This window comes from Lissotriton helveticus, chromosome 5_1 (assembly GCF_964261635.1).
Source record: "Lissotriton helveticus chromosome 5_1, aLisHel1.1, whole genome shotgun sequence".
NCBI lineage: Eukaryota > Metazoa > Chordata > Amphibia > Caudata > Salamandridae > Lissotriton > Lissotriton helveticus.
In genome coordinates, this window is record NC_136065.1 from 573,183,611 (window position 1) to 573,471,968 (window position 288,358).

The following is a 288,358-nucleotide window of genomic DNA, read 5'->3' on the forward strand; positions in this document are numbered from 1 at the left end:
TAGGCGGGAATTGAACCCTGGTCCCAGGCTAGACCTCTGCATCAGGGTCTGCCGCTCTAACCATTGAGCCACACTTCTCCACTCAATATTCAGTGCATTATGTTTTGGGTATAAGAATCTAAATTGTTATGTGAAACATTTAAGAAACTCAAATGACCCTTTAAAAATATGTGTTAATCAGCTGTTAGGCACACAATATCTGCTCTCTGCCATAAAGTGATTTTACAGACAATTAAAATCCTAGAAACACTGTTGAAACTTGCGGGTTGTGTCTCATTCAAAGGCCCGTGACTCTTGCCCACTGAAGACAGCTGCAGTCCTGTGACTTTTGCATTTTGGTATCTCTTGCTGTACCAGTGTTCACACCCAATTCCCTGCCCATTTTGAAGGTGACCCAGATTATTCTAGTAAAAAGGCCATTCCCCATGGTGCTCATTCAAACACTTTTCTACAGGCAACAGCCGCTTTTTTACAAACGTAAGCTTAAAAAAAACACAAATTAGTACCCTCCAAAGCTGCCTTTTATCGAGCTTTACTCACTTGTTTAAACATACCACTCTCCTCTTCAAGTAAAGTCATTGTTACCCAGCAAAGCTTTACTGTTGTGTCAGCATGACAGCTTTGAACTGTAATCACTATATCAAGCCCAAAGAGAAAGGTGCTATGCAATGAAGTGGAAGCAGGTAGAAGGTAAATTGTTGGAGCAATGCAAGCAGCCAACATCCATTAAGAGATGTGAAAACATCCCCAGGACATAGGCTGCAGCTCCAGCAACTTTTTGTGTTTTTGTTTGTATGGGAGGAGGAAGGAGATTAATGGGGACAGGGCAGGAGGCAGACATGCCTCCAACAGCTATGAGCATAAAGCCTGGGTCCACCTCTCAGCGAGTATTTACCCATGCGGGCAGTGAGGCTGAGTGAGAGGTGTTTGGGTCAGTTAGAATGACTTATTTTTACATGGCAATCGTAGCAGGAGTCTGTAAACCTAGTAGCACTTAAATAATAATAGATGTGACTGTTGCTGTCACGATCTGTCTCCACAGGATCAGGGCGATGCTCAAGGGGGTCCACCTCCTGACTGCCCGAAACTCTGACAACCAAGTACACAGAGCCTCTAGGAAATCAGGCGAGGGAAAGGTAAGGGAAGGGGCTGGAACAGAAGGGACCACTGAAACGAGAAAAAAGAAAGACACAACGTTATAGCACAAATCACTGGCTACTCTCATATAATTCTCGCTAGTGGAACACCTACCCCAGTTACTCCACTGGATGCAACCCCCTCTCTTGAAAGGAAAGATAGATACGTCTCTATCCTTATACCTAATAATCAGAAACACACAAACAGTATTATTCCTGGTTGATGCATATGGAATCCAGTAAATCACCACAAACGCACCATACATACCATTCCCTCTTCCTTTTCACAACCAAAATGAATCCCTTCTCCAGTAACCGAGTATTGAAGGAAAAAGTATAAAACAAGAGAGTTCCGCTGTCAGTAAGTAACCCAAGGGTGACTGACAACTCAGAAAGTTCCAATGTTCCAAAACAAACAAAGTCAGAATGCCCGTAACCAGTACAAGCAAATGTTCCAAGCAATAGTTCCAGATACTGGTTATAAGCAGATCAGCAAACATACTGTAAACAGTGTTACTTATCTCTCTCACTGGGAGACTTGGAAAGGGAAAAGAAGCCGCCCGCTTCCGAGAAGATGAGTCAACGTCTCAGCCGAGAACGTTTGCAGGCATGGGCCGCCGCATCCGCAGACGGATAATCCAAAGCAGGTTTCCTTCTTGAAGAAAGGCAGCCGCCCTTCTTCTGTGTGAAGACACTGAGCGTCTCAGCCGAGAACGCTCACTGGCAATGTCCGCCGCAGCCGCAGACGGACAATAACTCCGGAGTAAAGCAGAACCCGAGAGAGAGCAGCCGCCCTCTCCGAGCACACACCTCCAGCGCCTCAGCCGAGGACGCTCACAGGCGATGTCCGCCGCAGCCGCTGACGGAAAGGAACTCCGGAAATGTTCAGAAAACCGAGAGAGAGCAGCCGCCCTCTCCGAGCATGAACGTACAGCGCCTCAGCCGAGGACGCCAAACAGGGAGAATCCAAGGAAAACAACGAAACAACAAGGCAATCAGGAACTGATCCGAAGGGAATCACGTAAACTAACGTCTGCTTCCCAGACGCCTATATACTGATGACTCCTCCTACTCCACAGCCTCCTGGGAGTTGTAGTCCGTAGGCGCAGCCTGGCAAAGCGTGACGGTATGCCCACCTCCCAAGCGCCTCCTAGCACCAGGCTTGCCCGAACACCGGGCATGGAAACAGCGCACAGCACGCGGGGCATGGACACCCGAGCTCCGTTCCCATGAATCGTCCTCCGCCGTGTAGCCCTTCCACGATACCAAGTACCAGAGCTTCCCCCGCCGATAGCGGGAATCGAGGATCTTACGTACTTCGTACTCCAACTGCCCATCCCGCCGCACCGGAGGCACCACCTTACGACGCGCAGACTTCGCTGGTTTCAGAAGGCTACAGTGGAACACCGGGTGTATACGTAAAGAGGCTGGAAGCTTCAACCTGTATGCCACGGGATTGACCTGGCGCACCACTTCATAAGGACCGATGAACCGCGGATGGAAGATGCTGTGGAAACGGAAACGAATGTTCTTGGTGGACAGCCAGACTCTGTCGCCTACTTGATACAGTGGTCCCACTCGCCGATGTTTATCCTCCCATCTCTTATAGGTAGACTTGGCCTTCTCCAGTTGAGCATGGACCTTTCGATGCATCAGCAGAAGAGCCTTCACCTGACCCAATACCGTAGGATGATTCGCCACCTCACTAGGAATAGTCAATGGCAGGGTGTCAGCATGGTAACCAGTATTGGCCTGAAATGGCGAAACTCCCGTCGAACTGTGCCAAGTGTTGTTGTACGACAGTTCTGCCAACCATAACAACGACACCCACGAGTCAGCAGCTTCCTCCGCATAGCAGCGAAGGTACTTCTTCAGAGTCTGATTTAGTCTCTCCGTCTGACCATCAGACTGTGGATGAAAACTTGTTGACAACGCATCCTTGATATGCAACGCCTTGCACCACATGTGCCAAAACCGGGCCACAAACTGCGGACCCCTATCCGACACTATGATCTTCGGAATGCCGTGTAACCTCACGACCTGCGTCAAGATGAGTTGCGCTGTTTGAGCCGCCGTAGGCAGATTCCTACATGGAATAAAGTGTCCCATCTTCGTGAAACTGTCTATCACCACCAATATCGCGTTGCTGCCCTTGTCCATAGGTAACCCAACAACAAAATCCATGCTTATGACCTGCCAAGGGCGTGAAGGCGTAGGAAGAGGCATTAGCAACCCCTTGCTCTTGGCTTGTTCATTCTTCGCCCGGGCACACGTTTCACAACGGTCCACCCATTTCCTCACATCCTTATTCATGCCTTCCCACCAGAACTGTCGTTGCATGGCGTTGATAGTCTTTTGCTGCCCTGGATGACCAGCCATCATTGCACTGTGACACCAGTTGAACGCCAACAACCTCAAGGCAAGGGTGGGGAGAAACAACCGGTTCTGATATAGCGGAATGCCATGTTGCAAGGATCGGTGCGAATCCACCTTAGCCCACTCCTCCCATTGCAACGGAGACCGATTCTTGGACACTTCCTCCAAAAACGTATCAACAGTACTGGCACACACGACCTTCTCAGGAGGCAGTATGGATCTAGGTTCAGCCAACAACGGGGTAGCCATGTCTGTCTGTCTAGACAGAGAATCAGCCTTTCTATTCTCTGCACCAGGACGAAAAGTGATTGTAAACTCATATTCCGAGAAGAATAACATCCAGCGCATTTGCCTCTGGGACAAATGCCGGGCGGTTTTCAAGAACTGCAGGTTCCTGTGATCTGAATACACTGTCACCGGATGTTGACCCCCCCACAAGTAATGCCTCCATTCTTGAAAGGCTTTTTTCACGGCCAAAAGTTCCTTTTCGGCGATAGTGTAGTTGACTTCGGAGGCAGTGAGTTTTTTGGACAAGAAAGCCACGGGATGGAGCTGTCCTGTTTGCTTGTCCCTTTGTGACAACACTGCCCCTATTGCAATGTCCGATGCATCCGCTTCCACAACAAACGGCACATCCATCTGAGGATGTCGGAGGATGGGTGCAGAACAGAAAGCCTCCTTCAACTGGTTGAATGCTTCCATAGCCTCTGTTGTCCAACAAAAAGACGCCCCCTTCCTCAATAACCGGGTTACTGGAGAGATCATCTGAGAGAAGTGAGCAATGAACCTCCGATAGTAATTGGAGAAGCCAAGGAAGCACTGCACGTCTCTCACATTCTTTGGAGTCGGCCACTCACTTACAGCTGTCACCTTTCGCTCTGCCATTCGAAACCCGCTAGGCGTTAATATAACCCCCAAAAACTCCACTTCAGTGACACTGAACTCGCACTTGCTGAGCTTACAGTACAATCTGTTGTCCTGGAGTCTTTTGAGAATCAACAACACCTGACTGACATGCTGGGCAACCGTTTTGGAATAGATCAATATATCGTCGATGTATATTACAACGAATTGATCAATATACTCCTTCATGATGTCGTTTAGGAAATATTGGAATGCCGCCGGGGCGTTGCACAACCCGAACGGCATCACCAAATACTCGAATAACCCAAAACGAGTGTTAAAAGCCGTTTTCCACTCATCCCCAGCCCGAATCCTCACCAGATGATAGGCCCCCCGGAGATCTAACCTAGTGTAAATGGTTGCCTCTCTCACCTGATCCAACAGGACGGGGATGAGCGGAAGTGGGTATCTGTTTCTCACTGTGACTTTGTTCAGCTGTCTGTAATCTATGCAGGTCCGCAATTCTCCATTCGCTTTGGAAATAAAAAACAAAGGAGAAGCTGCTGGCGACCGTGATGGACGTATGAAACCAATAGAACAAAAATGATCCAAATAGGTCTTCAAATGAGTGGTCTCGGACTCAGACAAGGCATACACTCTACACGAGGGCACCACTGCCCCCTCTATCAGGTCGATCCGACAGTCGTATTCACGATGAGGCGGAAAGACCTCTGCCATCACTTCACTGAACACGTCCTCATACCCTGCATATTCTCCCGGCAAGACCACCTCCTTTTCCGCCGCAGTAGCGACTTGATAGGCCTGGGCCAAGGATACCGTATGTGAGATGTGCGTTTTCATGCAATGAGCAGTACAATAATCTGAAGTAAACAACATAGTTTTTGTCTTCCAATCCATTGTTGGATTATGATGCCATAACCACGGCATCCCCAAAATCACCTCATATTGAGGAGCCTCGATAATGTTCAACACAATGTCCTCCACATGTTTCAGCGGATAACCCGGCACCGTCAACTCCAAAGCCTCAGTATGTTCCACTACCGGCCCTGATTTGAGAGGAGTGCCGTCCACGGCCAGAACAGTTTCAGGCTGAAGAGTTGGCACCTTCCTCAATCCCAACCTATCCACCAACCCACTGTCTATAAAATTGCCGGTTGCCCCTGAATCAATCATGCACAAAGCCTGGCTTTGCTGAGGCCCTTTACCCAAGAACATGGAAATTACTACATGCGATTCTGTGTTGTTACATACCGCTACCTCTAAGGATGGGATTTTCCACTCTTGTTGAGCGATGCCAGTCTTTTCCCTTGTCTTGGGGTCCACCTGTACCTCAGGAGATAAGGCCGGAGACAGAACCACCACCTGTTTCCCTGCATAGAAAGAAGGCCTTTTCTTTGGTTTGACGGTGCAATCCTTAACATAGTGTCCCTTCTTTCCGCAGTACATGCAGAGACCCTGCGCTCGTCGCACCTCCCGTTCTGCTTTAGACAGAGGAGGACGCATGGCCCCTATATCCATTGGTTCTGCCACACTGTCTTTGGGTTTGTCTTGACCCACTTGTGCCATCCCTCCTCCTGCTCTATCATGTCTCTTCCGTTCCCCACCTCTTTCAGACATGCGATGATCTAAGCGCAACGTAAGGTTAATGAGATCCGTGCATGTCGTAGGTTGGGGATCTATTTGAGCAAGGACGTCCTTTATGTCCTCGTTCAATCCCTGATAATAGAGCGCCATCCTTTTATCCTCTGGCCAGGCTGTTTCTACAACGAGCCTATTAAAAGTGGTCATATACGTTACTAGGTCGCTCTTTCCCTGCCTCAATCTCAGCAATTCACGGTCAGCGCTTAAAGTGGTTGCACGTCTGTCAAACACTCTCTCGAATTCCTTTCGAAAATCATCCCAATCTGCCAACAATGGGTCATCGTTTTTTACTAAAGGAACCGCCCAATTGGCGGCATCCCCCGTAAGATACGAGATAGCGAATGCCACTCTCGACAGATTAGTAGGAAAGGAGGCCGGTCTACAAGAGAAATGCAGGGTGATTTGTGTCAGGAAGGTCTGGATTTTCAAGGGATCGCCTGAATACCTCTCAGGACTGGCCAAGGGTATAGGAGGAGGAACCGACACCTGTATTTGAGGTACTCCTGCTGAGGCATCGAAAGGGTTTCTGCCTTGCCTATCCAACCTGTCTTTTAATGCAGCTGTTTCTGCTTTAGACGTGGCCAATTCCTGTTGGACCAAAACCAGGGCCTGCAATACATCATCTAAAGTGGCCATCCCTTCAGCAACCCCTGACCGGGTGGAGTCCACTATGTGGGTACGTGATTCTGTCACGATCTGTCTCCACAGGATCAGGGCGATGCTCAAGGGGGTCCACCTCCTGACTGCCCGAAACTCTGACAACCAAGTACACAGAGCCTCTAGGAAATCAGGCGAGGGAAAGGTAAGGGAAGGGGCTGGAACGGAAGGGACCACTGAAACGAGAAAAAAGAAAGACACAACGTTATAGCACAAATCACTGGCTACTCTCATATAATTCTCGCTAGTGGAACACCTACCCCAGTTACTCCACTGGATGCAACCCCCTCTCTTGAAAGGAAAGATAGATACGTCTCTATCCTTATACCTAATAATCAGAAACACACAAACAGTATTATTGCTGGTTGATGCATATGGAATCCAGTAAATCACCACAAACGCACCATACATACCATTCCCTCTTCCTTTTCACAACCAAAATTAATCCCTTCTCCAGTAACCGAGTATTGAAGGAAAAAGTATAAAACAAGAGAGTTCCGCTGTCAGTAAGTAACCCAAGGGTGACTGACAACTCAGAAAGTTCCAATGTTCCAAAACAAACAAAGTCAGAATGCCCGTAACCAGTACAAGCAAATGTTCCAAGCAATAGTTCCAGATACTGGTTATAAGCAGATCAGCAAACGTACTGTAAACAGTGTTACTTATCTCTCTCACTGGGAGACTTGGAAAGGGAAAAGAAGCCGCCCGCTTCCGAGAAGATGAGTCAACGTCTCAGCCGAGAACGTTTGCAGGCATGGGCCGCCGCATCCGCAGACGGATAATCCAAAGCAGGTTTCCTTCTTGAAGAAAGGCAGCCGCCCTTCTTCTGTGTGAAGACACTGAGCGTCTCAGCCGAGAACGCTCACTGGCAATGTCTGCCGCAGCCGCAGACGGACAATAACTCCGGAGTAAAGCAGAACCCGAGAGAGAGCAGCCGCCCTCTCCGAGCACACACCTCCAGCGCCTCAGCCGAGGACGCTCACAGGCGATGTCCGCCGCAGCCGCTGACGGAAAGGAACTCCGGAAATGTTCAGAAAACCGAGAGAGAGCAGCCGCCCTCTCCGAGCATGAACGTACAGCGCCTCAGCCGAGGACGCCAAACAGGGAGAATCCAAGGAAAACAACGAAACAACAAGGCAATCAGGAACTGATCCGAAGGGAATCACGTACAACTAACGTCTGCGTCCCAGACGCCTATATACTGATGACTCCTCCTACTCCACAGCCTCCTGGGAGTTGTAGTCCGTAGGCGCAGCCTGGCAAACCGTGACAGTTGCACCTTCTGTGCTCTATATTTTATCCTTTGAACAGACACTGTGTGTGATGGCTGATCAAATGCAAGTAAAGGAGGGAGTAATGCTTTGACTTTTGCCAGACAGCTGCACAAGTGGGACCTAATCAATACCATTAATTCACTAATCTTTTCTTAGAGGAAAGGGAAGACATTTGCTCACAATAAGTGCACGTAGCATGGGCTCCAATTTCGAAACCAGTTACAACTGAGTGCGAGTTTGCATGACTATTTAAATAAATGTGGAAAAATACTAGCTGCAGTGTCTTTCTTTGCTTGTGATAAAAATAAATGTGGATAAATACAGATGGAAATGTCAAAAAATAAATACCATAAAACCGGGAGCTCTAATTATTTTATTGTTTAGGTTATCATCCTGTCAGCCTTTGCTGCTCTCTCTGACTCATAATGCACTATACTTACCTTGACTCTCTAATATTGTCATTTTCTTTTTGCAGTCCACAGGCTTTCTGTTTTGCAAGACACATCCATTGGGCTTCTGATATGTGGTCAGCCCTGCACCCATGATGGACAATGCCAGAAGAATGCAGATGCACAACCCACTTGTAGACAGTATCATCTTCTTTTATTATAAATATTTTTTTAACTCCTTGGGTCCTCTCTATTTTTTATTTTTCCAGCCCAGGTAACGGTTCGCTAACGTAGGAGTCTGGAGCTGCTAAAGAGAAAGACTATTTATGTTTGTTAACTGAACTGGCATATATTTCTTCCATGAAAGATGCGATAGACTTCATGAATGTTGTGTTTGTCTATCTCTCACCTTTCCCTAAAAACCCCTACCCATCCATTCATGAAATCCCTACCCTTCTTCCTGGATCTGTTGTGCTCTTAATTTCTACTATCAACAGATCTCCTACTTGGCGGGGCAGATGTGGCTAAAGGTACGCCAGCTGCTATAGGAGAAGGTTACTAAAATTGCAAATTTGCCCACACCACTCCTCTTACTCAGGCAAGAAAGGGACACTGTAGTGCAGAGAATACATTACAACAATGGTTGGCCAAGGATAGGTATTGTGCTCTTTAACCCTACAATCTATGCACCATGGATTCTACTGAAGTAACTTTCACCTCAGATCTTGAGACTTGAGGACTATGCATTATGCTTACTTTAGTAGATAACACAACCCTATGTGTATTAGTTGTTTATCACAATGGTCTCTGTCTTTGATTCTCCACTCAATCTGTAGTTTCTTTTAGTCTATTTGTCTGTGATGCAGAATGAGAATCATTTGACTGATTCACCAGCTCATCAATCAGAATAAGAACAACCTTGTTTTTCCTGTAATGTCTTTCCTGATAATGGTGGGCCACCAACATCATTAACGCCCTTTGGGAAAAATCCTGCATTAAAGTAATGCGTTATTTGGGGGATGTAGCCAACACAATGTTTTCTTCTCAGGTGAGAAAAGAACTTCTAAGAGCAGGAAGAATGGATTGTTTTTGGGGTCTGTGCTGGAGGACATCATTAGTGGTCAAACATTATAGATGGTAAGGCGAGGGCAGTAAATAAAACTGATGGCAGAGTGGGTGCTACTCAGACTGATGAAGCAATAAAAGGGGTGAGGTTTGGGCGGGATCAAACTCAGTTTTCCAACACTGATTGCAGGGGTGGACTGGAAGTTGTAAGGTAATATAACCTACCTAACCTGCCAAGGGAGCGCAGATAGAGAGTCGAAAGAGAGGAGGATGGGGATGGATACCATTGGACAATTGCTTTGTGGTGGGCCAAGAATGGGTCTCAGCCTATGCTGTTACTATGTTGGTGGAGCTTCCTGTTTAATAAATGTGGATGCTACACTAACCAGTAATTCCTAGAAATAAATACAAAAATAAATAAAAAGACCATATTAAAGTAAAAACAAACTTTTATTAACGTACACATTTAAACTCCCACTCCCAACTCCCACAACAGGCCTATCCCCTCACCCTAATTCCCCCAAACCCACTAAATTAACCCACAACATAGCTACCCTGTCCCCAACTGTTCTTTCCACCCTCATCTTACACATCCACCCCCTCAATAAATAAAATGCCTCTCCATTGCATGCAGCCTCCTTAAAATGTCCTGCTGCGTGCATTGACTACCCCACTGTTTCTCCTTGACCTCTTCTAGGCTCTGCAGCACTTGCTGCAGGGCATCTGTGGATGGTGAGGGTGTTGCTGCTGTGGAGGACCTCAACTACATTTGGTGGTGGTGATGGCATGGCCATGATGGCTCTGCCTGGCAACCAGAGGAAGCCAAAGTGTGGCATGGGCTCTTCATTCTTCTTCTGCCCTGTAATCGCCAGCAATCTATACTCTTCTCCCTAAAACTGATGACTTTCCAGCCAGATGCTAGAATTCAGTCCCCAATACAGCCTTGTCCATCCTTGGAAATTCCCAAGCAGCCAGTGTAACAGGCTCACAAATAAAAATAACAAACATACAAAAAGTCCTGCCATCCACATACTCCTGACAAAAATCATTGCATTATGGCCCTGATTAGATCCCCCCTGTAATTGACCAGGGTCAAAATGCTCCAGCATTTCTGTCAAGGAAAATGGATGCTGAAATTACCTAGATGCTGGATGATTGTGGCCTCTCAACCTTACCAAGAATTATAGACGTAGGCCCCAAGAATTTTATTAGGTCCAAATTCTTAACACTTGTCATTTGGAGCAGGAAATAGAGACTTTCTGATGAGAATACCTATACTATGTCCCTCTTTGGCCGTCTCAAAATTTGAACTTGTGCATTTAATATTCCATAGAAATTTGAATTCATTTCATGAAGGATAAAACATAATGATTATTGCATTGTACAAAATTATTTGCAATATTTGCTGTATTTAATATTGCCCGACAATACTTTACTCACTTCATAATCATTGGCACTTTCTTCTTTTATGAATCAAGAATATATATATGAATCCTTCTCACATTTTCTTTTTGTTTGTGCATAATGTACATAATGAAGTATATGGTATGCACTGACCCACAACCAGCTGCATATTCAAAAAGGCATGAAAATGAAAAATTTGGATTAATCCACGGGGAGACACTTACCTCACAAACTTAATCTGTTATTAAAAAAGTCCTGAACCGCAAACAAAACATGTGTCAATAAAGAGCTGTATGCGGCGATGCTCTTTATCGAGTATGATGCTGGCTCATGGGTCAGCTACCCGTAAAAATACTCCAAAGGTTTGGACACACATGTAGAAACCGGATTCCAACACACAAGGTCCTAATTTATTTTTGTGTTGTCAGTAACGCATTTCAGCCAGTATGTGAACAAGGGTGATACCGGCTGAAACACGTTATTGGTGATATCAAAATAAATTGAGCTATTTCGGAGACCTGCTGTGTGTTGGCGTCTGGTTTCTACATGTTCGAGCGGACCTTTGGAGTATATATATATATTCAGTGAAAAAAACAAAGGTTACAGGGACATTATAATTAGGAATTAGCATTTAAAAAACCTTAGAAATTCATTGGAAAAATTCAAAGATTACAGGGACGTTACAGTTAGGAAATATGATTTTTAAAAACCTTAGATATTCACTGAAAAACCTAAAGTTACAGGGATGCTATAGATAGGCTGACATTTCACTCGTACAAAATAAGAGAAATTCAGCAGTCTTACTTAGCTGAGCTAACTATAACTGGCAAACCCCACAATGCACTGCTTAGGACCTCACATATCACATCACTCATGACATGGTCAGTGACATCACTGATGACATCCCTGATGACATCTCAAATGGAGCCCCTTATGCTTTGGTATTTATTTGAGCCCCAGGCAGGTGACGGTACCCAGGGCAGGTGGGGTCTGCAAGACCCACCCAACATAATTGGAAATTGCCCTGGGGATGTGGTGGTCTCTGGGGGTGCGGGAGGGCAAGTAATGAAAAGTGCCCGGGGAATTGGTGATCGCCGGGGCTTTAGTTAGCCCTAGGAGGGGGGCCCGATTATCCCCCTCCTATATATTACATGCCGCCTTGACCTATCCCATCCAGAGTTTTTTTTAAAGCAAGCGACTGCCTTTGTAAAAAGAAATCTTGCTGCAAATGTGTGAATTTTTTGAAAAACTGCTTTAATGCTGTGGCGGGGTCCCAGGGGACCCCAAACCCATAGCTTGGGGGTCAGGGTACTCCTACTCTGCCCCTTTTCTTTATTTTCAAGTATTTTTGGGGGGACTGGGTGAGTCCCAAGATGGCTGCCAACTCTTCCTGGTTGAAGTGTTGGCAGCCAATTAGACCAGTGCATTTCCCTGCACAAGCTCGTCTTTGTTTGCAAAGACTTCACGGCCACAGATATATCTATCATTTTCAACTTACATTTCTCAACCACTACTGAACGGATTTACACCAAATAAACAAAAGGCACTTCCTTTAACCAACATCTACCTTCCAGCCAAATTTTGTGTAAGTCCTTTCAGCAATTTGGTCTGCAGCTGTGGCTAGAGGTTTATAAGGGAATTAACATAACAAATGTACCCTTATTTCACAGCCTACATTTTCTGTCCCCACTGCACAAATCAACTCCAAACTTTCCATGATACACAGAACCTACCTTGACACTTTTTGGGGAAAATTTCCTGGAGATTTGTCAAACGTCGGCAAAGTTATAGCCAAGTCAAAAAATGCTTTTCCTATGGAAACTTGGTTCTAACTATAACTACCTACTGGCATACACCCCTGCAATGCACTGCTTATGCCCTCACAGATTACATCATTGATGACATGGTCAGTGACATCACTGGTGACATCGCTGATGACATCTCAAATGACATCACTGATGACATCCCTGATGAGATCATTCAATGATTTTGAGTGTTTTCTAAAAGTTTCTGTGTATTGAACATTTATTCTAAGATACCACAAAAGTAAAAATTTGTATACTTTGTGTACCACTAACAAATAATTCCTTTTTTAACACACAGTCGCTGTGTGACTGTGTGTATCTGGTTGTGAGTGGGCGTCTGAGTGACTGTACATGTGTGTGAGTGGGTATGTGAGTGTCTGTATGGGTGTATAAGTGGATATCTGAGTAGATGTGTGGGTGACTTAGTGGCTGTATTGGTGAGAGAGTGGGTGTGTCAGTAACTGTATGGGTGAGTGAGTGGGTGTCTGAATGGCTGTATGAGTGAGTGCCTGGGTGTGTAGGTGGCTGTATGGGTGAGTAAGTGGATGTTTGAGTGAGTGTTTGGCTAGGTGAGCTGGTGTGTGAGTGGCTATATGGAAGAGTGAGTGTCTTTGGGATTGGCTGTATGGGTGAGTGAGTGGCTGTGTGAGTGGTTATATGGATGCGTGAATGGCTATGCAAGTGGTTGTGTGGGTGTCTGAGTGGGTTACTGAGTGGTCGTATGGGTGAGTGAGTGGCTCTGTTGAGAGGCTGTATGAATGAGTGAGTGTGTGAGTGGCTCTATAGGTTAATAACTGGGTATGTCAGTAGCTGTGTGGATGAGTGTGTGACTGTGAGAGAGGCTGTGTAGATGAGTGCCAGGTTTTATGATCAGGCTCTATGAATGAGTGGCTCTATGGATAAGTGAGTGGTTGTGTGAGTACTTGTATAAGTCTGTGACTAGGCATGTGAGTGTTTATGTGGGTGTGTAAGTGGACATATGAGAGGCTGTAAGGGGGTGTAAGTCAGTTTATGAGTGGTTCTGTGGATGATGTCATCAGTGAAGTCATTTGAGATATCATCAGTAATGTCACTGCCCATGTCATGAGGGATGTCATATGTGAGGTCATAAGCAGTGCATTGAGGGGGCACTATCACTGCTGAATTTCACTGGTTTTGTACGAGTGAAACCTGAGCCTAACTATAACACCCCAGTAACTTTTGTTTTATTCAGTATATTCCTAAGGTAATTTTATACTATTTCCCAATTATAATGTCGCTTAGGATTTTTTCAGTCAATTTCTAAGGTTTCTGTTTTCTATAACCTGTCTATAACATCCCTGAAACCTTTGTTTTCTTCAGTGAATTTATATGTTTTTAAAAAATTCTATTTCCTAACTATACCATTCCTGTAACCTTTGTTTTGTTAAGCAAATTCATGAGGTTTTTAAAATTTTATTTCCTAACTGTAACCACTAACCTTTGACACTCAGTGTGTGAGTGAGTGTCTCAGTGGGTGTATGAGTGTCTGAGTAGGTTTGTAAGTGGGTGTAAGAGTGTGTGAGTGGGGCTGTAAGTGGGTGTGTGAGTGGGTCAGTGAGTGGCTGTTTGAGTTTCTGCTAGGTTGGGCAGCAAACTACGCTCTGCTGGAGAATTTGTAGAGTTTTGCCACTTTGCACTCCACTTGGAACGCAGAGTTCAGCAAAAACTCTGCCGACCGCCAGCGGATCGCGGATTGTCTGGAACGCTCATCCCTAGATTTCATCCCCAAATCAGTACTGCACCAGGAGGTCCCTTTGAAGTGTGGTTGAGAAAGAGGGGGAGCCGCCAACGAGGTCTGAGCAATCCTGCTGGGGGGACTTACTTGTGGCAACAAACGGGGTTCTTGGCCCTTATGACCCTCAGCAGCCAAGGGGACTTCTTTCCCAAACCAGTAGTGTGTCAGGAGGCCCCTCTGGTGAGTGGTTGAGAAAGAGGGCAGGGTCTCTGACAAGGTCTGAGCAATCCTGCTGGGGGGAACATACTTGTGGCAACAAAAGGGGTTCTTGGACCTCAACGACCCTCAGCAGCCAAGGAGATTTTATCCCCCAACCAGTATTGCACCAGAAGGCCCTTTTGCAGAGTATTTTAGAAAGGGGGCAGGGCCTCTGTGGATGTCAGAGCAATCCTGCAGTGGAGGAATGACTTGTGGCAACCATAATGGTTCTTGGCCCCGAGTGACCCTCAGCAACCAAGGGGACTTCATCCCAGAAGCAGTAGTGCACCAGGAGGCCCCTTTGCAGGGTGTGTTGAGAAAGGAGGTGGGGTCTCTGACAAGGTCTGAGCATTCCTGCAGTGGAGGACTTACTTCTGGCAACAATAGCGGTTCTTGGCCCCCCAATAACCCTGAGCATCCAAGGGGACTTCATCCCACAACAAGTACTGTGCCAAGAGAACCCTTTGCATAGTGGTTGGGAAAGGGGGCAGGGCCTCCAGTGTGGTCTGTGCAATCCTGCAGTTGAGGACTTACTTGTGACCACAATAGGGGTTCTTGGCCCCAACAAACCTCAGCAGCCAAGTGGACATGAACCCCCAACCAGTAGTGTGCCAGTAGGCCCCTTTCCAGAGTTGTTGAGAAAGGAGGCAGGGCCTCCAGCGAGGTCTGACCAATCACGCTGTGGAGGACTTACATCTGGCAACAATAGGGGTTCTTGGCCTCCAACGACCCTCGGCAGCCAAGGGGACATCATCCCCAACCAATATTGCACCATGAGTACCCTTTGCAGAGTGGTTGAGAAAGGTTGTGGTGCCCCAATGAGGTCTCGGCAATACCACTGTGGGGGACTTACTTCTGGCAGCAATAGCGGTTCTTGGCCCCCAACAACCCTCAGCAGCCAATGGCACTGTGTCCCCAACCAGAAATACCTCAGAAGGCCCCTTTGCAGAGTGGTTGAGAAAGGAGCGGGCCTCTGACGAGGTCTGAGCAATTCTGCTGTGGGGGACATAATCATGGCAGCAATAGGGGTTCTTGGCCCCCAACGACTCTCACCAGCCAAGGAGACTTTATCCCCTAACCAGTAGGGTGCCAGGAGGCCCCTTTGCAGAGAGGTTGAGAAGGGGCGGAGCCTTCAACTAAGTCTCAGCAGTCCTGCTGTGGGGAACTTACTTGTGGCAAGAATTGTGGTTCTTGGCCCCCAACCACCCTCAGCAGACAAGGGGACTTCATTCCCCAATCAGTAGTGCACCAGGATGCCCCTTTACAGAGTGGTTATGAAAGGGGTTGGACCTTAAGAGAGTGGGTGCGAAAGGGGGTGGGCCTCCAACGAGGTTTGAGCAATCCCACTTTGGAGGACTTACTTGTGGCAACAATAGGGGTTCTTGGCCCCAACGATCCTCATCAGCCAAGGAGACTTTATCCCCCAACCAGTAGTGTGCCAGGAGGCCCCTTTGCAGAGTGGTTGAGAAGGGGGTGAAACCTTCAACTAGGTCTCTGCAATCCTGCTGTGCAGAACTTACTTGTGGCAAGAATTGGGGTTCTTGGCCCCCAACAACCCTCAGCAGCCAAGTGGACATAATCCCCAACCAGTACTGTGCCAGGAGGCCCCTTTCCACAGTGGTTGAGAAAGGAGGCAGGGCCTCCTGCGAGCTCTGAGCAAACTTGCTGTGGAGGACTTACTTCTGGCAACAATAGGGGTTCCTGGCCTCCAACGACCCTCGGCAGCCAAGTGGACATAATCCCCAACCAGTACTGTGCCAGGAGGCCCCTTTCCACAGTGGTTAAGAAAGGAGGCAGGGCCTTCTGCGAGCTCTGAGCAAACTCGCTGTGGCGGACTTACTTCTGGCAACAATAGGGGTTCTTGGCCTCCAACGACCCTCTGCAGCCAAGGGGACATCATCCCCCAACCAATATTGCACCAGGAGGACCCTTTGCAGAGTGGTTGAGAAAGAGGGTAGTCCCCCAATGAGGTTTCAGCAATACCACTGTGGGGGACTTACTTGTGGCAACAATAGAGGTTCTGGGCCCCCAAAAACCCTCAGCAGCCAATGGGACTGTATCCCCACAACCAGAAGTACGTCAGGAGGCCCCTTTGCAGAGTGGTTGAGAAAGGAGCGGGCCTCTAACGAGGTCTGAGCAATCCTGCTGTGGGGGACATACTTATGGCAACAGTAAGAGTTTGTGGCCCCCAACGACACCCAGTAGCCAAGGGGACTTCACCCCAATCAGTAGTGCACCAGGAGGCCCCTTGCAGAGTGGTTGAGAAAGGGGTTGGGCCTTCAGAGAGTGATTGTGAAAGGGGGTGGGCCTCCAATGAGATCTGAGCAATCCCATTTTGGAGGACTTACCTGTGGCAACAATAAAGGTTCTTGGCCCCCAACGACCCTCACCAGCCAAGGAGACTTTATTCCCCAACCAGAGTGGTTGAGAAGGGGGCAGAACCTTCAATGAGGTCTCAGCAATCCTGCGGTGGGGAACAAGACAAGGGGACTTCATCCCCCAACCAGTAGTGCGCCAGGAGGCCGCTTTCAACAGTTGTTGAGAAAGGGGGTGGGTCTCCGATGAGGTCTGAGCAATCTCGCTAAGGGGGACTTACTTGTGGCAACAATAGGGGTTCTTTGCCCCCAATGAATCTAAGCAGCCAAGGAGACTTCATCCCCCAACTGGTAGTGCTCCAGGAGGCCCCTTTGCAGAGTGGTTGAGAAAGGGTTCACTCCCCCTGTGGGAAATCTACATGTCTTGTTATATTTAGCCCTTGGAAGGTGGTGGTCCCTGTGACTTCGTGGGGTCTGCATGCACCCTCATTAATCTTTCTTTAGCCTCGGGTTGGTAGTGGTCCCTGGGGCCCAATGACCCGCCAGGGAGGGGCCTGTGCATCCTTCCTTTTAAGAAACAAGTGCCCCAGGACCTGGCCCACCCAAGGACTGTATTCAAAAATCACTGCAGTTTTTTTAAAGTGATTTTTGGCCCTCTCGGGATCCTCTCTGTGGCACCATGACCAGAGCTAAGGGGTCAGGGTATTCCTACTCTGCCACCTTTTTAAAAAAAACATTTTTTGTGGGACTCCGCTGAAGCCGAGTCCCAAGATGGCTGCCAGCACTTCCTGGTTGAAGTGTTGGAAGCCTATCACATCTCATCACAAGATCAGCAAGGTTCACAAAGTCTTCACTGCCCTATATATTCAAATTTGGATTTTCATAAATATCTAAAAAAAAATCCAAATGGATTTATACAAATTAACCAAAAGATTACTTTTTGGACCAAAAGATTATTTTGGCCAGGCCCCGCACCCACCCCTCCAGGTGGGCAACCCCTTCACCCACCCACCACATGAAAAGCCAACCGCTGTACAACTAACCCATGAGAGCACTGATCACAATGCAAATGGATGTTGTTTTAAATTATGCAAGTCTACTGGCTTTCCTAAGGTGTCACCATATCAATGTATAAATAGCAGGCACATTAGCATTTGTCAAGAGGTGACCACTTTAATATATAAAGCAAGTCTATTGGCTTTTTCAAGGGGAGATAAACAGGGTAAGCTTACTGGTTTTGTCAGGGGGATACCACTCAATATGCATGGTATGCCTATGAGCTGTGTCAAGGGGTCACCACATAATGGTGTGATTCCAAGCTTTTTGGCTTTATCAACGACGCATTACATCATTACACAAAACAAGCCTATTGACTTTGTCAAAGGGTGACCACATTAATATTCAAGGTAAGCACGTTTACTTCGTGAAGGGATAACCACATCATAATATGAAAACGAACCTATTGGCATTGTCAAGGGGTCATCCCATCATTAAACAATACAAGCCTATTGACTTTGTCAAAGATTGACCACATCATTATACAAAACAATCCTATTGGTTTTGTCAAAAGGTGACCACATCAACATACAAAGCATGCCTTTTGGCTTTGTCAATGATCTATCACATCATCATGTGAAAACAAGCCTATTAGATTGGTCAATGGATCATCACTATACAAAACAAGCCTGTTGGCTTTGTTGACGGTGACTACATAAATGTACAAGGCAAGTCTACTGGCCTTGTTGAGCCTTTCTTTTACACTTCTGAGGCCACATAATGCAGCCATAAGAGGAACCACAAAGAGTCCCTGCATTCCTCTGTTCACAAGTAAAAGCTTCAGCTTGAGAACAGCTTAAAAACATCATTAAGTTTTCCTGGGTTCATATTCTATAAGAACATGGGTTTACTTTTAATAAATGTTTTCTGGGGGGCTTCTGCACTACCTGCCACCCCTCACTACACTGTTGTAACATGTTGGTGGTGCAACTTGTCAGATTGGGGCACCACAAAGCAGGAAAAAATATGCAAATTACCGCAAAAAGGGCATTATGGGGCGCTACTGTACGGTAGCAGTGGATAAGAAATTAGCGGCTCTGGCTGCTCATTTATTATTCAATCTAATAATTCTTGTGTGCCAGATCCCACCCTGAACACCCACTTTTTCTTTCACTGTTAGGGGCCACAAGGGAGACCCAAGGATCGCAGTCCCCTGGCCACCTGACTGCAGCCCCTGTGTTATGGGACTGCATGGGAGCCAGCACCATTCACTGTGTGCTCCTGCTGGGCTGGAGCAGTCTTATTTCCAGGCTCTCACCAGCAGAAGCACAGCACTGATTTCGCCTTGTGGGCAGAGAAGTAGCTACTAACTCTGTCTCCAGAATGGCAATGCATCCATGCCCCAAGAAATACGTTTTCTAGGGCCAAAAGAAGGCTCGGAAAGGGGTCCCACACAGATGCTCCCCACTCAATAATTTAAAAATAATTAAATGTGATGGCCAATGGGCCCTGGCCCACCCCAGGGGTTCTAAAATACAAAATGTGGGGCCCTACACTTTAAAAAAAATATGTGGGCAAGTGTCGGTGGACCACATGACAAACGTAAACATTTTTTTTGGACTGGTGTGTGTGGGTCACAAGGGGAGTAAGGGTATGCCTACCCAGCCCCCTTATCTCCTTTTTCCAAAACCTTTTCAGGACAGGAGATCAAGTCTCTGAGTCCTCTAGTGGGCAGTGTAGCATTTCTTTCCATGTTGCAGCCAACCAATCGGAGATTTTGCTCAGAAAAAGCCCCCTCAGTCAGTCAAAAGGGCCATATATCTATGAATTTCGAACATTGATTTCTCCAAAAATACTGAATGGAATACCACGAAATCACATAAAGCATGCTTTCTAGGCAAAAGGGCTTGCTTTTTACCAAATTTGGTGTAAATTGTTACAGGGTCTAAATTTCCCTAAGGATAATGCATGGGCAAATTGTATTTTGGGACTGCCCCTTTTTCTCAGCCCTGCTTGACAGAACACCCCAAAACAGTTAAAGCTATTTTCCTTGAGACACCAAAAACAACTGGGCTAATAAATGTATTATTATTGTCTGCTCTTGGCCTATCCTTGCTCTACATAGTCAGGAGAAGAAGTCTGCTAATTAATTAGTATGTATATTGTTAGCTATAGGTTATTTGGTGATAGTAAACTTGCAGCGGAATGACAAATGGGCTGAGGCAGTAAAGAAACGTCATGACATGCAGGATGTTTTGGCCAAGTGCTTGTGCAGTTCACACTGTGAATGAAGTTTAGTTTGCACTGCTGGGCCATGTCTTGGGAGTTTGATTTTAATTTAAAGTCAGCACAAGGGCCTCTAGGCACTGTTTTTTACCATGCATGTGGAGAGGCCTTTGCCTACTAAAAGCAGTGCAGGGACTGTCTTCTTGGGGGAAAGTTATGACAATTCCACAAGGCACTTTATCTTTGTGTTTTGTGCAGTGTGCACTGTTCTGGTGCATGTAGTAAATGGATTAGCAGGCAAATCCAGAGTAGTAGAATAAGTCCTTTATTAAGATATGGTGCAGGACAAGAACGGACTGTTCTCTGCAGCAATAACCAGTAAACTGCCACAGAACAGAACACAGAGGCATAAGATCACAAAGATCACTGTAATGAAAACATTACTAACATTAAGCATTCTACCAACATGTTCTAGAAAGACTAGAGCGATAACAATGTACTACACATCTTCTTCCTTTCTTTTAAAAGAAAACAGAAAACATGAAAAAAAAATTAAATAGATAAAGAAATACAAACTAACAAACAAAATCCTGTAAATGAGCAGGTGCTCTATGAAACCTTGGAGGACGTACATTTGACAAACCACTCTCAGATATATTCTGAGCTTGAGGAGTGTGATTTTGAGAAAGCGGAGCATCTCCACCACCTGAATGATTGACTTCACTTTGAGGCAAACACTGCACCTGAGAATGAGTAGCCAATAAGTAACCACTGGTAGTAGAAGAAGGAGAATCAGCATTAACTTTGGAATCATTGCTAGTTTGAGAAGAAGAATGAACATTCTCAATGGATACAGCCCTACTTCTTTTGTAAAGAGCGACTCTTCTAAAGTTCCAACACTCCCCATTGTTGAGAATAACGCAGTGGTCAAGAACTTTCATCACTTTGAAAGGCCCTTCGAACTTAGATAGCCCTCTTTGTACCCTACCGCTTATAACTTTAACCAAGTCTCCAACAATGAAAGAAGATGAACTGCTCGCAGTGGGAGAAGAAGGGAAGGAAATGACAGATGAAGGATCACCATGCTTAGTTTGCAATGTGACCACTTGTTTCATCCAGGCTGGTACCGATTTCAAGCTAGGGTTCCGTCCCCTCATCATCTCAGAAGGAGATTTCTGCCCATGAGCTAACGGAGTTGTGCGATAGGCCCACAACATTTCATTGACCATTTTCCTGACAATACCCCCACTAGAAGATGCCATTTGGATGATGCCCTTAACAACCTTGTTGGCTCTTTCAGATACCACACTCCCCTGAGGGTTGTACAAGGAAGTGCGATGATGTGATATGCCACACCCCTTCAAGAATGTTTGCATGTCCTTTGATATGAGTTGTGTGCCGTTGTCAGTGATAATGACAGATGGTAAGCCTTCATCTTTAAAGAGATTACCCAAAAATCTAATTGTGCTCTCAGTGGTGATGTCATTAGTAAATTGTACAACCAACCATTTTGAATATACATCCACCACCACTATCGCAAACCTGTCTCTCTCATTTAATTCACCCATAGGACCAATGAAATCAAGAGAAATTGTATGCCACGGCAATCCTGGACTTTGTATATGTGCTTCCACAGATTTCAGCCCCACTTTCAAACGCTTTTCACCTTCCCTGCACATGACACAGTTCTCCACCCACTCCACTACCTAAGCATCAATGCCAGGCCACCAAAAGTGGCTCTTAATGCGACGCTGTGTGAGAGTCTGACCGATGTGACCCTCATGAGCTAAGGCCAACAATTTGTTTCTAAGACCAAATGGAGGTATAAACTTCTCATCTTTCAACAAAATATTATCATTGATGATGGAAAGATCATCCAAAACCTTAATAAAAGGCCTGACTGAGACAGGAACAGAAATTTCACCCCTAGAACTAAGTTTGATGAGCTTAGCAACCTCTTGGAGCGTATGATCATTAGTCATCTCCCTTTCCCAGTCACTTGCCAAGAAGGCACCCTCTCCAACAAAAACAGCATCCTCAACAGAAGCAACAGCAATATCATCCAAACCCACATTGAGCTCAGAAGCGTGAAGTGTGCGCCAGTCCAAAGACAACCTGGAAAGACAGTCGGCTTGCACATTCTTCCAACTCTGAATATACTCCACTGAATACTGAAATTCATGAAGTCTTGCAGCTAATTTCATAAGTCTAGCAGAACCCTTACTAGCCCCACCCGATAAATTTCATACCCCAGAGATATGTTCTAAAGTACTCCAGTGCCCATGAAGCCGCTAACTCCTCCCTTTCAATGACTGAATAGTTTTTCTCAGAAGTCCTTGAGGCAAAGGCCACAGTAAATTCAGAACCACCCTTGATTTGTGAGAGCATGGCGCCCAGACCAGTCGCACTAGCGTCAACTGTAACAATAGATTTGTTATGTACATCAAAGGGTGATAATACATTGGAATTACAAATTTATTTTTTAATGTTGACAAAGCACTCGTTCTGTTGAACATCCCAAACAAAACTTACACCACGCTTAAGCAACGACCTCAAACATATTGTTTTATCAGAAAAACCCTTCACAAACTTCGAGTAATACTCGATAAGTCCCATAAAGGAAAGTAACTGCTCTTTGTCTTTTGGTTGGGGTGCAGAATGAATAGCTCAACACAAATCCCTTTTTGGTTTAATGCCCAATGGAGTGATGCTATAACCTAAATAGTCAACCTGATCAACCGAAAACAAACACTTATCTCTGCGAAGTGTAAGACCAGCAGAAGACAATTTGTCCAACACAGTTTTGAGAGTGGAATTGTGCTGTTCCACAGACTGACCATAGATCAAAATGTCGTCTTGAAAGTAAACAACATTCCCTACACCCTCAAATATACTGGAACCCCTTCTCTGAAACACACTAGCTGTGGAATTGAGTCCAAATGGGAGGCGAGTAAACTGAAAGGTGCCCCAGGGGGTGATAAAAGCAGTCAAGCTTTTAGAATCTTTATGTAAGTCAATCTGGTGGTAAGCACGGCGGAGATCCAGTTTAGAAAAAACTTTACCCCCTTTAAGTGTAGTTACTAGTTCCGTGATATTAGGCAAGGGAAAAGTGTCTGCCACCATACATTGATTCAAAGACCTGAGATCTACACAAAAGCGGAGTTTGCCGTCCGATTTCTTCGTGACGACAATCGGAGAAATCCAAGGAGATGCCTCCACAGGCTCTATCACTCCAGATGACAACATATCATCAATAAGTTGTTTAACTTCGTCTCTGACAACAATAGGAATTCGCCTGACCTTATGTTGAACAGGAATAGATTTTTTTCTTAAATAATTCTGTGTGAGTACCCTGTAAGGCGACCTAGACTCTCTCCAAAAATATCTGTTGCACCAGATAAAATCGTATGTAACTCTCCATCTTCAATTATCATCACCTGTGGGTCGGCACGGGGATTAACTATGATACTGAGATCATACTGGTGAACCCACCCCAAAATGGCTGGACCAGACACAGATACATAAACCTTTCCTTGAATCTCCCTGTTAGAGAACCTAATATGTGCCTCAAAGTAACCCAGAATGTCTAAGGGCTCTCCTTGATAACCCCCAGGAGAAATATCTTTTGGAAGAAGTGGCCCTGTGCCCCATACCTCTACAAACAAATCGTTAGGAATGATTGTGTAGCATGAACCAGTGTCCACCATAAGGTGAACAACTCTGTCATTAAAAGTGAAAGGTGCTTTGGGACTATTTTTCCTTTTAAGTTCCTCATCAATACTACAATTATCCGAGCCCACCACGAAAATCGTATTATTTTCGTCAGACACATTGGTGGAGTCTCCTAAACATGCAACAAAAGAGCGCCTTTTGCCTCTACACACTCTTGCATAGTGGCCCAAGCGTCCACACTTAAGACACTCTTGCTTTGCAGCGAAGCAGAACTTAGAGTCAGATGCATGACCAGCACTGCCACACCTATAGCACAATTTGGTATTATGAGCTCTAATAGGATTTTGAATTTTCACAGATGGAATTTTTTTTAAGAACTTCTTGTTCTTGACCGCAGCAACATCACTTTGATCCTCATCACCCTGGAGCCCATCCAATGAGTCATGCAGAGCTACTTCGTTTACATCACTAGTGACTGCCCTCTTCTCGAGTTCCTTCATGCAGCCTTCAGACTGCTCGACTATTTTCGCTAAATCAATGGCTGTTTGCAGATTTGGATTTTTGGCTGCCCACAAGCTTTCTTGAATTGTTTTATTGTTGCACTGAACAATAAGTTGGTCTCTGATCAGATCATCAGTCATATTCCCAAATTTACATTTGACTGACAACTCACGGAGTCTTGAAACAAAGTCATCAATAGACTCACCAACTTTTTGACTTTTGGTGTAAAATTTGTACCTATTCATGACTAGGTTTTCTTCTTTTGAGTACCTAATCTCCAGGCATGAAACCGCTTCTTTGTATTTGTCTAAGGGAGCTTGTGACCCAGCTTGTAGGACCTGAGGTAAAAACTTGAAAACTCGCTGCCACTCTTTCCCTAATGAGCTTAATAAAAGTGCTTTTTTTCGCTTGGCGGAGAACTCTTGCGCATCAAGTGCATCTAAGTAATTATCAAACATGGGAAACCAGTCCTCCCAGGATATACTAGGTTGTGGGTTAGGGAGGAAGCTAGGTGGAGGTACAACTGAACAGTTCTGAGGAGTACTTTGTACCGACATGTTAATAAATATTACACTGCAATGTGAAAATAAAACAAGTGGATGATTGTAAATATTCAAAGAATGAGTCAACTTTAGGATGAATATGGATGACAAGAGGATACACGACTGGTGTGTGTATCACCGAGTGAAATACTTGAAGAAAAGTGGTACTTCAGTTTAATACGCGAAAGACGCGCGTATCGTCGAGGACCCAAATACCTTACCACATGTTGCTGTCAGACACACAAGCAGCGTGTATATCGCTGAAACAGGCTTCGTGTAAATGCGCCGCGTTTGCCGGAGCTCCTTGACTGGAGTAGTCTTGACTGGAGTAGATTGCCGTAGAAACAGAAAAAAGCACACAAAAAGTGTGTATCGCCGAGACATGGCCCGTGTAAATGCGCCGTGTTACCGGAGTTTGGAGTTTGCTGTGGAAACCGATCGGCGTGGTTAAATTGCAGGAGGCTGATTGGGTGAGACGGGCTGCTGTGGTGATCAAAATGGCTTCTTTCGTGACGTGAGGACGCAGCTGAGCAGGGATTTTTCAGAACCACGTACACAAACGCCTTACCTCAGCAAAGAGCGAAGGAGTCGCGTTACATAAGATGATTGGAGGCTTGGCAGAGCGTCATCAGGGTCTACACCAACTCCCTTGGACATTCTAGGACGTCATCAGAAGTGTGGAGGAGTGATGAGAGGAAGGAAAGGGTGAAGCCCAAAGATACAGTTGAACGTGACCCAGATACGTCGCGACTTTACAAACAAAGCAGGTAAGAATGCACACCACAGTCAACTTGCGATTGATGTTCAGAGCGTAACCATTTAAATTAGCATGTCCATCACAGAGAATTATATGCCCATTGAATTAAATTCCTTCACACAGGTTAGGAGTGTGAAAATCCGCCCATCCACCCGAAATTTCTTCACACGGGCTCAGAGTGTGAAAGGGAAGCTCAAAGTCAATAAAATCTCTCACCTCTCCATCGATACTCACAACGAGTTTGCCAGTGAGAGTGATGATAATCAGATGACAGCCTCAGTTTTGTCAGTTCTTGTCGATATCAGTAGAAGAAGTTAAGCATGCGCTGAGTTCAAGACATCGTCGCCAAAAAGTTGTAGTAAATGGATTAGCAGGCAAATCCAGAGTAGTAGAATAAGTCCTTTGTTAAGATATGGTGCAGGACAAGAACGGACTGTTCTCTGCAGCAATAACCAGTAAACTGCCACAGAACAGAACACAAAGGCATAAGATCACAAAGAACACTGTAATGAAAAATTCCTAACATTAAGCATTCTACTAACATGTTCTAGAAAGACTAGAACGATAGCAATGTACTACAGTGCACTTTCCATTTTGGGGGAAAGAATGATTGCAACTCAATATGTTTCTCTTAAATGAGGTCATAGGTTTTTCTACTGGTGATGTTGCTAAGTGTCAAGGTAAAATCTATTTTGGCACCATAAGTTCCAAGCTGTATTGTGTATTTATCTCCCCACAGATTAAGTATGATTTTTGCGGCAGTAGCTGATGAGTGTCCCCGGTGCCAAGAGCCGAATGTTGACCTACTACACATGTTATGGTCCTGCCCTAGAATTTTAAATTACTGGTACGCACTACACAACATATTAACAACCATAGCGCCTGGGAGAACACTTAACACCTTGGAATCCTGTTTGCTGGGACTAAGCCTTACTAGGAAAACTGGGCACCCTACAACCTGCTTTCTTAATCTAATGCGGATAATAGTGAAAAGAACGATAACAATATTCTAGAAGGCAAGGAAAGCACCAGCGGTTCAGGATTGGTATATTGATGCAATCTGTTGGGGTACTGCGGAGGGTATAGAACTTCAGAGGGAAAAAAGGCATAGACTGAGGAAAAAAACAACTTCATTGGACTGGAATGTGTTAATGGAAGAACTTAAAGCGACCGATATTCATGTAATCTGACGAGTATACTGATGAATTGTAAATATGGATATGTTGATAGTACAGCGGCCAGTTCATTCAGGACGCAATGTTCTAATTGTTAAGGTAAAATCTATATCTTGTGTTAAGACCTTGCGAATTGAAGTGTAGTCAGTGGTGTTAGCGGCGAATGTGTGACTTAACAATATGGCCAAAGGGTGGCAGGGGGAATGAGTTATCATAGTTGTTATGTTGTTTTATTTTTTCTGATTTATTAGGTAGGAGAAAATGAGGGTATGTTCACATGTCACGGTATAGAGATTATTTGATATAGGAAGGATGTCTGACAAGACAAACTATACAGAACTATTTGTCATTTGGACCACATATGTAAATGTACACTCATGAAGGCTGTTATGTTTCTGGCCTATAACACGTTCACAGCCGCTACACTAATGGCTCTGTGACACCCTCAATGTAAAGATGCATAATGTAGAACAGTACATGTTGTTATGAAGACATGCATACATTGTCATGGATGTGACCCACCCTAATAAAATATGTTTAAAAAAACAGAAAAAGTTTCAAGCTGTATTTTGACATGTAGACTTTGTATTATGTTACGTTAATACATTTTTAAAGTGCTTGTTTACCCTGGGGTGTCTCTGTGCTAGCTAAGCAGAAAACATAAGAGAGACTTTGCTAATTATTGAAAAGCCAGGTTTTCAGGCGATTTCTGAATGCCAGCAGAGAAAGCGAATACCTGATGTTCGTGGGTAAACTGTACCAGTGTTTAGTTGCTCCAGAGATAAAGTTGCTTCCTCCCAATTTTGCTTTCTAAAAACTACAGACATTAACTGTTTTTGTTCCCTTTGATCAGAGATTTCAGCTAGGTTCATACCATGAGAAATCCTGTTTTAGACATTCAGGGCCACTGTCATGCAAGGCCTTATATGCAATGTATAGAGTGTTCAATTTGATATGGTAACTAACTGTAAGCCAATGGAGTTCCTTGACTGCTTGATAGACTGAATGATGTTTGGGAAGGCCTAGGAGTAATCTGGCAGCACCGTTTTCTAAGATTTGCAATTGTTTCAGTTCTTGTTTTGTAAATTGATATACAATCCATTACAGTAATCTATCTTAGATAGTACTAACAATGAGATTACTGTTTTCTTTGTGTGAGTGGGAATGTACAGGACAAACTTTTTAATTATCCTCTGGTTGTTGAAAGAGGAGGAGGAGGTGTCAGCGTTGACTTTTTTACTGAGGTTCAATTTGTCATTGATTATCACCCGTAAGATTTTGGCTTTTGTCGTTGGCGGCGGGAGAGTTCCTATTTCTGAGGGCCAGCTGATGGGAGTCTAAAATTGCTGGCTTTTTCCAAAGAGGATGAGCTCAGATCTATCCAAGTTTAATTTCAGACAGTGATTGCCCATCCAGATGCCAATTTCTCTCATGCAATAGTGTAGCTAAGACCGTTTGTACTTGACATTGTTGAAGGCTGACAAATCAATTTGTGTGTTGTCTGCGTAGGAAGTGAGAGAGAAACCAAATGATCAAATTAGAGAGGCCAGTTCTGTGACAGTTAGATTAAAAAGTGTTGGGCTAAATGAGGACCCCTGTGGGACCCCACAAGGGAGGGAGACGGTGGTAGAAGGGAATTTGTCCGAAATGACTGAATGTTCCTTTCCCTTCAAAAAAGATTTCAGAAATTCCAATGCTTTGTTTTTTATGCCCAATGTCTCCAGAAGTGCCACCAAGATGGTATGGTCCACCCTATTGATGGCCGGCGATAGGTGTAGAAGGACCAGGGCTGCCGTACCTCTCTAGTCTAAGATGGTATTAAGCTCATCAGTGGCCTTTATCGGGGCGGTCTCTGTACTATTTTCAGGTCCAAACCCAAACTTGACTGGATCTAGCAGATACTACTCTTGAATGAACTGAGCCTGTTTCATACACTAACAAATATTTTCTGATTTAATGTATACAATAAAAAAAACTGTGTAGGTTTACAAAAACAATGCATGGACTCATTCTGGGCCTCCTCTTTGGGCGCTGAAGAAGCTCATGATATGGCCCCTGATTCTTTTGTACTATGGAATGTGGCTCCTACAGGCATGCTTTTCAAACCATCACATCATAAACAAAATAGGATCAGTGTTTGGGGAAGTGTTTTATGAGAGGACATGATTCTGGAGACATTAGTAAGCACAGTGCTAGTCTTTGCAACAATCCTGATATTTGAGGTTTCATAAAGAAAAGCTTTGTCCACTCTCAATTAATGAGGTTGGCATCCTGAAGGTGCACCTTTGTCCTGATCTGAGTCACTGTCCAGCATTCAGACTATGTGGATGGTCACAACGTTAGATTGCTTACCTTTGTGGATAGTAGTGGGAGCATTAATCATGGAGAAGTACTTAGAGGTAGTGGTTGCATTTATAATGTTTGACATCAGAGGATGCCAAAAAGCATTAAAAGTGAGGGGAAATCCAGAGTTTCCTCTGATAAGTAAATATGCCAGTTAAAATAGGTTTTAACTGAAAATCAGAAACCCTACAATTATTGTATTCATGGGTTATGGAGCATACAAGTGTTGGTTGCAGTCAAATGCAAAATTAGGGCTTGAGCTAGATTTAGGTTTGGCTATCGACAGGTTGGGCAATATCATATGTACTAGGCTTATTTGCATGGTTGATTGAAGGTAGAAGATGGAATAATGTAATGGAAGCCATAAGTAGAAGATACTTAAGCAGAAACAGTGGGAGGAACGAGGTACGTGCTGAGATGGGATTGTGGGCTGACTGGGACAGAGGAGAGGTGGTAGGTATCAGTGGGCACTGGCCACCACACTTTTCCTTCTTCCGATTACTTTCAATGGAAGAGAGGCTGAGACAAAAAGATAAGAAGGTAGATAAATTAAAAAGGATTGGTATCTTGGCTTGGAAGCAAAATTAAAGTAAGGAAAGGGAATAGAAAGGGGATACGTAAAGAGAGGCAAGGGAAAGGCTTCTGCCATAGAAACAAAAAAGGGGTCTAAGAAAGCTACAGAGAAGAGGAAGTACATTGTGGAAACAGAAGGAATATTTAAAAAAACACAGTGAGGTTTGATAGGTTTACGGACATTGAGGTAGATAAAGGAAACTTGGAAAAAATGGAAATTACACAAGGCTGTTATGTATACTGGGGAGTATTGTTAAAAAAAGGATAATAAATATGACTTACCAGTACCAGCAGCAATGGCTAGAGTGGAGCTGTGTCAATAGTGCCATCCTCAGGGGCCTGGCAATGGGTGCGGCGGTGGGCTTCTTAGCCCACTTGATTCTCTTTGTTTGTCCTGAAATGAGGAAGATGAAGAAGTCACTGAATAATAGTACTCTCTACAAAATAACATTTTAGAGGGATACAAATCTACTGCCTGACTACCCAATCCTAATCCTCCCTTCAACCTCAACCCTAAAAATAGTTTCCAACCACACACAATGTTTCCTACAAATGTTATAGCTCCTCCACTTGCTTAATACATATTTGCTATTTTGTCACTCTGAAAGCTAAGGGCAGCAGCAGTATCCCTTTGTGTACTGCACCTCACAGAGATCAAGACTGCATTAGAGACAGAAGAGTCATGGATGAACATCAACACCCTTGATCTCAAACTATCTTCCTGACATCCTTTATATACATCAGACTATGGACACCTGGCTCAATGTGGAACAGAACCTAGGCAGAATGATTTACTTGATGTATACTCCACTCCCATCGCAATCCTCCAGTCCTACATACACCGTGCCAGGCTGACATGCACCACTACTCTCTGGACCACAAGCACTCACCACTTACAAAGTGTCTACATAAAGTCTAAAGTATTACAAGCCCACTCATTTGAAAAAAGACAGGGGGCACAGGCACTCTGGTTTGAAAAGTGCAAATATTTATGTGAATGGCACCTTAGTGTAACAATTCTGAAATGAGCCCTGTTCACTGTGAATGGGGTGTCAGTCACTTAAATATTTATACTTTTTAGACAAGGGTGCATGTGTCTCCTCCGTCTTGTTGCAAAGGAGTGGTCAATTAAATACGTACACATATATATCTATCTATATATATATATATATATAAACAAATGTATGTCTGTCTGTCTGCTTGTCCTTTATGCATTACTACACCATTCATCCGATAGCCATGACACTTTGGGAAGTTGTTGAGTACACTCCCTCGAAGGTTTCTGGCATAATTTGTATTATAATATCGGCCCCCCAGGGCCCTCATAATCTTTCGAATACTGATGTACGCACAAGACGGAAAAACAAAAAGAATCGTGTATCCACAAGCACTCGAATAAATAAACAGAATTAAACCAGCATTCATCCGATCGTGAGGAAACTTTGGGAAGTTGTTGAGTACACTCCTGCCAAGGTTTCTGGCATACATTTTTTTTAAATATTGGCCCCCCAAGGCCCTCTTAATCTTTCGAATACTGATGTACGCACCAGACGGAAAAACAACAAATCGCGTATCCACAACCACTCGGATAAATAAATAGAATTAAAACACCATTCATCTGATCGCCATGAAACTTTGGGAAGTTGTTGAGTACACTCCCGCAAAGGTTTCTGGCATAATTTATTTTTAAATATCGGCCCCCCAGGGCCCTCATACCCTTTCGAATACTGATGTACGCATCAGAAGGAAAAACAAAAAATTGTGTATCCACAAGCACTCGAATAAATAAATAGAATTAAAACGACACTTTGAAATGTTTTCCATATTAAAATGAGTAAGTTTCAATAAAAATGACACAATGTAAATTGAATGTTATCATAACGAGTTTAATTGAATTTCCTTTCTTCGTAGATCGCAGCAACGCGCGACGGGTAAGCTAGTAATATATAAATACTCTCCGCGTATTAAGATTTGCGCTTCAAAACACGGACACGGACCCAGATTCCAGTCTTCTTATTTCGTTATTGCTTGTGCCGCAATAACCTTTCGGCTCTGACGAGCCTTGATCACATGACACATATAGGTCGGTACTGAACAAATTTAAAGTGGCAAGTGCGTGCTTAAAGACATTCATTTTACGTGCTTTGATCATAGACATAAAAGTTAAGCAATTTCATTTTCTCTGCGCTCATATTTGTAGGGAATAGTTAAAATAGTGCTTTAATTAACATTGCCTTTTCAATAAATGCATTTTAACATCCTAGTACAATACTACTAAATGTATAAGGACCGTTACGAAAAAACCACAGTTTCTGTTGCTTAACCGGCTGAGCCCGGTCATTAGACATCATAGGCTGTGTAATATTATCGTAATACATTTTGGACCAGTGGGTACTGTTTTCTTCCCTTCTATGCACACGTTTGTTCATTAATGTCAGTGAGAATAAGTTCAAGTGTGACTATATACATATATAAATTATAGTGAAGTGAATTAAAATATGAAGGACTCCTTAAAGTTTGAGTATCATTTACAGAGTCAGAGTAAATGTAGTTTATGTATTCTACTTTTCAAGTTGGTCAACTCATCCACTTTCATTGTTTCTGTGCAGGATTCGATTGATTTAACAGAATAGTGAGATATTACAGGATAATCCCTTATAGTCAATGGTTATGTTATTCCTCACTAAAATAGGAACAGACTCTCAAAAGTGTTCAAACAAGCTGGATAAATATACATTTCAATTAATTTTAGATAAAATTGATACAAACCTATAAATAAATATAATAAAACGTATACATATAAATAAATTGCATAAAACATTGCTATGCATTAACTTATGTACATGATTATATCATCTTAATAATGTATAAATAAGCTGTGAGCTAAAAAAAATTACATAAATAGATTTAATAAATATACGTATAAACAATCATATTAAATTTTAATAAAATTGTTACGTAGTCCATGTTACGACATTCATATCTAGATGCCTAAAATAGTCTCATTTCTTTTGAAACTACTGCTGCTGGTGCTGGAACTATTTCAGCAAGTCCATTGTATTTAAGCTTAATGCATCATTGACTCTCACATAGTTAAAATAAGTACAGTAACTCAGCACAATTAAAATAAGGTTGATATGATCAAATCAGTTAGCCTAGGCATGTGTGTAAATCTTCAGTTACGTTAAGACCTCCTGGTGTTTTGGAGTCTAATTGCAGTATGTATCTGGTTTCTAGCCTTTGTAACATCATCTCTCTGTTGCCACCTTGCCTACTTGCTAGGACACTGTCAACGACAAAGTATTTAAGCTCTGTATTGTGGGAATTGTGTCTCTCTCTAAAGTGGCGTGTATCATTACGGAGGAGAACATGGCGGCTAGCAGGCGTGGCTAGTCGCGAGGCTCAGGAGCTCCGGGCACACAGTATTGAGCGAGTGGCGAGAGTAGAGGCGGCGTAGAGAAGCTGAATCGCCCGTTCTTTTTCTTTGACTCATGTTTGAGCAGTAACGGTAGCCACGAAATGCCGCGAATGCGAGCGTGAACACCGTGAATGTCAGCAGCTTTTCACCGGCACCGGCATTCCACTACTTGCAGCTCGCAATTACGGATAAATATGGATCGTTTAACAGGACGCTGAGGCTCCTGCAAGCAAGCACACGCCGGCATTGACATCAGGACGCCGGAGCCCAGAATCAGCTAGATCGCTGACAACTCGAGAGCTGCAGAGGCTCTGACAGGCTGTGGCAGTCATTACAGAAAACCACAGAAAATCACCATATACTAAGCTTCTCCTGCATATAGCGGTATAGCAGAATCAGCCTGTCATTCTCCCTGCTGGATGCTTGGCGTTTGTGGTAGCCCGGAGAGGAGCTGTTAAAACATAGATTTCAAACATTCATCTTAAAAAAAAGGTAGGAACCTCTCATGCTTGTAAAACAGGGCTTAACACGGTGGGTCTATGCGGCACTTGAGTTGAAGAAGGGGAGGAAAGCAGGGTATAGACATCGTAATTTTGATAGCATTGAACACTCTAAGTCAAAACTGCTAATCCCACAATGCAATGGGCTATGAAAAATCTTCACTAAAACAGCTTTCCTAGCTTCCCCTGTGCCCTTAAATGCTGATTTATATATGTCAGAAAATCAGTCTGCAGATTCCCAGGGCCTGGGGTATTCCCTAAGGAGTAGAGGAGGGAAACAACATACATTAAATCTGCCAACAGAATCCCTGTCGCTATCAAAAACTAAGGTAAAATCCTTAAAGAGGACTGGTAAAAAGAACTTAAAAGCACAAAAGACAGCCGAAAAGGCGAAGCCACCTCCGTCTTTGAAGGCATATTTTAAACCTGTCCCTACAGTTCTGGAACTAAAACTGTCTGATGAGGTCTCAGTAGAGGCGTCTATAAAAGGTCTCCCTACCTCTAACAGATATCAACCCTTAGAAGGTTTAGAGATGGAACTAGCACCGGAACAAGCTATAGGGACAGCCACAGGCCCAGCAGAACTCCCCAAACTACTCCAAACCTATTGTGTTGATAAGGAGCCTGAATTTGGACCTGATCCTTATTTAGAGGGAGGTGTACCAGTTCAAGTAGTTCAGACAACGAACACTAGCACTGAGGATGTTATATTCAAGGTCCCACCGAACGCAGAAAATATGGATCAGTCAGTTATATCAATGCTAAAAGCGCTGAGTTTTGAGGTAAAAAGTGGCTTTGAAGCCACACTAACCAATCAGCAGGAGTTAAAAGAGAAATTTGACGCATTAGCCACCAGAACTTCTGAATTGGAGTCGTCAGTTGTAGATTTAAAAAAGCTGGCTAACCAACATAATAAGAAGCTTGAGGATCTCAAACAAAGGGAGCTAGGGCTCCAGGAAAAGATGGAGTCCCTAGAAAATGCGCAAAGACGCAATATTCTGCGCCTCCTGAAGATTCCAGAAGGGGCAGAGGCGGGCAACATTAAGGAGTTTGTTGCTAGATTGATCAAGCAAACTATCGAGCTGGAGGTCTCAGAAGCAGAAATAGTAAAAGATATCCAGAGAGTCCACAGGGATCCATTCAGGTTGAAACCGAATAAAAGTAGACCTAGAAAGATCCTTGTGTATTTTCAGACTTACACTTTAAAAGAGGAGATCCTTAACAGAGCGTTAAGAACTGTAGTGTAGTTCCTATTATCCCAATAGGCTCTGCGCATTGGAATAATACCTTCAATAGTATAGACCTAGGGCCGAGGTTAACTAGGTCTTCTACTGACGATATTAGACTTAAAGTTTTGGGTTTGCCAGCTAGCTCAGAGTTCACTAGAAACTTTCTCGAATAGGCAAAGAGGAGTTTAACCTCCCTGGATAGACAAGAAGGGATTTAGTTTCTGACAACCACAGAACATGACAACTTTGCTCTCCCCTAATCAAGAGTGTATCTCTAGAGTCGTGTGAAAACAAAAGACAACTTATTTTACTCAGTCAGTTCAGTGCATTCTTAGTTTCACCAGATTGTAGAGAAAAGGAAGAGACGGGCGTGTTCAATAAAATATGTTATTTATTGATCAGTCTCTTTTCTCGTACAAGAGAAATGAATCGATATTATTGCAATACTTATGGTTAAGTAAAGTGCATACAGTAAAAGCAGAATTATAAAATAATACTGTAAAAGCATTGATATGGTTTCTAAGCCATAAGATATTTAAAATGGATAAAATAGATACATACATATATACACTTGACTAATCGTCCTCAACTGGTGCTTCTAACCACGCCTACCCCGGTGTACCTGACCTAAGCCTAATACGTGGGCGGGAGTAGATAAGTAGCAGTTTAAGTTAAGTTTGTTCTGCCAAGTGACTGACTCAAGAATTCTCTGCAAGGGGTTATTCAGTTCTGTACCTGAGATCTAGAATGGTTGAGGGCTGGTATCTCTCGTCTTTGGTCTTGATATTCCAGCTGCCTGCAAGGGCTGCTTGGAAGCGCCGGAGCTGGATTTCTCGGCAGGAGAAAGGCAGCGTCTCGTTCTCAGCGCGTCAGGAAGGCGGGGCAGCGTCTGTGGGCTTCGCTCTCTGCTGGGCTCCTCAGCACGTCTCGCTGCTCCGATCTCGTCACCACCGCATGTGTTTGCTTAAGGCAATGTCGGTAATATTTATACCTGAAAGGTGCCGAGATTGACGTAAGGATGGACATATATACGTCAATAAGGATGTCATACGAACTGGTCGTTAGCACATTCTTTTACTGAAGTTCTCGGTAGAATCAAAACAATGGCTGTCGGGATTTTCCCAGGTTGTCATAGGTTTGATTTGTTTTGAGAACTCCGTATGCCTTATCAGGGGCTGGAGGAATAGTGCTTGCCTAATTAGATGGCATGCGTTATGACCTAATCAGATAACACGTTTCTGTGCCGTGGTGTGGCTTAATCAGATAACGGTTTTTGCACCGTGGGATGGCTGCTAGTTAATTATTAACCAAACCAGGGTCAGGAATAGGGGGATCGATACAGAACCTATAGGAATACATCACACCCACTCCACGCAGACTATGTCCATATTTACAAATCTAGGCATAGTAAATATACAGTAGTGTATGTGTATACCGTACCACCCCAAAATACATTCATATGCATTTTGAAATTATGTAATATACGAGAAAAAAATAATCATATGTACTATATGTACTCAAGCAGTAGAATAATGATAAATTAATGACGCATATCCATACATTATTATTAATCAAATATGAGAATTACACATGAAATGGCTCTTAATACAGAAGAAAACGCGCGAGACCATTTCATCACAGGATAAAATATTTATGAACATGCCAGAGGGCAGCTAATGTCTCTAAAGTTCCTAAAATAGAAATTTAGTTCTCTAAGAATAGTTTCAACCTTAAGCAGAAGATAAGTGTCCCGAAAAATTGCAAAAACATTTTGGGGCCGCTGAAACAATTGTGTTCCGCTGTCCATAAACTGGAGAAAATTTGTTCATGATACTTTATTATCAAAGTTGAAGGCCAAATTCAGGGTGTTGGGAACGCCGTGTGCTAGCTTGCTCAAAAGTCATTATTTCTGCTCTGGTGAGAACATCATATCATTTAGACTGTCGAAAAAGCTGTCAACAGCTTCCTGTGAAAGTTCCACTAACTCGGAAAAGGATGCCACCATGCATTCATGAGCATGATTGCCTTCATTGATGTTTTGATTAGCATTGCTGACAGAAGGTCGTACCTGATCGATGCTGCTTTCATCTTGAACTTCACTACCCCTCAATCGTAGTGGTGAAGTCTCCACGAATGCCGTCATCAGGATTGGTAGCCACTGGGGACAGCACAATGCATGAGCCGTTACCGGACCCAACAAGGTTTCTGCGTCCATTGGCATATCCGATTGTAGTGTCAGACAGGTGTCCAACACGCATTCTTCTCCGCACAGCATGCACCTTAATACAGGTAAAACACATCGTTGCCACATTGGTCGAAATGAAAGAAACCAAGTCATGTTTAGGTCTCTAAGCCGGGATAGTCCCAGTATTTTAGATATATGGTCCCAGTATCCAATGGCTAGGATTGTTTCTTCCCTTGTCGCAGGTGTTTTGTCTGTGACACGGTTTGCCATAACGAAATAACAGGATCAAAAATAGGATTCCTGCCACTAGTCCCAAAAGGAGAGGAAGTCCGCCAAAGATAGAATGGACGAAGTCTGGAAAAATACCCAGAATGGCTTTGAATGGTGTTAAAGCCCCCGAAAACAGTGTCTTAAATACATTTGAGACTCCACTGGTATCAGAAATATTTAAGATTTCGTTCAGGATTTCTGCAAAATGTATGGGGGAATTAGTTGATAACAATGAATGAATCTCTGCCGTTGTCCTTGCAACTTGGAGATCATACGTCTCTTTTGATGACGTGAGCCTGGTCGGCGTCTGAAGGAGCACTGTCTTCATTCTGCTTAAAGTATCAATTCGAATAGAAGTAATTTTCAATTTGGGCCATAACCTTGTCTCCCTGTCTGGCGTGGTGCTGGGGAAAAATACCCGTTCACAGCACATGACCTTCGCAGTCGTAGTTATGAGATAAGGTATTCCGGGCAGCAAACTACAACATCTGCGCTCTACTATTAGAATGTAACTCCCGTTCGATAGTCTCCTAAAGAATGGTTCTATTTGCGTTGCAGGTGTGCCTAGCTGGTGACATGAAAGGTTATTTGAAGACCCTTCACAGGCTCCATGTAAACTAATACCATTACACAGAAGTGTACCGCTTAGTGACATCGCACAATTATTGCCACTAAGAAACACTTTCTGGCCTTTATTACTGACACATGCATGTGAATAGGGCAAGTTCCATGTTGACTTAATGTACCCTTTTCCCAATTTTTCGTACATGCCAGCCTGTATATATTTTTGGCAGTATTGAAACCTGAAAGTAGATATTGGAATATTAATTATCCCATGTATTATCCATTCAATGACAGGTCATTCTGACATTGTCAATGGTAATCTCTCGAGTTCCTCAATGCTCAGGATTGTGTAATCAGCACCCTTCTGTGCCATACTGATTTGTTTATCAGTAAGGTTAAAGATATTGAATAGTGACGTTGTGTTGATTAAACGCCAAGGCACATAGCCTGAACGCAGACTTTGTAACGTCCAGCCAAGCTGTATAATAGAACGCAATTGGGACTGACCGTGTTGTAACAACAGTAAGTCTTGCGATATTATGTCGATTGCTGAAGACACAATGCTGTCCAATGAAAAAATTCTGGAGGACAGAGTCATTAACCCATTGTCCACTACAGAAAGTGATTTTTCCAAATTAATACGGTCAATTTCCCGTATTCTCTCTGCTGTCTCAATTTGAGTTAATTTCCAGGCTTCGTTATAAGCTGCATATATAGAGGCTGCTATGAAGCGTTTTTGACGCTGTTTGCGCGGTCCCATAATGAAATCACGCAAGTCAGCACCATCAGTAAGTAAAGTTAGGTGTTGCTTAATTTCTGCCAGTGTGGATGTTTGTAGCCATTGAAGGCAGAGCTTGCCCACACTGTACGTGGTAATTATCCCTGGGTGTTGTCTTTGGGAATATCTAGGGTCTGGCCTGGTCAATGTGAACCCCTGTATTTTGTTCAGGAATCTGTCTTGACAGTTATTAGTATCTGTGGGCCAGATCAACCATTGTTTCCAATCAGGATGTGTTCTGTTTTGGCTTAATACATGGTTTACGTCTATCTCCTCATCTATAGAGCTATTACTGTTCATTGTTGGCTTTGGAATAGACGGTTTGTTTAAATCTTTGATTTTGGCTAGCCCAAGACAGGTAGTTTGTTGAATAGTGTCATTCAAAAATATAATTTGTTCTGGGATCATGCAGGCTCTAAACAATGATTCCATACCTTGTACTTGCCATTCTTTTGTACCCCAAACACTTTTTACTTCAACATTTTTGTCCCAGTAATCAAAACCAAATGTATTCATTTGTTCAAAAAATGAGTCTGAATATATCAATTTAGTATTTGTAAGCATGGTCTTCGTACCTGTCCTGTTTGACAATTTGAAATAAAATGTTTCTGCATTACTTGTGTTGAACCCTGAAAAATATGAATATTTGTCATAAAATGTTCTTGAGCTACCTTTTGGAGGGGTTGCACAGTGTTCCCATTGATTATAATTTAAAACATTTCTAGGTTGTGCAGATTTATGCAGATAATGGTTACCAAAGTGATTATAGCAGAACATCTTATCATAATTAGACGAACCTTGCAAATAATCATGTTTTGTAAATTTAGCAGACATCACTAGGTCAGACATCATATCATTAATACTTTCAAAGTCCCAATCATCAGCAAATGAGCTTGGTTTTACAAAGTCACTCAATGAGATCTTAATTTGATGTGGATACTTCAGGATTTCAACCGGACCATAGATTTCATAATCAGTATTGTCCCATGCTACCCCACCGGGTATAGGATTGGCTGTGAAGTTGACTGAAGAAAGTTCTCTTTTCTCGACGTGTGAAGATGTGTGTGGTTTGAGGACCAAGTTGATTTTCTGGCTTGCTGTGTCCATTTTAGCATATTTTCCCTCAATGAAATGTCCCAAACATAGTACCATGATGAGCCAAAGTATGAGGATAAATGCACCTAAGGCCACCCAAAATTCAATCCATGGAGAAATTAGATAGGTTTCTTTCAGATGTTGAAAAAGTTCCTTAGCTTTATCTTTAAAAGTTTTTTTTGATGTCTGTTTCTTTGATTCACTCAGACCTTCAGATGAATCATTGAAGTTGATGAAGTAGCCGGATGCTGTTCTGTCTATTGTTCCAATTGCTTCTGGATTATTTTTTGTTCTAGAAGTTTCCTTTGTTTCATCAGCATAGTCATATGTTACTTCATTGTAGGTTGGTGTGTCTCGACTAAATGTTTTTATTTGGGTTTTTAGAGGTTTAAGTTCAATTGCTTTGTTGCATAGTCTTTCTTGATGTTCTGTAGGCATTTCGAATGTGATTAGCCTCTTAGTTTGTACCTCTGTATTTGTAGCAAACGTTGGGGTTCTACTACTTATCGGGAGTCCACTTGGTCTACTGTTTGTTATCGGCCACATGATTGTGGTTTTACCAGGTCGATGGATACAACGATGTTCTCCTTTTTACCAGCGAGAGGCGGTAGTACTACTGATCTTGTCCCGTTGATAGACAAGACAGGAACTGCTTTTCTGTAAGAAGGCCCAAATTCCTTCTTTACCGCGATCTTTTCTCTGACTAGATCCCCGACTTTTGGAATCCAGACAGGTCTTGCTGGGACAGGTGGTTTTTCTTCAGTGGTTGTTGGCTGTTGTTTCAGTTTTATGTTGCTCAGGTCTTTTCTTGTTTCATTTAAGTCCTGTAAAATAGCCAAACGATCTTTGATGTCGAAGCTTTTTTCTTTAACCACTGAAGTCTGACTGTCAAGATCTAAGATCATCATTCTAGTCCCAAACAATAATTCGTACGGACTGAATCCCCTCAGAGAATTTCTTGGCAGGTTGTTTAGACTACGTTGGACACTTATTAGATGTTTGACCCACCCAGCTCCTGAACCTAATACCTTCGCTGTTATAGATTGCTCTATGCCTTTGGTTTTTTCTTTACACCATCCCGTATCCCTCAGGTAGGAAGTGAGAAGAGTCCCGCTATGCTATGCTCATTTGGCCATGTTTTTCCACACGCTTTAGGGCAAGAGGAAAAACATTAGCCAAACGTAGCATGCTTCTAGCGTATATGCCATTATAGACTCGCAAATCTTTTTATAACAGTCCAGACGTCAGCCGAGTGCTGGGGTCTACATTACAAGTGTAAACTAGTCTTTATATGTTAATTGGACACATTATTTTTTATTGTTGATCCATTCTGGAGTGAAACGCCATGGTAATATACCGTTTCTCTCGCCACTGCGATCTCTATTGCAGTCTGGGCAGTTCTTTACAAAGATGTGATGATGCAGGCTCATGCCTGGCCACCAGTACACTGATTGTAATTCTTCCAGGGAATCTTTTAGTTTGAGGTGTCTGAGACCTCACCCATATGTGCGTCTGCTATTAACAAGCCTCTCCTGTCCGTGTTTGGAATTACTCTATCCCCCACTCCAGGGATTCGAGCAAAAGGGACGGAGTTTGCATCGATTATGTATGTATAATTGAGTGGATAGTTGATCGGTAGCGCTGAGCCGTCGCCTTTTGATGACGTTTTCACCGCCAGCACTGTTTCACCGTCAATGTATTTTACTGCACGCTTTTTACTAACTACGGAAGCCGATTCAGTTGCTATCGTTGTGGCTTTCTCAGCCAATGAATTGCCTGCAACGTGAACGCCATCACGCTGATGACTCAGTGAGTGTATCACGTGAGTCTTTGGTAGTTCTTTCTGCAAAAGAACTATTTGTTTCCAAAGCACTTTTTGCTTTATTGTTGCACCTGTGTCATCTTTGTAACCGTTTTGAATCCATTTCTGCAAATCGTTGTTATATGATTTGACGCAGTAATATGAATCGGACACTATAAGTGTCGGGAATTCGCGATCTGCATTATCTAGCGCCATTTTCAATGCTATTATTTCAGTTTGTTCTTCTGAATTAGTTTCTACTGAGTGTGTTTTTATTAGCAGAGGTCTCAGTTTCCCTCCGTGCCACACTTCTTTTGTAATTTCACATGTGGGGTTGTACGCTTGTTCTCCCCACCCTGGTGGTTGAGCATGGCCGTCTGTATAGATTATACAGGCGTACTGTCGTAAGGGCAGAATGCCGATTGGCAGAGGGTATGGTATTTTATATTCTAGATATTTTAATTCCTTTAATTCTGGATCAAAGTAGTATCTTACTTTGTCCGTTGTAATAGAATTCACCCATTGTATCCATTCTCGATTCAACGCTGTTGTTGGTAAATTACATGGGGTTGTTAATGCCTCAAAGGCTGATTCTGCTGTTCTGACTGTGATACGTCTACCGTCAGCTTTGTCTGTTTCTCTTGCTATAGCCGTTTGAACTGCATGAACAATCTTTTCTTTAATACTGAACTTCTTTTCAGCTTCTGTGTACAAGTGTGATTTGTATGCAATTGGTACCTTTTCTCCCTCATTAGAGGTCAGGTATGTGAATCCGCATCTTCCTGGGATGACTCGAATCACAAGATTGCGTGTGTTATCACGTGTTTCTAATTTTGTATTAATTAACATGTCTGTTTGTAAGGATCTCAGAATTTCTGTATGTTTTTGAGTCCAATTGATTCTTTTAAAATCTGGTTTTATTAGATCATAAAGGGGTTTGACCCTTTCTGCGTAATTTGCAATGTATGTTCTTCCGAAGTTTAGGAAGCCTAGAATTGATTGTAGGTTTTTTAGTGTTCTAGGTGCTTGGAGTACAGCACATTTCTCTAGGAAATTGTCAGCCAGGCTTTTGCCTTCACTTCATATCCTAAAAACAGGACTGTTAGATGGGCAATTCTAGAGTTTTAAAAGTTGAATTTGTAACCCTCTGCTGCAAACCCAAGTATTATTGTGTTCACTCTTTTCAAGTGAGTATCCAAGTCATCATCTGTTAGGTAAATGTCGTCGACATAAGATAATGCCTCGTCATTATAGGTTTGTAGTAACTCTGTTACTCTCGCTGACAATAATCCTGGGCTGTTCTTGAACCCCTGGGGTAACCGACAGAAGTTTTTTTGAGCGCCATTTATTGAGAACGCGGTCAAATATCTGCTCTCTGGTGCTATATTCTGACAAAAGAATCCATTAGAGATGTCTAATGTTGTTTTGTATTTTTTGCGCACTATGTTATTCATTAGTGCAGCACTATGCGAGTTTTGCACTGCAAAAGTTTTGCAACATGAGTTAAGGTGTCTGTAGTCCAAAACAAGACGATATGAATTGTCTGGTTTGGAGACAGGAAACAAAGGATTGTTCATTTGTGAGGTGCAAGTTTCAATCACCCCCTGGTATTCAAGTTGATCTAGGATCTCTTTTACCTGTTTTTTAGCTTCTTGCTTAATTGGATACTGCCTCTGTGCAGTAGGTTGTGATTTTAACTGGATTTTGTGAGGAGGAGAGTCCTCATCCCATCCTACATGATTTTTATATAAAGCAGGAGCTTGAGCCACTGCCCACTTTCTAGCAAGTGTATATTTTTTATGAATTGGAATATGATTTGAGAAGGCAGGCATAATTATTTCTTCGCCATGAGGGCACTCCCTGACAAACTCGGGTGGCCAGTCTTTCTCAGCTAGAAGGATGTCATAGCCCTTGGAAAGATTATCCCAAAATAAACCCCTTATTTTTCTAGTCTTATCCCCCTCTATACGTAATGTTATTTCATATATTTTGTGAGGTTTGCTAACTCTGGTGTCTGCAGTTTCCACTTGAATATATTCATTCGTGTCCACTGTCTCCAGATGATTCATAAGGACTTTGCGAGCTATGCTCACTTCTGCTGCGCTGTCTAGCATTGTCTGAGCCCATTCTCCGTTTTTGCAGCTGTGTCCTCAGTATTCTCGCCATCTTTGATTACTTTAATACTGGCTACCTTCTTTTTTGGAAATTGTAATTTTTTATTTGGATGAGCAGGTTCCTTGTCCTTGGACTTGACGTGCTCTTCCCTGTGTTCTGATCGTCCTCTTCTTTCCGATTTCTGCGAGGAAGTCTGAAAAGATTGAGAGGGACGTGTATCATTATCTTGATATCTATCAGGTTTCTTTATATTATCCCTATTTCTAAGGTTGTATTTTTTCCCAGAGGGCTCACTTTGGGGAGACCTGCGTCCTTGGTTCGGAGATCTTTATCTCCGCCGAGGAGACCTTCCTCTGGACTGGAATCTTTTTTCTTTAGGATTGGATTGCTTATTTCCATCCCAGCTCTTTTTTTGAGTGTTTAAATTATTTTTAATAAATATTTTTTCAGGACTTTCAACTAGTTGGGGTTTCACTGGTATTCCACCCAAACTATCTCTACCTAGTTCCTCATAGGATTTTTCTATAATTCTGGCAATTTCAGCTGGTTGGTCTGCTATATTTGTCTCTTTTAACCTCTGGCGGATCGCCACATTCGCTGCTTCTCCCTTTATGTTGGCTAGTAATATTGCCAAGACCTGCTTGAAGTCTTTCAGTAATTTCATACCGAGAGTTAAAGCAGGTTCTGGACCGTATTCATCTTGAATCTGTTTTAGCACATCCGGTCTTACTGACATGGATGGTACACCATGTGTTTTTGTGTAAATGGAAGCAAAGACTGTTCCCCAAGTGTCACAGTCCTCCACATGTGGTGCGATTCCCATTGGAAGACAGATAGTCAGAATCCTGTGTTTCTCAAGAGGAGTGGTGTCCGGAAATACCGCCTCTATTTGAGTGATTTTTTGTGCTAACCAGAATGGAATTTGTTCCCGTTTAGCTGGTACTTTACCTAGGCAGGACTGTATGTTCTGTGGTGTAATTTTATTTGTGTTCCCCTGATGAGGGGTCAGCTGTGGAATTTTAATTGCTGGTTGGATTGTTGAAGTCCGCATTACATATTGGACTAATTGTCTATGTATTTTGATTAGTTGTTTTAGCTGTATTAAAAGTTCTGGTGCAGACATTTCTTCAATGTCTGGATGTGGTGTGTATCCGGCTAGGACCGGCCACGTTGCTCCTGGTCTACCTAGTGGACCGAGCCTGGTGATGTGATTATTATGTTTTAGGGCGCCATTAAACAAGAGCAGGTGCTCTTGGAATTTGAGTGGTACTTCCACCTCCTCGAAAGGAGTGTACTCATTTGGAGGTTCCTCTATTTTGTAATAGTGGAAGTCCTTTGTTACAGCGTTTGCTGCTGGAAAGTTTATCCATGAATAGAATACCTCTGTCTGCCGATATTCGTGTGCCTCAATTACGAATATGACTGTGCCACATCTCGGTGTCAGTCCATTTTCTATAAGTTTTAAAGTTATAGATTTTCTTATGTTGACCGGGATGAGTATTATATCCGGGTCATTTTCCTGCAGAGTAGTATCAGCTGCTATGAGTTCAGCTGTTATTGTAGCTGTCTCTCTTTCTTCTTCACTGTCTACCATTTTACCGACAGGAAGGTTATTCCGTTTGTTTGCAGATCAGGTTTCTATGGAAACAAAGATTAGATGCACAATATTTTGGAACAGTGTATCCTTCAACGTTGACTAAACCAAGAACCATACATAGGAGTCTCCTTCTGCGAGGTTTGGCGGATATGACCTTTCACCCACTCCAGACGTCTTTGGAGTATTATGGGAAAAAAGGGGTTCTGTGTGAAAAAGCACGACTGAATTACTCTAATGTCTTGCGTTAGTTTTATCGCCTATCCAAACGTTGGGCGCCATGTAGTGTAGTTCCTATTATCCCAATAGGCTCTGCGCATTGGAATAATACCTTCAATAGTATAGACCTAGGGCCGAGGTTAACTAGGTCTTCTACTGACGATATTAGACTTAAAGTTTTGGGTTTGCCAGCTAGCTCAGAGTTCACTAGAAACTTTCTCGAATAGGCAAAGAGGAGTTTAACCTCCCTGGATAGACAAGAAGGGATTTAGTTTCTGACAACCACAGAACATGACAACTTTGCTCTCCCCTAATCAAGAGTGTATCTCTAGAGTCGTGTGAAAACAAAAGACAACTTATTTTACTCAGTCAGTTCAGTGCATTCTTAGTTTCACCAGATTGTAGAGAAAAGGAAGAGACGGGCGTGTTCAATAAAATATGTTATTTATTGATCAGTCTCTTTTCTCGTACAAGAGAAATGAATCGATATTATTGCAATACTTATGGTTAAGTAAAGTGCATACAGTAAAAGCAGAATTATAAAATAATACTGTAAAAGCATTGATATGGTTTCTAAGCCATAAGATATTTAAAATGGATAAAATAGATACATACATATATACACTTGACTAATCGTCCTCAACTGGTGCTTCTAACCACGCCTACCCCGGTGTACCTGACCTAAGCCTAATACGTGGGCGGGAGTAGATAAGTAGCAGTTTAAGTTAAGTTTGTTCTGCCAAGTGACTGACTCAAGAATTCTCTGCAAGGGGTTATTCAGTTCTGTACCTGAGATCTAGAATGGTTGAGGGCTGGTATCTCTCGTCTTTGGTCTTGATATTCCAGCTGCCTGCAAGGGCTGCTTGGAAGCGCCGGAGCTGGATTTCTCGGCAGGAGAAAGGCAGCGTCTCGTTCTCAGCGCGTCAGGAAGGCGGGGCAGCGTCTGTGGGCTTCGCTCTCTGCTGGGCTCCTCAGCACGTCTCGCTGCTCCGATCTCGTCACCACCGCATGTGTTTGCTTAAGGCAATGTCGGTAATATTTATACCTGAAAGGTGCCGAGATTGACGTAAGGATGGACATATATACGTCAATAAGGATGTCATACGAACTGGTCGTTAGCACATTCTTTTACTGAAGTTCTCGGTAGAATCAAAACAATGGCTGTCGGGATTTTCCCAGGTTGTCATAGGTTTGATTTGTTTTGAGAACTCCGTATGCCTTATCAGGGGCTGGAGGAATAGTGCTTGCCTAATTAGATGGCATGCGTTATGACCTAATCAGATAACACGTTTCTGTGCCGTGGTGTGGCTTAATCAGATAACGGTTTTTGCACCGTGGGATGGCTGCTAGTTAATTATTAACCAAACCAGGGTCAGGAATAGGGGGATCGATACAGAACCTATAGGAATACATCACACCCACTCCACGCAGACTATGTCCATATTTACAAATCTAGGCATAGTAAATATACAGTAGTGTATGTGTATACCGTACCACCCCAAAATACATTCATATGCATTTTGAAATTATGTAATATACGAGAAAAAAATAATCATATGTACTATATGTACTCAAGCAGTAGAATAATGATAAATTAATGACGCATATCCATACATTATTATTAATCAAATATGAGAATTACACATGAAATGGCTCTTAATACAGAAGAAAACGCGCGAGACCATTTCATCACAGGATAAAATATTTATGAACATGCCAGAGGGCAGCTAATGTCTCTAAAGTTCCTAAAATAGAAATTTAGTTCTCTAAGAATAGTTTCAACCTTAAGCAGAAGATAAGTGTCCCGAAAAATTGCAAAAACATTTTGGGGCCGCTGAAACAATTGTGTTCCGCTGTCCATAAACTGGAGAAAATTTGTTCATGATACTTTATTATCAAAGTTGAAGGCCAAATTCAGGGTGTTGGGAACGCCGTGTGCTAGCTTGCTCAAAAGTCATTATTTCTGCTCTGGTGAGAACATCATATCATTTAGACTGTCGAAAAAGCTGTCAACAGCTTCCTGTGAAAGTTCCACTAACTCGGAAAAGGATGCCACCATGCATTCATGAGCATGATTGCCTTCATTGATGTTTTGATTAGCATTGCTGACAGAAGGTCGTACCTGATCGATGCTGCTTTCATCTTGAACTTCACTACCCCTCAATCGTAGTGGTGAAGTCTCCACGAATGCCGTCATCAGGATTGGTAGCCACTGGGGACAGCACAATGCATGAGCCGTTACCGGACCCAACAAGGTTTCTGCGTCCATTGGCATATCCGATTGTAGTGTCAGACAGGTGTCCAACACGCATTCTTCTCCGCACAGCATGCACCTTAATACAGGTAAAACACATCGTTGCCACATTGGTCGAAATGAAAGAAACCAAGTCATGTTTAGGTCTCTAAGCCGGGATAGTCCCAGTATTTTAGATATATGGTCCCAGTATCCAATGGCTAGGATTGTTTCTTCCCTTGTCGCAGGTGTTTTGTCTGTGACACGGTTTGCCATAACGAAATAACAGGATCAAAAATAGGATTCCTGCCACTAGTCCCAAATGGAGAGGAAGTCCGCCAAAGATAGAATGGACGAAGTCTGGAAAAATACCCAGAATGGCTTTGAATGGTGTTAAAGCCCCCGCAAACAGTGTCTTAAATACATTTGAGACTCCACTGGTATCAGAAATATTTAAGATTTCGTTCAGGATTTCTGCAAAATGTATGGGGGAATTAGTTGATAACAATGAATGAATCTCTGCCGTTGTCCTTGCAACTTGGAGATCATACGTCTCTTTTGATGACGTGAGCCTGGTCGGCGTCTGAAGGAGCACTGTCTTCATTCTGCTTAAAGTATCAATTCGAATAGAAGTAATTTTCAATTTGGGCCATAACCTTGTCTCCCTGTCTGGCGTGGTGCTGGGGAAAAATACCCGTTCACAGCACATGACCTTCGCAGTCGTAGTTATGAGATAAGGTATTCCGGGCAGCAAACTACAACATCTGCGCTCTACTATTAGAATGTAACTCCCGTTCGATAGTCTCCTAAAGAATGGTTCTATTTGCGTTGCAGGTGTGCCTAGCTGGTGACATGAAAGGTTATTTGAAGACCCTTCACAGGCTCCATGTAAACTAATACCATTACACAGAAGTGTACCGCTTAGTGACATCGCACAATTATTGCCACTAAGAAACACTTTCTGGCCTTTATTACTGACACATGCATGTGAATAGGGCAAGTTCCATGTTGACTTAATGTACCCTTTTCCCAATTTTTCGTACATGCCAGCCTGTATATATTTTTGGCAGTATTGAAACCTGAAAGTAGATATTGGAATATTAATTATCCCATGTATTATCCATTCAATGACAGGTCATTCTGACATTGTCAATGGTAATCTCTCGAGTTCCTCAATGCTCAGGATTGTGTAATCAGCACCCTTCTGTGCCATACTGATTTGTTTATCAGTAAGGTTAAAGATATTGAATAGTGACGTTGTGTTGATTAAACGCCAAGGCACATAGCCTGAACGCAGACTTTGTAACGTCCAGCCAAGCTGTATAATAGAACGCAATTGGGACTGACCGTGTTGTAACAACAGTAAGTCTTGCGATATTATGTCGATTGCTGAAGACACAATGCTGTCCAATGAAAAAATTCTGGAGGACAGAGTCATTAACCCATTGTCCACTACAGAAAGTGATTTTTCCAAATTAATACGGTCAATTTCCCGTATTCTCTCTGCTGTCTCAATTTGAGTTAATTTCCAGGCTTCGTTATAAGCTGCATATATAGAGGCTGCTATGAAGCGTTTTTGACGCTGTTTGCGCGGTCCCATAATGAAATCACGCAAGTCAGCACCATCAGTAAGTAAAGTTAGGTGTTGCTTAATTTCTGCCAGTGTGGATGTTTGTAGCCATTGAAGGCAGAGCTTGCCCACACTGTACGTGGTAATTATCCCTGGGTGTTGTCTTTGGGAATATCTAGGGTCTGGCCTGGTCAATGTGAACCCCTGTATTTTGTTCAGGAATCTGTCTTGACAGTTATTAGTATCTGTGGGCCAGATCAACCATTGTTTCCAATCAGGATGTGTTCTGTTTTGGCTTAATACATGGTTTACGTCTATCTCCTCATCTATAGAGCTATTACTGTTCATTGTTGGCTTTGGAATAGACGGTTTGTTTAAATCTTTGATTTTGGCTAGCCCAAGACAGGTAGTTTGTTGAATAGTGTCATTCAAAAATATAATTTGTTCTGGGATCATGCAGGCTCTAAACAATGATTCCATACCTTGTACTTGCCATTCTTTTGTACCCCAAACACTTTTTACTTCAACATTTTTGTCCCAGTAATCAAAACCAAATGTATTCATTTGTTCAAAAAATGAGTCTGAATATATCAATTTAGTATTTGTAAGCATGGTCTTCGTACCTGTCCTGTTTGACAATTTGAAATAAAATGTTTCTGCATTACTTGTGTTGAACCCTGAAAAATATGAATATTTGTCATAAAATGTTCTTGAGCTACCTTTTGGAGGGGTTGCACAGTGTTCCCATTGATTATAATTTAAAACATTTCTAGGTTGTGCAGATTTATGCAGATAATGGTTACCAAAGTGATTATAGCAGAACATCTTATCATAATTAGACGAACCTTGCAAATAATCATGTTTTGTAAATTTAGCAGACATCACTAGGTCAGACATCATATCATTAATACTTTCAAAGTCCCAATCATCAGCAAATGAGCTTGGTTTTACAAAGTCACTCAATGAGATCTTAATTTGATGTGGATACTTCAGGATTTCAACCGGACCATAGATTTCATAATCAGTATTGTCCCATGCTACCCCACCGGGTATAGGATTGGCTGTGAAGTTGACTGAAGAAAGTTCTCTTTTCTCGACGTGTGAAGATGTGTGTGGTTTGAGGACCAAGTTGATTTTCTGGCTTGCTGTGTCCATTTTAGCATATTTTCCCTCAATGAAATGTCCCAAACATAGTACCATGATGAGCCAAAGTATGAGGATAAATGCACCTAAGGCCACCCAAAATTCAATCCATGGAGAAATTAGATAGGTTTCTTTCAGATGTTGAAAAAGTTCCTTAGCTTTATCTTTAAAAGTTTTTTTTGATGTCTGTTTCTTTGATTCACTCAGACCTTCAGATGAATCATTGAAGTTGATGAAGTAGCCGGATGCTGTTCTGTCTATTGTTCCAATTGCTTCTGGATTATTTTTTGTTCTAGAAGTTTCCTTTGTTTCATCAGCATAGTCATATGTTACTTCATTGTAGGTTGGTGTGTCTCGACTAAATGTTTTTATTTGGGTTTTTAGAGGTTTAAGTTCAATTGCTTTGTTGCATAGTCTTTCTTGATGTTCTGTAGGCATTTCGAATGTGATTAGCCTCTTAGTTTGTACCTCTGTATTTGTAGCAAACGTTGGGGTTCTACTACTTATCGGGAGTCCACTTGGTCTACTGTTTGTTATCGGCCACATGATTGTGGTTTTACCAGGTCGATGGATACAACGATGTTCTCCTTTTTACCAGCGAGAGGCGGTAGTACTACTGATCTTGTCCCGTTGATAGACAAGACAGGAACTGCTTTTCTGTAAGAAGGCCCAAATTCCTTCTTTACCGCGATCTTTTCTCTGACTAGATCCCCGACTTTTGGAATCCAGACAGGTCTTGCTGGGACAGGTGGTTTTTCTTCAGTGGTTGTTGGCTGTTGTTTCAGTTTTATGTTGCTCAGGTCTTTTCTTGTTTCATTTAAGTCCTGTAAAATAGCCAAACGATCTTTGATGTCGAAGCTTTTTTCTTTAACCACTGAAGTCTGACTGTCAAGATCTAAGATCATCATTCTAGTCCCAAACAATAATTCGTACGGACTGAATCCCCTCAGAGAATTTCTTGGCAGGTTGTTTAGACTACGTTGGACACTTATTAGATGTTTGACCCACCCAGCTCCTGAACCTAATACCTTCGCTGTTATAGATTGCTCTATGCCTTTGGTTTTTTCTTTACACCATCCCGTATCCCTCAGGTAGGAAGTGAGAAGAGTCCCGCTATGCTATGCTCATTTGGCCATGTTTTTCCACACGCTTTAGGGCAAGAGGAAAAACATTAGCCAAACGTAGCATGCTTCTAGCGTATATGCCATTATAGACTCGCAAATCTTTTTATAACAGTCCAGACGTCAGCCGAGTGCTGGGGTCTACATTACAAGTGTAAACTAGTCTTTATATGTTAATTGGACACATTATTTTTTATTGTTGATCCATTCTGGAGTGAAACGCCATGGTAATATACCGTTTCTCTCGCCACTGCGATCTCTATTGCAGTCTGGGCAGTTCTTTACAAAGATGTGATGATGCAGGCTCATGCCTGGCCACCAGTACACTGATTGTAATTCTTCCAGGGAATCTTTTAGTTTGAGGTGTCTGAGACCTCACCCATATGTGCGTCTGCTATTAACAAGCCTCTCCTGTCCGTGTTTGGAATTACTCTATCCCCCACTCCAGGGATTCGAGCAAAAGGGACGGAGTTTGCATCGATTATGTATGTATAATTGAGTGGATAGTTGATCGGTAGCGCTGAGCCGTCGCCTTTTGATGACGTTTTCACCGCCAGCACTGTTTCACCGTCAATGTATTTTACTGCACGCTTTTTACTAACTACGGAAGCCGATTCAGTTGCTATCGTTGTGGCTTTCTCAGCCAATGAATTGCCTGCAACGTGAACGCCATCACGCTGATGACTCAGTGAGTGTATCACATGAGTCTTTGGTAGTTCTTTCTGCAAAAGAACTATTTGTTTCCAAAGCACTTTTTGCTTTATTGTTGCACCTGTGTCATCTTTGTAACCGTTTTGAATCCATTTCTGCAAATCGTTGTTATATGATTTGACGCAGTAATATGAATCGGACACTATAAGTGTCGGGAATTCGCGATCTGCATTATCTAGCGCCATTTTCAATGCTATTATTTCAGTTTGTTCTTCTGAATTAGTTTCTACTGAGTGTGTTTTTATTAGCAGAGGTCTCAGTTTCCCTCCGTGCCACACTTCTTTTGTAATTTCACATGTGGGGTTGTACGCTTGTTCTCCCCACCCTGGTGGTTGAGCATGGCCGTCTGTATAGATTATACAGGCGTACTGTCGTAAGGGCAGAATGCCGATTGGCAGAGGGTATGGTATTTTATATTCTAGATATTTTAATTCCTTTAATTCTGGATCAAAGTAGTATCTTACTTTGTCCGTTGTAATAGAATTCACCCATTGTATCCATTCTCGATTCAACGCTGTTGTTGGTAAATTACATGGGGTTGTTAATGCCTCAAAGGCTGATTCTGCTGTTCTGACTGTGATACGTCTACCGTCAGCTTTGTCTGTTTCTCTTGCTATAGCCGTTTGAACTGCATGAACAATCTTTTCTTTAATACTGAACTTCTTTTCAGCTTCTGTGTACAAGTGTGATTTGTATGCAATTGGTACCTTTTCTCCCTCATTAGAGGTCAGGTATGTGAATCCGCATCTTCCTGGGATGACTCGAATCACAAGATTGCGTGTGTTATCACGTGTTTCTAATTTTGTATTAATTAACATGTCTGTTTGTAAGGATCTCAGAATTTCTGTATGTTTTTGAGTCCAATTGATTCTTTTAAAATCTGGTTTTATTAGATCATAAAGGGGTTTGACCCTTTCTGCGTAATTTGCAATGTATGTTCTTCCGAAGTTTAGGAAGCCTAGAATTGATTGTAGGTTTTTTAGTGTTCTAGGTGCTTGGAGTACAGCACATTTCTCTAGGAAATTGTCAGCCAGGCTTTTGCCTTCACTTCATATCCTAAAAACAGGACTGTTAGATGGGCAATTCTAGAGTTTTTAAAGTTGAATTTGTAACCCTCTGCTGCAAACCCAAGTATTATTGTGTTCACTCTTTTCAAGTGAGTATCCAAGTCATCATCTGTTAGGTAAATGTCGTCGACATAAGATAATGCCTCGTCATTATAGGTTTGTAGTAACTCTGTTACTCTCGCTGACAATAATCCTGGGCTGTTCTTGAACCCCTGGGGTAACCGACAGAAGTTTTTTTGAGCGCCATTTATTGAGAACGCGGTCAAATATCTGCTCTCTGGTGCTATATTCTGACAAAAGAATCCATTAGAGATGTCTAATGTTGTTTTGTATTTTTTGCGCACTATGTTATTCATTAGTGCAGCACTATGCGAGTTTTGCACTGCAAAAGTTTTGCAACATGAGTTAAGGTGTCTGTAGTCCAAAACAAGACGATATGAATTGTCTGGTTTGGAGACAGGAAACAAAGGATTGTTCATTTGTGAGGTGCAAGTTTCAATCACCCCCTGGTATTCAAGTTGATCTAGGATCTCTTTTACCTGTTTTTTAGCTTCTTGCTTAATTGGATACTGCCTCTGTGCAGTAGGTTGTGATTTTAACTGGATTTTGTGAGGAGGAGAGTCCTCATCCCATCCTACATGATTTTTATATAAAGCAGGAGCTTGAGCCACTGCCCACTTTCTAGCAAGTGTATATTTTTTATGAATTGGAATATGATTTGAGAAGGCAGGCATAATTATTTCTTCGCCATGAGGGCACTCCCTGACAAACTCGGGTGGCCAGTCTTTCTCAGCTAGAAGGATGTCATAGCCCTTGGAAAGATTATCCCAAAATAAACCCCTTATTTTTCTAGTCTTATCCCCCTCTATACGTAATGTTATTTCATATATTTTGTGAGGTTTGCTAACTCTGGTGTCTGCAGTTTCCACTTGAATATATTCATTCGTGTCCACTGTCTCCAGATGATTCATAAGGACTTTGCGAGCTATGCTCACTTCTGCTGCGCTGTCTAGCATTGTCTGAGCCCATTCTCCGTTTTTGCAGCTGTGTCCTCAGTATTCTCGCCATCTTTGATTACTTTAATACTGGCTACCTTCTTTTTTGGAAATTGTAATTTTTTATTTGGATGAGCAGGTTCCTTGTCCTTGGACTTGACGTGCTCTTCCCTGTGTTCTGATCGTCCTCTTCTTTCCGATTTCTGCGAGGAAGTCTGAAAAGATTGAGAGGGACGTGTATCATTATCTTGATATCTATCAGGTTTCTTTATATTATCCCTATTTCTAAGGTTGTATTTTTTCCCAGAGGGCTCACTTTGGGGAGACCTGCGTCCTTGGTTCGGAGATCTTTATCTCCGCCGAGGAGACCTTCCTCTGGACTGGAATCTTTTTTCTTTAGGATTGGATTGCTTATTTCCATCCCAGCTCTTTTTTTGAGTGTTTAAATTATTTTTAATAAATATTTTTTCAGGACTTTCAACTAGTTGGGGTTTCACTGGTATTCCACCCAAACTATCTCTACCTAGTTCCTCATAGGATTTTTCTATAATTCTGGCAATTTCAGCTGGTTGGTCTGCTATATTTGTCTCTTTTAACCTCTGGCGGATCGCCACATTCGCTGCTTCTCCCTTTATGTTGGCTAGTAATATTGCCGAGACCTGCTTGAAGTCTTTCAGTAATTTCATACCGAGAGTTAAAGCGGGTTCTGGACCGTATTCATCTTGAATCTGTTTTAGCACATCCGGTCTTACTGACATGGATGGTACACCATGTGTTTTTGTGTAAATGGAAGCAAAGACTGTTCCCCAAGTGTCACAGTCCTCCACATGTGGTGCGATTCCCATTGGAAGACAGATAGTCAGAATCCTGTGTTTCTCAAGAGGAGTGGTGTCCGGAAATACCGCCTCTATTTGAGTGATTTTTTTGTGCTAACCAGAATGGAATTTGTTCCCGTTTAGCTGGTACTTTACCTAGGCAGGACTGTATGTTCTGTGGTGTAATTTTATTTGTGTTCCCCTGATGAGGGGTCAGCTGTGGAATTTTAATTGCTGGTTGGATTGTTGAAGTCCGCATTACATATTGGACTAATTGTCTATGTATTTTGATTAGTTGTTTTAGCTGTATTAAAAGTTCTGGTGCAGACATTTCTTCAATGTCTGGATGTGGTGTGTATCCGGCTAGGACCGGCCACGTTGCTCCTGGTCTACCTAGTGGACCGAGCCTGGTGATGTGATTATTATGTTTTAGGGCGCCATTAAACAAGAGCAGGTGCTCTTGGAATTTGAGTGGTACTTCCACCTCCTCGAAAGGAGTGTACTCATTTGGAGGTTCCTCTATTTTGTAATAGTGGAAGTCCTTTGTTACAGCGTTTGCTGCTGGAAAGTTTATCCATGAATAGAATACCTCTGTCTGCCGATATTCGTGTGCCTCAATTACGAATATGACTGTGCCACATCTCGGTGTCAGTCCATTTTCTATAAGTTTTAAAGTTATAGATTTTCTTATGTTGACCGGGATGAGTATTATATCCGGGTCATTTTCCTGCAGAGTAGTATCAGCTGCTATGAGTTCAGCTGTTATTGTAGCTGTCTCTCTTTCTTCTTCACTGTCTACCATTTTACCGACAGGAAGGTTATTCCGTTTGTTTGCAGATCAGGTTTCTATGGAAACAAAGATTAGATGCACAATATTTTGGAACAGTGTATCCTTCAACGTTGACTAAACCAAGAACCATACATAGGAGTCTCCTTCTGCGAGGTTTGGCGGATATGACCTTTCACCCACTCCAGACGTCTTTGGAGTATTATGGGAAAAAAGGGGTTCTGTGTGAAAAAGCACGACTGAGTTACTCTAATGTCTTGCGTTAGTTTTATCGCCTATCCAAACGTTGGGCGCCATGTAGTGTAGTTCCTATTATCCCAATAGGCTCTGCGCATTGGAATAATACCTTCAATAGTATAGACCTAGGGCCGAGGTTAACTAGGTCTTCTACTGACGATATTAGACTTAAAGTTTTGGGTTTGCCAGCTAGCTCAGAGTTCACTAGAAACTTTCTCGAATAGGCAAAGAGGAGTTTAACCTCCCTGGATAGACAAGAAGGCATTTAGTTTCTGACAACCATAGAACATGACAACTTTGCTCTCCCCTAATCAAGAGTGTATCTCTAGAGTCGTGTGAAAACAAAAGACAACTTATTTTACTCAGTCAGTTCAGTGCATTCTTAGTTTCACCAGATTGTAGAGAAAAGGAAGAGACGGGCGTGTTCAATAAAATATGTTATTTATTGATCAGTCTCTTTTCTCGTACAAGAGAAATGAATCGATATTATTGCAATACTTATGGTTAAGTAAAGTGCATACAGTAAAAGCAGAATTATAAAATAATACTGTAAAAGCATTGATATGGTTTCTAAGCCATAAGATATTTAAAATGGATAAAATAGATACATACATATATACACTTGACTAATCGTCCTCAACTGGTGCTTCTAACCACGCCTACCCCGGTGTACCTGACCTAAGCCTAATACGTGGGCGGGAGTAGATAAGTAGCAGTTTAAGTTAAGTTTGTTCTGCCAAGTGACTGACTCAAGAATTCTCTGCAAGGGGTTATTCAGTTCTGTACCTGAGATCTAGAATGGTTGAGGGCTGGTATCTCTCGTCTTTGGTCTTGATATTCCAGCTGCCTGCAAGGGCTGCTTGGAAGCGCCGGAGCTGGATTTCTCGGCAGGAGAAAGGCAGCGTCTCGTTCTCAGCGCGTCAGGAAGGCGGGGCAGCGTCTGTGGGCAACGCTCTCTGCTGGGCTCCTCAGCACGTCTCGCTGCTCCGATCTCGTCACCACCGCATGTGTTTGCTTAAGGCAATGTCGGTAATATTTATACCTGAAAGGTGCCGAGATTGACGTAAGGATGGACATATATACGTCAATAAGGATGTCATACGAACTGGTCGTTAGCACATTCTTTTACTGAAGTTCTCGGTAGAATCAAAACAATGGCTGTCGGGATTTTCCCAGGTTGTCATAGGTTTGATTTGTTTTGAGAACTCTGTATGCCTTATCAGGGGCTGGAGGAATAGTGCTTGCCTAATTAGATGGCATGCTTTATGACCTAATCAGATAACACGTTTCTGTGCCGTGGTGTGGCTTAATCAGATAACGGTTTTTGCACCGTGGGATGGCTGCTAGTTAATTATTAACCAAACCAGGGTCAGGAATAGGGGGATCGATACAGAACCTATAGGAATACATCACAGAACTAGTGAACTTTCGTCGGAAGGTTTTTCCTACCAGATCAGGTCTGATGTCTCCTCCATTACAGCGTCTAGGCAGTGGGAGCTTGGCAAACTGTTAGAACCCTTTAAAGAACTAGGCACTACTGCCCAGCTTAAATTTCCTGCATCACTGAAACAGATGACCATCAGAGAGAATAAGCTAATAATTATTAAAATTTACTTAAAGATTCTAGATGGGGTATCCTCTACCACAATCATGATATTTTCAATTTTTTTTTAATTTTTATATATAGTTAGCTGAATTTCTTTTCTGCCGCTCACATCTTAATCATACGATACGCCCGGACGGAAGAGTCTTGATGGCCAAGTTAGGCCAAGAAAAGGATGGGGGTTCTCCATGGGAGCACAGGGGGTTCAGGGGAGTGAGGGGGGGGAGATAGTGACACTGGGTGGGGAGCATGGGAAAAAAAAATGTCCAAATCGCCAGATTCTAATTTCTTTTGGTTATACCTTTGTCAGGACAGATAGCGCAAGGTAGGGTAACAACTACATTATTTATCAAGATTCTATCATGGAATGTGAATGGGTTACGAGTTAAAAATAGAAGAGAGAGAATCCTTCAATATTTAAAGGATGCACCAGAAAATATATTTATCTTACAAGAGACCCACTCTACCGAAAAAGAACTAAGAGACATCTTTGAGAAAAAAAAATGGATCCAACAGATCATAACCTCTTCACAACAGTCCCCTACTAAAGGGGTTGCTATATTGATTAAATCCAATTCAGGGATAAATTTGCTACAGTCTAGATCTGATAAAAGGGGAAGATGGGCTATAGCAAAGATAAAACAACACTCATATAAATTTACTATTGTAGGATATTATGGTCCAAATACAGACGACCCCCTACCCTTAAAAGAACTTCTAGTTGAACTTTTAGATTTTGAAGATCCAATCATCTTTGCAGGGGACTTTAATCTAGTAATTGATCCAATACTGGATAAAACGTCTGCGGTCAGGTTCTCCCATAATCCCAAAACCAGGGCAATATTATCTAATGCAATAGTTCAGTTTGGTTGGAAAGATATCTGGAGACAAAAAAATGGTATAAAAAGAGAATTCACATTCCATAATAAGAAACTCCGTCACAAATCAAGACTAGATTTTTTTCTAATTGCAGAACATTTAGTCCAACAAGTGGAGGAGATAAAACAGCCCATATCTCCGATCATTCAGGGGTTACTTTAACCTTAAAGCTGTCAGGTCCCCAGTTGGTCAAGAGATGGACTATAGATAGAAGCATCCTTTTAGATGAACAAGTAACAAATAAATTGATTGAAGAATCAAATGAGTTTTTTACGTTTTATCTAGATACAGCCACACTCTCAATAGTCTGGGACACGTACAAAGCCTTTTTGAGAGGGCGATTACTATCATATCAGATTGCAAATCATAAAACATACAGGGCACAAATTACACAGATTGAAGAAAGAATAAGGGCCTTAGAACAAGCTGTCCTACTCCCTAACTCCCCAGACGAGGAGAACAATAATAAAAAAGATCTTCTAACCTGTAAACTAGAACTAGAGCAGGTATTAGATGGAAGGCTGAGGAAGCGCTGGCAGCCTAGTGCACTAGCACATTTCGAATATGGAGAGGCGATCGGAAAACTCCTAGCCTGGAAAACTAAAAAAGACAATGAAAAGAACTCCATAAAGGAAGTGCAGTTCACAGACACGGATGTGATTTCTGAGATCAGGCTAGACATTGAACACGCCTTTTTTCATCACTTTGATGAAGTTTATAGAGAAGATCTACGCCCTCAACAACAACTAACATATTCATGGCTTGACCAATACCAGGTTCAAGTTTTAGATGACCAGTCCTCCTATAATCTTAATAGAGAGATCAGCTCCACGGAAATAGCTGCGGCGATAGACTCCGCCAAGAATAGCAAGGCTCCTGGCCCTGACGGATTACCATCAGAAATTTACAAAGTATTAGCTACAGTAATTATACCCATTTTGAAAAAGCTATTTTCAGGTATATTTGAGGAAGGGGATAATATCCCTGCATCTTGGAACGAGGCCATAGTGGTTCTCATTTTAAAACCAATGAAGAGAGCATACCACTGTGACTCATATAGGCCTATCTCTCTTCTTAATACCGACTACAAGCTTATGGCAAATATACTTGCAAAAAGATTAAACGCATCGGCACCCAAACTTCTACATTTAGACCAGAAGGGCTTTATAAGGGGCCGTTCCATACAAGAGCTCACACAATCATTGGTGGGAGCGATAGATGTTGCTTCCCAATACAAAATTCCACTAGCGGTTATTACCCTGGATGCCGCAAAGGCTTTTGACCGTGTCAATTGGGAATTCCTTACTAAGGTATTAGCAAAGGTTAACTTGGGGAAAAACTTTTGCGGCACAATAGCAACATTTTACCAAGCTCCGACGGCCAGATTATTGATAAATGGTAGCCTATCTTCTCCTATAAAAATTCAGAGGGGGACAAGACAAGGGTGTCCGCTTTCACCTTTACTATTTGACCTATACATGGAATCATTCGCAGAAAAGATCAGACAAGACCAAGATATTCTACCTTTTAAATATAAGAACTGGGTGAAGAAAGTTGCCCTGTATGCGGACGATTTGATGTTATATACTACTGACCCCATTAAATCAATTCCATTAATTTATAAAGCGGCAGAGCAATTTGGTCAAGTCTCTGGATACCTGATTAATCAAGCTAAATCAGAGTGTATGTGTTGGAATATTACTCAGATTAATCACATTCCAATTTTGAAAAATCAAATTAGATACTTGGGAATCCAAATTACACAGGACATAAATCAATTTGCAGAAAAAAATCTTGAAAAGATCGATAAAGAAATGGCGATTTCTTTAAAAAACTGGTCACTCCTGCCTCTGACTTTAATTGGTAGGATAAATATAGTAAAGATGATGTTGTTACCCAAAATCATATATATATTTCAGAACATTCCACTTGCTTTCAAAGAAGCTAAACTGACTAAAATACAAGCTAAATGGAACTCGTTTATCTGGGCCTCAAAAGGTATAAGAATTTCTTGGAAAAAATTACGAAGGAAAAGAGGCAAAGGTGGGCTGTGCGCACCTGATCTGAGAGTGTATGCCTGGACCCTAATATTGAAAGCTGGATTTAGCTTATTTGATACTTTAGGGACTACAGAAACATACATTATGTTTCAAAATATGCTTTCTGAGACTCAGGGAGGGTCTCATGCATTTATTTTTAAGTTTGGAGATATGCGATTCTTTAAAAAAGTGCGTCTAAAAGTTCTTAGAGATTTGGCATATGTATGGGCTAGAGTAAGGAAACAGCTTAACATTCAATATTATGCCAACTTAGCACCAATTTGGGACTCTCCGGGTGCCCCAGAATGGACTAAAGATCTATTATCTTTAGCTCTCCAGAACGCAAATATCAGATTATGGGGTCAGCTAATACCTGAAGGTAATCTTTTGAGCTGGGAAGACATTTCTGCTCTCACAGATAAAAATCTATCCAAATTCAAGTATTTACAAATCAAAAGCTGGGACCAGGCTGTCACAGAGGGCAAAGGTTCAAAATCTATTCTGGATGAACTACTAATGAAGAAAACAACTTTGCTCAAAACATCGACCCTATATTGGACAATACTGGAAGGAGAGGATGGAGAGTTCAGCCTTACAGAACATCTATGGAGAGACCAAGTTCCGGATGCTGACTTGCAGACCTTATGGCAAGTATCTTTTGACTTGCTACACCTTACGGTCTCTCCTGCCAATTTAAAGCGGAACCACTTGTTTTCTCTCCATAGGGTATATTGGTCTCCGGCCAGGATTGCTAAAATTTCAAAGGGGCCTATTCCCTGCCGCCCAAAGTGCCATCTGGAAAAAGCAGATGATCTCCATATGTTCATGACTTGCCCCGAATTATCGCAATTTTGGTTTGAAGTACAAGAAGGTATGAAAGCCCTCTTCGGGTATGAAATACAGGTTAGTGCACAACAAGTATTTTTGGAATTCCCTCCAATTATGAGGAAGTATCTCAAGATAGTAATAAGTTATTCTTATATTTAATTATTTTAGCACGTAGAGAAATTTGTAAATTGTGGTTAGTATTAAGGCACCAATATATTTAGATTGGGTCAGGGCAATCAGGCACACTCTTAGTTTAGATAAAGTGGTATGGAAGAGAAGGAAGCATTTTTGGATCCCTTGTATTAATTGGCTTGACGAACTATAAATCAACTGTGTCCAATGATTATGCCTTTTTGCGGAACGAAACACCCTAAGATCAGTCTAAGGGTCTGGTAAAGTGTAAGACTGAGCTGACTATAGACATGGTGGTACCGTAAGATTCATATTGGGTGTCTGCAAAAAGAGCTTCCTCAAAGATCCTTAGTATAATCAATACCGTAAAATATCTTTGATGGCGTATGAGGACAAAAAAAAAAAGAAAAAAGTGGCGTGCAACTGGATAAGTATTATCTTGGTTGCTGATGGCTCGTAAGTGCTGAAGAATGTGTTTATGCACTTGAAGTTTAGTGCTGCCTAAGTATTGGAGCCCACAAGGGCATTCCAAGACATAGACAGCAAATTCCGTCTTACATGTCAGGAGTTTCTGTATTGGAAAGGCCTTACTTCTAAATGGTGTTACATATGTGCTCCTATTGACTCCATGTACGCATGCCTTGCATGTTTGGCATTTGTAAAATCCCTTATTTGTTTGGAGCCATCTGGTCTTCTCTTTCACATCTTGACTAATATTCACTAGGGTGTCCCTCATGGATGGTGATTTACTGTACGTGATAGAGACCCTCTGCGGCAACAGGGGTCCTATCACCGTATCATTTAATACAAGTGGCCAACTCTTTTGGATACCAAAATCACAGGGATACCTGCCAAGGGATTTCCGATAAGGCCCAGATAAGGGGTCCTTTCACTAAGTCTTACACACCGGAGCAAAAAAGGAGGTGCACCAATTAATCACATCAAAGAATACAAATAATTAATATAATTTTATTGTAGGAAAAACATTTTCTTCAATTCATAAGCAAACATGATAAATATCAGACCACTAAATAATTTAAAAGAAGGAACATAAGTCAATAAATATAGTCCCACACACCGCATTCATAACACACAATCATACCATCAAACATCCCACAGTTCAACATAATTCATACGACAAGCTTACAGAATATCCAAAAGGGTACATAGCAGCCACAAGATGCTTTTGATGACAAGATGGAAGCAAATCATCCGGGGATGGAGATGGAATCAGTCCAGTTGCCCCCAGGCAAACAACGCCAACGTGCGTTTCGGTGAGCTGCCCCAGCCGGGGCTACACCTTCATCAGGGCGGAGATGTACAAAGAAGTGTCTGACAATATGTCTGTAAGCATAGGAAAAAGAAGCATGTTTCAAAATAATAGCTACTGCAGACAATTTGCTGATTTTCATCAAATAACATCAAAAGTGCTCCGTGAAAAGCTGCGGGAGAAACAATATTTTTAAAGATAGACATCAAATATCCATATATATGGTCAAACATGGAATAGACTGACTTATCGCCAACGAGTGCCAAGACACAAAATTTACACATATTAGACATAGTCAAAGCCTCATGCATAAAGGGGAATAAAGGACCTATTACAAAAGGATCCAATCATCCAAAAAGAAACAGTATAGATATACGTGCTCTGTGAATACCAATGTGAGAAAAGGAAAATCATAAAGTATGAATAAAGGAGAGAAGCTGGCAGATGAATAAATAACACATCCGTGCCCATCCAACAAGTGACGAAGAACAATTGCAAAGAAAAAAGGACTAAGAAAAAGGAGTAAGAAAAATGACTAAGAAAAAGGACTACATATGCATCCATACTGAATTAGAGAAAAGCGCACAACACTGAGGGTATATTTTCCCCTTAAGGAGCCCGATCGGTATAGTGGCCCCGCGATGAATGCTTCACAGTAGTGCTCTAAATGAAATAAAGAAGAGCATATATAGACACAACTCTATGTGACGCCAAACAGGCAAAATGCATATATGGTACAGAGTTCGAACAACCCATGCCCTAAGGTAAGGGACAGGGGGAACCTACCAGAGATGGCCCTCAGAATTCTTTTATGGGGAGGTGAACAGGTCCTTTCTCGCAAACACGGAAAAGCAGCAAAGAGTCTATCAGCGGCGTCGTCAGGACGGACAACCATAAGATCACATTCTCGAGGCCCCCATCAACAGGATACGAATTTTAGGGATCTAAAAACAATATTATATATACAAATATGTGTTAGGTAAGAGCATGCCTCCGTGGTCAAAAACGGCCCCGCGATGGAGATAAACCGGCACAAGAAAGCAAAAGGCTGTCCCTAACAAGATACCCAAAAACACGTCCTGGAAGAGCATGGAAGGAACTGCACTTATGAAGACCAGTCAGGGGAGCCAAGCGGAGAAGAACAAAACCTTAAAATCGGTAAAAGTTAGTATCCACAGTCTGGGGATATATGACAGAAAAACCAGGATGCTGGCTAAAGGAGGACGGGTGCGGGGTGGAAAAGACCTCTACCTGCCTTGCTTATAATTCTAAAGGTTTAACATTTGAATTGGTCCACAAAAAACTTTTTCAAAAATTGTATTGCACTGTAAGGCTTGAGTAGTGCACATTGTTGTATGTGACAGGATCTGTACACATTCACTCGCAGATATTTCAGGCTGACAGGAGCAGGTCAGGAGACAAGGTAACACATACTTTAAAAACTTGATGGATCATTGATTATTGTAATTTACTCAGAAATAAAGTAGGTGTGCAAGTTATACCCATACTTAAAATAAACCATTTGCCAGGCATAAACCTTCCTTTTTAATATGTGTTAGTGACCACTAGGGTAGGCCCCACACAGCTCGAAGGGCAGGGTCCATTGTATTTAAAAAGTTGGACATGCATTTTTAAGTTTTGCATGTATATATCCCTAAGATTTTGAAGCACTGTGAAAATGGTCTCATGTTGGGTGACATTTTAGTAGAGCACAAGCTGAACATTTCCTGCAAAGGTAAGTTTTATCAAATTTTCAAAAGTGCCAGCAGGACTCTGGTAGAAGCAGCTGCAACACCATGTGACTCTCAGCACCTTCTCGAAACAAATCCATCGGAGCCTAGAAATTTCTCCCTCTTCAGGCTCCTCTTCCCTTAGTGCACTGTCATGGTGCTAGCCGCCTGCTGGACCACCCCTACTCAACAGTGATGACTGGGACTTCGCACCCCCCACATTTTTATTTATTTCTTTAATTTATTTTATTTATTGAGTTTTATATAGCGCTGGCTACACCCATAGGTAGCAGAGCGCTTTACATGAGGATCAGTGAATTACAGGTTACAAGTTACATAGCAGAATCAAATATAGGATACAAAAGAAGTGTTAAGGTAAATTCGTCAGAGGAGGGGGAGGAAGGAGACAAAACAGGGAGATGGGGAGAACCTGTGTCCAATGTTCGGCTGGGTAGGTGATGGCCAACGGGAAGAACCAGGGCCGATCTCCTATATACCTGTCTTGCAGCTCCACCGGGCATCAGCCATAATGCTGATACTCCGCTGTCAAAAGGAGGGGGAGGAAGGAGACAAAACAGGGAGAAATAGAAAAAACTTTGCCCAATGTCTGGCTGGGATGGTGACGGTCAAGGGGATGAACCAGGGCCAATCTCCTCTATAGCTGTCTGGCAGCTCCACTGGGCATCGGCCAAAATGCTTAGACTCCGCTGTCTGAGGGGGGGTGGAAGGAGACAAGGCAGGGAGATGGGGAGAGGCTGAACCGGATGTCCGGTTGGGAGTTGGAAAGATGAGAAACTGCTGTCTCAACAAAATCCAGATGGGCATGGGGATATTATTGGAGAAGACAGCGGGCCAAACTGGGGAAGGGGGCGGGCACCATCTACGTGTCAGTCACATGAAGTTATAAAAAGGAGCGCAGTCTCAAATATGTAACAAGTGAATGTGGCTGAAATTGTTAATTACATCCAGGTCGAATGTTTTTGTAGGCTGATATTTCTGGAAGGTCCAGATTGTGGCACTCTATATTAAAGAGCCTGTGTTTTTGCAAAAAGTGTTCTGGCAGTCATGTGTTTTGAGAAGCAACCCTGTAATTATATCTTGAATAGATACAACCCTTTTTTTGGGGGGGCATTTGCAGGACTTGGCATTAAAGTTAATTTCACCTTGTTTGATTAACTGCTTGATTACTAAAACTATTATGTCTGCAGTAATGGTATTACAGTTAGTGAGCGAGAAACAGCCAAAGGTCTGGTTTTACCTAAAATACCTCACTCTGAGCAACAGCCCCCCTTCACCTCATCATCTACCAAGTGGCAGTGTTACAGGGAAAACCTAGTCAAATTTCTATGGGAGCCTTGTCTCCTTTGTCCTCCTTTTACTGTGTGGACCTCCTCCCTCCTGCATCCAGATAAACCTCCACTGTCTGGGGAAAACAATATCATCTCCATATTTTCCCCCGCAACCTTTTACTCTCAACTTGTGCACAGGAACAGGCGCGAGGTGCATATAATGGAACCCACAGCCTTTATCACTTTGCTTAACTTTACCATACAATGTATATACCAATAGCCACATACACAAAGACAAGACACACAATATACACATGGATGGGATTAGGTGACAAAATAGGGAATAATTTTGACTGAGCATTGGTGAGACACTCTCAGCCACTGCCAAATATCTAATTTTAGTGATTTAGGGAAAAAGCCTTTACTTTGCCCATGATGAGAAAGATCTTTAAGTGATATCTTTTCTTTTTCTCTGTGCCAACTCCCCTTGTACAGTGCACAGACTCTGTATCAAGGTAAGGTTGGGATACTCCAGACCCTGTTTAAAAGTGCAGTCCCAAGCATGGCACACAACAGGCAAGGGATATTAATGTTTAAATGATCTATACACTTGAAATCACATGTTTAAGCTTCCTTCTCCGGATATGGAGTACTAAATATAATGTTTCTTTCTACAACTTACATTCTCTAATTGCTTGCTATCTCAGGAAGCATTCTCCCACTGCACTTCTGCATGAAAAATAGACTGTGGTGTACTTTCTTCCTTCAGAATGACCCTATTTTTCCTTCAATTCTCTGCATCACTTCTATTTCTGAGTATGGCCTCCTCTCATTCTCATACATGCCTTCCTCCGTCCTTCTGATTATAATTCTGCAATTGACTGATACATCATTTCATAGCTTATAACTTCTCCTCTTTAAAACCATATGCCTGTAATCTAACACTACCTAACCTCCACAAGCCTATCAAGCTCACCATCCAATCTCCTGAAGCCACATAGCCCCCATTAATGATCACAGCTAACTGGTATTAATATATAACAAAGTAACTGGAGTAAATGCCTGCAACTTTTTCTTACGAGCACATGTCTAATTGCAATAACCAACAATAACCACTAACCTTGGGTGATGGAGTAGCGTGCTACTTACTGTAAATCGCCTCAAGACCTTTTCAGGGGTAGTAAGCACTATTTAAATATAATTACAAGACAATACAATGTACTGGTAGATTATTGTTTATTGTTCAATTACTTACAATCATAACAATTTAAAAACAAACAAAAAATATGTTTCATCTTAAATGCGACAAAAAATTAAAAATTGTTTAAAAATATACCGTAGTGTGAAATATGTATATACATATAAGTAATTATTATTATTGTTATTTTTAAAGCAAAAAGCAGCTAAAGTGTGTTTAAAGACATAATGACCTTGTTGATGAGTGTAAAACCCACCCCCAACTTCCAGTAAAACATGCAAAGGCTCCCCCAGTAAGAGTCTTGGAGTTTAATAGGGGACAGGGGTCCCAGACCGGTTATGAGTTTGAAGATTGTTGCGATGGTTCCTGCAAACCTACGAAGTTACGTTTTTTTGCAGTTTGGAAAACAAATTTTGCAAACTTAACATTGAGCATTGTGTTGTTGGGGTTCATTGCTGATATAATGGCTTGCCAGCATGATCGGACACCGTGTACTGGTAGTGAAAACTCCAAAATTCATTTTTCACTACTGCGAGGCTTACCACTCCCATAGGATTACATTGGGTTACCCTGTTACATTTAATAGGTGCTAACTTTTGATTGGGAACAGGTCGGAAGGTCATGGTTGATACCTGAGGAATTCTATTTTTAAATCCTCTTTAAAAGCAAAGTACATGTTAAGGCACAATTTTCAAAATGCCACTTTTAGAAAGTTGTCATTTTCCCATACCAACTGTTGCCTGCAGCCTGTTCCTGTGTCACATGACTAGGTGTAGTTGGCAGTTGGCCTTTATGTATTCCTCCTATAAAGTATCACAAAGGAGGGTGTGGGTATTGGCAGGATGGGCCATCTCTGGCTTCATAGGGAGTGGCTCTGTCATCTACCACAATTGCATCTCAAAGGGGTTGAGTCAGTTTACACAGAAAGGATTTCACAGTAGCCTGTTGTGAACCCAGACAGACTGGGACCAGGGCAGGGAGTCAGGAAACTCCAGTCAACTCTATAACGGGAAACTTCAAAAATTTCTCATTCTTCAAAGAAAGCACCAGGTATAAATAAGGGACCCTCAGACCCAAACACTTCAGATCAGTGCTGGACATGTGGACTCTATCAGGAAGAAGGACTGCCCAGCTGATCTGTTTGTGGACCAAGGACTACTTTGCTGCCCAAGGGCTTCTGTTACTGACCAGGACTTTTCAGCTGCTGTAATCTGCCCTGATGAACCCAGCCTGCCTGTGTGGATCCAGGAAACCAAGGAATGTCCATAGGTCAGTTGGGGTTCTTCAATGTCAATGCATCTCCATACAGCTCAACACAGCCTGCCATCCACTTCGACCCAGAGAGATGCAGCTCGTCCTTGATACTGACACATCTCAGCACAAGTCCATACAAACCTCAGCTACTTCTTCAGTGCTAATGCAACCTGACACCACCACCGGCCCAGCGCAACGCATTTTGTCCCCTGCATTGAGGCATCACTGCACAAGTCTCCGCAAGCCCCAACAACATCCTCGACAACTAGGCAGGACATCGCATTGCACATCTTCATCAATGGTCATCTTCTCTGCTGCTGTTTGATGCATCTCAGTGAAGAACATCAAATCACATGTCCTCTTCGATGGCTCCCTGATACTGGCCCTTGCAATTCGATGCAAGGACTCTGCATCTAGATGTCTGGGCCACAAGGTACCTTTCAGCAGCTTGAACTCAGTCCTGTATCTGGCCCTTACTCCATCATGATCGGCATGAGCTTGTAATTTGGACACAGTCTACTGTGATCAGATAACTGCAGTTGGCACTTTTTGCTTCATAGAACTTGATTTTCACAAAACCTTTAAAATTGCAAATCTCCGATTGTGCTAATTGGATTTTTGTCTTTTGTAGTCAAATAATTTATTACAACTTACTCTATTTTTCTAAATTGGTGTGGGATTTTCCTTTACATGCCTCTAGGTTTAGCCAGACTACTGTTGTGCCAAGCCATCAGAGGTTGAGCACAGGTTCATTCGGGGTTTACTTGTGTTTCACCCTGAGAAGAATTGTGGTTGCTGCTTGAGCAGGGTTTCACACCCCTTCAACCAGCACCCCAATTTCCTACAACCTTTAAATATAATTCACTGAAAGAAGCAAAGGTTGCAGGGACGATACAGTTAGGTAAAATGTCAGTTAAAACATAGTTTTAAATGTACAAAAACCACTGAAATTCACCACTTATAGTTATGTCAAGTACCTACAGCTCATGACCTAAAGTACCTGTAACGTGTGCCCCTGCCATACACAGTGTCGTCATCAATGATTTAATTTCAGATGCTGCAGTGATGTTATTAATGATTTCATAGAACATGTCATTAGTGACGTACTATCGGAGGTAATTAGCAGAGCATAGCGAGGTAGACAGTTATAGTTACTTTAGGGCATACGTTACAGATGGATGCAGGGCCTTGCTGTAGTCAGGCAGAGTTACTGACTTTGTCAAAATGTTTCAACACAAAAATATAGAAAGTGGCCTATTGGCTTTATCAAAGGGGGAGCATATCAACATATATAGCTGATCTATTATCTTTGTCCAAATATCACCAACAAATAAAATGTATATATCACTAAGTCTCACAATGCAGACTTTTTAAAAAGTGATTGTTACAAAAAGAATTTTAATAACGCTTTCGTAAAAACATCAAAATGTCTCTGAGTCTTTCTTTCAACATTTTTCAGCCCACAAATGCAATCATAAAACCAAACACAAGAGGGCCTTTCTCTTCACATGAAGATCATAGAGCTCCAGCTAGAAGTGCTTTAGAAAAAATCGTGCTAATAGGGTTTATTAGTAGGCTAAGATGGATAATGCTTCTGACTCAGATTCAGAGGGCAATAATGCTACATTTCCTACCTTTAATAAGGAGGATTTTCGATCCATGATCCAAAAAGAAATTAAGTCCTGTTTAAGGGAGACCTTTGCTCATCTTCCCCCCTTTAAAAGACCTCTTCTTTCCCAAGAAGAAGTGTCTGATACGTCTGTCGGACAAAGAGTGGGAGCAAAACGTACAAAGAAAAATAACAATATTTCTTCTGAAATTCAGGTGAGCACGGGAGGTCCTAGCACCTCTGGTATTGTGGGTGGTCCTAGCACCACAAGATCCTTGGGAGGTCCTTACACCTCAAATAATAGAGATGTCTTCTATGACTCACTTCCTTCGGGTGCCCCTTGCGGCCCAAATACCTTGGATGCCCTTAGCGGCTCACTATCCCAAAGTGCTCAATACTACCGAGATGTCTCCGATGATGACGATGATATGGATCCAGACGAATACGTCCTGGACCTGGATAATGGGGATGTTGGAATTTTTGATGAAGAGGACGAACCCCCCTCTACATCTAAGGATTCTATACTAAACCCCTTGGGAGAAGAGATGTTCTCCCCCTTAAATCTAAAGCATCCCGTTCCACTCTATGGTCTCCACAGGAACACGTATCTAAATTTATTAAAAAATGGATCCGTTTCCCTCTCGAAAGAGGGACAAGAAATATCCTAAGAGCTGAATGCTCTAGACCCTCAATTGACGAAAAGGCATGTTACGCCCCTAATATGGATCCTGAGTTAATTAAATACCTCTTTAGACTTGGGCGCGACCCCAGAAAGGGTCTTGAGAAAGCCTTTAAAGGATGCCAAGATCGCATGCTAGATGTACTTGGCCCACTAAGCAGGATTCTTGACTCCGCCGAGGAGTGTTACCTCAAAGGCACCCAACTTGATACAGACCTTATAAGGGGTTGGAGTCAAAGAGCCCTCATTCTCCTTGGTAATGCCAATTCCAGCATTAACGCTGAGAGACGTAGACTGATCCTCTTTAAACTAGACCCTAAACTTACAGACATGGCCGACAAGGAGCCATCCTCAAACCCAAAAGGCCTGCTCTTTGGCGAAGAGCTTATAAGATCTCTAGGGAAATATGTCTCGACCTTTACTGCACTCGACAAGGCACAAAAGAATATTAAAAGAGTGTTCAGTAATAATGTTTTCGGGAGGGCCGGAAGAAGGGGCCTTTCTTCCGGCCGATTCAACCAGAGGCCCTATCAGAGATCACGTCCTTATGGAAGAGGTGGACAACAAAATAATTATAACAACGGCTTCTACCGTGGAAGGGGAAACAGAGCCAGAGGCGCAAGATCACGAGCTTCCTTCGCGTCAAACCCTCCAAGTAAGTCCCACGCTTTCACCTTTCCCCTCTATCCCTCCGAAGGTGGGAGGGAGACTCAGCCTTTTTTCAAAAAAATGGGAAGAAATGACTCAAGACCCTTGGGTCCTTTCCACAGTAACAGGCTTTATGATAGACTTCACTCAAACTCCTATTCAAACCTCTCTACCAAGAGACATTCCTATCTCATTAGAAAAAGAGAAAATAGTCGAGGAAGAGATTCACTCTATGCTCGAGAAAGGAGCAATAATAGAAGTTCCCTTAGATTCTTTGACCTTCGTAAGCTCTCTGTTCCTTGTAGAGAAAAAAGGAAAAGGTTGGAGACCAGTTATAAATTTGAAGGGTCTCAACAAATTTCTGGTTTACAGGCACTTCAAAATGGAAGGAATACATCTCCTAAGAGATCTTCTTCAAAAAGAAGACTGGTTAGTAAAACTAGACTTGAAGGATGCCTACTTCACTATCCCGATGGCGGAAATACATCAACCTTACCTACAATTTCTCTGGAAAAATCATCTTTATCAGTTCAGGGCCCTCCCCTTCGGACTTTCCTCCGCCCCTTGGTGCTTTACCAAGGTAATGGGAGCAGTAGCCTCTTTCCTAAGAGAGCGAGGAATTCGGCTTATCATTTACCTCGACGACATTTTGCTATTGTCTCAAGATCTGCCTCAAATTCTTATAGACCTGGAAACGACTATGAATCTGTTAGAAAGTCTAGGCTTCATTGTCAACAAAGAGAAGTCTATTCTAACCCCCTCCAAATCTCTAGAGTTTTTGGGTTTCACTCTAAACACTTCCAAGTGTCTTCTCCTTCTACCTCCTTCCAAAATCTCGAAGATCAAGAAAGAGATTCGTCATGTACTAATAAACTAATAAACCCCTGCCAGCTCCCTGGCCAGCACCATACTGGTGGGGGCCTTTCGTTGCCGCCCGTGCAGGAGTAGCTGTCATGGTGGCCAGTCTGACCACTTTGTGCCACAAGAAGCATCATGGTAATAGCCACAAGCACTACTGCGTTGCACGCAAGCACCAGGCAAAGCTACGCACCCCCCTCTCACATGGTTGCACTAAGAAAAGTAGCCATGTGGAGACATGCTGTGGAACAAACGAGGGAGGTCAATGAGGCACCTAAAGACTGACCAGTCAATGTAAATGAGGACATAAAGACTCTTAATGAACTTACCCAGCACACATGGTTTAATGGAACTTAGTGCACAGTTTGGTTGTAAAGTGTGTGCAGATTAAATAATTTCAGGAAATACTGGAAACCTGAGGTTGCATGAGATATTCTAATCTCTGTGGCCATCTTGATTGAAGAAGGGTCAAAAGCCATGCCCGATTGCCACACCCTCGCTAGGTATCAGGACTTCAGCGAGAGAAGACACTTCTGAACCCTCTAGAACTTACCTAAATTTCAAGTTCAGTATCTATACCAGGGCCGGGCTGGAAACGCAAAACGTCGGATTGGCCCCGGGGGTGGGGTGTAGCTGATGGGAAACACTGCTACTGCTCTTTTGTTACATGGGGCCGATTTCACAGCACTACTTCAAAACTGGCCCCCAGTAACAAAAACGGTCCCTTACTGTCCAAAACCGGCCCTACCCTTCCAGCCCACCAGAAAAATGCCCGGTACCCGCTATGACCAGTCCAGCCCTAATCCAAATGATCCATAAGCACATAACGCTCAAAATTCTGGAGGAGGGAACTCCCTGTCAAAATTGGAGGCTGCAACTGCTGAATCTGCAAAGGAAAAGGAAAGAAGACAAGATATAAGTACCTCAATAACCCTTTATGAACTCAGCAAGGGCGCATTAGAATAACTAACGAGAATAGAGAGATGCAAAGACTTTCTCTAGGAGTCAGATTTACATGAGAGCCTGAAACAAGAAAAAAACTCAATGTTAAAGAGTAATGTTGTGAAATAACAATTGTTTACAAACTCTAACTTAGAAACAGAGGCTAAAGACTAATGATATTCCTCATTGACAAACTGGTTTCTTGACCATTATCTGGGCACCCTTATTTTTCTGTATTAATAAAGCTTTGAACTTCTGCTGACATAGCAGAGGTGTTGTATTTGAATAATTTCACATGTATGACACATGACCGTGAGAATTGGGGCAATGTTTACAGTATTCTCTGTGCTTACATATTTAACAGAGAGAAGCCAAAATAAAAGAAGACAATACCCAAGAGAGACCAGACCCAGACAGGCTCTAGAACACATACACACAAAGTTCAAAGCAGTCTTATTTATCTCTCTCACCCCTTTCCCGCTTTCCCTTCGGTGTACTGCTAGGTTCATCAGTTTCCTTTCTGGCCAAGGAGTGCATTATTGGGCATTGGAGGATCAGCCTCGCACATCACTCCTGCTAGACCACTGAATGCAAGTTAGTCAAGCATAGCTATCATAGTCAATACTTACCTGTTCTTGATGGAAGAATTTTTTACTAATCCTGCCGGGTGGGAACAAACTTCTGTTCCATATCCAGGAAAGTGCAGGCAGGGTATGCCCACACTCTCCCAGGCAGGGAACTATAGTGTCCCAGAGGTGGGCTCCCCTGAACACTGCTGAGTATCGGGTCTCGGGAAATGGGGTCCCGGGGTCCAAACTAGGCTCAGGGAAGGGCTTCACCCATGCTCCTGCCCTATATTTCTGTTGAGTGCACGCGAGCTCTGTTCATCTTGAGTTTCCTCATGAGCATGAGTGTGACATGGCGTGTTGCGCTCATGGTCACTTTACAATGATCTTTTGATGGTTCTGTTCTCGTGGGGAGAATGTTTGGATTAGAAATTTTGGGGATGGATATAGATATGTAAACCAACTGTGGGATGTCATTCTGTAACTGGCACTTGAAGAGTGCACTTCTAATGCAATAAAGATGGATCTCCAACTACGCATCAAGAGTCTCTTATTCCTTATTGTACGTTGAGGGATTTCTTCACATGGATATATTTCCTACAATTTCATATGGCCCCATATCCCGGGTCCTGAAGAGGTTCAGGCAAGGGGGCCGGGCACATCCTCCTCTTAGAAAATAAGTCAACTCTGGTGGGTGGCTTCCCTGGGGAATATGTTACTGTATTCCGCAAGTCAGAATCACTCTGTGCCTTCACAGTGCCGCCATTAGAACCAATGCATTTAGTACACATTCTTTCAGCATGCAAGTCTTTATAAAATTTTGCCTTAGGGGGGCGCTGGATTTTGGAATAGGTTAATTTACTATTCCAACTCCACTATGCGCACCTGTAGGGAAGGTGATGAATATTAAATCCATCACCATTCCACCAATGTGACCCCCCTAATGCAACTCGTTATAACGACTTGCCTGCTGAACAAATGCGTACTAAAGATGCGTTCGTTCTTTTGCCGGCACTGTAAAGGCACAGTGGGATTCTGGCTTCGGTCTGAAAGATGTTTCCCTTCCCTGGCTTTTGAAGAAGCACTGGGAGAGGGGGCCGTGCAACCAGTTCCCTTATTAAAAAAATCAGCCCTAGGTAATGGGCTGTCCAGGGCCAGAAGTGGTTAAGGAAGTGGGGGCATGTGCCCCCTCCTAATTTTGAAATATCAGCCCTGGGGATGGGTTCCATGGGGTATGAAGAGTCTCTGTGAGAGTGACCGCACTCCCACAACCCTTATTATTTAATTCAGCCCTAGGGGATGGGGTCCCTGTTGCCTGTTGAAGACTCGAGAAGGGGGGAAGCAGCCCCACCATGGTGCGTGTACTTTTTTGTTTTTTAAAATGATGCAGTGGATTTGCAAATCCACCACGAATTCACTGGAAAATTAAAAATAAATATGCATTTGGCCCCAGGCATGGAGGGCCAGGGTATCCTAATCCTGCCCCCTCATATCAATTTTATGCCTTTTTTTTCCTGGACAAGGGACTGTGTCAAGTGTCCTAAGATGGCGTCCACCCCATCCTTGTTGATGTGGTGGCAGCAGATTTGATCTCATCTTGTGATCTGTCTGCTCCACTAATACTCTTTGACATGAAATTACATACATTTTGAACTTTAATTTCTCAAATGCTATTAAATGGATTTAGCTTTCTGCCAAATTTTGCGTCATTCCGTTCAGCAGTTTTTGTGATAGTACTGTTCAATTTTACTACAACAAAATGAATGGGAATAATGTGTTTTGGAAGAACCCCTTTTTTCTCAGTCCCCACTTAACAGATCACCCCAAAACATTAAGGAAAGGAGGTAAGGTGGATGAGACTTTTGTTTTGGAAAGTTTAGTGAAGATTCGTCATTTGGCAGCAAAGTTATACGTAAACCAAAAATGCTGTTCCTATGGAAACACAGCGATAACTATGCAAATCCTGCCAGCATGGTATCAACAAAACATCATACATAGTCCCCTTTGGTAACAAAGAGCGAAAACTCTCAAAGGCCCTCACATGTAAGACAGATCATGGAGTATATGAGCTAGAGTGTCCTTGTGTCTTACGATTTGGGGGGTGTTTAAACTCCAAGCACACAAAAGGAGAATCTAGCACATTCGAGCAATCAACAATCAAGATCACTCCTATCCAGTGGCACATCATTACAAAGACAGTCACAATTCCAATTCAAAAGACTTACAATACTACCTAATTGATGCCGTGTCACCTAATAGGAGAGTGGGCAATACAGAAAAGGCCCTTCGTCAGGTAGAAACCCTCTATATACTTGATCTGGGCTCCAAACAACCCGGGGGGTCTTAACATTACAGAAGATCTCTGTATCTGTCTTTAATAATTAAAATAGTGACATTGATGTTCTGCAAATGAGCAAAGTTGTAGCAAGCCATGATGCGCAGAATCCATTATGGATAAGTGGGCTTGTACCATCAAATCATGGGGACATTAATTGAACAACAAGGTTATGTCAATTTCTGCAAAACAGCTGCCATCCCAAACTATACATTTAAAATGTATTTGGTAAGATTTTAGAAGCTTACGTTTTACTTATGGTGATGTAGCACATGCACTTTTATCTATATTGCACTTGCACTTTATCAGTCGAGATGTCCATTGTAGAAATTACCGAGTATAAAAGGCCAATGTGAGCATATTGCCTACAAAAGGCTTGACACAACAGACCTGACTGAGTACAAATATTGAATGCCATTTCAAATAATTGTCAACAAAGTATGCAACTGCAAACAACAGGTTTCTAAGTGAAAACATGGCAACCTTTTAGAAACATAAACAAACGTGGTCTGTTTTTAGAGATATTAGTAAAATGTAAACAATCATGTATTTATACTATGATTTTACCTTGACTGCTATAAATGAATTCTTTTTAAGTATTTATATATTAATTTCAAATGCAGCCACTTAATATTATGTGAAAAATTCAAGATTGGCATTTCAAAAACAACAATTAGTATGTTGTCGACATCTATGATTGTATTTATTAGCACTTATCACTTTAAGAAAATGGGCTAAAATGATTTAATTGAAATTGCGCCGCTTGTTATGTGATCAAGGCCCGAAAGGGCTGAAACGTGTAATGGCTGACTGCGAATAAACACTCTGTGCACCTATTTTGTGGTCCGTGCTCTGGTTTCTGTTATATAATTTTATAGATCGTCAGCTACCCAACACGGTCTCCCGGTGCTGAGCAGGACAACAAACAAACCACAGACAGCCAATGATAGCAAAGGATAAGGATTTTAAAAAGGACTATAAAAGGTAAGTTTTTAAATTCTTGTGAAAGGCTAGCAATGAGTGACACATCCTAAGTTCCATCGGAAGAGAGTTCCACAGCTTTGGGCCCAGGTAAGAAAATGAGTGGCTTCTGATACAAGTAAAGCAGAATATGGATACAGAAAAATGCTAGCTGATCTCAGCTGCTGAGTGGGCATGGTTTGACCAGACTTGTATGTAGGGAGGTCCCAAACCATGGGGCCTATTAGGATGGCGGATGGAAACGGGTTCCGTCCGCCATGGTTGCGGCAAAATCACTCCCGACCGACCGGACCACATAAAAGACCGTCCGCGGCGGACGGAGCACACCAAAGACCGCCGTAAGCGGACGGTACCAAAGAAACACCCTCCGCCGCGGACGAACATGACCGCGGGAACAGGCCCAACCGCCGCTATACCTGCGGAGGGTCCGGCCGCGCGATTAGGATAATGCCGCCATTCCAACGGAACTCACCACTGTCCTCGACCGCCGCGGAAACAATGCATCACCAAATGGACCATGACTGCGGAAGGACCACACATACACCATCCCTGCCATCAAACCGATTACAAAATAGCAGATGGAAGTAAATAGAAAACACACTAAACAGGACACCCAACCACCTGAAACACCCACCCCCAGCAACTACACGCCCCAGTGACACCCCCCCAAGCAACGAAAAATGCACCAAAATCACCACACCCACAGAACACCTGATTGCCAACAACCATTGGGACACCACCACCACACAGAGTACAAAATGAATCCCTCCCACTACCACAGTCCTTTGCATCACAGCATAGCTGCAAGCAAGAGCCACAATACCACTAACAGCAGACACACACAAGCACACATACAACCTGCACACAAACACACCCACCACACAAACCCCCACAACACCATTCCTACACACCACACACCTGCACACCCCACCCCACCACACCAACACCTTGCACATCACACACCATGGCACCAAAGAAAAATCCCAAGTTCACAGACGGTGAGTTGAAGGTCATGGTGGATGAAATCATCCGTGTCAAACCACATCTTTTCGGTACCCTAGTCCAGCAGACCACCTGGGCAACCAAAAACAACATGTGGGACAGGATAGTGACCAGAGTCAATGCATCAGGGACCGTGCCACGCACCAAACACGAGATCCAGAGGCAGTGGCACGGCCTCAAGGCAAGGGTGAAAAGCATCAGGGCGAAGAACCACCTGCGGGCACACCACACTGGCGGCGGCAGTCCCTCGGAGCCCATACCATTTGCAGAATGGGAGGAGAAGGTGCTGGGCATACTGCACCCTGAGAGCCTGGAAGGAATCGAGGAGGAACTAGAGGCTGGTAAGTACAAACCAATGACCACTATCACACTGCCATGGTCTGCCTTGCACAACTGCCAACACACATCTCCCTGGTTGCAATCCATGCATGTGTGCCACATAGTCACCCAAATGTAAAGTCCTGGGCTCAAATGCACCCACCATGACCAAAGACAAATGTTGCCTCCTACTTTCCCAGCCTTGCATGTTGTCAAAGCAGCCAGCATCACAACTCCCAAGAGGCCCCCATGTCTACAGGGAGGGTGGTGGTGGGTGGGGTGTTTGAGAGACCAGCACTAAAACTCCCAACAGGCCCCCATGTCTACAGGGAGGGTGGTGGGGGGTGGGGGGGGTGAGAGAGGTGTGTGGGGTGTGTGAGAGAGGTGGGTGGGGTGTGTGGGTGGGGTGTGTGAGAGACCAGCACTACAACTCCCAACAGGCCCCCATGTCTACAGGGAGGGTGGTGGGGGGTGGGGGGTGAGAGAGGTGGGTGGGGTGTGTGAGAGAGGTGGGTGGGGTGCGTGAGAGACCAGCACTGCAACTCCCAATAGGCCCCCATGTCAAAAGGGAGGGTGATGGGGGTGCGGGGTGTTAGAGACCAGCACTACAACTCCCAACAGGCCCCCATGTCTACAGGGAGGGTGGTGGTGGGTGGGGTGTGTGAGAGACCAGCACTACAACTCCCAACAGGCCCCCATGTCTACAGGGAGGGTGGTGGGGGTGGGATGTGTCAGAGTGGTGGGTGGGGTGTGTGAGAGACCAGCACTACAACTCCCAATAGGCCCCCATGTCAAAAGGGAGGGTGGTGGGGGTGGGGTGTATGAGAGACCAGCACTACAACTCCCAACAGGCCCCCATGTCTACAGGGAGGGGGGTGGGGTGTGTGAGAGAGGTGGGTGGGGTGTGTGAGAGAGGTGGGTGGGGTGTGTGAGAGACCAGCACTACAACTCCCAACAGGCCCCCATGTCTACAGGGAGGGTGGTGGGGGGTGGGGGGGTGAGAGAGGTGGGTGGGGTGTGTGAGAGACCAGCACTACAACTCCCAACATGCCCCCATGTCTACAGGGAGGGTCATGGTGGGTGGGGTGTGTGAGAGACCAGCACTACAACTCCCAACAGACCCGCATGTCTACAGGGAGGGTGGTGTGAGAGAGGTGGGTGGGGTGTGTGAGAGACCAGCACTACAACTCCCAACAGTCCCCCATGTCAAAAGGGAGGGTGGTGGGGGGTGGGGGGTGTGGGAGTGGTGGGTGGGGTGTGTGAGAGAGGTGGGTGGGGTGTGTGAGAGACCAGCACTACAACTCCCAACAGGCCCCCATGTTAAAAGGGAGGGTGGTGGTGGTGGGGGGTGTTAGAGACCAGCACTACAACTCCCAACAGGCCCCCATGTCTACAGGGAGGGTGGTGGTGGGTGGGGTGTGTGAGAGACCAGCACTACAACTCCCAACAGGCCCCCATGTCTACAGGGAGGGTGGTGGGGGTTGGGGGTGTGAGAGACCAGCACTACAACTCCCAACAGGCCCCCATGTCTACAGGGAGGGTGGTGGGGGTGGGGTGTGAGAGAGGTGGGTGGGGTGTGTGTGAGAGAGGTGGGTGGGGTGTGTGAGAGACCAGCACCCATGTCTTACCCCAGAGCAATATTGAGTCCGCCCACCATTTGGTGACCAGTGCATCTACTCCTGCAAACTGACAGGTAGATAGACATCTTCTCAGGGGGAACATCCAATAGCAGGACAGGACCACACATATCCAAGTATTGCCTTCCCAACTCCACGCCACCATATTGCACTGTACTGTCAACCACAACAACATGATGACAACAACAACCATGTCCTGATTCCATAGTGATTTGTAATGTTGCTACCAAAAACATGTCATGTCCACAGCATTAATTGTGAAAATCTTGTCCCTCAGGTGATCGCAACTTGACCGTCGAAAACAGCAACGGCCAGCATCAGTCGTCCCCTCACAGCCAGGACTCTGGGGACGATCCCATTGACAGCTCGGGTGCAGAGGACGATGCTGGCCCAAGCAGACTCCCAGGGCCATCAGGCTCCCGGGACATCCCGGCCTCCACCACCTTGGCCTGTGTCACTACACCAACACCTGCCATTGTGAGCTGTGCAGCTACCACCACCACCACCACCACCACTCCTGCCTGTGCCACCCTGCCTGACCCATCGCCCGATGATGGGCCATCGACATCCCAGGCTAGCAGGGAGAGTGGGCGGGAGAGGACACAGGTGAGGCCACAGCTCACAACCAGGAGTGTAGTTGCTAGGCGAGGTCGGGAAGGAGACCCACCCCATCCTGGGGCCGAGACCCTGGAAGCCATCGCCAGAGTCCATGCCTCCTATGAGCGGTCACAGGCACAGTCCAATCGGGCCCACCAAGACTCGCAAGAGAGCAGCCAGCTGTTGCGGGCCATCGACACTCGCATCGGCCAAATTGTGGACCTCATGGGCCAGCAAACTGCTCTGTAGAGGGAGTGGTTGTCCCGCGCCACACCACCACCCCCTCACCCAAGTGCTCAGCGGGACAGGTCACCAACACCACCGCCAACATCACCTGAGGCCACGGACAGGGAGGTGGACACTGACCAACCTGCCCTCACAGCTGTCTCCGCTCCGGTTCCAAGACGGAGGGGCCGTCCGAGGCTGGATGCAGCTGAGAGCAGTGGAAGTGCACCATCTACCCGCTTGAAGAGCGGCCGCCACTGACTTCACCCTTCCATGAGGCTGTGTCAAGTTCACACTACGTCGTCTCTTACCTTAATTGAAGTAGAATAATTGAAGATGACGTAGTAGATTTCGCAGAGACGCAATTGACCAACTTTCCAATTAACTAACACTAAACTTGGCTGATTCAAATATTACAGCTGAGAATAAGTCTAGGAATTTGGGAGGAGGGCCGGTACTGGACGTTGATGTGTAGGGTTTATCTTGCTGTCGACCTGCGAACAACAAGTGGGAAGGATTTGTTAAATCTGATCCTTACGTCCCTCCTTTCTTAACAACTCTAACTCTTCTCTAAGAGGCGATGATTTAAGTAGCAAAAGTTGCTCCTACCTGCGATCAGAGTTGCTCAGTCCTAAGTCCAGTATTTCTTTATCTTGTACAGTGATGTAGTCGTCAGATTATCTGGTCAGGTGTTCTTAGTTGGGGGTTTAGGGTCTTGGTTCTTGTATAATATTCTAGAAAACGAAGAAATAATCCTTTAGAAAATATCCTTATTGACATCAGTTTTATTCCCCTACATCAATTGGACTTCTTGCAAATGTTTCAAAAGGGTGATAACATGACGATTCTGTGAGTTCTCCTGTGTCCCAAAACCTGTTGTAAAACACGAAGAGAAAGAAAGCACTTCCCACACTACAACCTATAAATTACCTCTTGACTCAGGCTGTTTTAAGAATTAAACAAAAAATAAACATTAACATTACAATATATTTCTTGCAATGGTAATTCTAATCTTGCGCCAAGTTTTAAAATGTCCTGAAAGGTTTCTTTTCCAAAGCTATTAAATTCCAGTCGATTTTCCCTTTTCTTGTGCGAAAACAGACAGTTCCAAAAATAGTCTTTGAATTTCTTGCAATGGGCGCCTTACTTTTCTAATTTAGCACTTATCTCAATATTGTCTTTTGTTCTTTCAGGTTCCTTCCGATTGTAAAAGATGTCCAGAGGAAGCTCCACGAAGTCGGGACTTCAAACAGGCAAATTCGGCGAGCCGACCCCAGACACGACCTTTCTTCTGCTGTGACTGAAGGCAAAGCAGTTTCTGGAAGCCTGGGTGCGGTTTAAGTAGTAGACCGCACCCAGGAGATTACGTGCGCACGCCACGTTAAAGCCGCTGCGAGAGAAAACACTCAAAGGGGCTTCAATGCTAAGATCGTAAGACTAGCAAAAAGAGGAGTTGAGCCCACGGGACAAAAGGGTCGGCTGGGCCAATTGAAGATAAACAAGAAAGATTTGCCTGCCCTTCATATATTTTGATTTTTGCAGTTACTGAAGCAACAATGATAAACACGTTTCTTCTGTTTATGATGGAAATTTATTTATCATTCCATTTATTATTTTCATTTTTTAACATATATGTGTACGTGGAAAAGGTTACCATTGGCTTTTCAACTTCTACTCACATACCACAATTAATAAATTATGTCTAAAAAAGACAAGTGATTTTCATACAGTGAAAAATTGATCAAATTATATATAATTTACAAACAGTGAAAACAATAGTGGTGCTTGTCAAAACACGTATGCAAGTTGATAACAAATTCAACAATACATATACCATGTATATTCCATTAATACATTGTGAACAATAAAGTTTTTTAGACAGAAAAAAGACCAGCTTGTCGATTTGAAATGAATACGAATCAATGCGCCTTGTTGTACTACGAGGCTTGTGCCGACGCGTTTCGAGTCCAGGTAATTAATCACCAAACTCTCTTCAGGGCTTTATTATTCTGATCTATAAATGAAACGTTTTGACAACATTAAAAAAGGACCTCACTCTACTTGTGGTTGATGCACTTTCTACCATCATATCTAAGAGAGTACCTGAATGAATTGTTTCGTCTTTCTAATTATTCTGGTGTTTGTCAATGGTTTTAGGAGCGCAGAGGGCATCCGCCAAAATCCTGCAGGGGAACATATTTAATCTCTATCAGTGTGGAAGTCGAATTTACAGGTTTATGCGTATCTCAATGGAAAGGCTACATACCTATGGAGGGCAAGAATCGTGAAGTACTCTTAAACCTTGATTAAATCATGCTGTGGAACGGATACTTTCTGGGGACTTTTTTTCTGAAATTCAAAACATTTGTGTTTTTGTTACTAAAGCCCAAACCGAATTTGTCAGGTAAAATTAAAGTAGAAGTGAAACAAGGGCGCTACCTGGATGGGGTGTCAGTTGCTCATGATATCCGACCAGTTAAGCAGTGGTGCACTATTTATACACACAGACTGTTCTTCGATTGCTTTCTGCAACAAAAAAACAGTGTGATCTTTAGTATCTGCTTCTAAGGTCGTTTTGTTTATTTAAGCCAATGTTGCACTTCTGAGACTCACCGCAGTTTTAAAGCTCGTGTTCCCAACAATCAGTCTCCTCTCCAAAACGCCATGTCTCCTTCATTCACTGTTTTTTCATGTTCGTGTTCCTATACAGTCATGTGATGAATCAGGTGACCTTGTGATGAATCAGGTGACCTTGTGCCTTCCCTAAGGATTATGGGGTATGGAGTCCATTCGATATAAACATGGGGTTTATACTTAAAAGTAGTTTTCAATATTCGAGCCGCATTATATCCCTTTGAATATTGACATTCAAATTCTATTTGTTTCGCTCATGCTGTTTAATCCACTGATTGCGCTATTGAATTTCATTATTAAATAAGCTTCCCTGCGTAATAATGCAGTTTCAATATCGGAAGAAAAATTTGAGGCATTTATGACTGATAAAACAGTCCATTGAAAATCATTTTCCCCATGTTTTTCTTCCAAAAAGTGTTCCACCATAGGTGCTGTGGACACTTTATTCTTTATACGCGATCTGTGCTGCGTTATTCTGGCATTTACCTGCTGATTTGTTTTGCCAATGTATATTCGACTGCAGGGGCAGCGGATGGCATACACCACATTTTTGGTTCTGCAATTAGTAAATTGCTCATGTTTCCACCTTACTCCATTATGGTTACATTCTGTACCTTCAATGGTATGATTACATGCCACGCAATTGCCACATTTGCGGTGGCCCTGTATAGGTTTTAAATTCCATTGGGAAATCAGGTCACTTTTCTGTTTGGGAATAGAGACATCTGCTCTAACTATTTGTTGCCCAATACTTGTATTTTTCTTCATGGCAAATATTGGTTTTTGTAAGGGGACCTCAAGATTCTCCAATAAGTGCCAATTTCTCAGCACGATTTTTTTAAACTGATTGGTTTGAGGACCAAACGTGGTCACATATACCAGTTTTTCTAGTTCTTGTTTTTCTTTTACCTTCAACAATGTTTCCCTTGGCGTGAATCTGGCCCGTTTTTTAGAATGGTTCAACAATTTCTTAGGATAACCCCTTTTAATCATCGCGTCACAGAAGGCCGTTGCGTGATTTTCAAAATCGGACAGCTCAGTACAGTTTCTCCTAATGCGCAATAACTGCCCATAGGGAAGGTTCTCTTTTAAGCTCTTTGGGTGCGAACTCCTGAAGTGTAGAGTTGTATTTTTATCAGTGTCCTTTCTGTACAATGATGTTTTGAGTTTCTGATCATGTGCACTGACTTCCACATCGAAAAAGGTCATTTTTATTTTGCTGGACTGAATGCAGAACTTTATGTCTCTATGTCTGGTATTAAGCCAGCCATAGAATTCATTGAGCTCGATCTGGCTCCCCTGCCACAGGAGCCAGATGTCGTCAATGTACCTCAGCCAATGTAGAATGTGTGCTTTATAGGGATTGTTATTTTGAACAAATCTTTTTTCATATTGCGCCATATAAAGCACAGCCATCTCCGGAGCATATGGACAACCCATAGCTGTACCTTTGATTTGAACGTAGAAGTTGTCTTCAAATTTAAAATAGTGTTTTTTTAGGGTCACCTCCGCCAGCTGAATAATAAACTGGGTTGGGACACGGTGGGGACGTTCTCGTTGATCAAGGTAAAGTTCCATCACCTCAAGTGCCTCCTCTTGGGGGATTTGTGTGTAAAGTGATGCGACATCTAGTGTCGCCATCACTTGGGTCTCCTCACTGAATGCTGTATCCTCAATCTTTGTAATAAAATCGGTGGTGTCCCTTAGGTATGAGTCCACCTCCTGTAGGAAAGGCTTAAGAAAGAAGTCAATATAATTAGATACCGGTTCTAATGCCGAATCACACCCCGAAACAATCGGGCGTACTGGTGGTCTAGAGCTGTTTTTGTGTATCTTTGGTAGAAAGTAAAGGATAGGAGTCCTCGGTGATTTTTTGTTTAGGTATTCAAACTCTTTCGGACCCAGATACCCTTCATCTAGCCCCCCTTGAATGATTTTTAGAATTTTCCCTTGGACTTCCTTTACTGGATCAGTTTTAACTGGTCTGTACCATTCTTGGTTGTTAACGTGTGATCTCCCTTCCTCCAGATACATATCACGAGGCCAGATCACTACAGCCCCGCCCTTATCGGCTTGTTTGATGACCACAGACGTGTCTTGTTTCAAATTCTGAATCGCTTTAATCTGATCTTTACTGATGTTATTATGATTGAAGTGCTTCGCCTTTTCAAGTTTTGAGATAGAGGATAAAACCGCTTGTTCATAAGCATAAACCTCCTTAGGTATATTAAAGGAAGGCACAAATTTAGATTTTACTCTGAGTCCAGTAGTTTCTATTCCAGCAGGTATGTCAGACCCCGCAAAGAAAGTTTTTAATCTAATCTTTCTACAAAATTCTAGTGCCTCGGGTTTTAATTTAGTGAAATCAGTCTTTCTCGAGGGAACAAATTTGAGACCTAAACTCAAAATTTTCTCCTCATCTTCAGTTAGGTGTTTATCGGATAGATTCACTATTGCCGATGTCTCTAAGATTTGTAGACCCGACTGCGGGTCCGCATTTCCCATGGCTGCTTGTAACGGTTTCTTGGTTGTCCTCCCTTCTCTAAAAAAGAGACTTGTTTTTTGGGGTTAGTGTCCCTTGAGTCAGACCCTGAGGACTCCGAAGAGGAGGCACTTGAGAAGGTGGTAAACCTGCTCCTCGATCTTCCCTGGAATGTATTTAGTGCTCTTCGGGATTCTGGTAGGGTGTAGAAGTATTCTTTCAAGAAGGGATATACTTGTTCAATATTAAATGACTTTGAATCTTTCTCAAACGGAGTGGTTTTGGAATTGATGGTAAAGTCCCTAAAGCTTTGAATTTCTTTCTAAATTTTGTCTAATAAAGCTTTAGCATCCGTGACAGTCTGGTTGTCATTAATTGCCTTTATGAGTTCATCAATCTCTCCTTCGTCTTTACTGCAAAGTCTCTGGGCCGTCTCAATTGTATGTACCATGAGATCACGGCTACATTTAGTGTTGATGTAACTAAATCCCTTTTTATATTCAGTGTCCTCAGTAAAAATTACTGGTATATTTTTAACCTGTAAACCCCAAGGTATAGTGCCTGCTTTAAGATACTGTAACAGAAAATAACCATGGAGTTCAGTGCGTACATGTTTTTTAAAAAGACGTGTCAATTTCTCAGATTCATTCTGTTGTTTAGCTGATACACTCAATTTTACGGTAGAAAAATGTGCAGAAGCAATTAAATTCTGTATGTACGTTGTCTTTCACGGAAACTCACATACAGAATTTAATTGCTTCTGCACCTTTTTCTACCGTAAACTTGAGTGTATCAGCTAAACAACAGAATGAATCTGAGAAATTGACACGTCTTTTTAAAAAACATGTACGCACTGAACTCCATGGTTATTTTCTGTTACAGCATCTTAAAGCAGGCACTATACCTTGGGGTTTACAGGTTAAAAATATACCAGTAATTTTTACTGAGGACACTGAATATAAAAAGGGATTTAGTTACATCAACACTAAATGTAGCCGTGATCTCATGGTACATACAATTGAGACGGCCCAGAGACTTTGCAGTAAAGAAGAAGGAGAGATTGATGAACTCATAAAGGCAATTAATGACAACCAGACTGTCACGGATGCTAAAGCTTTATTAGACAAAATTGAGAAAGAAATTCAAAGCTTTAGGGACTTTACCATCAATTCCAAAACCACTCAGTTTGAGAAAGATTCAAAGTCATTTAATATTGAACAAGTATACCCCTTCTTGAAAGAAGACTTCTACACCTTACCAGAATCACGAAGAGCACTAAATACATTCCAGGGAAGATCGAGGAGCAGGTTTACCACCTTCTCAAGCGCCTCCTCTTCAGAGTCCTCAGGGTCTGACTCAAGGGACACTAACCCCAAAAAACAAGTCTCTTTTTTAGAGAAGGGAGGACAACCAAGAAACCGTTACAAGCAGCCATGGGAAATGCGGACCCGCAGTCGGGTCTACAAATCTTAGAGACATCGGCAATAGTGAATCTATCCGATAAACACCTAACTGAAGATGAGGAGAAAATGTTGAGTTTAGGTCTCAAATTTGTTCCCTCGAGAAAGACTGATTTCACTAAATTAAAACTCGAGGCACTAGAATTTTGTAGAAAGATTAGATTAAAAACTTTCTTTGCAGGGTCTGACATACCTGCTGGAATAGAAACTACTGGACTCAGAGTAAAATCAAAATTTGTGCCTTCCTTTAATATACCTAAGGAGGTTTATGCTTATGAACAAGCGGTTTCATCCTCTATCTCAAAACTTGAAAGGCGAAGCACTTCAATCATAATAACACCAGTAAAGATCAGATTAAAGCGATTCAGAATTTGAAACAAGACACGTCTGTGGTCATCAAACAAGCCGATAAGGGCGGGGCTGTAGTGATCTGGCCTCGTGATATGTATCTGGAGGAAGGGAGATCACACGTTAACAACCAAGAATGGTACAGACCAGTTAAAACTGATCCAGTAAAGGAAGTCCAAGGGAAAATTCTAAAAATCATTCAAGGGGGGCTAGATGAAGGGTATCTGCGTCCGAAAGAGTTTGAATACCTAAACAAAAAATTACCGAGGACTCCTATCCTTTACTTTCTACCAAAGATACACAAAAACAGCTCTAGACCACCAAGACGCCCGATTGTTTCGGGGTGTGATTCGGCATTAGAACCGGTATCTAAGTATATTGACTTCTTTCTTAAGCCTTTCCTACAGGAGGTGGACTCATACCTAAGGGATACCACCAATTTTATTACAAATATTGAGGATACAGCATTCAGTGAGGAGACCCAAGTGATGGCGACACTAGATGTCGCATCACTTTACACACAAATCCCCCAAGAGGAGGCACTTGAGGTGATGGAACTTTCCCTTGATCAACGAGAACGTCCCCACCATGTCCCAACCCAGTTTATTATTCAGCTGGCGGAGGTGACCCTAAAAAACAACTATTTTAAATTTGAAGACAACTTCTACGTTCAAATCAAAGGTACAGCTATGGGTTGTCCATATGCTCCGGAGATGGCTGTGCTTTATATGGCGCAATATGAAAAAAGATTTGTTCAAAATAACAATCCCTATAAAGCACACATTCTACATTGGCTGAGGTACATTGACGACATCTGGCTCCTGTGGCAGGGGAGCCAGATCGAGCTCAATGAATTCTATGGCTGGCTTAATACCAGACATAGAGACATAAAGTTCTGCTTTCAGTCCAGCAAAATAAAAATGACCTTTTTAGATGTGGAAGTCAGTGCACATGATCAGAAACTCAAAACATCATTGTACAGAAAGGACACTGATAAAAATACAACTCTACACTTCAGTAGTTCGCACCCAAAGAGCTTAAAAGAGAACCTTCCCTATGGGCAGTTATTGCGCATTAGGAGAAACTGTACTGAGCTGTCCGATTTTGAAAATCACGCAACGGCCTTCTGTGACGCGATGATTAAAAGGGGTTATCCTAAGAAATTGTTGAACCATTCTAAAAAATGGGCCAGATTCACGCCAAGGGAAACATTGTTGCAGGTAAAAGAAAAACAAGAACTAGAAAAACTGGTATGGGTGACCACGTTTGGTCCTCAAACCAATCAGTTTAAAAAAATCGTGCTGAGAAATTGGCACTTATTGGAGAATCTTGAGGTCCCCTTACAAAAACCAATATTTGCCATGAAGAAAAATACAAGTATTGGGCAACAAATAGTTAGAGCAGATGTCTCTATTCCCAAACAGAAAAGTGACCTGATTTCCCAATGGAATTTAAAACCTATACAGGGCCACCGCAAATGTGGCAATTGCGTGGCATGTAATCATACCATTGAAGGTACAGAATTTACCCATAATGGAGTAAGGTGGAAACATGAGCAATTTACTAATTGCAGAACCAAAAATGTGGTGTATGCCATCCGCTGCCCCTGCAGTCGAATATACATTGGCAAAACAAATCAGCAGGTAAATGCCAGAATAACGCAGCACAGATCGCGTATAAAGAATAAAGTGTCCACAGCACCTATGGTGGAACACTTTTTGGAAGAAAAACATGGGGAAAATGATTTTCAATGGACTGTTTTATCAGTCATAAATGCCTCAAATTTTTCTTCCGATATTGAAACTGCATTATTACGCAGGGAAGCTTATTTAATAATGAAATTCAATAGCGCAATCAGTGGATTAAACAGCATGAGCGAAATAAATAGAATTTGAATGTCAATATTCAAAGGGCCATAATGCGGCTCGAATATTGAAAACTACTTTTAAGTATAAACCCCATGTTTATATCGAATGGACTCCATACCCCATAATCCTTAGGGAAGGCACAAGGTCACCTGATTCATCACACGGTCACCTGATTCATCACATGACTGTATAGGAACACGAACATGAAAAAACAGTGAATGAAGGAGACATGGCGTTTTGGAGAGGAGACTGATTGTTGGGAACACGAGCTTTAAAACTGCGGTGAGTCTCAGAAGTGCAACATTGGCTTAAATAAACAAAACGACCTTAGAAGCAGATACTAAAGATCACACTGTTTTCTTGTTGCAGAAAGCAATCGAAGAACAGTCTGTGTGTATAAATAGGGCACCACTGCTTAACTGGTCGGATATCATGAGCAACTGACACCCCATCCAGGTAGCGCCCTTGTTTCACTTCTACTTTAATTTTACCTGACAAATTCGGTTTGGGCTTTGGTAACAAAAACACAAATGTTTTGAATTTCAGAAAAAAAGTCCCCAGAAAGTATCCGTTCCACAGCATGATTTAATCAAGGTTTAAGAGTACTTCACGATTCTTGCCCTCCATAGGTATGTAGCCTTTCCATTGAGATACGCATAAACCTGTAAATTCGACTTCCACACTGATAGAGATTAAATATGTTCCCCTGCAGGATTTTGGCGGATGCCCTCTGCGCTCCTAAAACCATTGACAAACACCAGAATAATTAGAAAGACAAAACCATTCATTCAGGTACTCTCTTAGATATGATGGTAGAAAGTGCATCAACCACAAGTAGAGTGAGGCCCTTTTTTAATGTTGTCAAAACGTTTCATTTATAGATCAGAATAATAAAGCCCTGAAGAGAGTTTGGTGATTAATTACCTGGACTCGAAACGCGTCGGCACAAGCCTCGTAGTACAACAAGGCGCATTGATTCGTATTCATTTCAAATCGACAAGCTGGTCTTTTTTCTGTCTAAAAAACTTTATTGTTCACAATGTATTAATGGAATATACATGGTATATGTATTGTTGAATTTGTTATCAACTTGCATACGTGTTTTGACAATCACCACTATTGTTTTCACTGTTTGTAAATTATATATAATTTGATCAATTTTTCACTGTATGAAAATCACTTGTCTTTTTTAGACATAATTTATTAATTGTGGTATGTGAGTAGAAGTTGAAAAGCCAATGGTAACCTTTTCCACGTACAAATATATGTTAAAAAATGAAAATAATAAATGGAATGATAAATAAATTTCCATGATAAACAGAAGAAACGTGTTTATCATTGTTGCTTCAGTAACTGCAAAAATCAAAATATATGAAGGGCAGGCAAATCTTTCTTGTTTAAGATCGTAAGACTGGCAGCCCTTTCCAAAGCAGCGCTTGAACACAGACTTCGAAAATAATTACCAAAGCCAAGGTTTTAAATAAAAAGAAACATGAGTTTACATAATTACAAGGATTGAATCTTGGAAATGTATAACAAAATAATTCAGCATACTTACATTACATTTTAAACACATCTCACACTGGTAGTGCTGGTGCACGGGAAAGGGTGGGTTTTTTCTATGAACCAAGATTTTAGGTCATGGCCTAAAAGAGGGAATCATGACAGTACTCCCTCCTCAAGATCCCCCCTAAAACCGGTAAAATAGGTTCTGGTTTGTCCGGGTGTCTTACATGAAATGATCTTACTAGTCTAGGAGCATTCTTTAAGTGTTCCAAAGGTTCCCACGATCTTTCTTCGGGACCAAAACCTTTCCAATCAACTAGATAGAAAAATTTCCCTTGAACTCTTTTTGAATCCAAGATTGATTTGACCTCATATTCTGGGTTCCCATCAATTATAACAGATGGAGGTGGTTTGATGAAATGAGTTTGAGGGTGAAAAGGTTTAACTAAAGATACATGAAACACAGGATGAATTTGGTATTTTTTAGGAAGAGTTAAAGTTGTTAAGAAAGGTGGGACGTAAGGATCAGATTTAATAAATCCTTCCCACTTGTTGTTCGCAGGTCGACAGCAAGATAAACCCTACACATCAACGTCCAGTACCGGCCCTCCTCCCAAATTCCTAGACTTATTCTTAGCTGTAATATTTGAATCAGCCAAGTTTAGTGTTAGTTAATTGGGAAGTTGGTCAATTGCGTCTCTGCGAAATCTACTACGTCATCTTCAATTATTCCACTTCAATTAAGGTAAGAGACGACGTAGTGTGAACTTGACAGAAGGCAAAGCCCACGAGTATTATTTCGCCCAGACGCAATGGACCAAGTTACCTTACAGGATATAGCTGCAGTACTGAAAGATTTAAAAGATGAAAATGCATCTATTCGAAGAGACATGTCAGCTTTACAAACAGCTTTCCAACAAAAAACAATTCTAAAACCAGCAACCTTTTTAGGATCAACTTCTGAGTCTGGAGCTCAGTCTCAGATTCAAGTTGTTACGCCAATTCCTACACCCTTAGCTCAACCAGAAAGGTTTTACGGAGATGTCAACAAGTTCTCCATTTTTATGCAACAGTGTCATTTACACTTCTTAGCCAAAAAATCTGCTTTCCCTGATGATTCTTCCAAGGTGGCTTTTATGTTATCTTATTTTGGAGGTGATGCGGGTCTTTGGTCAGTTCCCTTGGTGGAAAACAATGATCCTATTTTATATCATTTTAAGAATTTCGAACGAGCTTTAAAACAAATCTTCGCTAAGCATGTCTTCGTTCAATCTGCTGATAACGAGTTGCTTAACCTAAAACAAGGGTCTTCTGATTCGCTTCATTACATTTCTCAATTTAATCGTTTGGTTTTAGAAGCAAGATGGCCTTACGATAAGAGAGTCTCCATTTTTTATAGAGGTTTAAAGGACGAATTAAAAGACATGGTTACACAAATTTTGGAACCACCCGACGACATAAAGGATTTTATAGACTTAGTGGTTAAATTGAATCACCGTTTAGGAGAAAGGAAAGGCGAGAAAGGAAAGAGTGATCACAAGTTTCTTTTTGTAAAAGAGAGAAGTTCTTCTTCCCGAGAAACAGCCCCTAAATTAGATCCTGTAGAACCTATGCAGATAGGTTCTATTAGAGGACCTTTATCAAAGGAAGAAAAAGATAAGAGACGTAAGATGAATCAATGTCTTTATTGTGGTAAGACAGGACATTTTGTTAGGGATTGTCCTGCGCGACCCAATAAAGGAAGGTCTAAGACTTCTGATGTGGCTTTAAGTCAAGAGCATTCGGAAAACTAGAAAACTCGATGAAGGTTGAGGTCAGTTCATCGAGTACAATTCCCAGTTTGGCCTCTACTGTTCCCCCTATGGGATGTAAACATTTCTGTATTTTAGTGGAATTAAAGAGCTTACTTCCTTCTTCACAATCTAAAAAAGTTGAAGCAGTAATAGATTCAGGTGCTACAGGCAATTTTATTGACACTCATTACTTTTCCCAACTAGGTTTTGAATCTATTCAAAAAGATCATCCTGAAATAGTAAGAGCAGTAGATGGTAAAGAACTGTCTTCAGGACCTATCAACAGACAATCTGAGTTATTGGAGATAGACTGTTCACCTATTCATAGAGAAAAGATTCATTTTGACATTATAGATGCCCCTCAGTTCAAATTAATATTAGGTATTCCTTGGCTAATTCAGCACAATCCGATAATTGATTGGGTTTCTAAGACTATTACATGTAATTCCACTCATTGTTCCAATCAATGTTTTCTTTTGAAAAAGACTAAGGATATGATTCAGGGTTTTGACTTTTGTTCCGACTCTACCAATGTTTTGGCTTTGGAGGGGGTCCCTTCCATTTACTCAGATCTTTTTGACGTGTTTGACAAAAAAAAGGCCAATACCCTTCCACCACACAGGGATTTCGACTGGCGAATAGATTTAGTTCCCGGTGCAACTCTACCCTGTAGTAGAATTTACGCCCTAACTGAAAAAGAAAACATGCATCTTAGAGATTATCTTGACGAATATCTTGCAAATGGTTTCATTAGACATTCTAGATCACCTGTGTCATCTTCTCTTTTTTTTATTCCAAAAAAAGGAGGTGAATTGCGCACCTGTATAGATTATAGAGCCTTGAATAATGTAACTATTAAAAACAGATACCCATTGCCTTTGATTCCTACTTTGTTGGATCAGGTCAAAAAAGCAACCATTTACACCAAATTGGATCTACGCGGAGCTTATCACCTTGTAAGAGTCCGAGAGGGCGATGAATGGAAGACAGCTTTTCGCACAAAATTTGGCCTTTTTGAATATCAGGTCATGCCTTTCGGACTCTGCAATGCTCCAGCTGCATTCCATTTTTTTATAAATGAGGTATTACATGAATTCATCGACGTTTGCTGTGTAGTTTACATCGATGACATTTTGATGTTTACTAACTCTGAAGAAGAACATGTACAGCAAGTTCGTGCCATTCTTAAAAAACTGCTGTCAAATTCCCTTTTTGTCAAATTGGAAAAAAGTCAATTTCATGTCTCTAAAGTAGAATTCCTTGGTTATGTCATCAGTCCAAAGGGAATTGAGATGGACCCGAAAAAGGTTGAGGCAGTAGATTCCTGGTCCAGTCCCATGACAGTAAAGCAGGTACAAAGCTTTTTAGGCTTTGCAAATTTTTATCGCCGCTTTATTCAAAACTTTTCCCAAATAATCACTCCCATCACAAAATTACTTCGAAAGGGAGTAAAATTTATTTGGTCTGAACAGGCTGAAAAAGCCTTCCAGGACTTAAAGAAAAGATTCACTTCAGCTCCGATTCTGAGTCATCCAGATCCCAATCAACCTTTTATTGTAGAAGCAGATGCTTCTCAGTTCGCTTTAGGAGGAATCTTATCCCAAAGGGATAAAAACACAGGTCAAATGCATCCTATTGCCTTTTATTCCAGGAAGTTGTCTGAAGCAGAATTGAATTATGCAATTGCCGACAAAGAGCTCTTGGCAATAAAAGCAGTTTTTGAAGAATGGCGCCATTACTTGCTAGGGGCTCGTCATCCTGTAACAATTTATACTGATCATAGAAACCTTCAAGCATTAAAATCTGTAAAGGCGTTATCTGCTAGACAATTGAGATGGTCTATGTTTTTCAATGACTACAATTTTGTAATCACATACCGTCCTGGAAAAGAACATTTAAAAGCTGATGCTTTATCCAGAATGGGTTACAATTCTCCCGAGCCCTCAGTAGAAAGTCAACCCATTTTACCTATGTCTCGATTTCAAGCCAGTTTAACCACTAGTGATATAATTGTTGAGATCAAGAAAGAATTTGACAAGAAAGGTTTGGATCATTGGAAAAAAGAACTTCCCTTTTTGCAAGAAAGAGAAGATTTGATTTTCATGCATGATTTAAATTTTGTACCTACAGATTCAATTAGAAAGGATATACTTCATTTTCATCATGACACTTCTCTTTCTGCTCATCCTAGTATAATGAAAACTTATGAGTTAATTAAGAGAACCTTTTGGTGGCCATCTATGTTTAAAGATGTACATATTTTTGTGGAAACCTGTAGTGTTTGCATTCAAAATAAACCTTCTCATCAAGCACCAAGTGGTTTATTAACTCCACTTCCTATTCCGCCTCATCCGTGGCACACAATCTCCTTAGATTTTATAGTTGATCTTCCTGAAACCAAGAAAGGCTATTCTACTATTTTAACAATAGTGGATCAGTTCTCTCGTATGGCTCATTTTATTCCTCTGAAGAAGTTACCAACAGCAATGGAATTAGCACAACTTTTAATGATTAATATCATTCGTTGACATGGTATTCCTTCAGTGGTAATCTCCGATAGAGGGTCTCAATTTATTTCTCGTGTATGGCAAAGTTTGAGTTCTCTCTTAAATATGGAAATACGGTTATCTTCAAGCTATCATCCTCAAACGGATGGTTTAACTGAACGTACCAATCAGACAATAGAACAGTTTATTCGCTGTATGTTAACATCTGAAGAAGGAGATTGGTCAGAGTTATTGAGTCAATTGGAATTCGCTTACAACAATGTAGATCATACTTCCTTAGGAATGTCTCCGTTCTTTTGTAATTTTGGTTATCATCCTAAAAGTTTCCCTAGTCAAATAAAGAAAGTATGCTCAGTGCCAACAATTTCAGAATATGTTTCCAGATTGTCTTCTATTCAAGAACAGGCCACTTTCAATTTGGCACAAGCTAAAGAAAATCAAAAGAAATCTGCAGACAAGCATCGGACAAAACAACCAGACTATGTTCCTGGAGACAAAGTATGGTTAAGTACAAAGAATCTAAGACTTAAAGGCCAGCGTAAATTCAACCCAAAATTTATTGGTCCATTTCCTATTGAAAAGATTGTAAATCCTGTCTGCGTGAAATTAACTCTTCTCTAAAAGGCGATGATTTAAGTAGCAAAAGTTGCTCCTACCTGCGATCAGAGTTGCTCAGTCCTAAGTCCAGTATTTCTTTATCTTGTACAGTGATGTAGTCGTCAGATTATCTGGTCAGGTGTTCTTAGTTGGGGGTTTAGGGTCTTGGTTCTTGTATAATATTCTAGAAAACGAATAAATAATCCTTTAGAAAATATCCTTATTGACATCAGTTTTATTCCCCTACATCAATTGGACTTACTTGCAAATGTTTCAAAAGGGTGATAACATGAGGATTCTGTGAGTTCTCCTGTGTCCCAAAACCTGTTGTAAAACACGAAGAGAAAGAAAGCACTTCCTACACTACAACCGATAAATTACCTCTTGACTTAGACTGTTTTAAGAATTAAACAAAAAATAAACATTAACATTACAATGTATTTCTTGCAATGATAATTCTAATCTTGCGCCAAGTTTTAAAATGTCCTACTAGGTTTCTTTTCCAAAGCTATTAAATTCCAGTCGATTTTCCCTTTTCTTGTGAGAAAACAGACAGTTCCAAAAATAGTCTTTGACTTTCTTGCGATGGGCGCCTTACTTTTCTAATTTAGCACTTATCTCAATATTGTCTTTTGTTCTTTCAGGTTCCTTCCGATTGCAGAAGATGTCCAGAGGAAGCTCCACGAAGTCGGCACTTCAAACAGGCAAATTCGGCGAGCCGACCCCAGACACAACCTTTCTTCTGCTGTGACTGAAGGCAAAGCAGTTTCTGGAAGCCTGGGTGCGGTTTAAGTAGTAGACTGCACCCAGGAGATTACGTGCGCACGCCACGTTAAAGCCGCTACGAGAGAAAACACTCAAAGCGGCTTCAATGCTAAGATCGTAAGACTGGCAGCCCTTTCCAAAGCAGCGCTTGAACAAACACTTCGAAAATAATTGCCAAAGCCAAGGTTTTAAATAAAAAGAAATATGAGTTTACATAATTACAAGGATTGAATCTTGGAAATGTATAACAAAATAATTCAGCATACTTACATTACATTTTAAACACATCTCACACTGGTAGTGCTGGTGCACGGGAAAGGGTGGGTTTTTTCTATAAACCAAGATTTTAGGTCATGGCCTAAAAGAGGGAATCATGACAGGCTGCCATTCACCCAGTCAACTATCCTGCCCCACAATGCCAAGCATTGGCACACGTCTGTTTGACTAGGTGGACATCACACAATGTGGTGTCCCCACAGTCTTTTCATCTGCCATGACCTTCAACTCTCACTTCCCCCAACACCTAATTGTAAATATGCACCAACATCAATCCACAACCTGTAAATAAACACCAAGTTAACACTCTATGCTGTGTGACCTCCATGTTTTAATCACATGTTCGTCTAATAAATTGTCATTACCAGGTGCAGGGATCAATGTTCTGGAGAATCATGCCTCTGTGGGAGTGACCTGACCTAGGGATAATGAGAGAACAACAAGCACAGGTCAGGAAAGTGATTCACACCCATCACAACACACTGTACTGCAACATCCCACAAACCACACTCATCACCAAATAAGTGGCTCACAGGACACACATCAGGGAGCATTGCATGTACAACATCTCACACACACATCTGCAAACAGAACATACCAGAATAGGCAGCATAGACACACCACACCAACACATCACCAGCAAACATACATCATGCATTGTCTAGCTGCACAAGAGGTAGCTACTCACATTCAAGGAAAATAGCGATCAATGAACTGACACCTCTGGTCCACACCTTCTTCCTCCCCACTATCCTCATCAGTGGACATGGGTGGGATGGGAGGTGGAGCAACCTGTTGGTCTTCAGGGTCCATGATCAGTTCAATGTTATTGCGCAAGGCCAGGTTGTGGAGCATACAGCAGGCAATCACGATTTGGCATACTTTGCCTGGTGAGTATGGCAGGGCCCCTCCGGTATTATTAAGGCAGCGAAACCTAGACTTCAGCAGTCCAAAAGTACGTTCTATCACTCAACGTGTCCTCCCATGGGCATCATTATAACACATTTCACCAGGGGTAGTAGGATTCCATATGAGGCTCAGCAGCCACGGCGGGTTTGGGTACGCAGTCACCCAGGTGGGGGGATGACAGACACAAATATCATTACCAGGATTGGTGGGAACACCATGCCACACATACAACACAATTGTCCTCACAGCACACTCACCTACAAGCCACACACGTTCTGGACGCAGATTAGCCATCAGTTGGGGGACAATGCTGCTCCGCAGGATGTGTGAGTCATGGGCGCAGCCGGGAAATCTGGCACACACATGGGAGATGATGTTGTCAGCCTGGCACACCACTTGCACATTGATCAAATGGTAGTGCTTCCGATTCCGATATACAGGTTCACGTGCCTGGGGTGGAATGAGACCAATATGTGTGCCATCAATGGAACCCACTACGTGTGGTATCTGGGCCTGGGCATAGAAGTCCCCTTTGACTGCTGCCAACTCTGCCAGACGTCGGAAATGGATGTAATCATCCTTGTATTGTATCATGGCATTCAGAACATCCCGCAGTACCATGCTGAACATGGATTGGGACATCCCCCCGGCATGACCAACTGTGTACTGGAAAGTGCCAGTTGCAAGGAAGTGAAGTGCCGCCATCACCTTTGCTGTGGGTGTAATATCTCCTGGATATGTCCTGCGTGGCTGCAGATGAGGTGACAATTGTGCTACAAGCTCCTGCAATCTACGTCGATCAAGCCGGAATTTGCAGATCACCTCCTCGTTAACCATGTCCTCCAGCACAGTGTATGGTCGATGCACATTTGGAGCCCTCCTGTGTGGGAGAAGATGGTAGCAGATGTCAATTGACCAACAAAGCATAGCTGTGCCACACTATCACATCTTGACCAACACAATGCAAATAATACATGTTGCAGACAGTGATCATATGTGTGACGTGACCAATATATAAGGCAATACAGCTAACTACACACACAATGTTCACCCACAAACAACATCCTGTGTGCAAACATGTCCAATGTAACGTGCACACATGTTGAAATATCTGGCAACAACACATGACTGAGGGCCCAAATGTGGACAAGCGTCAGACACACATGTACGTGCACACACAACACGAACATGGAACACACCCTCCTTGTCTTCATGCACCCATGACCCCACCTACAATGCTGGGCATCCTCACATGACATGCATGGGCACACAACAACTGACACGCATACACAGAATGCATGTACACCCCCACTTTTTGTTACTTGCACACACAAACCACACACTCACAACAGCTTCTAAATGTGGGTACACACCCTTGATGTACTGTGTAGATGTGTACAAATGGAAACGTGTGTCCGCAAAACCAAGACGTCAACACGTCGCCATGCACATCTGACGCAACTTGGGTGCACATCACTAGCCTGTGTTAACCACTGGCAAGGTCAACAGTATGAGCACACATGCAACTAATGGACATGAATGTCACACGTGGACACGGGCCATTGACTTGACATCATTATTCTTGCAGCATTCCGGACAAGTCCTGACACACATGTACAACTATGAACATTACATGTGTGCCGAGACATGCAGTGTGTGTACATACGCCATTTGGGGATGCCTTCCACCAACACAGAAGATGATCGTTGACACAGCAATTAAGCATGACATATGCTGTATTGTCAAGGACCATCCCGGTCACACCCCGCAAAACGCATGTGCGCACTACCGCGACGGTGCATCATTTGAAACTAATCACTCACTGGCGTCGCTATGGTGGTGCACGCATTCCGTGGGGGCGGTGCAGGCTCACACATACATTTGAAAATGCAATTCGAAATGACAGTTGATACCCCCCTTACAGTCACATTGCAGCACCCACCGCAGCCCGCCGGTCCTGGCCGGTCACCCACCGCCAGTTCTGGCCGGTCACCCACTGCCGGTCCTGGCCGGTCACCCACTGCCAGTCCTGGCCGGTCACCCACCGACAGTCCTGGTTGGTCACCCACTGCCAGTCCTGGCCAGTCACCCACCGCCGGGTGCTGGCGGTGGGTGAGCGGCCTGTGCATTGAGGTCACCATGGCATCGGTGGCCCTGGCCGGTCACCCACCGCCAGTCCTGGCCGGTCACCCACCGCCGGTACTGGCTGGTCACCCACCGCCAGTCCTGGCTGGTCACCCACCGCCAGTCCTGGCCGGTCACCCACCGCCGGGTGCTGGCGGTGGGTGAGCGGCCTGTGCATTGAGGTCACCATGGCATGGGTGGCCCTGGTCGGTCACCCACCGCCAGTCCTGGCCTGTCACCCACCGCCGGGTGCTGGCAGTGGGTGACCGGCCAGGACTGGTGGTGGGTGACCGGCCAGGACCGGCGGTGGGTGACGCAATGTGACTGTAAGGGGGGGTATCAACTGCCATTAAAAATTGCATATTCAAATGTATGTGTTAACCTGCACCGCCCCGCGGAATCCGTGCACTGCCATAGCGACGCCAGTGAGTGATTATTTTCAAATGATGCACCGTCGCGGTAGCGTGCACATGCGGTTGCCGGTGTGTGACCGTGACGGTCCGTGCACATGTAGCCAATGGAAACAGGTTACGCGGGGCGCGGAAGCGCATTCAAAAATAGCGGAAGCCGTGCACCGCCACACCAGGGCGAGTCATTGGCTCTTCTTGAATGATGCATCCAGGGAAAACCAATTGCTGCAGACGTGTGCCTCAGATATGAGCTCAGGGCCCTATATATGTGTGAAATTCTTCTGCACACATTCACTGCTTCCAGCCACTGCTGCCTGCGACCGTCACCTCGGCCTGCTGCTCCTGAGCTATCCAACAACTGCTGCCTGCGACCGTCACCTTGACCTGCTGCTGCTGAGCTATCCAACAACTGCTTTGTGCCACAGTCCTGGACCTTGACATGCAGAGAGTGCGAGAGATCCGGGCTCGTCCCTTCACCGCAGCGGAGCTGGATGTCCTTGTGGACGGTGTGCTCAGCCACTATGAACGGCTCTACGGCCCCCCGGACAGGTGGTAAGTGCAGTGGGAAACATGTTGGTGGGCATGAGGTGGTCACTGACTCCTGGATTCTGCAAGCTTGGCGGTGTGCTGTGGGACCTTCACATGTGTTGTACTGAGCATGGCTGCATGAAGATATGTGTTTTTACGATGTTTGTGAATGTCAAACTGTCCACTGACGTTCCCCTCTTGTCTCCCATCATGGTAGGTCAAGCTGCACCTTCGCAAGGCCATGTGGAGGACCATAGCACGTGATGTACGGGCAGTGGGGGTGTGCAATAGACGACACACACACTGCCACAAGTGCTGGGACGACATATCCAGGCTCAGCAAGAATGTTGCGGAGATGACACTGGGGATTATTCCGCCTTGCCCGATGCACCATGACCCCTCTAATGCACCGTATAATTGCTGTGACGCATCCTGACCTGTCCGCCCGGCTGAGAGGGGATCAACAGCAAATTAGCGGTAAGCAGACTGTATGTGTCTGTAACTTGTGAGTGCATGCATGTATTGGTGCTCAGACACAGTAGTGACATCCGTGGTACATATGTTTTGCAGCAATTGCATGTTTGTGCCATTAGCGGAGTGATCGTTAGCACCCATGTCCGCCAGGTGGACATACCAGTTGATTTGTAGTTGAGGGTTCCAGGACATGCCGTTGAGGTCTGTGGTCCCATGGCATGACATGTGTGGTGGTCTGCATGCACTTGCCCGGTTTGTATGATGTACATGTTTCACAGGCACCCCTGGTTCTTTGATATGATGATGTCTGGTAGGGGTGGTTTGTGTGCAGGATGGGTGCTACATGTAAATCGACTGTAAGGAAAGGTGTGAATTTGTAACCTTCAGTACGTGAGTGTCGCACTTAGGTTAACATCTCTTCCCTCTCTTCCAGCTTTGGCCGAGGGCACTGACACACAGACGACAGAGATAAGTGATGGCAATGCATCCGAATCCGAGATGAAACACACGCAGACTGACACTGAAGGGGGCAGACCCGGAGAGGGGGACAGAACCGTCGCTGAGGACTCACATGTGGAGACACCATCGTCCTCATCCTTAGACAGTGGTGGTGAGTCAGCACTGTTGTCACAGACAGGGAGTGGGCAAACAACACCTTCAGTCGGTACACAGCACACAGGGCCCACACTGCCACCAACTGCAACAAGTACTGCTCGTGCTCGCCAGAGTAGGGGGAGCAGAGTTGCCTTTCGCGCAGGCAGCCCTGCCCCTGCCCTTGTGCCACAAAGTGCACTTTGTGCTGAGGCTGTTGATCTGCTGCGACAGCTGTGTGTAGGGCAGACCAACATGATCAATGCATTCCAAGACCACGATAGGAAGTTGGGGCAGGTGGTAGCATTCATGGAGGGGATGCATGGCGATGTTGCTGGTCTCCACAGAACAGTTCAGTCATTAGCAAACACTGTGTCTTCAGCTATTCTTCAGTCGCATGGACAGGGTGCTGCTTCTGTTCCCCCATCCACACCACTAGATGTCTCAGGGGAGAGTGAAATTTCAGACCAGGCGTCATTTTCGGGGTATTGCACTAAAAACAGCCATAGGCAGCAAGGCAGGGCACGGAGGGCTCAGACGCCATCCCCTAGGACAGGGAAATCTTTCACCCATCACGACATGAGCTACACTGGAGTTGACACACAGGATCCTCAAGGTGTGTTGGGGGAAAGGGATTCACATGTAACAGACACATCCCCCTCAAAAGGTACTCCCAAGGCAAGGGCACCTCCCAAGTCCAGGGACACTCCCAAGGACAAGGATACTACAAAGGAAAGGGCACCTCCCAAGGCCAGGGACACTTCCAAGGACAAGGACTCTACACAGGAAAGGGCACCTCCCAAGAGCAGGGACACTCCCAAGGACAAGGACACTACACAGGAAAGGGCACATCCCAGGAGCAGGGACACTCCCAAGGACAAGGACGCTTCAAAGGAAAGTGCAATTCCCAAGAGCAGGGACACTCCCAAGGACAAGGACGCTTCAAAGGAAAGGGCACCTCCCAAGAGCAGGGACACTCCCAAGGACAAGGACACTACAAAGGAAAGGGCAACTCCCAAGTGCAGGGACACTCCCAAGGACAAGGACACTTCAAAGGACAGGTACACTACAATGGACAAGTCTGCTCCCAGGGACAGGGCACCGCCCAGGGATCAGGGACATTCCAGAGACAGGACACCTCCTATGTCCAAGGCACATCCCAGGGCCAAGGGTTCTCCCATGGACACAAGCTCCATCAAGGACAGGCATACATCACCCCTGGCTGCCCTGAGGCTGATGTTGTTGAAGGAACGTAAAACACATGTGTCAGCGGTGGAGTCCCCACATACCTCAACTCCCATCCACACCCCGCAGAAGCAGAATAAGGAGTACACTGTTGTTGCATCCCCCATTACACATGATGCAGAGGGCAGAAGGCAGGGCCACAGCAAACGTCAAGCAGGGTTCAGCACGTCCCCAGAGAGCAGACCACCACAAGCATATGATCCTTCTTTGATGTCTGATGAGGCCGCAACACTTACCAGTTCAGTCATGTCCAGGGTGCCCCTAAATTTCACAAAGAAACAGAGACACACACCAGTGAGACCTGACCACCCCAATGTCGCTCCAGTACAGCTGTCCCCAGCTCCCAGAGCCACCCTGCCTCCTGGCCCATACAGCTCTGTGGCTCATCATTTCAGTGGTCCTAGTGGGTCAGCTGCCGTTCACTCTCATGTGTTAGATAGTGGCACTGTGTCTGTTGTTCGCTGTCATGCATCATGTAGTAGCACTGTGTCATTTGTGCCCTCTCCTGTTTCAGGTACTGGCACTGTGTGTGTCAGCCACTCTCATATGTCAGATGCTGGCATGGTATTTGTTGGTCACTGTACAGGGACATGTCCTGGCAGTGTGTCTGGGTCTATGGCTCATGTGTCAGTCACTCGAGCTGTGGCTGTGTCTCACACTCCTGATTCTGGTGCTGGCAGTGTGTCTGAGTCTATGGATCATGTGTCAGTCACTACATCTGTGGCTGTGTCTCACACTCCTGTTTCTGGTGCTGGCGGTGTGTCTGGGACTATGGCTCATGTGTCAGTCACTAGAGCTGTGGCTGTGTCTCACACTCCTGTTTCTGGTGCTGGCAGTGTGTCTGGGTCTATGGCTCATGTGTCAGTCACTAGAGCTGTGGCTGTGTCTCACACTCCTGTGTCTGGTGCTGGCAGTGTGTCTGGGTCTATGGCTCATGTGTCAGTCACTCGAGCTGTGGCTGAGTCTCACACCCCTATATCTGGTGCTGGCAGTGTGTTTGAGGCGACTAGTTCAAGCAGTCCACCAGATTCTGTGCTGTGAGGTGTAGCTCCCATCACTCACATGTAATTTGACTTTGTGTCTCGATTGTCCATTGTAACCAACCTTGCATTGTTACTGTCCTTGGGACGGGGCGCTTGACCCACATACTTGTGTTGCCTCTGATGTACCTGTGCCTTGCCATGGACTGTTGATGCACTTAGCCCCTCTCATGTGCTGCCTCTGATGTACCTGCTCTGTTCTCTGCCATGGACTGTTGATGCACTTAGCCCCTCTCATGTGCTGCTTCTGATGTACCTGCTCTGTTCTCTGCCATGGACTGTTGATGCACTTAGCCCCTCTCATGTGCTGCCTCTGATGTACCTGTGCCTTGCCATGGACTGTTGATGCACTTAGCCCCTCTCATGTGCTGCCTCTGATGTACCTGCTATGTTCTCTGCCATGGACTGTTGATGCACTTAGCCCCTCTCATGTGCTGCCTCTGATGTACCTGCTATGTTCTCTGCCATGGACTGTTGATGCACTTAGCCCCTCTCATGTGCTGCCTCTGATGTACCTGTGCCTTGCCATGGACTGTTGATGCACTTAGCCCCTCTCATGGGCTGCCTCCGATGTACCTGCTCTGTTGTAAACACTGCCCTGTTGCTGTTCTGATACTGCATTGTGCCCTCTCATGTGCTGCCTCTGATGCACCTGCTCTGTTGTAAACACTGCCCTGTTGCTGTTCTGATACTGCATTGTGCCCTCTCATGTGCTGCCTCTGATGTACCTGCTCTGTTGTAAACACTGCCCTGTTGCTGTTATGATACTGCATTGTGCCCTCTCATGTGCTGCCTCTGATGTACCTGCTCTGTTCTCTGCCATGGACTGTTGATGCACTTAGCCCCTCTCATGTGCTGCCTCTGATGTACCTGTGCCTTGCCATGGACTGTTGATGCACCTAGCCCCTCTCACGTGCTGCCTCTGATGTACCTACTCTGTTCTCTGCCATGGACTGTTGATGCACTTAGCGCCTCTCATGTGCTGCCTCTGATGTACCTGCTATGTTCTCTGCCTTGGACTGTTCATGCACGTAGCCCCTCTCATGTGCTGCCTCTGATGTACCTGCTCTGTTGTAAACACTGCCCCCTTGCTGTTCTGATACTGCATTGTGCCCTCTCATATGCTGCCTCTGATGTACCTGTGCCTTGCCATGGACTGTTGATGCACTTAACCCCTCTCACGTGCTGCCTCTGATGTACCTGCAATGTTCTCTGCCATGGACTGTTGATGCACTTAGCGCCTCTCATGTGCTGCCTCTGATGTACCTGCTATGTTCTCTGCCATGGACTGTTGATGCACTTAGCCCCTCTCATGTGCTGCCTCTGATGTACCTGCTCTGTTGTAAACACTGCCCCCTTGCTGTTCTGATACTGCATTGTGCCCTCTCATATGCTGCCTCTGATGTACCTGTGCCTTGCCATGGACTGTTGATGCACTTAGCCCCTCTCGTGTGCTGCCTCTGATGTACCTGTGCCTTGCCATGGACTGTTGATGCACTTAGCCCCTCTCATGTGCTGCTTCTGATGTACCTGCTCTGTTGTAAACACTGCCCTGTTGCTGTTCTGATACTGCATTGTGCCCTCTCATGAGCTGCCTCTGATGTACCTGCTCTGTTGTAAACACTGCCCTATTGCTGTTCTGATACTGCATTGTGCCCTCTCACGTGCTGCCTCTGATGTACCTGCTCTGTTCTCTGCCATGGACTGTTGATGCACTTAGCCCCTCTCATGTGCTGCCTCTGATGTACCTGCTCTGTTGTAAACACTGCCCTGTTGCTGTTCTGTTACTACATTGTGCCCTCTCATGTGCTGCCTCTGATGTACCTGCTCTGTTGTAAACACTGCCCTGTTGCTGTTATGATACTGCATTGTGCCCTCTCATGTGCTGCCTCTGATGTACCTGCTCTGTTGTAAACACTGCCCTGTTGCTGTTCTGAAACTGCATTGTGCCCTCTCATGTGCTGTCCCTGATGTACCTGCTCTGTTGTAAACACTGCCCTGTTGCTGTTATGATACTGCATTGTGCCCTCATGTGCTGCTTCAGACGTACCTGCTCTGTTCTACCCAGTGCCCATGCTCTTGGGTAGTGTACAATTATACCCCTATTATGTTTAATAAATCAAGTCAATCATGTCTCGTGGTTTGTTGTTGTCATTCCTGGTTGTGTACTTGAATTGTTGATATATTGGTGCGATCGTAAATGCAGTTTCTCAAACATGGCACTCCCCCTCCCTATGTCACAGCCCTGGCAGGTATTCCCCTTCCGACAGCAATTGGTGTTTTGGCGTACCTGCGTCGTTGTTGGCGATGGGCCATGACTTGCTGGTGGTGGAGCACGAAGAGTATCGGAAATGCGTGTAGCGCTGGGTCCAAGACGGCGATCTGCTTGTGGTGGGTATCTCTGCAATGTGTTGTATCTCCGCTGTGGTGATTCCGCCGTGTTCAGGCAGGTTGTTTTTCTGCAGCGAATTGATGTGTGTTTTCTGCCATCGTGATTTGGAGGACGGTCGGAGACGTCATTCCGTACAGCGGTGTTTCTGGATTGGTTCCGTCGGCCGCGGGGTCGGGTGTACTTCCGCGGCGATGCGTGCTTTTCCGCCGATTACGGACATTTGACAGTGTTTCCCATCCTAATATGGCGGACGGAGTGCCCGCGGCAGGCGGACTGAAAAAAGGCATTTTCCGCCTACTCCAGGCCGGCGGTCGTCCTTCCGTCCGCCATCGTAATCCACCCCCATGTTTGGCCTGGAACATGTAACATAAGGCCTTAAATCCAATGCGTTTGTTCACCTTAAGCAAATGAAGTTTATGAAGCGAAGGTGAGACTGAAGTATGTCGAGGTAAACGGAAACAGAGGCATGCTGCCACATTTTGTATGAGCTGCAAGCGATGGGCTGAAGCTTTATAAGCTCCCAGGTACAATACATTTCCATAATCTAGTCTGGAAATCACCAGTGCTTGCATGACTGTTCTCTGGGCTACAGGAGGGATTAACCAGAGTATTTTCCTAAGCCACTTGAGAACCGCAAGGCAAGTCGCAGTGACTAGAGACACCTGGGCTTTAAGCGAGAGGATGTTGTCAATGGTAAAACCCAGGTTCTTAACTTTGGGGACCTGAGAGGGTAAAGGTCCCAGAGTGTCAGGCCAGTGGTTAATTCCCCAAAGTTCGGTGCTGTTTCCCAGAACAAGGTCCTCTGTTTTAGTACCGTTCCACTTCAAAGCATTTCTGGTAAGCCACAGCAAGATATTACTTAGTCCGAGCTGGAGCAAAGAAGGGTCGTGATGTTGAAAGGCTGAGAGAGAAAAGAGGATCTGGGTATCATCTGCATAGGAAAAAATAGTCAGTCCTGACTTTTCAGCAATGTCAACCAGAGGGCGAGCATAGAGGTTAAAAAGGAGAGGGCTTAATGTCGAATCCTGCGGCACTCCTGAAGATAGTGCAAGAGGATTTGACTTTGTGGTATGAGAAAAAACTTGATCATTTAAAAAAGAGATCAGCCATGTGAGAGCCACACCCTCAATACCAGCAGCTTCAAGATGATCTGCCAAGATGGAATGTGACACCGTATCAAATGCAGCACACTAGTCGAGCAGCATGCGAGCCACAGTACATCCGCAATCGAACTGCTGCCTGAGATATTCAGTGACCCCTAGGAAATCCAACTCAGTGCTGTAGCCAGACTGGATTCCAGACTGTGACGGATAAAATAAATTGTGAATTGCAACAAAAGAAGAGAGTTAAGAGTTGATAAGTCTTTGCAATACCTTAGAGAACAGTGAAAGGAGGGATATTGGACAGCAATTTGACCAGCAGAGAGGATCAAGACATTTCTTTTTCAGCAGAAGAAGCACAAGAGCATGTTTCAATTTCTGAGGAACAAGACCTTAGAGAGGTGTTAAGACGGTTAAGAATCACAAAAAGAGCTGATTCGTCCAGAAGTCTAAGCTTTGATGGGGGAAGAGGATCAAGTGAGGAGTCGGACTTGATAGTTCCCAGTAAAGATTGGTGTGTGACCAAGTCCAGTGAAAGCCAAGCCCTGATTTGTCGAGGCCCATTACAAGAAGTGGTCAGGGAAGATGTGTCAGCCAGGCCCAAATTTAAAGTAACAGGAAAAGTAAAGTTACCTTGATGGGATATGTTTAGTCTTTCCTGTTTTCAGTTTCTAATTTTGGTAAATTCTGGTGGTTTTTTCCCCGTGTTTTTAATACCTTAAAAAACAGTGTTTATCAGTGGTCACAAATTTTTGGGCCATTAAAACCAACTGAAACAGTGCTTTTCCGGTATTTATGAAACGTTTTGCTTTTATTATTGCTTGTTTTCTGCACTAATAGTGCATGTGTATAGCTAGTGTGTATACATAGTGTATGAGGTTCAAATACATTTTAAAAAATCAAAATTATTGTAGTGCACCATACAATACTTCTTTAGTGAGTCTTTGGTCATGCGCACTCGCTCTTTCCTTCCCATGTAAACATTTATCTGTGAAAAGGCCCTCTCAACATTGACACTTGAGACAGGCAACGCCAAAACAGCCAGTACACAATTTGCTAACTCTCGCCACTGATCTAGTTTCCATTCCAATACTGGTGCACCTGAAGATTGTGATTGTCTGAGACAGGTTCTGCAAAATATGCGTTGAACTGGGAGCATATGACCTCGGTTATTGAAGCAGTCAAAAATTAAGCAGTTCTTTACAAAGTCCAGAGAAAATTCCCCACATTTCGGAAAGGATCTAAAACTTGTACAGAGTACCTTATTGAGGCATCATTGAATTCAAATTCCATGGTTGGTGGAGGGACGTTTCTATTCATCATTGCCAGCCATTTCTCATGCACTGTAAAATGACATTTCCTGAATTCCTCCTGAAAATTCCTTTGCTTACCAAGTGGCAAGAATTGTAACATGGAACATGTTGCAGTGCCAAAGTCACTAAAAGTGTCTCCTAGCCAACTCACAAAGAGATGTTTCACATCTACACTAATTAAGCTCACTACAGCAATCCTGTTTTCCTGTAAAAATCTAAGAATGCGGTAGTGTGTACTTCTTTTCAGATCAGTATAAATATACAACCAAAGATCCTCACATTTCTTGACTTTTGGCATCATTACTAAGCATAAATTCTGTTTACAGTCGCCACATGGATAATATAGGATTCACGGCCTCCAGGACTGAGACTCACCGGCTAAATGACACCGTTGGGATTACTATTTCATTGATGCCACACAAAGCACAAAATAAGAAATATTTGCATTTTAGTTCACGTGCATAATGAAACTATTCATTAACTCTGAAGATTGTAAAGATGCTTTCAGCACACCATCTTGCAAAAGGCAAGGATCTCTTAGAGGGAAGCACTTCAGCTCAGGTATTGATTTTGACAGGTCATCACACAACTTTTTCGTATAGATAGCTAAATTACTGCAAATACAAACACTATCCTTAAATCTTTGTTGAACTTGGTAAGAACTTTTCGAAGCAGCATTCTAAGTGACACTGCGTTCAATGTTTTGAAAACATCCAGTGTCATATTTTCCCAACTATCCCAGATGCTTGGTGACAGCACTCTTGTCACATATATCTATCACTGCACCTTGCATTGAATGTTTAAAGCCTAGGGTGTTTGGCAATTCACCTACTATCAATACTGACTTGCTAGAAAAGGGGGCTGATGTGTCAAAAGGTTTCACCCATTCTTTGTCTGTGGGTAAATGTGATCATACCTATTGGGAAAGATTCATACGAAACCAGCCATTTTACCCATCAATGAAGGCGTCAAATGTATTTCCTGATTCTCTACAGTTTATAACATAATTAAATAAGACCTAAAACATGCTTCTAAACCCTGCATCACTAGATCAAAGACCACAAAACTGAAAAAAACAAAAGGAAGAAGAAACAATATTGTAGTGACATCCCTAAACAACAAAACTCAAGCAGAATAATATTAGCTCAGTGTTCCTTGCTGCTGCCTTCCGTTACAAAGTTATATTGCATTGCCACTTCAAGAAGAAATAAAAATGACTCTTTCACACATCTTTTCCTTTTTTTGAATGGCATTTAGTTTGTAGTTGTGAAGATGTTTTTTCAGTGTTTATATGTTTACACTGGTGAGGGCTATTTTCCTTTCAGTGGGGTTGTATCAGTTATTATAGGTTTAAACCTACAACCAGACAGCCTAGATATGTTCAAGTCAAGTTGGCAGTAAATGGACTCTACTTCATTAACAAAAAACGTTGTTGCTCGTTACATTGATGTTGCGAAAATGAGAGAGGAGGCAGAAAAGTACTGGCTGCTGAAAGTTCCTTCATGACTGGCCTCTCTAATATATATATATATATATATATATATATATATATATATATATATATATATATATATATATATATATATATATATATATATATATATATTACTCACAGCTCCAATCCATGACTAGAAAAACACTCCAGAAGTGTGTGCAATTAGATGTGATTTGAAATGTGGATTCATACCACTCCGATGCATTTTGGCTTTGAAACAAGCCTTTGTCAAGATGAAGCAAGCCCAACCAACAGTGAAAAATATGTACCTGAGCAGCATAAACATGGAGAAAATACTTCACATTTCAACAAGTCGCAATCGTATCAGTATACAAATATATATATTTTCACGTAATTCCTACAATGCTCATGTCCATCATTAAAAATTACTGTGTGCGAAAGAATGTGCAAATATAAATTCATAAGCAATCATCAAATGCACAAAATGCACTAATTCATTTGATCTCCTACTACTCACATAATCAATATATTAGCACAAAAAATATATACAAGGGCTTAACGGTAATTCAGCATATTTTAATCCTGAACAATGCCAGGCTGTAATGGCTCGTGACACCATATCAGACAATTACATAGCTCGTACACATAGCATAGTAGAGATAGCTCATTTATGGCACGGGGATAATGACCAATCTCAATGTCCCTTAATAAGTTAAATACTGGTTCCTTGTATAATTCATTAAGGGATTAGGGACATCAGGAATCAAACTGAAAATATTAATACAAATTCAATTGAATATATAAATGATGAAGCCATGAAGGACAAGGGACCAATATTCCCCTATGTAGAAAAGCCATGCAGCGCTGCTACCATCCAGCTAATAATACCACAACCAGTGAGTAATCCTGGGCAAGTACCCATATAAAAACACAGGAAGAAATATATAATGTTGAGTATAAAAAATGTAAAATACATACTCTCGACATTTTGTGTTTCCATTCATCTTTCACAGAGAATTTCAGATCTGACATGTACCCCTTGTGCACACCCTCTATTTAGATGAATTGTATTTACTGATAGGCCTTCACTACACATTACCTATTACATAAAAATCCTCCAATATATAATGTTATAGTTAGGACCTACTTTTCATAGGAAATCCACAACATTCTATTTGGAATAACTTTGGCGACGGTGGAGGAATCTTCGCAAATTTCTCCAAGAAAATGGCCTGCTTGGTACCGCTCCTTCCCTGAAAGTTTGGGGGTGATTTGTCAAGTAGGGGCCGAGAAAAAAGAGGGGTCCAAAAATGTGTTTTCCCCATGCAATTTTCCATAGGGACCTTTAGCCAGGGCCACAGCACGAATGGCTGAACCGAATTACACCAAATTTGGCAGAGGTGTAGTGTTTGGTTTGCAGATTGTGCTTTTTGTTAAATGGTGTAAATCCATTCAGTAGTTTCTGAGAAAATTACAAGTAAAATCATAGAGATATCTAGAGACAGAGTTCTACACGCGGACGGAGATCTGTTCAATTACAAGCGCGAGCTGCATGTTGATTGGCTGTCAACTGTCTGTCAACACTCGAAACCAGGAAGTGTTGGCGGCCATCTTGTGCCTCGGTAGAACCGAGTCACAAGAAAACAGTAAAACAAAGTTTATTTTTATTTTTTTTAAAGAGAAATCGCAGCATACGCGTACGGAAATCCGTACAATTACGAGCACGAGCTGCATGCTTATTGGTTGTCAACACTCCTAACTAGGAAGTGTTGGCAGCCATCTTGTTTGTCGCGAGAACCGAGTCACAAGAAAACAGTAAAACAAAGTTGAGAAATTAGGAAAGGGGGCAGCATAGAAACATTCTGACTCTATAGGCTTGCTCAGGGGGTGGATCTTTAGGCGTAATTTTCATTTTTTTTAATAAAAAATCGCGGGGTACTGCGTTAGTGACAGAAAAGTGGCACAACGGGATTGTAAAGATGCAGATTTATTTCTAATGCATTGCAATGAAGGCTTTGTAGATCTAGGCCTCTGTGCTTACCGTTGTATAAACACTGCGGCCAAACACTTCAGACAGTGCAATACACAACTTCTTTTCCACAATTCTTCTACACGTCCAAGCAGACAGCAGTGTCTATAAGTTTAAGAGAGAAAGAGAAATGATGTCACAGAGAGTGAGAGAGAGAAACAGAGAGAAAAGAACATTAAATCTGTCTCGCAGAGTCTGGAGTTGAGATTTTTTCGTGAAAAGTCAGACGTAGATTTACAAGCTCCTTGCGTCACTTTTCCCATGTTAAAAGTGATAGAAAAGTGGCGTAATAAGTTTGTAGATCTGTTTGTCAGACAGTTGTAACCTATCTGTTGTCACTGCTCGGAGGAAATTATTCAATTTAGACAGAGAAGCTGCTGCACACTACGCATTCTCTGTTTTCACAAATAAAGGTAACACTACGGTTTTACGTGTGCAGTGTGCCTGGTGCATTTCACTTGTTATAGTGGCGTGTTCAAGTGATGTCTATATGGAAGTGCCAACTGCGTTACTTACGCAAAAGTGGTGCAATGGGATTGTAAAGATGTGGACTTATTTCTAATGGTTTGCAATGAAAGCTTTGTAGATCTAGGCATCTTTGCTTACCGTTGTATAAACACTGCGGCCAAACGCTTCGGCCACTTGAGTTCACAACTTCAGTTTGGCTGATCTTCTACATGTGCAAGTAGAAAGCAGTGTCTATAAGTTTAAGAGAGAAAGACAAATTATGTCACAGAGAGTGAGAGAGAGAAAGAGAGAGAAAAGAACATTAAAACTGTCTCGCAGAGTCTGGAGTTGAGATTTTTTCTTGAAAAGTCAGACGTAGATTTACAAGCTCCTGGCGTCACTTTATCCATGTTAAAAGTGACTCAAAAGTGGCATAATAAGCTTGTAGACCTGTTTGTCAGACTGTTGTAACCTATCTGTTGTCACTGCTCTGAGGTAATTATAGGTTTTACAGAGAGAAGCTGCTGCACACTACGCATTATCTGCTTTCACAAATAAAGGTAACACTACGGTTTTATGAGTGCAGTGTGCCTGGTATATTTCACTTGTTGTAGTGCCGCGTTCAAGTGGTGTCTATATGGAAGTGCCTACTGCGTTACTGACGCAAACGTGGCAGAACGGGATTGTAAATATTGAGACTTATTTCTAATGCATTGCTATGAAGGCATTGTATATATAGGCTGCTGTGCTTACCTTGTATAAACAGTGCGGCCATCGGACTTCACAACTTGACTTGAACTCTTCTTCTATACATAAAAGTATATTCAATACGTTGCAGAGAATTCCATTGCTGCTGCTCGATAGGCCGTTATTGCTTCTGAAGGATGTTTGGTGAAGGAAAAAAAAGGATATTTTGATTAATCATCGTAAACTGAGTTGCGAAACTACTATGAAGAGTGAATTTTAATGTGGGTTCTTAATATTCCGTACTTAGACTGTTGCAGCCCATTGAGTTGCAAAGTTTGGAGTTGAGAGTTTTTCTTGAAAAGTGAGACGCAGATTTACAAGCTCCTTACCTCACTTTCCCCATGTTAAAAGTGACAGAAAAGTGGCATAATAAGCTTGTCGATCTGTTTGTCAGACTGTTGTAACCTATCTGTTGTCACTTGTCGGAGGTAATTATACATTTCTACCCTGTGAAGCTGCTGCAGACTACAGAGTCTTTTCTTTTACAAATAATTTGTTGTTGTTTCGGAAAGAAAGGGCCATATTATCAAGCAAGGGCGATACGTTATTGCCTCTTTTATCGGGAGGAAACTGTCGATAAAGCGGTGATAATGGGCTTGGTGATATGCCCTTGTGAATTCCCATAGCAGCCCAGGTTAATACAAGAACCTGGGCTGCTATGGGAATTCACAAGGGCATACTATCAAGCCCATTATTGCCGCTTTATCTGCAGTTTCCTGATGATAAAAGCGGCGATAATGTATCACCATTGCTTGATAATATGGCCCTCAATTCTTTGTCACCTAGTGCCATCGGGGTGATTGAAAGATGGTGCTGTACATGTGGAAGAAGTATTCACTGTAATCAAGACAGGTAACTACTTGAATTCAGATAAGGTTGTATACAGCAGAGTGGAGATAGTATTGTCGTAAACTTTAAAAAAGGAAGAGAAACAATGTGAGAGAGTAAGAAAGAGAAAGAGAAAAAAGGACTTTAAAACGTGGGAGACACACACACACGACAGGGGGGTGTACGTGAAGCCAGATGTGCAACCACAGTCAAAATTTGCAGCAAAATGCGACGCCCTGCATCGCATTTTGCGATGCAGGGCGCGCTACGGAATTCGTTTTATTAATTTAATTCTTTATTTACCTGCTATCATCCAGATTCTGTTGTTTATCACCCCCCACCCTGCCCCTCCCCCGCCCTGCCTGCCTGTCCCAACGCAACTCCCTCCATTGGCCACGGCTGATTCATTATCGCCGTTTTCTCAGCATTTTCCTGCTGATAAAACAGCGATAATTTTAACACCGGTCCTTGATAATATGCCCCTATAATTGTCCCTTTTTCAATAATTTGTAGCCTCTGTTTTTATACTTCCCTCTCTCTCCTCTTACTCCATTCTCTCTCTCGGTACTACTGTGTTTTTCTTATATTGTCCTCTGTGCTCATATTGTCGTTCTTTGTGTTTCTATTTTCTTGTCTCTCCTCTTATTCGTTCTGTCTTTTCATTTTCTTCTCTCTCTCTTCCTATTTCATTTTCTTCTTGATACTGCCTGTTCTGTCTTCTTTCTCGTTTCTCTCCCTCTGTATATAGTCTGGGCATATTAACAAGCCCCTTGTGCGTCTTTGTTGTTTTATTGTGTTAGTTTTTTTATGTAATAGTGGCAGAAATAATGTAGTAAAATGCATATGTATTTGGAAAATGAGTCAGTGTTGTTCATTGATATGTAGTAATTATATACATGGAATATGTATAGTCAGTTAAACGTTTTTCAGAAGTAAATGGTAAAATACATGGTCTCATTTTTTTGTGTAATATCACACTGTGCATAGTTGTACATTAAGGATTTATGGGGCATATTATCAAGGACCGGTGTTAAAATTAATGGCATTTTATCGGCAGGAAACTGCAGATAAAACAGCGGCAATGGGTTTGATAATACGCCCCTGTTAATTTCCATAGAAGCCCATGTTAAAACCAGAACATGGGCTTCTATGGGAATTAACCAAGGTGTATTATCAAGGCCATTATTGCCGTTTTATCGGCAGTTTCTTGGCGATAAACAGCGATAATTTTAACAGCGGTCCTTGATAATATGCCTCTATGGGGCATATCATCTAGGCTGGGCGTTAAAATTATCGCCACTTTATCTACAGGAAACTGCAGATGAAGTTGCGATAATGGGCTTTATAATATGCTCTATGGAATTCTAATCGAAGCTGATGTTAGATGTTTTTCACATCCAACATGAGCTTTGATTGGAATTTCATAGAGCATATTATCAAGCCCATTATCGGCAATTTAGCGTCAGTTTCCTGATGATAAAGTTGCGATAATTGTATCACCCAGGCTTGATAATATGTCCCTATATTCGCCCCTTTTTGCATATTTTCTACACTGTCTTGTCATAGTTCCTCCTCTCTTGTCTTAGTCCTTCCTCTCTCATTATACTATCTTCTTTTTCTTATATTCTGCTCTCTTTTTATCCTTTTTTAATACATGGTCCTATTTTTGCATGTTTGTGCTACTGTTTATATTGTCTCTTGTCTTTATATTCACTACTGTCGTCATAGTTGTTACTGTCTTCTTGTAGTAGTCCCTCTCTGCTCATCCTTTATATTTGTCTTTTCTCCATATTTTTGTTTCTGTGTCTTTTTACATTTCTTCGCCTTTCTTCATATATACTTTTCTGTAGTTATATTCTATGTTTCTTCTTATTCTTGCTGTTCTTTGCAGGTACTCCCTATTGTTTTCTCATACTTTTCTTTTTCTTCTAATACTCTTGTGTCTGTTCTGACATTTCTTCTGTCTTTTCTTATACTTTGCACTCTCTACTAATATTGTCGTGTTTTCTTATTGTGACATTCCTGTCCTCATTTTACCCCCTGTTGTTATACTGCCCCCTGTTTTCATATTCTCCTCTCTCTTCTCTTACTTCTCAATGTGTCCTCTTACTACTGAGTTTTTCTTATATTGCCTTTTGTCCTATATTCCTTCTTTCTGTGTTTATATTTTCCACTGTTTGTTCATATTTGTTTTCTATTTTCATTTTCTGTCCTCTCTGTTTATACTTCTTAAATCTGTTCATATTGTTTGCTCACATCTGTTACTGCTCCTTAATTCACTGTATTCACTCTGCAGCACTTTCCTCAAATTCTCTGTCTTTTCATACTGACCTCTCTCTTTATATTTGTTTGTCTTGTCATACTTCTGCCTCTTTCGTCATACACTTTTCACTCTTTATAATCCTCCATCTGTTTATAGTTCTTCTTTTCACCTCAGACTGTATCCTCTGTTCTTGTTTACCATTTTTTTCCTTTTGCTCCACTTTTCCTCACATTCTTCGTGCTTTTGTCTGGTACTGTTCTCTCTGTGCTTATACATACTGTCCTTTGCTAATATTCCTTTTTTGTTCTTATAGTTGCATATCTTTTCACATATTCCTTCTTTTTTTCTTTAGAGTCTTTCTCTCTCTTCTTATAGTGCCCCCTCTGTCCTCTTGCTCTCTTTTTTTCTTGTTATACTCTTTGTTCTCCTCATAGTTCCATTTTTCTCTTCATACTCTCCCTTATCTATTCATACTTTCTAGTTTATTCATACTTCCTTTATTTCGTTATATTGCAGTGTTTGTTTATACTCCCCTTTTTGGTTATATTTTCCCCTGTTTCATACTCCTTTCTCTTTTATTTTAAGTGCTTTTATTTTTATAGTGCCACGTTTGTCCTCATAATCCTCCCTCTGTTCTTGTAAGTAATATAATAGAATATTTGACATATTTATTTTTGTAGTGTTATATATACTTTTTTTATTATATATTCTGTTTTTTGATACTGAAAAAACTGTATGATGCCTACGAAAACTCAAAAGAGGAAACAACGAAAGAAAGGTGTTTATTTGAAGAGGAGTCATCAACAAGATTTACATGAAGACGAATGTGTTAACAAAGAGAAAACAAGTGAACAAGTGCTGGTAAGACAAGGAACACTTTTTTGAGGAAAATATTAAAGACTAAAAGTAGTGTGAAGAAACAGAAAAATGTTATTAGTGTATCTGCAACAAAAAATAAAAAAATAAATAAAGAGAACAATCATGGAAAATCAAGTGCAGAGAAAACTGTGTATAGTAAAAGGAGGAAAAATCAATTTATGGAAATTAGGAAACAAATGTTTTATAATAGATTTATGACAAATTTAATTAAAGAAATTAAGGTATGTAAGAAAAAACTGTATTTTATAAGATGAAGAAAGCTATAGAAAATGTAGTTGAGAAAGCTTTGGAATTGAAAAGAAAATTGTTTATTTTAGTAATCAATAGAGTTAGATCACTAGATAAGCCAATCCATTTAATGAAGGCCAAAAGTAAATGGAGAAGATCAATCAACAGAAGTAATTTTCGTGAGGTTATTTTGGGTGAATGGAAACATAGTTTAAGTTCTGAGGCTTTTTTAATGAAGAAAGTTATCTTCAGAGTAATGATTTGTTGCATGCAGTTGACACTATTGGTCGTGCTTATGAGATTAGAAATGGTTGTCCTATTGAGAAAGAGAAGATTGTTCCTAGAAATGCAGAAGAGGTGTTAGCTGGTGATGTTTTAGGGAGACGTCCTAAAGCTCCAATGTACACTTGGAATTGTAGTAGTATTTGCAGTGTGCGGCAAGAATCTATTGATTTTTTACGCAATTTCTTACGTAACTATACTAAGAAAAGTGTTAAACAAAAGATTAAGATATTGCAAGGACTAGACCCTTGCAGAGTGAGAGAAAATACTGGTTTGCAAGGTCATTCTCTGGCTTGTCTATCTAAAAAAGTATGTCAAAGTGTTTTTCATCATTCTGAAATGAGGAAATTAGTGAGTTTATTGTATTATGCAAAAAGTCCTGCACTAATGTTAAAAAGGTTGAACAGTGCTCTTTTGCGTGGATCAGTATCAGATGTAACAAATGTTTGTGATGAAATGCAGGTTAGTTACTTTGGTCCTCAGGAAGACAGTGCAGCAACGGAGACATTAATAGAAGAAAATATGGAAGAGAATGTAGAACATTGCGGTGTAGGAAATTTTGAGCAAGGCCAAATTATTCTTGTATCTGTTGTGACGAACTCATTATAAAAATCAGTCCAGGAGTGTTGATTTGTATTTAAAAAGTGAAAAGGAAAATAAGAATGAGTGGAAGGATTTTGCAACTTATTTGTTGGTTGAGAATTGTTTTGATTTGGGTTCTGATCAGCGTATTTGGTAATATTGTTATAACAAATTAGATGAGAACAAAATGCCTGCTAGAGCTGTGCATAATAATCTTGAGTTGGTAAATATTCCTTCTGAACTGATGGATTTAAATACCTATGAGTCTATTCTTATTCAATGTGTGCATCCATTTCAGGCTATTGTTCGTATGGAGCCTAAGACAGGAAAGTTGCCTCCTTCAGATTTACAGAGAGGATTAAAGGGAAGAGTTGTATATTTGCCTCTAGATTTAAAGAAAAATATTGAAACGATTGGTGTAAAAAATGTAACCCTGGGCGTAGTTCGCGGAGCCCCACTCCGCGGAGCTACGCGAAGACGCAGTTGCACTCCGCGACCTTCGCGTAGCTCCGCGGACATGCGTAGTAGCTTGCTAGACCCGTTCGCGCGCCGTTTTTCGTCTTCGGGAGCGCGGTGCGCGTGTTCGGGGCGCTGCCTGCATGCTCGAGATAGCTGTGTGTTAGACATGTTCGGGAACTCACCTTCTCGTTCGCACTGCCAAAGTGCGTGGTCGCGTCAAATATCGCGCGAACTTACCCCGGCGCACGCGATAATGTTATTCAGCGCGCGAGAACTACGCTACGCACCGGATCGCGGAGTATTCGACAGCTTTGCGTTCTCCGTAGAACGCGGAGTTGCCAAAACTCCGCAAGCTCCGCGAACGGAGCGTAGTTCTTCGCCCAGGGTTAAAAAAATGTAGAGGATGAACCTTTAGTTATTCTTGTTAATGGCGTTCCTACTAAGGGGTCGATTCCGATCCGGTAAAATAATCCGGCGTACGATTCGTATTCGTAGCAGATTCCGTACGAATGGGAAACTACCGTCCGACCAGCGAATTCCGATCCGTTTCCATTGATTTCCGTACGATTTGCTACGACCCGTACGAATGACATTCGTTTACCCGTACGAATAAGCCCCGTGCACACCACCGTACGATTCGTCATCAGTCCGTACAAACTCACTATTCCGATTCGGAACGAAATGCCTGAGCGAGATACGTACGGGCCAAAGTATTCACGCTTCTACATTGATTCGTACGGGACATTCGCCTCACTGCACGCTCCACCAATACATACTACACGCACACCCCTCGGCCAAGCCTACGCGAACACCCCCACCCGCCAACGGCTCGTACTACTCACTCGAACGCACAAGTACGACACGCACACCCCCCAACAAGCCTACGCGAACACCCCCACCCGCCAACGGCCCGTACCGCTCACTCGCACGCACAAGTACGACACGCACACCCCTCGGCCAAGCCTACGCGAACACCCCCACCCGCCAACGGTCCGTACTACTCACTCGCACGCACAAGTACGACACGCACACCCCCCCAACAAGCCTACGCGAACACCCCCACCCGCCAACGGCCCGTACCGCTCACTCGCACGCACAAGTACGACACGCACCCCCCTCGGCCAAGCCTATGCGAACACCCCCACCCGCCAACGGTCCATACTACTCACTCGCACGCACAAGTACGACACGCACACCCCCCCAACAAGCCTACGCGAACACCCCCACCCGCCAACGGTCCGTACTACTCACTCGCACGCACAAGTACGACACGCACACCCCCCCAACAAGCCTACGCGAACACCCCCACCCGCCAACGGTCCGTACTACTCACTCGCACGCACAAGTACGACACGCACACCCCCCCAACAAGCCTACGCGAACACCCCCACCCGCCAACGGCCCGTACCGCTCACTCGCACGCACAAGTACGACACGCACACCCCTCGGCCAAGCCTACGCGAACACCCCCACCCGCCAACGGTCCGTACTACTCACTCGCACGCACAAGTACGACACGCACACCCCCCCAACAAGCCTACACGGACACCCCCACCCGCCAACGGTCCTTACTACTCCCTCGCACGCACAAGTACGACACGCACACCCCCCCAACAAGCCTACGCGAACACCCCCACCCGCCAACGGTCCGTACTACTCACTCGCACGCACAAGTACGACACGCACACCCCCCCAACAAGCCTACGCGAACACCCCCACCCGCCAACGGCCCGTACCGCTCACTCGCACGCACAAGTACGACACGCACACCCCTCGGCCAAGCCTACACGAACACCCCCACCCGCCAACGGTCCGTACTACTCACTCGCACGCACAAGTACGACACGCACACCCCCCCAACAAGCCTACGCGAACACCCCCACCCGCCAACGGCCCATACTACTCAAACGCACGCACAAGTACCGCAAGCACACATAACGCCAACACCAAAACGACCACAAGGACCTTGCTAACGAGTCGCACTACCACACTGAACATGTCTCCTGTGTACACACCTTTGACAATCAATGTCCTGGTCACAGCCAAGCAGCCAAACAGAGGACAACACCAACACCCACCCCATATAACACCCACCCCAACAATTCAAATTAAGCCACACCCACCATTTGACCAATAAAAGGGACTACACATACAACCCATCATCCTTTGCAACATACCCATTCTTGAGAGGAAACAGAGAGCACACCAACAATTGCAGCCACATACCTTCACACATACACCCTATCACATCTACACCAACACCACCTCCTTCACAATCACAAACACACACCCTCATCCATACACACCATCACACCCTCAATCACATTCACCTCACACCATGACCACACCCAAGAATCCAAAATTCACTAACCCGGAGATGGAGATACTTACTGATGAAGTCATCAGAGTCGAGCCGCAGCTGTTTGGCGCATTGGTCAGACAGACCAGCCTGGCAGAAAGAACACGCCTGTGGGAGAGGATTGTAGACCAGGTCAATGCTGTTGCACCCATCAGACGCACCAGGGATGATTGCCAGTCCAGGTGGTACGATCTGCGGAGGATGGTGAAGAAAAAGATGGCACAGGATTACGCCAATGCACACCACACTGGAGGCGGTGGTCCCCGCAGACCTCCTGTATACCAGCCCTGGGAGGAGAAGGTCATGGTCCTACTGCCAGCGGTGGGAGTACATGGAATAGACGGAGCCATTGAGTCTGGTGAGTGTACACAAAACACAAGTTACATGGGTAGACTAACAACAGTGCCCAGCAGCATGGGGTGGGTGGCCATGACTCCAAGCAGTACACAACCAAATGGTGGTAGTTGCAAGGGGGAGGCACATAGGGTGCAATGTGTAGGGTAAGAGGCTGCTCTCATGCCATATGTCCCAGGGACACACACAAGCATAATGACCAATGCACAGGGATAGGTAAAGATCACACAAGATACTAGACCACAGCTTCTAAATATTTACTAATTGCTGACACACCTTACAGAGATGCATCATTTTGTGACAAAGTAAGGCAGTGTAGCAAGAGTGCAAGCACAATCTACCTGTCTCCATCCCTGTCTCGCCCTCTGTCTCTGTCTCCCTCTGTCGCCCTCTCCCTCTCCCTCTGTCGCCCTCTCCCTCTGTCTCCCTCTCCCTCTGTCTCCCTCTCCCTCTGTCTCCCTCTGTCTCCCTCTCCCTCTGTCGCCCTCTCCCTCTGTCGCCCTCTCCCTCTGTCTCCCTCTGTCTCCCTCTCCCTCTGTCTCCCTCTCCCTCTGTCGCCCTCTCCCTCTGTCTCCCTCTGTGTCTGTCTCCCTCTCCCTCTGTTGCCCTCTCCCTCTGTCGCCCTCTCCCTCTGTCTCCCTCTCCCTCTGTCGCCCTCTCCCTCTGTCTCCCTCTCCCTCTGTCTCCCTCTGTGTCTGTCTCCCTCTCCCTCTGTCGCCCTCTCCCTCTGTCGCCCTCTCCCTCTGTCTCCCTCTGTCTCCCTCTCCCTCTGTCTCCCTCTCCCTCTGTCTCCCTCTGTCTCCGTCTCCCTCTGTCGCCCTCTCCCTCTGTCGCCCTCTCCCTCTGTCTCCCTCTGTCTCCCTCTCCCTCTGTCTCCCTCTCCCTCTGTCGCCCTCTCCCTCTGTCGCCCTCTGTCTCCCTCTCCCTCTGTCGCCCTCTCCCTCTGTCGCCCTCTCACTCTGTCTCCCTCTCCCTCTGTCTCCCTCTGTCTCCCTCTCCCTCTGTCTCCATCAGTCAGTGTTTGTCCCTCGGTCACCTCAACGCACATCCCTGGGGCACACACACAGTTGCACACAAGCACTGCACAGGCCTCACAAACTCCATAGAGCTGAATGTTAAGGGATGTCTCACAAGTACCAGCAAACATCTGCTATGTGCCTGTAAGACACCCACCATTTGCTGTCACACTGTACTGTGTCAGGACACACATCTCAGAAAGCTCTATAGTACACAATGGGCACAGGTGTAGGCAGCACAAGTCCCTCCTGTGCTCATTGCTAACACAAACATCAGGACAAGGTCACACATCCTGTGCACCAACACAAATCCAACATAATGGCAGCATGCCACATGAGGGGACAGCCAAATCATGAACAATGGACGCTTGCAATTCTCAAACAAAGTAATAGCATGGCCTGTTGTACACACCCCTTACAGAAACTCATCCCCGGGGGACAGGCGTTGTATTGCAACACTGTCCCAATTGCCATGTACCACAACAAAACACGTACTCATATGAATATGCATACAACTCTTACATGCACATAACAGAAGCTCCAGTCCATTGTGCCCCTCTAAAAAAGCTTGTGCCCCATCTCATTACCTTTGTGGATGTACATAAGTACCAACATGGACATGGGTATTGACAAGGTGATGCGTCTCAGAGAAGTGCCAAGTTCTAAAGCCATGATCTACAAGTGGGTGTACAGGTCCAGCGGTGTTGGCATTGTTTGGCCAGCATGGAACAGCAAAAGACATCCAAAGTAGTAGCTGACATGCTAAATAATGATGCCCTGTCTCTTACATCAACATGCTGCATCTAAACTCTGTGCATGCTTGACGCACACATAAGAATTTTCACCGTATCCAGGATGATGCGTGAAACTTACAAATGCTTTACACGTGTGGTGCCGGCAACACAAGACACAGCAATGGCTGTGTCAGTCATTGTCAAGAGATTGGAAGAATGTATATACCCCATCGTACTATTGTTTTTTCTACCACTAAATACACAACTGTACAATGTCAACAATGTATAGCTTGTGGAACAGTGATGCTGATAATGGATAACCAAACCACATGTCACTTGATATTGCCTTAACAGTGTCTCTCTCTCCCACACACAGGGCAACGTGCGGATCTCCCCCCCAGCCAGGGGGGCCAAGGATCCCAGTCCCAGGCTCAGCAGGACCCAGACCCCACCGCCAGCGCCGTCCCTCAACGCACTGTGGATGACCCCAACCAACCTGGCTCCTCTGGATCCCAAACCCCTGCAGCAACTGTACCAGCTACATCTCTGCCAACCACCGGACCTATTCCCACCACATCCCAGCAGACAGGTCAGAGCCCTGCCCATGATTCACAAGAGAGCCAGTCTGAAAATGAGGGACACCCTTTGTCGGGCGCCCCTGAGGTTGGTGACAACCTCCACTCTCCCAGCACTCGGGGGGCCCGTCGATCGGATGTGCCCACAAGCGCAGGCCGTGCTCATGTGGGTCAGGGTGGTGGGAGTGGCGCAAGGCGGAGGCGAGAATCTGGGCAGTCAGCTGCAGGGACCGGTATGGCTGAACTCGGTAACATCCTTGAGGCATACCGGCGGGACACCAGTGAGGTAAGCCAGCTTGCGGAGACCCTCAACCAGCTCAAAGAACAGCAGGCAGAGCAAATAGCCAGGCAAGACCTGCATTATGGACGGGTGGAGGCACACCAGGCTCAGCTCTTGATGGTGCATAGGGACATTGTCCATGTGCTACGTCAGATGGCTGCCAACATGCAGCCCCCTCCCTGTGACACAAGGCCAGCAACATCACGGCAAAGCGCAACACCAGCCACAGGGAGGGAGGAGAGGGAGGAGGAGGAACCCTCTGACGTAGCGTCCCATGCACCGTCCATGCCTGCACACGAGGGTCCCCCAAGGAAGGTGGGTCGTCCACGCCGAAGACGTTGAGGGCCTGTGGCCCATGGACTTCTCCCAGGACACTGGACCTGGCATATAGCCCCTGGGTGCAACAGCATCAACTATGAGACTCTCCCACATGGACTTGCTGGTCCCACTCTGCCCAATGATGCCAGGCACTGTGGGCTGGACTCTGTTGACTGAAACAGTAAGGCATCTCATCTCCAGCAGTGAATTTTGGATTCCCCCCCTTTCTGTACAGCACCCATTCACGTTTCATGCACTAGAGCACCCAATAAATAATGTAAACATCATACGCATTTGGTGAGTAATCTTTGAAACAGCATACATGTATATGTGTCAGCAAATGTCATAAATGCAAGGTATACAACAAACAGCAGTCATCCACACACTTGGATCAGAATCTGAGTGAGGACACACATTGGTCAGAAATTTCCACAAACTACATACATGGATGGTAAGACACACCTGTGTGGGACAGTCAATGCTGGAGGGGGGATTGAATCCCAATACTGCTAGCGCAGGCAGGCCCAGGAGAGTCACTTTGAGGAGTACATGTCAGTGTCACAAAAGTAGTAGTCCATGTAGGGAGTACCTACAACTGTGTCCTCAGGTATGTGAGCTACCATCAGCATGATGCATTACTGTGTATGTGATTAATGCCGCACAGGATTACGGTGGCAGGACAGACTGTGGGCAATGGGCTGGAGCACTCTAGACAAGCACACCTGATTAGGTGACCTACCCCTATGGAGCTACAAGTACTATACTACTGTAATGGGAGCAACGCATACAGAAAAACGACACACATCAGACAAATACCAACCCCGGAACGGCCAAATCACACCACACCCAAGAGACAGGGTCATGGTGTGTGTCCCATGTGCCAACTTGACTGACTGTGACAGCAATGTTGAAGTGGTGTGAGCATGTTGTGTTCTGGCACGTGACTGTAAGCTAACAGTTTTCTGATCTAGTGGTGTTGACAAGCTAACACTGTACAATATTGTGCCTATGTAAGGTGTGTGTGTGTTGGACACGCCACATGACCTGGTGGTACGTAGACCCAATGTCATGTGAATCTGCATAGTCGTGCCAGTATGTGTTGCACACACACGCATAGCAGCAGCTATGGCTGAATACAAAGCATTTTTATAGCACGAGGGTGAATGTCTGGTGTTGTCTGTGTGTAGGGTGGCCGGAGCATGCTCTATTAATGGATGGAAGGAGGGTCATCCTGTAGGTGTCTGTGTTCCTGGATAGTGTGCGCTGCATGTTGGCTGTGTATGCAGCTGCAGCAATGAGTGAATACATGACGGCAGGAGGGGTGTGACTAATTGCTAAACAAACACATAACACAAGGGCACCCGCAATGCACAAAGTGACATGTGGATGTGAAGGCAGGAGTTTCTGCCTCACTCAGGATCACTGACAACTAAATGGCACAGTAATCAACAGACATCACAGTCAGTGGATCAGGGCCCTTACGGTCAAGTGGGGCACAAGACACACAGCGTCTGCAGGTGTATACAAGAGCTAGTATGTTCAAAGGAAAACTGCACCAACAAAGACATGTACCTCACACACAGCATAGTATTCTAGCCTTCACCCACCCCATGCGTGTGGTCAATATACAGTTACACACCTAACAAGCATGAGGTAACTACGTTCAAAATAGTATATGTGCACATTAGACGGACATGTGTGTTGAGCCACAAGCAGGCACTATATTCTGTAGGAGTCAGACGTCATGCACAACATGATAATCTACATTGTGAGCCCATGGAGCTTTCACAATCATACATGTGCATTGTCAATAAGTCCAATTTACACTAATCATGATGTCACCTGTAATGCCGCTTTACGAATACCTACAAGGCTGTCAACGACTGGCCGTACCTTTCTTCATCAGACTGGTGTGATGCTCTAAGGGTTCCACCTCCAAATAGCCCATTGGTCTGAGTACAAACAACAGACACAAAAGGGTGATCATGCGAGGGAAGGAGAGGATGGGAACTGCTGGGAGGGACACCTGAAACAGAGGCAATTAAGCATTAGGACAACATTCTCATGTCACAGACACTTCAAAAACCTCATTAGCTACACTGTACCAGTCACACCTGTGAAGTGTACTGTCTGGTGACAAATAATGATGATTAATCATGCCATCACATCAGATACGATGCTGTGACACAGACACATAAAAACTGGGACAGTCTGTCATCCATTAGAGTCATGTGTAACGCTCACAAGTGAGCACCCATGCAAAAAGATCTATGTAGTATAAACACATTCCCAGGCACAGATGAGGTGGACCTCAGTAACAAATGGAAACATATGGAAATCCAACTACCGCTAACTCTAAAGTCTGTATGTGATATTGGTTAGCCATAAGGGCCCTGTAGGCTAACTTGAGCAAATCCACTACAGCTGTTAGTATCACATATGATGAGGAAGCTAATGATCGACATGCAATGAAGGCACTCTGTAGCCAGTCTTTTGGTGTGTCAAGTATGCATCACAATGCTAAACATGATATGCATGTACAATAAATGCAAGTGATGTCCATCCAAGCTACATAATCAGACCCTACCATAGCACAGTAATGGTGCCGGCGACCAGAGATTCATGTGAATGACCGCACTCCACTGGTGCTACACAGAAATTCACATATGCATCTTTCACACTTTTTACTTTGTCATGCTAAACATACATGGCATCATGTGCATCTAAATATCACGGCTACTCACTGTGAAGGCTGGCGTAGCAGTATTCTCAACCTGCACTGAGGTAACGACATGACAGTGACATGATATACTGCTGCAAGGGGCAATGCATCCATGTTAACTGATTCACAGGACAGTTGTCTTAAGATGTGGAACATACACTGGGCAACACCAACACCACATGGTTTCATGGTAATCACACTGGACTGGCCCACAAGCTGGAGGTGAGGATCCAGTCACATTCTAATGCACACAGTGAGGCTGCAATCCCCCACAGAGTCCGTGGTTGTGACCTCTGACACAATGTCATGCCATGGTATGTGCAATGTTGCTGTGGCAATGTCTACACACATTGATGCATTCACCAGAGTATCAAAGTACAACAGATGACAGAAGGAGTGACTATCCTGTCATGGGAGTGGCCACACATGTCATGAGGTACATAATGGAGTAGCATGTAAGCAAGATGACACCACATGCACATGAACATGTACCACACATTTCTACACATACCAACGCTAAACAGCCTCATATGAGTCCTTACCCAAATTGACTTCTCCACATGTTCAAGCATGCTCCGTTGATGTGGCTGACGTTGCAATCATAATGAGCAGTAGCAGGATGACCACAATGTACCCCAACGGACAGCAGGCAGGGCGAGCTGTGGATGAGAGTGGCACACAAGGGGTCAAGTTCGGTATAATGTCATTTAGTCAATGTCTGTTGAATAGCCAGATGTAGTATGACACCTGTACATTCCAAGTGCACACATAGCACGTATGTGTGTAGCATTACAACTGAACATGTGACACAGCACAACACACATCCAAGTGATATTGCTTACAGTCTGTTGCATACACAGCATGCTACCCATGCTACTCTATAGTCCATCTTTTACTTAAAAGATGAAAGGACTCACAATCATGAAAAGAAGTTGCGGATGAAGTGACCGCGGATATCATCTTCACCCTCCTCGTCACTGGCATCCTGGCCAAGGCCTTCATCCTCAACGGGCGGATGTTCCAGCTCATCAGGATCCAGGTAGAGTGGCACAGCCTTCTCCACTGCCATGTTGTGTAGCATGCAGCACACGGTGAAGATGTCACACACCTTGCGTGGGCTGTATTGGAGGGCTCCGCCTGTCTTGTCCAGGCACCTGAAGCGGCTCTTCAGGAGTCCAAAGGTCCGTTCGATCACCTGCCTGGTCTTCACATGAGCATTGTTGTAACGCTGGTCTGCAGCTGTCCTGGGGTTGCGTAGCGGAGTCATTAGCCACGGCATGTTTGGATATCCAGCGTCTCCTGCAATTTGACATCATGTACAAGAGTGAATCATATGATGCAGATCATGAAGTTGTGACATACTGACATACAGAGCTCACAGTGTATACTCACCAACTAGACATGCCCGGTGGTTGTGCAGCTGCAGCATCATCTGTGGTACCCTGCTACGCCTCATGATGAAAGCATCGTGGCACGATCCTGGATAACGTGCACAAACATGTGAGATAATCATGTTGGCAAGACACACCACCAGGGCATTTATCGAGTGGTAGTGTTTCCTGTTGCGATACGCTTGCTCCTGAGCCTGTGGTGGGACAAGAGTAACATGTGTACCATCAATTGCACCAATTACATGTGACATATGGCCCAGGCCATAGAATTCCCCCTTGACATCTGTCAACTCTTCTGGAGTAGGGAATGTAATGAATTCATCAAGGTGGAGCAACATTGCTCCCAAAACATCACCCAATACCCGGCTAAACATGGTCTGAGACATCCCTCCCACATCAGCTATGGTAAATTGGAAGGTACCTGTGGCAAAGAAATGGAGGGCTGCCATCACCTTTACTTTGGGTGTCAGTGCACTTGGATACCTGTGGCGTGGTTGTAGGTGAGCCTCAAGCCTGCCCGTCAGGTCCTTGATCAACTGTCGGCCGAAGCGATATCGACGGATGCAGTTGCGCTCCCTCATGGCTTCCAAGTCAGGCAACGGCCTTTCCAGAGGGGGTGCCCTGCAAGACACAATTTTAAGGAAATGTCTACAACTGTCTGACTAAGACTATAACAATGTACATGGCACAAGCAACACTGCTTCAAATAATGTAGACAATTTGGAGTGTGGCGTGGGATACACACAGATGCCAGCTCCCACACACTCCTCCGTGGCGAAGGAAAATACCTGTAGTGTGTGGAATGGATGTGACATGCATACAAACGATCAGATGTAAAGGTCTTAGGGACCATGACAATGTATCATGTCAGTGAGACACGTCATGTCAATGTCAGTAGGAGGTTGTCTGCACACCCAGAGGGCAGACTGCAATGCACACACACACCACATGTGCAATCATTTGCACTGTTCAGCCTTAGTCATGTCGCGGTGTGTACTTTCAGTGACAATGACATGACCATCATCATACAGCATGATAATTACATTTGTCACTGATGGTCTGTGATGCCATCACACATGTGAACGGGTCATTAACACACGTGGCATGGTGTGTGTACATTAGTCACCCTGCCATCACAGCAAGGACACAACATAGATGCTCCTACAGCAGATGCACAGTACTTTCAAGGACTAGTTACTTACCTTTTGTAAACCAATATCTGTAAGGAACAGTAGGCAGTAGCAAAGTGTCACATTTCAATACATACATAGCTTAGGACTAATTAGCCTCCCTGGGTGGCATCGATCTGACCAGTGAGTACCTACAACGCATACACTGGCAGCTGTTACACAAACATATCCCACAGAGAGTGTGGGTAGCAGGCAAAGATGCATGTCAAGTAGCTAAACATCACTCCCAGAGTCAGGGAGGATGATGACATCTTTGCGTAGTGCCTGTACCTCTTGGATACCCTCTACAGCGTAGCTAACGGGAATGTGTTCTGTGGTTTTGAGGGCTGCATGCAGATGCTTCCTGGGATGGGGTGGTAGGACAGGGAACATGGTCAGTCCGGGTAGGGCAGTGGGGGTCTGACAACGTGCCTATGTACAGACAAACATGCTGCGTGGCTGTACATGCTTGCCAATATACATACAGTACTCTCATCAAGATAGGCCTGCAGAGGCTCAGCGTAGCGTTAGTGTAGTTGAAGGACCTGAGTGACAAGTTGGTCCTCACCGCAGCAACAGGGAGATGAAGGGCCATGGTTCCAACCGCCCACATAAACACTACACTGAACGTTGCCCAATCATCCAAATACATCTTTTGAGTTGAGACATCACCTGTGTCTGGCTAGGTGTCCACAACACTCTCATCCCCCAGTCCACCTGTCCTGTGGTCTTGGGACTGACACTCACGTGCCAGTGGGTCTTCTTGACCCTCCCAATACTCATTAGCGCCAATTGTAATGAGGTGTGGCCAGCTCATTGATGTTTACATTCCCATGCAGTATTAAGAGCGGTGTTCTGCCACACAGTTACCACGGCGGAGCCGTACAGTGTGTGGTATCGGGGCCAGCACCACCCCAGAATGGCGCCACGGCTGACACCTGGGGGAGATCTGGCAGTGAGGTTGTGAGTTGAACCAGCGGGGACCAGGATGAACATTCCGATCATGTCTGTCACAGCGGTTCTGGGACGTATGCACCGCCTGCGTCCGTCACTCAGCGAGTGATGGCGTCAGGGGCATATCAACAGAGGCGCAACTGCCCCCTGACGGGTACGGTGGGCCAGAAGCTGATGCGGAGTCAGTGGGCGGGGTGAGGGACATCATGGACATGAGGAAGTGCACTTACTCCTCCTGTGTCACATGCAGGGCTGGGACCGTAGGTCGTGGTGCTGGCTACGATGGCTGCTATTCTGATGGAGCCGTGTGGTCGCTGTCACCCTAATCCCATGCAGCATTGCACTTGCATCGTGGTTATTTGTTAATGCAATTACACATCTCTGACTTTTTTTGTTTACCTGACGAGTTTGCCCTGGGGAATGATGTACTAATAAGGGGCTCACATGTCTCCACACCCACACACATGCACTGGTCCTACATCCCAACCATGAGCTATTGTGGTGCTGTGCCAACTGCTGGAGTCTGAGTGGCTTGTGGGACATATCACACCTGGATTCATATGTCGGGTCCCCGCAATTGGAGCAGCTCTTGTTGTTGTGCCTGACGTGAAAACCGTGGAGACACAGACGGTGAGGGTCACTCACCAACATGAGGCGTTTTCATTCCTCACAGGCTTTGTAAGTGACATCCCTATTGGCACGGTCTTGAGTATGACAATAAAAGGTAAATGTTCTGAAGTGTTAGTACAATGATTTAGGGTACAAAATGTGTAAGCTTTAACTTAGACCGGACCTGCGTTGGTGTTGAGAAACAAACAGAGGACCTGACGTGTGGACGCAGAGGTGACATATGACTACTCAGATAACGTCATCAGGGCACACACAACGCCAAGGATACTTGCAGAGCCAGAGGATTTACACACCAACACACAAGTGTACGGTATTACGGAAATTGCCATGTCCAGGATGACATGTGGGGATATTCTGAGGTGAGTAATACTTTACTGACATGTTCATGGCATATGCTAACAGCATGCACAATGTAGCACATGGCACATACATGACGTGGTCACACAGGGTCATGCTGTGCGGCTATGACACCTCTGTGACAGTGGGCATGTTCCTGCCATCATGTGCCAGTTCCCTGTACTGAATTGTGGCCCATTCGAGTGTTCATGTGCCTCGCTACATGTTGCAGACGTTAATCGTGTTGAAATTGTTGAATGCATGTGATGCACATGTGCATCATGAATGATGACATGTTGTGCAAGCTATTCACACATCAACTGAGGCACAGGGTCACAATCCCTGTGCTTCTTCAATGTCTGCCAAACCTGGCACATACTGATGTATGTGTGCCATGCTGATGTATGCATCCACATGGTTGACATGAGTGTAGACTACATCCCTGCTGTGTGATTTCCTGGTGTGACTCTCCCAATGGTGACATGAAGGTGGACAGGGACGCAGCCTACACAATCGTTCACTTGACCATGTCTGACACAATGTACCCCAATAGTACGTGCGTGTGTACGCATCGTTTCCCTATCGCCTTTAGGCTCTACGCGAGCTAAGCGTACCCCAATGGTACGTGCCTGTGTACGCATCGTTTCCCTTTCGCCTTTAGGCTCTACGCGAGCTAAGCGTACCCCAATGGTACGTGCCTGTGTACGCATCGTTTCCCTATCGCCTTTAGGCTCCACGCGAGCTAAGCGTACCCCAATGGTACATGCGTGTGTACGCATCGTTTCCCTATCGCCTTTAGGCTCTACGCGAGCTAAGCGTACCCCAATGGTACGTGCGTGTGTATGCATCGTTTCCCTATCGCCTTTAGGCTCTACGCGAGCTAAGCGTACCCCAATGGTACGTGCGTGTGTATGCATCGTTTCCCTATCGCCTTTAGGCTCTACGCGAGCTAAGCGTACCCAATGGTACGTGCCTGTGTACGCATCGTTTCCCTATCGCCTTTAGGCTCTACGCGAGCTAAGCGTACCCCAATGGTACATGCCTGTGTACGCATCGTTTCCCTATCGCCTTTAGGCTCTACGCGAGCTAAGCGTACCCCAATGGTACGTGCGTGTGTACGCATCGTTACACCATTCAATGTGTAGCATTGGCAATGGCACTGTCACCGTACTTGTGTGTGGATTTTAAAATATGCATAGGGAACAACTAGGGGAACAGTGTACTGTTCAAAATGCAACCAGGTTGTCATGGATACGGAGTTTTTTTAAACTCCTACAGGTGTCCTGGAAGAATCAGTTAGGAAAAAGTATACAATGTTGCGAAAGTTGTTGTTCAGCTCTGGCTCTATTTTCAAACCATGCATATGTGTGTCATGGGCTTAGGTGTGATGTGATTGGATGGAACATAGGATGCAAATTATGGTGGCCTATCACACACTACTCCTTGGACTCACAGACCATCTGCAGCACAGATATAAGGCAGCATGTGGCTGTGGGAGGGCACTTGCCTGCACAACATTGGTGTGCTAACCACAGCTGCTGTCTCTGAATCCTCTGGACCCTGATTAGCTGAACATGGAGAGGGCACCTGCATTCACTGATGGTGAGAACAAGGCCCTGCTGGATGCCCTCCTGCCAAACTTCAGCAAGCTGTATGGGAGACCAGAGGATCAGGTGAGTGATGTGTGCAATACCTTGGAGTGTGCACCTGTTGTGTGTGTGACATCATAGCCACTGTGTAGTAATAGTGGATAGATGCAATGTTGTTGTGAGTGAGTGCCAGGGTGCACAGTGTTGTTAGAAGAGAGTTATTTGTTGTAGTGTGGTGTGTGACAGCATGTCACGTGCTGCATTGCACCCAGATATAGCATATATTGTTCAGTGAGTGTCATGCTCAAAGAGTGTTTTACAGCCCTCATGTAATCTGTAGATTTTCTATGTCATGCAAAGCAGTTGTGTTAGCACACAGGCCACATACTCCTGGACAATGATGCTAATGTGTGTGCCATACGTTGCCCTGTTGTCCTCATGTATTTTGTGCACATATGGGTGTCTTGGGAACATGCACCAGGTATACTGATGTTCTGTAACTTTACATTTGTGACAGGTATCTGCCTATGAGAAGGGTGAAATCTGGGTGGACATCGCCAGGGCTGTCCGGAGAGAGGGGGGGCCTCTCAGGAGGCTTCGAAACATAAAGAAGAGGTGGCAGGACATCCGGAGCTGAAGCTGGAAGCTCCACGCCGGCATGGCGGCAGCCGCCAACTCACCCCCAACATGCTCCGGGTCCTGGAAGTGGTGTTCCCAGACCTCCATAGGCAGTTGCAGGAGGGACAGCAGCACGAAGGGGGTAGGTACATGTCTGTTTGTAGTCATGTGTGTGAGAAATGGTACCTGAAGAGCTCTAAGGCATGGTCACACTCCCATAGTTTGAGTGGTGTGGTCAGACAGGCAGTTCATGCATTGGAATTCGATTGTCCCTCTGTCAGCAGCTGCTTCTTTACATGCCTTGCCCTACTCCACAGTAGAGGTTTGCTTTGGCTAATGCTTGTTTTTGACATGTACTCCTATGGTGCAGTGTCTCAGATTGCATCTTCCTTTGCACATCATCATGTTGTAGGGGGGTATGTGACACCTGTTCGTACCTTAAATGTAGCACCACATGTGCACTATGTCTGCCCTTCTTCATATTGTGGCACTGTTCTTGAGTCTCAACAAGTGTTTTATGCACAAGTCAGCCTCAGTGGCCTTTGTCCATGGTACACTTTCTAATTATCTTGTGTTAGCTACAGGTGCACAATGTACATGTGCTATATTTTGGGCTTCTGCATACTCACATTGGGCAGTGCGTGTGTGCATATTCTCAACATCTGTGGCATGTTCTTTGTACATAGTATTGATGGTTTGCCACACAATGTGACTTTGGATGTACAAAGCGGTGATGGCAGTGTGAGGTGATGGAAGACTTGTTTCAGGTCCCAGGATGGCATCACATGGCAGTTCGCCCAGGACTTTTCTAATGTGGCACAGAGTCAAAGCGAATCAAACATGACCAGGTCTTGATTTGGGTGGCAGGGTTGGCTAATGAACTGTTATGCATCATCAGCTATCCTGTTGTCAGGCAGTGGATCATGATTGTGTCTCTCATACAAGTATTTTCCTTGCCTTTACCTTGTCTCCTACCTTACATTGAGCTTTGTGTCTCTGACATTTCTCCACAAGTAGAATTGTCATTATGAAGAGTTATGTGTCATGTGACTCATGATGCATGCCATGTTGAGGAATGAGGACAAATGATTTGCAGCTGATATGTCTGATGTGTACAGGTGACTGATATGTTTTCATTCTTCTCCTTGCTCACAGCATCATCATCTGAATCTGGAGGAGACAGAGGCGCGGACCAGGCGGAGGGACACACCGACAGTGCCACCTGCTTTGAGGTGTCAGAGGGAGGCAGTGGCACAGAGTGGGAGGAGAGTCTGCAGGCCGGACGACATGTGACTGACACATCTTACCATGCCGACGAATCCGAGACAGACTCTCAGGAGGGGGGGGAATATGCAGCAATGGTCACTCATTCATCTTTGGCTGCCCTCCCCTCCTCCAGTCCCATCTCCAACCTCCCAGTCCTTGGTGTGCCTAGGTTCCGTGCTAGCCCCCGTGTCTCCTTTGTTCCCGGCACCGCAGCCCCTGCCCCTGTGTCCCCTGCTGCCCTCAGTGTTGAGACAGTGGACCTACTCCGGCAGATTGCTGTAGGTCAGACATCCATGGACATCCGTCTGTCCTCCATGGACATACACAACTGTTGACACAGGTGGTGTCGTTCATGGAGGGCATGTCATCAGCCATGTCTGATCTGCGTCGGAGTGTGGCTGCCATTGAATCAACACTGACGGCACCTCTCTACACCCAGCAGCATCTGTCCCCCCCCCCTTCAGAGCCATCCACCTCTGCCTCTCACATACCTACACAGCATACACGCACACGCCACAGGTCAGACACACCCAGCGCACACACACAGCATAAGAAGCTCAAAGCTCCACGCACACAGTCTCAAGGGCAAGTAGGCACACCCACAGGGAGAGGGGAGACACCTCACACACGCATCCACACACCCAGTAGGACAGACTCACAGCCCTGTACCTCCACCCCCAATGTGTCCCGGGTTCAGGTGGTAGTTTTTCCGCCCTGGCTGAGGTGTGCAGCCAGGTTTTTTAATCTACTTTCGGCGAAGCCCCAACCAGTGTGGATGATTCAACTACACCTGCACCCACTCCACCTGTCCTTCCCTCTCCTGTCCATGCGGTGCCGGAGGATTCCACAGATGGTGCCCCCATAGTCAGCACAGCTGATGAAACGCCATGTGCAGGCAGGTTTGGGTGAGATGACACCCATGGAGGCACAAACTGTTGCAGAGACTCTATAGGACTGGCCATTGGCCTTTAATGAGCGAGGACTCTCATTTGCTTTTCTTTTGTGATTCCGCTGAATAAAGCTAATTTTTTCATTTTCAGATTTGTAGTTTGTGTGATGATGTCTGTGACTGCTGGGTGCCTGGGAGCTGGTGTGATGTTCACATTTAGGTCTACTAAAATGAATCTATCTCCTGAGGGTAATGAGGTTGCAATGGTATGTTTTTGATGTACGAGCTGGGCAGTGGTGGGCACTCTGATGCTGGGTACTGGTGGGCACTGGTGGGCACTGGTGGGGGTCTTAGCCACACACACACTCTGATGCTGGGCACTGGTGGACACTGGTGGGCACTGGTGGGGGTCTTAGCCACACACACACTATGATGCTGGGCACTGGCGGGCACTGGTGGGGGTCTTAGCCACACACACACTCTGATGCTGGGCACTGGTGGACACTGGTGGGCACTGGTGGGGGTCTTAGCCACACACACACTCTGATGCTGGGCACTGGTGGACACTGGTGGGGGTCTTAGCCACACACACACTCTGATGCTGGGCACTGGTGGGCACTGGTGGGGGTCTTAGCCACACACACACTCTGATGCTGGGCACTGGTGGACACTGGTGGGCACTGGTGGGGGTCTTAGCCACACACACACTCTGATGCTGGGCACTGGTGGGCACTGGTGGGGGTCTTAGCCACACACACACTCTGATGCTGGGCACTGGTGGACACTGGTGGGCACTGGTGGGGGTCTTAGCCACACACACACTCTAATGCTGGGCACTGGTGGGCACTGGTGGGGGTCTTAGCCACACACACACTCTGATGCTGGGCACTGGTGGACACTGGTGGGCACTGGTGGGGGTCTTAGCCACACACACGCTCTGATGCTGGGCACTGGTGGACACTGGTGGGGGTCTTAGCCACACACACACTCTGATGCTGGGCACTGGTGGGCACTGGTGGGGGTCTTAGCCACACACACACTCTGATGCTGGGCACTGGTGGACACTGGTGGGCACTGGTGGGGGTCTTAGCCACACACACACTCTGATGCTGGGCACTGGTGGGCACTGGTGGGGGTCTTAGCCACACACACACTCTGATGCTGGGCACTGGTGGACACTGGTGGGGGTCTTAGCCACACACACACTCTAAAGCTGGGCACTGGTGGACACTGGTGGGCACTGGTGGGGGTCTTAGCCACACACACACTCTGATGCTGGGCACTGGTGAGCACTGGTGGGGGTCTTAGCCACACACACACTCTGATGCTGGGCACTGGTGGACACTGGTGGGCACTGGTGGGGGTCTTAGCCACACACACACTCTGATGCTGGGCACTGGTGGACACTGGTGGGGGTCTTAGCCACACACACACTCTGATGCTGGGCACTGGTGGGCACTGGTGGGGGTCTTAGCCACACACACACTCTGATGCTGGGCACTGGTGGACACTGGTGGGCACTGGTGGGGGTCTTAGCCACACACACACTCTGATGCTGGGCACTGGTGGGCACTGGTGGGGGTCTTAGCCACACACACACTCTGATGCTGGGCACTGGTGGACACTGGTGGGCACTGGTGGGGGTCTTAGCCACACACACACTCTGATGCTGGGCACTGGTGGACACTGGTGGGGGTCTTAGCCACACACACACTCTGATGCTGGGCACTGGTGGACACTGGTGGGCACTGGTGGGGGTCTTAGCCACACACACACTCTGATGCTGGGCACTGGTGGGCACTGGTGGGGGTCTTAGCCACACACACACTCTGATGCTGGGCACTGGTGGGCACTGGTGGGGGTCTTAGCCACACACACACTCTGATGCTGGGCACTGGTGGACACTGGTGGGCACTGGTGGGGGTCTTAGCCCCACACACACACTCTGATGCTGGGCACTGGTGGACACTGGTGGGGGTCTTAGCCACACACACACTCTGATGCTGGGCACTGGTGGGCACTGGTGGGGGTCTTAGCCACACACACACTCTGATGCTGGGCACTGGTGGGCACTGGTGGGTGTCTTAGCCACACACACACTCTGATGCTGGGCACTGGTGGGCACTGGTGGGGGTCTTAGCCACACACACACTCTGATGCTGGGCACTGGTGGGCACTGGTGGGGGTCTTAGCCACACACACACTCTGATGCTGGGCACTGGTGGACACTGGTGGGCACTGGTGGGGGTCTTAGCCACACACACACTCTGATGCTGGGCACTGGTGGGCACTGGTGGGGGTCTTAGCCACACACACACTCTGATGCTGGGCACTGGTGGGGGTCTTAGCCACACACACACTCTGATGCTGGGCACTGGTGGGCACTGGTGGGGGTCTTAGCCACACACACACTCTGATGCTGGGCACTGGTGGACACTGGTGGGCACTGGTGGGGGTCTTAGCCACACACACACTCTGATGCTGGGCACTGGTGGGCACTGGTGGGGGTCTTAGCCACACACACACTCTGATGCTGGGCACTGGTGGGCACTGGTGGGGGTCTTAGCCACACACACACACTCTGATGCTGGGCACTGGTGGACACTGGTGGGGGTCTTAGCCACACACACACTCTGATGCTGGGCACTGGTGGACACTGGTGGGCACTGGTGGGGGTCTTAGCCACACACACACTCTGATGCTGGGCACTGGTGGGCACTGGTGGGGGTCTTAGCCACACACACACTCTGATGCTGGGCACTGGTGGGCACTGGTGGGGGTCTTAGCCACACACACACTCTGATGCTGGGCACTGGTGGACACTGGTGGGCACTGGTGGGGGTCTTAGCCACACACACACTCTGATGCTGGGCACTGGTGGACACTGGTGGGGGTCTTAGCCACACACACACTCTGATGCTGGGCACTGGTGGACACTGGTGGGCACTGGTGGGGGTCTTAGCCACACACACACTCTGATGCTGGGCACTGGTGGGCACTGGTGGGGGTCTTAGCCACACACACACTCTGATGCTGGGCACTGGTGGACACTGGTGGGCACTGGTGGGGGTCTTAGCCACACACACACTCTGATGCTGGGCACTGGTGGACACTGGTGGGGGTCTTAGCCACACACACACTCTGATGCTGGGCACTGGTGGACACTGGTGGGCACTGGTGGGGGTCATAGCCACACACACACTCTGATGCTGGGCACTGGTGGGGGTCTTAGCCACACACACACACTCTGATGCTGGGCACTGGTGGGCACTGGTGGGGGTCTTAGCCACACACACACTCTGATGCTGGGCACTGGTGGGCACTGGTGGGTGTCTTAGCCACACACACACTCTGATGCTGGGCACTGGTGGGCACTGGTGGGGGTCTTAGCCACACACACACTCTGATGCTGGGCACTGGTGGGCACTGGTGGGGGTCTTAGCCACACACACACTCTGATGCTGGGCACTGGTGGGCACTGGTGGGGGTCTTAGCCACACACACACTCTGATGCTGGGCACTGGTGGACACTGGTGGGCACTGGTGGGGGTCTTAGCCACACACACACTCTGATGCTGGGCACTGGTGGGCACTGGTGGGGGTCTTAGCCACACACACACTCTGATGCTGGGCACTGGTGGACACTGGTGGGCACTGGTGGGGGTCTTAGCCACACACACACTCTGATGCTGGGCACTGGTGGGCACTGGTGGGGGTCTTAGCCACACACACACTCTGATGCTGGGCACTGGTGGGCACTGGTGGGGGTCTCAGCCACACACACACTCTGATGCTGGGCACTGGTGGACACTGGTGGGCACTGGTGGGGGTCTTAGCCACACACACACTCTGATGCTGGGCACTGGTGGGGGTCTTAGCCACACACACACTCTGATGCTGGGCACTGGTGGGCACTGGTGGGGGTCTTAGCCACACACACACTCTGATGCTGGGCACTGGTGGGCACTGGTGGGGGTCTTAGCCACACACACACTCTGATGCTGGGCACTGGTGGACACTGGTGGGCACTGGTGGGGGTCTTAGCCACACACACACTCTGATGCTGGGCACTGGTGGGGGTCTTAGCCACACACACACTCTGATGCGGGGCACTGGTGTTATGCGGTGCATTACCGTACCCCGAGGTCGATGACGTAGGTGCGGTACGTCTCCGGATTACACTGGTGTTGTGCGGTGACGTACCGTACCCCGAGCTGGATGACGTACATGCGGCACGTATAACACTGGTGGAGTGCACTGACTTACCGTACCCCGAAGTCGATAACGTAGGTGCGGTACGTCTCCGTATTACACTGGTGTTGTGCGGTGACGTACCGTACCCCGAGGTCGATGACGTAGGTGCGGTACGTCTCCGTATTACACTGGTGTTGTGCGGTGACGTACCGTACCCCGAGCTGGATGACGTACATGCGGCACGTATAACACTGGTGGAGTGCGCTGACTTACCGTACCCCGAAGTCGATGACGTAGGTGCGGTACGTCTCCGTATTACACTGGTGTTGTGCGGTGACGTACCGTACCCCGAGCTGGATGACGTACATGCGGCACGTATAACACTGGTGGAGTGCGCTGACTTACCGTACCCCGAAGTTGATAACGTAGGTGCGGTACGTCTCCGTATTACACTGGTGTTGTGCGGTGACGTACCGTACCCCGAGGTCGATGACGTAGGTGCGGTACGTCTCCGTATTACACTGGTGGAGTGCGGTGACGTACCGTACCCCGAAGTCGATGACGTAGGTGCGGTACGTCTCCGTATTACACTGGTGTTGTGCGGTGACGTACCGTACCCCGACGTCGATGACGTAGGTGCGGTACGTCTCCGTATTACACTGATGAAGTGCGGGAGTGTGTGGTGCAACGTACCCAGACATGACAGTCGTGCAATGGAGATGTGCCCGTGTGGCAACACGTACAGGTATGTTGGAGTTCGTTGTACTCACCTTCTGCGCCGTCGTCGGTTTCTGAATACGAGGTGGTGGGCGTACTGGATAGGGATGACACGGACAATGGCGTTCATGTCCTGCTTGTCGTGTACCGGGTGCCGGTTTTGACGGAGTGTGGGTTTACGGTAGTTTGGAGCTCTCGTAGCAAAAGAGCCGTACGGAGTGTGTTCAACACGGATCGTACTTCCTGGGTCGGAAGGCGCGGTCTATTTACGTACGGACGCTGCGTGGTGCGTCAGCCGACTGCAATTCGTATGGATTTCCGATTTGTACGGTGTTTTTTACGAGTCGTACGGAGTGACGCTTTCATTTGTGATCGTACTTGCTGAATCGTACGGGGACGCCTACAGGTGCGATTCGTACGGGGAAAAACGCTCCGAACAGCAATTCGGAGCGCTTTTTACCGGATCGGAATCGACCTATAAGAGTAAGAAAATCTGGCAAGAATTAGTGGATGTTAGGAAAGTGAAAAAGACAACGTTGTATCTGGTAAAAATTAATCAATATTACAGAAATGTGTATGTGAGAGGAGAAGAAATAACTGTAGAAGAAGATAGTGACTTGCTATGTGGACAAATTGAAAAAGTGGATGTGTCCAGAACTGAAGAAATCTACGAACATTACTGTGTTCATCCACTGCATTCTAAAAAAGTGATGGGGAATACTATAGAGTTATTCCAAATGAAAGAAGCAAAAGGAAATCCCATTAGTATATGGGAAAAAAGCTTGGAAGCTCGTTGTTTCCCTCAATTGTTTCTCATAGGAAAAGGAGTACGATATGATGACCGACCTGTGCAGATTCCTGCATCTGAATACCGGACGTCAAGATTATATGCAGAAGATCCAAGATTTCGATAATGTATTCCATATTTGTTTCACGTTTTGTTTGAGAGTGATTTTTCTGGACTTTCTTATGCAGTAAACCATATATTGAAAACAGGTGTACGTCTGCAAAATTTTCCGGCAAAGGAATTTATGGATAAAGTACTGCAGAAAGATAATGTTTTGGAATCTCAGCTAATTAATCTCATGGCGTGTGAGCGTGGTACTAATGAGTACTGGTATCGTCGTCATGGAGAACTGAAATGTATGCTAAGGAACTCAGGAACTCCCACATGGTTCCTTACTCTAAGCTGTGCTGAATATGCTTGGGATGATTTACTTCGATTTCTTCGAGAGGCAAATCCAAATATAGTAAATATTGAATACAAGACACCTAGAGAATTGTGCTCTTTGGATGCAGTTAATGTTTGCAGGTATTTCAATCATAGATTTGAAGCTATGATGTCTTTTATCACAAATAAAAAAAATCCTCCTCTTGGAGAGGTTGTGGACTTCTTTTGGAGAAAGGAGTATCAAGCAAGAGGTGCTCCTCACATACACATGTAATATGGATCAAAGATGCTCCCAAATTTGGAACAGACTCAGATGATACTGTGTTGTCTTTTATTGAAGAATACGCTACATGTGATATACCCAAAAGCAGAAAGGATAAGGACTTAAGACAACAAGTCTTACGATTCCAAAGCCATCGTTGTGGAAAATACTGTCGTCAAAAGTACAAATCGAAGGACAAATTCTACATGAAATGCTGTTTTGGATTTCCACGTCCAGTAATATCGAAAGGAAGAGTGAACAGTTTTATGTCATCTTTGCGACATACTATCACAAGAAAGTCTCCTAAAAATACCTACAACTTAAGAAGAAATGAAGAATCAAAATACCTAAATGACTATAACCCAGTCATTTTGTCCATGTGGAATGCTAACATGGATATTCAATATATTGCAGACAATTCCATTGCTGTTGCTCGATATGTAACATCGTACATAACGAAATCAGAAAAGACGAAATTGAAGGAAATGTGGGAAGAGATTTCTCACGAGAAGAGTCTAAGTAAGAAATTATATACTTACAGTTTGAAGATGTTATCTCATAGAGAAATTGGAGCGTATGAATGCTCGGATCGCTAATCATCTGCAAGTCTATACTCCAAATCTAGAACAATCATTTGGGTGAGTCTAGGTCTTGGTGCAACACGAAACCGAGTACTTAAATCTGTACAAGAAATTGAATATTTAGCTGAAAAGGAGCCAGAACGTACAGATATTGTGAAAACAAATATGTTGGATACATATTATCCAAATAGAAGTCATCATCTTGAGAGCATGTGTCTCTATGAAGTGCTGCAAAACTATATTTTTAAACGGAACATTACAGAAAACATCAATAATGGTATATATGCCGTGATTGGTTCTGAAGGATGTCTGGTGAAACAAATAAAAGGACATTTGATTAATCACCGTAAACTGTGTTGCAAAACACCTGACAAAAGAGAATTTTACTCTTTAGCTATTTTGCAACTTTTCAAGCCATAGAATTACTTGGAGATTTTGAGAGCTATGAAGATTCCTTCAATGCAACTAAAGATACTATAGAATGTTCTGTTTTTAGTATGTATGTGAAAATGATGAACAATGAATTTGAGCAAGAAGCTACAATTGCAGCTGAGATTGCTAGAGACAATTCTCAAGACAGTCACACTTCTGCTCTGTTGAGTCAGGACCCACTAGGAGAACCAATTGTTCAAAATGAAGCAGCAACTGCTATGGAAGAGGTGGAAACAGCAATGTATCAAGCTCAAGAAGATGTAACAAACTTATGAAACTTGGAAGCACAGCTAAATCTTGAGCAGAAAGAAATATATGAGCAAGTGAGAGAACAGATTCAGCATGGATTACTTCATGAGAAGAAAGAGTGCTGTTGCTCATCATTTGAACCGATCCGTATGTACGTGAGTGGACAAGCTGGAACAAGAAAACGTTTTTTAATTAAAGTAATCACAAGTTTTCTACAGAAAACAACTGAGTCGCATTTGTCTTGTGTTGTCACTGCTCCAACTGGATTAGCAGCCCACAATACTAAAGGAATTACTTTACATTGTTTATTAATGCTACCAGTGGAGCATGAAAATAAATTAGAGTACCATAAGCTATCTAGAGAAGCTTCTTGTGAAGTTTCAAGAGTCTTGAGGAAAATGAAACTTCTCATTATTGATGAGGTAAGCATGGTAGCAAACTTAATGCTTGCTTTTGTGCATTTAAGAATGCAGCAAATTCTTAAAACAGAGTATGACGTATTATTCGGAGGAAAACACGTCATAGTTTTTGGAAATCTTCTACAACTTACTCCTGTAAAAGGACAGCCAGTGTTTAAAACACTGTCGCATGAAGATACCAGAAAGTCTTTGGGGAGCATTGGAAATGTAAACATTTAGTCATGTTTTGAGTATAAGGAACTTATTACAAATATGCGACAGGCAAATTATGCTGATTATGGAACTATTCTTCAAGATATAAGAATTGGGAAAATGACTGAACATGGCAAACAAGCTGTACAGAGACGATTACTTTCGAATTTGTTTCCAAATGAAAATATTGCCCCAGAGAAAGTATACATGAGAATTGCAGAAAACAAATCTTTAATCTGCTTAATGCCAACACTACGTGAATGTTCTATATTCAATGAAGAAATGTTAAAGTTGGAAAATGAAGAAATTATACAATTGGATGCTATTGATAAAATAGAACATGAAGGAATCACTATTATTTTGAATGAAAAGTTGAAGAGGAAATTGAATTCTTTAGAGAAATCATTAAGTAAAACTGCAGGTTTAGAAAAGAATTTGTATGCATGTGTAAACTGTAGGGTAATTTTACGACGTAATTTGAATGTGGAAAAAGGTTTAGTAAAAGGAGCAATGGGTAAAATTGTTGATTTTGTTAATTATGTAAATAGAGATGGGATTGAATTTTTGAAAATCAAATTTGATGAAATTGCTGAAGTACAACAATTTAGTCGTTGTTCATCTCGGTTTTTGCTTGTAAAAGATTTGTATGTACGCAGAAAACAGTTTCCTGTTTGTTTGGCAAATGCGGTGACCATTCATAAATCTCAAGGTTTAAGTGTAGATAGTGCTTTGGTGAATATTGGAAGTACCGTGTTTAAAGAGGGTATGGCATATGTTGCTTTGTCTCGAGTCAGAACTTTATCTGGATTGTAATTGATTGATTTTGATGAGGCAAAGGTTAGTGCAGATGCAAATTGTGTGAAAGAGTATAATAGGTTAAGAAGAGAATATGCACCCAATTTAGGTCAATATCCAGTATTTGAAAAGCGTGTGGTAGGTAGAAAAAGGAGATTTGAGAATATCTGCAGTGAAACTGTAGAGAAAGAAAAAGTACAAGATGAAGTTGCGCCTGCAAGCAAAAAGAAAAAGGACAGTGTTGAAGAGAATGTTGGTTATCGGTTTGAAAATAGTTGTGGTGTCAACTGCTATGCTAATGTAGTTGTTAATGTTGTTTTTGTTCTTGAAAGTTTGCAACAGCAAATTGTTGAAAATCGGGACGAAAGATTCTGTTCATTGTTGTATTCTGTTTATGAGAAATGTAGTAGTGATAAAAGTAAAATACAAAGTGCTTCTGATATTCAAAATGTTTTGGACATATGTTCTGGTTCTAGTCAATTTACGCAGAATATTCCGCAAGATTGTCAGGAATTTTTAATGTTTACGCTTGGTGTACTGGAAGATGAAGGTATAGATATTGAAAGCCATTTTGGCCTTTCTTATAAACGGCAACATGATTGTCAAAATTGTTTGTTTACATGTAGCACTAACATAGACACTGAAAGATTCATATATTTGACTTTACCTGACTGTGAATCAGTGTCTTTTAACAATATAATTAGAGGAGCAACTCAAAACATGGAGTATAGCCAATGTAAATCTGAAATGTCCTCAACATTGTTTATACAAAGATATGGACAGTATGTAATTTTAATGCTGCAACGTTGTAGAGGGATCACTGACATAATATAGAATGCCAAAATATCGACCTACCAAAATATCGAGGTAAAAATATAGAATACCAAAATATCGACCTCCTATCTCCAAACAGGTAAAAACAAAAATATTGAATCAAAAATATCGATGTAAAAAATATAGTTAGTCAAAATATCGAATTTTTTAAAATGCTTTAAATTAATTAAAAAATAATGAAATAATACATATAATTAACCTAAACATACTTAAAATACTTAAATTACCTTAAAATTAATAAATAATTAATGTAATTAAAAACAAACCATACAAATTGGTTTGTTAATACATATATATATATATATATATTCACTGAAAAAACCATAGGTTATAGACCATATATAGTTAGGAATTAGCATTTACAAAACCTTGAAAATTCACTGAAAAAACCATAGGTTATAGACCATATATAGTTAGGAATAAGCATTTACAAAACCTTATTTTACTCACACAAAACCATTGAAATTCGCATATATAGTTAGTTGCACTAACTATATATCGTGCACCCGCAATCCACTGCTGATCATGTCACATATTACATCATTCATGACATGGTCAGTGACATCACTGATGACATCACTGATGACATCTCAAATGACATCACTGATGACATCACTGATGACATCTCAAATGACATCACTGATGACATCACTGATGACATCTCAAATTACATCACTGATGACATCACTGATGACATCACTGATGACATCTCAGATGACATCACTGATGACATCACTGATGACATCTCATTTGACATTACTGATCACATCACTGATGACATCATTCATGTGATAATACGATGAACCTCTTCAGACTCTAATATAACCTTAGATACACTCAGTGTAAACAGACACTCACAGACTGTCACTCATCCATGGAGTTACTCACACACCTAGTCAGTCATGCAAAGAATCAATCACACCTCCATTTCCTCAACTATACAGTTATACACACCTTACTTATTCAAACATATACTAACACATATTTACTCTCTTATACAATCCCTGATACAAGTTCACAATGATCCATACAGCCACTCACACATTCACTGGCTCTTATGCACAGTTATTTATATATGTCAACTCTCAGATGTACTGTGTTTTACATATGTACTTACTTTGACATGTAGCACTGAGATATCCATTCACTCACCAATACACTCATGCACACAGTCAACCGCCCATACAGCTGTTTCCACATGCACTTTTGAACCCATACATCTAGTGAATCAACTGCTCACACATCTATGCACAGAGTCATACACCTCCCAGCCACCCACACACACACTCAGTCTCCCATACAAATACTTGGGCAACCAATCAATAACCCATATACTTACTCATATAGCTACTGATCAACACATGCAGCAGTTTACAGAACAACAGACATAATGATGCACACATTAAGACAGTGTAGTCACTAAACCATGCACTCAGTGAGACAGATTTAATCACTCACTCATACAGTCAGTCATGCACCTACTAAATCCTTCATCCAGACACTTATACATCCACTCATTCTTCAATATGTAAGACATATTTTAACTTTACAGAAACATACAGTCACTGGGTGTTTTCATCAGTGATGTCATCAGTGATGTCATTTGAGATGTCATCAGTGATGTCATCAGTGATGTCACTGACCATGTCATGAATGATGTAATATGTGACATGATCAGCAGTGGATTGCGGGTGCGCGATATATAGTTAGTGCAACTAACTATATATGCGAATTTCAATGGTTTTGTGTGAGTAAAATAAGGTTTTGTAAATGCTTATTCCTAACTATATATGGTCTATACCTATGGTTTTTTCAGTGAATTTTCAAGGTTTTGTAAATGCTAATGCCTAACTATATATGGTCTATAACCTATGGTTTTTTCAGTGAATTTCAATGGTTTTTTAATAGCAAATATCAAAAGCTGTAAAATGTATTCTTCTATTAAAGGAAAAATATATTTTATATGTATTTAATATAATTTTTTTATGTATATAAATTTTTTGAGGGAACGAATTTATCAACTATCATGCTGAAGAAGAGTGTGGGGAAAAAAAAACAAAGAGGAGGACTAAGAGGAAAGAACAATCAGTTCAAAAATACAATTGCTTTAAAGCATGAAGTGCTTTTCCACACCTTTACATTTAAATAACCCATATTAGAACATACAAAATATCTACAGAGGAGACGGTGTACATTGAATTTTAGACTCTTCATTGGTACCTACATGTTGGTACTTACATCACCCACACAACACAACAGCTCTATTCAGAGCTACCCTACCTCAAAGCACTCTAAAATATTGTTTTAATATTTCCCTTGGTTTTTCCCTTGTTACGCTTTCCGGAACGCTACCCGGTGCGCGGACCGGGCGCTAACCGTGCGAAAATATGAATTTTAAAATTTTTTTTTTTTACATATATGGGCCTCCTCAGCCACCCTCAGAAAACCTAGGGGGTCAGGATATGTCTCCCGTGCCCCCTTATACCCATTCCCAACATTGTTTATCCTCCATCTTGTGACTAAATTCGTCCGAAACACAAGATGGCGGACTCCCGTTACGCTACCGGTGAGCTACCCGGTTCGTGTACCGGGTAGCGCTTCCACCACGAAAAATCGGGAAAAAAAATCTTTTACTTTTTTGCCCCGCCGGGCCCTTTAATAGCCCCCACATCAATCCTAGGGGGTCAGGAGGGGTCTACCTTGCCCCCTTTCATTCTTTTCCCCCTTCGTTTATTTCCCCCTCTTGTCTCTCGATCCTACCGAGAGACAAGATGGCGGCCGCTCCGGACTGTTTAGAATGTTGACAGTCACTGGAGAGCCAATCCGCTTCTCCTCGCGAAGTTCCGTTACGCGTCTGGTACGCGAACCGGGGCGCTAACCGGGACGCTGTCACAGATATATATATTTTTTTAACGTTAATTTCTCAAAATCCACTGGAGCACATATCTTGAGACCTAGCAAAGGCACATTGGGCAAACAGTCTCTACAATTTTGCCAAGTTTCATAGAAATCCATTCAGCCGTTCGAGCTAAAAGTGAGTCCAACCGGCCTATGGAAAACTCAATGTTAAAAACAAGTTTTGGGACCCCCCTTTTTTCTCGGCCCCCGCTTGACGAAACCCCCCCAAACTTTCAAGGGACGCTAAGAAACAAAATGTGCCATTTTCCTGAAAATTTCAGACAATTCCGCCCATCAACGCCAAAGTTATTCAACATAGAATTTTCAGAAATCCCTATTCAAAAAAATCCTAACTATATATACCTACTGTCGACCGCCAGTAGGTTATATATGTATATATATATATATATTCACTGAAAAAACCATAGGTTATAGACCATATATAGTTAGGAATTAGCATTTAAAAAACCTTATTTTACTCACACAAAACCATTGAAATTCCATATATAGTTAGTTGCACTAACTATATATCGCGCACCCGCAATCCACTGCTGATCATGTCACATATTACATCATTCATGACATGGTCAGTGACATCACTGATGACATCACTGATGACATCTCAAATGACATCACTGATGACATCACTGATGACGTCATCCAGTGACTGTATAATTCTGTAAAGTTAAAATATGTCTTACATATTGAAGAATGAATGGATGTATAAGTGTCTTGATGAAGGATTTAGTAGGGGCATGGCTGACTGTATGAGTGACTGATTAAATGTGTCTCACTGAGTGCATGGGTTAGTGACTAAACTGTCTTAATTTGTGCATCATTATGTCTGTTGTTCTGTAAACTGCTGCATGTGTTGATCATTAGCTATATGATTAACTGTATGGGTTATTGATTGGTTGCCCAAGCATTTGTATGGGAGACTGAGTGTGTGTGTGGGTGGCTGGGAGGTGTATGACTCTCTGCATAGATGTGTGAGCAGTTGATTGACTGGATGTATGGGTTCAAAAGTGCATGTGGAAACAGCTGTATGGGCGGTTGACTGTGTGCATGAGTGTATTGGTGAGTGAATGGATATCTCAGTGCTACATGTCAAAGTAAGTACATATGTAAAACACAGTACATGTGAGAGTTACCATACATAAATAACTGTGCATAAGAGCCAGAGAATGTGTGAGTGGCTGTATGGATCATTGTGAACTTGTATCCAGGATTGTATAAGTGAGTAAATATGTTTCAGTATATGTTTGAATAAGTAAGGTGTGTATAACTGTATAGTTGAGGAAATGGAGGTGTGATTGATTCTTTGCATGACTGACTAAGTGTCTGAGTAACTCCATGGATGAGTGACAGTCTATGAGTGTCTGTTTACACTGAGTGTATCTAAGGTTATATTAGAGTCTGAAGAGGTTTATCGTATTATCACATGAATGATGTCATCAGTGATGTGATCAGTAATGTCAAATGAGATGTCATCAGTGATGTCATCAGTGATGTCATTTGAGATGTCATCAGTGATGTCATCAGTGATCTCATTTGAGATGTCATCAGTGATGTCATCAGTGATGTCATTTGAGATGTCATCAGTGATGTCATCAGTGATGTCACTGACCATGTCATGAATGATGTAATATGTGACATGATCAGCAGTGGATTGCGGGTGCGCGATATATAGTTAGTGCAACTAACTATATATGGAATTTCAATGGTTTTGTGTGAGTAAAATAAGGTTTTTTAAATGCTAATTCCTAACTATATATGGTCTATAACCTATGGTTTTTTCAGTGAATTTTCAAGGTTTTGTAAATGCTAATTCCTAACTATATATGGTCTATAACCTATGGTTTTTTCAGTGAATTTTCAAGGTTTTGTAAATGCTAATTCCTAACTATATATGGTCTATAACCTATGGTTTTTTCTGTGAATTTCATTGGTTTTTTAACAGCTAATATCTGTAGCTGTAAAATGTATTCTTCTTTAAATCCAAAAATATATTTTATATGTTTATGAATAAATTTTTTTTAAATATTTTTTTTTCTTCGTTCCCGCTTCGCAAATCGGGAAGCTTCCCGTTAGCTGACCTTGATGCCGCGAAATAGACCGCGAGCCGGTAAACGTTTCTTTACCGCAAGTGCCGCGTTACAAAACAACATCGTGACGCCTCCCGTCCGCATGACGTTTCACGTTGTCGCGTGATACGTCATATGACGTACTACGTTAGCGAACTGGTACGCGAAGCGAGTCGCAAAGCGCAGGTTTCTGGAAGCAAACCGGGAGGCCCTGCAAAGCGCTTAACGTAAACACAGCAAGTCATGTGACTTGGTAATAACACTTTTCATTGGTTCATTTCACTTTTGGTTTCCTAATGATGTAAGACTAGGTCATATAATCTAAAATGAACACTTTTGATTGGTTGAGAACTCTTGTTTTTCCCAAATGATGAAAATCCCTCCTTCTTTCCTCACTCTGACTTTCATCATTGTGAGAGAAAGACCCTTTGTGATCACTGAGCAATGGCTTCTTTAGTAGCTTCAGCTGGTGCTTCCCCACCACCTCCACCACATCCAAGGAAGAGTGGACCACCTGCTCAAGTTATAATTCAACAAGAAGAAGAAGAAGAGGAACAGGAGGACGAGCACGAAGAGAGGCAGTTTTTGCCTGAGCAGCCCAGGACGTCTCACCGGAAAGAAAACTTCATTTGGCAATTTTTTAAAATTCCCAAAGGTCAGAAAAAAGTAAATGCAAGATACGTAACTTGCCTTATATGTCAAGATAGACTGTCCAGAGGGACCGACAAAAAATACAGTTTCGGAAACTACACAATGCATCGCCATATGACTAGGTGGCATCCTAACAACTACAGTGCTGCACAGTTTCGGAACGACCTAGATAATCTCCCTATTATGGCCAGAAGATCTGTTGTACCGGAAGTAACGGGACCAGAGGGCAGGGAGATGGTGCCAAATATACAAATGAGATTTGGTGATGTAAAACACATCTGCGTATTTTGCGATGGATTCATTTCCTACGGAGAAAAAAGCATCACTCTGATCAACAGAGCTATTGACTATCATATGCAAGTTTGTACGAAACGCCCAAAATAATAAATACTTCCTTTTTTTTGTTTTGTTGCTCCTGTTGAGCCCTTTACAATGAATCGTTTTCATTGCCCCCTCCAAGAAAAACCCAAAAAAATATAAAACTGTTCCGAAAAATTCAAAAACAGTAAAAAAATGTTCAGAAAAATAAAAAAAAAGTTCTTTTCAGAACTACCTCCCCGTTATTAAAAAATTGGTACAATATTTGGAACTGTGCCAACCTCTATTTCTCTTAGTTCGCTTCCCAGTTCGCTCGCCGGTACGCGAACCGGAAGCGAACCAAAAACAGTAAGTATAAGGGAAGGAAACAGACACTTATGTTAAAAGAAAGACAGCTATAGGGGAGTAAACTAGAGATACTATTACCCGTAATCCACTGCTGATGATGTCACATATTACATCATTCATGACATGCTCAGTGACATCATCAGCAGAGGATTGCGGGTTTTTTGGCAACATGCCTTATCCACGGTTTAATAACGCTGCCTTTTGCTTTATATAAGTTTTCAAATTGTATGAAATATATACCAATAGGTCGTTATGAACCTTTAGGTAGTGCTTTTCTTCATGAGGTCTGGTCGCTTCCATACACATACAGATGTTTCAAAGATGATCAAGAAGTTTATCTGAATGGAGAGGAATGCACTGAGACGCCAGATCATTCACTAATGTGTAGGCACATACAGTTACACGGTTCATGCAACAAACACCGACCAAATATGGCTTGCGTGTTGCAAGGCACGCCAGTTCCTGCTATCATCCCCACGTTCAAGTTGTTGGAAAATGGTAGTTATTTGATGCTCAATAATGAAGATTGTTCTGAGTTAATTAAAAGTATTCCTTTTATCGTAACAGTAAGTGAACGGGTTATTTGCTGCAGAAATGTTCTATTTCCTCCCACACATGAACATAGGGAGTTTTCAATCTGGCCACAAATACCAACCTTGGGACACGTTTCAACGGCATGGCAAGAATAAGAGCTCTTTTGTCTCAGAGAGAGGTGGCCTTGAGTTCGGCCCGTGAAACTTTCGTACTTCACATAGCGAACACCCGTACAGAGGTGCACACCCTTTTCAATTAAGATTTGCCTTTCAATTTCAGCAACATGTTTCCGACTATCTTTAACGCATCCTCCACAAAGTCCCTGGCGCACTTTTTTAAAGTTGTTACCAGTGGTCTCGTGACTTCATTTGAGAAAATCTTTGGAGTCATCCCTGCTTCCTTTCATTCTATTTTCTCCACTCTGGTTCGTGGATTGGCATTTTTACTTGCATTACCAGCGGACGCTCTTGTGCTTTTTTACATTTTTAAATATGGATGTCCCTCCTATGCAACCTCCCACCCTGCAGCTGCTGACACTGTTCCGCAATCGCATGCTAGAATAATATGGCACAATGCCGTTGGCGATATTAAGCACGGCATATGGATTATCTTTTCGATTCTCCTACTTCACCTGTGTCCAGCCTGTATTTCACTGCCTGACCTGTGATTTCGATTGGGCCATTGATTTGTGTCTCTGCGGACCGGTTTCTCCTGACGTCGACTTTAATCAGCTGATGACTCCTATCATTACTCACGAGTTGGTTTGTCCTGGCGAAAGGATTATGGCTGTGGCATTGATGCATGGACTACTTGGTCCCTGGAATTTACTGGCGGCAGCACAGTCTTTCTTGGAACAGAGCTTTCTTGAAAACCCACCGAGCTGTCCTCTGATGGTGATAGAGGATCCGGTGCTGGGAGAGCACGTATGTTCTTTTCCGCTTTTAAATTGGATGGCTGAACTGTTTTAGGATGAAGACGGTGACTTCCTATTGGAGGCTGTTGCAGCTTATTTTGCATACACAGTTATGTCATAGACCTTTTTCATGTTTGATATGCTGAGTACTAGCATTTCATTGACAATTCATTGACTTATTTGTCAAGTTTTTATTATTTACCTTGCCTATTGGCTTAAGACTCGATAAAGTACTTGGCTGTTTTATTTTTCTTTAGCATTAAATTTTCCTAGTTTTTAATGCTTTACCTTGCGGACCGTCCACATATAAACTTGCAATCTGCTCTCATGAGATGGCACTTCTATTATCTTATTCAGTTCGTTTCCGGATCATGGGGAGGTGTCATCTAGGTCCTGGATATCTTTACACCGTGTTAAGTTAGCATGGGCTCATTACCGGTTTAAACGCCATTTTTCCTTTTTTGCAACTTCTGCACACGACACTTAGTTGTTGCTTTAGCTTTCCACCTAGTAGTTCATCGTGGTTTACATGAGAATAATATGTTATTGGTCTACTATCTGCTTTACTTGTTAAACTATATCTGTACAGCGAGTGCTAAAGTTTCAAGAACAACACGATACAGAATTGTTATGAGGTCTGATCTCCACGACTTCATACTCATAACATAAGTGCAACTTCTGCCAATTCTGGGCATGAGGCGGGTTTTATATTGCTTTGCCGAACACACATACACAACAGTTGATGCGGTTCACATGAAGAGAGAGCTGGTGTATGCTGATGTGATTCCTTCAAATCTAAGACACTAAAGTATGGGCACGCCCTAAACCAACACAAAGAGACCTTCTTAGCAAATAATATAATATGTGTATTAGGGAGGGTGAGATATAAGCAGCCGCGGGCCGTGGAGGGAGTTACGATGGGGCAGGGAGGCGGGGAGGGGGAGAAGCAGGGTGGAGCCCTCTCTACCTTGCCCCTCCCCCTCCCCGCCTCCCTGCCCCACCGTAACTCCCTCCACGGCCCGCGGCTGCTTATAAGTGTTGCTAACTCTTATTCATTTACAGCATGTTAACATACTGTCACCATTCGCTTTTTATGTACTAGTAACTATGCTGGTAATTTTGCTACTGATAATATGTGTACTTGTATTCTCCACCCTGCTTCTCCCCCTCCCCGCCTCCCTGCCTCACCGTAACTCCCTCCACGGCCCGCGGCTGCTTATAAGTGTTGCTAACTCTTATTCATTTACAGCATGTTAACATACTATCACCATTCACTTTTTATGTACTAGTAACTATGCTGGTAATTTTGCTACTGATAATATGTGTACTTTTATTATCTAAGGTACTACGCCTGAGAAGACGGCATTAGTAAATAAACATTTCAAATACACATCTGTTCTTCTTAACTCCATGTTCTGGTTTCTAAGAAATCTATAACGACCGACTGTTCATGAGTTCCACGTATCCTGAGGTACTATAAGTTCATATTCTGGATTGTCTAAACATTGAGAGTTTGTTATATCCAATGTGACACTGTACCTAGCTTGCTAAGGAGTTTTTGATTACTAACGTGAGTTTTGGGACACCCTAATTCGCCGAGGTTCCAATCCTCTGTCCACAGTTCTGTGTGAGAACAGAAACCCTGCGACAGGGGCACCCCCGACCCTTGCTGGAGCTTCATCACACTTGCGATACAACTCCAGCAATGCGCCACCTTTACGGCACAGATACATCACGCATCTGTGCTGTTTTTGCCCCATGATGCGCCGCATTGTAAATGCAGCACACCATAGGTGACGGAACAGCGGCACAGAATGACTAACACATCCCTGGTGATGCGCCAGTCATCATAAATGTATCCCTATGCTTCTTATCTTGTTAGAGATGAACCGCCATATGTATCATCAAAGTTTTTTGCATTTCCTAAATAGCGAACTTTAAGGAATAAATAGCGATTCTTTACCATTCCTAGTTTGCGATGAGCTATTTGCTAATTAGCCGAATGTAGCCCAATGAAGCCCAATGTAGCCCAATGTAGCCCAAAGATGGCCGCCAGACACACAAAAAAACAAATGTAGCCCAAATATCAGCCAGATGTAGCCCAACTATAGCCCAGTGACAGAATGACCAATCAGCTTCGCAAACCTCCGTTACGCGAAGCGGAGCGCTGTTACAGATATATATCTTTTTTTGAACGTTAATTTCTCAAAATCCACTGGAGCACATATATTGAGACCTAGCAAAGGCACATCAGGCTACCAGTCCCTAATATTTTGCCAAGTTTCGTGCAAATCCATTCAGCCGTTCGATTATTATTATTATTATTTTTTTTTGCCCCGCGGGGCCCTTTTAAAACCTCCACATCAAACCTAGGGGGTCAGCGAGGATCTACTATGCCCCCTTATAGTTATTTCCCCCTTTGTTTTGACCTCCTCTTGTCTCTCGATCCTCTTCGCTTCACAAAGCTCCGTTGCGCGAAAAGTACGCGTCCTGGGCCGCTGCCCAGTCCGCTGTTACAGATATATATCTTTTTTTAAACGTTAATTTCTCAAAATCCACTGGAGCACATATATTGAGACCTACAAAAGGCACATCGGGCTACCAGTCCCTACAATTTTGCCAAGTTTCGTGCAAATCCATTCAGCAGTTCGGGCTAAAAGTGAGGCCAACCGCCCTATGGAAATTAACATGGGAAAAACGCGTTTTGGGACCCCCCTTTTTTCTCGGCCCCCCCTTGACGAACCCCCCCAAACTTTTCAGGGGCTGCTCAGAAACAGAATGTGCCATTTTCCTGAAAATTTCAGCCAATTCCGTCCACAAACGCCAAAGTTATTAGACATAGAATTTTCAAAAATCCCATAGAGAAAAAATCCTAACTATATATACCTACTGGCGACCGCCATTTCTATGGCAAAATGAAACCCCTTATTTTGTTCCTTTTCAAATTAAATGTATTAAGTGTTACCACTTTATTCCAATCAAGATGACTTCAGGTGTGCCATACTTTTGTCATAAGTAAGACTGTTAGCGTTCTAGTTGTTCTTTAGAACACTCTGGGACATTCTGGCATTGGGCTATAGTTGGGCTACATCTGGCTGATATTTGGGCTACATTTGGGCTCTTTTTTCTCTGGTGGCCATCTTGGGAGACTGCATATCAGAATTTTTTTAATGAAATATAAGAGGATTTGAGAAGTCACTCAAAATGTGCCCTAATTTTTCTTTCTTCAGCACTAATCATAATTTCTAGGGCAATATGAACCCCCTCATTTTGTTCCTTTGCAAATTCAATGTTTTAAGTGTTAACACTTTATTCCAATCAAGATGACTTCAGGTGTGCCATACTTTTGTCATAAGTAAGACTGTTAGCGCTCTAGTTGTTCTTTAGAACACTCTGGGCCATTCTGTCACTGGGCTATAGTTGGGCTACATCTGGCTGATATTTGGGCTACATTTGTTTTTTTTTGTCTCTGGTGGCCATCTTTGGGCTACATTGGGCTTCATTGGGCTTCATTGGGCTACATTGGGCTACATTTGGGCTCTAACATATATATAGCCCAATGTAGCCCAATATATATTTTTCAAAGTTAATTTTCGTAAAAACCACTGGAGCATATATCTTGAGACATAGCAAAGGCACATCGGGCTACCAGTCCCTACAATTTTGCCAAGTTTCGTGGAAATCCATTCAACCGCCCTATGGAAAACTCAATGTTAAAAACACGTTTTGGGACCCCCCTTTTTTCTCGGCCCCCGCTTGACGAAACCCCCCCAAATTTTCAGGGGCTGCTAATAAACAAACTGTTCCATTTTCCTGAAATTTTCAGCCAATTCCGTCCTCAAACGCCAAAGTTATTCGACATAGAATTTTCAAAAATCCCATAGGAAAAAAATCCTAACTATATATACCTACTGGCGACCGCCAGTAGGTAATATATACATATATATATATATATATATATATATATATATATATATATATATATATATATATATATATATATATATATATATATATATATATATATATATATATATATATATATATATAAACGTAATATTAATAAAAAGTGTACAATATTTTTACCGTAGTATAGCGGAAAGGGTCAAATTTACTATATCCACTCCCGTGAGTGCAACAGTAGTGAAAGTGTTGGATAGTGTAGGGGTAAAAATTACTATTCCCACTCCAGAGAGTGCAACAGTAGGGAAAGCGTTGGATAGCGTAGGGGTAAAAATTACTATTCCAACCCCAGAGAGTGCAACAGTAGGGAAAGCGCTGGATAGCGTAGGGGTAAAAATTACTATTCCCACTTCAGAGAGTGCAACAGTAGGGAAAGCGTTGGATAGCGTAGGGGTAAAAATTACTATTCCCACTCTAGAGAGTGCAACAGTAGGGAAAGCGTTGGATAGCGTAGGGGTAAAAATTACTATTCCCACTACAGAAAGTGCAACAGTAGGGAAAGCGTTGGATAGCGTAGGGGTAAAAATTACTATTCCAACTCCAGAGCGTGCAACAGTAGGGAAAGCGCTGGATAGCGTAGGGGTAAAAATTACTATTCCCACTCCAGAGAATGCAACAGTAGGGAAAGCGTTGGATAGCGTAGGGGTAAAAATTACTGTTCCCACTCCAGAGAGTGCAACAGTAGGGAAAGCGTTGGATAGTGTAGGTGTTAAAATTACTATTCCCACTCCAGTGAGTGCAACAGTAGGGAAAGCGTTGGATAGCAGGAGGGTAAAAATTACTATTCCCACTCCAGTGAGTGCAACTGTAGGGAAAGTAAATACTTCATATATAAATAAAAATTAAATAAATATTAATACCAATTACAAATTAATTAAAATAATTAACACTTTTATATAATATATTATTTAATCAATTAAAAATACAAATAAAAATTAATTAATCAAAATAATTACCTACTAATACAAATTATTTACCAATTAACAATAAATTAATTAACAATTAAAAAATAATAAAACATTAGATTAAAAAAATAATGTAAAAATAGAATTACTTACAATTAAATTACTGCCCACCCTATTCCCCTATAAACCCACAACCCACTACAGAAACAAATAATAAAATTAACATAATTATCAATTAATAAATTAATTAAAATTAATTACCGATTAATAATTAATTAACAATTAATTCAAAATGAATACCAATCAATAAATAAACATATTTAATTAATTATAATTGTATTACTTCCCACCCTAGTCCCCTATAAACCCACAACCCGCTACAGAAAATAAATTACTAAAATTAACATCATTATCAATTAATCAATTAATTTAAATTAATTACCAATTATATTTTAATTAATTACCAATTAATAATTAATTAACAATTAATGTAAAATACATACCAATAAATAAATTAAAATATGTAATTAATTATAATTAAATTACTTCCCACCCTATTCCCCTATAAACCCACCCCCCGCTACAGAATTATATTACGCAAAAATTAAATACCATAAAAATAATTAATTTATATAAATAATAACATAAATATACACTTTTCAAACATATACTAACAAAAAAAACACTTTAAAAATTGATATTAAGTGACTTACCTCAATTTCGATATTTTTGTAGTCTATATTGTGTCCATTCTTTATTTTTGTAGTCTATATTCTGTCCATTCGATATTATGTCCATTCTATATTTTTGATTCGATATTAATGCTATCCTATTCGATATTTTTGTGGTCTATATTCTGTCCAGTCGATATTGTGTCCATTCTATATTTTTTAATCGATATTAATGCAAATCGATATTAAAAACTCGATATTTTGACTGTATACCATTGTAGAGCTGATGGAAGAAAATTGGAAACTTTAATTAAAAATGTTGTAACTGGGCAAGTTTCAATATCAGGAAGAACTTTTGTAGCTGTTGCAATTATTTTTCATGATGGACCTTCTACAACATCTGGACATTACACGGTTTATTTAAAATGTCTGAAAGGTTGGATACATTGTAATGATAGTCAATTCGTTTTTAAGCAACATTTGGCCTTTTTAGGATTACTGCTGTTAAGGTACATTAGTCTGGTGTTGTAGAGTATTTTGTAAGTGAGGGTGAGGAGGTTGAAGGTGACCCTCCTGTTGATATTGAGGCAGTGTAGGTGTATCAGGTGGTGGTTGATATGTCTGTAGGGAACATTGATAATCAGTCAGGTGGTGGTCTTTTGGATTTGTTGTAGTTGTTGTAGGTGTTTGGCTGGAATTCATGTGTAGAGTGTTTTTCCACAGTGTAGTCTGTTGCTGATGAGGGCCTGTGTCACTGTTCTTCTTTTGGTAAGGATCCACTTGTAAATGTTGTGGAGCATGTGGAGGGTGTTATGGCAGTACGAGGAGACGGTGTAGACTTGCGTACACATGGAGAGGGAGGAGTTTAGGATGAATCCTAGGTTGTGGATATGGTTGGTGGGTGTTGGTAGTGTCTACAGTGTAGTGAGCTAGCAGAAGTCTTCCGAGTCTGAGGGGGTGGGTCTGAGGATGAGTACTTTCGTTTTGTGCGTTTTCATGTTTAGAGAGCTGCTCTTTATGTAGTTGGTGATGTCCTTCATTGTGTCGTGGAGGTTGCTTTTGGTGGTGTGTGGATTCTTGATGAGGAAGAGGATGAGCTTGGCTGGGAGGCAGATACTCAGGATTACTATTGAACAATTTCCAAAGTAACAATTTGACGCATACTATTTGGCCTTGCGGAATAGTATGTGAAACCTCAAAGGACTTGTTGTTATATATTTTGTCAGCATATATTTGTAAGTAATATTATTTACAGTGTATGAAAATTAATCATAATGTTTTGTTATGTTATGATTGTTTGAGATGTGTCATAGTTACGTAAGAAATTGCTCTTAGAGCAAAACATTTAGGATATGTTTTATTTCTATTTTTTAGATTGTTATTGAGAATGTTGAATGTTAATTTTTAAGATAATCTCATTGATTGTCTTTTTTTGTCCGCTGTTATATGATGAGTACTATTGAACTCATTGTTTCTAGTGAAATGCAATATTTTCTGAGAACAGCAAAAAAGGCAAATGTAATACTTTACAAAATATTTTGTGTTGTAAAAGATATATTGTAACTGTATTTTGTTGTGTCTTCCACAGATGGTAATTTTATAATATATAATTTTTTTATTATTTAATATGCTTAAGGTAAGTAGAAGTAAGTGCTAAAAATGGTAAATGGAATGCGCTTCAAACGAGCTCAAGTAACAAAACATGGACGAGAAGGTAAGTGTGTAAACATGGTTTGTATCTTTTAAGGATATTTAAAAAAATTATATACTGGGTGTACCTGTGAGAACCCCTCATCAATCAGTGGAAATGATAATGACTTATCTAAACCCTAGCTGCTGCAGGAGAGATGAAGAATCTGCAAGGAAACAGACTTGGAGTGCTTTAGTGGAACAGAGGAATTCTAAGATGGCCGCCTCGAGGAAAGACACGGTGGTGGTCTAGTCATTTAGCACACACCTGTGGGGAATCCTTGGTGAGGCGCGCACTCGCTAATGAGTGCGCACTTCACCTACGACGTTCCTGAGTTCAGTCCTGTTTTCAATTGCTCAATAGATATTCCTGAAGAGAAAGCACACATATTTCTGAGAGAGTTAAAGAAGGTTCCCGGTTAAACTTACCTTTAAAAATTATGACCTGGGTGGAAGAAAATAATAATCTATCTTCTTATCAAGCTGGTTTTCGTAAACTGACCAGCACGACAGACCAGATTTTCCGGTTCACGCTGCTGCATTGGAAGACAGTGCAGTTGGCGAAGGGCAGTCTCTATGCTGCCTTTATAGATTTACGTGCAGCTTTTGACCTAGTCCCTCGCTCCCTGCTATGGAAAGTCCTAGCTGAGATGGCTATGCCACTTGAAACTCTATCGCTAGTGATGAGACTGCACGAGTCAAACTCCGCAAAGATCCAGTGGGGGAGACATGGGCAAGTATCTGTCGAGTTCCCGGTAGAATGGGGGTACGCCAAGGCTGTGCCATGGCCCTGATGTTTTTCTCCCTTTACATTAATGGAGTAGTGGAGCGTATGTTGTCTGCTTCTGTAGATGCTCCAATTTTGGATGGTGTGAAAACGCCAATCCTATTATTTGCAGACGACACACTCATACTATCTAAAACCCCAAGCGGCCTGCAGCGTGCCTTGAATATCTTTGAGGGCTTTTGCACTGATCATGGGCTTGAAGTAAATGTAGCCAAAACGAAGCTCATGACATTTAATCCCCATTCCAGCTTCAGAGGGAATTTCTTCATGGATGGCCAAAAGGTAGAAATGTTTTCGGACTTTGTTTATCTGGGAATCCACATAGCTAGGGCGCAAAGTGGGGGAAACACACAGAAATGGCGGCTCTCAAATTCCGCCAAAACACTGGTGTTATAAGTGCCGAACACAAAAGGTCTTTGACCAAACCCATTGCGCCAGCACTTCAAGTATATGAGGCCAAAGCCATTAGCTCGGCGCTTTATGGCGCAGAGCTCTGGGGCTATGGCAATCTAGCACCACTAACGCTCGCCGAGAACAAATTCCTTCGAAACCTCATTGGCCTCCCTAAAAGTACACCCATTAAGCCTCTGCATTGCGAGTTAGGTAGGAGAGCCATTTCAGACATGGCTAGATTAAGACCCATTTTATATTGGCGGCGTATCTGGGTCACCCCCAAACTCGCTCATTACGCAAGGGGCTTCCTGGATGTAATTAACTGCGACAAGTTCCATAAGATAGGCTGGCTAGGGGATTTGTGTAGAATATTAGGGATTCTAGGCATGAACAAGTTATGGGAGAAACCAGAGGAGGCCCAGTTCCTGACAAAAGCAACCATAAAATCAAAGTATTGGGAAATGGTAGAACGCCGGAACTGGAATGACGCAGATCCATCTTCTTTGGAGGGACTGTTTTTGGAAGTAAAAGCTCCCCTTCCCTTGAGCCCTATTGGGACATTATAACCAAACCCCAGGACAGGAAGTTATACTGCCAGCTTAGAGTGGGGTCTCTCCCAATTACATCGCTAGCCGGAAGATGGGTAGAGGGTAATTCTCATGTCTGCCCAGCCTGTAAAACCAGTACTGAGACCATTGCCCACTTACTCTTTGTGTGCGGGGCTTACTCAGTCCCTCGACGTGTGTCTGGCTGAGGGCTATGTGCAAACAGCTCGGCACGAGAGAGAGTGACGTGGCCCTAAGGATTATCTGCACCAGTTCTCTGCCAATTATTGCTGTGGCAGTTGCCAAATTCTTGGGTTGGGCATGGGCTAGCAGAAGGAAATCTCTTGTATAATAGCAGGCTTGATGAGATGAACCTAGGCCATCGTCTGTTCTCCCAACCAGCTAATGAGAACCCGGTATTTTTGTGCTTATACTGGTTAAATAATTGTAGGAATTTTGAGGTTTTATTGATGAATTTTAACATTACTGAAGTCACGATGCTTTATCTTTTTAAAATTTTCTTGAGGTTGTAAATATATTTTAAAAACTTACTTCTGTGGATGGAATGGTTTTAAATGTATCATGCTTTTATGAGTTTTTTACTTTGAATAAAGCAAATTTGAATGACTGACTGACTAAACTTACCTTAGTTATCAAGCCCGAAACTAGAATTCAGCTTCAGAGTTGGATGAAGCCCGCACATTGCACATCGGTTGATTTTCCTGTCGCGGCTTTTTCAAGGCAGACGGACTCAGTCGTGTTCAGCACCTGAAGAGCAGAGAGAATAAGAAACCAAAGAAGAAACCTAAGTGATACCTTATAGTTCACAAAGGTATATTCTTGGAAAATAATCGTATGACAAGTTACTGAGTGACTAAACTTACCTGACATTATAGAGAATATTGAATGTACTTAGTCGATGTATTTTCTGTGACCTAAGACGAGAATCGATAACATTTGTGATAAGCAAGGTCTTAAGGGAAAAGAACACATTGAGTATGGAATACTAGAAACATTGTTGAATTAAGAAGGAACGTTAGTGAAAAACATAAGATATTCAAGGGGTGATAGAATAGATAACAAGAAACAGCATAAAGGAAGCTTAGTAGAAGAACACAAGGAAATTAATAATATACAAATTAGACAATAAACTGAAAGGCCTAGGTTAATGAATGTTACGTATTGATAGGTTATAAGCAGTGAGAAAAATAAAGAACTGGAAGCTACAAGTTTACAGATAAATACTAGAGGAGAGGATAGTTCGAAAGTTGAAGAGGTAGGTAATTAGAAGGGTTAGACTAAGTTATAGATGAGGAATAGAGATAGAGTAAAGACATGAAGTATTCAAAAAGTAGTGTGATAATGATGTCTAAATATAGACAGATATACAGTGTTTTTCTGGACAATGAATAGTATCTTTTGCATTTTATTAAAAACACATTTATTATTTTGGAATGGGTAAGGTGAATAGATATATTCTACATTTTTTAGTAGTGTATTTTAGTATAATAGCCTAAGTCTTTTCCTTTAGTCATAAAGAGTGACTGGTTTCGAAATTTAAGAAAAGCTAAGAACATGATATTCTTATAAGTAATTATATTTATATAGCTTTGCAAAGAAGTAAAACCCTAGTACCGGAATGTTATTAGATAATGGTATTTATATAGTATTTTTTGTAGGCCAAAATAGGTGAAAACTGTAGTTTTGTATTATATCTCATGAAAAGAGATACAATTAACTTTTTATATTTTTACAGAAGGAGCAAGAACATAAAGGAAAAATCATGGAAAGAGAACAGACTCATACTGAGGAGATTTTGGATATTATCTTGACTATAATTGAAGAATTAATCGTATCTGTCACAGGCAATGAGAGTGAAGAAGGGGAAATTAGGGCTGGAGAAATGAGGTGTGATTTCGAAGACGAAAGCTTTGATGGAGATTTTCTGGAAGTATTAAATTATGTTGAAAATGTAGTACAAATAATTCAGAAACTGCTAACGAGGCAATTGATCTGAATGATATATCTGATGAACTTATGTTGAAATGTCTGTTCAATTATGAGATGTTAGAAAAATAAATTTATTGTTTAAAAATAATAAAGGTTTGAGCAGTATCTACTAATGTATTTATTGTACTGAAAGCGAAGCACTTATAGATTCAGTTATATATTCTTTAAATGTTTGTATTGATGTAAAATATGCAAAGTGGGTCAGAGGGTATGGATTGGTTAAAATTCGTATGGAGTATACATGCAGTCTTGTATGCACCTGCAAACTTGTGTTTTATGCCTTCAATTTCCCAGTCTGTATCCTTAGACTTCCTCCAAACACTCTGTCGTTGTTTTAGTTTTGTAGTGAGTCATTTATCATTATGTAGTAATCCATTCACTACATTAAAACACTAATGGGCACATATATAATACCTGGCATATCCCTAGGAATATGTTAGTTATTGTGCTCTGTGTTACCACCACCATGGATGTGCCGTATTTACAATGCGGTGTACCATGGGACAAAAATGGCACATATATGTGAGGTATCTGTGCTGTAGAGGTTTTGCATTGTTTGAGGTATGTTGCAAGTGGAACGCATCTCTAGCAATACTCTGGGGGCCCTATGGTGAGAATGTTGTGTCAATCCTTACACCTGCTTCAAGCTAGAGCAGGGTTTTGAGACAGCATGAGCCCAAAAGTGACAAAGTGAAATCTTGTAGATTTTAGTCAGCCACTTTTAGGAGGTGTTCCTGTGCCGGAACGCCCCCCACCCCACCCTATGTAGGAATATCTCCTTCTGGTACAGGGATTTACAATGTGATGCACCTCCAAGAGACGTCACAATCTAAATATCATATACCATGGCGCATCTTTTGCACCACCACTTCATCAGAAAAGTGATGCAACGGCGGTGTAAAAGAGTCACAAGGGTGTTTAAAATTTCCCCCTAACAAACACTTACAAATTCACCCAGGCAGTTTCACTAGTAGTGCATTCTTTTTTAATTTACTTTTGTTATTATTTTACATTAAAAATATGAAATGTAACCTTAAAAATAAAATAAATATAAGTATTTATAATAAAATGTAGGAAATTACTATAAAAAGAAAGAAATATAATAATTAATACAATTTAAAATGATCATTTACAAAACCTTTGAAATTCACTGAAAAAACCATAGGTTTCAGGCACGGTATAGTTAGGAATTAGCATTTTAAAAACCTTGCAAATTCACTGAAAAAACATAGGTTTCACACACACGTTATAGTTAGGAATTAGCATTTAAAAAAACCTTAGAAATTCACTGAAAAAATCATAGGTTTCACACATGTTATAGTTAGCTGGACATTTCACTCATACAAAACCTTTAAAATTCCCCCGTTATAGTTAGTTCAGCTAACTATAACTCGCGCACCTGCAATGCATTGCTGATGACGTCACATATTACATCACTCATGACATGGTCAGTGACATCACTGTTGACATCACTGATGACATCTCAAATGACATCACTGATGACATCACTGTTGACATCATCCTTGTGAAAGAGTGGCAGACCTCCTCTCAGCGTAATATAACCCTTGTTACACACATTCAAAAATAGAAACTAAAATTTTAAAAAATGGAGATACCATTACCAGTTAGAACAACCTATTCAGTAATTCCAAAATCTACATACACATCCACTCATTCACCAACAGTTCTATATAGTCACTCATACATGTACTCACTCATCATATGTACTCATACACCTATACATCCTGTTACACACCAACACTTATCCATAGAGTTACTCACACACATACTCACACATGCAAATAAACTATTAAACATCCATTTATTTGCATATACAGCTATACACACACCACTACACATACTTTTACAGAAACGTACACATACTTACACTCTTAAACAATCACTTATAGAAACACATACTTATTTATACAGGAACTCGTCAAATCTCTCACTCTCACATATAATCACTTATATACATCAATACTCACATATACTAGATTAAAACATATGTAGTTACTCATAAAGATACTATTGAGACAGTCATTCACTCACTAACACACCCATACACACACTCATCCACCCATACAGTCCTGCACACATGCTGTCTTCAAAACACATACAGTGAGTCACTCATTCATGTATCTATACGCTAAGTAATATCCCCCACCGAACCATACAGACACTCATACTGATACTCAAAAAACAAACTAATAACCCATATACACACTCATGTAGCTACTCACCAACCCAGGCAGCCACTTATAGACAAAGTGAGACACTGATACAGATATTTAAATATTTAAACATTACTCGCTAATACATGTATTCACTAAAATACACTTAATGAGTCAGTTATGCAATCAATTTTACAAAAAAAAACATCCATTCAGACACTTACCCATTTATTCTTCCATCGACCTTTAGGTATACATAGATAAAATATATTTATTTTTCAGAAAGACACACATTCACTGGATGATGTCATCAGTGATGTCATTTGTGATGTCATCAGTGATGTCAACAGTGATGTCACTGACCATGTCATGAGTGATGTAATATGTGACGTCATCAGCAAAAATTCCTGCCGGCAAGTAGTATATTGTTTTGTAGGATTTCGTTTTGATAGCATTTCTTATCTGTGACAGGCCTGTGAAACGCTCCGATTCACAGTGCATTGCTGATGCACTTAAGAGTGCGCGTTCAGTAGTGTGTGAACTCGAGTTTCCCTACTTTATTTTTCCTTGCAATATTATATAGCGCAAACTCGACAACATGGCATGAGCACAATTTACATTACAGAAGAACACATTCATTTGTGGTAGGCACGGGGAGACAAAGCGATTTGCCTGGAATCACAGGATGTTGAGCTGATGCCTAGATTCGAATGTAGCTCCCCAGCTCTAAAGTTCGCAATTCTAGAACTTGTGGCGGGAGGTGTGTCTAAAAGTGTATGTCGGTGCTGGCCATCAATGAGAGAGACCTGTGCATTTTTCAAATTGGTGGTGAAAAAATATGAGTATGTTGCTGGAGATGTGGGCCGCCGTGCCACCAATCTACTTACCGGGGAGGGTAAACACCCATTATTCCGCAACTTTCTTTCCGCATACCATCACTCCGCATACTTTCATTACGAAAGTACCATGATTCCGCAATGCCATTATAACGCATGGCATTACATTTTATATGCTTTTACCACACATACATTTACAACGAAATGCGTTGTAAATGCATGAATGGTAAAAGCATGTTTTTTTTAATGTTTGGATAAGGTAAGTATGGGTATAGGGGTATATGTTTTGGGGTACTGAGGTATATGTTTTGGGGTGTTTGGGTATTTTAAGGGTTCAGATATAGTTTTGGGTTATGAGGTACAGGGGTAGTTTTAGGGTTTAGTGATAGGTGTGGGTTTTGGGGTACAAGGGTATTTTTAGGGTTCAGGGCTAGGTTTAGGATTTGGGGTATGGGGTATTTTTATGGTTCAGGGGTAGGTTTGGGTTTTGGGGTACAGGGGTATTTAAAGGGTTCGGGCTGTGTTTGGATTTTGGGGTACAGGGGTATTTTTAGGGTTCAGGGCTAGGTTTGGGTTTTGGGGTACAGGGGTATTTTAGGGTTCAGGGGTAGGGTTGGGTTTTGGGGTACAGGGTTATTTTTATGGTTCAGGGCTAGGTTTGGGTTTTGGGGTACAGGAGTATTTTAAAGGTTCAGGGCTATGTTTGGGTTTGGGGTACAGGGGTATTTTAGGGTTCAGGGGTAGGTTTGGGGTTTGGGGTACAGGGGTATTTTTAGGGTTCAGGGCTAGGTTTGGGTTTTGGGGTACAGGGGTATTTTTAGGGTTCAGGGGTAGGTTTGGGTTTTGAGGTACAGGGGTATTTATAGGGTTCAGGGCTAGGTTTGGGTTTTGGGGTACAGGGGTATTTGTAGGGTTTAGGGATAAGTTTGGGTTTTGGGGTACAGGGTATATTTATAGGGTTAATATGGGTTAGTGTTTAAGGGTGTTGGGGTATTTTAAGGAGTAAGGGTGGGTTATGATTATGGGGTGCAGGGGTATTTAAAGGGAGCAGGGTGGACACCCGGAGCTGGAATGTACAGAACCTGGGAAGAAAAAACAATGAAATATTGGGCACAACGCTCGCTTTTTTTTCCGTAATCCCGCGCCCCGCACACGCCCACGCCCCAGCACACGCCCACAGCACACAATATGAGACATAGCATGAAGGGCGGAATGTACTACACGCCCCCAGCATTTGTCACGCCCCCAGCACATACCCACAGCACAACGCAGACACGCCCACAAGGGACTACTTTGCTGGCACGGTTCTTTTACCTTTTAAATGTATATGGTGGGCGTCTGCATAGCTTATATCCTTCTGCTGCAAACTACCCTTTCCAAAGCTGTATTAGGTGTTGTGATTTGTGCTGTGGTTCCTGAGATTACCCGCCTCAAAGGTTTGGGCTCTCTCTCTATTATATTTGCATATATATATATATATATCTATATATTACCTACTGGCGGTCGCCAGTAGGTATATATAGTTAGGATTTTTTCTCTATGGGTTTTTTGAAAATTCTATGTCTAATAACTTTGGCGTTTGTGGACGGAATCGGCTGAAATTTTCAGGAAAATGGCACATTTTGTTTCTGAGCAGCCCTTGAAAATTTGGGGGGGGTTCGTCCAGTGGGGGCCGAGAAAAAAGGGGGTCCCAAAACGTGTTTTTAACATTGAGTTTTCCATAGGGCGGTTGGCCTCACTTTTAGCCCGAACGGCTGAATGGATTTGCACGAAACTTGGCAAAATTGTAGGGACTGGTAGCCCGATGTGCCTTTTGTAGGTCTCAATATATGTGCTCCAGTGGATTTTGAGAAATTAACGTTTAAAAAAAGATATATATCTGTAACAGCGGACCGGTTAGCGCTCTGGTTCGCGGACTTTTCGCGCAACGGAGCTTTGTGAAGCGAAGCTGATTGGTTCTCCGGCGTCTGTCAACATTCCAAACAGTCCGTAGCGGCCGCCATCTTGTCTCTCGGTAGGATCGAGAGACAAGAGGAGGTCAAAACAAAGGGGGAAATAACTATAAGGGGGCATAGTAGATCCTCGCTGACCCCCTAGGTTTGATGTGGAGGTTTTAAAAGGGCCCCGCGGGGCAAAAAAAAATAATAATAATAATAATCGAACGGCTGAATGGATTTGCACGAAACTTGGCAAAATTGTAGGGACTGGTAGCCCGATGTGCCTTTGCTAGGTCTCAATATATGTGCTTCAGTGGATTTTGAGAAATTAACGTTCAAAAAAAGATATATATCTGTAACAGCGCACCGCTTCGCGTACTTTTCGCGTTACGGAGCTTTGCGAAGCGAAGCTGATTGGCTCTCCGGTGTCTGTAAACATTCCAAACAGTACGTAGCGGCCGCCATCTTGTCTCTCGGTAGGATCGAGAGACAAGAGGAGGCCAAAGCGAAGGGGCAAATGACCATAAGGGGGCATAGTAGATCCTCGCTGACCCCCTAGGTTTGATGTGGAGGTTTTAAAAGGGCCCCGCGGGGCAAAAAAAAAAATAATAATAATAATCGAACGGCTGATGACCATAAGGGGGCATAGTAGATCCTCGCTGACCCCCTAGGTTTGATGTGGAGGTTTTAAAAGGGCCCCGCGGGGCAAAAAATAATAATAATAATAATAATCGAACGGCTGAATGGATTTGCACGAAACTTGGTAAAATATTAGGGACTGGTAGCCCGATGTGCCTTTGCTATGTCTCAATATATGTGCTTCAGTGCATTTTGAGAAATTAACGTTCAAAAACAAGATATATATCTGTAACAGCGCTCCGCTTCGCGGAGATAAAATTATATGTGTATTACCTAGCTGTTGCTAACACCAGTTAGCGACGGCTAGTAGGAGATAGCGACCATCTTGGGTCCCACTTTGCATGTGAGTGATATTTATCACTAATGACATGCAAAGTGGGCATGCCAAGATGTTAGCGACTGGAAACAGTCGCTAACATCGCTATCTCCTATTATCAACTTTTGGAAATATTCGAGATAAGCGCGAATATCTCCAAAAAGTAACAGCTGCCCTGAGCAGTTCTTAGCCATGTTATCCAATGGGAGGTGGATAACATGGCTAAGAGCATTAGCTCGGTAATGCATGAATATCGCGGAGTTTTCAGCGACATTAATGCATTGCGCTCGTTTTTTATCGTATTTGCGATAAACCTTGATAATAGCAAGGTTTATCTGCGATAATTTCTGACGGTAAAAAAATCGTTGCTAAGCATCGTTAGGGATAAATATCGCTTAACCTTGGTAATATGCCCCAACGTCTGTTAACGTTCGATTCGAAGGAAATCAGGAATTGTTGAAAAACATTGTGTGCGCCATCTTGTCTTTTTTCAAATGCCACACTTTTGTCGTGCACGGCAGCCATTTTAGATGCCTTGACCAGATCCACTCTGTGAACGCTGTCGATCCTTAGCATGGCTCCCCACCCTCGCAAGCATCTCCCCCAGGCAGTGGTCACCCCCGCTCTCTGTTTTATGCATGGGTAATAAACCTCCCCCCATCTGCGCTGTTCTTCCCTGAGAATCACACCCTGTGCCCGCCCGACACCTCCCTTTCGCCCTATTCACTACCGCACCCTCTGACACTCCTTTTCCTCTGTGTCCGATTGTCCAGGCCGGTCCTAGGCTATCAGCTAGCCCTGCAGATGTAGTTTATGGCCACAGCTGTAAAGAATCACCCGTCTTCAAAGGAGTTATAGTAGATCAAGGCCCACACTCGATGAGATCCGTCACAGCAGAAGCGTTGCTATTATCTGAAAACCATTCTGTATTGTGATTGGGGAGGGGACCGAGCGTGAAGCGGAAGATTCCAGGGATGACTCTTTGTACATCAAAGTTTTTACAATTATGTGTCACATTAAAAATATATAGCACTCCGACAAAGTAGTAAGATTATAAAACTTTAATAATTTATAAATATATACAAGAAAACAAAAATAGTAATAACATATAAACATTTTTAGAGAAAAACAACGAAGTAGCGGTCGGCTGTGCGAATAGTCCCAACGCAGCACAACGTCCAGATTTCCGGCGTGGGGCGTCGCGGGGGGTGGGTGATCAGTAGCAAACTGTTGTGCGAATAGTTCCAAGGCAGCAGAACGCGCCGAAATCTAGATGACACAAAAGTGATGTCTAGTAAGTTGCCACCCAGCAAATAACGGCGTGGGGCGTCGCGGGGGGTGGGTCATCAGTAGCAAACTGTTGTGCGAATAGTTCCAAGGCAGCAGAACGATGGCACCAAGGTGATGTCCAGTAAGTTGCCGCACTGGTTTTGGTATCCTACAATGCTGCTCCGAATAACGGCGTGGGGCGCCCCGGGGGAGGCGGCGTGAACGGGCCTCTCCAGGTGGAGTCTTGTCTGTTGTAGTGGGGCGCCCCTTTACCGTTTCAGTTGCCATTCCGTCCGCTTTTGGTCCACTGTGTCAAAATCCGCCATTCAGCTGAGTTGCGCCCACTCTTGCGGTGCAGCGATAGGCGGCTGTCACAGGACTCTCAAAATGGCGGCAGGCTGTTTCCTTTTTGGGCCTGGTCCACTGAAATGGCCCTGGGACACCTTGGAAATCGGACGCTTGTCTGCTAGGTCTTGGACCCCATTCTCGAAAGCGTCCCCTCCGCCTTGAGAATTCATCAAAAGTTTTGGGGGCCCCGACTCCTGCAGGCTTCTGGTGGGGAGCGGCTGCCATGATTGCTCGCGGAATGACCACGACGGAGCTACGAGATGGTGGTGCTCTCATGGTGACGCCAGCTTCAGTCTGAAACATCCAGAAACAAGGTGGGGCTTTCATCGTTTGGGGGAAAAAAAAAGTTTTCATCCAATGAAAAGTGTTGTTTTTAGGTCATATGATCAAGCCTTCCATCATTAGGAAACCAAAAGTAAAATGAACCAATGAAAAGTTTTATAAACAAGTCACATGACCTGTTATGCGGCATAGGGTATAAAATGCGGAGAAAATACGTTGGCACGTGAGGCGGCGTCAGTAGCGGACCGATGTGCGAATAGGCCGAAGGCAATACAACGCGCCAAGATCCGGATGGCATCGAGGTGGTGTCATAGTTGAGAGTTCTGAGCAGCGGTTGTAACACTGTTTGAAGCTTATTTGCAGCTGCTGCAGCTTCACTACGCGCCAAGATCCGGATGGCACCGAGGTGGTGTGTAGGAAGTTGCCGCACTGGTGTGGCCATCCTACATTGCTGAAAGTCGGCGTGGGGCGCCCCGTTGGCCTGTGAGTTTGCGTCAGTAGCGGATCGATGTGCGAATAGGCCGAAGGCAGCACAACGCGCCAAGATCCGGATGGCACCGAGGTGGTGTCTAGTAAGTTGTCGCACTTCTGTGGCCATCCTACAATGTTGAAAGTCGGCGTGGGGCGCCCCGTTGGCCTGTGAGATGGTGTCAGTAGCGGACTGATGTGTGAATGGGGCCAAAGGCAGCGCAACAATATTTTCTACTATATTTCCGTTGTAGAAGAGACCACAAGGCGCTGAGATGCCAAGATCCGGATGGCACCGAGGTGGTGTCTTGCAAGTTGTGGTACTGGTGTGGCCATCCTACAATGCTGAAAGTCGGCGTGGGGCGCCCCGTTGGCCTGTGAGATGGCGTCAGTAGCGGACCGATGTGCGAATAGGCCGAAGGCAGCACAACAATATTTTCTGACTGACACCACAAGGCGCTGAGATGCCAAGATCCGGATGGCACCGAGGTGATGTCTAAGTTGCGGACTGATGTGCGAATGGGGCCAAAGGCAGCGTAACAATATTTTTTGTATGGAAGATACCACTAGGCGTTGAGATGCCAAGATTCGGATGGCACTGAGGTGATGTCTAGCAAGTTGGTGTGGTCATCCTACAATGCTGAAACTCGGCGTGGGTCACCCCATTAGCCTGTGAGATGGCGTCAGTAGCGGACCGATGTGCGAATAGGCCGAAGGCAGCACAACGCGCCAAGATCCGGATGTCACCGTGGTGGTTTCATAGTTGAGAGGCACTTCATCTGCAGTGGGGCGCCGAGATCCGGATGGCACCGAGGTGATGTCTAGCAAGTTGCTGTACTGGTGTGGTCATCCTACAATGCTGAAACTCGGCGTGGGTCGCCCCATTAGCCTGTGAGATGGCGTCAGTAGCGGACCGATGTGCGAATAGGCCGAAGGCAGCACAACGCGCCAAGATCCGGATGTCACCGTGGTGGTTTCATAGTTGAGAGGCACTTCATCTGCAGTGGGGCGCCGAGATCCGGATGGCACCGAGGTGATGTCTAGCAAGTTGCTGTACTGGTGTGGTCATCCTACAATGCTGAAACTCGGCGTGGGTCGCCCCATTAGCCTGTGAGATGGCGTCAGTAGCGGACCGATGTGCGAATAGGCCGAAGGCAGCACAACGCGCCAAGATCCGGATGTCACCGTGGTGGTTTCATAGTTGAGAGGCACTTCATCTGCAGTGGGGCGCCGAGATCCGGATGGCACCGAGGTGATGTCTAGCAAGTTGCTGTACTGGTGTGGTCATCCTACAATGGTGAAACTCGGCGTGGGTCGCCCCATTAGCCTGTGAGATGGCGTCAGTAGCGGACCGATGTGCGAATAGGCCGAAGGCAGCACAACGCGCCAAGATCCGGATGTCACCGTGGTGGTTTCATAGTTGAGAGGCACTTCATCTGCAGTGGGGCGCCGAGATCCGGATGGCACCGAGGTGATGTCTAGCAAGTTGCTGTACTTGTGTGGTCATCCTACAATGCTGAAACTCGGCGTGGGTCGCCCCATTAGCCTGTGAGATAGCAGTTCTTTGGATTTGGGCCTGGCTCGTCTGCTGTAGTGGGGCGCCCCTTTACCGTTTCAGTTGCCATTCAGCTGAGTTTCGGCTGCTCTTGATGCTACAGCGACAGGCGGCTGCAACAGGACTCTCAAAATGGCGGCCTGTTCTTTGGATTTGGGCCTGGTCCACTAAAATGGCCCTGGGACACCTTAGAACTCGGACGCTCGATTTTTTTTTCCTTTCCTGTACATGCAAAAAAAGGTAAATGCCCGGTACGTTACACGCTTCATCTGCCACGATGAACTCTCTAGAGGAACCGAAAAAAAATATAGTTGTGGTAACTATACCATGCATCGTCATATGGAGAGGTGGCACCAATTAATTATAGTGCTGCATAAAAGAGAGATTTGGAGGAGAACCCCTGACCTGCTAGTACATTCATCAAAGAAGTGGCACTGAGAGCTTCAGAGGCAAGGGAAACGGTCCCAAATATTTAGAAGAACTTTGGAAAGATTAAAATGACATGTTTAGATTGTGGCAAATTTATTTCATGTGGACATCTGAGTGTTACTCTAATAAATACAGCATATGAACATCATCATAGTCGATGGTTGGTAGAGACATTTTGACTATATCCTGGACCTGCCCGTCCTCGCCCAAAATGGCGCCAGAATAAATGGGACTCGTAACTCCTTGTTGTGTACTGGTTGCAGAACCTTGAAATCACGAGATACGTATGCAGTTTTGAAGCACATGGCGGGCGGGGACGAGAATTGATTGAATATTTCGACATCCCTATTGATATTAAGTTCTGATGTGTTATTGATTACTGTACTGTTGAAAGTTCGAATTAACGTCACCCATGGTACTTGCCCGCTAATGTATATCTAGATAATTTTATTGTAACTGGCCCTGTCGTATTTTAATTATAAAATGTACGTCCACCGATTCCGTAACTGTTAGACACCTTAGTTCTTGCAACCTAATGGCACACCCGTTACGTTCCTCTACAGTGTAAATGTCTATTTATCATATACGATTACAGTTTGCTCCGTGGCCGGCCCACGTGGTTATAGGCTCGTATTTGTATAATGAAATTTTCACAATAAAGGTTTTTAAAAGAAAACATGGTAGTAGTATATACATTGGTAAAGTTTTTAATAATAGTCACTGTTTTAGAATCATTAAAAGGCAAGTGAAATAAAGCAGACCAATTACATGAAGGGTAAAAGGTATAATACGAAGGAACGCAGTAAAGATAAATGGTCAAGGGCTGTTGTGTTTTCTATTCCTGCAACATAAAGTGATCGATAAGAATCTCATATTCAGGCGTATCGGCGACTAAGACAGCAGGTCGACCCTCTTTTGCTCAACGGCTCCGTCATGGGACGAAGAAACGCTCTTTTTCTCGAAAAAAGAATATATTTTACTTGCAGGACAGTTGTAAAATTTCCGGGAAAGTACATTAGCCTGGAACATTATAACATATATTTAAGAAAAAATAATGTTCGGAAGTAATGAAAAGCGTAATTTTTAGGTCATATGACCAAGCCTTTCATCATTACAATAAGAAAAGTAAAATGAACCAATGAAAAGTTTTATTAACAAGTCACATGACTTGTTATGCTTACGTTACGCGCTGCGCGCCCCGGATGACTTCCGGATGCGCTAACGCGGCGCGTCATATGACGCATTACGCGACAACGCAGGTACAGAATATAGTCAAAATGTCTCCACCAACCAGCGGTCGGAACACAACCCCTTTCAGCAGGCTAAATAGTTCTGTTAAATGACAACAGAAGGGACAGGCAACAAGAACCATCAGTCAAAGAGGGGAGGGCTAGTTCTTCTCTACCGGGTTACATTGGGGCGCTACCGGAACTGATCGAATTGGTAGTCTACAGTGTTTCTGGATGTTTCAGACTGAAGCTGGGGTTAGCATGAGAGCAGCACCATTTCGTAGCTCCGTCGTGGTCATTCCGCAACCAATCATGGCAGCCGTTCTTTATCGTTATTTTGGGCGGGGTGGGTGGCGGAGCAGAGCTGTTTTGCAGCCATCATTGTGTGGAGTTCAGTTCATCTCACTAGTTTTGTATTTGTCATGAGGGGTTGTTCCTAATGTTTCTATTTTAGCGAGGTCAAAAAGAGATCCCATTAGTGGCCTACTGATTTTGCTCGATTCCTTTTCTTTTTTTTTACACGATTTTTCGTTATCTGCAAAGACTAAACAGAGTATTGCGACTCTGTGTTTGTTTGTAAATAGAGAATGAACCAAAGAGAACTAATTCTAAAACAGTAAATACTTGGATAACAATGAATCAAATGGAGAGAGAAGCAGGCACGACGGATTACAATGGGGGCAAAGACCTGCGTTAACTACCTTTCACTATCTGCAAAGAGAGAGTACTCCTAATAGAAATGAGGGGGGGGGGGCACCATTCAAAGCAGATCAGTGTGCATAAACACGAAAATGTTTTCACTTACCACGTACTTGACATTCGACAGCTTATGATATTTGCTATTAAAAAACCATTGAAATTCACTGAAAAAACCATAGGTTATAGACCATATATAGTTAGGAATTAGCATTTACAAAACCTTGAAAATTCACTGAAAAAACCATAGGTTATAGACCATATATAGTTAGGAATTAGCATTTAAAAAACCTTATTTTACTCACACAAAACCATTGAAATTCCATATATAGTTAGTTGCACTAACTATATATCGCGCACCTGCAATCCACTGCTGATGATGTCACATATTACATCATTCATGACATGGTCAGTGACATCACTGATGACATCACTGATGACATCTCAAATGACATCACTGATGACATCACTGATGACAACATCCAGTGACTGTATGTTTCTGTAAAGTTAAAATGTGTCTTACATATTGAAGAATGAGTGGAAGTATAAGTGTCTGGACAAAGGATTTAGTAGGTGCATGACTGAATGCATGAGTGAGTGATTAAATGTGTCTCACTGAGTGCATGGGTTAGTGACTAAAGTGTCTTAATTTGTGCATCATTATGTCTGTTGTTCTGTAAACTGCTGCATGTTTTGATCAGTAGCTATATGATTAACTATATGGGTTACTGATTGATTGTCCAAGTATTTGTATGGGAGACTGAGTGTGTGTGTGGCTGGCTGGGAGGTGTGTGACTCTGTGCAGATCAATGTGTACTTGTATCAATGATTGTATAACAAGGTAAGTATGTGTTAGTATATGTTTGAAAATGTAAGGTGCTCTATGTTTAACTGTATAGACAAGAAAATGGAAGTGTCATTGATTCTTTACAGGACTGACTAGGTGTGTGAGTAACTCCATGGATGAGTGGCAGACTGTGAGTGTCTGTATAGGTGTATGAGTGCATATGATAGTGTTGTAAAGATGAGTGATTGTATGTATGAATGATAGTATGGGTGAATGAGTGAAGGTGTGTGTAGACGTAGGAATCAGTGAGTGCGTATGTAGTAACTAGTATTGGTGTGTCAATGGTTTCAAAAATTATATTCTGTATTTAACACTGGGTGAAACAGAGGTTATATTAAAATGTGAGGAGATGCATTGTATTGTCACATGAATGATATCATCAGTGATGTGGTCATTGATGTCAAATGAGATGTCATCAGTGATGTCATCAGTGATGTCATTTGAGATGTCATCAGTGATGTCATCAGTGATGTCACTGACCATGTCATGAATGATGTAATATGTGACATCATCAGCAGTGGATTGCAGGTGCGCGATATATAGTTAGTGCAACTAACTATATATGGAATTTCAATGGTTTTGTGTGAGTAAAATAAGGTTTTTTAAATGCTAATTCCTAACTATATATGGTCTATAACCTATGGTTTTTTCAGTGAATATATATATATATATATATATTACCTACTGGCGGTCGCCAGTAGGTATATATAGTTAGGATTTTTTCCCTATGGGATTTTTGAAAATTCTATGTCTAATAACTTTGGCGTTTGTGGACGGAATTGGCTGAAATTTTCTGGAAAATGGCACATTTTGTTTCTGAGCAGCCCCTGAAAATTTTGGGGGGGATTCGTCAAGGGGGGGACGAGAAAAAAGGGGGGTCCCAAAACGCGTTTTTCCTATGTTAATTTCCATAGGGCGGTTGGCCTCACTTTTAGCGCGAACGGCTGAATGGATTTGCACGAAACTTGGCAAAATTCTAGGGACTGGTAGCCCGATGTGCCTTTTGTAGGTCTCAATATATGTGCTCCAGTGGATTTTGAGAAATTAACGTTTAAAAAAAGATATATATCTGTAACAGCGGACTGGGCAGCGGCCCAGGACGCGTACTTTTCGCGCAACGGAGCTTTGTGAAGCGAAGCTGATTGGTTCTCCGGCGTCTGTCAACATTCCAAACAGTCCGTAGCGGCCGCCATCTTGTCTCTCGGTAGGATCGAGAGACAAGAGGAGGCGAAAGCGAAGGGGCAAATGACCATAAGGGGGAATAGTAGATCCTCGCTGACCCCCTAGGTTTGATGTGGAGGTTTTAAAAGGGCCCCGCGGGGCAAAAAAAAAAAAATAATAATAATAATCGAACGGCTGAATGGATTTGCACGAAACTTGGTAAAATATTAGGGACTGGTAGCCCGATGTGCCTTTGCTAGGTCTCAATATATGTGCTCCAGTGGATTTTGAGAAATTAACGTTCAAAAAAAGATATATATCTGTAACAGCGCTCCGCTTCGCGTACTTTTCGCGTTACGGAGCTTTGCGAAGCTGATTGGTTCTCCGGCGTCTGTCAACATTCCAAACAGTCCGTAGCGGCCGCCATCTTGTCTCTCGGTAGGATTGAGAGACAAGAGGAGGCCAAAGCGAAGGGGGAAATGACCATAAGGGGGCATAGTAGATCCTTCCTGACCTCTTAGGTTTGATGTACCATTTTGCCAAGTTTGGTGTAATTCCGTTCAGCCATTCAGGCTGTAGACGTATGTAAATGTCCTATGGAAAATTGCATGGGGAAAACACATTTGAAAGTGTTGAAATTTAGAACCAATTAAAATGTTACTTTGGTTTTGTATTTGTGTGTGATGAAAGTTAATTGGTTATGTATATATGTCAAATGAGAGGAAACCACAGCCATTTTGTGATACTACTGTCTGAGGTACATTTGTGAGGAATTTTTGGTGGTGAATTTCTGGTGTTTGATTTACACAGTACTAACACTTTTCCTACTTTTAAAAAGGTGAGTTGTTAATTTGTAAGGGGAACTATGTTGTACACTTGAAGATAATTTGAAAAATGTTTTCTGTTATTTATTTGCAGTCCTTCTGTTATACTAAATACTTGATAAAGTTAGTTTTATATTATGTATTACTAAAAACGATAAATGAAAGTGATTATTTTTTTCTGCAATTTACAGCAAGCAATTTCAAAATAAAATGGCTCACAATGAAGAGACCGTGGCAATTTCTTTTGAATTGTCCACTACATTGATTGAAATTGAGAGCACCAATAATGAAACATTGTCACAAGGAGGACATGACTTGTATGATTCCATTAGATTGATTGAAATGGACAGCACCAAGAATGAAATATTGTCACAAGGAGATGACTTGAATGATTCCACTACGTTGATTGAAATTGAGAGCAGCAATAATGAAATATTGTCACAAGGAGGAGATGACTTGTATGATTCCATTAGATTGATTGAAATGGACAGCACCAATAATGAAATATTGTCACAAGGAGGAGATGACTTGAATGATTCCACTACATTGATTGAAATTGAGAGCACCAATAATGAAATATTGTCACGAGGAGATGACTTGAATGATTCCACTACATTGATTGAAATTGACAGCACCAATAATGAAATATTGTCAGAAGGAGGAGATGACTTGAATGATTTTTTTGATCAATCTCTTGATGGCGAATTTATCGAGTGTTTGGAGACCATAGAGTTACAAGAATCATTATTGCAGACTTTTCATGAGGACATTGCTGATGAGGACATGTTACTAGTTCTTTCAAATTTAGAAAATTCTGAAGAATAAATGTATATTTAGAAATCAAAAATTGTTTGAGACATTATTCATTTTTATTTTTAATTTATGAGGTTGTAGCGAAGTGATTGTAGTATAAAATGAGACTTATAGTATAGAGTGCAACATTTTTATGTTACATGGTAAGTTTACTCATATTTACTTCCCTTCTGCCACTATATTATCTCCAATGTGTATTTGACATCTCTTCTTCATCTCCGGCCTCCTTTCTCTCACTGTGTGTCTCCGATGCATCTTATTGCTGTTATTTTGTGTAATTACAGAAGAGAGTAAAATAAAATAGTTCGGAACGTGAAAAGGGGGCAAAGTAGAGTACTCCTCACCCCCTAGGCCTTTTTAGGCGGTCCCAAAAGGATCAGTTTCTGCTTTCCTGAGAGATTATGGTATGAGTTCCATATACCACAATAACTTGCATTACAACATGCAAGATATCTATCTCCTATTACCAACTTTTGGAGATATTCGTGCTAAGCGCGAATATCTCCAAAAAGTAACACCTGCCCTGAGCAGTTCTTAGCCATGTTATCCAATGGGAGGTGGATAACATGGCTAAGAGCATTAGCTCGGTAATGTATGAATATCGCTGAGTTTTTAGCGATATTCATGCATTGCGGCCGTTTATTATCGCATTTGTGATAAACCTTGATAATAGCAAGGTTTATCTTCGATAATTTCTGACGATGCTTAGCGGTAAAAAATTCGTTGGTAAGCATCGTTAGCGATAAATATCGCTTAACTTTGGTAATATGCCCCAACGTCTGTTAACGTTCGATTCGAAGGAAATGAGGAAGTGTTGAAAAACATTGTCTGCGCCATCTTGCCTTTTTTGAAATGCCACACTTTTGTCGTGCACGGCAGCCATTTTAGATGTCTTGACCAGACCCACTCTCTGCACGCTGTCGATTCGTAGCATGGCTCCTCACCCTCGCAAGCATCTTCCCCAGGCACTGGTCACCCCCGCTCTCTGTCTTATGCATGGGCAATAAACCTCCCCCCATCTGCGCTGCTCTTCCCTGAGAATCACACTCTGTGCCCGCCCGACACCTCCCTTTCGCCCTATTCACTACCGCACTCTCTGACACTCCTCTTCCTCTGTGTCCGATTGTCCAGGCTATCAGCTAGCCCTGCAGATGTAGTTTATGGCCCCAGCTGTAAAGAATCACCCCTCTTCAAAGGAGTTATAGTAGATCAAGGCCCACACCCGATGAGATCCGTCACACCACACGTGTTCCTACTATCTGAAAACTATCCTGTATTGTGATTGGGGAGGGGACCGAGCCTGAAGCTGAAGATTCCAGGAATGACTCTTTGTACATCAAAGTTTTTACAATTATGTGTCACATTAAAAATATATAGCACTCCAACAAAGTAGTAGGAATATAAAACTTTAATAACATATAAATATATACAACAAAACAAAAACAGTAAAAACATTTAAACAACGAAGAGACCGTGGCAATTTCTTTTGAATTATCCAATAGATTTATTGAAATTGACAGCACCAATAATGAAATATTCTTGTCAGTAGCGGTCTGTTGTGCGAATAGTTCCAAGGCAGCAGAACGCGCTGAAATCTAGATGGCACGAAAGTGATGTCTAGCAAGTTGCCGCCCAGCACATAACGGCGTGGGGCGCCGCGGGGGTGAGTGAGTCCAGTAGGCACCACAGCTATTCTTACCGGCATTGCAGAATTACTGCTGGGGACAATGCCTGTGCTGTAGCAGGGTCACAGCAGAAACAAAAAGGATTCTGTTGAAGATGTTGTTGGTTTTCAATTTGAAAACAGTTCTGGTGTCAACTGCTATGCTAATGTAGTGGTTAATGTTTTGTTTTCTCTAGAAAATGTAAAAGAGGGGGAGGCAGTCCAAAGTTCCGTTAAAAGGGCAAAGGAAAGGATCGGTGGTTTGAACTATCAGTCAAAAAGGGGAGGGGGTGCAACAATTTTTCCTACCGGGTCACACTGTGCTTTCACCGGAAGTGAGGTCTGCAGGATTCTAGTAATTCAAAGTGAGGCTGGCGCCGACGTCCCGCGGATACAGTTTCGTCACTCCACGGGTGATCATGGCAGTCATTCCCCATCGGGGGTCGGAGACTCCCGCGGCTCCTCTAGAATCTTCAAGGTCGTGGAGGACTACGGTGGTGGAGTCAACCAGTGACCGGGCCATTTCTTTATGCTGGGCCCGCTCTTGCCAGGTCGACCGCCATTTTGAGAGTTCGGTAGCTACTGGCGATCGCGGGGTCAAATGAGCGGACGGGCTCCACCCTGCCGGGCGAGACGTTGCAGCATGGCCACAGTGGAAGAACTCTTTTCCGGGCGCCTGGAGCGCTGAGGGTGCAGCTGGGAAGCCTCCACTGGGGAGGCGGGAGAGGCCTGTTCGCACCGTCTCTCCCTCCCAGTGCACCCCACGGCGTCTCGCTTGATATTTGTTATGGCCGGACCAGGCGATGAGGACGAGGGGGGGGGGGTCGGAGGCATGTGCAAGACATCCCCCCCAGGGTTGTTGCAGCAATTATACAAGAAAGAAGAAGTGTCCCGTCCGTCTTCGGGCCGGGCTTCCGGTAGATGTCGGCCGGACGCCCCTGGCTCTGGCCCCATGAACGGGTTTCTTGGTTTATCGGCTGCAGCCGGATCCCGTCGGCCTCGGCCCCCCGACCGTTGGTGGCCGGACCGGAAGAGCATGTGGCGGGACTACCTGCAACTCTCAAGGGCCACCGCGGCCGGACTGGGAGAGAGAGGGGAGGGTCGAGGAGACATTCCCCCCCCTGCAACTGTTCAGCGTTGTAAAGGCAATCCCCTGGCCGGGTCCCGCTGTTCTCGGCCTCTCCTCCGGCTACACCCTACGTTAGGATCTCCTGGCCGAGGCGTGGCAGCAGGACCTGCCTTATATGGGCTGCTCCCGGCTGGGCGTAGCCGGAACCCTGCCCCACCTTGGAAGTTTCCAGAGTGGGGGCGGATGTTCTACTGACTTGCATTTTCCCTAGTCTATCGTTTTTTTTGGCGTGGCAGGCGGTGGGACAGCGAGGGGTGATTTGGTTTCTCTTACTGTTTTTCTGGTCTCTCACCAATGGCATATTTTAACGTTTTCTTGTTTCTAGGACATTAATAGGTTTTATCATTACGTTATGTTATCGTTTCTTTGTTCGTTGTTTAATAAAAGTTCATGTTCATCAGTGGCCTACTGATTTTCGTTTTCCTATTCTTTTCTTTCCAGGTTGTTTCATGCTAAAGTTTCTGTTAACAGGATACAGTGATCACTTCGTTATTATTGCATATGTCCTTTTCACTAGGGGTGCTCTCTGGTCGGGCCAGATGACGTTTGTCTAGTAAATGGTCCGGGTGAAACAGGTGCATCAATCAGTGGGGAGTAGATAGGCATGACAGATTACAACGGGGGAGAAAGGTCCGCATTACGTACCCTTTCACTACTTGCAAAGATTTTCCTACGTTTATTTGCAAACAGGGAATACCTCCAAAAAGAACTAATTCCCAAACAGTCAATGTTCGGACAATCAATCAATCAATGAGGAATGAAATAGGTACGACGTGTTAAAGGCTTGCGTTACCTACCCTTCACTATCTGCAAAGGGAGAGAGAATATTCCTATTCTTCCTCGTTTGCAGGCAGAGAAGATCCTTAAGAGAACCAACTTCGAACAATTCAATGCTCGATTCAAACAATCAACAAGGGGTACTGTGAACACAAATGAACGCCGCTTATGTACATACGCATTGCTATTTTCAACAGGTTGTTCCTAATGTTTCTATTTTAGCGAGGTCAAAAAGAGATCCCATTAGTGGCCTACTGATTTTGCTTGATTCCTTTTGTTTTTTTACACGGTTTTTCGCTATCTGCAAAGACTAAACAGAGTATTGTGACTCTGTGCTTGTTTGTAAATAGAGAATGAACCAAAGAGAACAATCAATCAAATGGAGAGAGAAGCAGGCACGACGGATTACAAAGGGGGCAAAGGGCTGCGTTAACTACCCTTCACTATCTGCAAAGAGAGAGTACTCCTAATAGAAATGAGGGGTGGGGGGCAGCATTCAAAGCAGATCAGTGTGCATAAACACGAAAATGTTTTTACTTACCACGTACTTGACATTCGACAGCTTATGATATTTGCTATTAAAAAACCATTGAAATTCACTGAAAAAACCATACGTTATAGACCATATGTAGTTAGGAATTAGCATTTACAAAACCTTGAAAATTCACTGAAAAAACCATAGGTTATAGACTATATATAGTTAGGAATTAGCATTTACAAAACCTTGAAAATTCACTGAAAAAACCATAGGTTATAGACCATATATAGTTAGCTGGACATTTTATTGACATAAAACCAATGAAATTCCATATATAGTTAGTTGCACTAACTATATATCGCCCACCCGCAATCCACTGCTGATGATGTCACATATTACATCATTCATGACATGGTCAGTGACATCACTGATGACATCACTGATGACATCTCAAATGACATCACTGATGACATCACTGATGACATCTCATTTGACATCAATGACCACATCACTGATGATATCATTCATGTGACAATACAATGCATCTCCTCACATTTTAATATAACCTCTGTTTCACCCAGTGTTAAAAAGAGTATAATTTTTGAAACCATTGACACACCAATACTAGTTACTACATACGCACTCACTGATTGCTACGTCTACACACACCTTCACTCATTCACCCATACAATCATTCATACATACAATCACTCATCTTTACAACACTATCATATGCACTCATACACCTATACAGACACTCACAGTCTGCCACTCATCCATGGAGTTACTTACACACCTAGTCAGTCCTGTAAAGAATCAATGAGACTTCCATTTTCTTGTCTATACAGTTAAACATAGAGCACCTTACATTTTCAAACATGTACTAACACATACTTACTTTCTTATACAATCATTGATACAAGTACAGATTGATCTGCACAGAGTCACACACCTCCCAGCTAGCCACACACACACTCAGTCTCCCATACAAATACTTGGGCAATCAATCAATAACCCATATAGTTACTCATATAGCTACTGATCAACACATGCAGCAGTTTACAGAACAACAGACATAATGATGCACAAATTAAGACAGTTTAGTCACTAACCCATGCACTCAGTGAGACACATTTAATCAGTCACTCATACATTCAGTCATGCACCTACTAAATCCTTCGTCCAGACACTTATACATCCACTCATTGTTCAATATGTAAGACATATTTTAACTTTACAGAATTATACAGTCACTGGATGTTGTCATCAGTGATGTCATCAGTGATGTCATTTGAGATGTCATCAGTGATGTCATCAGTGATGTCATTTGAGATGTCATCAGTGATGTCATCAGTGATGTCACTGACCATGTCATGAATGATGTAATATGTGACATCATCAGCAGTGGATTGCGGGTGCGCGATATATAGTTAGTGCAACTAACTATATATGGAATTTCATTGGTTTTATGTCAATAAAATGTCCAGCTAACTATATATGGTCTCTAACCTATGGTTTTTGCAGTGAATTTTCAAGGTTTTGTAAATGCTAATTCCTAACTATATATGGTCTATAACCTATGGTTTTTTCAGTGAATTTTCAAGGTTTTGTAAATGCTAATTCCTAACTATATATGGTCTATAACCTATGTTTTTTTCAGTGAATATATATATATATATATATATATATATATATATATATTCTTCAGAAGCTATCAGCCGATAGCGTAAGTCAGCACTCAACAACGGATATATTTCCCAAAGTTTCACCATTTATTTTTCAAAAAGGCAGCATTCATCGCACAACACCAACGCGTTTCGCAACGTACTGTTGCTTGATCACGGTAGGGATACAATGTCACAGTTCTTTTTTATGTTTCAAAAAAACAAACAAAAAAAAAAAAAACGCCTGAGACCCATCAATCTGATCTCACTTCCTATCCACAACAGGAAGTAGGTTGGGAATTGTAGTTTTTAGTTTTTATAAAAAACGAGTGTTTTGGTTGGGAACAACGCTATCATTAAATCACTATTGTGATGTTGACACAGTATATATCCTTAGTGGATGTTCGAGTGTAATTGGATAATTAATACATTTCTATACAGTTTATACAACATTTCGGGGATGATGCTTATTTTATCAACATTTTCCGCAATTAGTTAGGATGTTGGGTATTTGCCCTCTGGTGGGCACAGTTATTATACCATCCATTATCTAGTCAAACTCTCTGGTGAGTATGTCTGTCAACTTATACATTTGTTGAAGCCCTCTAGTGGGCTGATGGTCCTATTCTAACACCCCTTTCAGTTCTACTGCTTGTTATCTAATTCAGATTTGGGTTATTTTATCACCCCAACCTACATCCATACAGTTTCATATATTCTAACCCTTCTTATGTCATTATTATTTCCTAATGTGCATGGGACGCTGCGTTGTTCCCTGGTGTTCCTCATTATTCCCACTCATCTATGTGTATTTTCTAATTACCTCTTCCATTAGATTCTGTTTCTCATTACAAAGAAAAACATTAGGGTGCGTCCACAGTTCACAAACTGTCCAATTGTTTATAAATGTACATAAAGTTCCTCACTCAAATTTAGACCCCAAGGGCTCATCGTTCGGAAGTTAAGAATTTGTCTTGGTTCCCTGCATCTCAGTTGTTTTTCTTGGTCTCCGCCCCTTTCGTGTGGCAAGACACATTCCAGTGCATAGGTTTTTAGGAGTTTCCAGTCGCTGTTGTGCATCAACTCCATGTGTTTTGCAACAGCATTGTTTTTGTCTTTATTTACTGTTGCTCTGATGTGCTCAAGGATTCGTAGTTTGAATTGTTTCTTCGTGCTTCCAATATATTTCAGTGCACACGGGCATTCGATCACATATACCACGTGTGTAATTGTACAGTCTATCAATTTGTTGATCTTCCACAGTTTTTTATTTGGCAACATTACTTCTTTTTTGTTTGTGGCAATTTGGCACACCTTACATCGTTGGCATTTGATGAATCCTTTCGTGTTCATCCATTGGATTCCTTTTTTCTTTTTGGTTCTGTCCTGGAAGTGACTTTGTATCAATTTGTCTCTCAGGTTTTTCGCTCGACGATATGTAACCAGTGGGTGGTTGCCCATTATTTTACCCAGTGTTTGGTCTAATTGCAGTAATTTCCAATTCTTTCTCAGAGAGTTCACAATTTGTTTTGATTCTCTCGTGTAGTCCAGTATTAGTCTCACTTTTCTCTCACTTGGTGATTTGTTGGCGGTGTTTGTTGTTGTTTTCTTAGTTCTCAGAGCATCTTTTCGTTCCTTTTGATTTGCTCTTTGCCATCCCTTGTTTATAATAGCCTTGTGGTATCCTCTGGTTTTGAACCTTTGAGCCATGCTTTTACTCTTTGATTCCCATTCCTTCTTTTCTGAGCATATCCTTCTCGCCCTCAAAAACTCCCCATACGGTATATTCTCTTTGACAGAGGGTTTATGGAAGCTGTCGAAGTGTAGAATTGAGTTGGTTGCCGTATCTTTTCTGTGGAGTGTGGTTTCCACTTTGTTGTCCTTAATGTAGATTTCTGTGTCGAGAAAAATTGCTCTGTCTTTACTGATATGGTATGTAAAGCGAATGTTTGGAGTAGACGAATTCAAAATCCGAAAGTAGTTCTCGAATTCCAAGGCTGTTCCTTCCCAGATTATTAGGAGGTCATCTATGAATCTGATCCATTTGGCTATCTTTTCCACATGGGTATCATTGTCCGTGTGCCAAGCAATCTGTTGTTCCCACCACCCCATTGTGAGGCATGCGTACGCTGGACTAAATGAGAAACCCATGGCGCAGCCATGGATTTGTTGGTAAAATTCCTCTCCGAACAGGAAAACATTTTGGGTTAAGCACATTTCCACCATGTCGATTAGCATCTGGTTATGTTGTTGGAAATGAATATTTCGTTCTTTCAAAAAGAAAGCACAGGCCTTTAGTCCCATGTCGTTGTCAATATTAGTGTACAGCGACACTACGTCCATTGTCACCAATAGATAGTTGGATTGCCACGGTAGGTCCTCTAAATGTTGTAGGAGGTCTGTGGTGTCACGTAAGTAAGAGCTTAAGCTGGTAACAAACGGCATGAGGAAGAAATCAATATAATTAGCGATTGGTTCCATGAGTGACCCTTTTGATGACACTATGGGTCTCCCTGGTGGTTTTAGTGGGTTTTTGTGCACTTTTGGCAAAAAATAGATCGTCGCCATTTTGGGATGATCTGTGCACAAGAATTTCATTTCCTCTGTGTCAATCAAATTTAGTTTGTTCCACGTTTGAAGTTTTTGGTCCAGTTTTTCTTTGAATATCTTCGTTGGATTTGCTTCTAGTTTTCTGTAATATTTTTTGTTTTCCAACTGTAGATGTGCCTCTGCCACGTAGTCGGTTGTGTTGAGAACCACAATATTTCCGCCTTTATCGGCGCATTTTATAGTTATAGTTTTGTCCTCTCTTAAGCTATTCAAGGCGTTTCTTTCATCTTTGGATAGGTTGTCTTTAAACCTTTGTCCCTTGATTTTGTAGATGTCTTTCACAATGGCTTCTTGGAATAGGTCGATCTTGTTCCCTTGGGGTAATTGGGGATAGAATTTTGAGGGTGCTTTCATCCCACTTAGGTCTGCGCCTTTTTGATGTACTGTCTGAGATTCTGAGATATTTTCCCCTTCATTGTCTGTGTCTAAATTTGTGAGTAGTGTCAATGCTGGTAAATCCGCTGAGGTTAGGCTTTGTTCTGTACAGGATTCATCTGATCTGTTTCGATTTTTATTTTTTACATAGGTTGCCATTCTTTCATTTTCCTCAAAGGTTTTTATAAGTTTGATTTTCCTGATATATTTGTATATATCGATTCTTGTCTGTGCTATATCCATTGATTCAGTCGGGCAGAATGTTATTCCTTTTTTTAGTAAAGATGTTTCATATTCGTTGATCTCTCTGTGGGACAAGTTCAAAACCACCAATTCATCTTGCACTGCGTTGTTTATCTGCCCCTCTTCTGACGCATCGATCTTGTTTCCGTACCTACAGTTTCTGATCCATTTTTTCCTTTGTCCCCTTCTGGTTGTTTTTTTTGTGAGGTTCCTGACCTGGGTACCCATCTGCGTCCTCGACCTCTTCCTCTGGTATTTTGATTTTGATTGAACTCCCATGTCCTTTGTTCTAATACCAGTCTCATATCCCCTAAAAAATCCTTGCTCGCAGATAATGGATGGTATAATAACTGTGCCCACCAGAGGGCAAATACCCAACATCCTAACTAATTGCGGAAAATGTTGATAAAATAAGCATCATCCCCGAAATGTTGTATAAACTGTATAGAAATGTATTAATTATCCAATTACACTCGAACATCCACTAAGGATATATACTGTGTCAACATCACAATAGTGATTTAATGATAGCGTTGTTCCCAACCAAAACACTCGTTTTTTATAAAAACTAAAAACTACAATTCCCAACCTACTTCCTGTCGTGGAAAGGAAGTGAGATCAGATTGATGGGTCTCAGGCGTTTTTTTTTTTTTTTTTAAACATAAAAAAGAACTGTGACATTGTATCCCACCGTGATCAAGCAACAGTACGTTGCGAAACGCGTTGGTGTTGTGCGATGAATGCTGCCTTTTTGAAAAATAAATGGTGAAACTTTGGGAAATATATCCGTTGTTGAGTGCTGACTTACGCTATCGGCTGATAGCTTCTGAAGATTATACGAAAGCGGGGCTCTGCTTTGTAGTCGGCACCGGTGATAAGAGCGCCATTGGACTACGAGTTTGGAGCCAAACCTGTGGATTCTAGGAGGTGGTCCTGGTGAACGCCAACCCAGTCGAATTTACCGGCCAAAAGACGAGACGCCTGGAAGAGGGAAACACACGGAACCCGGCGGACCAACATCGAAGGGTGGAGGTAAGCACGGTAACTGTGGTTCAGTACCTCTGACAGATATCTTGATAAAGGCTGTTGAAAAGGAAGTAAGGGTTTGGCTGCATTGTGAATTGGAACCGTCTGAAGTACTGAAGAGTAACAATACCGCATGGAATTGTGTAACTTACACAGAAGCGGAGAAAAAATTATGGCACAGTAATTTCTAAGTACGGTTTTGCTCACACAAAGGATTTCCCACTACTCCTACATAAATAAAACTAAGAGGAGTTCCATTAATTGAAGCAGAAAAGAATAAAAGGAGAGGAACACGTGAGGTTTTTCCTTCTCCAAGCAGCGAAAGCACAGCAATTTGTGTGATACACAATTTTTGTGGTACATAATGGATAAACGAGACGCCGAGAGAACTGAACTATTGGACTCACGTTTCTTTGAACACAGAAAGACGGAAATGGACAAAAACTAAAATAAAGATAAAAATAAGGATGATAAAACGGATACTAAAAGCAAGCTTAAGATGTGGGAAAGACTAAGTAAGAAAGAAATTAATAAATGGTGGGAGCTGATTACATTGAAAAAATACATTGAAGTGAAAAGAGTCCCGAGAGGACTACGGATATCATTAATGCCAAGCCAACAAGACGTGTCGGATGAATTGCTAAATGAATGGGGCGAATTCATACTGGAATCATCTTTGGGACTAATTAAAATTCTTGTGAAACATTTGGAGGTGACATTGGCCAAAATAAAGGAGGAATTGGCAGAATTAGAAAAAGAATTAGCGTCTTTGGAGTTAACCCCAGAACAAATTAAGTTCAAAGAAGAGTTGGAAAAATATGTAAGTAAACATGAAGAAGTGGTAAGGAACCGCAAACAAACCAAATTCCAAAGAGATGAGGAGGATTACAACAACGGGTGCATCTTTACATATGCCAGAAAATTTGATATTTTCAAAAAACAAAGCAAAGTTTTTAATAAACAAAGTTCATCAAGTGCCACATCACTGACTTCCACGGGTACAAGTGAAGATGGAGTACAAAATTTAGACCCTGCGAGCAAGGATTTTTTAGGGGATATGAGACTGGTATTAGAACAAAGGACATGGGAGTTCAATCAAAATCAAAATACCAGAGGAAGAGGTCGAGGACGCAGATGGGTACCCAGGTCAGGAACCTCACAAAAAAAACAACCAGAAGGGGACAAAGGAAAAAATGGATCAGAAACTGTAGGTACGGAAACAAGATCGATGCGTCAGAAGAGGGGCAGATAAACAACGCAGTGCAAGATGAATTGGTGGTTTTGAACTTGTCCCACAGAGAGATCAACGAATATGAAACATCTTTACTAAAAAAAGGAATAACATTCTGCCCGACTGAATCAATGGATATAGCACAGACAAGAATCGATATATACAAATATATCAGGAAAATCAAACTTATAAAAACCTTTGAGGAAAATGAAAGAATGGCAACCTATGTAAAAAATAAAAATCGAAACAGATCAGATGAATCCTGTACAGAACAAAGCCTAACCTCAGCGGATTTACCAGCATTGACACTACTCACAAATTTAGACACAGACAATGAAGGGGAAAATATCTCAGAATCTCAGACAGTACATCAAAAGGCGCAGGCCTAAGTGGGATGAAAGCACCCTCAAAATTCTATCCCCAATTACCCCAAGGGAACAAGATCGACCTATTCCAAGAAGCCATTGTGAAAGACATCTACAAAATCAAGGGACAAAGGTTTAAAGACAACCTATCCAAAGATGAAAGAAACGCCTTGAATAGCTTAAGAGAGGACAAAACTATAACTATAAAATGCGCCGATAAAGGCGGAAATATTGTGGTTCTCAACACAACCGACTACGTGGCAGAGGCACATCTACAGTTGGAAAACAAAAAATATTACAGAAAACTAGAAGCAAATCCAACGAAGATATTCAAAGAAAAACTGGACCAAAAACTTCAAACGTGGAACAAACTAAATTTGATTGACACAGAGGAAATGAAATTCTTGTGCACAGATCATCCCAAAATGGCGACGATCTATTTTTTGCCAAAAGTGCACAAAAACCCACTAAAACCACCAGGGAGACCCATAGTGTCATCGAAAGGGTCACTCATGGAACCAATCGCAAATTATATTGATTTCTTCCTCATGCCGTTTGTTACCAGCTTAAGCTCTTACTTACGTGACACCACAGACCTCCTACAACATTTAGAGGACCTACCGTGGCAATCCAACTATCTATTGGTGACAATGGACATAGTGTCGCTGTACACTAATATTGACAACGACATGGGACTAAAGGCCTGTGCTTTCTTTTTGAAAGAACGAAATATTCATTTCCAACAACATAACCAGATGCTTATCGACATGGTGGAAATGTGCTTAACCCAAAATGTTTTCCTGTTCGGAGAGGAATTTTACCAACAAATCCATGGCTGCGCCATGGGTTTCTCATTTAGTCCAGCGTACGCATGCCTCACAATGGGGTGGTGGGAACAACAGATTGCTTGGCACACGGACAATGATACCCATGTGGAAAAGATAGCCAAATGGATCAGATTCATAGATGACCTCCTAATAATCTGGGAAGGAACAGCCTTGGAATTCGAGAACTACTTTCGGATTTTGAATTCGTCTACTCCAAACATTCGCTTTACATACCATATCAGTAAAGACAGAGCAATTTTTCTCGACACAGAAATCTACATTAAGGACAACAAAGTGGAAACCACACTCCACAGAAAAGATACGGCAACCAACTCAATTCTACACTTCGACAGCTTCCATAAACCCTCTGTCAAAGAGAATATACCGTATGGGGAGTTTTTGAGGGCGAGAAGGATATGCTCAGAAAAGAAGGAATGGGAATCAAAGAGTAAAAGCATGGCTCAAAGGTTCAAAACCAGAGGATACCACAAGGCTATTATAAACAAGGGATGGCAAAGAGCAAATCAAAAGGAACGAAAAGATGCTCTGAGAACTAAGAAAACAACAACAAACACCGCCAACAAATCACCAAGTGAGAGAAAAGTGAGACTAATACTGGACTACACGAGAGAATCAAAACAAATTGTGAACTCTCTGAGAAAGAATTGGAAATTACTGCAATTAGACCAAACACTGGGTAAAATAATGGGCAACCACCCACTGGTTACATATCGTCGAGCGAAAAACCTGAGAGACAAATTGATACAAAGTCACTTCCAGGACAGAACCAAAAAGAAAAAAGGAATCCAATGGATGAACACGAAAGGATTCATCAAATGCCAACGATGTAAGGTCTGCCAAATTGCCACAAACAAAAAAGAAGTAATGTTGCCAAATAAAAAACTGTGGAAGATCAACCAATTGATAGACTGTACAACTACACACGTGGTATATGTGATCGAATGCCCGTGTGCACTGAAATATATTGGAAGCACGAAGAAACAATTCAAACTACGAATCCTTGAGCACATCAGAGCAACAGTAAATAAAGACAAAAACAATGCTGTTGCAAAACACATGGAGTTGATGCACAACAGCGACTGGAAACTCCTAAAAACCTATGCACTGGAATGTGTCTTGCCACACGAAAGGGGCGGAGACCAAGAAAAACAACTGAGATGCAGGGAATCAAGACAAATTCTTAACTTCCGAACAATGAGCCCTTGGGGTCTAAATTTGAGTGAGGAACTTTATGTACATTTATAAACAATTGGACAGTTTGTGAACTGTGGACGCACCCTAATGTTTTTCTTTGTAATGAGAAACAGAATCTAATAGAAGAGGTAATTAGAAAATACACATAGATGAGTGGGAATAATGAGGAACACCAGGGAACAACGCAGCGTCCCATGCACATTAGGAAATAATAATGACATAAGAAGGGTTAGAATATATGAAACTGTATGGATGTAGGTTGGGGTGATAAAATTACCCAAATCTGAATTAGATAACAAGCAGTAGAACTGAAAGGGGTGTTAGAATAGGACCATCAGCCCACTAGAGGGCTTCAACAAATGTATAAGTTGACAGACATACTCACCAGAGAGTTTGACTAGATAATGGATGGTATAATAACTGTGCCCACCAGAGGGCAAATACCCAACATCCTAACTAATTGCGGAAAATGTTGATAAAATAAGCATCATCCCCGAAATGTTGTATAAACTGTATAGAAATGTATTAATTATCCAATTACACTCGAACATCCACTAAGGATATATACTGTGTCAACAGCACAATAGTGATTTAATGATAGCGTTGTTCCCAACCAAAACACTAGTTTTTTATAAAAACTAAAAACTACAATTCCCAACCTACTTCCTGTCGTGGAAAGGAAGTGAGATCAGATTGATGGGTCTCAGGCGTTTTTTTTTTTTAAACATAAAAAAGAACTGTGACATTGTATCCCTACCGTGATCAAGCAACAGTACGTTGTGAAACGCGTTGGTGTTGTGCGATGAATGCTGCCTTTTTGAAAAATAAATGGTGAAACTTTGGGAAATATATCCGTTGTTGAGTGCTGACTTACGCTATCGGCTGATAGCTTCTGAAGGTTATACGAAAGCGGGGCTCTGGTTTGTAGTCGGCACCGGTGATAAGAGCGCCATTGGACTACGAGTTTGGAGCCAAACCTGTGGATATATATATATATATATATATATATATATATATATATATATATATATATATAGACAAACTCCTTCCCGAACAAACGAGCAGGCAGAGACCCAAGGGGAAGCAGTTGGAGGCTTTATTTAGCAGAGTATGGCGGATGCATTTCTGGCCGTGTGTGGCCTTCGTCAGCGCCCAAAGCCTCCTCACGAGATACAACACCCAGCTAACAGGTCCCGCCCCTTATGAACCCGTGATGACTGGTCCGCACCACCCCTCAGTTCGTAAGTCAGCACACCTGTGTAGCATCCGGTAAGTAGATGGAGACTACAAGTCCCAGAGTTCCAAATGTTAGGTTCCTGGTGGTGTTGCTGGGGGGAAGAAGCAAAAGTTCACTCCATGTGCGTGCGTGCGGGAAGCCAGGTGAGTTCTCCCAATCAAAAAACCAAAATGTGATGATTCCTTGATGAGCTGCTTTACAGTCCACCAAACAGCGCCTCCTCAGCTCCCCTATACCGCTTCAGCCAAGGCGTCCAGGGATTCAAATCGCAGGGACTACAGTGACAATGCACGCAGCCCAGCGCAGGGTTGCAATAACCCAACAACTGCTGAAATTCTTCCCGGGCTCCTTGACGGGCGCAGGACCCACCAAATACCTTTGGTCAAACAAGAAAGAACTGGAACAGTTCAAGCCAGTAAGCGTCCAAGCCCAGAGGGAAGCGGGGGTGCTCTGTGATGCGTCTCTGGCTGACGCATTAAATGTGCAGACAAACTCCTTCCCGAACAAACGAGCAGGCAGAGACCCAAGGGGAAGCAGTTGGAGGCTTTTTGTTTAGCAGAGTATGGCGGATGCATTTCTGGCCGTGTGTGGCCTTCGTCAGCGCCCAAAGCCTCCTCACGAGATACAACACCCAGCTAACAGGTCCCGCCCCTTATGAACCCGTGATGACTGGTCCACACCACCCCTCAGTTCGTAAGTCAGCACACCTGTGTAGCATCCGGTAAGTAGATGGAGACTACAAGTCCCAGAGTTCCAAATGTTAGGTTCCTGGTGGTGTTGCTGGGGGGAAGAAGCAAAAGTTCACTCCATGTGCGTGCGTGTGGGAAGCCAGGTGAGTTCTCCCAATCAAAAAACCAAAATGTGATGATTCCTTGATGAGCTGCTTTACAGTCCACCAAACAGCGCCTCCTCAGCTCCCCTATACCGCTTCAGCCAAGGCGTCCAGGGATTCAAATCGCAGGGACTACAGTGACAATGCACGCAGCCCAGCGCAGGGTCGCAATAACCCAACAACTGCGGAAATTCTTCCCGGGCTCCTTGACGGGCGCAGGACCCACCAAATACCTTTGGTCAAACAAGAAAGAACTGGAACAGTTCAAGCCAGTAAGCGTCCAAGCCCAGAGGGAAGCGGGGGTGCTCTGTGATGCATATAACTGCTCCAGGTCCCGCTAAAAATCCAAGGCACTCGCGGGTGGGTGCAGTCTGCGGTAGAGGGCTCCCGCAATAACACAAAGCTCGGCTCCCAAGAATCTGCTTAGAAGAACCGCACTCGTAAACCAAGTGGATGCTCACACCATCGTTTTTATTTTCTCAGAGACAACAGACGCGTTTCAGCATCAAGCCTTCGTCAGAGTTAGTCGCACTGCGCAGGCTGGCCAAGGTATTAATACAGTCACATGTTTAGCTAAACATTGATGATGGACTATAAACAATGTAACCAAGCTCCGCGCCATCTTTAAACATATAAATACACGTTTAAACCTGCAGTACGGATACATAATTCCATCTAAGCAGAGATTTGCGAGGACTCCTTGTCCAAAAAACTGTTTGCAAGTATCGATAATCGAAACCATATGAAGAAATGTAAACGTTTCCAGGTAGTCGTCGTTTAAATCAAGATCGAGTTTCTGGATATAGCGTAAGGCTTAGGTAATGGCAGACGATACTTTGTCCAATCTGTTTCTCGTCTATTTAAACATAGAAAAATGTACCCTTTCTGAATATAAACTGAAGCTATGGTACTGGTAGACGATATTCTGTTCAATCTGTGCTTCGTTTATTTAAAAACAGGGAAATGTATCCTTTCTGATCAGTTCTCATTAACGGGCGCAATGAGGGGCAGAAGATGGCCCCCAGCGTCTGACGTCGTATGGAAGGGATAACCTTATCGATACTTGCAAACAGTTTTTTGTACAAGGAGTCCTCGCAAATCTCTCGAAACCGGTGATCATTTTAATAAGATAGAAGGAAAATAACCCATCTGACAAATTTTTATATTTATTTGGAGGAATTTTATGAATCAGTCCTAAGCCCAGTCTGGTTGTCTGTCTCTAGTACTTACTACCTCAGAATATAAAGTTAATTAGTGGCTACTCCCCAAGACGGCGTTTTGATTACGCTGAAACGTGCGTCGACAAATGTGATTAAGAATATAAAATTGCCACGAACATACATTTTTATGTATTTGATTTAATTGTTATAAATGAATTTTTTATTGTGTTAATCACATGATGTTTTAATATGTGTGTCTGTTTTTAATATAAATAAAAATCAACATATGTTTTATATAATTCCTGTTGCTTACTTTTCCCTGGTTTATATTTATTTTTGTAATTGAACGATTGAAGTTGCCTAGGAATTTGTTTTCACCCAAATGCTGTTTTTACTCATCCCAGGGTCATCGGCTCATTGAACTATGTCATCCGACCTCTGGTAGGATTTATATTTTTAGATTTTGCGCTTCCTCTGCCTCTTCACTCCACACTGGTTGCTGTTCTACACATGTGTAAATAGTGTTAGTAGGCGTTTATACTAACCAATTCATCATGGTCCTAGGGAGCGCTACCTCCCAGGTGCAGTTCATACAACGTCTCGGGGTGTGTATCCGTGGGACATTTATGTTTGCTAGTAGAGGGCGGGTGCATGGCTTGCACTCTGTAATAGCAAATCCTTGTTTGGCTAGTTGAAGCGAGAGGAGGAAAACCTCGTATCGCTTTAATAGTGCGGATACGGATGGTAAAAATGGAGAAAAACAAAAGCAGGGTCTCACTCATTGATTTAAATTAGGCTCCTGGTGGGTAATGTTCCATGGCTAATCCTATTATTATATTGCAGGGTCTCTGTAGGACTGGGGATCTTAATGTCACATGTAAAATAGGCGCGGAAGGGGACAGAGATGTTTCGCAGCCTAGGGGATCGCCACCTTCTCGGGTATTGTTTACTAATTGCTCGGGGGCTTCGAGGCCAACTGAAGTCCGGGAATTGCCACCCTCTGGGGCTTTACTTAAATATGCAGGGTGGGCCTCAGCAGTCCCTGAAGTCGCAGTGTTCCTAGGCAGTGCCTTATTTGTTTTGTAATCACAAGGGCAGTACTCATGGTGTTATAAAGTGATACACTTATAGAACCCTTGCAGTTGTAGAATTACCCAGGCTTTATTTATGTAATAGTCTATTAGTTTATATTTGGTAGTTGCACCGCAAAATTACAAATGTTTTCTGTCATAGCTTCCTATAAACAGATGATTTTCACAATAAACTACAGACAAGTGTTGTCAGAAAAAAAGACCTATACACTCACTTATTTATTAGAAAAAAAGAATCTTTACTAAAACAACACAAATAAATGGAAACACAAGTTTATTAGTACAAACAACAGTGTAACATGAAATACGTGGGTGGGACTCCTCCGGAAGCAGCGTACAAAACCCGAACGAAAAAAATGAAACAAGTATGTGTGCAATGTGGAAGAGGAAAAGAAAGGTAGTCCGCAATGAAAGGAAGATAGTGAGAATGGGAGGGAGAGGGAGTGGGTGGAAGGGAGAAGGGGAGTGAGAGTCAAAAGAACAGAGGGAGGAGGAGAGAGAGCGTCGGCCTGCTGCACCCAGCCCTCAGAGTGTACGTCCCCTCACCCGTTTGTCTAGGACACTGGGGTCCCCAAGAAAGAGTGTGGTCGAGCAAGTGCTTAAAATGAAACATATGAACGAGGCTAGAGATTACATTATTAGCTATGGGAACATCGCTTGCCTGCACCTGTGCACCCACAGTGCTGCACCCCAGCACCTTCCCTCGCACTGTGCTCAATTGTAGGCCATTGCGCACCGAGACTTTACTGCTCACTTGACACCACCAGTGTGTCCAATGATGTGCCGGTGCAAGCTCCGACTCCGGGTTTCCTTTGTAGGGTGGGAGAGAAGGTCTCCGGTCGGGAACGGTGTCTTGATACCACGATGGAAGGAGTCAGTATGCCGAGGGCATCATCACGGGGTGAGCACCCCCTCCGCCCATTTTGGCTCAATCAATTCAGTGTCTGAAAAGGGAGAAATAATTTAATGGTGGAAACGTCTGGAGGTAAATGAAGTACGATCTACCAACTGTTAGTGGTAATCGTGGTTCAAAGAGGAGTTGAAATGCACGACAATACACAAGGTTAAATAATATTATGTTAGACCAAGGATTCACATACAAAGGACCAGAGCGCATGCTAGAAGCACAATGTGCGTGTGTAATGCAGTGTTGGAAGCCTGTGTGCATGTACACTTAGTAATGAGCTCACTACAGTACCCTTAAAGCCAACACCACATGTCTGTAGGGCAGCGCTGCCCGCTGGCTCAGGCCTACAGTACGGTCCAGCAGGTCCTTAAAATGAGACAGACATGTGACTGAATGAGGTCAGAGATCACATCATTACGCAGGGTAATATCGCTAGTTCGCACCTGCGCACCCAGGTTGTTGCACCCAATCCCTCCTGCAGCACCGTGCTCAACACGTGTCTTTAGGGCAGCGCTGGCCGCTGGCTAAGGCCTATAGTACGGTCCAGCAGGTCGTTAAAATGAGACAGAGATGTGACTGAATGAGGTCAGAGATCAAAACATTACAGACGGCCTCATTGCTTGTTCGCACTTGCGCACCCAGGCTGATACACCCCAACCCCTTCCCCCGCACTGTGCTCAATTGTAGGTCCTGCGCACCAAGGCTTCACTGCTCCCCTGCCACCATCGGTGTGTCCAACAACGTGCCGGTGGAAGCTCCGGGTCCAGGGGACTTTTGTAGGGTGGGAGAGCAGGTCTCCGGTCGGGAACGGTGTCTTGATACCACGATGAAAGGCGTCAGAATGCCGAGGGCATCATCACGGGGTGAGCACCCGCTCACTCCATTGTCGGTCAATTCAGTGTCTGAAAAGGGAGAAATAATTTAATGGCAGAAACGTCTGGAGGTAAACGAAGGTTTATTTCAAGCTTAATAGAAAACATCGGTTGAGTGCATTGTTTGTTTCTAAAGTAAAATCTAACAACTGTTAGTGGTAATCGCACCTGCGCACTCAGGCTGATGCAGCCCACCCCTACCGAAGCATCGCGCTGAATTGGAGCCAGTGTACACTCAGGTCCCACTGCTCACCTGCTGTCATTGTTGTGTGCGCAAATACTACGGGCAGCTGTGTTCACAATTCAGTTCCAGTGTTGATTACAGGATGGTGTACACATCATGTATCCCTTTGAAAATACCACGGGCAGTAGGGTTCACAATTTAGAACCAGTGTTGATTGTCATGATGGTGTACACCTCATGGGTCCCTTTTTTTAATTACGTATTGTGATATGCGAGGTGGATGCGGCTATATCAACTGAGGCAGTGTGGAAGAACTGAGACATGTGGCGTCGTTGTTATCCTATTTATACGTACGCAAAGTGGGCTGGGCCTGCCTACGCCAGGCCAGCATAGGGGTGTGAATAATTGTTCCGGGGATCTGGGTGTTCTTCAGTTCCTGCCTGGCCAGGAAGTGTAGTTATGTGTGTTTCTTTTGCAGTTTTGACGTCGCAGAATGCCCAATTTATATTAATGTAGCATGTATCGGGAGGTCAGCAACTATCGCTAATGAGATGCTGTTCGAAAAGATTGAATGGCGAACATTACATGTTGTTGTCAAGGTTGTGGATATGCTCAGACATGCATGCCAATTGGGTGCGGTATTATTGAAAGTGTTGCTATTGCGAAGTGTACACATGTGAATGTGCTCGGATGGAGGGAGGATCAGCAGTGAGGCTACATCATTCACAGTGATAACGCTCATTACAGTCACACAATGTATGTCAAACGTGAATCTGAAAGTCTCACATATGACACACTAGTATATTGGTAAAGCCTTACAACAGAGCGTACAGCAATATACATCTACACATTACTGTTTTCTGTTTGTCACATGTGATCTAGGATAAGTGAGAGCTCAATCTTGGTGATTTGTTGCACAGGACTTTAGAGGTCTGACCTAAGGAAGTGGAGTTCTTGGATGTTGGTAGCCTGATCATGTTGAATAGTTCCTTGGGTCTGTTCTTTGCGTTGTCCAGGGTGGTGCAGAAGAAGTTTTTTTTTTCTTTATGGATGTGTTTTTTGTAGTACCTTTGAGTTGCTTTCAGTTGTTCAAGGAGGCTTGTGGAGGGGTTGTTCCTCCATAGACGTTCTGTGGCTCTCAGTTGTCTCCTTTCCGTTTTGATATCAGAGTTGATCCAGGATCTTGATGGAATGTTCCTGTTTTTTTTAGTTTCAGGGGTGCTAATTGGTCTAGGATGTCGGTCATTGTGGAATTGTAGTGAGAGGTGAGTTCCGATGTTGAGAGATCATCTGAGGGGGTAGGAAGGAGTGTGCAAACCTTTTCCTCCAGGTTGGCCATGGAGATTAGAGACAGGTTTCTCGTCTATTTGGGGGAGTCTTGGTTGGGAGGTTGATAAGTGATTGGTGGAGAGATGTGGAATAGGATTAGGTGGTGGTCGGACCAGTCAACAGGTAGGGTGTGATTGACTTTGATAGTGTCACGTTGGGCGATAATGGCATCAAGGATGCTCCTTTGGTGTGGGTTTTCTCGTAGCAGTGCTGGTTAAGATTGTTATTGTGAAGTAGCTCATTCAGATTCTGGGTTAATGAGCTGTTTTTATTGTTCCAATGTAGGTTCAGGTCTCCCAAAATTAGGTTATTGGCATCTCGGAGAGAGCAATGGGCAATCAGGTCCGAAAGGTGTTCCGCGAATGAGGAGCTGTTGCCTGGGGGATGGTAAAGTAGATGACAATGGAGTGCCTTGTTGTCACTAGTTTTAATGATGGCACAAAAGCATTCAAATGACTTGTAGTTAAAGGTGTCAATTTCCATCAGAGACACAGTGTTGTTGTTAATGATTGCTAAACCTCCGCCTCTTTGGTCTCTACGATCTTTGTTGATAATAGAAAAGCCTGGTGGTACAAGAGTGTCCACGATAGGGGTCGAAGAGTCGTTTAGCCAGGTCTCAGTGATAAAGGCTATGACTATGTCATGGGTGAGGATGGATTCTGCTAGCTGGGTGATGTGTTTGATGGCTGATCTGCAGTTTATGAGTATGCAGTTGGCCGTGAGAGCCTCTTTTTCAGGATTCTTCTTCCGGGGGGCTCTGGGGATGTTGGTAAGGGCAGTGGGAGGTCTCGGGTGTTTCGGGGGGAAGTGGTCTCTTCTGAATCCGGTGATAGGTAGGTAGAGAGTACTTCATGTAGTCGATGGGCTGGGCCAAGGGTGTAGAGTGTGACGAGTCGTGATGTGGCAGCTGTGTACTTATGAGTGCTGGTGTAGGTAGGGGTTTGTGAGTCTTGAATTGTGAGTTGCGATTGGTCATGGTATTGAGGGGGAGAATATAAGCAGGGGGGAGGTCAGAGAGGCGAACGGGTGGTGGGGGAGACGATGTGTTCTTGGTATCAGAGGTGATGGTGGAGACCTGAGGTGGAGAGCTGGTGGTGTTGGTGGGGGGCATATTGTTGATGGGGGAGCTGCATTGGGGGGTCTGTCTGTCCGGGGAGAGGGGGGTGTTGGGCATGGGAGCAGAAAGTGAATGGGGGTAGTTCTAAGAGAGGAGAAGAGTGAGTCAAAAGCCTCTAGGTTGTCATTCTTGGCTTGGATCAGGGCCGTGCCGTTGGAATATATAGTCAAAGAGGTGGTTCCCCTCGGTCTCGAGCGGGTCTAGATTAAGAACGTCAGTTTGCAGCTACGGGGTGTGTTAGTAGATTTGTAGATGTGGCATTGTGATCTGATGATGGCAATCTACTCTTTGGGTCTGCTAGTGTGGAAAATGAGATCCATTTTTATCAGTCCATTGGAGGTGCAGTAGTATGTGTCTGCGAATAAATATTCTGAGTGCTGTTTAATTAGTTTATGTTTATATTTTTTTGTGCTTTCAAAGGGAGGTTGGGGGAAACTGATCGAGTAGGAATTAGGGCCGTGTGGTTTGAGGTAGCTCGCTGTGTGCTGGATGTTGAGGGTAGGCCTGATGGAAGGCATGTTTAAAAAGTAGGGTAAGGTGCAAGAATCTATAGGGAGAGGAGTGGGATGGTAACGCTGGTAGCGCTGGTAACGCTAAGTCAGGTGGAGTAAGGAGAGGAGTGGGACTGCAACGCAGGTAACGCTAAGTCAAAGGGAGTACAGAGAGGGCGGTCAGCCAGGGAGGTAACTCGCGGGGTAGCTCACCGGTGCAGAGCGGATGGAAGGATCAGGTCATGTCTTGTGCTGTTGTGGGACAGGCCGTGAAGTCAGTCGAAGGGGGCAGCTTATCCTAGATAGGGCGAGACAAGTACAAATCCTGTTTGTAGCCAGTGGGTCAGGACGGGCGTAGTGATGATCGGAGTCCTAGTTTGGTGTGATAGTCTGTAGCAGTAGGAGAGGTGGACAGAGGGCGTAGTGGTGTACGAGGTCCAGTTTGGCATGCTAGGGCCAGATGTAGGTAATCTGATTTTACAGATTCTAAAATACCGAATTTTACCGAATCGGTATTTTAGAATCGGTAAATGGGATGTAGAAAAAATACTGATTCGGTCAAATTCGGAATCGGACAATCAGATTTTACCGAATCGGTATTTACCGAATCGGTATTCCCTATTCATTCCTATGGGCCTTTTACCGAATCGGTAAATACCGAATCGGCAAATACCGATTCGGTAAATACCGAATCAGAAAGCAAACAAAAGTGAAACTTAAGTAGGCAGCCAATCAGGTGCTACCACCCTCCCCCTCTCTACCAGTTAGTGGCTACAGAGGCAGATGCAACTAATTAGAAACTTCTGGAAAGGCAGTTGGAGCTAGCTGAGTCCCTGAGCAGCAGAAAGGGTTTTGAGCACTTTTAAAACTGCAAAATGGCAAGCAGCAAAGAAAAAGAGCAGGCAGAGAGGAAAAGGAAACTCAAATTCAGCAGCATGGAGCTGCAGGTCCTTGTGGAGGAGGTGGTGAAGGTGCACCAAAAACTGTTTGGCAGGCAGTCCCTCACTGTGGCAGAATCTGCGAAAAGGAAACTCTGGCTGGACACACTGGACAAAGTTAATGCAGTGGGGGTGACTACCAGAGACACAGAGGACCTTAAAAAGAGATTCTACGACCTCAGGAGCCAAACCAAGAAAAAAATGGCTGAGCACCACAAGCAGGTAACAAAAACTGGTGGAGGCAAGAACCCAGCACCCCCCCTTACTGACCTGGAGGAGATGGTGGCCTCAACCATTGAACCAGACAGCGTCTGCGGACATGGAGAAGTGGACAGCTCAGCCAGAGCTGCAAGAAAGAAAGGTAAGAGAGATGCACAGCATTCCCCCCCATACCATCATCCTTACCTGTACCATTTGTGGCCAAGTGAACCCCAGTCCAGTACTGCTAGCACTATACAGCACCAAGTAGCCATCCTCCAGCACAAGACTCAGAAATGGCTCCAGAGTTGCAGGTGTCCCCACACAGATATCAATCCCCTCTGTTGCTGTCATCACCAGAAATGCCTGCATCACAGCATGACACAGCACCTGCATCACAACCAAGCAGGAGGCATGTTGTGGCCCCACTTCTAGAAATGGAGTCAGCAGCAGCTGACATGGAGGGTGAAGAAAGGCACAACTTGCCTGTGGATGTCAGCTCTGGCACAATGCACTCCAGTGCAGGGGTGGGCCATAGTGGTGCAAGACGCCGCAGAGTCCTAGAAAGGCCAGCAGATGCACCTGTGGAGGGTCCAAGTGTGTTCCGTGGCATGGAGGGGAGCATGTTGAGAATCCAGAGGATGCAGGGAAGAGCAATCCAGGCATGCCAATGCCAAATGAGGTCATTGAACAGTAACATAAGAGACATAGGAAAGGGCATCAGGGAGCTTGTAGAGGTGAACAAAGAGATGGCAGCAGGGATGCGCAAAATGAGCCAATCGGTGCAGCTGCTATGCACCAAACTGGACACTGAATCTGCGGCAAGGCGCAAGGAAAGACAGCGTGCTCATGGGCAAAGTAAAGCTATCAATCGCCTGGCCACAGCCACATCCCTGCTATGCAGGAGGAGCAGTAACATGCAGGAGGCCATGACCCAAAACACCTATGAGGTCACTAGGGGCATGGGAAGGATGACCAGTGCTCTTGAGGCACTGTTAAATGCCCAAAATGCACAGACAGCTGCTCTGGATGTTCCTGTGAGTGAGGAGAGCACAAGCAGGAGCAGCATTGCAAGCTCCCTTGTCACAGAGACAAGGAGGAGCAGCAGGCGCCACTCTGAGGCCACAGGCCAGCAAGAGAGTGAGCATAGTGAGCACCAGACAAGTGGTACTGGAAGCGAGGACGTAAATGACTATTACAGTTCATGGTGAAGTGAACCAGGACTGACATCATTGAAGTTAACTACTTGTTGTTGCACATTTGTGCTTTAAAGACATATTTCATGACACAATTAAAATACATTGGGTGCATACTCCACCTGTCTGTGTCTCTTTACTTACTTAAAAGAAATTGCGCGTGACCTCTTCCCGCCTGTGTCTGCCATCACTTGGTGTTGCAACTTCAGATGTGTGTGGTTCAGGCAGTGCTTGCTCGTCATCATGGTCCTCAAAATCAGAGATATCCACTTCGGTGCCCTTATTGATCGCAAGGTTGTGCAGTATTGCACAGGCTGCAATCATCTTGCAGCAGGTGATAGGTGTGTACTGGCGGGCCCCTCCGCTCTTATGGAGGCAGCGAAACCTGCTCTTCCGCATACCAAAAGTGCGCTCCACAATGTTTCGGGTTGTCTTGTGTGCCCTGTTGTATCTCCTCTGGCTTGGTGTGGTAGGGTTGAGGTAGGGTGTGAGGATGAAGGACCGGAGGGCATATGCACTGTCCCCTAATTGTAAGAAGAAAAACATTACTCACATGCACACACACACATCCACCTGCAATACGTATCAAGGGAGTTTCACACAGTGTGTTACCTAGCAAGTATCCTTCACCAAATTTCCCCGCTGTCAGGCGTGCGTAGATACCACTGTTTTGGAAGATGTAGGAGTCATGGGTACTCCTGGGGAATTTGGCTACTATGTCAGTGATCATGTATTTGGAATCACAGATCACCTGTACATTTATGGTGTGGGTGGACTTCCGGTTCCGATAAATGTACTCTGTGGCAGCAGGTCGGCATATTGGTATGTGGGTACCATCAATACAGCCAATGATGTTTGGGAAATGCGCCATCTGATAAAAGTCTGTCTTTGTTCTGAGCAGTTCAGCATGCGTTGCAGGGAAGCTGATATAGTGATGCATTCTCTGCAACGTGGCATCAAGGAATTTTTTAAAGAAACGGGACAGACAGCTCTGGGACACCCCACCTACCGCAGCAACCACACTCTGGTAACTCCCAGATGCAAGCAGGTATAGGCTGCACAGCACCTGCACATGGGGTGGGATGGCGTGTGCCCTTGGGGTTGGATGGACCAACAGTGGGTGGAGGTTCCTGATAAGGTCCAGGATAGTTTGGGGGGCCAATCTGTACCTTTGTAGGATCTCTGGCTCAGTTAGCTGGAATAGAGTGATCCTCTGCCTGTACACCTGCTCCTCCCTCCTCCAGACCATCTCTCCTTCTGCCTGTAGCCGTAACTGCCTCGCAATGACATAGAATGCCGCCATTCTGGTGAAACTGTTGCATTTTGGGCCTTTTCTATAGCCTGCACCTGGTTACCACCTGATTTCAGTCCATGGTAAATACTGACTCTTAAATACCGAATTTCATGCAAATTCGGTATTTGAGAGGTTACCTACATCTCAAATTTCAATTTTACCATTTCTTATTTACCGAATCGGTAAATTTACCGATTCGGTAAAGTTTCCGATTCGGAAAATTTACCGATTCGGTATTTATTCCGATTCGGTAAATTTTCCGATTCGTAAACTTTACCGATTTGGTAAATTTACCGATTCGGATGATTTTGGGTCCCCTACATCCCGAATGCCCAATACCGGTTGGTAACGGCCGAAATTCTGTAATTTCAGCCGTTACCGACCGGTATTGGGCCACCTACATCTGGCCCCTAGTTTATAGCAGTGGGGGAGGTGGACTAAGGGTAGCCGTGTGATAGACTGTGACTAGATGGGGAGCAGGGGAAGCACAGTGAAGGCTGCTAAAAGCAGGGGAGGTAGGTCAGAGGGTAGCTCTGAGATAGACTGTAACTAGTAGCAAAGGAAACCCTGTGGACATCTGTACTGGCTGGCGAGTTAAGGCTGTAGATAGCTCGGAGCACAGTGGAGGTGGGGGTAGATGATAGGGCAGAGGAAGCGTTGATGCTGAAACCCCTGAGGGTGTTGCTGTGGCCTGTACCCTTCTCAATTAGAGAGGTGCCGGCTTACCTGAGAAGTTGGATTACCTCGAAGGAGATGTGCCGATGGTAGCCATCTTAGGGTCAGGCTTCGGTGGTTCCATTACATGGCTCGAAAGAGAATCATTATTATTGGGCTTCCTCCTTTCTTTGAGTTTCACCGAAGGGAAGAGAAGCCGGTATTGCGGCTGTGTAGTTGTTACCTTAGGTTTGCTGAAGAGTCCGTTTTTGTTGTTGGGCCGCTTTGCATATTCTGCGCCAGAGGCCGCCATCATTGGGACAGGCAGTAGAGGAACCAGAGCGGAGTTCTTCCTGAGCTCGCAATTTGCTTCTTCGTCACGACTGGACAGATGAGTAGCCAGTAGGAAGACTGCGCAGTTGTTTCCATTAAATTGGAGAAGGGACGATTATGACGTTCGGGCTGTTTGAATGTACTGCACCGGGGGCCTGCCATCTTGGGGACAGGAAATGGAGGAGCCGGAGCGGAGTTCTTCCTGTGCTCACGAGTCCTTGAATCAAGAAAGAGACCGCTGGTCGCCGATTCCTTCCGAGGCATCAGATGCAAGTCCTGGAGGTGTCGGGTGCGGACCGACGGTTATTTGGTTTCTGATGGAGGAGAATCGTGATTCAGGCTCCGTTTGGTGTCCGGTGTCCGGGGAGTCCTCGTTCCTTGGGACAGAGGAGGAAAGGGGGCGGCAGTAGGGATTTACATGGCAAAGGTGATCCCAATGTCCGAGAGCTCTGTGTTAGAGATCCTTCCATCCACCATTTCCATGTCTACCAGGTAGCCAGTGAAGTCAGTTCCCTGCTGAATTCCCCCTCTCAGAGACCCGGAGGGTGAACTAGAGTGCTCTCAGAGACTGAGGAGCACCACCAGGAGCAAGAAGAGGCCATCGACAAGATTGGTCCTCTGGGGGCTGAGATCGGGCCCCCAGAAGGTAGCTGACCTTTGGCGGACCGACGACGAAGCATGTGGGGCTCCGCCGCTGGTCTAGAAGATGCCCCAGGGGTGGGTCAGGTCCATGGGGCTGCCCCCAACATGAAATAAAGTCGGGGAGCACAGTCGTGCTATCCGTGAAGTGTCCCCCAAAACAGGTGGCCAGGAGCCCACCCTGGCCCCTGGCAACAGTGGAGGGCAGGGGGCACCGGCGTTGGACAAAGAACTGCCCGTCTGCCCACTGGAGCGGGCAGACCAGAAGAGGAGTGCCGGCTCCCACGGCAGCACGCAAGGGTGCTGGCCAGGTGGGAAGCCGGCGGGGCAGCCGAGGGTGGGCTCTAAGGGCTGCCCTCCACCCAGAAGGGACCGGGGTCTGAAAGAACGGAGTATCCGAAAATGGGCATAGGTGGCCAGGGTGGGCGCCCCGAGCCGTTTCTCTCACCTGGGGTCAGGGTGGGACCGGACCCTCCAACGGCCAGCCGAAGCAGCCGGAGGCCCACATGGCGGCTTTACCGAGAGCTGCGGGAGAGCCACTGTTCTAACATGCACAAAGTCCCATAATGCCTTGCAGGCCAGGACCAGCCTGTCAGGGCAATCAGCAGTTTTCTCTGCTTGTGGTGGCCCCGGGAGAACAGGGTCGCCACCACATGGGTGCAAAGGTGCAGGGGGAGCTGCTGGAGATGCACAGTCTCCCCAGCACAAAACTGGAAGTCCCTGCCTAAGTCTCATGGGGACTTGAAAAGAATAACCCCTCAAGGACTCAACCAGCATTTTAACACTTTCTGGGCTGCAACTTTTGTTCTTCAGCTGAGGGTGTATGTAGAAGTGCATCAAGGAGTGAAAGGCTGAGTTGGGGATGTCTGGAAAAAGGCATCTCCTGGAGGTGAAGAGGTGTGATTGCACTTGTAGTCTATTTAATAATGTTATTTCTTTTAGAGGGACTGAAGGTCACATGTGTAATGTGAAGTACCTGTATAGGTGATGTCTTAAGCAAAGTAGGGTTATGTTGCCAGACATTCCTGATAGGGTGTCTGGCTGTATATGCATAATCCTGTGATTTCATCTGTGATGCCTTTAGGGGCTGTAACTGCAATGCATTCTAATGCTCCACAAATGTGATGAGTACTGTCAATCTAAAGTGATGCGTAAACATGTATTCTTGCTGCTTCCCTTAGGTGAAGAACCCAGAATGCTAGCCCTTAAGATGAAGAGGTGTATACTTCATGGTCAGTAGGAAATGCCTAGTCAGGTTTATGTGTCACCAGGGCAGGGTTACCTATTTTAAATGCTTGTTGAGATAATGGGGTGGGTCGCCATGGGGTTTGGTCCCAGTGCGCAGGGCCCTCGCTCCAGGTTATGTTCAACTACCTGCATTGGGGGCAAGATGATATGCATACATGGGAGTGGTGGTACTAGACCCCACCATCCCTGCGGGAGGGGTGGATATGTTACTCAATGTCACAAAGTGATTCCAACAGCTTATGTATATTTGTAAATTGGTGCATAGTATTGAGTAGTGTGTGTGTTTAATAAATGTATTCTTACTTTTATAAAGCTAAGTACAGACTGGACAACCAATTATTAAGTGTTATTTCTGCGCACCTGCAAATGATGAATAATAGCCCACACCACCTCTCTTCAGTAAGCCTCAGACTGCTCTGCAACACTAGCCTCTGAGAGTCAGGCACTACAATTGGGGATTTGATTCCCAGTGAAGGACAAATGTAGTCATGTTATTTGCGCAGGCCTCACAGATGCTGCCTCGTTTTCCTACACAGCCTTTTTGTATTCCCAGTCACTGAATGTCCTATACCTAGTGACACAAAGGGAAGAGTCCCACTCAGGACCCTGCCAAATTCATTGAAGGTGGAGCCTTTTGGCAATCATGGAACGACTAGCACTCTACTTTATGTTTATTTTTTTAAAGTTTTTTTTTATAAACTTGGGCCACTGGCTATTAGGATCGCTCTTGAATTTTTAATGCATTTAATTTTCTTTGATGACTGGCATGAATTTCCAGCCTATGCTCTGTGTTTTATGCAGTGTCCCACACATGTACAGATCCTGTCCTAAGGGAGAGCTTCGCTAAAATTACCCGGGCCCAAAATGAAGGTCGAAACGCGTCGGCGTGTACATAAGTGTGGCCAAGAAATAGTCATTCCTAAGCAAAAGAAGAAAAGTAATATACAGGAGAGGAAAGGAGAGTATTGATATCTCCATGACCATATGAATGAACTCCGACCACTAAAGGCCATATGATACTTTTGGGACCTTAAGACTGAGGGCTAAAAGATGTCCCCATTTAATTAAAATGTGTAACCTTCTGTGGTTATTATTGTTGGACACTGCTTCACAACGAATATAATATGTGAATATATGTTTGCCACTTATAAATGTAAACTACAAGTCATCACGTTTTATTATGAAGTAATGTATTAAATCTATGTCCTTTAGTTTTTTCAATGTGACCTTTATGTAAATTTGTTACCATTGTGTATTTTTATTTGTCACACATTATATTATGCAAATGTAGTGGTCTGAAGTCAAGATACCCAACCAAATGGCACATGTGTTTACAGTTAATATAATGTATTATCATACACAACTGTTTGCGTTTACATACATGCATTGCGTTTTATTGTGTAAGTTGATGGTTTATTTAGTCGAACAAAAGATATATGTGTGTGAGCTGAAGTTTGGGAAGGAATAAGAAGCCGACATTGGCTAATACATGCACAGATCAATAGCGTGGTCTGAGGCAAGAAACAAAAGAATCTATGGTGATGGTGAATGCACCATTCCAGTAGATTTTTTTTAACTTAATTCCCTAAAGATTACTTTTGCGTAATTTCCTGTACTTATTTTTTAAAAATCACATAATTATGTGCAAATCCTAATCCTAACCTCTCTGTGCACACCGCTCTATGTTCACCTCACTGCAACAAATCACATGGACATAAACTAATCTTAAGAACTGAAAGATGTCTGTTTTACTGAATTTCATATAGCATAGTAGACAAAAATGTGCAGGCTTGGAGCCACATGGCCGCATCATTCTCTTTCTGAAAGGACTGCCGTCTCCTCTATGAACAAAGAAGAATGGAAAACAGAAATAAAGCTGACAGTTCCCAGGAATCGTTGTTGGCAAGCTGCTTGACTTATCGCTTTCTAGTCCTGATGGACGACAACGTGTACATCCTTACTTTATTGTTTCTTGGTCTAAAATGGCGTGTTCAGACGTACATCGAACTTGAACTTGTACGGAAATTACCGTGAAAAATGTGCAATCATGAGAAAATCGACATGAAATAAAGTTAACATTTTATTTCGTTTTTTCCCATTATTATAACTGTTTCTGTGAATATTTTAATTTGCCAAATGCAGTAAAGGTACCACAAATCCTAGCACGCCACGAAAACATGCAAATAACTATCCCGAGATTTACAACATGGAGATGTTGCAACTGACCGCACGTCTTCAAAAGAGCAATGACATTTGTCTTTAAAAATGCCTCCATACTTAGACTTACCAGGAACTCTCTAGGGGCCTTTTAGGTCAGTAGAAAATGAATGTCCTTGTACGGTCAGTAACATGGTTCTCGATTAAAATTCACCTCACCCATTAAGAAAAACAATTATTAAGCTAAACAGTATTTTCTGGAGAACTATAATTCATTTCCGCGTATATGATTTGCACCACTAGATGGCAGAACTGTATTTTAGAAAATAAAACGCAATGTTACAAAGTAACACGTTGTTGCAAAAGTCTGCTAGAGGATTGGTAGTTTGACAAATGAGTAAATAAAGTGTAAGCTGAGAAGGCAGATGCAGTCAGCTATTTGCAGTTCGTCCTACATCAGAAACCACGTCTCACACTAGTATAAAGAGCCAAAGCGATTGAATGTAATCAGAGAAAATGTTTATATTGAGATTAAAGTGGCTATTTAAAAATCAAGCAGCCAGTCAGAGTTGTGGGTTTCATGTGTTTAACTCGCTTCCAGGTCATTTCAGACGCATGAACAGAACGGATTAAACCGCTAACAACATTTGTATTATAAATATACCAGCTCATCACTCCATGGTCACTTTTATTTTTATTACCATTTTATGCAACAAGTCAGTGGTATTGGAAATATTACAGTACAAATACAATCAACAGTCATATTTAGAGAGATTACATTGTAAACTCACTTTAAAAGAAGCATTAAGACTTGGCTAGAGGGTACTCCTCTTCTCCAAAGTAAAGATCAGACTGGCTATTTAGAGTTTGGCGGAACTAGAGTATGTAGATGGGGGAGACCACTCCTTTTCCACCACTGACATACACTTTATATTTTTATTTTTATTTTATTTAATCCGATTTTATATAGCGCGAACTTTACCCGAAGGTGTCAGAGCGCTTTACATAAGAACCAGTTGCAAAACATAAGGACTGAGGATTACATGCGTTACATAAAAGATACAAACAGAAAAAATTGCAAATGCACAAGAAGAAAAGTCACACAAAGAAGAGACTGGTGATTATAGGGAAGGGCTACGGATGGATATACTCTAAGAGTCACATAGGAATGGTACAGAGTACAAAGGTCTACTGCATATACTAGTGATTAGAGTTATCTCTATATACATAGGGAAGGGATACGAATGGATATAGTAAGAGTCACATAGGAGTGGTAGAGAGTACATAGGTCTACTCCAAGGTCGCTGGTTTGGCCCTGTGTTTACCTGTCTTAGTTCACTGGACTAAGATATGGCCAGTTTTCACTGTCCACAGCCGTGGCCCATGCAGGTAAGAGCGGATTTCTACAGGCGACGACGAGGGAAAATTATTTATTTAGTAAATTTCCCCTCGTGGTCATCTGTCGAATCCCCCCCCCCCCCCCCCCCGAACCCGGCGCAACCTCTCTTACCTGCGTGGGCCGCCCCTGACTGTGTATCTCTGGCAGGTAAAACCTGGTAGTGAGAGGCAGTGGAAACTGCAAAATGTCCAGGACGCCATGGGCAAAATATCTCAGGGCGAGAGCATCTTTTGGGGTTTTCTTTTTTTAAACAGAAAAAAAAGTTTAAAGTTTGAGGAACAGCATCATCATGTTGTCGGAGCCATCCGTCAAACTTTCAGCTGAGCAGGTCGATATCTAAAAAACTGGCAGGTACTCCCTCAGGGGGATCGAGTACTTCACTCCACCTCCCTAATAGAGTAAATTCCCGTCCATCAAACTAAATCAGGCCCTTGGGGACATATCAGCAACAGCAAGCAATAATTATCGCTATGCGCTCTTAACCCGAGGATAATTATCGTCGGCTATCTCTGGATTTTATTTCAGAGATAGTGGGTTATCATCAACGCTCATCTGTAATGCGATATAAAATCCAGTGATAGCGGCTAAATGTGTGATTATCGCTGGAGATCCAGCGATAATCGCACAGCGATAGGCGAATCCTTGATGATAGGACAGGGTGGACTTAGCCATACAATCCACCTCCCATAGGATATAATGGCTAAGTCAGATTCAAAGCAGGCGTAAAGAAACCTGCGATAAGCGCGGTTAGGGCTACTTTTATTATTGCTACATGGGTTAGTGGCTACATTGATGATAGAAGAAAGTCGTGTTAGCTACATTTCTCACGTAATTTTAGTGAGGAACACCTACTATGCATCTTATTAGCGTTGAGATGCTGGGCATTAAGGAAACAGGCGCTGAGGCATTGATTCACGCGATAGCGTGAGCTTGCTGATCGTGCGATCAAATTATCACTGCTTTTCGCCCAAAAACGGACGCTAAAGCGGCGATAATTTTATCACGGCGCCTTGATGATATGCCCCTTGGTTCTCTACATAGGCGACAAAGACAAAAACGTTTGCCAAGCCTACCTACACTGCCCTCACTAAGGTATACCTCATCCTGAAGCTTGGCATACCCTTCACTCTGAAACAGACCATTTGATAAGAGTCAAATATTTCGCCTCCTATTGCTTATAAATGCAGAAATAACAGCTGAGTAGATTACTGCGAGTAAGATCTTTACATTTGTCAGGTTTGTAGTGCCAAAGAGGAAATTCGGGCCACTCCTATGTCGCAGGGATTCTGGTCCTACACAGAACTGTGCATAGGGACTTGGAACCTCAGTGAATTAGGGTGTGCCAAAACTCACCTTAGTAGCCAAAATCCCCTACCAGACTAGCAATCAGTGTCTCATTGGTTCTTCCATACCCCCAATGATTAGACAACCCAGAACATGAACTTAGAACACCTCAGGTAACGTGGAACACATGAACACTCTTTCGTTATACTATCATACCAGTCCAGAACGAGGAGTAAATGAAGACACGTGCAAGTTTGAAATATTTATTTCTAATGCTGTGTTCTCAAGCGCAGTATCTTAGCTAATACAAGCAAACATATAAGCAACAAGGTTATCAGCATGATTACTATTCCATAAAATACAAAGGGAGAAAGCATGTTAAAATGCTAAAGGGAAGAAGGCTAAATGGCACATCAGTCTTACCCTCCCTTGCTAGTATATTATATTATATTATATCTACAGAAGGTTTCTTTGGGATTTAGAAGGGCGGCCCCATACTCTGGTCTTAGTAGAAAGGGATCACATCATCTTCTACTCCAGCTCTCTGCATGCGAATATTCATCAAGTGTGTGTGCATGCTTTGCGCAATGCATTATTAAACGCGCCAAAACCGGAGTTGGCAACAGCTGCATATATGTTATGTCTAGGACGTGGGCTGATCAGACCGAACAACAACCGCTGTGTTGAAATAACCTTGAAGGCCTCGGCACTCACTGTTCAGACATATCTTACCAAGCAAAGCTGATACAATAGGAAAACATATTATTCTCGTGTGAAGCAAAATATTCTACTAGGCTCAAAGCATTAATAACAATATGTGCCTTGTGCAGAAGCAGCAGAAAGGAAAAATGGTGTTTAAACTTCTAATAAACTCATGCTAACTTAACACAGTGTGAAGGCAAAACCTATCTCCATGACACCTATGCCTCTGAGGTGGTTGGATCGCAGGAGATAGGAGGTGGTTAAATTGCTTTATAATATTACCACTAGAAATCTAAACAAGCAATGGCATAGCCAATAGGTCTTGCCCTTGGGACATTATTGTGTTTAGCTATGCAGCACATTATCCTCGGTGCTGTGCCACCAGCGATTTAAGAGCTGTATAATGACTACACACTGGGTCATGAAGTCTGTCATGAGATGGCTACTGTCTCTAGTTCGCCTCTGAAATGTGTAAGCAATAGAAAGGTTTCGATCTGAATTGATAGGTTGTGGAGCAGTATGAGAGCTTTCAGTGACTTTGCTTTCCATAAACCCTTCGATTGGTTAAAAGATGATAATAGGCCCCAAAATAGTCGACAAACCAATCATCAAAGAGACCCACTCTGACTACTACACCGGAAGAGATCTCCTTAATGCCCTGGTTGACATTGCTCAGCCACATGTGAGTGTGTAGTGGTAACATGTATTGTGTTGGTCTGCATAAGCACATGTGGTGGAGATGGGGTTGGGTCTCCTGGTAATGAGAGGGAGCACCCTCAGCTGTATAAAGACGAGATCAGTAAAATGAGGGCCTAGCAGTGCTCTCTTACTCAGGAACGATTCAGAAAAGGAGGTGGTGATGGACAGAGCATCTGAGTTAAACAGAACACTCATACCCAGTCAAAAGATCAGGGCTTGATCCATCACTGTTTTTTAGCTCACTGCACCATCCCAGCTCAGAACCCGGCTACATGCAAATTAGTCTGTCCCTGGCCCAGTGCATCATGGGAACAGGGCAGACCAAACTACCAAGCCAATTCTTTACTGGAAAGGAAACAAGCTTCCGGGGACCGGTTTCTGGCATTGCAGCCGTCTTCGGCCCGGCTTGCTTGAATCCTGATGGTGCAGTGAGCAAGGGACTCATGTCTGAGCATACCCTGCCACTCCTATAGTGGCCAAAACGATTCAGAAAAGGAGGTGGTGATGGACAGAGCATCTGAGTTAAACAGAACACTCATACCCAGTCAAAAGATCAGGAATGGGCTTCTTGTTGTTGGCTGTTAGAGGAGGGGACATCAGCGACATGTGTGTGGGATGCACTGTCCTAGTGGCAGCATCAGAGGAGCGTGTCAGGCTTTTGGGTGGAACAGTCTAGGAACCTTTCTGCAGAATATAAGTTGCCAGCAGTGACTTGATATAAGATTTTTGGCATAGGAGCCACAAGTAATAAGAGGCAGCCAGGTAATTGTAATGAGGTGGGTGATGCGTAGTCTTAAGAAGGGCACCTGGTCTTACTTGGGCAATGAGCACAGAAGGTGCCCTATAGCAGCCTGTAAGCGTAGAAGGGGCATTATGGTGAAGGGGCACAGTCAGTATGTCAGATTAAAGCAACAGATTGTGGCTTTTTTCCTTAAAAGTATTTTTTATTTTTTTTAGACAGCAAAGAGCACCTGAAACAGTATAATACACCCTGAAATCAGCATATAGCTGTTCACAGCTCAGACTCCTGGAGTTTAGCCACTCCCCCCACCCACCCCAACTGTGTTGGGACAGCACCAAATCAAGCAAGGTGGGTCTCGGAACTGGACACTGTATCGTTGTCCAGCTTTGCCCCAACCACCTTTAATTTAAATAATAAAAAAACAAGCGAGGACTGTTGGAAAATAGTTTTTAAAAGCGAGCAGGGGGGAATTTAAAAATAAAGGAGATCAGGGGCTTGGGTGGCTAAACACATCTCATATTGGTAAGAGGGCCAAGATTTAGAAACCAGCCCAAAAAAGAGGATTTTAATATAACAGTGATGGAACAGGGCGGGTGGGTTTAAAAACAACTGAGCATGGAAGGATGGTGGGGATGACGAAAATGGCCAGAAAACGAAAACTAGTGAAATATTGGCAGCTTAGGTGGCCGCTGTAGCCAATGATCTCACTGTGACGCAAGGCAAACAAGCTGATAAGAAAGTGAAATACCTGCTGCCGCATTCTGCTGTCGACATATTCAGTGCTCTATGTAGGAAGAAGCAGCAGAGGTAGGGTGACCAGAATCTTACAGCCAAAAACTGGGACATTTCACAAAAATAGAAGAAGGACTATAATTTTACATCAAGCAAGCGCACAGAGTGACAGCGCTCCTCAGCTGAGAATTACAAAACAGACACTAAGAACATACATCAGATGTAATTTTTAAACCCAGTAGCTTGCCTGTGAATTAAATTGCTTTCTTGGAACAATTGCTAACTATCCCTGCTTTGTAAAACATAAAAAACACCTCCTACAGTTTTTAGTCGACCCTCTCCAAAAACCGGAACATGAGCTAAATTTCTCGAAATCTGCCCGGACAGCTTGTGAAAAACGGGGCCCGTCCTGGCAAATCCGGGATGCCTGGTCACCCCATGCGCAAAGAAGCGGCATTCTGCGGTGGTATAGTGTCCTTTGTTGTCTCATGTTTGCAAATGAATTGCTGACACTAGTTCGTGGAATCTACTTACAAAACAAAGCTACACTATAGTCTTAGCAGTTACCGCAAAAGTGTGTTTCTTCTTCCATTTTTAGGTACGTGTAAGGTCTTTTTCTGACTTCTCTCGATATTTCTCTTTATTTTTCTCAGGATGAGAAATTAAACAGAAGCACCCCTTGCAAGCTCAGATGGTTCCTCCCAGCCTATGCCAAGAGCGTGAGAAGGGAAACTCCTTTCGCTATATTTAGGCAATTGACGGTTCCAGTCGATTCTTTGCGCAACGTGAATGACAATAAAAACCAAGCCCGGTGGGGGCGTGGCAAATTAAGTGGCGACGAGCCTTTCTTTTATGAAGATGGTGCGCAAAGTAAACAAAGATAAATTGTGACAAATTAAGCTATTTCGCACCTTTCTTTTATTAACAGGGCTCCTAAAGTAAAGCAAAAACAAAACACGAAAGCTTATCAAAACTGGTCCCAAATCCCAAAGTAAACAAGAGAGCACAGCGGCCGTGAAGAAAGATCAAGAATGGCAACTGAAGTGGCTGCATACCTTCCATGAAGCTGGCACACAAAGTAAACCAAACATGAAAACTTATCACTACAATCCCAAAACACGAGGAGAGGCAGGCAAACAAAAAAAGAGTGCTCACAGAGTATCATAAATAACAGAAAGAGTAAGAGCACATGTAACAGGGGAAGTGTTAGATCTGAACTTTTGAGGCTGTGTTTCCCTAAACTTTTTGCTTTTTCTTCATGGGTTTTGCTGATACTCTTTTTGTAGCCTTAGGACTCTGGGCACTTTCCCATTGTAATGCAGTGCGAAAGTGCAGGTGCCCTGCCAACAAATGTTAGGAAGAGGTGCTTATCTGATGTTTTTAAACATGTCTCAAACCTGCTATTGCAGTCCTGTGTTTGCGCATTTGCACTTATGCTCAGGTAGGCAATTGCCTGATAAAGCACAAAAGACCGTAATGCAGGCCTTAATAGGGTCTCGATTGGACTATGGAAACATTCTTCTCTTGGGAGCCAATAAAGATACTATTAACCGTCTGCAGATTGTACAGAACACCGCAGCTAGGGTGCTTCTTCATCTCCCAGGGCGTACTAGTGTCTCAGAGCACTTGAAGAATCTGCATTGGCTGAAAATCGCCAACAGAGTGAAATTTAAAGCACTCTGTTATATGTTTAGAATCAATATGAATGAGGCTCCTTCTTACTTGTGTAGCTTAGCTCTGAAATATGTACCATCGCGCGCTCTTCGATCCATGACACAGGCCAAATTTGTTGTTCCTAGAATTAAACGTGTACGCATGGGCGGACGCTCTTTCTCTTATCTGGCCCCTGTCCTATGGAATGCCCTTCTTCTTAATCTGCGGTTGGAATCAAACTACCTTAAATTTCGTAAGGGAGTGAAGTCTTGGCTTTTTGATCAATAACTCTTCCTTCTTCTAAGTTTTTAGTTCCTGCAATCAGATCCAAGGTGCCGGGAAACCCTCTGGGTAGCTGTTGCGCCATACAAATGTACAAAATAAATAAATAAATAAATAGGCCTTTCTAAAAAGTTGGCCAAAGCCACAGGTGCTTTTTACTAACACTAGAGCACCCTTAGGTGGTGCCCTGGGGGACGGAGCAAGTGATAAGTGAAAGGCAGGGCAGGTACACCTGTGTTCTCTGCCCAGGTTGTGAAGAACCCGTATGTGTGTTTTCGCTAACTTGGGGCCATATTATCTAGAAAGGACGATACATTATTGCCGCTTTTATCGGCAGGAAACTGTCGCTAAAGTGGCAATAATGGGCTTGATAATATGCCAGGGTGAATTCCCATAGAAGCCCAGGTTAACACCAGAACCTGGGCTTCTATGGGAATTCACAAGGGCCCATTATCAAGCCTATTATCGCTGCTTTAGCTGCAGTTTCCTGCCGATAAAAGCGGGGATGTTGTATCACCCTTTCTTGATATTATGGCCCCTTGTTTGCTCTCCCCATAGGTTAGCATGGGGGAATGGCTGAGATTACTTTAAGATGCAGTTATAGTGGAGCAGCCTCATGTTGTTTACTATCATTGGATTCACAGTTACAAATCCTCTCTTGTGGTAAAGGTGGAATTGCCATTAATAGCTTATAAATGGCACTTCTATAGAGTGGGCATTTCTCTGCTCTAAACCCTTTTGTGTGCCTTTTAGTTTGACTCATGTCCAGATTGGAGGCTGGGGAGCACATATGTGTATTCCCCAGTGACAATCATAAGCATTGGGTATGCAACTGTAATGACAGACCTCTGCCATTCGAGGACCCGGCTGGATAAATTGGTGAAGAGATTTTAATACTTGGCCTCTGGGAAGCCAGATCATGGCCCCACTAAAGACTAAGATCTGCATTCCAAGGCCTCAGATAGGGGTAAAATTCAGGGGTGACGTCTGTATTTCAAAAGGGAACCATCCATTTGAACCACCCCCAACTTCAAAGGCACACCACAGTATAATTACTGGTGCCATAGTTCAGCAGGACAGAGATACAGTTGTGGGAAGATGGGACCAAACATCCTGGACTGTATGGTGTACACTGCCAGAGGAATCTCCTGTGCTCAAGGAAGGGACCTTGCGTTCTGCCTGAATAGTGGCTGGCCTGGGCTGACTACCTGCTGCTGTGCGGTGCCCAAAAGTGTGCTCCCCAATGGCTTATTGGTTTGCCCCATGTTCTTTGTGGAGGTCTCAGGGACATCAAATACGTCCTGTGAGGGACATACAACATCTATGTGTTTCACCTGGAGATAGTTGCCCTCTGAAGGATGTACTTCATCTACTGGATCAGTGTAAGCATGGAACTAAGTGTTGTGCCTAGAGACCGGATTGCCTTTTGTGGAGCCCCCAACTGTGCCGCAGTTTTCTGCCGATAAAGCGGCAACAATTTTATCTCCTGGCTTGATAATATCCCCCATGGTGCTAATTGTTTCTTGTTGCCCTTTACGTTCAAAGCTGGGATAGAACGAACATTGATTGATAAGAGTTGTGGAGAGCTTTACTGTATTGATGATGGTGACAACCTAGTTGATCAATCTAGTTTTTATGTTGTTTTGGTTGAGAAAGGGAAGTTCAGTTTGCAGTTTTTTAATGAACTTGTGTGCCAGGAATGTTTGACTTCATCACAAAATTGAGCTGGTCCTTGATGTTTGGCATGCCAATAAGCAGAAAGGGAGTTGAGAACTCAAAGCGAGATGTAGAGGCTTTTGATGGGGTCTTCTAATTCTGCCAACAAATCATTAGTTGTACTTTGATTCTATTAGTCCTGTAAGGTTTCGTGGATAGGTAGGCTCCATTTAATTTTTTTTTTTGCTTAAACAAGAATGGCAAACAGCTGGCATCTCTTCACCTCTTTTGGCATAGAGATCAAAGTAGGAATCACGGCATCTATGTTGCCAGTTCTTGAGAGGTTGTCATCAATTGAGGGAAAATTATCTAATTTTGAAATGCTTGCTGTGTCCAACTCTGGTTCTACTAAAGCCTCATTGGGGGAAATCTTCGGGCCTCTGTACCGTTAACAAATGTCATCCGAAATCCTGTAAATCCTAATCCCCCATCAGCCACCCCAATAACACCTAATCCAATGTTTACATCATCTAGTAGGAATGATGGGGCTGGTATTGCCTCCGATGTTGGTGTGGTAACACATGGAGGTTATGAAGGCGAGATGGTGAATACATCTAGCGAATTTGCCCAGCTCATTCTGACCACTCCAAAGGTGGAGGGTGATAAATCCAGTTCAAGGACAGCAAGGCTAGCGAGTGACACACAACCAAATAATTTTATTTGTGGTTTAGATAACCAACCTATTCCTGTCCCTGGGCGACCTGGTCATGGCGTGGCATGGTTCCTGGCCTTCCCAGAATGGATCACAAGGCTTTACATCTCCTTCCTGCCTCCGCTCCACTGATGGTGGTTTTGAGGAATGTCCCTTCCTTATACCCCGGGCAAAATGAATCCACTGAGCAATTAATGGCAAAAACAATGCACTGGCTCAATGTACATATGAAGGAGGCAGGGGTGGGGGGTGTTGGATATCTGTAACCAATTGATAATGGCTAGACGCTCATCTTGGGTTGGACATTCTGCCAAGGATGGGGGGGTGACTATGTGGTTGCCAATTTTAACAATGAACGCGTAGTTAGATTCTTATTGGAATGTCTATGGTCCAGGCATGAAGGGCATTGTCATGGTAACATTTCTCTGCCGCCCCTAGGGTTTTTCTATAGACCATGCTATTACGTCCCGTCAGGGGGGGAAACTCGTAGCGTCCATCACAGCGTCATAGGCCGACCCTTTTATCCTAACCTAGACAATAGATTTGCACCCTTGTCTGGCCTAGACACCTGTGATTGACTGTTCCCTGTAGAACTAGTAAGAACAGAACATTTCCCAAATCAAATTGTCACTCCCTATGTGAAAGATTTAGGCCCTCTGTCAGTGCCAACTAGCAGGTCACAGTGGGTAGAGGGCCAGGTACAGACAGTACAGTGTGAGGGATTAAGCCCCAGCACATTGAGGATTTTATCTTGGAACATTGCTGGGTTCCTATCGAAGACTAGCTCCTCTGATTGGTCCACTTTCATGGAGTCCTATGATAGTATTGCCTTTCAGGAGACCTGGTCATTGAGTACAATTTTTCGGCCAGGATATCTGGCATTTAGTAAGCCAGCAATTGCGAGCATAAAAGGGCGACCCTCAGGTGGATTAACTGTGTGGGTTAGACAACAGACGGGTTACCAGATAGGACTTTCTGGCTATTAAAATCACCCCTGAGTATGACCCCGAGTATATTGTGATAGATGTCTACGCTAGAGGGCTGGTGGGTGGTAAGGCATCACCGACCATCTCCAGCCCAGATACATTTATCAAATCATTAAAAGGGTCGACCCTAATGAGGACACTCTTCCTGCCCTCACAATAGCTCATGAGACCCTGTTTGCTAAGTTGAGATCCTTTTTTAAAAAATCCCAAAAAAGAATCAATATGTTCCCTATCCACAAGTCGGCTAAGTGGTACGACGGGGCATGTCGGGTAGCTAACAGGGATCTGTCTAAAGCCATAAGGGAAGGTACAATGCAGGAAGTAAGGAATTTGAGGTCCGTTTTGCAAGGTAACCCAAATACGGGCCAAGAAGGCCTTCAACGAAAATAGATGGAGGGACTTGTTAGACACTAGTAATGGGAAAAATTGGTGTCGATTTTGGCATCTAATCAAGGGGGTAGTGACAATCCCGGCCCGCGACCAGTCAACAATGTCCCTCCAGAGGTTTGGGTAGCACACTACCAAACCCAATTCTCATCCCCTGCAAATAGTCCTCGGCAGTATCAATGTGTGGCCCCGGAGTCAGCCTTAACATTTACTATAGGGGACATTGAGTGTGCTCTTGATGGGGTAACCGGAGGTAAGGCCCTGGGCCCGGATTGTATCCCAGCAGATATATTTAAATCTGACAGGGAGAATTGGATCAAATATATTCATATTTTTGCGAATGGCTTGGCCAGAGGTGCCCGCATTCTGGAATCCTGGTGTGGGGCTGAAATCATCCCCATTTACAAAAAGGGGGATCGTGCCAGCCTGTCCAATTATCGGCCCATAAGTCTTATAGACACGATGCAAAAGTTGGTGGCCCGATTAGTGCTATGCAGGATTAATAGATGGCAACAAAATTTTATCCACCTACCAAGCAGGATTTTGCTCCCATGTTAGCACTATCGATCAAGTTTTCAGATTCATGTTGATGTATTGGAACACAGTGATTTTAGCTGGGGGGACCTTGTACGCAGCATTTATAGATCTTAAATCTGCATTTGATCTAGTGCCCCGCAACAAGCTGTGGGACAGTCTTAAGAAACAAGGGATCCCCTCAGAGATCTTATATTTTATTATAAAATTACATGAATCTACCTATGCCCAAGTTCGATGGGGTCAACAGGGTGAGTTAACAGAACATTTTCCTGTGAACAAAGGAGATCGGGAGGGGTGTGTTCTCGCCCCTACCCTCTTCTTGTTGTTCATAAATATTGTCATCTCATACTACATCGATTATCCTACGGATGCCCCTACTCCTGCTTGAACAAGGGTTCCTCTTTTAATGTTTGCAGACGATTCTGTCTAAAACTCAAGCTGGTCTGCAAAATGTCTGCAACATTGACTACTAGGTCATGGTCATTTTTGTAGTGACCATGACCTAGTAGTCAATGTTGACAAGACTAAGTTCATGGTCTTACACAAACATAAAAATGTGAGAGCTAGACTGGAAATGAGTAATTTGTCCTTGGAACAAACCGACTCCTTTACATATCTGGGCGTAACTATGGGCAAAAGGATGAACTAGAAGCCACGGACGGATCTGTTAGTCTTAAGGCACAACCAACTAGCAGGGGCCCTTTTAAAAGAACACTGATTATCCCAAACTAAACCAGTAGGTCTGGCTATAACTATCTATCAAGGGAAGGTCAGAGCCTCAATTATTTATGGCGCTGAACTTTGGGGCTTTGAAAATCTAGTTCCATTAGTCCAAGCACAAAACAGGTTTCTGAGGGCACTGACCGGCCTCCCACAATCGACACCACTCAGACCACTACTTGCAGATCTGGGTTGTATCTCGTTTGAGGAAGCTGCAGGCTTTAGACCTCTCGCCTATTGGGGAAGACGTTGGACTACCGCAGAGTTAGCTCCTTATGCGCAAGCAGTTAAGCACACAAGAGATGCTAACAAATCTAACAAAATCACATGGCTGAAAAAGATCCTATCGGAAATGGGCCTCGCCCATCTCTGGGAGGACCCTGAAGGGAATGATTTCCCCTCAAAAACAGATTTTAAAGCCCTGTATAGGGATATGGTTAGCCAAAAGTCTTTGTTTCGGGTGATAGGTGCTTCCCTAACTGTAATCTTTCTGGATCACAAAATAAAATTCAGGCTGGAGGCCTACTGGGACACCATTACGAGCCCAGGTGACAGGTCTACCACCAATTTAGAGTGGGCTCTCTCTCCCTAAAATCTTTTACTAAAAAATGGGGGACCAATCAATACACTTGTTATTTCTGCTCATGTGAGGAAGAGACTTTATTGCATGTTTTGTTTGTGTGCCCTGCTTATAAGGGCCCATGTCATAAATGGCTCAAGCCGGTTTGTACTTTATTAGGCACAAGATCTTCTCAAACGGCTTTGCGTATCCTAAAAACGTATACATGTGAAGTCATAGTTATTGCTGTTCTGGAGTTGGACGTGGGCCCTTAGAAGGACTAGTTTGCAGGGGTCTACGTAACATGATAATGCTGAGTGCACTGTGTTCTTGGCTTCTTCAATCTACTTGCTCATATGAATAAAAATTTGCTGCTAAAACTTTGTAATATGGATATATTGTTTATTTTATGTTTTGTATCCATTTCTTTTAGAGGAAAGGATATATAACTATTTGATATTAATTTTATTGCTGACATGTGCTTAGAATGTTAAAATAATTTGACGATGAGCTGTTTAATATCTTTTTAGGAAAAGTTATTATGTATCTTTTTTATTTGCCCTGTATTGTGTTATGTGTCTTTTATGATTACTCATGATCGAATAAAGATTAATTTGATTTGATTTGATCTGCTGATCACAGGTCTAGTTGTCAGCATGCCCCAGCCACTCCCTCACAGCTGGTTTACACCCACACCACACCCATGCAGCACAGGCATTACAGGACATGCAACCCTACCAATAAAGGGCCAGGCACATGTGCTCTACGCCATTTCCACTCTCTATCTGGGTGTATCCGTGTGCTTATTATGTTGGTGGCAGCCGAGGCACTCAACACGGGCTTCCCGCAACATGGTGATGACTTGAGGTGCACAGAGTTGGTGGCAGCCAAAGCACTTTGCTGGACACTGGCCTCCTGCCACGTGTTGATGACTTGAGGTGCACAGAGTTGGTAGCAGCCGAGGCATTTTGGCTGACACGGGCCTCCAGCCACATGGCGATGACTTGAGCTGCACTGAGTTAGTGCCACCAGAGCTGAGTGGGCGTGCAGCCTGCAATGATGCGTAGGCCTCGATACATCATCATCTCAATCAAGACCCATTTTGAATTGTGAGCTCGGCTGGACCGCATGTACGCCAAAGGCAGCAGGCTGTACAGACATTACTCCTCTGCGCGGTGCAGCAGGTTGCGCTGGAGGCCTGTGCTGCGGAATCCAGCGACGGCTGAGGAGGTTGCTCCTGCATGTGGTGGGCCCTCTTGGAGACATGCCCAAGGCGGCAGGTGAGCATTGAGGTCTGGGTGCGCAGTGTCAGGCAGTCATCGCTGGGTGGCAGACTGGTCTGGGGACCAGGGCTGGGATGCTTGCGAAAGATGTAGAAACCATGCACACTGCCTGTGAAGTTTGCAACAACATTAGTGTACAGGCCCCAGTGGTCCAGTGTTGCCTGCAAATTTTTGGAATGTGTGTGGTTTCTGTTGCAGTGATTGTGTGCAGTGTCGGCAGTGGGCACAAGTAGTACATGAGTGCAGTCAGTTCCCTCAACACGTGCAGGAAGCCTGCTATGGCATGATTCCCTTGCTTGGTCTCCAACTGTTCCTGCACAGTGGGGGTGAAGTAAACATGCAGGTGTATCAAGCTGAAACAAACCGTGATGCTTACAGGTGTGATAAATCTTGCATATTGAGACTGCAACAGAAGTTTGTGTGGTTGTAACGTTCCTTTTCTTTCCTACGAAGGTTATGACCACACAAACTTATGTTACGGTCATTTTGTGCAGGATTGATCATACCTGTAAGCATTCCGGTTTGCCCAAGTACAATACATTGTACCATATTACGTTTGTGACCATACTAATGCTTGACCATTGTCTTCATTTATCCAACAGGTTTCTGAATACAGAGCTTTGGGATTTACAGGACGATCTACAGTTATTTCGATCCACTAGTTGATGTACCCCATTGGCAATGTCACTCGTTGTTTGATGTTTTTGTGTTGTTAATTTATGTTTTTCTAATAAAGTACTGTTTTTCCACTCCTGTTGACTACTAGACTTCATGACCTGGCGCACCCCCATTTCAGTTACTACAATCTTGGATCTGGAGCACAGAGGCGTCAAGCAATGGCTGGGGTTGGTTGTGCAAGAATACTACGAATTGGGACGAGCGGGTGGTGCGGATACAGGGGCCCTACGTTGCTTTTGTAGACATGCATCCAAGATGTGTGAGGAAGTTTATTAGGGCTGACTATGAGACTCCTTTGACTCTCGCAGTTGTTAGTTGGAAGGTACCAGAGGCCAACAGGTGCAGCACAGTCAGCATCTTTGCCTGCGTAAGGATGTTGATTGTCCGCTGTGTTGGTACCATCAGCCTGTGGCCAATGTGGCAGTGTGCACCAACTTGAGAATGGGGCGATAATTTTTTCGCCACTTTTGCTTGGCTAAAGTGCTGATAACTCAGCGAAAAGTCCCCACTATTGGGTTATAGGGTGACTGTAAAATGAGCCCTTGTGTTTATTAGGACTTTTTTGTAGCTACATGCGAATCACAAGAAAAAAGATAAAAAAACAAGAAAAGTGGGCAGGGTACAAACACCCTGACCCCCTAGGCCTGCTCAGGGGATTCCACTCAAAGCCCCATGGGCAAAAAATTATTACTATTTATTTTTTTTAAAGCGGCTGGGTGCACAAATACGGACGAAAAAATAAAAAAAAACTGATGGGGTGAATTCTCAAGGACTTAGCACTGAGTTTTCGGCACTTAAGTGCAGCAAAATATTTATCATCCCATTCTCAACCTGGTGAAAACTGCTGATATCGCCAGTTTTCCAGCGATAGCTTCCGCAAAAAACATTGTTACGAATGACAGCGACAATTAACGCTAATAATATGCAGAATAGGTGTTCCCGTGCAAAATAAACACGAAAACACCACTTCCCGATATTTTCAACGACCAGCCAAATCTTCGTTGCGATCCAAAAACAGACGATAAGCAGCTTTAGCAGTAAGAATTTAACATCTGCCTTTTACTGGTGTAAAGCAGGACGACTACCTATAGTATGAAAGGGAGCCAAGCCCAGAGCCCCATCTGAAGATCAACACATGTCATAGAGCTACGGATCACCCAAGAAGGCCACAACACCTATCACCACCACACCCACGACCTCCCCCTGACCATCTCCCCCTACTACCACCGAGGCAGCGCAGAACGGGACAGCGGACCGTCCCAAAAACGGCAAGGCCCCTCAGCCACACAATAGCTGAATGTTGGGAGGCGTGGGAACCAAGTATGTGTGAAGGAGGCAAGTCACCCATCAATAACAATGCACACAATGCCAAGTGTAGGGGTGATGTGCTGGACAGACCTCACTATGTAGAGTACAGATCTCTCCATGTGTACATATACTGCTGATGCTTGTAGTGTAGTGGACAGTGGACGCAACCATGTTACCTCAGGCAGTGGGGAAGATCTCGGTCAGGTAGCTGTGTCGTGCCTCCCTGTAAGGGGATGCGGAGTGGGCTGGTCCAACGTACGCCACTTCAGCTTAGGAGTGTAGGCTGGGAGAGATAAATAGGCTGGGGCTCTGGGCGGGGTTCACTTCTGGGAAGGCCAACGCGTCTGCCAGACCGGCGGTCCTCACCCTGCCATGAGGCCGCCGCCGTGACCACCGGCCTCCTCGGCACATGCCTCCTGCGAACCCAGCGGCACAGCACCGCAGAGTTATGTCTGTACAGACTACTGCCTTTGATGTACACTGCAGATAGCAGGGCTCACAATTCAGATCGAGTCGCGATTGCAGATGACGCAGTCCAGTAGGCAACAGACTTGCTCCCAGTGCAGCCCGCCCGGACCACGCATCATCGCAGGCTATGCACACGCTGAATGCTTCAGGTGCCTCTAACTCAGTGCACCACAAGTCATTACCACGTAGCCTTATTAAGGCAGAATTCATAAGACAAAAGACATTCCTACCAGTACGGGCCGCCCAGACCACACATTGTCGCAGGCTGCGCACACGCTGAATGCTTCAGGTGCCACTAACTCTGTGCAGCTCAAGTGAACGCCACATGGCTGTTGACCCTTACTGACCACTGCCTCCGGCCTACACTGCGGTTATCAGGGCTGACGATTCAGATAGTGTCACGATTACAGATGATGCAGTCCAGTTGGCAACAGACATTGCTAACAGCGCGGCCCGCCCAGACCACACATCATCGCTGGCTGCGCACACGCTGAGTGCTTCAGGTGCCACTAACTCAGTGCACCACATGTCACTTCTGCGTAGCCTTATTGACACAGAATTCATTAGGCAAAAGACATTGCTCCCGGACCATGCATCATCGCTGGCTGCGCACACGCTGAGTGCTTCAGGTGCCACTAACTCCGTGCACCACAAGTCACTGCCACATAGCCTTATTGAGACAGAATTCATTAGGCAAAAGACATTGCTCCGGGACCATGCATCATCGCAGGCTGCGCACACGCTGAGTGCTTCAGGTGCCACTAACTTTGTGCAGCTCAAGTGAACGCCACATGGCTGTTGACCCTTGCTGACTGCTGCCTCCGGCCTACAGTGCGGTTACTAGGGCTGACAATTCAGATAGAGTTGCGATTGCAGATGATGCAGTCCAGTAGGCAACAGACATTGCTACCAGTGCGGCCCGCCCGGACCACGCATCATTGCTGGCTGCGCAAACGCTGAGTGTTTCAGGTACCACTAACTCTTTGTAGCTCAAGTCAACACCATGTGGATGTGGGCCCTTGCTGACCACTGCCTGCACTGCAGTCAGCAGGGATCACAATTCAAGATTAGTGCCGATGCAAATTGTATTAGAGAGTATAATCGGTTAAGAATACCAAATGCTCCCAATGTGTGCAGCTCAGTCAACGCCACGTTCCTGTGGGCCCTTGCTGACCACTTCCTCCGGCCTACACTGCCGTCAGCAATGTATAAAATTCAAATTGAGTCTTGATTCATTAATTGCACAGTCCAGAAGGCAACAGACATTGCATCCAGGGCAGCCCACCCGGCGACGCATCATCGCTGGCTGCACACACGCAGAGTGCTTCAGGTGCCACTAACTATGTGCAGCTCAAGTCAACGTCATGTGGCTGTGGGCCCTTGCTGACCGCTGCCTCCAGCCTACACTGCTGTCATCAGGGCTCACAATTAAAATTGAGTCTTGATTCATTAATTGCAGAGTCCAGTCGGCAACAGACAATGCTCCCAGTGCGGCCCGGCCAGACCACGCATCATCACTGGCTGTGCACACGTTGAGTGCTTCAGGTGCCATTAACTGTGCAGCTCAACTCACTGCCATGTGCCTGCGTGCCCTTGCTGACCGCTTTATCCGGCCTACACTGCGGTCAGCAGGGCTCACAATTCAAATTAAGTCTTGATTCATTAATTTCAGAGTCTAGTAGGCAACTAGCTATAACATCCCTGAAAACCTCCATATTTCGACAATGTATTCCATACATATTTCATCTTTTGTTCCAAACGCCTACAATGTGGTCAGCAGGGCTCACAATTTGAATTCAGTCTTGATTTGTTAATTGCAGAGAGAATTGTACTCTATGTCCTCGGATTTTGTCAAGAGGAAGTGACAAAAAGCATTCCTCGATGCCTGTGCTGACTACTGCCTTCCATCTACACAGCGGACAGCAGGGCTCACAATTCAGATCGAGTCGCGATTGCAGATAACACAGTCCAGTAGGCAACAGACATCGCTCCCAGTGCGGCCTGTCCGCATCCCGCATCATTGTTGGCTGCGCACACACTGAATGCTTCTGATGCCACTAACTCTGTGCACCACAAGTCACCGCCACGTGGCCTTATTGAGGCAGAATTCATTAGGCAAAAGACATTGCTTCCAGCGCGGCCCACCTGAATCTCTTATCATCGCTGACTGCACCCACGCTGAGCGCTACTGTTGCCACTAACTCAGTGTACCACAATTCAACACCACGTGGTTGTGGGCCCTTGCTGACCGCTGCCTCCGGCCTACACTGCAGTCAGCAGGTCTCACACAATCCAATCCAATCCTGTCCTGCAAGGACACACCATCATCACTGGATCCGCACACGCTGAGCTCCTCAGGTGCTACTAACACAGTACATTACAACTCATGGACCCTTTATGATTGACTTTCGTGCTGTAGACACCGAACGCAACAATGTCACCTCAGGCAGCAGGAATATCCCGAAGGGATATTAACAATTTATTCACATCAGCACGCTCATCTCTGGTGCCCCTACCTCAGTGCACAAGGCATGGACCCTTTACGATACAATCTTGTGTGTGTGATTTAAGATCTGGTGCCCCTACCTTAGTGCACCACAAGTCATGGACCCTTTATGATTAAATCTCTGTGTGTGATCTGATGTTCACTGTTGTAGTTGTTGCCAGCACCAAACATTCGCTGAGGGCTGACTTACACTCATCCCACATGCATCCAGCACAGAAGTCACTGGACATGTGACCCTGGTAATAAAAAGGGGCTGAACGCATGTGCCTGTAGCCAGTTACACTATCTATCTAACTGTGTCTGTGTGTTCATTATGTATGCATAATGGCCCTTGTACCCTACCACATTACATTGTGCTGTTAACTGCGCACGCAACCATGTTACCTCTGGCAGTGGAGAAGACCTCGGTTATGTAACTTTGTCTGGGTCATTCTATAAGTGCATGGATAGAGACTGGATGATTAGAGTACTGCAAGGAGAGTGTATGGTGAATTTATAAGTGCTTGGGGATTGGCAGAGTGATTGGAAAAGTACATCTGTTGGTGGAGCCTAACCCCTGAGCACGACCTTGGCTCTAATTGGCTGCCAACCAGTGGCAACCCCGGCAGAGCGTCAGGATTGCAAACCAAGCCTCAGGAGAGCCGATGATACGCACAGAGCGTGAGTAGGCACCGCGCCGGTTCCTGAGGCACCCGCCTTTGTTGCTACTGGATCCCCACAGCCTTTGCTCTAGTACCCTGGGTTCCTGCCCACTACAATCTGGGCCACTTGCTAGCGGGAATACCGCACGGATGCCTGGAAAACCAAGTCCAGGAGCTTGGAATTCTCATTGCGGTATACTGCATTCTCATTCAGTGGATACCCTCCCAGGCCGTTAATCTCTAGATCAAGGAATTCTGACTGTTTGATCCCTGGAGTCCCTTCCACTGGATCCCCTAAAGCGAGCTGCTGGGTAGGTGGAGCACCGGTAATAAAAGGCCCAGAATCCTGTCTGCAAAATATTCCCAGCCCCACAGCTGGATCATTGACATACTGCGGATAGAATCTATGGAATTCTGAAAGCATAAGCGGAGTGGGCAGAGCCGGCGTATGCCAGTCAGGGGCGCAACTAGAGCCAAAATTCGGGGGAGGCTGATAAAAATTTTGGGGGGGTTAATTCTTCCAGTCATAGGCAGAGTGGAGATGCAGGGGCTCTAAGAAAGGGTGAAAACACAACAAAGCCTAATTTACAGGTAAATGGTCTTTTAAAGACCTGTGAATTACTCGGGTGCCACGCTGGGAGCCTTGCACCCAGCGCATTCACACTAGGGGGCTGCGCTGAGAGCCACGCACCCAGTGCTTTCACACTAGGGGGTCGCGATGAGAGCCGTGCACCCAATGCATTCACACTAGGGGGCCTTGCTGAGCGCCTGGTTAGGATCGCCACTCCAAACCTTTCTAAAAAAAAAACGGTCCACTTCAATTAATTTATATTCGCTCGAGGACCCCATCCCCTGGGGCATGCCCTATTCTTGAATGTTTTTATTAATCATTTGGAAGGGGGCTGCGTGATCCCCCTACCCTTGTCCACTTCTGGCCCCGGAAACCCCATCCCCCAGGGCCTGGCCACTTCATTGGGGACTGTGGGGGAGCCCCAATGCCCCCACACTCCCGCCGGCTCCCCGCCTCCTGCGGGAGCCGGCATTGCTTTTCCACATGGGGAGCTGCTAACGTGCAGCTCCCCTTGTCGAAAAGCAATCCTGCTTTGCTTCATTGAAGCGAGAGCGGGTTTTTTTCTTCTCTCGCTTCAACGAAGCAAACCAGGGTTTGCTATGACAGGGTGAGAGACATGCTTCCACCCTGTCATAGCAAACTACAATGTCACGGGGGTGGGCTCCCGGGACATTGCAGGAGCCGGCCCTGGGAGGTGGCAGTCCCCAGGGCCATTAAGGGCTCCAGGAGAGGGGCCACGTGGTACCCCCCTCTATTTTCAAATCCCCAGGGAGGTAGTGGTCCCTGGGGCTTCGGGGGGCCTGCAAGGCACCCCTTGCATATTTAATTAAATCCCTGGGGTGGCACTATATATATGGAGGTTGCCAGTAGGTAATTATAGCTAGGACCTATTATCCATAGGAAATTCATAACATTCTTTTCCCAATGACTTTGGCGCCAGTTGACGAATCTTCGAGAAATGTTTAAAACTCGTGGGGTGCCCCAGTCCACTCCTATCATGAAAGTTTCGGGGTGATTCAGCAAGCGGGGGCTGAGAAAAAATGGGGGTCCCAAAACGTTTTTTCTCCATGTTAATTCCCTTAGGAAACTTTAGACATGGCTACAGCCCGAACTCATGAATGGAATTACACCAAATTTTGCAAAAAGGTAGCACTTGTTTCAGAAAGAGACTTTATTTTTAAATGGAGTAAATCCCTTCAGTAGTTCCTGAGAAATTAAAGAAAAAGAGGTGAAAAAATGCATTTCCCATGGGAAACTTTAGACACGGCTACAGCTGGAACTGCGGATTGGAATTACACCAAATTTGGTAGAAAGGTAGTGCTTGGTTCAGAAAGCACTCTTTTTCTTAAATGGAGTAAATCTGTCCATTAGTTGCTGAGAAAATCAAATAATATCGATAAATAGAGGCACGGAGGCTCCGCGCACCCTGCCGATCACGAGCTGCATGCTAATTGGCTGAGAACACTTCAAACCAGGAAGTGTTGGCAGCCATCTTGTACCTCGGCTAAGCACCACAGAGCTGCGTTGCAGAGAGGTGTAAAAAGGGGCGTGGCCTCTGTACACCTTTCTGCAACACTGCTCCTTGGCACATACTGGAGGTACCTGGTGGGCTAGTTGGCCCCCAGGGACCCTCAGTATTCAAGGGGAATTAATTCCCCAACTTAAAACGCGCCACAGGGCGTGTTTGCACACATGTCACCTCAGTCCCTGCCCCCCTTTCTTCACCACTGTGCAAACGTGCCCGCTTGCGAGCTGTAAGTTGAGGAATTAATTCCCCTTAAATACTGAAGGTCCCTGGGGGTAAACACGCCCTGTGGCACGTTTTACGTTGGGGAATTTATTCCTCTTCAATCCTGAGGGTCCCTGGGGGCCAACTAGCCCACCAGGTACCTCCAGTAAGTGCCACAGACCTGCATTGCAGAGAGGTGGTCCAGACAAAGCCCCTTTTTACACCTCTCTGCAATGCAGATCTATGGCGCTTACTGGAGTTACCTGGTGGGCTAGTTGGAACCCAGGGACCCTCAGGTTTCGAGGGGACTTAATCCCCCAACTTAAAACGTGCCATGGGGTGTATTATGTACTAGGGCCTTACAGAGGAGGTCCTGCTAATCACAGGGGTACTCCAACGCATAGTGTTCCCTAGTGTATGTAAGTGTTTTAACTGTATTCTAAGTGTCTTTTAGCATAGCAATGGCTCTAGATCTGGTTAAGCAGAGTCAGTTACCACCAGTACCCGTCTGAAAAAGTTGTGGGCACAGGATGATTTTCTTTGTCTTTGTGGACTTCTGTTGCTTCTTTCTGCATTTCTTTTGCTTCTTTCTGTGCATTTTTTCTTCTTTCTTCCCATGTCCTACCTCTGTAGGTATAGTTAGAAACTCGCATTTGAAAAACCTTTGAAATTCACTGAAAAAAAACATAGGTTTCAGGCACATTATGGTTAGAAATTAGCATTTAAAAAACCTTTGAAATTATCTGAAAAAACCAAAGGTGTCATGCACGTTATACTTAAAAAGTAGCATTTAAAAAAAACTTAGAAATTCACTGAAATAACCATAGGTTTCAGGGGTGTTATAGTTAACTGGACATTTCAATTGCACAAAACCATAGAAATTCCTCCGTTATAGTTAGTTCTGCTAACTATAACTCGCGCCCCCGCAATGCACTGCTGATGACGTCACATATTACATCACTCATGACATGGCCAGTGACATCACTGATGACATCTCAAATGACGTTACTGAAGACATCATCCAGTGACTGTGTGTTTCTGTAAAGTTTAAATATGTTTAATATATATAGGGAAAGGCATATTAAAGAACGAGTGGGTGTATAAGTGCCCTACTGGATGCGCCTACAGTGTAATGTAATACTGGTGTGCAGTAATAAAGCAGCAAGCAATATATATCTCCTAGTCTAAGCAGAAAAATGCCAATTTGTTGACATTAGCCATTTGAATAAAGAACAGAGCAGCAAGAAAGTGTGTTAAATGCTCACCAGCAACCTTTTATTTGCCCCAATGAATGAAAAAATATATATGTACACACACACACACACGCACACACATGCATGCACTCACACACGCACACACACACCTGCACACACACACACACACACACACACACACACACACACACACACACACCCGCCCGCCCACACACACACACACACACATATATACACTAAAATGCTTGGTAATCATCCAACGTAGTAACACCATGCTCTGAAAGACATACAGCGAAGTAGAACAGTGCATGCTGCACAGAACACAAAGGTAAAATGCCTTATGCAATTCTTACACATGCCTGGCAGGAACATAATCCCGCACTTCCTTCAAATAAACAAATGCTCATATGATTGATTAAAATGAATGCTTAGATGCCCTTGTGTTGGTTTAAAAATAAACTTCTAACAAAGGCAAAATCCTCTAGACAGCCTAACGATGTGAAACTACCTTAATTCATTCGGTGAACTGCACAGTAGTTGACTCAAGGGGGCATATTAGCAAGGGCAATATCACCGCTTTAGCTGGACTTTTTCCCACTAAAGCGGCAATATTTTTATCGCCCTATCAGCAAGCTGTCGCTAACAGCAGTTAGCGACAGCTTTTAGGCGATAGCGACCGGTTTGTGGCCCGCTTTGCATGTGAGCGATATTTATCGCTAATGACATGCAAAGTGGGCGTACCCAACCTGTTAGCGACTGAAAGCAGTCGCTAACACAGCTATCGCCTATTAGCAATACCTGCGTGCGATAAAAAAACGTGCACTAACTGCGATTAGCGCCAGGATTTTACATCTGGTAAAAACCTTACTTAGCCATATTAGTCAATGGGAGGTGGATTCCACGGCTAAGTCCCCACCTGCCTATTAGCGAGATTTTCCATAGCGATAGGATTTTTATTGCTAGAAATCTCACGTTAAACATGGGATTTGCCGCTATCTCTGGATTTTATATCGCATTGGAGATAAACATTGGTAATACTGCATTATCTTCACTAAAACCCTTCTCTTTCCAAAATAAGCCCACTTCCCCCTTTGGCCAACTCAAGTTCTTACAGCGCGGGGATGCCTCCGGGTCACCAGGCGCTCTACAAATCGTTAAATAAATAAATAAATAAAATAAACTATAAAATCCAGCGATAGGAGGCAATAAAAAAATTCACGCTAAGCGAGGTTTGCGATAATTATCGCAAGATGTTGCTAATAGGCCCCAAGGAGTCCTACAAGTTACGACTTTTCTTTACTGTCTCAGCTGGGTCTAAATACAGCAGGTCAATTTACTGTCGCCAACATGCCTATAGCTAACAGTATGCATATTTATTCCTCAACAACTATATCTCCTTTGACCGGGGAGAATAGGAACACGTCCATATCAGACAGTAATAATACATTAATGAGCCCAGTTCCTTCATGATATGTTGAGTACAGGGCAATGTATTACTGGTGTGCAGTAATAGAGCAGCAAGCACCCCACAATATATATCTCATAGTCTGAGGAGAAAATTGCTATTTAGTCGACATTAGCCATTTGTAGAAAGAACAGAGCAGTAAGAAAGTGTGTTAAATGCCCACCATCAATCTTTTATTTGCTACGATGAAATTCTAATTCGATAAATATATTTATCCACCCATGCACCTGCTTGAACATGGGGTAGGACTGGATTGCTGAAAAGAAGGTTTTAATACTGAGAAATCAGACTAGTAGGGAGGTGAAATAAATAAAAGTTACTTGAAAGAGCAAACAATTCAAGGGAAAGAATACAGAAGGGAGTTATTAGCAAGAAATAATGGAGGAAATGTTGACAGTATGAATGAAGATGGAAGGAAGGGAAAAAGAGAACTGAAAAAACGTAAACACTGATAACATCTGATTTGTGCACTTTTTAGATACATTGATGTGCAATGGGAAAAAAAACACCTGGATTACCAACGAATAGAATCTGAAAAAAGGAAATCCTCCCTCATATTACTCAATTTCCAGCTGTTATAACTTACATAAAGAACTGTCAGATTGAGTCCTGACACTTCGTCGTAATACATACCGAATACAACAAAGTCACAATTTCTATTGAGACATGAAAAACTCTGACAGGCCAAAGGAAGAGCAACATTATTCTCTGAAATGGAAATGTTCAATTAGTGAATTCTTGAGAGTGGTCCAGCCACATAAAAATGGCGATTCAATGTGCGATGTCTTTTTGATCTACCAATTTACTCAGTCGAACAGTGCCATGGTGTAGTTGTACTGCGAAGAGTGTATGCCTTGATTATTGTAAATGAATAAAACCGTTTGGGTCTTCGCAAAACTTAAGCCAGCCTATGGCTTTGTAAACAGGCCAAGGTCTATAATAAAAAGTATATTCCAGCACCTCCAGGCCACACAACAGAATGGAGGGCAACAAGTCTTGAATGGACCACCAGCTGAATAGTGTGATAATAGAAAAGAGTCTGCACCTAAAGGCCATATGCGGGGAATCCTATGCCAATTTCTCCCCTTAGCTTGCTTCTTATATGTGGGGATCTTCTGAAGTTATTGGAGCCCAAGTTGTTGCTTTCGGGCTACCAGCATAACCTAATCTATATCTATACTACTATTATAAAGAGAGAACTGTGTCCTTTGAGCCAGGTAAACTCGAAAACTACACCACCAATCCAAACACCCAAGACATCTTTGAAAACCTCAGGGCAAGCAGAAGGACATAGGCTACATAAATTAAATAAATAGACGTTATTTCGAAAATTTATATTAAAAAAAAAAGTAGTCCCTCCAAAGTAGCTCAGGCCGCGATGTGCGTGCTCACGTCAGGAGCACTGGGAGGAGCGGCGTCCGAGGAGCGGCGGACATGGCGTGGGGGAGGAGCGGTGACCTGAGGAGCAGCGGATAGGCCAGCGGTGGTGCAAGCAGCGGAGAGGCGGACATGGCGTGGGGGAGGAGCGGCGGCGGACAGGCGGTGAGGAGCAGAGAGGCGAGGAGCGGTAAACTGAGGAGCGGAGGATCAGGTAAGCCTACGGGAACAATGTCCGGGCAGGCGGGTGTCGGGCCGCGGTGAGGAGCAGAGAGGCGAGGAGCGGTAAACTGAGGAACGACGGATCAGGTAAGCCTCCGGGGACAATGTCGGGGCAGGCGGGTGTCGGGCCAGGCTGGGGACGGGGATCGGCTGAGCACAGATACTCCTGCTACCATTTGGGGTTACTGCAACACGCTGTAATATGTCGGGCCAGGCGGGGGACGAGATGTTGGGATGCACAGATACTCCTGCTACCATTTGGGGTTACTGCAACACGCTGTAGTATGTCGGGCCAGGCGGGGGACGAGATGTTGGGATGCACAGATACTCCTGCTACCATTTGGTGGATACTGCAACACGCTTTAACCATGAAGGCGGGGGACGAGATGTTGGGATGCACAGATACTCCTGCTACCATTTGGGGTTACTGCAACACGCTTTAATAATGAATAAATGCATGTGTGTCTTTATGGAGCACAGAGGCGAAAGTCAGAGTCTCGGGGGCATAACAATCACCACCTCATCTGTCTTCCCATTCACTGTCAGAATCTACTTGGTAGTAGACCCCACCACAAAGACAGGTGAACGCACCTTACACTGGGGCAGCCGGGGGTTGGGGCAGGCGGGGGACGGGGCGGGCGGGGGCACGGGCTGCTGGGCAATGTCGGGGCAGGCGGGGGTAGGGGAAGTCTGAATGCTCCCGGACAAGGTCGGGATGGGCTGCTAGTTAGATTCAAAGATAAAGAGCTGATTAATTAATTCATTCATTTTAGGTGAAAAAAAGAATAAAGTACCCCATCCCTTATATCTAAAGAATATGAGAAGTAAATTCTGCTTTCGCTTCTGTTAAGCCAATTTTTTTAAAGTGCTCTGAGGGGCTGCCTGGCTTTGAAACCTATTTGGGGTAGTAAGGACTGCCAGCTTTCAATTGACAGAGCCCCGTTGGCTTCCTCTGAAAGCCCCACAGAGTAGAGAGCTCTCGGAGGATGGACATTACACTTCCCACCCTATTTAGGGTGGATGGTATAATGTCATTTTTTTTCCTGTCCACCACCTCCAGGTTAAACCATGCAGTGAATGACAGAAAGAAAACAAAGAATGACCCTAAATCGAGGTAAATAACTCCCTTGGTGTGGGAGTAATTAGTTAGCTGTTTTGCAATAGCAAACTCACACATTGTAAGAAGACAGGACTCCTGTCTGGGGTACAGGAGCACCCTGGACTTAGACTTAATGGGACATTGTGTATTCGCCTCTCCAGCGTCAGTGGTGCTGGCCCTTTAAACATTTTAAAGGATGATAGATGGATCTACTGGGAGATTCAGGAGGGGAAGGATTCCACTGGAACGTCTCAGGACTGGGCCTGAAGAAGGGTAACCCTCATCAGAGGGCCACCCTCTGACGTCTGCTATCAAACGGTGCCTTTTAAGTGGCCATGGTGTGCGTAGGGTGCACTTAACCTGGAGCTTCCCACCTCTGCTGTCTGTGGGTAACAAGGAGGACAGCAGGCATTGGTGCAACACAAGGCTGCTAATCAAATATGCAAGGCCTCAGGCAAAAGGAGCACCCCAGAATCTTCTGGGGTGCTCACGAAATTAGCCTTTTTTGCTTTTCATGTGACCTAGACAGGACAGGGGCACCACCAATGGTTTTCCTAAATGTAGTAGGGGCTGTCAGAAGAACAGCAGCTCCCAGAAGAAGTCCCACAAAAGTTTTTGAACGGTTGCCCTAGGTCCCTCAAGCTATCAAATTGGTGAACCTGGGAGAGGTTTGCCTTTGTTTTTAAGCACTCCTGGAAGCATGTATATTGTACCTGACACCTTTGGTGATGTTTTTATCCAGACATTTTGCCTTTCCAACCCTATTTTGCTTAAGCAATTTTTTGTTAGCATTGGGACTTTGTGCACTACAGCCCTGCTAACCAGAGGCAAAGCGCGTGTGCGCTCCCCGACAAACATGGTACAATTATATGCACCTAAATTGGCTCATTTATTTACCTTATAAGTCTCATATATATGGTACTACATCTACTCGGGGCCTACAAATTAAATGCTACCAGTGGACTGCAGAACTCATTGTGCCCTCACTCCAGTAGCGCCGTATAACATGTCTCAGACCTGCCACTGAAGCCTACAGTACAGTTTTGAACTGCCATTGTGACTGGGCAAAAAAATCCTTTGCCATGCCTAAACCTTCACTTTTAATACTTATATAATTGGGGGTGGGGTCGCACACCACTCACACACCAGCGGTATCGCCCCTAAGGACTATGGTAAATGTAGTTACGTGTTCCGCGATGCATCTTCTTTCGATTCTCTGCTATCTTCGCTGTCTTCGCCATCCCTGGACACGTGTTTCGGGGTATCACCCCTCGTCAGCAGGGATAGTCCGTGTTCTGGGGTTGCCGGTGGCTGCCAAATATCTGCCAGGTTTAGTACCACTCAGGTGCGTAGGTGCGGGGTCCCAGGCTCGTCAGCCAACTGCTCGAGGGAGCTTTAACATTACAATTGGGGGTGGGGTCGCACACCACTCACACACCAGCGGTATCGCCCCTAAGGACTATGGTAAATGTAGTTACGTGTTCCGCGATGCATCTTCTTTCGATTCTCTGCTATCTTCGCTGTCTTCGCCATCCCTGGACAAGTGTTTCGGGGTATCACCCCTCGTCAGCAGGGATAGGCTGTGTTCTGGGGTTGCCGGTGGCTGCCAAATATCTGCCAGGTTTAGTACCACTCAGGCGCGTAGGTGCGGGTTCCCAGGCTCGTCAGCCAACTGCTCGAGGGAGCTTTAACATTACAATTGGAGGTGGGGTCGCACACCACTCACACACCAGCGGTATCGCCCCTAAGGACTATGGTAAATGTAGTTACGTGTTCCGCGATGCATCTTCTTTCGATTCTCTGCTATCTTCGCTGTCTTCACCATCCCTGGACACGTGTTTCGGGGTATCACCCCTCGTCAGCAGGGATAGGCCGTGTTCTGGGGTTGCCGGTGGCTGCCAAATATCTGCCAGGTTTAGTACCACTCAGGCACGTAGGTGCGGGGTCCCAGGCTCGTCAGCCAACTGCTCGAGGGAGCTCCCGCTGGTGTGTGAGTAGTGTGCGACCCCACCCCCAATTTTAATACTTATATATCTCCCTTAGGCCTTAAATGCTCTTAGGGTATGGAGCATGGTATTAGAAAAGTAGGACATGCGTTTTTACGTTTTATGTGACCTGACACTGAAATACTCCGAAAGTAGTTTTTCACTGGAGCAAGAATATCTCCCGCATAGACTAATATTTGGTTATCATGTTACACTTAATGAGTGATAGCTTCAGTTAGGGAGCAGAAAGAGAAATACTTCTTCCACTTATTTTAATTGTAAGGTAAAATCCAATTTAATGGAAATGTGAGATTTTAAGCTAATAGTCTGAAAGTGATACTTTTAGAAAGTCAACATTTCCTGCCTAATCCAAATGTGCCTTTCTGCAGTATCCAGGGTCACATTATTTTAATGGCTCTTCTTTGGTGTTATGTGTATTCCTTCCAGATAGGTAACAAAAGGACCTTGGCTGTGGGAATGGGCATTCTTCTCCTGAGCAGGATGCCCTGGGGGCTGTACTTAGCCCTTTCTAGTTTTTAAAGGGTAACCTAAGGGGTGTATCCACCTCTTTCTGACTTCTGAAGCTTCCTGCCCTGTCACTGGCAAAAGCAGCTGACACCTGCACTGCCCAGTGTCACCCTAAACAGTTTGGAGCCAAACACAAGTGAGGAGGCAGAACTGAGCAGAACCTGATTGGGAGTAGACAAAGAAAGGGACCCCGTCCGACATGCTGGCACTGGATGTAAAAGTGGCACCGTCAGAACATCTGATCAGAAAGCTCATGGACCTGTGGAAGATTCAGAAGAAGGACTTGCCTGCTGTCTGAAGAAGGAAGGCTGGACCAGCTTTCCTTGAAATTAGCATCCCCAGGAGTGACTCCAAGGACCACTCGGCTGACCTCCTGTTTGAGCTACAGTTACACGACAAGCTTTCAGAGGTTTTCACTGCAACTGCCAAGCTGACCAGCTCCAACTGAACCTTCCTGAGCCCTGCTGTAGACCTCTGCTGGAGTGAGTGCAAGAGGTGCCCCACAAGGCCCTGGACCAATGCTGGTATCAGAGTGTACTACTCCTAGTTCAAAAGGGTAAAGACTGAGCTATAGGTGTGTCAAAAGAGCGTTACTAAAACAACAAGGATAGCTTTCTCAAGTGTCTCTCAATTCTCTTTTTTTATAGCAGAGAGTAGTTGTCACAAGATTGAACAAATTATAAGTAAACTATAATATCCTGTTATTCCCAATGTGATGCATTTCTACCATCTATGGAATGTTCATAAGTGCAGCTGTCAGAATGTTGGTGCTCTGCCTAGGTAGTGACAGTTGGATGGGCTGAGCACCTGGATAGATGCTCCTGGTGGGGTCTCCCCTAGGTCCCTTAAGTCTCCTATTGAGCTTGTACCTGACTTAACTTATCTGCTCAATAAAACTACATGAAAACTACCTTCAAGCGTGGACCTAATTACTACATTATTTTGGCGACGTTACTGAAGAACCTACCTGTGCTGCCTTATGGAAACTGAAATCTAGAATGGACTAAGGTAAAGCAACTTTCTTTAAGCAGTATCCCATATATTTAAGAACCTGACACCAGAGACCCCACCAGTGACCTCCATCTGTCGCCCGCTGAAGAGTGTCAGGACTTGTAACTTTTATACAAACTTGCCCTATTACAGTTTGCCGACAGCTGCCTTCAGATATATCAGAGCTATTTGAGGAGAAGAAGTGCTCAACGGTCATAGTGGCTGAAAACAATCTTCATGTTTGGACAGATCAGTGAGCTGGGTGATTTACTCGAGAGTTAATAATTGACAGCTACCTGCCTTTCATCGAGCATAAAATGAAATAGGTTATCTATGTGTAATCAGTAACCTTCTAGCAGCATGAGAATCAAACATCAATCTACTCACAAATAAACTTTCTGCCTTCGAACAAACATATGAATACATTATTTATTCATATTTAAACATTGAATTTCTGGGGCTGACAAGATCGGTGTTCGGAAGTCAGTGCCATCTAATACAGGTCATACAGTGTTTTAATTCATACTTGGATGGTTTTAATATTATTGATGGACTCATCCTCAGCATCGTGAGAATTTGGCAGTTGCAGGCATGTATCATGCGTCATTCGAATTAACCACGAGACTCATTCTTACCTCGAACCTCCGTCTCATGAGCTGGCATCATCACAAGAGTCTCTACACAGTCCATATCGACGTGGTTGGAGTCCGTAAGAGCACGCACCTGCCGAGAGCCACCCGGTCTAAGCGTCAGAAGACGTAATGCCAGCTTCATTGTCATAACCATTTTCATGGGTTTGCCTACCACTTATTTTGGTGTTTACATGACGCTCTGCCCATTTTGGAAATATCGAGTGTCACCTCATTACCTTGTGAAAGGAAACCCTTATTGTGGAGTCCACTTTATTGGTGAGAATTGATCAGAGGAGGAACTCACATCTTATTTAAAATGTATTCCCTCACTGACACAACGGACCATTCTCAACTATCTACACATCGCAAGAAATGTCAGTAGAAGATTTGTTCTCAGAACTTTCTTCTTTGACGAAATTCTCGGGTGAGAGAGTTCACTCACCGGCGTACTTCTCTGTTTTCTTTTGCATGTATAGTTATCATTCTTGTTCCATTTGACATCATTTTAGCTTAAATATGTTTTTATAACATTCTGGGTTGGTGATGTATCTGTTTATAATGTTCACTGCTATTATCTGCCTGTGTTTGTGGTAGTTATGTGAGATGTCGTAATTTGGTATTGTTTGGGCACATTTATTGAGTGGGTAGTGGTGTATAGAGCTGGACTCCTTTCCCTAGTTTATCCTCAGTGTTGGGTGGTACGCACACTCTTTCACTAGTTCCCCTCTTTATGTGCCTGGTCTTCCTTGTTTATACTTTCCACAGTGTGGCTTTTGTTCTTCTAGGCAGTTGTTTTGTCATTGCAGTGACTTTATTTTCATTGCACTTTTATTAGTGTAACTTGATTGGATACCCAACTTTTGTTTAAATATTACAGCCATGTCAATTTTCTGTGTTGTGTAGGGTTTTAGTCCCTTTAGTTTTCTGTTGTGCACGTCAGTTGTCCTTACACAGATCTCTCTTGTTTTAAGTTGTCTGTAATTCGTTTAGGATTTTACGCCCTTTAGATTTTGCCGTGCACATCTAATGTCTATACACAGATCTCATAAATTTTGTTTCTCTGTGTTTTGCTAAGGATTTTGGTCCTTTTTGGTTTCTAAATTTTGTATTTCACTTCCTATTTAGGAGATATATTAGGGTGCAATTCCCTTTGTGTGACATGGGTTCCCACCCATACTATTTCTTTTCAGTCCAGTTTAAAGGAATTCATTGAAAAGTTTAAAGTTCTACTCATTTCTGCTGTGTGTTTTCACAGTTTTGTATCTTGATACTTGCAACACTTGTAAGTTCTGTTCATATTCTCATGCACTGTGCAAATGAGATTTTGTGTTATTATCATATTTAGCTTGAGTTTAGTTTTTTTTTAAGTACTTTCATACACTTATGGCTAAATATGTTCTGTTTCATCGTATCTTGATTAAATTTTATACACTATTAACTTTGCATTACTAATTTGTATTTTGTTTAAGGTTAATGGTGTTTTGATGAGGTTTCTTCTTTTTGTTCCTCATCTTCTTTTCTGTTTTATTCTTCTTTTCTGCTTTTCTGCGTTCTGTGATTTCCATTTTTTCATTCTCCATTCATTCCTGTTCTGGCCAGTAGGTGCGCGTTGGAGTTGTTTTTCGTATTTCTTCTATTCTTTTCTTTTCTGCTGTGTAAGAAGGGAGGATGGTTTGTAAGTTTAGTTCCATTCTTCTATTCCTATTTCTGGATTTCTCTTTGGTTCCTTTGTTTAATTTCTATTTCTTGCGTGTTTCTTTATTTCTCTCGTTGCTTTTCTCTTGTTGTTTTGTTTCTGACGGGTGTTCCTCTTTCGCTGATTATTTCCTTCTTTTGCTTCGTTTTCTTGTTTTCATTTCTCTATTTCTTATATGCTGTTTCTAGCTTTTGTTTTATGTATAAGAAAAGGGGATATGTAATATCCTGTTATTCCCAATGTGATGCATTTCTACCATCTATGGAATGTTCATAAGTGCAGATGTCAGAATGTTGGTGCTCTGCCTAGGTAGTGACAGTTGGATGGGCTGAGCACCTGGATAGATGCTCCTGGTGGGGTCTCCCCTAGGTCCCTTAAGTCTCCTATTGAGCTTGTACCTGACTTAACTTATCTGCTCAATAAAACTACATGAAAACTACCTTCAAGCGTGGACCTAATTACTACATAAACAATTGTCCACTTCTTTTCAGCTTCTTCTTTTCTTCTTTCCTTTGCAGGTTCTTCGGAACTCCCATACACTGGTACCCTCGACAAACTCAAACATACACCAGGTAAGTGTATTGTTTTTGTTTTCTTTTTTTCTTTTGAATGCGTTAGTATTGTGCCCTTTTCACCTTTCTTTCTCATTATTTTGGTGCTCTCTTAGTAGGAAAGAGGTTGAATCTATACTTGAGGAATTTTAGGATTAGGAAAACAGCTAAATTCTCAGTTTTTAGAGCATAAGGATAGCCCCCTCTCAGCTCTGGTTCCCTTCATTTATAGTTCCTACTTTTCACTTTCACTTCTCCTCTCCTGTCTTCTAACCTTACTGAAGACATGCTCATATACCTGGGTAAGCCACGTCCCTCCTCAGATGTGGTCAGGAGCAGAAAACCACCAGCTGACCCAGACTGTGTCTTCTTTTCCAGCATCCCTAGGTCTCGCTTGGGCCCTGTCTTCTCTTGGTTCATGTAGTCCGTACCTGCAGGTTCCTCTCCTACGACGCTGGTCGATGATGCACACTTTTCTGAGGTTCCCAGTTTCCGGATCACGTCGTACTATTTGCTTTTCTTATGTAGCTTGCAACTCTCTCCCAGGGAGACGCCACTGTTGACTAGTGTCGGTTTCCTTCCTGCCTCTCAATGGGCTGATGTATAACGGAAGTTCTTATCTTCTCCAGGCCACTTGACTTCGGTTTCATCGGGACGAGCCTGTAAGACAAGGAGACTGTAACCGGTGATGTCTCCTGACTCGTGACACATATCCACCCCTGGATTTTCTTGATTGGGAAAAAGCGGAAACTGGGACAGGAAATCTGGCCCTGTTAAGTCCTTCCCAGACTTATGTTGTACCTCAAATTGGTAAGATGAAGTGACAGAAACCAACTTAGGACTCTGGGATTATTCAGTTTATTGCAGTTTACCATGCTAATGGAGTATGGTCTGTATAAAGCAACAAGCATTTGCAATGCAATAGGTCTCGCATTAGGAAAGTGTGAGCTATTGGTATTGTAAATGACACATTTTTTAATATGTGTTGGCTTTGTAAATATATAAATAATAGCATTGTTATTCACAAAGCCAATAGCTTACACTTTCCTAATGCGAGTCCTATTGGCTATGGCAATGCTTGTTGGTAGCAAGCAAGGACAGTGCTATTGTGGTGCTGAGTGATGATGTGGTTGGGCTGAGTGATGTGGTGGTGTATTAGAGTGATGTGGTGGTGTATTAGAGTGATGTGGTGGTGTCCCAGAGTGATGTGGTGGTGTCCCCGAGTGATGTGGTGGTGTCCCCAAGTGATTTGGTGGTGTTCCCGAGTGATGTGATGGTGTCCCCGAGTGATGTGATGGTGTCCCCGAGTGATGTGGTGGTGTCCCCGAGTGATGTGGTGGTGTCCCCGAGTGATGTGGTGGGGCACCCGAGTGATGTGGTGGTGCCCCCGAGTGATGTGGTGGTGCCCCCGAGTGATGTGGTGGTGCCCCCAAGTGATGTGGTGGTGTCCTCGAGTGATGTGGTGGTGTCCCCGAGTGATGTGGTGGTGTCCCTGAGTGTTGTGGTGGTGCCCCCGAGTAATGTGCTGGTGCCTCTGAGTGATGTGGTGGCGTTCCTGAGTGATGGAGGGTGGAGTTGGAGGGTGGAGTTGGAGGGTGGAGTTAGAGTTGGAGGGTGGAGTTGGAGGGTGGAGTTGAAAGGTGGAGTTGGAGGGTGGAGTTGGAGGGTGGAGTTGGAGGGTGGAGTTGGAGGATGGAGTTGGAGGGTGGAGTTGGAGTTGGAGGGTGGAGTTGGAGGGTGAGGGTGGAGTTGGAGGGTCAGGGTGGAGTTGGAGGGTGGATGTGAAGTTGGAGGGTGGAGTTGGAGTTGGAGGGTGGAATTGGAGGTGGAGGGTGGAGTTGGAGGGTGGAGTTGGAGTTGGAAGGTGGAGTTGGAGGGTGGAGTTGGGGGTGGAGTTGGAGTGTGGAGTTGGAGGGTGGAGGGTGGAGTTGGAGGGTGGAGTTGGAGGGTGGAGTTGGAGTTGGAGGGTGGAGGGTGGAGTTGGAGGGTGGAGTTGGAGTTGTAGGGTGGAGTTGTAGGGTGGATTTGCAGTTGGAGGGTGGAGTTGGAGGGTGTAGTTGGAGGGTGGAGTTGGAGGGTGGAGTTGGAGGGTGGAGTTGGAGGGTGGAGGGTGGAGTTGGAGGGTGGAATTGGAGTTGGAGGGTGGAGTTGGAGGGTGGCAGGTGGAGTTGGAGGGTGGAGTTGGAGTTGGAGGGTGTTGGAGGGTGGAATTGCAGTTGGAGGGAGGATTTGGAGTTGGAAGGTGAAGTTGGAGGGTGGAGCTGGGTGGAGTTGGAGGGTGGAGTTGAAGGGTGGAGTTGGAGGGTGGAGGGTGGAGTTGGAGTTTGGAGTTGGAGTTGGAGGGTGGAGTTGGAGGGTGGAGGGTGGAGTTGGAGGGTGGAGTTGGAGGGTGGAGGGTGGAGTTGAAGTTGGAGGGTGTTGGAGGGTGGAGTTGGAGTTGGAGGGTGTTGGAGGGTGGAGTTGGAGGGTGGAGTTGGAATTAGAGTGTGGAGTTGGAGTTGGAGGGTGGAGTTGGAGGGTGGAGTTGGAGGGTGGAGTTGGAGTTGGAGGGTGTTGGAGGGTGGAGTTGGAGTTGGAGGGTGGAGTTGGATTTGGAGGATGGAGTTGGAGTTGGAGGGTGAAGTTGAAGGGTGGAGTTGGAGGGTGGAGTTGGAGTTGGAGGGTAGAGTTGGAGGGTGGAGTTGGAGGGTGGAGTTGGAGGGTGGAGTTGGAGTTGGAGTGGGAGTGTGGAGTTGGAGTTGGAGGGTGGAGTTGGAGGGTGGAGGGTGGAGGGTGGAGTTGGAGGGTGGAGTTGGTGGGTGGAGGGTGGAGTTGGAGGATGGAGTTGGAGTTGGAGGGTGGAGTTGGAGTTGGAGGGTGTTGGAGGGTGGAGTTGGAGTTGGAGGGTGGAGTTGGAGTTGGAGTGTGGAGTTGGAGTTGGAGGGTGGAGTTGGTGAGTGGAGGGTGGAGTTGGAGGGTGGAGTTGGAGTTGGAGGGTGGAGTTGGAGTTGGAGGGTGTTGGAGGGTGGAGTTGGAGTTGGAGGGTGGAGTTGGATTTGGAGGATGGAGTTGGAGTTGGAGGGTGGAGTTGGAGGGTGGAGTTGGAGGGTGTGTTGGAGTTGGAGGGTGGAGTTGGAGGGTGGTGTTGGAGGGTGGAGTTGGAGGGTGGAGTTGGAGGGTGGAGTTGGAGTTGGAGGGTGGAGTTGGAGTTGGAGTTGGAGGGTGGAGGGTGGAGCACGAATATGTTTAATACATTTGCTAGGTATCGTTAGCCGCTACAGACTTGCAAATTTGTATCACTATAACTATTTACCAAACTCGTCTGTTTTTGTTAATCTGCCTTTGGCAGATGAAAGGCAGGTCCAGCCCTTCCTGCGTGCAAACATATGCCCTTCAATGTTTTGCAGAAAGTGCATTAGCCCCTGAGCTTTCGTGCTGGTAGAAATGAAAAATACATATCAATTACACAGATTTGAATAGACTGTTGTGATTTTGAGTAGTATGTTGGCCCGTTTATGATCTGTTTGCTTTGTTTCTTTATTATTAATGTGTTTTTGCTGAACGTTTGTTTGTGGCCATTTACAAAGTAGGCATGTAAACGTGCTCAACATCCGAAGTTTCATTTAGTAGGACAGTACATGATAAAAAAGCCTGACTTTGCGTATCTGTACTTTTTTTTTTTTACTGAATGAAACTGAAACATTATGCAACAGTGAGGGCTACAGAAAGAACCTTGTGTTGGGGCTCATTGAAATGATTTTTGTTGAACAAGGCACGAGCGGGTTCCATTAAATTCCTTTACAACAACACTTTACACAGTTCTTAAATGCTAAAAAGAGCAGGGAAGAGGTAGAAGGTAATTCCACACATATGTGAAGCGATGAAAGCGAGCATCAGGTAATTATTTATGCAAGGAGAGCCTGTGTGGATGAAACCTCGAGTACGGTGGAAAGACAAAACCACTTAAGTAGTATATTTTCTGCAAAGGAATGAATGGCGGAAGGGGCAGACTGCCCGTGGAAAGAGAATGAGGTCCAGATTTTCTAACGCATGCAACGCAGTGCTGCGTGAAAATCTGCAGCGCTGCGCTGCACGAAGCAGGAGAAATAGTGCAATGCTATATATATTTAATAAGAGTTACTCACTGATCTCACTAGAAAACAAGCTCTCGGCATTGCTGTGGCGGGGCGGGGCAGGAGCGCATTCCTTTGAAGTCTGATGGGGGCGAGCGGGGGCCTTAAACTGCTACTGTTGAAGCGGAACTGGCTTATACTGGTGCAAGTATCCTCTTACTTTACTTAAGTTAAGAATCCCACATCTGTGATTGATAAATAGTTTTCTAATGCTCAGTGCCAATGTGCGCCAGCATTACGCCCCTGGGTCGAGCGAGCCCCAAGAGCCTGGAGTACTACACAAACATTTTGGCCTTTCTAATATGTTTAAGAATGCAGCGCCGCGTCCGCAAATATTGAGCTTTTTTTTAATTAATGCTGTTTAAAAATGTATTTGTATCTTATTGATGGTTGCGCCTGCAAAAAATAACACAATGTTGTTTGGAAGGTAAAGTGGCTGTGTCATGGGCGTAATTTATGCAAGAAGGTTTGTAAATAGATTCTTGCACCACATACGTCGGGGAGGACACAGTAGGAGGGAGAGAGGGGAAGAGTAAGGGGAGGGCGTGGAGCCAGTGGAGGGAGATAGAGTGCAGCGATAAGAAACAGTACACAGACTGTTTACTGTAGAGGCGTCTGTTGGGAGTGTGGGAGGGGTGCTAGGTCTGTCTCTTGTCACAATGGTGGGGCTGGTGCGCTTCCTGGCTGGGCAGCACAAGGGCACAAATGTTGCTGTGGCCCGAATATCCTGGCTGAAACACATAACATCAAAACTAAGGGGCAGATTTATGTTAACTGGCGCATCCCCAGGGATGCGCCAGTTAACATGCGCCACAGTGCGCCACTGCTCCGCCACCCATGGTGCGCCGCATTTATGATGCGGCGCACCATGGGGCAAAAACGGCACAGATGCGTGACGCATCTGTGCCGTAAAGGTGGCGCATTGCTGGAGTTGCGTCGCAAGCGCGACGCAGCTCCAGCAAGGCTCGGGGGTGCCCATCTTAACAATGCTGCGTCAAGACCTACGCCTGCTTCAAGCAGGCGCAGGCTTTTGACGCAGCATTGGCCTGAAAGTGACTGAGTGAAATCTCATAGATTTCACTCAGCCACTTTTGCGAGGCGCACCTGCCCCGGAACGCCCCCCCCTGCGCCGGAACGCCCACAAGCGGCGCAGGGCTTTACAACGTGACGCATCTGCCTAGATGCGTCACGTTGTAAATCGTTCGTAGGGATGCGCCACGTTTACGCCACCTTGCGTGACGCAACAGCGGCGTAAACGTGGCGCAAGTGCCTCATAAATCTGCCCCTAAGTATAACACAGATAACTTGCAGTTTTCTGTGTTAAAAAACAGAAACAGCATATTTCCTAAGGAATATGTACCACAACACGCCCAAGGTGCAAGCGCTAATAATTAAGTGCCAATGTGAGCACCGGTAGACCTCAGCTGAAATTATCTGTGGCACTGTTTGCACGACGGTCTGTGGGGCTTGCCAGAGACCTCTAAAATAAAGGGAATCACCACCTCGCTCAAAAACAATCTCCTTCTGCAGTGGGGAGAGGTGGAAGAGGCAGCGGTGGGATTTGTGGCTGTGGGGAGAGCACAACGGCAAGGACACCTGGAGACAGAAATTAGAGAAACGTGAAATTGCTATTGGGATGATAGCCTCGAGGAGTGATCGCTTGATGACATCGATCTGGAGGCGAAAATCATCGTGTCATCCAGCCGTCCATCTTTCTGAGGTCGGCAACTTGAGTATAACTTGATGAGATAATTGTAACGTTTGTTATTTACTGTGTAACCAAATGGCGAAACGTGGTACAAAGCACTACATAACAATATTATTAGTGACATGACCAAACCTAAACACGTATACAGGTTCCAAAATGAGGACTGTGCCTCGAGAAGAGTGATAGTCATGAGACAGGGCCGATCACTTCAGACACTACTAATATTATTAATAACTTCAGATACTGAAAGTCTGTTTCTTTTTTAAAGTCCTCTGACTCACATGACCTCACTTTTAATGGTTTGGTTAATCTGGCCTTGGGGCTGTGGTGAAAACACTCAGCTTCTTTAATGGAAGAAGACAACACCCCGCGATACCTCAACCCGAATGTATTGAAGCGCTTTATATGAGCACCAGTTATATTTCCCAAGGACACATTCATTTTTGGTAGACACAGGAGAGATTGAGTGATTTTCCCAGAATCACAGGATGTTGAGCTGACGCAGAGACTCAAACCTGCCTTACACTGCTGCTGTTGAAGCAGAACTGGTTCATACTGGTGCAAGCAGCCTCTTACTTTACTTTAGTTAAGAATCACACTCTGTGATTAATAAAGTGTTCTAATGCTCAGTGCCAATGCGCGCACTGGTAGACCCCGGCTCAAATTAAGCCACGAGCAGGGGCCTGTTACGCCTCTGGGTTGAGCGAGCCCCATTTACACCTAAATGCCAGTTGATCTCTGGGAGGGAGGAGGCTGGTGGGTGGGTGGGCTAGGGGAGTTGTCACAGATCTCTGCTATTCACGTGGAGAAGTGTGGCTCATTGGTTAGAGGAGGCAGACCTGGAAGCAGAGGTCAGCCTGGGACTAGGGTTCAATTCCCGGCTCGGCGGGGTCTTGAGTCCTAAAATGTCCATGGACTCGACAATTCTCGCTCCGGTGCCTACTCGATTCACGGGTTCACACTCTGCGACTCTGGGCAATAGCTTGCTTAATCTCCACAACGGCCCCTCGCGGCGGGATGCCTGGCTTTCACCTTGCGGATACCCTGCCGGGATTATCTCACAGGGGAATACCAGGACGGGTTCCCTAAGCAAGCGCTTAGAAACCGCTTGGTGATTTGCGCTATATAAATTCCTGTACATTTACAAGCCATTATCTTTAAAATGCCCATAAACAGCTTTCTTATTAGGTGTTATAGGGTGGTGTGCCTTGGTGCACAAAGCAATTGTAATTGTAGAGGTGCTCCGCTTTATGGCATATTATTTAGCTGCTCGCTTTTTAAAAAAAAGAAGAAATTGGATCAGTTTCATTAAAATAGTGTAGGAATGCTTCAGAAGACTTCATGAACAACTACTTGCGCTATAACAACATGTGGTATGGTGTCCTCTGATCTCATTTAGTACGACAAACAAGATCTTGGGACTTGCTGCTTTCTCCCATTGGGTCCCGCAGTTCTCCTCCTGTGAAATCCGCCTCTCTCCTTTGCTCTGGTTCAGAACGGATGGGGAAGGGGAGTAGCTATGCAAGCTCTAAAGACAAACAGCAGACAAAAACATGCGCATTGCTGTGTTTAGTGAAGCAAGGACCGGTATGCTTTTATGTGCACACAGTTAGCAGGACGACTCTCGCATTGGTTTTAAGCCCCAAGCGGTCCCACCGTGTTTGTGAAGCTAAATAAAGACCCCAGCGGCCCGAAATTAAATGTCGAGATCTGTGAACAAGGCTCCAACAAAGCCAGACTGAAAGCTTATAGTTTTAAATTAACCTGGTAATCTGTTGTCCTCATCGATTGGCACAGAGACAGGAGCCCTCAGTTTACTTTTAAAAATATACCCCAGGCTTTTACTTTAAACGTGTCAGATAGAGGGACGCCGTTTAAATCAGCCACATCAGTGTTAAACTGCTCATGCTACAAGTATCTCTCCTGGTTTGCTTGACAAGAAGAAAGCATCAAGTACTAAATACCAGGAAAAATAAACCAGTGGACACCATGAAAAAAACAAACATTTGCAATGCAATAGGTGTCGCAGTGGAAAAGGTAAAGCTATTGCTGTTGCAAATGATGTTTCAATCCCCGACCTGGCTCCGGTGATGCTGGAGAAGAAAGATGATGGCAGGAAGCAGTAAAGCGTTACAGCGATCTGCGTACAACTAAAGAAAAGCGCACGCTCGCCATATTTAAAGTTGTTCAAGATGAAGCGACATTATTAAAGTTAAAGCGCTGCGTGGCACGCTGTTGGAAACAAAAATGTTGCAGGGATGTGCTGTACAGCTGATAGGCACAGATAGTCGCCCAGAATCAATGTCACTTTCAGCTGTAAGTTATTGTAAAGTGTGAACAGTTTTGAAAGAGATGGCGGAAAAGCAAATAAACTGGTTTACAACGTTGTGCTTTTATCCCGGACATAGCTTCGGTGACACTGGAGAACAAAGATGGCGACAGGAAGCAGTAATGCTTTGTTTGTGATGACTTCATTTCCATTTCAGTTTTTTTTTTTTAAGGCGAGCTGTGCACTACTAAAGAAAGGTGCGCGGCTGCCATAGTTAAAGTTGTTCAAGATGAAGCGCCATTATTAAAGTTAAGGTGCAGCATGGCACACTGTTGGGGAAAAAAAAAAGTTGTACAAGTGTACGTAGGCGAGCTGCTGAGCGCAAAAGAAAGGCACACAACCACCTTATTAAATTTGAAGCACAGTATATTTCACTGTAAACAAAAATATATTTAAAGTGTGATGTCGCAGCGGGTGCTTTTAAATAAAAATGAGCAGAACAAGCATTGGCGAAGCCGAAAGATCCTGCCTGTGCAAGATCTATTGCCTTTGTCAATGTTATTTCAACCATGTTGTACAGCAGCGCGGATGCAGTGCAGCTTGGCTGAAAGCTGTTTTTAATTTCAGCCAAGCTGCACTGCATTTGTGCTGCTGTAGAACATGGTTTAAATAAATAAATGTTTTAAAAAAACACAAACACTTAAAGGACACTCACTCAAAAACCACAATGCAGGCACAGCGTAGTGCGGGTGGGAGGAGAGGGGGCGGAATGTTGAACAAGCTCTTGGCATTTCTGTGAGGAGGGGGGGAGGAGAAATGCGAGACACGGCCGTGAAAAGTGTGAAGCAGGGGGCGGGGGAGCGGATACCTTTGAAGTGAAGCTCTCGGAGGCAGGCGGCTCGGGGAACAAATGGTAAGCGCGTGCACGAGCACATGCACTCGACGTAATCCGCCTGGTGGTTTCAGAGCTTGTTTTGCCCTCAATACTCTCGTCCTATTTTCGCTTGCGCGATTAATAGGACTAGACCTAAAAATGGCTTACCCTCAAGATAATAACGAAGTTGCTCTACTGCCCACTTGATCGCTAGGCACTTCTTTTCTATAGTAAGGTATTTAGTTTCCTGGGTAAATAGCTTCCTACTAATATAAAGAATGGGCCTTTCCTGTCCTTCTTTATCCTTTTGAGAAAGAATGGCTCCTAAGCCTATGTCAGAGGCGTCTATTTGTAAAATAAAGAGACTAGAATGGGAGTTGAGGTGATCGCTTTCTTGAGGGTTTGGAATGCCTGTATTACGTTATCTGAAGGCTGTTGGAAACTTATGTTAGGGGTCCCCTTTTTTAACAGATTAGTGAGAGGGGCAGCTATGGTGGAGTAACCTGGAATAAATTGTCGATAACATCCAATTAGTCCTAAAAAGGCTCTCACTGCTTTATTGTTGTGAGGAAAAGGAAGTTACTTTTTTCGCTTTGGGGTTCTTTGATCCCATTCCCTAAAAATGATCCTAAGTACTTCACTTAATTAAAGCACACTCTTGATTGTTTTGCATTTATATTTAGATTAGCTTTTGATAGTTTCTTTAGCACCTCCTTTAGATGCCCTAGATGATCTTCCCACATTACAACTAAATATGATGATGTCATCGAGATAAGCAGACGAATACTCATGATGGTCTTTTGAGGATTAGGTTTATTAGTCTTTGAAACATGGCAGGGGCTCCCTGGAGCCCAAAAGGGAGGACGGTAAAGTGAAATAGGCCGAAGGGATACAGAAAGCATTTTTTTCTTTGTCTTCCTCTCTTAAGGGGACTTGCCAATACCTCTATGTAAGGTATATTTTAGTTATATATTTGGAGTCTCCTAATCTCTCAATTAGCTCACTAATTCTGGGAAGAGGATAGGCATCTAGCTTAGAGATACTGTTTACTGCCTGGAAGTCTATGCAAAATCGTATACTTCCATCACGCTTTGGAACCATAACTATGGGAGAGGACCAGTTGCTTTTTGAGGGTTCTATAACCTGCATTCTTAGCATCTGTTCTATTTGACTACGAAAGGCTTGGCGTCTTGCTGCGGGCATCAAGTATGGTTTCATCCTCACTGCCTTCCCTTCTGGTGTATGAATAGAATGTTGTATTAAGTTGAGCTTCCCTGCCAGATCTGAGAAAACCTCTGTTCTCTCGTTAGTTCATCATTAATATGTAACTGGTCTAAGGTGGCGTTGCAACTGTTTTTGGTATGCACTATATGGATATTTAATGGTAGGGGTCCTAAACACTTTTTTTTAGAAGATTTAAATGAAACTGTTCTCTCTGGGGCCCCATCCTTAACTTGTATGAGAGATTTCCAATTGTTTCGATTATATTAAAGGGACCATTCCAAGTGGATTTCTTTTACAGATGGAATCCGGTAGTAGGACAAGAACCCAGATCCTGGTTGGTATATTCTTAATCATTTGCCCTTGTTATAGGCTTGTCTTTGTCTTTTTCTAGGTTTTTGTATGCCAGTTCTCTGAGCTTCCCTGTCCAAGATTTTAGTTGTTGAGTATAGTCTGGGACATTATCAGCTTCAGGTTTCATATCTTTCAACCATGCCTCTCGGGTTATTTCTAGGAGTGTTCGGGGTTTTCTCCCATACAATAGCTAAAAAGAGGAACATCCCAGGATACTTTGTACCTGACTCCTCAATACATAATGGGCTAGGGGAAGTAACTGATCCAGTTCTTTCCTTCTCCGGTAAGCATTTTTGTATTATGAGTTTGAGAGAACCGTTGTATCTCTCGACTAGACCATCAGTTTGAGGATGATATACGGATGATTTGATATGGTGGATATTAAGTTGGCAACATATCTGGGCCATGAGCAGTGACACAAAGGGAGTATCTTGGTCTGTGAAGATTTCTTTTGGGAACCCAACTCTGGAAAATAATTCAATTAGTCTTTGAGCGATGGTCTTAGTATCCGTTCTACGACTAGGAAAGGCTTTGGGGTAATGGGTAGCATAATCTACTATAACAAGGGCGTATTGACACCCTTTTTGGGAATTTCGGTAAGGGACCTACTAAATCCATTCCAATTCTCTCAAGCGGAGTTCCTATTATGGGTAATGGTTGAAGAGGTGCTTTAGGGTGTTGATAGGGATTTATTTTTTTGGCATACCTCACATTCTTGACAGTATTTTTTTATTTGAGCGAATATACCAGGCCATTAAAAGTTGCAAATTATTTCTTTGGTTGTTTTTTCAGGACCTGAGTGTCCGTCTAGAATATGTGAATGGGCATAAAACATTATGTGCTCCTGAAAGTGCTTAGGTACCAACAACTTGAATGGGCCAGTGGATTAGGGTATGCAGTAAAAAAGCCCATTCCTTATTTGAAATTGGGGGAAATTATGGGTTTCGTTTTGTCAGGCTTTATCTCAAATAGGATGAAGAAAGGCATCGTTCATCTGAGTAAAACAAAAGTTGTGATCTATCATTCATTAATCTGTGGCTAATAAGGCTTTTTTGGTAAAGGAGCTATAACTGGGTTTTTATATTCTTCTACCTGGTTAAGTACAGACTTATAGACCAATCCTAGAAAATGTTGGTTATCAGTGATCCAGCATCCTCATAAACTATCATACTCACCTGGGCCCACAATCATTCTCACATATGCTGGTAATTGTAACTGCAATCAATTTTATATTCCTACGTGATGAATTTACCTTTACACAAATTCTTACCAAGCCTATCACCTTGGATTTTAATTTCCTCTGGTCAATAGATCAGGTTGTTAGCAGAATAGATAGAAATTACATTTAACCTTTATTATTCAAATGACCACAGACTCGAGAGAGTTTTAAAAGTTTCATCTAGTCAATAATTTTGTGAGTCCCACTCAGCCTACGACAGACCCAAGACCTGCTGACCTTCAGGAGGCTACTCAAGACCTGGCTGTTTGACCAGTAGCGGCACCCCCCTTTTCCCCCAGCGCCTTGAGACCCATTGTAAAAGAAGGGTCAGGGACAACCAATAAACAAAGATCCTTAAGTATTGCCCGGCGGTGTCGCCTCTTGAACCCACAAAATATTAATCAATGAAGAGGCAGGCGCTGGAGACTGGAAGGCAGGAAACAAGGATTTATTTTCTCCGGAGGAGAACACGTCAGTTCAGACAGCCAGTATCGTCACGAGGTGCTCTAACCGCATCTCTGAGGCCTGGCCTCTTATACACAGGTTTATGATCTTTATTGCAGGTAACACATTCTTGCAATGCTTTGAAGTATGAAAGGACATCCTCGGAATCTCCCCTTCAGGCCCGTTCCCACACACATTCGCAGTTGAAGTCCCCACCCCAGTCACAACAGGTGATGATTATCGCGCAGCTGGACATTCCGCCGATTCACGGGATGTGTGGGGTTGATCGGATCTCATAGGGAGGGGCTTTGATCAATTCGAGGGTCCTTTAATGGGGGAAGCTTCCTACTGTACGGGGGGGGGGGCAATAAACAGTATCCGCAGTGCCAGGTGGCGGCCTGGGAACGAGGAAGACAAACGGGCACACAGGAAAAGGGGGTTTGTATCGAAGGGCCTGGGACCATGAAAGGGATGAAGGGAGGTGTCGCGCTGGGAACAGGATGGGATTCCGGGGCAGAGCTGCGCTGAAGAGGGGTTTATGACCCAGGGCATGTGAGAGCGGGGGTGGCAAGTGCATGGGGGGGGGCTTATGAGGGCGAAGAGCTGTGCTGGGGGTCAGTGGCGTGCAGAGGGTGGTTCTGATCGAGGCACCTAAAATGGCGGGTGCGCACGACAAAAAGTGTGGCATCAGGGGGAAAGGCAAGATGGCGCAGATAATGTTTACCAAACCGTACTAATTTTCCACAGTCCTCCCTTTAACATTCCCAAGACATCTTGCTGGCCTATTTCCTATCCATGTCTACTGTGGCGGTCATAAGTAAAGAAGTAGGAACCCAGGTGAAGGAGCTGTAAACATTACATTTAAAATCTTTCATCCTAGGAGGCGGGCCTATCGTTAAGCTTGTTGCAGGAAAGTCATAGTAATGCAATATCGGACAAAAACGATTCTGTAGTGAGAGCGTTGGGTACATTTCATAGATGCTTATAGTCATTCGGAATATGAACTGATAGGTTATTACATATGTAAGTTCATTTCGTATTCGGTTGGAGCATAATCAATACAATGGTGGCTGGGAGAGAAATGAGACGTAGTAAAAACGACAATCAGGGGTGTCACTGTTCGAAGGGGAAGTCTTATTGTCGTGGGCCATCATTAGTGAGTTCTCAGCATTCTTTGTCGTCTTCTGTTGGCACTGTTGAGCACCGGCGGTGGAGCTATGTGTCCAGCTCTATTCTAGGTCCTGCGTTGCAGGGCATGACCTTTTCCTCGCTTTCCTGGTCAAAAAGGTCCTTTTTCGCCCTGTGTCCTAATTATTCTTTCATGGGTGCCTTAGACAGGGCACCCAAGTTTCATTTTATTGTCAAAGAGTTCAGGTGGAAGAAGGGGGTGTGTAAGTAGTCCTTAGGGTAGGTCGGAGGAAAAGGGGATGGAGCAGGGCCAGATCGGGAACAGACCAGGGGGACGGAAAACTTCAGGTAGGCGGGCCCATGACCGAGTTCAGAGGGCGGGGACTTTTCGGCACATGTTGATCATCGAGCAGGGGCATCAGGTCAGCCCTTTCCTTTCATTTTGTCGGAAACAGTGCCTCGTCCTGCGACTCCTTACTGTTGCGGTCTCGCCTTGGCCAATGTCGCAGATGTTCCACGATCTGTAGTCAGGCCGCGTGCTCCCACATCCGGTCTCTCTCTCCTCCGACAGTGGTACCCTTAAATGAGTTTGAAAAGACAGTCTTTAGAGAATTGGCAGGGGAAGGTAATCACATAAGTCTATTTCTCTCCCAACTCCAAGCAACTGGGAAACATCCGTTACATTGGGGTTTACAACCAACATATAAATAATTGATGGGTTTGCTGGATTTCCTATAACTTTCCTTCGTAACCATTTCTTTGGTGTTTGTTGGTATTACATTCATTGTCGTGGTACGGGATCTGATACTTATTCATTGCATTTGTTTATTACAGTCACATCAGTTTTTCTGGCAGAGACCCACTTTCCTAGTACAAGCCTTACGAAGCTATACCGTTCTCCAGGGCTTTGTATTTTACGAAAGAGTGCAACGTGCTATTACCATGGTCTGATAGGCATCTTTCTGAGGAATGAACATAGGCTAAAAAATTTTCCATTATATCAATGCATCCTATCTTTCAGCTAAACATTTTACTTTCAACAGGGTTTACTGCAACAATTTCTTCATTTCGGTCTAATCTTAACTTCGCAAACATCATTCTAATTTCTACATAGTCTCTTATAACCTGACTACTTCATTAAAAACCGGGGGGCTTGCGATAACTATTCGACTCATCCTTGGGGTGACCGGGGTCTTATGGAAAACAACTAGGAACATAGTAAACTGGGGTGAGGGACTATCGTCTTGCTCTGTGTCATGAGGGCGTTATCTAGCGGGAGGCCATAGTTCAGTTGGTAAGCGTTTAGTGACATTTCTCGAATTCTATACTCTGTAACTTGCTCATCAGCAAATCATTTCTAGGAACAACGGCTGGCCTGTGTTAGTTGTAAGTCGACTCATCTCTTACAACGGGGGGTGAGGGACAATTTTTTTTTTCAAACTCTCGTCCGGGGCAGCTGATACAAAAACTGGGGGCGTTCTGGGAAGACGGGGATGCTTCGATCACTTTTACTGTCTGGGTATTGAGACAATTCGGGACGGGGAAGGTCGTGTTACCTGAGGCATTTTTATCATAGAAGCCACTGACATGTAGTTCCCTTATTACGGGTCAGATTAGGGAACCTCAGTCGTCTTACCTGTCCTTTCCTTTTTGGCCAATTCTAGGTTTCATCAATATTTAGCAGAAAGGAGAGGTAGTAACATGGCATCAAGGTGATTTTATTTAAGACAAATTTGTGCAAATACTTGCGGTATTTGGAGCCAATTGGGTGGTGCACCAGGGGTGGTGGTTTGCCAATTAGGTGTCAGTCGTTAGGAAGAGTGAGAGTGTGGAGGAGAGAGAGAGAGAGAGAGAGAGAGAGAGAGAGAGAGAGAGAGAGAGAGAGAGAGAGAGAGAGAGAGAGAGAGAGATGTGCAACAATAGGCTAAATAGTACACGTGCGACATGGGGAGTGGCCGTGTATTAAGATAGGCTATTCGGCGCATTTCACAACATTGAGACATTATGGGTCTGTGTTAGAATTTCGAAAGCATGCAGTTTGGGACGGACGAGCATTAGGCCGGGTACAAAGGGACATGCATTGAGTAAAAAGGCATCATTGTGTCGCACTCCTCGCACTCTCGGTTCTTTGACTAGTTAAGTCAAGGCTTCAGTCGCATAAAAAAAACATTTTCCCATAGTTTCAGACATACGTGACATGTGCTCATTCACGCAACACGGATTAGGGGTGATCGTGTTTCATCATATCATACAACTTATTGGCTCTTTCGTTACAAGAGTAGTTTGTGGGTGTCCTTAGGTGCCACCTTGCAGCGTTAGTCCGCTTCATGTATCAGACATGGCGAAGTTTCAGATCTTCTCCATGCCTCAGTCGTGATTCCATTGTAACCTGTAGAGGGAGGAAAAGAGGGGAAGGGAGGGGGAACAACATTCGAGCATATCAAATGCACGGGCACGAAAGTCCTTTACTTACCACATACTCGTCTTATCTCCTCGGGATATAATCCCTGTGGTCTTGGTTTCTGAAGTCAGGGGGGGCGGGCAGTGTGGCAAGGACGGCGAGCGATAGGTTTTTCACGAGGGAGACGGTCCGAGTGTGGCATTATAGGCCGTGTGTAGGGAAACGTTAAAAAGAAATCAGAGGCGCTTAGTGCGAGGTATCTAGTTTGTAGATGTATCTAGCTATCGGGGTCCTTAAATCTTTTCCAACGCTGTGATGTCCTAAGGCATATCAGCTCTTCGGCCAACCCTGTTCCCTAGTACCTTTGAGTACCATACCTCTATAACATTCTATTATTTACACCGCTTCACTTTACCCGTCCTCAGAAGTCGAGGTCCTTCTCCATGCGTTAGTTCCTGAGCCAGTCGCATATTTGGAGGCAGAGTATCGTGCCTTAGATTCGATCCTCAATCCGGGGCTGAGTAACCATCTTCTAATAACCTTAAAAAGAGAACAAAGCAGAGCGCACAGAAAAACTCTCCCGCTGATCCCACATTTTACAAAAGCATGCAATACCTGTTCATAGTTTGGAAAACCTTTATTTGCACAATCGTTCAGCATGTAGATATGAGAGTGCAATCGTATTTGGCCGGACACGGCGAGGGCTGAAGCGCGTACAGTAGGGGGGGGCTATTTTGCAGCATTAAAAACATTTTAAAAGGGTTTATTTATTCATTTGCAGGAAACTAAAAATGTCTATCAATAGTTGAGGGATCAAGGGGCATTCATTTCATAATTGGAAGCACAGTCAGACTAGTTGCAATCAAATTTCCTAGATGCATACCGTGGGCGTGTGTCATAAGTGATGTTATGTATCAGTTACAATAATATCATAATAAATCGTACATTGAAACCAACATTTTAACGGGATCCTTTTACATGTTCGTCAAGTGAACCCTCCCTCTTTTTCGTCAAGTGTACAAAGGATCATATACATATCTCAGAACATCAAGTCTTATTAGCTAAAAACACCACGAGGTGTTCGTAAGTTCCTATTGACACCGGCGCCATTTTGGGCGAGGCCGGGTTAGTCCGGAAGTAGCATCAGGGACAAAATGTTTCCCACAACCGGCGGTTGGACCAGAGTCCCTTTCGGCAGTTCAAAAAGACTTGTCCTAACAGAAGGGGTGGCTATGTCGTGGTTAGTTTGTTAGCGATCAAGGCAGTTGTTCCTCCCCGGAAGCCTGCAGGGGCCGAGGGCTCCGGGGACTTTTGTAGAATCTTCAAGGCTGTGGGGATGCTGTCGGAGGTGGGGGCTCGTGCCCCGGTGGGCAAGCGTCCGAGTTACATTGCTGGTCAAAGTTTCTCTAGCGGCCTAGACCCGCCTTCCAGGGGGCCCAGACGCCATTTTGAGACCCCGCAGCGGCCGCCCTTCATCGTGTCTGCAAGAGTGGAAGAGACTTCTTGGGGCGAAAAAATGGAACACCGTGCCGTAGGAGCAGGACATCCGGCTCGGGCGCTAGGGTGCAGCTGTGGCGCCCCCACCTGGGGGGGCGAGGGAGACTCGTTCGCGCCGCCTCCCTCTCCCAGTGCACCCCACGCCGCCCCTTTTCACGGGTATACCTGATGGCCACCCCACATCCCGTGCTCCGCAAGTACACTTGAGGGCCATCGTATGTCTTGTGCTGCGCAAGTATAGTTGCTGGGCATTGTATGTCCTGTGCTGCGCAAGTATGGTTGCTGGGCATTGTATGTCCTGTGCTGCGGAAGTATGGTCGCTGGCCATCCTATGTCCTGTGCTGCGGAAGTATTGTCGCTGGCCCGGCTGGAGGATTTCGGCGCCGGGCCGGGGCTGGGAAAACCTCCTACGTGGGAGAGGCTCGTTCGCGTCGCCTCTCCTTCCCAGCCCACCCTGTACCAATTCTTCAGCGGAGGTATTTGTGATGGCCGGACCAGGAGATACGAGGGAGGGGGTCATCTGCATCCGCCCCCTCCCTACTCGTGGCCCGGGGGACGCCGCCCCAGGAAGCAGAGGATGGGAAGGCCATTTCAAGTCGGGCCCGTGGTGCCTCCTGGACATCCCACTGGCGATCTTTTCGATCGATGGCTGTCAGCAGGCCCCGCCCCTCACGTGCTGTGTGTTTCACCTTCCGGATGGGCGTGACCGGTGACCTGCTGCATTTCGGGAACTTCCGGAGTGGGGGTAGGTATTTTGTTTGGACAGGCATGTCTGGGCAATGGGGGGATTGTCTATGCAGGCCTGTAATTGCTTTTTTTCCTTTTTTTTTTTAGAGTGGGGGGGGGCAACAGAGAGTAATCAGTCCCATTGCACTCGGGGTTTGAGTTCATTAATGGAATGTATACTAATCTGTCCGAGACTACTCTGTGTATTGTTTCTGTATGTTATCCGAAAGGGTGGCTTTTGTGCTCGGGAACAGTAGCGGTAGTATGGGGTTCGTCACCGGGTACCTTAGAGCTAGACTGGGTTTCCCGTCTTAGCGTTGTTCGATCTATGAGGACTCAAACATGTCGCTGAAATCGGTCTGGCGAAATCTGTGCCATCGGGCGTAATCAAACGCGGTGGTTCTATCCGGCCTGTCTGTGCCAGTCTGATTCATCTTTGTCTCACGCCTTTTCCCTTTCTGCCGGCCCGTTATTTCTGCCGGCCCTCTGCTCTTACCCATGTTCAGTAGAGTCGGGCATTGGGCTTTCCAGTGCCCGGAATATTTACAAAAAGCACATTGGTTTTGCCCTAAGTCTGGTCGTCCTGCGCGTAGTGTCGGGGGATTACTTTCGGGTCGTTGTGTCTTGGGGTTGTCCTGTCGGTATATCCCTTTACACCGTTCCCTTCCTGCGTTTACTCCTTGGAACCGTGTTGCCGCTATCCCTTCCTTTTGCCTACCAGATGCTTGGAAGGTTGTCTGTCGCGTTTCTTTACCTACTCTGACTTCGTCTCTTTTCTTTCGTTGCATTGCTTCTTTGCGCCACATACCGAGACTGTCGAGCATAATAGGCGTTGTCTCACTACTACAAAGGGCTATTTCTAACATTTCTATTTTATCAAGATCGAAGGATCCTATCAGTGGCCACTATTTCTCTTGATTTTCTTTGGTATACTTGTGCCACAGCTTACTATAGGCTATGGTAACTAATCCATACTTTGTGAACATGTCTTTATTAGGGGTGCCTTCCAGCGGAGCTAGATGGTCCACCTCTAATAAACGGTCCGGGTTGAACCAATTACCAATCAGTGAGGAGAAGATAGGCATGACGGATTACAATGGGGCCAAAAGTCAGCACTACCTGCCTTATCACTGCGTGCAAAGACTAGACAGAATATTTCTATTCTACGTTGTTTGCAGGCAGCGAATACCTCATGAACAAATATCGAACAGTCAATGTTCGGTCAATCAAACAATCAGTGGGGAGAATAAGTAGGCCCGCAAAGGTCTGCGTCCTCTACCCTTTCACTATCTGCAAAGAGGAACCTGTTCTTTCCTGTTTGCAGACAGAGAATCTCCAGAAAACAATCCGCGAACAGTAGTTCGGGGTCAAACAATTAATCAGTGTGGGAGAGGGAAATCTCCCGAGAACAATCCACGAACCGTAGTTCGGGTTCAAACAATCAATCAGTGGGGGAGAAAAATAGGCATGACGGCTGCGTTACCTATCCTTCACTGCTTGCAAAGAGAGAGAGAGGGCCTGTCGTTTCTCCGTTTGCAGACAGCGAATCTCCAAACAAATCAACAAAGAGCAATACTAGTATTTTCCAAACAATCAAACAATCATTTCGCAATTCGTCGTGTTTACACGACCTTACCCGGACCGTATGGACAGTTTCTTGTCTTCCGAATCCAGCGCCCGATCGTCCTCTTTTCCTCGTATTCCTCGCGGCACTCCTGATGGTTCCCAGTCAGGACCGTAGATCACTCGAGAGAGGTCTGTTCGGAACCAGTGAAGTTCGGATGATCGGCTGCCAGACGAGGGTCTATTGGGCAGGAGCTCTCCCGATCGTTGCAGTCGTTCACTCTGTCGTCAGGACCTCTCCCACTGGATCCACGTGTCGCTGATGGGCCCCACGCTTGGGACGCCAATTGTAAAAGAAGGGTCAGGGACAACCAATAAACAAAGATCCTTAAGTATTGCCCGGCGGTGTCGCCTCTTGAACCCACAAAATATTAATCAATGAAGAGGCAGGCGCTGGAGACTGGAAGGCAGGAAACAAGGATTTATTTTCTCCGGAGGAGAACACGTCAGTTCAGACAGCCAGTATCGTCACGAGGTGCTCTAACCGCATCTCTGAGGCCTGGCCTCTTATACACAGGTTTATGATCTTTATTGCAGGTAACACATTCTTGCAATGCTTTGAAGTATGAAAGGACATCCTCGGAATCTCCCCTTCAGGCCCGTTCCCACACACATTCACAGTTGAAGTCCCCACCCCGGTCACAACAGGTGATGATTATCGCGCAGCTGGACATTCCGCCGATTCACGGGATGTGTGGGGTTGATCGGATCTCATAGGGAGGGGCTTTGATCAATTCGAGGGTCCTTTAATGGGGGAAGCTTCCTACTGTACGGGGGGGGGGGCAATAAACAGTATCCGCAGGGCCAGGTGGCGGCCTGGGAACGAGGAAGACAAACGGGCACACAGGAAAAGGGGGTTTGTATCGAAGGGCCTGGGACCATGAAAGGGATGAAGGGAGGTGTTGCGCTGGGAACAGGATGGGATTCCGGGGCAGAGCTGCGCTGAAGAGGGGTTTATGACCCAGGGCATGTGAGAGCGGGGGTGGCCAGTGCGTGGGGGGGGGCTTGTGAGGGCGAAGAGCTGTGCTGGGGGTCAGTGGCGTGCAGAGGGTGGTTTTGATCGAGGCACCTAAAATGGCGGGTGCGCACGACAAAAAGTGTGGCATCAGGGGGAAAGGCAAGATGGCGCAGATAATGTTTACCAAACCGTACTAATTTTCCACACCTTGTGGGTAAGTAGTGCGCTCTACAAATTCTATGATTGATGGATTGATTGAGCCAGATGCCAGTACATGTCATACACCAATTTCTTTAAGGAAATAATCAAAAGTAAGATAAAAATTACTTGGTTAAAATCTCATGATGACAGTACCTGGAAAGGGTGGAAACAGAGAGCAGTACAAGAACATACTACACAGAATTATATTTACCTAGAATGGTGTGAGGACCAACCCATGGCCAAGGAGCTGGAAAGGAGACTCCCGAGTAGTCAGGAGCCAACAGATTAGGACAGGTTCAGGACAGGATAGGTGACCTCTTCCAGATGCAACGCTAGCGTCGCACCCCTCGCTGGCACTAATCTCTTCGATTCTTCCCATTCTTCAGCATTTCTTCCACGTTCCTCTTCTGGATGATCGAATTCTTCTTCAGCAATGTCTCCGTGCTTGAACAGCGTCTCTGACCTCTGTGGCATCCGCTGTCATCTGCATCAGTGATGGGTCTGACAGTCTGCGTCGGATCTGTGACATCTAACTACCTTAGTTATTCTATTCTATGTGTATGTACCACCCCCCAATGTTTCAAAATTCATGCTTTTTTCTTTAGTTCATTATTCAATATTCCCGCTCCTTAATTTACTTTCCCAAGCTTTATTCCCACCCGCATTTGACATTAGGATCAGATACAATGTATACAAATTTTGACTTCTTTCCTACCCCTCTTTGGGTCGAGAGATTAGGTTCCCAAGCACTTCTTGCTAGAGCAACCTTGGCTGAGTTTCAATTTGTCTCATAATGGTTCCGGACGGGTTTTGGATGCGCTTGCGCACAAGTCAGGTGGGATAGGGTGGGATAGGGATTTCAGTCACCCTCCAGGCCCAAATATGAACTAATAATGAAGTCAGAGAAAGACATGTTAAAATACAAAAATAAATTAATGCACTGTGTACCACTTATTTCTACTCTAATCCCAATTACCAATTTAATCTTTCGCATTAGCAGTTTAATAAAACGTGCGATTGTTAGTTTAAGCATAGCATGTGCATTGACATGTGAGTTTCAAGCGGCCATCTTAATAGCTATTATGCAGCTGCAAAGTTTTCCCTCCAAAGCAAAGGACGTCATACTGCGTAGATGCAGTCGACGCATGTGCAGAAAATTCCCTCGTTTTCGGCAGCCATTTTAATACACTTGTGTTACTTATTAGTAAAACACATAGGCAAGCTTCCCTTAGAGGTTGTATAAAGTGTATAATGCAATATTAATATTTACGAACATGTTGATTACAATGTTACATGTTATTTGAGAGGATTGCATCCGAGAAACTTTTAAGAAACCTTGCTCCATCAATACCCTCTCTGATGGCATTTTATGCCATCACTAATTTCAATCACTAAATCAGATGCCAACTTTAGCAATTTTACATTTCTATTTCTTCTTCAACTCTTTTAGCTTTTCCATTTTCTTTCTTATTTTGTAAACCTTTCATTCTTTTGTAAATATCTCCTCTTATCTCTTCAATCTGAATTTCCTCGTATTTTCTTTTCTTTCCCTTCTCATTCACTTCATACATTTTCTTTTCCAGCAACATTTGCACCAAAACATTATTGTCAAAACTAATAAAGTTATTCCCATTATTGGCATCATTATTTGACCTATAATACTTTTACCTATGTTAGAAAACCAACTACCTATAGAGGAAATACTATTTGTTAGTTTCTTCCATGCACTGTTAACTTCCAGTGGTTTTAAATCATCTTCCAAATTTGTGATCTTTTTGATATTGCCTCCAATTTCAACACTTTTGTCTGAAATATGTGCAACAATGTTGCACCTTCAATGTTTTATAGACTCCGCCCTCTTTAGCCAATAATATATCAAGAGTAAGTCAACTTTGTAAAACCATAGATCTGACCGCAACCAATTCTGTTTGATCAATAAAAATCCTCCAGCAGTCTCAGTCGAAAAGCGTTCAACTACTGTGGATAATTTACAGATTCTTTGTGTATTTAGAATTACTCCCACTGAAGGTATCAATGCACAGAATATGTATCCTACAATTTCTGAAAAACAAGCCGTTTTATTGCGTGTTAGTACGTTTTTATGTTCATTGCTTCCAGTGATTCTTTTTACATAATATACTTTAGGGAATACTCTTCCGAAATAGCAACTCCCATATCAATGATCAGGCAGCTTAAAATAAGCTTTGTTTCCACACACGTAATAAATTCCAGGAAATACTGGATCTGTTACACCTTTCACTCTACATCCCCCTACTACTAAGAAATTGTGTTCACATTCACTGGAACCAATAAATATATTGTTATACTCTGTATTTAACCTATGGAGACAGATTTTCCCTTTCTTTTAAAGGTCCATGGATATAGCAGCATGAGTCTTGCCAGTTTCAATTAGGTCTTCTTTCTCAGCCCACTTAGGTATCTGAGGTTTTGGTTCAGAGGCCCTTCTATGAAAATACTGTCTCCTTTGCTCAACTACATTCAAAAATATATTTTCTTCTTCATGTAACTTACATGTTAAATTGTGTTTATGTGCTTCAACTATATGTACTGTTTTCATTGTTGGAAAATATTCACCCATAAATTGTGAGTCTCCAGTACTAAGGGCAGGGTTCATGCTCTTTCGCAGAGGAACCTCAGAAAAAATCACATCTATGTTAGAATAATAATATTGTAACTTTCCAGTTCGATAAAATAAACTAGCTAAAACAGTACATAAAATACCATATGTCAATGGTAAATGGTGATATTTTACACCTTCTGCTACAGAAGGTGACAATTTCATACATACTTAACAATCACTAACTTCCATGGTTTCTACATAGTTTACTAATAGGTTTGCAAAAACATTTAAATCTGTATAATTTTTATTCACAAAGTCATGCATAACCCTGTAACCATACTGACTATCAGTGTAAATGGTTACTTTCCAATTTTTCCCACTTTTACAAGCTTTAATTAAAGCTATCAATTTGGCTACTTGTGCAGACTTGACTCTTGGTAAGTGGGATGCCACTACTATTCCAGCCAATGTACACACAGCGTAAGCAGCACTCAATCCTCCTTCTTCATGGCGCACACACAAGCCATCTACCAAGAGCTCATGTTCTGTATTCTTTAAGGGTTCTTCCTGTATGTCTGGATGTGGTTTGGTACTAAGTTCAGTAACGTTGAGACATTCATGATCAACTTCATCTTTCACCTCTTCCTGGTATGGATCTGGCAACAAGGTAGCTGGGTTTAATACAGTACTCCTGACTATGGTTACATAGTCAGCCCCTAGTATAGCTCGCTCATATTTTGTCAATCGACTAGGAGTAAGGTACTGAGTGTGTGTTCTGGTCAACAGAATTACAACTGAATGTGGGACATACACTTTTACAGGGTGTCCCATTACAATTGCTTCACATTGTTCCAGACTCATGCAAGTTGCAGCTACAGCTTTTAGACAACCTAACAGTGCAGATTCCATGGGGTCCAAAGTAGCAGAAAACTATGCCACGGGACGTCGCATTAGGCCATGTCTCTGGGTTAGTACTGAGAGTGCACAATTATCTCTCTCCTAGCAGAACAATGCAAATTCTTTTAAATAATCCTGCATACCAAGGGCAGGTGCTTCACACAAACAGTTTCATAACTTTAAGAAAGCCGTCATACTTTCAACATCCCACTCTACTGGATCTTTTGCTCGTTTCTTGGTCATCTGTATCAAAGGTTTGGCCAGTACTGCAAATCCAACAATCCACTGCCTGCAATAACCTACAACTCCAAGAAACATCCTTATTTCTTTTTGGGTTTGTGGTAACTGCATTTGTCTTATTATTTTTATTCTTTCTGTGGTCACTTTCCTAACTCCTCTTTCTATTTGGTGTCCCAAATATTTGACCGCATTTCTGCAAAATTGTAATTTTTCTAGTGACACTTTATGTCCACCTGTAGCCAGATGATTTAATAATGCAATTAAACCAGTGACACAGTCACTTCAAGTTTTTGATGCGACCAATAAGTCGTCAATGTATTGCACCAAGACTGATTGTCTGGGCAACACCAGAGATTCAAGACATCTTTTCAAAATTTGGTAACAAATTGAAGGACTTTCAGTGCACCCTTGAGGAACACGATTCCAAACCTAAACATGCTCCTAAAATTTGAAAGAAAATAAAAATTGGCTATCAAGATGCAATGGAATGGAGAAAAAGACATGGCATGAATCAATTACGGTAAACCATCCTGCTGTCCATGATATATGGTATAATATTACTGCTGGATTTGGCACTATTGGGCAACATGGTATGACAATCTTATTAATTTTCCTCAGATCTTGAACTACCGTATATTTCCCGTTAGGTTTCTTTATACCAATTATGGGTGAATTACAAGGACTACTCATTATTTCTTTCAGAATGCCTTGCTCAACTAATCAATCAATTTCTGCTGCAACACCAGCTTTAATTTCTGTGCTCATTTTGTATTGTCGGGTATTTGGATAAACTGCACCTTCTTTTACAGTTACTTTTACTGGATCTGCAATTGCCATTAATCCTACTTCATTTCCTGTAAAATCCCACACTTCAGAATTTATAGTAGTTTTGACCTCATCTGGTAGCTCGTTTGCTGTCCTCACAGAAAACATTTCAATTACTTCTGTTCCCTGCTTAGCTAACATGATTTTGTAGACTCCGTCTTCATCGGGGGTTTGAATTGCAACCCAGAACAGCAGAATATTGTGCAATTTATTTTGCACAATAAATTCCTTCCTAGTAAGTTTACGGAACTGGAATCACACACTTATGTATCTCTTTAAAATTGTCAATACATACCTCCATTGGTTTTGTAATTGGGGTCCTAATTTGTTGATTAGAAACGCCCACTACTTGGATCGCTTCTCCCGAGAGGGGTACGTTTGGGATGTCTGCTGTTCTCACAGTAGAACGGGTTTTCTTACCACTTCCTACCTGGAATCCGGTGTCCACACTGTACTTGGCTTGACTCACAAAATTTGGCATAGGGGCAGGTGGCAATTGACTCTGTAGATTTACAACCTACTGCGATTGTCTCATTAACACCTCATTCTATGTCTGTGGATTTAAATTTTGATTTTGGGTGTTGTTATTCTGTATAAGTTTACACTCATTTTTCCAATGCCCCAATTTTTCTTCACCCGTGACAGGGAAACGTTTTCTTTGCCTCTTCTCTGCTAATACCTCAAACATCATCTATGCAATAGTATGCCCATGCAACTTAATTTACATTGGCCAAACCCAACAGAGGGCCAAATTGCGGATCCTCCAAAACATGAGTAGGATCCGTTGTGAGGTACAGGGAGCACCTCTTGTGGACCACTTCAGATCGGCTTCCCATCCACCAGAGAGTCTCAAGTGGGTGATACTTGAGAAAGTAATATTAGGACCCCGCGGAGGCAATATCACAACAATTCTGAATACCCGTGAGCTCAAATGGAGGTTTTTCTTCAACTCAATACAAACAGGTCTTAATGAACATGACAGTTCATTTTCCCAGCTAACGACACTGCCTTAATAATCTGCTGAACTACTATCTATTAACTGTTAACTGGTTTCTAGGACTTGTTCTTCATTGCTAATATTAATATATGTCCTGCATTCCTCCCAGGGTCAAACTATTGTCAATATGTTGGTTCAGTAATATTACGTAATATTAATATATGTCCTGCATTCCTCCCAGGGTCAAACTATTGTCTATATGTTGGTTCAGTAATATTACGTAATAGCAAGTCGTCCAATGCTATGATACAACTCTCGGCATACTCCATGCCCCTCTATGTTCTAGAAATATCATTGATGCAAATGTGTCATCGAGGTCTTTACCGTCATGTGACAGGTACACCTTTAAATCTCAACCTCTTTAATTGCAACTATGGCCATACATGATTATATTGAAGTGCGATACATATATATAATACTGTCATTTTTTCTAATTGGCTTACATTACATCACAGTCTTACTAACTTATATAAGAGATCATTTACACCTTTATCAATTTATGTTATATTTATTTGTTATGAACGTTATCATTGATTACTATGTATCAACATATAATAATTGCATCCTAATTCGTACTTTTTGGGTAATCATCTAATTTCCTCCTCTGAATAACTGACTACTCTCCTGGTGCAATATTGGGATCTAATTTCCCCCTTATTAATATTGCGATTAGTATAACAACTAATATCTGGTCACGTAGCCCCTACCCTGGTGAGTCTTTCCACTATATCTATTCAAACGTCAGGGTCACCTGACTCGGTCTCCATGGTGACTATCCAAATAGGAAGTGCGCCTTCCATTTTTCAGCCTGCCGTGAAGACGCCGGTCCTGATTCTTTCCTCGGTGAGCTCATTTGCCGGTTTGGCGGTCTGATTCTCCACTTTTTCAAACCGTCTGATAGCCATTCCGAGCTCATTCTGAATCTATTTCCTTGCTTCCCTTCTCCCCAGCGGGTGACATTTGATTCATTCTCAGCGCCTTTTTACATTGGGGACGACTACAACGTGCACCAATCTACTGGGTAAGCCCGGCCAGCGGTACTTACAATACGATACTCTGCTGGGTCCTGGTTACGTTTTTCTGATGTAGTTCCCTTATTTCTTTAGATTAATCCTTGGATGTCCATTGCCCAACGTCCCCGGGCCTCTCTCGATTCTCGCCGCAACGCGACTGATAATTAACCAGATGTAAGTTTCTTGATGTGCCTAACTAGCACCTAGGCTGATTATTTGATTATTCTCTGTCTACCAATACATAAACACATGTATACTATGTGTTTATACCTCTTAGATAATTCAAGTCTTCACATGGAGGTTTCCCACTATGATACTAAGACGATGAGCACCAATTAACTAGGTAGGCTCTCCTCTCAATGTGGGCTTAGATATATAAATAACTGTCTCAATCACTGTTTTGTTTTAAATGGGCTCATTAACTCAGACTCCTCTACTGATATTAATAGGTTGCTAGTCCCAACACCCGTCCTGATGAAGACCCCACCGCAAGGGTTCCAATAAGTCCTGCATCATCTGAGGGTCGAAACGTCGACGACTTTTCCCTGCTTTCCAGCCCCAATTTTGAAAATGTTACATAATTGTACTATGTGGGGCATGTGTTTCTAGTGACTATCTTGATTTATGATCATCCGAGCATTTCAATTTATGTGCAAATGTGTCAGATTGTGTTCTGATTTTAATGTCACTTCCCCTACTTGCACTATCCTCACTTTATCACCTCTCCCTGTTCTTGGGCACTATTCAACCTTTTCAAATTGATGAATGTTTGATACTATATCCTGGTTGTGTCTACTCTGTGATTAAAACATTGTAGACTCATTTAGTGCAGCATTATTATTATTTAATACAAGTTAATTAGTGAATTTTCACTGGGACCCCTTTCCTCTCAGTACTGTAATATGACCCAGGTCCCAGTGACTACTTTTGGGTAAACCCCCCCCCCTTAATACCCTCTTCTCTGCTCAATCGCCCTCTTAGTTTACCCCCAATATTTTCACCTTGGCCTTGTCCTTTTCCTTGGTTATCTGCCTTTATATTTAGCTGGAGTTCCTGCTGGTCTGCTAATTTAACTTGGGCCCACATTACTTTTAGTTCTAAATTATCGATTTCATCTCCACAATACTTTGCGTACTTGCGAATTTCATCTATGGGCTGTGCTTGCCAGCATAACATGTGCTGTTTAATCATTTGCGATATTTCCAACGTTAACCCAGACACAAATCGATACACGAAATGTGTCATGTCTTTGTCTCCAATATTCTCAAACCCACTGTACTGCTTGAACACCTGTAATAGGCGTTCATAATAGGCATGTACTGACTCATCCTTTTCTTGGGTTGTTCTGACTATTTTTATCCAATCAGTTTCTTTTTGGGGAATCATACCTTTCAGGAAAGTAATTACCTGGTGATATTTTTTCATTGCTTCTGCTGACGGGGCTCCTGTCTTTCCATCCCTCGGGTACTCATCATTTGGCCAATCTATTGTAATTTTACATTCTGTCCACGAATCGGCAGGAACAACTATGTCAAATAGACCATCTAAGTTCTTCAACAAAACTTTTGAAACCTTCACAAATCTTTCAACTTGCCTGTACCATTCTACTGATTTTTCTCTAAGCTTTGGGAAATCATTGGTAAAAGATAAAATATCCTGTCGGGTCCATGGAACATGTAAATAACCTCCTCCTGGAACTTCTCTCATTGAGCACAGCCTTTCAACGTTTTCTGTTTCTTTCATTAAATACTCAGATGTTGTTCGATTTACCTGTGCTTCTTCCTTTTTCTTTGCCCACCTAGTTTTCCATCTATCCAAATCTCCTCATTTTTGCAACTGTGTTAACAATTCTTTTATCTGTAATTTCCTTTCCTGACACTTTCATGTTTTCTAAATCTTTATCAGAAAATTCTGCTCTATATGGTTTCTTTAGAACTTTGGATTTCCCTATGTCCATTCCCATTTCTGAGGACAAATTCATCAATTTCTCATTAAATATTTTCGTATTTCGGTTGATGCTTCTGCATATGAATAGCAACTCTTCCTCACTAAAGGTATTTCATCTTTCTACTCCTACATTTCCAGCTATCATTTCCTCCAATTCCACTCTTAATTTAAATATATCAAATATCTTTGGTTGGGGTCTTGGTCTTTCTATTACTCGTGTCCATCTTTCTATTTCTTTTGGTGTTACCACAGTGGCACTTCTTGTCCCTGTAGATGTTTCAATTCACACTTCTTTTGAACAACCCAGTGTGCTTTTTCTGAACGAATCACTTATTGGCTCTCTTTTGCCAAATCCATGAAGGAAATTACTGACTCACACTCATTTGCCTGATCATCAATTGTTATATTTTCTTTTCTGGTTTGTATGATTGGTGTAGTCAGGACAGGTGTTTTAGGACAATTTTGCTTATCCCCATATATGGGAACAATGGGACATATAGTTACGGGTATCGTTAGTGCTTCAGGATTTGTGTTCAGCTGTGTTATTTTCTGAATTCATTTGCTTCTATTTTTATTTATCGCTTCCCTTTCTTTTTCTTGAAGTACCCTTTCCATTGTAGTCTCGTGTACAACCTGTGGAACTAAAGGTGTTCTCAGAATCAGGGCACTAGGAGTAGTTCTATTTGACTCTTCTTGGTAAGGTGGAGGATTTTTCATTAAAATGTCTTCAAGATAATCATCATCTGAATCTCTACCACCTATCCCTAAATGTTTTGTTTTCTCTGTATATTTACTTCTTGTCGGTTCTTCTTCCTCACAGATCTGGATTGAATCCATCATCAGCCTGAAGACCAGGAGCTGTGCATGAGCTGTCCCATGTCAGAAGTCGAGAACCAGGGGGTTGGTGTTCAGCAGGAGCACCAACAAGCCTTGGAAGCTGCAAAAGGCGTGGAAAGAGAAGAAGGAGCAACATTGGCACCAACAATGTTCAAGGGACTCACCACATGCAGGAGAGTCAGAGTAGACCCCAAGCAAGCAGAGGAGCCCACTGAAGCAGGAGAAAACCCTAGAGAGGACCCACAGGCCAAAGGCCCATGAGTCACAAGAGGACGTCGAGCAGCTCACCAAAGATGAAGGACAACGGTGCTGAGGATGTGATGAGGACGCTGATCTTGGCAGGAAGAGATGTGTGAGGCTGGAGCTTCTTGCATCCCAAAGATCTCTGGAGTGCAGAGCAAACAAGCCTGGGCAATGGCAAGTCCCCGTGGTTCCGATGAGGGATACTGGCCTCAAAATTGTAGAGAGGACAGGTCAGGCCTCGAGGGAGTTGCAGAACCACCAACTATGTTGCTCAGCCTTTTGAAGTCCATGGGACGTCAGGAGCAGCAGACCCGTCAGCTTCGTTTCAGTGCCTGCAGATGCTCGGAAGTTACTCCTTCACTCCATGGAAGATTACTTCAGGTGTCCTTGATGCCCACAGGTCTTTTCCTGGAAGAAGCTTAGATACAGACGACATAAGAGTTGCAGAATAGCTAGACCAGGATCACCAGGAGACTTCCATGATGCAGTCTCGGTTCCAGGCGAAGTCCAAGTGACCAGACGGTCGAAGAGTGATGTGGTTTCAGGCTTGAGTCTCATCCCATGACAAATCTGAGGACCCGTCAACAGGTAAGCCCTTTTATACCCTAAGTAAGGGGTTAAGATGCCTCAGGGGTCCCTCCCAGAGAAGGGGCTGGACAGAGGGAGGGATGATCCCATGTCCTTTGTCCAGTTTCGCATCTGGGCAGGAGCTAAGAGCTCCCAAAATTGGTTCCAACTGGAGTATGTAAGGAGGGCACCAAATGTGCCCTTCAAAGCAGTCAGTTGGCACTGGTAAGAGCCCCCACCCCAACCCAATACACTAAGTCCTGTCTGGGAGGTAGTCACACCTCTCTGTGACATGAAACCCATTGTTCTATCTTCCCCTGCTCGAGGTTAGGTCAGCAGCATGAGGGCAGAATCGTGTCTTGGGTCGGCAGCAGCATTAGCTTGCTGGCAGACCCGGGAAGGTTGTTAACAGGAGTACTGAGGGCTTCCCGGAGGAGCCCCCCAGTTCATGGAATCATACCTCCAACACTGGTATCAGTGTTCGATGCAAAATATGCCCAGGTTCACCACAGGTACTATATAGTGAGCCATCGCGTAATGACGGATGGCCACTATATGTCCGAAAATGGCTGACCGCACTTACAAAGCCTGGAGAATTGACTCTGGGGTTTGTAGGGGTATCCTGCTCCTGAAGGGGCACCCTCACACTCATAACCTAGAACCCTGCTTTCAGGATTGAAAGGCCTGCCTTAGGGGTGACTTATAGGTTTTAAGTGTAGTGACCTCAGATATAAGTAAGTGTATATCTGTCATAAGTTATGCTAGCACCAGCTTATACAGGCTGCAATGGCAGGCCTGTAGTCACAGTTGAGTGGTCTCTCAGGGGTGGCATAATACATGCTGCAGCCTATGGGAGACCCCGGGTGTACCTATGCCCTGGGGTCATTAGTACCATGTACGAGGGACTTATAGGGGTACGCCAGTAGCCAATTGTGGAGGTACAAAAGTACTTACCATGTCAAATTTAGGGAGGAAGCACAGTGATCCCAGTCAGACTATTTCAAAACAATACCGACACCAGCAAAAAGTGGGGTAACCATGAAAGCAGTCCCTACTTTCCTATACAACCCCCAAAGGAAAGGAGATGAGACTACATTTTCTGAGTTGAATCTTCATTTTCTAAGTGGAAATACCTGGATAGTCCATCTGCATTGGCATGGTTACCACCAGGTCAATGTTCCACCGAAAGGTCCATCCCCTGTAGGAAAATGGGCCACCTCAAAAGTTTGGGATTTTCACCCTTCATTTGTTTTAGATATGAGAGGGGCGTATGGACTGTCTGAACAATTAAGTGAGTACCAAACAGGCATGGCCTCAACTTCTTAAAGGCCCAGACCACAGAAAAGGCCTCTCTCTTAACAGGTGCCCAATGCTTCTCCCTTAGGGTCAACCTTCTGCTTATAAAAGCTACTGATTTGTCCTGGCCATCTCTGTTAATTTGCGATAATACTGCGCCAACCCCGTCTCAGAAGCATCTGTCTGGACATTGAAGGTTTTGGAGTAATCAGGACTTTTCAGGATGGGAGCAGAGCACATTGCCTGCTTCAGGTTATCAAATGCCTTCTGACAGCTAACAGTCCACTGACCTTTCTTAGGCATCCTTTTGGAGGTGAATTCGTTAAGGGGAGTCACTGTGGACCCATATCCCTTAACAAACCTCCTGTAGTGCCCAGTCAGGCCCAAGAATGCTCTGACCTGAGTCTGGGTAGTGGGTGCAACCTAGTCTATTATGGTCTAGATTTTGTGCTCCAGTGTCTGAACCTGGCCTCCAACTAAAAGGTGGCCCAAGTACACAACCTTGCTCTACCCTATCTGGCACTTTGTGGCCTTGATAGTGAAGCCTGCCTTTTGCTGGGTCCCCATAACATTCTTGAGGTTGACCAGGTGATCCTCCCAGGTGACGCTAAAGACAGCGATATCATCTAGATACCAACCTCTCAAATGTGGAGGTGCATTCTTAAAGCCAAAAGCCATTACAATAAATTGATAATGCCAACTAGGGATTCAAAATGCTGTCTTTGGCTTGACATCCTCGGACAGTCTGATTTGCCAGTTGCCAGCAGTCAGGTCAAATGTTCTGAGATACTTGGCTGAGGCCAGAGTATTAATCAGCTCTTCTGCCCTGGGCATCAGTCCCAGTGACTGCATTAGGATCCAAGAGAAGGCCCTGGACTGGACCACCTCTTTCCTCTCCGGCAGAACACAGAGCGTCTGCCTTCCCCCTTTTGCTCCGAAGCCACCGAGATCATTTGTGGCGTACCCCAGGGCTCATCCCTCAGCCCAACTCTGTTTAACATCTACATGGCACCGCTCGCCCACGTCGCCCATCGGCATGACCTCAACATCCTCTCCTATGCCGATGACACCCAGCTGATACTCTCCCTCACCAAGGACCCCCACACTGCCAAAACCAACCTTCATGAAGGAATGACGGCCGTTGCTGAATGGATGAGGAACAGCCGACTGTAGCTGAACTCGGACAAGACGGAGGTCCTCATCCTCGGATCCAACCCTTTGGCCTGGGACGACTCCTGGTGGCCGACCGCACTGGGAACCGCTCCAACACCCACCGACCATGCACGCAACCTAGGGGTCATCCTCCACTCCACCCTCTCCATGACTAAACAGGTCAAAGTCGTCTCCACCTCCTGCTTCAACACCCTCCGTATGCTCCGTAGGTTCTACAAGTGGATCCCCACTGAAACGAGAAGAACAGTCACCCAGGCCCTTGTCAGCAGCAGGTTGGACTATGGAAATGCCCTCTACGCAGGAGCCTCTGCCAAACTCCTGAGACGGCTCCAACGCATCCAGAACATCTCTGCACGCCTGATCCTCGACATCCCTCGCCGCAGCCACATTACACCCCACCTGAGAGATCTGCACTGGCTCCCGGTCAACAAGAGGATAACCTTCAAGCTTCTCACCCACGCACACAAGGCACTCCACAACACTGGACCAACGTACCTCAACAGATGACTCAGCTTCTACACCCCCACCCGCCAGCTCTGCTCCTCCGACCTCGCCCTCGCTACAGTCCCCCGCTTCTGAAGAGCGACCTCAGGGGGCAGGTCGTTCTCCCAGCTCACCGCCAATACCTGGAACACCCTTCCCATTCACCTACGGCAGTCCCAAGACCTGCTGACCTTCAGAAAACTCCTCAAGACCTGGCTTTTCGAGCAGTAGCAGCATTCCCCACCCCAGCGCCTTGAGACCCTCACGGGTGAGTAGTGCGCTTTACAAATGATATGATTGATTGATTGATTGATTGTTAGTCTACACAAAACCTCATCTCTCTCTTATCATTTTGGACATTAGGTTTTGGCACAATGACTACAGGACTAGCCCAAGGGCTAACTGAAGGTTCAATGACCTCCAACTCCAGCATCTTTTGAAACTCAGCCCTGATGCAGTCTCTGACATGGCCAGGCTGTCTGTAGATTATACTCTTGACAGGCAGACTGTCACCTGTGTCCATTTCATGGGTACACCAGATGGTTTGACTTGGAGTCAGAGAGAACAAGTGTGGGAACTGATTGAGGATCTGTCTACTATCAGCTTGCTACTGGTCACTGAGGCTGGCTGCCAAAGCTACTCCATCAACTGACCCATCATCAGGGTCCTGAGAGAGGAGATCAGGAAGAGGGTCCCTCTTGTCCTTCTGTACCTCATCAGTGGCCATGAGCAAGCTCATAACATAGAAAGCCTTACGGGAGGTAAGGACTATCCCTGGGCACTCTTGGTGCACGGCAGTGCATGAATAAGTAGTTAAAATGTATATCGAAGAATTATCAATAGGTTATTTATTGGTGTACTCCAAATGATGATCAAAAAAGTTATATTTTAACATATTACTTCATATGTTCATAACAATTTGATGCAAAGAATATCTTATTGATCAAGTATATATTTCAATTCATAGTTCCATGACAGTTTATAGTTCCATGATAGTTTAAAGCCCCGATGCATTTCGTGCTAGACATTACTTCTTCAGGGGGAATGAGTCTAAAGAAAAACAGATAACAAGAGATAATGTAGAACGCTGATAGTTAGGAGCAATATGAAGTAAAAGGAGAGCTCAAGATGAGGAATTGGAAAATATCCGTGCGCTTAAGGGTGTTAGTATAAGATGACAAAAGATAAAGGTGTGCTCAATGCTAAAAAACGTGTAGAATGAATGGACGGTAAAAAACGAGTGGTCTTAAAGCGTTAATGAAACTGCGAAGTGGTTTAGAACTCCAAACTTCCCCAAGCATTAAAAACGAATGACCCGAGGGCAGAGGGAAAAGTGATAAGGGAGGGTGAACCGAACGCAGTGGCGGCCATGCATAGAATATACCTACAAAGTACGAGTAGTCCAAGATGGTGCAAGTTGCAAAACGTGCAGTGAAGATTTGACCAAGCGGTAACATGAAGTTACTGCTTACCTGACATGGAAGTAAATAACTCGCGGTATCGAGGGTGATAGGTCCGGTCTGCTTGTGCGGCAACCCGGAAGACGCCAAGCATGCGCAAATGCTCTTACTAAGAAGGAGAGAGCATGAACATAGAAATGGGATATCACGGTGGGGATACTAATCGAAGGTGAACCGAGTAGTGAAAGTGAACGTGGATAGAAGGGGAAATGCGTGAGGAAAGGAACGCGCGTGTTTTTACACAAATGATAATATCAAAGAAATAAACAAGTAGTGTTACGGGGGTAACTACTAAAGGTGTAGAGGAATAAAGGAGAAAAAAACGAAATAAAAACGGAATTCTCCTTAGAGTGAATGCCACTTGTGATTCAACTAATGTTATATACATGTTGAAATGCCCGTGTGGCCTCCCATATGTGGGAAAAACGGAACGTAAAATTAAAACGAGACTCACTGAGCATCGAAGCAACATTCGTACGAAGTACTTGAAGTCCTGCATTGCCGCCCACTTCATTGCGCAACATCACAATCCCAGTCAAATTCGGTTTCTGATTTTAGAAGTGGTGAACAAACTACCCCACAAAGACAATAGTAAACAATTACTTCAACGCGAATTACATTGGATATACCGCCTTCAAGCGCTACAACCGAAGGGACTTAATGACTGTCATTTATAAGGACTGTATATACTTTTGTGTATCGTACATATTCCACTGTAGATCTCTCTCCTGCCTGTATTTACATTTGCCTGTATTTACATTTGCATGTCGATACCCATAATGTGATTATATTTGTTTTTTCTGTGCTCTTCCACTTTTTACTTTCGTTTTCCGTTTTTATTTCGTTTTTTTCTCCTTTATTCCTCTACACCTTTAGTAGTTACCCCCGTAACACTACTTGTTTATTTCTTTGATATTATCATTTGTGTAAAAACACGCGCGTTCCTTTCCTCACGCATTTCCCCTTCTAGCCACGTTCACTTTCACTACTCGGTTCACCTTCGATTAGTATCTCCATCGTGATATCCCATTTCTATGTTCATGCTCTCTCCTTCTTAGTAAGAGCATTTGCGCATGCTTGGCGTCTTCGGGTTGCCGCACAAGCAGACCGGACCTATCACCCTCGATACCGCGAGTTATTTACTTCAATGTCAGGTAAGCAGTAACTTCATGTTACCGCTTGGTCAAATCTTCACTGCACGTTTTGCAACTTGCACCGTCTTGGACTACTCGTACTTTGTAGGTATATTCTATGCATGGCCGCCACCGCGTTCGGTTCACCCTCCCTTATCACTTTTCCCTCTGCCCTCGGGTCATTCGTTTTTAATGCTTGGGGAAGTTTGGAGTTCTAAACCACTTCGCAGTTTCATTAACGCTTTAAGACCACTCGTTTTTTACCGTCCATTCATTCTCCACGTTTTTTAGCATTGAGCACACCTTTATCTTTTGTCATCTTATACTAACACCCTTAAGCGCACGGATATTTTCCAATTCCTCATCTTGAGCTCTCCTTTTACTTTATATTGCTCCTAACTATCAGTGTTCTACATTATCTCTTGTTATCTGTTTTTCTTTAGACTCATTCCCCCTGAAGAAGTGCTGTCTAGCACGAAATGCATCGGGGCTTTAAACTATCATGGAACTATAAACTGTCATGGAACTATGAATTGAAATATATACTTGATCAATAAGATATTCTTTGCATCAAATCGTTATGAACATATGAAGTAATTTGTTAAAATAAAACTTTTTTGATCATCATTTGGAGTACACCAATAAATAACCTATTGATAATTCTTCGATATAAATTTGAACTACTTATTCATGCACTGCCGTGCACCAAGAGTGCCCAGGGATAGTCCTTACCTCCCATAAGGCTTTCTATGTTCTGATACTATGTTGCACCTTTCTTGAACCAGAAGGTGATCTCCCGGAGCACCTATAATATTGTTACCTCTTGACCTTTTGATTCACACCACGTTATAATTTGGGAGTGCAGCGGTTCCTACTACATGAGCAAGCTCATGTCAGCCCTATCAATAAAAGGTTTTAGGCGGTTCACATGAAGACTACTGTGAGGACTTCTGGGAGGGCCTCGGTCCACAAAATAGGTGACCTCACAATTTTCCTCAAGGATAGCATGGGGGTCACAGGCTCCAACACCCAGACTTTCTGTCCTGGCTGGTGAATAGTCAGCACAGCCATTTGGTCATGCCAAGCTTTCTGAAGCTCCTGGCTGGCCTCAATGTTTTTCCTGCCTTCTTCACCTACTAAGCGATGCGTGAATGCTGGCCAAGAACATAGTCCACAGTAGCCTGTTTAGGAGGTTTGAGAGGCTGCTCCCAGCCCTCCTTAACCAGACACAATGGACCCCTATCTGGATATCCAAACAGACATTCAAATGGGCTGCAGCCTGAGGAACCACTCTGTAGGTAAAGAGAAGGCAGGGTAGTAAGACAACCCATTTTCGCCTGAGCTTTTCTGGGAGTCCCATGATCATGCCCTTTAGGGTCTTGTTGAACCCTTCAACAAGCCCATTGCACTGTGGATCATAATGTGTGGTAAATTTGTAGTATACACCACACTCTTTCAACATTCTAGTTATGTAGCTAGACATGAAGTTTGTACCGCTGTTTGACAAGACCTCCTTAGGAAATCCCACTCTGGAAAATACTCCTAGACGGGCCTAGCCACCACAGGAGCTGTAGTGGTCCTAAGTTGAAAAGCCTCTGGATACCCAGTGTCATGGTGCACCACCACTAAGATGTAACTATGTCCAGATGCTGTTGGTGGGTTTAAGCGACCATCGCGTAATGATGGATGACCACTATATGAATTAAAATGACTGACCGCACTTACAAAGCCTGGAGAATCGACTCTGGGGTTTGTAGGGGTGTCCTGCTCATGCAGGGGCGCCCTCACACTCATAACCCAGCACCCTGCCATCAGGATTGAAAGACCTGCCTTAGGGGTGACTTATAGACTTTAAGTGTAGTGACCCCAACTATAAGAAAATGTATATATGTCATAAGTGGTACTAGCACCAGCTTACACAGGCTGCAAAGACAGGCCTGTAGTCACAGTTTGAGTGGTCTCTCATGGATGGCATAATATATACTGTAGCCCATGGGAGATCCCTGGTGTACCTATGCCCTGGGTACCTTAGTGCCATATACTAGGGACTTATAGGGGTACACCAGTAGCCAATTGTGGAGGTACAAATATAGTTATTATGTCAAATTTAGGGAGGAAGCACAGTGGCTGGGGTCCTGATTAGCAGGATCCCAGTTTAGCTAGTAACAAATAACATACTGACACCAGCAAAAAGAGGGGGTAACCATGAAAGCAGATCCTACTTTCCTACACGGGGGAACATGTTATTGAAGCACAATAAAAAGATCAGCATTTAATATCTATTACACAAAAAATTGATCTGATTGTAAAAATTGAGGAGACTGAGTTGAGGCCCACTAAACAGTGCAAGTCGAGAAATATGAAATATTCTAACAAATATTTGCATTGCCGGTGTCTTTTCTAATGTCTCAGACCACACACTTGGAAAAAGGCCCTCTGAAACAGACCCAACTAACCTTTACATCTACTGCCTTGACCCAGCAGAGAAATACATGAGCAGAGGCCCCAAAGCAATTTGGGTCTAAGTTGCACATGAGAGATGAGAATTGATTGCTGCTAGGAATATGGTGGCAAGACCCTCAGTAGTGGTGACAGTTACTGTTATACAAGTATTTTAAGGACACCATAATGCATAAACCAAGAATCCGAAGGCATGCTAACTGAGGTGGCCATGGTCACCATGGAAGTGTGGGCAGAAGCCCCCATGACCAAATCCCAGGTGACCAAAAACTCTGGGACTATAAAGCCAACCTTGCCATGGTTGGTGATACATACATTATTTCTGACAAAATATTGGAAGGTCAATATGAGTACAGCTGCACTGCCTTTGAGAAGAAGTGAAGGTTCCAAACAATCCTGCTGGCTCTCATCATCTTATAGGCTGATGGAAAACTGTGGAGGCTGTATTGCCATGCCTAGACTGTTCCAATAGACCTAGGCCTTGACCATCAGCTCTGGAGAAGCCAGGATGAACCACAGCCTAGCTACGCACTGCAGAGACTGCTGGATAGCACTAATTGCCTCAAGTCCAACAAGTGCAATTCCTGCAGAAGCTCCTATGTCTGCCTTAAAGGACCTTCCAGGGTTGCAAGAATTGTTGCAGGTAAGATGCCCTAATAGAGTAGAGTCTTTGTAGGCATGACAAATTGCCTAAACCTTGTTGGTTTGAGCACGTAAGCCCAGGCATAGACTGACGAAGAAGCGGATAGCCTCTCCAGGGCCTTTTGGAATGCTTCACAATGAACCTGCACATTGTATCATTGTATTGTGATGTATTGGAATTTATACTTTTCTTCCCCATCCTTGCCAGGCCTAGATCCTCTCACACAGAAATAATTTGATGACACTAACACTTAGTCCCTACCGCAGGACTCTTCTGGTTCAAGAAAACTCTTCCAAAGAGAGGCTGTCCCCCATTTCTACTGGGTCTGTATGGATGTGGGATACATGCCCCACATTATCGACATCTGGTACCTGTTTTGTTCACAACCTGAGTTCTGTGGTGCCTTTATCAGTGTTGAAAATTCCATTTAATTATTTGGGCTAGAGATATACATTTCTCAGCCCTTGGAGTCTTCACTCGTGATCAATAAGTATACACTTACAGTCCAGTATATACTGACAGTCCAGTATGTGTGCACCCAGTTAGGAATGTGTCCCTATAGAGGTTTCCCAAAAGAGTTTTGTTTGGACTTGGGAACCAATTTTATGTCACACACATCATGTCCGGTGTGGCGCAAATTACAGTTTCTCCACCTCTTACCACCTCCAGACCATCAGATTGATAAAGTGGTTCAACAAGATGCTTAACAGCATATGTGCCCTGGAAGCCCTACTGAGTAGAACCTGGTGAATGCTTATGAGTTCGATTTGATATCCACAACTTTTACTCCTTCAATGCTGGGACAACAAATGCAGCAGGCTCTTCAAATTCCTGAAAATGTAAGATTTCGTCAGCATCTCCCTTCTGGGGTTGCTTACTAATACCTGCCCGGTATTCTTACTTTCTACCATGCTCAGTACTTGCTCTAAGGCGCTCTCCCTATTGAGGACACCTCTACCAGAATCTTTGGGGCTCTACAAACCCTATTGGCTTACTCTGTCAGCTCTCAAGAAGTTCAACTTCAAATGCAACCTCCATTTACTCTTATTCTTGAAGCTGACGTTATGATTGTTTGTTCACCAAGTCTGGTGCAACCATGACATGTTTCTATCTGTGCCTTTGGGTGGTGGCATATTTAGCCTTATCATTGTGCATAAATAAAGGTCTGACACTCCTATATTTTTTGAAATATTTATCATGTCAGTGTTTGTTTCTGTCCTGCCAATGATCATGGGCAAGGTGATTATTTCTCTTTCATCTACTAGCTTTTAACTTACCTGTCATGTGTCTGTTTCCATATTTGTTGTATTATTATGATATTCAAAGTAAGTCAAAGTAAGTAAGTAAGTAAGTTAGTAAAAATCTCACCTACAGGCGTCTGGTTGCAGCCGCTGCCCATGCAAGTAAGAGTGGTGGGCTCGGTGGGGGTATGGGGGATTTTGACAGACGAAGACGAGCGAAATGTAATTATTTATTTAATTTCCCCTTGTGGTTGTCTGTCGAATCCCCCATCCAGCCCCAGTGCCCCACCGCTCATACCTGCATGGGCCACTGCTGGTCTGGTTGTTTAGAGAATGTTATTATTATGATCTTTGAGGTGAGAAGTGAACATAGGGAACACGGATGATGTGCTTTTACCAGATACAAAGAAATGATTAACGCCTTAATCAGGAAAGATCATCCAGGAAGGACCTATTTACAGGGGATGGACAAGCCATCTTTCAAGGAACAGCCCTTCCCTTTAAAGGAAAATTTGGTTGTTGTGTTATTGGCAGATATGGATTAATCTCAAATGGAGGCCATGAGATATGATAACAGTGTTTCTTTTTTGTAAATTGAAAACAAGTTGCAATTTATTGTGGCTGGAATGAGCAACCCCAAGGAAATGCGGGTTCCTCTTTCTATTTTGTGAACTCGAACGAGGATGATTCATTCCCACCTGAAGTCAAGAAACGGCACTAAAGAAAATTGGAACTGCGGTACTGCTGGCTGAAAGTGAAACACAATAACATTTCTGAAAATATATCCAGAAGTAGAAATGAAGGCAAGATGAAGACTACGCTCCGAGGTCTTTTTTTTTTTGGGCGTTAGAAAATGAACTATTTGTTTTCGCGGTGTCACAGAAAGCCACCAAGCAAAAATATCTGCTCGAAAACTCATCTATTATTTGTAATACCTCGCGCAGAATGCCCAGCCCGTGACATGTGGGTGCACAGTGATCGCAATGTTGATATATTCTCCTGGTAACCGTTGTTTTGATTGTTTAACAAGCTCTGCATTGCTTGCATGCTTTCCTCGTGCTCCCCACGGCTTTACAGAACGCCTGCAGAGGTGAGTGGCAGCACACAACAGTACTGTCCCCCCACTCTATCTCATTTGCCTTCTACTCTATGCATTCTCAGACGTGCTCGCACTTCTAGGACACATGCCCCCTGCAAGAAAAATCCAGGAGATGAGTGACAGAGTACATCATTAACGACTGTGT